Below are 202,486 nucleotides of genomic sequence, written 5' to 3'. Positions count from 1 at the left end.
AGATCTCTTTCCTATGGAGGCCTCAGGCACAGGCCCTCTCGCCACCTCTGCCGCAGCTTTCTGCCCTGCACTGCCCTCTAGTGACCACGAGGAGACATTGCCTTCTCACATAGCCCCATCTCTGCAGCCAGGACCCGAGACCCAGCTGATGTGGTAGGAGGAGATCTTGCCTGTTGCTGACCTCTGACACAAGACGCAGGGACCCCCAAGAGCACAGGGGAAGCAGTTTGGAAACACTGGGATTGCGCAGAAGGATAGCAAACGGAGGCTGCCCTTTTCCCTGGGTGAGGGGTCCTGACTCAGACCTCCCATCGCTGCCCTTTCCTGCACACCTGCTCGGGAGCTGATCAGAGCTGGAACAAGGGCTGGAGTCCGGGGTGTAGCAAGGACAGGTAGGTAGGAGGTCTCGACTGGTTCAGGGGGCCCGTGTGGTGGCTGCAGGACACGAGGCAACATCCAGTTGTCTGGATGTCATTCCGAGGGCCGAGGTTTCAACAGGGCAGAGGCACGGCTGTGTTTGTCTGGGAGGCTGCTTGGTGGACGATGGACCGGGGTTGGGACTTTGGGAATGGACAGCCCAGTGAGGGGCCCACGCTACATTCAAAGAGCACGAGGGCCTTCGTGTGGGCCAGGCTTGGTGGAGAAAGGCTGACACCCCTCCCGCATCCCAGAGCGGACATGCCAAGCCCAGTGCCACGAGCCAGCTGGAATGTGAGCTGACTGGCCGTGTGGGCAAGGAGGGTCTTAAGACCTAGGACCTCATAAAGGTTCTTCTAGGGTCATGACCCTAGGCCTTCCCAAAGGTCTGAGAGCCTGTGCTTTTGGCCAAGCAGCTGACTCCCTCCCGGGCTGGCCTGGTTTAGCTGACCCCTCTCTGAGGCTCCATGGTCAGCCAGGTCCATGGCAACCTGGCCTCACAGGGACCCTGGGGCAGCCGCCTCAGAATCTCTATTCCTCTCCACTGATGACCAGATGGTAGAACCTTTCCTCCTTCCTTCCTTCCCTTCTCCCCCCCCCCCCCAGCCCTCCTTCCTTTCTTCCTTCCTGCCTGTCTGCCTCCCTGCCAGGCGCATCTATCTATCTATCTATCATCTATCTATCTATCTATCTATCATCTATCTATCTATCTGTCATCTCTTTCCTTTTCCCTCTATCGTCTATATCTACTGTGACTACATTACATGTAGTGGCATGGACCCACCACCCAACCTGGTCCTCAGATATAGTCAAGACTTACATGTGCTTCTCCCTATTCCTTCCCCCCTGCCACTTGATGTAATCACTAATATGAATTTTATATTTACCATTCCCTTGTTTTTAAAAATACTTTTTATCACATAGTTTTAGTCATGTATGAACTTTGTAACAGAGTAATTTGCTCTGTGTTATCTTGTAGGATTTGCTTTTCATCAGCCAATATAAGATAGCTGCAATGCAGGGAGGAGAGAGAAGATGCGTAGAGGTTATAATGTGATCTGTGGTGTTACAGTGATTTCCTCAGGAGCCTGGGGAGTGTGGTATGCTTGCTTCCCACGTGTGATTGCAAGGGGATTTTATTGTATTATTATTTAAATTTTTTATTGATTTTAGAGAGGAAGGGAGGGAGGGGGAGAGAGAGAGAGAGAGAGAGAGAGAAAGAAAGAAACATCAATGATGATAGAGAATTATTGATCTGCTGCCTCCTGCACACCCCACGCTAGGGATTGAGCCCACAACTCTGGTATGTTCCCCGACCAGTAATCGAACTGTGACCTCCTGGTTCATAGGTCAATACTCAGCTACCGAGCCAGGCCAGCCAGGCTGCAAGGGGATTTTAGACGAACGCATAACTTTCCACTTAGGTGTGTGTTTTAATGTGTATTAGAGATTTAACAAGCACATCCAGCATGTGATTTGGGGAATATTACTGCCTGGAAGCACTTTCCTTTTAAAATAAACTTAAAAATATGATATGTCTTGTCGGTTAAAAAATCCGTAAGTGACAGTAGGTGTTATGGGCTCAGCTGTGTCCCTCCAAATCCACATGTTGAAGCCCTGAACTGCTATCTCAGAGAGTGGCTGCATGTGAAAACAGAGCCTTTAATGTGGCCAATAAGTTAAAACGAGATCATTAGGCTGGGTCCGGATCCAATATGTCTGGTGTTCTTTAAAATTTTTCCCCTTTTTTACTGAATTCAGAGAGAGGAAGGGAGAGGGAGAGAAAGATAGAAACATCAATGATGAGAATCATTAATTGGCTACCTCCTGCATGGCCCCTACGGGGGATCGAGCCCACAACTCCGGCATGTGCCCTGACCAGAAATCAAACCGTGACCTCCTGATTCAAAGGTTGATGCTCAGTCACTGAGCCACACTGGCCAGGCTGGTGTCCTTGTAAGAAGGAGAGGTAAGGACACAGACAAGCACAGAGGGAAGACCATGTGAGGACATAGGGAGAGGCCTCAGAAGGTTCCAAACTTGCTGACACCTTGACTTTGGACCCTTACTCTCTGGAATTGTGAGGAAGTACCTTTCTGTTGCCCGAGCCTCTCCTTCTGCTGTACTTGACCAGCAGCACCAGCACACTCATCCACTAGGTAATGGGCAGATGGGGCACCTCAAGTTACTGAGTTGGAGGGCGTTGGTACTGGGCAAGGGTGTGGGTTTGGCTGGAATCCAGCTTTGCCAGTTCCTAGCTGTGCGACCTACAGCAAAATCAAAAGCTTTTTGAATCTCAGTGTCTCATTTTGAAGAAGGGAACCAGTAGCAAGCACCTGCCTGGAAGTTGTAGGATTAAAGATGTGGTAACAATGTATGTAAAATGCTTGGTGCTCAATAACGAACAGTCTCCTTAGGCCAGGGGTGGGCAAACTTTTTGACTCGAGGGCCACAATGGGTTCTTAAACATTGTGGTTCTTAAACTAGACAGGAGGGCTGGAACAAAAGCATGGATGGAGTGTTTGTGTGAACTAATATAAATTCAAAGTAAACATCATTACATAAAAGGGTACGGTCTTTTTTTTTTTTTTAGTTTTATTCATTTCAAAGGGGCCGGATCCGGCCGTAGTTTGCCCACGGCTGCCTTAGGCCCTCAACCTTCCTAATGCCGCCACCCTTTAACACCGTTCCTCATGTTGTGGTGACCCCCAACCATAAAATTATTTTCGTTGCTACTTCATAAGTGTAATTTTGCTACTGTTATGAATCGTAATGTAAATATCTGATATGCAGGATGTATTTAAGCGACCCACAGGTTGAGAACCACTGCCTTAGGGGCAAACAGGCCCCAAGTCGGGGAGGGGCTTGTTCTTTCATTTCAGTGCTGAGAAGGCAGAGCCCTTGGCTTTTGTGCCCCTCGCAGGCCAGGCTAGCCAGGTCAGTGGGCCTCAGGTGACCCCAGGAGCCAGCTGTGGTGCTGCCAGTGACCTCTAGGCGCCACGTGGCTGCGGGTTTGCTCCCCCAGGACCAAGGAGGCAGACATCCTCCCATTTCTCGTCTTGGGACATGCAGACTCCGATTGGAGCAGTGACCTGTTCTAAGCCACCCGGACGGACAGGACGGGGACCCCAGCCCGGAGTCCGTGGCCCACCCCTGCGCTGCCCTGGGCTCCTGTCTGTGGGCGGGGCCTCCCGCTCGCACGGGCGGGTTGGAAGGACGCCCCACCCCCGACGGCTCCAGGAAGGGGCGGAGTTTCCCGGCGCCGCGGACTCGTCGCCACGGCAACGCGGCCTTACTGGCCAACCGACCCGGGCCTGAGGCTGCGCGGCGGGCCTCGTGGGCAGAGCCGGGCATGGACAGCCTCTTCGTGGAGGAGGTGGCCGCCTCCCTGGTCCGGGAGTTCCTCAGCAGAAAGGTACGTGGCGTCGCCTGCGCAGATCGGGCCAATCGCTGTCCTCTGGGGCGCACAGGGGCTCCCCTGCAACCTCTGCACCTTCGGGGCGGGAGACTGCCCCCTGCCTGCTGCCTGCTGCCGGCCTCAGAGATACCCGGCAAAGCGACAAAGCACCACTTTCCTGGCCGGAATGGGGGTACTGCACTACCCAGGACCCCTTTTTGTCACCTCCCGCTCGGAACGCAGCCGCCGGGCCTGGCCGGTCCCCTCCGGGCTGAGGGTGGCCCAGGGGCGATGGCCCAGCGCCGGCCTCCATGGCGAACCCAGCCCGAGGCCTCTTTCCCGCCTGGAAAAACTGAGCCCCCAAAAAGGGAGCCCCAGGAGCTCACAAAGTTCCCTCCAGTCCGACCCTGCAGTCACGTGCATCCACAGTCCTTGCTGTGGTTTGGTTTTCAGTTCTGCTGCCTGGTCCCAGGAGAGCTTTTGGAGGGCTGGGCGGTTGGGGGGTCGGGCGGGGGGGGGGACCTTAGCTCTCCCCCTGCCCTGTCAGTGGAGCTGAGGGCGCCCCGGGAGTGAGGTGGTGGCTGGGGTCATGGCGGATGAGAGCGCAGGGACAACACCCATTACTCCTTCTACACAAAGTGACTGAAGGCTGGCCACCTGCCTGGTGTTTTGGGTCCCGGTGGTGTCCTGTTAGGCGGGTCGATGGGCCCTTGTCTGGGATTGAAACACACACACAAACAAAAGAAACAGTGTATATTTATCAGTAAAAAGTATATTTGTACTGATCTCAGAGAGGAAGGGAGAGACAGAAATGTCAGCGATAAGAGAGAATCATTGATGGGCTGCCCCACACTGGGGATGGAGCCTGCAACCCAGGCATGTGCTCTGATGAGAATCGAACCATGACCTCCTGGTTCATAGGTCGTTGCTCAACCACTGAGCCCCGCCGCAGGCTGGGCAATAAACAGCGTTTTGAATGGAGGAAAGGGAAGGGCTTTGGAGTCAGAGCAGTTCAAATGTCTGCTACTAGCCAAGAAAAACGATTTTAAATATAATAATATTACCAAAACTGTACTAACATAGTATAATATCACACAAGTTGTAGGAAATATTAAAAATCTGCAAATAACAGGATTACTTCTATTATATTCTAAAATATTTTTTTCCCCTCTGGCTCTATTTTTGTTCATCAGTTTATGTTGTTCAGTATATTCCGCAAATGAGTGAGATCATGTGATATTTATCTTTCTCTGACTGGCTTATTTCGCTTAGCATAATGCTCTCTAGGTCCATGCATGCTATTGCAAATGGTAAGAGTTCCTTCTTTTTTACAGCAGCATAGTATTCCATTGTGTAGATGTACCACAGTTTTTTAATCCACTCATCTGCTGGTGGGCACTTAGGCTGCTTCCAAATCTTAGCTATTGTAAATTGTGCTGCTGTGAACATAGGGGGTGCATATATCCTTTCTGATTGGTGTTTCTGATTTCTTGGGATATATTCCCAGAAGTGGGATTACTGGGTCAAATGGGAGTTCCATTTTTAATTTTTTTGAGGAAACTCCATACTGTTCTCCACAGTGGCTGCACCAGTCTGCATTCCCACCAGCAGTGCACCAGGGTTCCTTTTTCTCCACATCCTCTCCAGCACTTGTCGTTTGTTGATTTGTTGATGATAGCCGTTCTGACAGGAGTGAGATGGTATTTCATTGTCATTCTGATTTGCATCTCTCGGATGATTAGTGACTTTGAGCATGATTTCATATGTCTCTTGGCCTTCTGTGTGTCCTCTTTCAAAAAGTGTCTATTTAGGTCCTTTGCCCACTGCTCACTGTCTCGATTTTCTTACCTATAAAGTAGGAATAAGAAGACGTTCCCCTGGCAGATTTATAATGAGGATTAATAATAATATATGGGCAGCTCCAGGCACTGTGTGGTGCACATAGTCGGTATTCAACATTGTCTCCTCCCCATCTCTGATGTGCACCTGTTTGAAAGTCTTTGCTTTTTAAACATGTATTTTTATAAAAAAATTTTTTTTAAAGGCATGTGGCTTCATTGTATGTGCTCTGTTTTTATGACTAATTGCCTTTCCATTGCCAAGTCCTGGCTGGACATTGGATACATCAGTGACAGGCCCACGAGGCTCACCACCACTGTCATTTTTACAAAGTCTGGCTAACCCAGTCAATGATTTTCTCTCGTCATTGACGGTTCTTTGTCTTTCTCCTTCTCCCTTCCTCTCTGAAATCACTAAAAATATTTAAAAAGAAATAAAAGTCTGGCTATCAAGCGAAGCTCTCAGAGTTTTCCTCATGCCTTTCCTTTCTCGAGTAACAGCGAATGCCCACGTCCTCACCTGATGTCCCAGGCGCCCTTGACCTCAGCTTACCCTCCCACTCTCATTTCCAGGTTCCTCCACCTGCTCTTCCCCGTTCCGCCCAAGTCCCATTTCCTCCAAGAGGTCTGCTCAGGAAACTCCCGTTGGATTGACTGGCTCATCCTGTCTGGTTTGTTCGCTGATGCTCAAGTTACAGTTCACACTTCTGTCTCTCTCACCTGCCAGATAGGTCCACACAGCCGAGCCTGAACTGGGTGGAACCTGGACAGTCGTCTGGCTTACCTGGCCTCTTGCCCTTGCCTTTTTTACCTGGGCACCTAAAGCCCTGAGAGGAGAAAGGAGGTGCCCACAGCCCCGCACCAAGTCATTGAGAGCTGGGGCTGCAGCCCTGGGGCGGAGACCACGCACCCCCCACAGGGCTCCGCACAGGCAGCACCAGCAGCTGGAGCCACGAGAGTTCCCATCATGGTTTGAGGTACCTTCTAGGACTAGGTTCTTGCTTGTTTTCTCAAATCCTATAACAGCCCTGAAAGGCAGGTATAACGACTCCCTTTCCTGCAAGACTATCATGAGAGTAGGAGGCGAAGAAACTTGCCCACGTGAGCAGGTCAGATCCCGTTACAGTGGTTCTCAACCTTCCTAATGCCGCGACCCTTTAATACAGTTCCTCATGTTGTGGTGACCCCAAACCATAAAATTATTTTTGTTGCTACTTCCTAACTGTAATTTTGCTACTGTTATGAATCGTAATGTAAATATCTGATATGCTATATGTGTTTTCCGATGGTCACGACCCACAGGTTGAGAACCGCTGTGTTAGAATGACATCCCAGCGAAGGTCTCCCAGGCCTACTAGGCTGTCTGTGACCTGGCTCCCCGCTTCCCCTGGGACCTCATTCCCCAACCCAGCTACTTACTCACCAAGTGTGACCTCCTCTCAGGGGGAGTCATGACAGTGTCCTGGCGATGTCAGGATCCATTGTGGTGACTCTGGGTGGCCCCAGCCTCCCAGGTCCGTGGCCCCTCTCTTGTAGGGACAGCCCCACCCTACCTCGGCCACTCTTTCCTGTGGCCCTGCCCTCAGTTTGTCATTACCAGCACTGCACACCCTTTCATAATCTCAGTTCCAAGTACCCCACCATTCTCATATCCAGTCCCCCTCCCCCCGGTAGTCTGACATAAACTGTTCTTCACCCTCACATCTCCATTCCCGTTCCTACCACCTTTTACAGGCCCTCACCTGATCGAATGTGAGCTCTGTGAGGGCCAGGACTCGGACCTGTTCTCTCTGCCTCCAGCTGCTGAACTGGTGGACTAGTGGTCCATTCCCTTTGTTTCATAGACGGGAAACCGAAAGATAGGAGTGAGCACTGGATGAGGCTCAATGAGTAGCTGACTCCCTAAAACTGTGTTCTTCATCTTTGTCTCCACTCTCCCTGTTCTGTCTCCACATTAGCAGCAGCCACACTGCAAACGCATCCCTGGTTTCTGGCCTGCTTCCTCATCAGAATGTCAGCTCTGTGGGCGGTGGGGAGCATTGTTTTTTTCCTCCTGTATTTCCTGCATCGAGAACAGCCTGGCACATAGTAGGTGCATGACAAATGTTTGCTGAGTGAGCGAAGGTTAAGTGGGCCGGAGGGCCGAGGACTGGCGGCTCCTGAGGGTGTTCTCGTCCATCACCCGGTGGTTTTCGAATGCCGGAGTGCAGGAAGTCCTGGAGCTGGGGACGTGCCGAGACTTGCTGATGCGATCCCTGGACCAGCTGCTGCCCAGCAGAGGAGGACCCTCCCGGCAGAGGAGGACCCTCCCGGCAGAGGTCTCCTCATCACCTCGATGCGGCGAAGCCATGTGAAGCCCAGAGGAGAGGCTGGAGCCTGCTCTCCGGCCTCCCTAACGCCCCAGCATGGCCCTACCTTTGCCAGCACACACACCCTTTCTTTCTGTCCCCCTGCCTAAGGCTTTCTTCTTGTTCTCTTTGGTTCAAGGATGTGTTCTGACCTCTTGTTTCACATGTTCTTCTTGCCTCAATTCATGGCCACAGCAGGCTTGTCTTGTTTTCCCAGCAGTGAGAGCCTCTGCAGAATTCTGAACACGGAGGCGAGGGGAGGAGCAGAGGGCTCCCCCTGTGCCAGGCTGAGCTGTTTGTGAGGCATCGTCGCCTCGTCCTTCACTGTTTGAGGATGACCATGGCCTGGCGGGCGAGGGGGGCAGCCAAAGTGCTGTGGTTGTTTCTTAGCTGGGCCTTCTGGGAGTTCAAGTCCGGGTGATGGAACGTGGCTGGGCCTGGGTCCCAGCATTGCTGCTCTCAGCCCTGCTAGGTGACTCCACTGTGTTACTTGGGGCGATTCCACCCTGGCTCCAATATCTGAGAGGAGAAGGGAATGAATATTGGGCTTTTGTTTGTTTTTCCTTTTGTTTGCTTTTAAAGCTTCATATTCTGTGGCCCCCAAACTAGGGCCGAACCCTGGGCTCCTGAGCCAGCCTCTGGGGAGTCAGTTAGCTGACTTTCCCTTTCCTTTTCTGTAAAATGGTCCAACAACGCCTGCCTCACTTTGCTCAGCCCACAGGGTCGGGGTCGTTGTAAGATTCAGAATAGTAACTGTGAAGAGAGGTCAAGTGTAAAGGTCATGTGAAAATACATTCTTCAGTCAGGTTTTGGTCTTTGCAGTGTCCTTGTGAGGAAGGCAGGATAAGCATGGTCATAATAAACACCAGCAGTCCGCTGTTGATACTGCGCGCCAGAGAACAGAGGGTTTTGATTTAACGTGGTAACTGAGGCTTCCGATTCCCGACTCCTCCCCGCAGGGCCTGAAGAAGACGTGCGTGACCATGGACCAGGAACGCCCACGCTCCGCTCTCAGCATAAACAGCAGAAACAACCTCCGCAAGGTTTTGCATCTTGAATTTCTCTACAAGGAGAACAAGGTACGTGCTTGTAACGTGTGGCGTGACGTTCTGGAACTGAGTTTGGCAATGTCAAAGCAGGCAGGGGCCCTGCCAGGCCGGCAGAGGTGGGCAGCAGGAGGCGGGCACACCTGCGGTCAGGGAGAAACAGACCCAACCGAATGCTGCCGAGTCCCAACTGTGAGTCAGTTCCAGCCCCAGCCAGGCCTGGGCTGCCCCACGGGGGTACTGCACATGCCCAGCCAGGAGGCTCCTTTTGAACCCGAATCTGTAACAGTTATTCCCTGTGCTCCCCCCGCCCCCCCCCCCCCCCGAGGTTATTTTTAGTCAGACTTTACTCAAGAACATAGTATTCAGTTTTACTAAAATTTTCCATTCCCTGCCTGCCTAAGGGTATCCTTCTTCAGTTCTGAGTAATACCTTGCTCTTTAATTCAGGCAAAGGGAGGCTTGGGTTCAGCCCCCAGGGGCATTGGAGTTGAGAATGGGTGGGGGTGGGTGGGACTTCCCCAAATCCCTGGCCCCCCCCACCCCCTTACCAGCTCTCCTGGCACCTGTCCTTGCTGTGCTTGTCAAGGTTATGCGAGAGTGTGTGTGGCTGTTCAGTTAGTATCTGCCTCCCCTACCACCCTGAGCAGCAGGAGGCCAGAGATGGCATCCATTTTGTTCACTGTTGCATCCCCATACTTACCATGTTGCCCGATGACGTAGTAAGTAGTCAGTATGCATCTCTGGGTTATATGACTGCCTGACTGAATAAATGAATGGATGGATGGATGGATGGATGAATGAAGCTGCCATTCTGACTTAATTGCTCTTTCTGTTATGAAGACAGCATCTTCTAACTGGATTGAAGAATGGTCTCTCCTGCAGATGTTGCCTGGGGGTAGGGCACAGTATCACATTTGGAAAGAACCTAATGACCGTGTAGGTTAGCATTTATCGCAGTTTTAAAAAGGCTGTACAATGACATCACCTGCAGAGGTTTCATGGAAAACAAAGGATGGAGCAGTCCTGTTTGAAAGAGAAATGAAAAGATCCTGCCCTCCTGGCCTCCTTGGCAGCCCTTCAGGGACGAGCTAAGCAGCTTTTAAACCACCGATGGGACAGGAGACGGGAGCCAGAGAAAAGCGGCTAGTCCAGGTCTCAGCATTTCCCCAGTAGGAGCCGGCAAGAACCAAATCCTCCGCTTCCCAGTCCGATCCCAGTAGTGGCTGTCAAGTTTCCTTTAACTGTAACCCTTTTCTCAAATGAAATCTGAGCAGTTGGGTTGGGATGGGTCGGGGCACCCTCTAGCTCTCCAAGGCTGTTTCTGACACCCCCAGGGGAACCTCAGAACCACCCTCGTGCACATACATCGCAGCCCAGGGAGGAACTGGGCCGGGTTTCCCTCCATAAAGTGAAGGAAATCCAAGCAAACCTATAAACCGCCAGAGATGGGTAGCAGGAGGTAGGCCACCCACAGGACCGCTCAGGCAGCCGAAGGAGGAGGAAGGGCAGTGGCAGCCAGGAAGTCCTGGCAGAGGCTCAGGAAGGACAGCGAATAGATGCCTCTCGTCCCTGGGCCCTGGGGTGACTCTCGGGCCCCTCCATGTCCTGCATGCAGTCAGCTAAAGTTCTGCAGAAAGAAGATTAGTGACCCAGATCTCCAGACCCCTCATTGGCTGCATAAGGCAGAGAGTGGACTGTACATTTTAGAAAGGTTTTTCCACAGAGAGTGAGACAATTAACCAGAAAATTCAATGAACCGTCGGGGCAGTGGGGTTTTTCATGTAAATGCCTCTCTACCCAGTTTTCTAGACATCTTTGCCACTCGAGTTATTTTTATCTCTTTACTATACTATAGTCTCCCTAAGGTAACTGTTGTTTAAAGGTATTTGAGATCTTTTCATTAGATCTTGATACGTACCCTGATTCTATGATTTATATAGTGGTCATTAGCTATTAAACAATTAATTGGAGCTTAAAATGCTTATTAATTATCTCTTACATAATGACATTGACATTCACACAAAGCCAGCATGATTCCAGGGAAGCCCTGCAATTTAATGTTAATCCCAGGAGCTTGTCTGTTCCTATTAAATATATGAGAGATAAAAATGCCTGTGTAGAATTGAGGCGTTGAGAGCTGGTATCTAGATTCATATAATGACTATGTTTCTTATGAGCAAAGTGATATGAAAAGCCATAAAGTATAATTCAGGTAATCAGGGCCCTAAATCTCCTGTGTTGAAAGAAAAAACTAGGAGGCTGAAATAAACTAAAATATATATCTTCCTCCTGACTCGCTTCCTTGTAAGTTTTATTTAGATTTAGATAAATATATCTTTGGGGTCTCATAATAAAAAGAAAATCCATCTCTGATTTTGACTGCCTGATCACCCTGTGGAATTTGGTCCCAGCCCATCTGGCTGTGGGTCTTGGTCCCAGAGTTCTGCTGCATAGATCAGGGGAGTAAGAAGGGGTGGGGACTGGATGTGCCCAAGGGTTCCCTCTGTGCCAGGCTCTCCATCAGGGGCTTTACTGCTCTGATTGCAAAATGCCCCACCGAACGCCCCACGTCTGGCTGTACTTCCCAAGGGCTTGGTTTCCCAGCAAGTGGCGTGGGGACTGACACAGTTACCTGGCCTGGTCCCTGAGGCCAGCCTGTGGATCACTGCTTGGATAGCTGTCTGTCCACATTACGTAGGAGAATTTGAAAAGAAATCAGGACTACAATCTTTGCGATTTAAGACTCAGTGGGGCCTAGGAATATGTATTTTTAAAAGATGTCCTAAGGTAATATTTGGTACGGTCAGGGTTAGGGAATACTGATTTTTTTTTTTAATATATTTTATTGATTTTTTACAGAGAGGAAGGGAGAGAGATAGAGAGTTAGAAACATCGATGAGAGAGAAACATCGATCAGCTGCCTCCTGCACATCTCCTACTGGGGATATGCCCGCAACCCAGGTACATGCCCTTGACCGGAATCGAACCTGGGACCCTTCAGTCCGCAGGCCGATGCTCTATCCACTGAGCCAAACCGGTTTATTTCCACAACCAACTACTGAAGAGTTTCATTGATCTTTTTCCTTTTTTTAAGGTTGGAGTGTAAACCGACTCAATCCTGAGGGCCTCTCTATGCTCTTGGCAGTAACCTGCTGCGTTCTCCAGTGCCCAGTGTCAGATGCAGGGGATATGAACTAAGAGCATATCCAGATCCTAAATGTTTACAAACTTTGGAGTTAGCGATCCCTAAAGGCTTAATTTTTTAAATGAAAGGGTATATATTTTATAAAGTTATCCTTAGGAGAAAAAGCCAAGATGAAATTTAAATCGAAATTCAATTGCCTGTCTTATGCAATGGAGGCCAGCTCTTTTAGGATAGAGATTTTTGTCTTCATCTGTCATAATCTATTCCATCACATATAACAATAGGCAGTTGGGAAAGATTGCACGACTGAGAAGTTGACAAATTTATGTGAAAGAATTAGAATAGCCATCTTTGCTACCATTCTCCTGAAGCTGTACATGCAATTAATGATATGTTTTTCTTCCACTGATAGGCAAAGGAAAATCCTCTGAAAACAAGCCTTGAACTCATTACCAGATACTTTCTGGATCACTTTGAAAATACTGCCAACAGCTTCACTCAAGAAACACCAATGCCTGCACTTCCAAAGAAAAGTAACAAATTGCCATTGAGATGCTCAGAGGCCACCCTGGTAAATATATATGACCTTGCAGATGAAGACACAGCGTGGAGAACATCACTATCAGAAACAAGCAAAGCCAGGTACCTTCTCTGTTTACACTGCGGGTGACTTCCTGGTGCTGCTGTAACCAACTTCTCCAAACTCAGCGGCTGGAACAGTTCTCCAGAGAAACAGAACCAGTGGGAACCCAGAGGGCGTGTGTGTGTGTGTGTGTGTGTGTGTGTATGTGTCGGTGTGTGTGTGTGGTGTGTGTGTGTGTGTGTGTGTGTGTGGTGTGTGTGTGTGTGTGTGTGTGTGTGTGTGGTATGTGTGTGTGTGTGGGGGGCGTGTGTGTGTGTGGTATGTGTGTGTGTGTGGGGGGGCGTGTGTGTGTGTGGTATGTGTGTGTGTGGGGGGGGCGTGTGTGTGTGTGGGGGGCGTGTGTGTGTGTGGTATGTGTGTGTGTGTGGGGGGCATGTGTGTGTGTGGTATGTGTGTGTGTGTGGGGGGCGTGTGTGTGTGTGGGGGGCGTGTGTGTGTGTGGTATGTGTGTGTGTGTGGGGGGCGTGTGTGTGTGTGGTATGTGTGTGTGTGTGTGTGTGTGTGTGTGTGTGTGTCGGTGTGTGTGTGTGGTGTGTGTGTGTGTGTGTGTGTGGTATGTGTGTGTGTGTGGGGGCGTGTGTGTGTGTGGTATGTGTGTGTGTGGGGGGGCGTGTGTGTGTGTGTGGGGCGTGTGTGTGTGTGTGTGGGGGGCGTGTGTGTGTGTGTGTGTGTGTGTGTGTAAAGAGATTTATTTTTAGCTCATGATTGTGGGGGTGGGCAAGTCTGAAATCTGTAGGGCATGTTGGCAACTCAGGCAGGATTTCTGTGTTACAGCCTCAAGGCAGAATTACTTCTTCTCTGGGAATCTCAGTTTTTGCTCTTAAGGTTTTCAAAGGATTGAGTGAAGCCCACCCATATTACCCAGGCAGTCTCCTTTGCTTTACATCAACTGATTGTAGATGTTAATCACGTCTAAAAAATACCTTCATGGAAATACGTAGGCTAGTATTTGACCAAACAACCGGGCACCTCAGCCTGGCTAATTGACATAAAATTTGACATATAAAAATATCATGTGGTCTCTTCAATCAACACGAATGGTTATCTTGCAGTCCTGGAGGTCAGAAGTCCAGAATTGGTCTCACTGGTTAATGGCACGATGTCGGGCTTGTTCCTTCTAGAGTCTCAGGGGGAGAATCTGCTTCCTCTCCCCTTTCAGCTTCACGTGGCCCCCTTCAGTCCTTGGCTTGTACCACTTCCTCTGTCTTTTGGGTAGATCACTCCAACCCCTCTCTGTCACCATACCTTCCGCTGCTGACTCTGACCCTCCTGTCTCCCTCTACTGACGACCCTTGTGATTGTACTGGGTGCACCCAGATAACCGAGGCTAATCTCCCCACCTTGAGATCTTTAACGTAACCACGCCTTTTCCATAAGGTAATATATTCACAGACTCCGGAATCAGGACCTCTCTGGGGGTGTGTGTGCTGTCCACACTCTGTGCTGTTAAAATTCCTGTCACGGAGCATTGGTGCTTTCCTCCGGAGGCCGTGGGAATGACCACTTTGTGATGGAGGATGTGTATGATTTAAAAGTTCAAATTCAGGATTCAGAAGGGTTTTGTTAACAACTTATTTAAATACAACTGAACACTGGAGATATGGAAAAATCTGAAAAATAAGGCCTTTAGGAACTCTTAGGAAGAAAATGAACTGGCATTCTTTTAAAATTTATTTTATAATCCTTGGATAAGGCATTGGCCTCCTAAAATTTATTTTATAATCCTCATCCGAGGATATGTTTTTGTTGATTTTAGAGAGAGGAAGGGAGGGAGGAAGGGAAGGGGTGGGGAGAGGGAGAGAGAGGGAGAGAGACAGGCAAAGAGAGAGAGAAAGAGAAACATGGATGTGAGAGAAACGTTGATCGGTTTCCTCCGGTACTTGCCCAACTGGGGATTGAACCTGCAACCTTTTTGGAGCCCGGGACAATACTCTAACCAACTCAGCCACCTGGCCAGGGTGAATTGGCATTCTTGATTAAACCTCTGTTATTTGGAGAACTACCCTGTTATGTTGTAGCCTTAACACTCTGGTGTAGTCTCTGAGGGTGAGTCCCACTTCCTGGAATGGGTGTCTTCTTCCAGGGCTTTCCACAGGGGAGCCAAAGCGGAGGGTGTGGGTGTCCAGCTGCCAAAAGGTGAGGACCATTAAACAATTACCGCAAGGCTCAGAGCTGAAGGTTAACGAGGGTGGAGTGAAGCAGGTTCCTCCTCCACAGACACTCCCGGCCTGGCTGGCCAAGGAAATACTTCTGAAATGATGAAATACCGCAGTGCAATAGTTGAAGCTGTTCCATCCGTTGCCCAAGCTCACACCTGGGTGCTGTCCTCAGCTCCGCTTTGCCTGTGAGTCTGCATCTTTGAGTCTCACCGAGGTAAACGCTTTCCTGCTTTCTCTGCAAGACCGGGCTCTCCTCTGGTCCCCAGGACTCTAGTGATCTCCTCGAATCCCCCCACCCGAGACTGAGCTTCCCTGCCGCTCCGCTGCCGAAAGGCCTGCACACTTTTCCTGTAGCTTTAGGATAAAATCCAAACTCCTCAGGATAACTTGCAAAACGCTTTCTGTGGTCAGGACCCACGGCTCACCTGGGCAGCTGCTGCTTTTGCAGCCCTCCAGCTGTACCCTCTCCTGGTTACCGGTCAGTCTCCCAGCCTGCCTTTCTTTCAGGCTCAGCTGCTGCCTTTTCCAGAGGCCCTTCTGGGTCTCCCTAGGCTGGTTCCAAATCCTTCCTCTGCTTGACATGCCCCCATCATAACACATGTGACCGCCCCTCATGCGGACCCATTGGTAAGCAGCTTGGCACGGCAGGTGCCAGTGCCCCTCTATGGCAGTCCCTGGGAGAAAACCGCACAGCCTGGGTCAGGTGCTGGCGCTGAGGAATCACAGGCCGGATTCCTCTTTCCTGGTCTGTCTCCTTCCCATTCCCGTTCTTTCTCACTCCTCGCTGCTCTCACTTCCTCACCCTCTTGTTTTCGCCTGTTCTCTCTCTCTCTCGCCCCCCTTTTCTCTTTCAGCCAAGCCATCCAGAAAATGAAGCCGTTGGCATGCCTCACCTATTGAACCTTAGCTGCCTGCCGGGGAGGCCAGGTTTGCCACAGCCTCTGTCCACCCCTCCATGGCGTGCAGTAACACAGCTCCCCATGTCCCGTGACTGTATGCAGGGCTGCAGTTTTCCTTCATGGATCTGGAATAAGGATGCTCGTGATAGTAGAGGGTATAAATAGTCGAGGAATCCTATCGTTGATCGTCAACTCTGATTTTGTTTCTTGTTCCCTGGTCTCATTTCGTAGGCCAGACTTGCCCTGATATGAAAGTTATTTCTGTTTCTTACCTTTACCAATGATGCACTGGCTGGCTAGGAATCACTGTAGATTGTGAAGGGCTTGCTGTGAGTGCCTGTTGAATGTGGATTTTGTTTTTGTGGTTAGTGTTCCTTTTGGGGAGTCTGTTTTAATGGAAATATTCCTTTTTTGCAGACACGACCATCTTGATGGGGATATACTTGGCAATTTTGTATCATCCAAAAGGCCCCCCCACAAAAGTAAGCCGGTGCCGACTGTCCCGGCCGAGAGCCCCGCTGTGGCCCCTGTGTGGGAGAAGAAAGACAGGCTCCAGCTGTCAGAGCCTGCCTTGGACACAAAGAGCGTGGGAGAGAAGTTCAGGACCAAGTCTGGCCTGATTGTCCGAGGCCTGATGGCCGGGCCCACCGCCAGCTGCTCACAGGTGGTTGCTCTGTTCTGTTTTGTGAGAGTGGAAAGTGTGAGCCTGCCTGGGTGTATGTGGGGAACCCCACAAGGCAGCCCAAGAAAAGGGAATGGAAGCACACCTCCGCTGTGTTCTCCCCGGCTACTTGCTCACATTATTGCCAGCGGCGGGGAACACTGAGGGTGCCCTGCCTGGTTCCTCTAAGGACCAGCAGCGCTTACATCACCACTGCAACGTCAGCACCGTGGACACAGCAAGTCGTTCGTATTATTATTATGAAAACGGTTAGGGTGTGGCGACCCCCACGGGTGGTGGGCCTCGCTTAGAACTGGCAGAGCGTTGAACACCAGGGTCCTGCTATTCATGGCGGTCTAATCCTCTAGTCTGTGCCATTGAGACCCCCTCCTGGCAGGGATGAGGGTGACGACGGATCTGCTTTACCACCCAGAGGTTGCCCCGAACTTGTCCTTTCAGTGGCCGTTCTGTGTGCTTTTGCCCTGGGGTATCTGAGTCCTGTGGAGGATGGGTTGTTGTAGAATCTCCTCAGGTTTTCTGGAAGGTATTTTGTGGGCCATTGAGATCCTGGGCCATACTTCTGGGTTGCCCAAGAGAAAAGAGCAAGACTTGCTAGTATTTCATCTGTTGTCACAGTTACCAGTCAGCTCTGCACTGACGAAGGATGAATAAGAGGCTGAGTTCCCTCCCTTGGCCAGAGTTTGGGTCTCGGTGGGAATGGTGACTCACGTTTTCCATGCCCTGTGGCAGGGGATGCCCTGGTGGCGTTTGGAGGAGGTCTCTAGTAATTTCCGCTAGGCGAGAACGCGACAGAATTAGCTCCTCTTATTCCAGCACGGCCTTTTCCGTTTGGCTCAGGATCATTTTTGGAAATGCTAAGAGGGCCATGAAAAGCCCGGCAGGTATATTTTGGTCCCCTAGGTTGGTAACGTGACTTAACATTTCGTCAGTTAATCATGGACAGTAAGAAAGGACATACCAGGTGACTCCTTTGGAATTCCTTCATTTCAAAAATGATGGAAATTGGAGCCTGCTAGGTCTAGGTCACTGAGCAGGAGCTCTGTGGACACCAGAGGTGAAGGAAGAGTGGCCTCTGCCACTCCTGGTCTCCTGGCAGGAGGGGTAAGGCCAGCAGTGAAGCCGCACACGGGAGCTGGTGTTTGCGAACCTCTGTGCCGGGGCTGCCTCTGTGCTGGTGCCTTCTGCAGGGCTCTCCTTCAGCCCTCACACCATCGGGGGGACACAGGCACTCCAGGTCCCCAGTCCCTCCTCCACAGCCTTGGGCCAGGTGTGTTCTGAAACTCAGAACTCGTTTTCCAGAAGAGAAACGCAGTGCATGAACCACATACTGTAACGCCTGCAGGTATGTGGTAGGCGGTGTTTGCAGAACACAAACATTAACGTGTCTGCCACTCAACTCTTAAAAAAAGACTAAGCAACCTCAAAGCAGTTAAAAAGAATTTGATTCCACAAGAAATTTTTGTTTGGGGATTTAGAAATCACAGGCAGGGATTATGGACAGGTTACCTTACAGGGGAGGGAAGTGAGGGGCAGAGAAGTTCAGTGGCTTGCCTCAGGGGACACAGCTGGTGGTCAGTGATACAGGAGCTAGAACCAGGCCTGACCTTGGAGTTATGAGTTTACCTTCTGAACCTGCTCCCTCGGCCCTCTCGGGGTTCACGCAGGTGGGGTGCAGTGAACGCATTACGGAAGCGAGGCCTTTGGGACTTGGGGATGGAATGGGCTTTCCTGGGGGAGGGAACATCAACGGCAAACGCTTGAAGTGGGTTCAGTACCTCCCACTTCTCTTGCAGGGATCCTCACTGTTTGTCCTAATCCCTTTCAGGACTCCCTCCGCAAGCGCTCCCTGCGGCGGCCCCTGGCCCTGAGCAGCGTGGCCCAGCCCCAGGAGGAAGAGGAGGGCCGGAGAGCCCCCGAGCTGCCCACCCGCACCCTGGCCTGCCCTGCCCCACAGGAGGGCCTGGCTCCCAGCGCCTGCCCCGCCTCCAGGAGCCCCCTGGGCCAGCTCAGTGAGCCCCTTGCAGAGAAGCACAGGCCCCCAGCTGGCACCCCTTCCCACTGGCCCAGCCCAGGGCTGCTCCAGGGCAGCGGCCGGTGGAGAGGACTTTCTGAGGACAGCCTAGCCGCCGACGGGACGCCCTTGAAGTTCTCCTTGCCGGGAGGGAGTGCCAGGGCGACCCAGGAGAGGCTGGAAAGAGCATTTAAGAGGCAGGGCAACCAGTGCCTGCCCCTCAGGTGAGCTTGCTGTGCCCGGTGATGCCGCCTCCTAGAGAACCGTCGGGCCCCCTGGCTCCTTGGGCTCGCCAGGTGCGGCTGTGAAGGAGGGAAGGTGACTGTGGCCACCCTGTGGGAGACAGCAGCCCAGAGAGCACACACAGGACCCCTGGGGGAGGCAGCTTTGGCCTCTCGTACTTCCCACGGCCACGAAGGTTTCAGCAGACGATCCCACACACCTGACAACACGCTCAGGCTGGGGTGGCACAGATGCTCCCTGTGGGCAGCTGAGGAAGGGGTATGATCAGCTCCCACAGGGCTCCCGTGGGGCCATTTTTAAACCCCGTTCTTGCCTGGCTGGCGTGGCTCAGTGGTTGAGCATCAATCTATGAACCAGGAGGTCACAGTTGGGTTCCCAGTCAGGGCACATGCCCGGGTTGCGGCCTCAATCTCCAGTGGTAGGCATGCAGGAGGCAGCCGATCAATGATCCTCATCATTAATGTTTTTATCTTTCCCTCTCCCTTCCTCTCTGAAATAATATATATATATAAATCCCTATTTTTATTCTTGCACAGCAGACCTGGGTGATCCCTACAGTGGTTGATTTTGAATGTTAAACCATCCTACATTCCTGGTATAAACCCACTTGGCTATAATATATGATCTTTTTATGTATCGTTGGGTTCAATTTATTAATATTTTGTGTATGGTTTTGTGAAGGAGAATTTGGTTAATTTCCTTTCTGGCAATTCCTTTGTCAGAGTCTGGTGTTTAGGATAAGCTGGAAATCATCCCTCTTTTTCCCATTCTCTTAAAGAGAGAGTGGTTATTTCTTCCTTAAATTTTTAGGAGAATTTACTAGCCTTCTGAGCATTGAGTTTAAATTATGGATTTAATTGAAAAAAACAGTAAATTCAGATTGTCTTATTTTTTCATGTATCAGTTTTGCAACTTGTATTTTTTCCAAGGAGTTTTACCACTTGTTTTAAATGTATTGGCATAAAACTGTGTGAATATAATGTCCTCTTATAATCACTTAAAGTCTGTACGGGCTGAATCCCTGATACTGGTAATTTGGGTTTTCCCTATTTTTTGACCCATCTTACTAGGGGCTTATCAATTGTGTACTGCTTCAAAGAGTTAACTTTTGGTTTTGTATATTTGTTTTCTGTTTCATTGATTTCCACTCTTAACTGTTATTCTTTCTTTCTTTCTACTTTCTTGGAGTTTAACTTGCCATTATTTCCTATTTTATTGATATGGATCTTAAATCATTGATTTTCAGCTTCTTTGGTACTATCTTTTAAGGGTATAAATTTCCTTCTAAGCAATTCTTTGTCTGTATCCTGTGTGTTGATAGGTTATATGTTAATACAATTCAGTTAAAATATTTTCTAATTTCCATTGTGATTTCTTCTTTGGACCCATGGGTTATTTGGGCATGTATTGATTAATTCAAAAAATTTTGGGCATTTTTCTGGTTATCTCTTTGGTTGATGGCTGACACTTCCATTTTGGTCATATCTACTCTGTATGATTTCAGTCCTTTGATATTTGTTGAGATTTCTTTATGGTCCATACATATGTAAAGCTTGTCTCTTACACACAGCATATATTTGGAGTTTTAATCCAGTCCTGTTCTTTAGTAGTGACTCCCTTGGTTTTAGAGAAACATGATTTCAGACCCTGAGTTTCTAGAGTTATGTTTTCAAATAGACCCCGCCAATTCACAGAAATAACCATTTATTCAATTAATTTATTCAACAACTCTTTAGTGAGTGCTGTAGCATGTTATAACGGCTTGTACTTGCTCAGAGAGCTAATTGTTAGCATTTCTTCCTGACTGTGTTCAGTGACATCGGGGTGGTAGCTTGAGATTGGCCATGGTAGGAATGTTTACACTGTGAAAATTGGCAAATGCTGCCAGTCAGCCTTCCCCTTCTTTGAGAATCAGTTGTTCACGTCTACCAGCACCCCATCTGTGATGGCCTACTGTGTGCCAGTCACAGCCCTAGCCCCTGGGGATCTGTGTGAACGGAGCAGACCAAGTCCCTGCCCTCTTGGAGCTTACACTTCTGGTGGGGAGACAGCCCAGAGCAATAGCCACACAAATAAATATATAACATAGCAGAGTGCTACGGGGGAGAATCAATCCAGGAAGAACGAGAGGCGCCTTGGCTTTGGGGCTGCTGTTGTACAAAAAGGTTGTCAGGGAAAACCTTCATGAGAAGGTGACACTTGAGAGGAGACCAGAAGGCAAGTGGAACCAGCCTTTTGATCCCTGGGAGCAAATGCAGAGAGAATAGCCATGCTTCTTCCAGAGGAGTGGATGGGGAGAGGAGTGGGAGGGGCGGGGAGAGGCCTGGGGGCTCTGAAAGGCCTGGCTTCTACTCTGGGAGGTTCTGGAGCTTCTGGAGGCTGAGCAGAGTCATGCCTGGTTCCACTCGTGGTCCTATTTCCATAGGACCCTGGGCTGCTGGGTGGCTGAGGGACTGCAGGCGGCGAGGGTGGAGGCAGGGAGACTGGTCAGGAGGCAGTTGAAGAGTCTAGAGGAGAGCTGATGGTGGCCTGAATCAGGGCGGTGGCAGTGAAGGTGGTGGGACATGGGCTGGATTGTATAGAACACACAGACACAGACACACATACACACTCACACAGATACACACAGACACGCACAGATACACACAGGCACATGCACACAGATATATGCACAGGCACACACGCACACACACGCACACACACACATGCACACAGACACACATACACACTCATACAGATACACACAGACACGCACAGAGATATACACAGGCACACACACACACACACAGACACACATACACTCACACAGATACACACAGATACACACAGGCACATGCACACAGATATACGCACAGGCACACACACACACACACAGACACACATACACACTCACACAGATACACACAGACACGCACAGAGATATACACAGGCACACGCACACAGATATACGCACAGGCACACACACACACACACAGACACACATACACACTCACACAGATACACACAGACATGCACAGAGATATACACAGGCACACGCACACAGATATACGCACAGGCACACACACACACACAGACACACATACACACTCACACAGATACACACAGACATGCACAGAGATATACACAGGCACACGCACACAGATATACGCACAGGCACACACACACACACAGACACACATACACACTCACACAGATACACACAGACACACACAGATACACACAGGCACATGCACACAGATATACGCACAGGCACACACACACACACAGACACACATACACACTCACACAGATACACACAGACACACACAGATACACACAGGCACATGCACACAGATATATGCACAGGCACACACACACGCACACACACACACACAGACACACATACACACTCACACAGATACACACAGATACACACAGGCACATGCACACAGATATACGCACAGGCACACACACACGCACACAGACACATGCGCGCGGACCCACCACAGTGAACAGGATTTGCCTGTGGGTTCGAGGTGCTATATTAGAGAACATCAGGAAGCAAGGATGACCCCCGTGTTTTTTGCTGAACAACCACAAGAAGGGGTTTCTGTTCCCTGAAAGTGGAAGACTGTGGGAGAAGCAGGTTAAGGCCATGGTCACTGAGCCACAATCCAGATCCCTCTGGGCCATGATACTTCTATCAGGCAGCAGCGTTTCTTTGTTTGCTGGCCTCCCTGTGGCCCGTGGGTCAGGGGCCATGTGCCTGGGGCCACAGATGTGAGCAGCGAGCTGTCTGTGGTTCTCATTTCAGGCCCCGTTGCTCAGTCGTGACAGGACAATTCTCTTCTGGCCTCTGGGTTGTACTGAAGCTGGGAAGAGGACTATTACTAGAGCCCAAATTAATAGGACTGCTCGCAGCTCTTCTCTGATGACAGTAAAAGCAACTCCCGGGCTGGCCTTGAAGTCGAGCATGCACTTCTCCTGTGATCGCAGGCTGAGTTCCGCCTTGGTCAGATCTCGGCCCTCTCTGGGCCTCTGTGCTCCTGTCCTAAGTGGAGGGGTTGGTGGGTGCTCAATAGGGGCTTCTCCGTCTCTGACACTCCCCACCCTCCATTCTAGATGTGACCTTGGGCATGTCCAGACCAAACCTCCCCTCTGTGAGCCAAGAATCACACCTCTTCTTGACCTCTGAGGTTCATCTTCTGTGAAGGATGAGCATGTACCTCGTGCCTTTGGAGTCCCCCCAACTGTGGGCTCTGAGTTCCCATAGGTGTGTAGTGATGACCTAGGGTTCAGGAGCCTGGAGTTGCCCGAGCACCAGGGGCTGTGGCTGGAGGCCTGGTGATCGCCGTGCCCGGCTGCAGGTCTGAGCTGGAGGAGGCTGGCTGCTGCATGGTTAAGCTGCCACCTCAACCCTTTTACCTATTACTTACTGAGTGGATTCTGTCTACGGGCAGGTTCCTGAGAGCGGTGGTTCTTAAACTATGATCCCTGGACCAGCAGCATCTGCATCCCCTGGGAACCTGGGAGAAACACCACCTGTGTGTCCTGAATCGGGACTTTGGGGGGAAGCCCCGCAGGCGTTTAACAAGCCCTGCTGCAGCGGAGGGTTGGGAACCTGGGCCCTGAAGCCAAGCGTGAGACCGAGGGTCGGGTGCCTGTAATCTACGGGGGACCTGCGCTCAGTGAGGGGAGCAGGACAGGCGGGTCTCAGGAAGGACCCACAGGGAGAGAAGAGTGGGAATTGACCCCGAGCTGGTCCCACCTTTAAGCCAGGAGTAAGCTTTTTTTTTCCTGTCAGTTATTGTCTCTGAGTTGTCCATGCTGTGGTGGGGCGGGCAGTGTGGCACTTCCTGGGTGAGTTTGGCGAAGGGCAGTTCTCGGGAGAAGGGTGCTGTGAGCCATTAGCAGCCAACACGGACAGCAGCTGGGATGGGTGTGCCTAGTCAGGGGCATCTGGTCGGGGCACCAGTGTCCTCTGCACTCACCCAGCTCCCAGGGCCATGATATAGAGAGACCAGCTGCAAAGCCTACTTGTGACATCACCCTGGTGCATGGGGTGCCCTAGTGAGGCAGCCACACGTGGAGGTGACAGGCAAGGGGACAGGCCCTCAGGTAGCCCCTCCCATCACGACCCCAGAGCCCTCACTGCCATGGCTTCAGGCAGGGCACTGTCCTGCTGGAGCTGTTAGGCAGGAGGTGCCTCTTGACACTCTTCTTGGCCCCCAGACCCAGCACTGGGGATGGGTGAGACCACTCCCTGCCTCAGGCCCATGGCCCGCGTGAGGCTCTGTTACTGGGTACTAGATTGTGGCCCTCGCAGGGGATGGAAGACTGGGGAGCAGTTAAGGAGGAGCTTTGACCGGGCAGGAGGCCCAGACCTTGCAGAGGCCGTGTATAGCACAGAGACTTCGTGGTGACCCCATGGCATCAGTGAGGAGTGGCTGTGATAACTTGCACCGTTCCGTGGGTCTCTGCAGCCTGGACACGGCCAGGGCCCCAGCGCATCGTGTTCCTGCCTCTGTGGGAGCCAGTGGTCAGTTTCAGGGACTTAGGACTTTGACATTATCAGATTTTCGGGTTTTACAGTAAATGGACAGCAGGTGGCAGCAGATTGTCACCAATCTTTAGGACCCCAGCTACTGAGGGCCTTGCTGCCTGGTTTCACTTCAGAAGACACTCACCAGGCCCCTACCAAGGAAGATGCTGTCGGGGGAGCGATCAGTGACTCCCATCCCTCCGGGGCCCTCAGCCCCTCCTGGCTTCCAGATGGGAGCAGAGACTGGGGCACACGCCTGGCTGCGTCCTGAGGACAATGAGCAGTGCCCTCTGGGCTTGCCCGAGACCTTGCAGAGGATGTGGCATCTGCGGTTCATTGACTGTTCCCCAGAGCCAAGCATCCCTTCTCATGACAGCTGCACTGCATGGGACCAGTGATGGGTAGAATTTCCATTGTAATTGGTCTCTGCGTGGTGTGTGGGCTGTATGTCAGACTCTGGGGGTTCGAAGTTAGCTGACTATTGAAACAAACACAGCACACTGTTGCTTTCCTGCGTGCCGGAAGCCCGTGGGGACAGTGGCCTGCCCGGGGCTCCTGGGCGGGTCCAGCCTCCTCCATGACCAACTCCAGGGACCTCTTTTCTGTGGTGGGCACCCCCATCTGCCATTGGAGCCCTGTGCTCCGCTGGTCTCCTTCCCACCTCTTACCCACACCTCCCTGGCACGTGCCCACCCACAGAGGAGCACCAGTCCCTCTCCTTCCGAAGGCTGGCCTCTCCCAGCCCGTGCAGGAGATGAAACCTGAGAAACGGCTCGAGTGCGCATTACAGGCCCCCAGAGCCCCCAGGAGTGGGATCAATGCCCTGCGTTGTGCTGTACTGATGGCTGCTGGGTGCCTTCAGCTCCAGGGTTTCCAAGGCTTTGATCCAATGCTTCTTCAGGGGAAAGAGACGCCCCATGACTCAGATTTCCTTTGAGATCAAGAAAGTGTGGCTAAAGAAGTGACAGAGTGTCCACACCTTTCCTTGGAAGGGTGAGTGATCTCATTTTGTTGGCCTCTGCATCATCATGGCAGCTCCGAGACCCTCCTCTGCCCTAGTGCAAGTCCATGGCTCGCAGGCCAGGGCGATGCTCCAGGGACAGCTGCTGCTCTAGATGGAAGCAGGCTACTAAGACCGAGGGTAGTTTGGGGAGATGAGTGTCGGAGAGCAGGGGAGGTGTGTGGAGATTCCGCTTGGGCGCTTTTTTTCTCCCCAAGATGCTTATCTGCTGGTCTGGCAGGAGCTTCCAGCAGACCTTGGGTACCAGACCCCAGAGGGGCCTGTAGAGTCAGCCACAGGGCCAGGATGAGATGAAGCATGTGAGGCATCCAGGGTGCAAAATTTAAGGAGGCGCTCACTCTCAAGGTGGTTCAGCCATGGTGTAGGCACTTGCATCAACCTGAGAGTGAGTGTCTCCTTAAATTTTGCACCCTAGGCACCATGTAAGTGTCACCCTAATCCTGGTCTGGTCACAGAGTCTGACAGCTTCTCTTCTGCTTCTTACAGTATCATGGATAACCCTCAATACAGCACAAGGATTTGATAACTCATCTTTGCTTCCATGAACTGTTGAGAACTGGAGTGGGTCTTCTCCCCACACCCCCCCGCCGCCTCCCCCCCACCCCCCCCCCCGCCTATATCCCTGAACCTGTCAATAAATATTGAGCAAATGACAGAATGTAATGTCCATAATGAGGAGACTGAAAGGGAAATTTATGTTGATCTGTGTGGGACAGTGTCATGAAAGTTAAACTGATCATCTTAATAGAACTGGAACAATCCAAACTTTACTTTCAAGTTCACTTGTTGGCATTCATTCATTCACTCATTCACTTTTACTCATACATTCATTTAACCAACTAATCATCCAACCAACCTTCTATCTGATCAACCAACCCACTGACTCAACAACCCACCAACCAACTCAACCCATCACAACTGTGATGGCCCAGATGCCCCATGTTTAAGTCATCTTGAATCCTCCTTCTTTAGGAAACCTTTCCCAATCTCTTCTCTGCTCTTGGACCTGGGCATGGCCCCCTTCTCATACCTCTCAGAGCCCATGTCACACTGGAGAGAGATGGCAGGCTGCCTGAGTCTCCTGCTGGCCTGTCAGCCTAGTGTGGGGGTGAGTTGTCTGTGATCTTGCTTTCTCAATTTTGCCCAGAACTGTTCCAAACTTACTGGATGGAGCTGAATCATTGGCTTTGCCTTGGGGGAGGGGGAAGTGAAGTATGAGTCTTCCCTTCACTCAAGGGGTACATGAAAGAGTGGGTTAGTGACTGAGCAAAGAGGAAAAATCACCTAAAATTAGCATCTGTCCTGGAGCCAGTTGGATGGTGCCCCCTGAGGTGCCGTAGGATCACAGAGGAGAGAGCTGTTGCTGGGCGGGGCCTGGAAGGAGGGCAGAGTTGGAGTAACCCTTTCCAGGGGCAGCCAAGGGCCTCCTGGCTGTGCCTGGACAGAACCTTCCTCCAAGCCGGAGGTTGTTTGGGAATAAATTGCTGGTGTCCCTGGGGCCGCGTTCCTAGAGACTAAAGCAGCTCTTGCTGTTCCTCAGCTCCTTTTCTGGGGCCGCCTTGGGCCCTGCTGCATTTGCAGACTCCTTCCCTCGTGACTCCCAGCTGGTTTTCCCGTGGACACCGGCGGAGTGCGCCGTGACTCAGTCGGGCTGATGCCTCCACCTGGGAAGGGAAAGTGGCCTTTGATGCTGAGCTCTGTCGGGTATTTTGGGCAGAGTTTTCAAATCCCAACGCTGGCCTGCCAGGGTGGCTTCCTGTGTAGCTGGATTCCATGTGTGCGCCTCATTCCAGAAAATTCGACTTTGTTTTCTCTGCTCATTCCATGAGCCATTACTAAAGCCATGGGACTCCTTCCATATCCTGTTGGGGCCAGGTTCATGGCCATGGGTCGCTCAGAAGTGGGGCCTTTTCCTGGTCGAGTAAAGAGTTTTTGATCTCACTCTAAATACAAGTTATTCAGTTTTATTCGGTTCAACAAAGCCTTTATGGATTGCCTCCTCTTTGTTGGAATAGTGCAGGGAGAGAGATGTGGAAGATGAGGCTCCTACTCCAAAGAGGCGGAGGCAGCCATACACTGTTCTATAGGATTAAAAAACAGCAAAACCGAGTGATGAGGGGACGAGGGCAGAGTGCCATGGGCTGGAGCCTGGATTGCTTCGGGAACAGTTAAGTTGTTGATATTTATTTATTTTTTAAGTGTATTTTTATTGATTTCAGAGAGGAAGGGAGAGGGAGAGAGAGACAGAAACATGGATGAAGAGAATCATTGATCAGCTGCCTCCTGCATGCCCCACACTGGGGATCCAGCCCACAGCCCGGGCATGTGCCCTGACTGGGAATTGAACCGTGACCTCCTGGTTCATAGGTCAATGCTCACCCACTGAGCCACACTGGCCAGGCCAGCTGTTGATATTTATTGATTACTCACTATTTGGCAGGTCCTGTTGCAGGAGCTTTAGATGTAGTATCTCATTTCAGCCTCATAGCAACAGTAGGTGGGTTATTGGCTCTAAGCTTATAGGTAGGGAAACTGAGGCACAAAATGGCCGGCCAGTCTGAATTCATGCCAGCAACCTGGTCTAGCGGCCTCAGGCCTGTCTGGGGAAGGAGGACTATGGGGGAGCTGACCTCTGCAGGGACTTACAGGGCCCGTCTGGTAATTCAGGGAGCGGAAGGCTCTTAAGCCGAGGGGACAGTGTGAACACAGGCAAAGAGGCGGGCAAGCTGGTGTGGCTGGAACCCTGGGCATGTGGGGGGACTGGACAGCTCCCCGACAGCCGGGCCAGAGAGCAACAGAGAGGAAGAGAAAGGCTTTGGCGTTTCTGGTTCTGTAAGGGTTGTTTTTTTAACCAGTTGGAGTTGTGTTTCAGGAAGGTTAGTCTGGGGCAGGGGTGGGCAAACTTTTTGACTCGAGGGCCACAATGGGTTCTTAAACTGGACCGGAGGGCCGGAACAAAAGCATGGATGGAGTGTTTGTGTGAACTAATATAAATTCAAAGTAAACATCATTACATAAAAGGGTACGGTCTTTTTTTTTTTTTAGTTTTATTCATTTCAAACGGGCCGGATCCAGCCCGCGGGCCGTAGTTTGCCCACGGCTGGTCTGGGGGCACTGCAGGACTGAGCAGGGACTGGCAGCAGGAACCCGACCTGGAAGGCAGGTGGGCAGTGACCTGAGGGCACCAGGGGGTCAGGCGCAGGGACCTGCAGAGGAGAGTCCATAGGCCTTGGCGTACACGGAGGCTGTGGCCCAGAGGCCGGGAGCCTGGGCCTGCCGCTCGCAGAGGCAGCAGGTCTGCAGCAGGAGGCCGAGGCATCTGTGTGTGCACCGCCTGGGGAGCTTCTGCTCCCACAGTGAGGAGGGGGCAGCAGCGCGGGTCCCGGGAGCGCGGGTGAGAGTTTGGGAGAGGGGCCTTGGGAAGGTGCTGCCCTGCTGAGAGCTAAGTCCTTGAGGGGCGGGGGGGGCGGGGGGGGGCGGCGCCCAGGCCAGACCCCTGCAGTGGGATTGGTGTGATGAGGAAAAGGAGTGGGGGGAGCAGGCGGATGAGGAGGTGAGGGAAGAGCGGGGGTCCACAGAGCAGAAGGTTGGCACCTTGGCACCCTGCGGGGAGGTCTCGAAGTTGGTGAGGGGGTGGCTTGGAGAGAGCACTGTCAGTAGGCACCTGAGGACAGTGGTCGCTGCAGTGGGTGGAGGACTTGGTGGGGTAAAGACATGGGCAGAGAACGTGGAGGTTTTATAAGAAAGTTCGAGATGAAGGGAAGGCTAAGAACAGGGGGCGCTCAGGAGGGGAGAGGATAGGGGTCAGGGTCTATTTTTCCAGGATGGGAGAGATGCGAGCACTTTGTAAGCCAGGGCCTGTGCCAGCGCCCGGAGGAAGCTCTGCCCATTCAGGAAGCCGAGGAAGCAGGAGCAGGAAGCGAGCGTGGGGTGGGTCCTGGAGGGCAGCGCTGAGGACCAGGTCTGTCTTCCCCACAATAGTGACCCGTGTCCGTAGGAGGGGCCCGGGTGGCGCAGGTTCCCAGGCACCTTTACGTCGCCATGAGAGCGGGGCTGCTCCTGGAGTGTCTGTGTTCCATGACATGTATCCCAGCTAAGCCAAGCTTCGTCAAGCTGCTTGGGAAACGTTGCATTTCACCATAGCTGAGACTTTGACACGTGGCTCTCGGCTTGGCGAGGTTGCACGAGTCTGAGATTTAAAATTGGCCATTCTTTTCCTGACTAACAGGCTGACTGCGGGCATAGTCTTTTATATTTTAAAAAATCTCTTTGTGGCCGAGTTTCTTTCATCTAAAAAATGGAATGACACACCCACCTTTATGGGATTGTTATGAAGAAGAAATGAAATAATGTATAGAAGATATTTGACCAACAATAGTTACTTTAATAAACTGGAGCTTTGTCTCATAGTATTTAGTTAGCCAAAACACCTCCTTTCTTAAATGGATAGATGTGTTCTTGAATAAATGAAACTTTTGTGGGAAAGGGATGGGAAGTAAGGTTAGAGCCAGATTGTGGAAGATTATGATGGTCAAAGAGAAATGTTCGCATCCACCGTGTGGGCCATGGCCAAGGGGAGTGAAGCTCCGAGTGTGACTTGGTGGGCCAGGCACATAGTAGGCCGCAGCTTTGCGGGTTGAATTTGTCTTCCAGGAGGTCTCTCCTCCCCTTAGCGTGAGGCCAAGGTGCGCTGTCCATTGGAAAGCCCTGGCGGTTGACATAGATGCCCACTCCTGCCTTTCTCTTTCCCAGAAACCCCCGAGGCCCGGCCTGGACAGCGGGCTGCCCAGCGAGCCGCCCGGCCTGGGCCTCGTGGCTGTGGTCCTCCTCCCGGCTCCTGCAGGGGCCCAGGGCTTCGGTGGGGTCTGGAGGAGGGAAGAGAAATGGGGAGTCCGTGGAGCAGGATGGCATTCCTGTTACTGATGGTGCTGCTTCCTGTGATCCCAGGGTCACCTGGTTCAGCCCTGGCTCCTTCACGTGAGGTTTCTTCTGAATGAGAAAAATAGAGGCTCAAGCAAACTGCAAAGTCACCCACAGGCGCTGAGACCAAGTACTCTGTCCGCTTCTGGGGAGGGGGCTCTTCTGAGAGGCGTGGTTAGACCACCTCCCCGCTTCCACGCTCACTCCTCTTGGGGCAGTGACACACTGAGTGCTCGTGTTCCAGAGGCTACGTGCCGAGCGTTTCGATGAGCGTCTGGGAGCCGGCGCCAGGAACTGCCAAGGAAATGCATCCACACAGCCTTCGGCAACCCAGAGCCTCCCCTCCCGCCCCCCTCAGCCTCCTAACCAATCTCCAGTCACTTTCTAGCCGACATGTGTGGACAATCAGGCCTCCTTAAAATCAGGGCACTCCTAGGCAGAGAGGTCAGAGTCTCCATTTTAGAGAAAAGCCAAAAGCAATCCTGGCCCACTTAATATTTAATAAAGGCATTACGGCCGATGTTTTTCTTCGTTTTACAGAAAATAACTCCAAAAGGGCACACCCGAACCGATGCAGGGTCTGGGACAGCGTAAACAAGGGTCCTGGCTTTCAAAGGGCTGCCATGCAGATAAGCCCCACATGGATCTGGTAGGAGATTATCCTTGTTCTTAGGCGGTACAAGCTCAGATGGTTCAGGAAACACAAGTGTGTGCGTTTGTGTGTGTAGGTGTGTCTGGAGAGAGGGGAAAGCAAACATGGCAAAATGTTAGCAGTTTGTCACTCTAAGTGAAGGGTATGCTGGTATTCATCGTGTCGGTCTTTTACGTTTCCCGTAGGTTTAACATTTTTCAAAATAAAAAGGGAAAATAGAAACCACATGCAACAAAGAGGGAAAACGAATAGTCAACAGGATCTCTCTCTCGTCGCTCAGTAAGCATCGTAAAGAAGTGTAAGGAGGACATAGTGTTTCTATAAAAGTTGGAATGCGGGTGATGATACAAAACAGAAGGCTGGCCCAGGAAACGCCCTGGGACGAGCCCCACAGGGCGTGAGTGGGGCGTGGCCGCCCTTTCCTGCCCAGGACCATGGCCCGGCTGTTGCTGAAACAATAGCTTGTACATATTTTCCAGATGTGCAGAAAGCAGCCCGTTCAGTGTCGTCCTGATGGGCATTGTGGAGCCGATGCCTGCCCTCGCCGCCCGCGGGGCTGGAGCCGCACACCCACGCCTGGCAGTGCTCGCTGGCCATGTCCTCCCTCCTCACTCTTGGGATGTTTTCTCGAAACCCCCAATCCTGTGATTACACTCACGCCGTGAGGCGCAATGTGACATTTGTTTCCAGGCCAACAGGCGGCTGCCCAACGTGGGTCCAGCGGCTTCACATGGTTTTTATATTTGTTCTGGAAAAAGCTCCAGATACCTTTGGTCAAAGCTCTTCCTGTTGGCGCGTTGCTGGGGCCATTTCCCGCCCACGCCATCCCGCAGGGGCTGCCGTCTGCAGGCCCCGTCACGTCTGCCCCGCGGGGCCAGGTGGCAGGAGGGCCCGGCCTGGAAGCGAGGACGCCAGGGGGTTCTGAGGGCGGGTGCCTCCAGGCTCTGCCTGGGTGATTTGGATCCGGATTTCTAGAAACCAGGGAAGCCAGAGCCTTGCCAAGGGCCCCATTCCGCGTCTGAGAAGTTCCACTGCTAAGGAGGAAAGTGGTTGTGCTGCTCTGATCTCTGTTTTTCCTTCTGAGAAACTCAAATGCTGTTACCTCCTCAGGAGTGAACACTTGCCCTGCGCTGCACGGAGTCCCCACTTCCGAGTCCCAGAGAGGCGGGCCCTGTGCTTCTCGCCTCGGGGATCACGGCAAGTTCCAGCTCAGATATCCCATCCTTGAGGGGCTGTTCCCAGCCACATCCCAGCTCCCTCCTGGACACCCCACCTGCCGGGCCCACCCACCAGCCACCTGTGCTGAACAGCTGGGCGCCCTCATTAGGGGCTGGATGGTGACCCCAGAGGGGTGTGGAGGGAGGAAACCGCGCCCTGGTTGGTACCAAGGGGCCTCACACCCCATTGCGAGTGAAAACGGCTGCAGGAGAGGCCCGGTGGCTGCCCGCTGGCTTAGGACATGTCTAATTTTAGCCCTGGGTGTGCTGGCCCTGGCTGGGCTGGCTCCCCTGGAAGCCCCACAGCTCCCTGGGTGTGTGAGTGGCGTCATGCTCAGTCTGCAGAGCTAACGTGGGTTTCCAGCAGCAGGTTTCTCCTTTTTCTAAGAAATGCCCAGGAAACAATCAGCCCTCTGTGCTTTCGGAGTCGGTCGGCATTTCCTGGAGGTTCCTTCTTCTTGGCGGTGTGCGTGGAGGGAAGAGACGCTCTAGGGCCGGTCTCAGCCGGGCCTTTCTCGGTACCAGCAAGGGGAAGGCAGCGACAGGACTGCAGGCCGGAGGAGACTTGGGGTTAGCTGTCTGGTGTAGTGGGTCCCTGGGAATTCATGGGTCAGCAAAACAACAACAACAACAAAAACCAAAAATCTGGGGGACCAACTTCAGGTTCAGACTCCGACCTTGTGGGGCCTGAAGCTATCACAGTTTGGGTGGCTTTTTTAAAACAAAGAGTATAAAAATATCTAATTTTTGCCAGTTTTACAAAAACAGAAGACTGTGCCAACACACTGCTAGGGCTTCTTATTTTTCTGGCTAAGTAAGGCTATAAAAACAATTTTATAAAATTTAAATATAGCCATAATCTTGAACTAAAAGTCCAGCCTTTGCAATGACCAAACGGAGCCTGTGAAAGATGCCCCGTATTGTGGCTGGTTTTCCTCAGTCATCGTCGGCCACGTGTCACACACTGGCTTGTGCTCCAATTCCCTGATCCTTGATGTCCTCACTTGTGAAAACAGGGCTGGAAGGTCTCTGTGCCTCCTCCCACCAGAGTTGTGCTCTGCAGCGTGTGGTAAAGTAGAAACAACCCCAGATAAACAGTTGTCTATAGGGACAAAGCTACGCAACATTAAACCCTTAGAATGTCACAGAGTCACAGAGAGGAAAATGGGAGCCCAGGGAAGGCGGCTTTTCCCCAGGGCCACTTGGGGGAAGATGTGAACTCGAAAAATAAGTGTTGCCCAGCCAGTGTGGCTCAGTGGTTGAGCATCGACCAATGAGCTAGGACAGTGGTCGGCAAACTGCGGCTTGCGAGCCACATGCGGCTCTTTGGCCCCTTGAGTGTGGCTCTTCCACAAAATACCGACTTCTGTGCATGAGCCACAAAGTTTCAATTGCACTGTACATGCGCGCCCACACGTGGTATTTTGTGGAAAAGCCACACTCAAGGGGCCAAAGAGCCACATGTGTCTCGCGAGCCGCGGTTTGCTGACCACTGAGCTAGGAGATCACAGTTCGATTCCTGGTCAGGGCACATGCCTGGGTTGCGGGCTCAGTCCCCGGTGTGTGTGTGTGTGGGGGGGGGGGGCGGAGGGCGGGGAGGAGGATGTGCAGGAGGCAGCTGATCAATGATTCTCTCTCATCATTGATATTTCTATCTCTCCCTTTCCCTCCCTTTCTGAAATCCATACAAATATATTTTAAAAAATAAATAAAAACAAGTGTCATGTAAGCATAAGCCTCCCCTCCTTTTCTAAAGGCAAATGAACCCAAATGTCTCTATTTTCAAATTGATAGGAAGTTGACCTGGGGCCCAGACAGTATCATTTCAAAGTCACTGCTCACGGCTCTTCTATTAATGCTGGTCAGGGGAACGTTTTATGAGTCAAACGGAACACATTTCATCCCAGGAGTGGTTTTAGGCCACCCCTTGGCATACTGAACCACACAGAGCCGAAGTGGACTCAGTGTTTAATGGGACTCGGAGGAAGTCGGCCTCTCCTGCTGGGCAGCTCCCCCCTGCACATGCTGCCTTTATTAGGACAGTGAAGGTGCCAGAAAGTGGCTTCTCCTAGCAGCCAAGTCAACATCTCCACACAGCTTTCCAGGCCGCTATGGAAACCGGCGGCAACTCTTAGGTCATGTCTTCTAGGTGGCGTGTTAGAACCTTCCCTTTTATAGCTCCGAGCGGTACTTCAGACGCCCTGGGTGTCGAGGTGCTTCTTCCTTCCTGGGGCCTCACACCAGCCTCAGGAGGGCGGGCAGGGGAGCCTTCGTCCCAGGCAGGGCATCCCTTGGTCCTCACTCCACTGCCAGGAGCCCCAACCAGGGGCATCCTCTGTGGTCCCGCCTACTGGGCGTGCAGCCGGGGCTCACTCGGGGTGCGGCCCCTGAGGCCTGGGCCAGGCACCATGTCAAAAGTGTTAAAAACGCCTGCCTCTCGGTCTCCTCCAGGAATGGTCTTAGCTACACCCAGGCATCTGCAGCCACAGCGAAGGGCGGGCGGCACATAGGAACCGAGAGCCACGAAGCCCCGCTAGCTCAGTCCCTTAGGGAAGTGTCGCCAACCTCTCACCGTGCGTTTTGCGTCTTAAGAAAATGCAGTCAGTGCTGCTGACATCCAGCGGGGATAGACGAAAACCAACCCAGGGGACTCTGGAGCCTAAAATTCTCTCTGTGGCTTTACCACCACCCCGGGGCCCGTGGCAAAAGCTCCCAGTCCCAGCCCCGCTCCTGCTAGGGCCAAAGGATTAAACGAGGAGGCCTGGGTTAGCCTCTCCAGCCCTTTCGGATGGATGGCCGTACCCGGGGAACTCGGTCCTCGGCGTCCAGAGGGAGCATCCATTAAACACCAGCTGTGTGCCAGGGCCTGGTGCCAATTGGGAGAATGGGAGAATAATATGCGGGAAGGCCACACCTGGCTCAGTTTTATTTGCCAGTTGTGTGCCCTTGAAGGAACCCTCCCGTCAGATGCCTTGGCGACGGGGGTAGATTTCTTTTCTGTTCCTGGAATGTGCCCGAGTCGGGCCTGACTTGAGGGAGGAGGAGGCCTGTGGACTCGGTTTCGGATCTTGCTCGGGCTCTGCAGGCTTTTGGTCAAGGGTGTGTTCCAAAGGCCGTGGGGAGGGGCCATACGGAAAGATAGTTAAGCTGCGAAATCATCGCCCGAAGAACAATGGTCCAGGAGGCAGGAGTACAGCGTGTCTTCCCTCCTGCTGGATGGGCCGGGCCGATGGCTTTTCCAGGAGGATGCGGGGCCATCAGTGCCCCCCCCCCCCCATCTGTCCTCACAGGATGATCCCTATTTTTGTCCAACCTTCGTCATCATGGACCCGGATGAGAGAGACTTGGGTTGGCAGCCCAATTCCCAATGAAGGTTTTTCACTAGTTTCAGGAAGATAATGTATTTGGGTTGAATTGTTAAGGCAGATTGCTTTCACAGTATTCCAAACAGTGCTTTCTCACAGGAAGTGTCAGACCAGGCAATTCTAGTCAGGTTTTCCACATCCTAAAGGGCAAAGAAAAGAGAGGGGGAAAAAAAAATTCTTTTTTTTTTTAAATGTTGAAGGTCAGCAGAGCTGGCAACTGTTAGAGTCGCTGCACATTGTGGTGGCCTGTGCACACGATGACTTCTCGATAACCCAACCCTAAGGAGACCTCACGCTCGTTAGGGCTTAATTTTAAAACCTCCTGCAGATTCCGAGGCTCAGGGGGGTGGGGCCCTTCCCGATGCCGGACACGGACCCCCTCGGGCTGACTCCTGGGACCAAGGACACGGGAGCCGCCCCTTCCTCTCTGCAGAGCTCAGGTTCCTCATCTGTGAAAGCTCTGCCAGGTGACCCCCACACCTCCTTCCAGCTCCAGCTCACCACGATTCCCATTCCGCACCTCGTCCTTTCTGGGGGAGCTTGGCTGAGCTTCTAGAGGAAGCCGAAGAGAAATGGAGAGCAGGAGAGGGAAAAGGAAAAGATCTGCCCTTCTATAGAGAACTTGGATTAAATCAAAGTTCTTTTTAGATCAGCTTGCCCTCGGGGATCTGCCCGCCTCTCTACGTCTTATTCCTCCCGAAGCTCAGCCTTTGCTGAGAGCCTTTAAGGGCTGTGCAAAGTCACTGCTGGGAAGCAGAAACCAGCAAACGCAGCCACCCCTCAGTGAGCACTGTGGCACCCTCGCCCAGAGGGGCCGTGGCTGAGGACGGGCTGGGTCTGCAGAGCTGAAGCCCAGAATCCTGGATGTCATGGCCCTTGCAGCCTCCCAAGGACGATTCTGGTCACATGGAGGTGGAGACGCCAGGCAATTAGTGTATCCCTAGGCGATGCCCATCTTCTCTGGCCCTGTGGCAGGTCTGTCCAGTCCCCATGTGCACACACTGCTTCATTGCCATCTCACCCTCTGGCTCACTCCAAAAGGATGTTCTGTTTGAAGCTGGATAGTAGCAGGAGCTGGACCTGTGTCAGGAAGCTGGACTTGGGGCGGTACTTGTCAGTGTCGCTCGTCGTGTTGCCTCTAGTGTATCTCTACCGCGGACCACCCGTTGGCGACCGCTGTTCTAGATAATTGTGAATCTTGTGGAATATGGATTCCTCATCTGGCCACTGCCTCCACTGGGAGGCTTCAGGCTTCAGTGTTAGGATGTTCTGTAGGGTCCAGGTACACCTGCCAAGCAGAGCAAAACCCTCTTCTCCCATGAGCCTGCTAAGTTCTTATTTTTAAAATATGTAACGAGTATTTATTTTTTAAAATGCTTTTTCTTATCTATTGAGATTGACATCCCCCCCCCCCCAACCTGTTGGTGTGAATTACATTATTCAATTTTCTAATGTTACAATATTCTTACATCCCCCCCACTTGGTCATAATTTTCTTTGAACTCATGGCTGATGCAATTGTCTATTATTTTATTTCATATTTTTTCACTTGTGTTTATAAGTGTTAGGTTTTTGGAATCAAGGTTATAAGCCTCATTAACCATCACCATCGTCATCATCATCTCAGCTATTCCTGTAGAAATTATTGTGTGCCGGGTACTATTCTTAGTATTTGACATGTTAACTTGTTTAATATCATCCTCTTTGGAGGTAGGACTATTATTAACCTCATTTTATGGAGGTTCATGATGGCTAATATTTCCTGTCGAATTGTTCTCTTTGTTATTCTGTAACAGATAGGGTTATCAGGAATAATGCTTTTTATCCCAAAGTCTATTTTTATCTGATAGTATTTAGCTACGTTGGCTTTAAAATTGTTGGCATGCAAGTGATTGGTTTTTCCCATGCTTTCCTCTTCACCTTTTGGGTCGTGTATCTTGTGAACAGCATGTTGCTAATTTAGAGAGTCAACCTCAGTGTCTCTTTTTGCTGATGAGGCTAATTTATTTGCTTTATTATAATTACTGATATACCTGAAATCATTTGTCCTGCTATATTTTATACTTTAATTTTGCCACACTTTTTCTTTTTCCTTCCTTTTCTTTTTTTTTAAGTTAATCATTTTAAAGATAACAATTCAGTGTCATTGAGTACATTCACGACGTTGTGGGTTTCATTTCCTTCTTCCGCAAGTAAATCCTGCAGTAGTTCATTCAGTGAAGGTCTGTGACGGTCAACCGTTTTAGTCTCTGCCTGAAAATGTCTTCATTTGTCCTTACCTTTAGCCTTTTGAACATTAAACATGTTGCTTGTTTACGTCATTGCTGCTTATCTTTTCTCTAAGGTGTTTCTCATTGTCTTTGGTGTTCCAGTAGTTTCAGTAGGACACTCTGGGTGTGCACTCATTGTCACACGCACCATTTGATGCTACTTTGTTTCTCTGGATTCCCGGCCGGTAAGTTGTTGGCAGTTGTCTTTTTAGTAAGTTCCTTTCATGCGTTCTCTTTAGCCTTTCCTTCTGGGACTCCTTCTAGAGGGGTAGTGGACTTGAAATTTCCCCTCCCTTTTTTTCTATTTGCTCCTTCAGATACTTTTCCTCTCTTTGACTGAGTTGCATTCTGAGTGATGTCATCTGATAGCTCCTAGTCATCTGTTATCTCTTCACTGCATCCGGTCTCCTGTTTAAGCTTACAAAGAGTTTATTCCCAACTTTTAAAACGTTCTAACCTGTAGGAAAGTTGGAATAATAGTACAGCGAACACTTATATAACCTTCACCTATCTTCAACAATTCTAAGATTTTGTCTCATTTATTTTTTCCTCTCTTTTTTCTCTCCCATCTTAGTTATACGGAGTATGTATTTGTAGCACACACACCTATTTGAAAGTAAAATCCAGATATCATGACATTTACCCCCAAATATTTCAGCTAAGGATAAGAACATCCTCCTACGTAACTACAGTTCCATGATCACACCCAAGGAACGTCACATTCATTCAGTAACAGCTAACATGAAGCCCATAATCAGATGTTTTCCAAGTGGCTCCAGAATACCTTCTAGGCTTGAGTTTAGCATCGTCATGTCTCTCCAACCTCTTTTTAATCTCAAACAATTTCCCCCCGTTCTTTAGTTTCTCATGGTGAGTGTAGTCTTGTTGACCACACTCTAGATATGTCTATTTTGTTATTAGGTTTATCTTAAACACCTTTGACAAGGACAGCACACATACGATGCTGTGCATTTCCTGTTACATCACGCCAGGGGCCCCTGAGGCCAGGCGGCTTTATTTTTGGTGGTGCGAAGTTGGGTCACTCCACGAAGGTGCTTTCTCCATCGTTATAAAAGTAACCTCCCTTCTGCAATGAATAAGGAATCTGTAACTTTCAGGCTATTATTAACCTCAAAAACCTTTCACCAGTGGTTTTAGCATCCGTCAGTGCCCTTTGCCCATACTAGGAGTTTATAAAACGGTGATTTCCTAATTTTTATCATTCTTTTTGATTTATTAGTTGATGGGCATTCTATAGAGAAGACCTTTCCATTACCTATCGCTCCTCCCTTCCTCTTCTAGAAGCAGGCTCATATATTTTAAAAAATGTATTAAATATGTTATTGTCCATCATCATTATAATGCTCATACATTTTTTAATTTTTATGAGACAATTTACTTTTTACAGCTGCCAGTTTTTTTCTCATAGTCTTTTTCTTTTCTTATGATTTTCATTTCATTTTTAAGAAAGCTTTCTCTAATATCTCAAATTACAAGTCTTTTAGATTGTTGTTCTGTTGTCTCGGCTTCTTGGGAGTCCTGCTTGCTGTTTTAGCCGGCTTTCACTTGCGGTGCATCCTTTTCTGATACATTTAATAGGTTTTTGTTTTGAGCATATTTTCAGTGGGGACTTTACAGATGTCTCTCTCCTCTCCACACGTGGGAATCTTGCATGGCCCTCCTTGTGGAAGTGCCCCAGCTAATTCTACATGGCTTCGGTTCTTGTGCCAGGATATCATTGGCTTGGGAAGTCTTATGTCGATTTCTTGTATTCTGGATTCCTGTGTTCCATGAGTCAACTTGGACTCCATTCACACTGGGTTCTGCTTCCATCAAATATAACATACAGTCAGTGATCAACATCTTCACTCTCACGGGATACCTTTCTTTTGGAATCCATAACTACATTAGCCGAGCATCCAGTACCAACATACAGGAAAGGTCATCTCATCTGGTTTTATGTGAAGAGCTGGTGTGATATTCTGACCATAGGGATACATAAGCCGCAGAGCATCTGCAAGAGTAGCATGGCCCGGCACGACCTCTCAGAGCCCTGAGCCTGGTCATGCCCCACAGGGAGTGGGCACGCTCAGGCTTCCCCAAGGCACAGACGAGGCAGCGGATGCCACAGAGGGTAAGTGACTTGCCCAGGGTCACAGGGAGTGGGGGGAGCAGGGATAAGAACTCCAGCTTCCGAGTGGCTCTTTCCACCAAGCCGAGGTTCAGTTACCCAGGGATTGGGTCCTGGCCCCAGGTAGCTCTGAACCCCGCAGTGCCCTGGCCTTGCCTCTCCCTTAGGGCACAGGGAGGCTCTTGGATGGGAGTGGTGGTTCGGCCACAGCAGGCGAGCTGGCTGTCTGCAGCCTGCTTCCCATGGATTTATTAGGAGCACACTTTGACACAAGTCTCTGGGTTATTGGCACAATCATCTTTTGAAGAAGTGTTTTGAATCCTTGATTTATCTTTTTGTCATTGTTTTTTCATAATGGTTTTCATTCAAAGGCAAGAACATGCTTTTAAACTGACCTTTTAAACTTTGTAATGCTCATGCCACAAAGGGACACATGAAAGGAACAAAGGCGCATTCCCGGGTGTGGACTTGCTTGAAGTCCCCTCGGTGATGAGATCCGGGAAACGGCACAAAGCATCTGAGCGGGGCTCTCGCAGCTGATGGATGGCGCCCGGTGGAAGTCCCATGACCGGGAGCGGCCCCGCTGTACCCTACTAGGGGGAACGCCACCCCACCCTCTCACCACGACTCGTGGCCACCCTCGTGCCTCATGGCTTTGCCCTCAGGAGCCCGGGGGGCCACTTGGGAGGTTTGGACTTTGTCCCATGGTCCACAGGAAGCATCAAATAGAAGAAAGAGCCAGCAGCCTGGGTTTGAGCCGTGGCTCTGAACATATAAGTTGTGTGACCTTATGTGAGTCACCCGGCCTCTATGAGGGTCACTTGATCCTCAGCATCCATCTAGGAGCACTGCCTCGATGCTGGGCGCAGGGGACACAGGCGGCCGGGAGAATCCCAGTCCTTTGTTCCTCTTCGGTTACTTCTCTTACCACGTGCATTGCTTTTATTAGCTCACTGTTCTGGAGACTGAAGTCTGAGACCACTTCCCCCGGGCTACAGTCAAGGTGTTGGCAGGGCTAGTTCTTTCTGGAGGTTCTAGGGAGACTCTGTTTCCTGCCTTTTCCACCTTCTAGTAGCCACCACATTCCTTGGCTTGTGGCCCCTTCTTCCAACTTCCTAGTACATTCCAACCTCTGCTTTCGTTGTCGCATCAGCTCTCTTCTCTGTCAGATTTTCTGTTTCCTTTTAACAAGGTCTCACCCAGGTAATCCAGGGTACCCTCCTCCATCTCAAAATCCTTAATCCCATTTGCGAAGCCCTTTAGACAAGCGGTCACCAACTTTTGGACCTCACGGACCACTGGTTGCTGACCGCTGCTTTAGACCATATAAGGTACCATTCACAGGCTCTAGGGTGTGGATTTCATTGGGGGCCATTGTTCAGCCTACCACACCACCTCATATTGCAATTTATGTCTGTTCATTTTACAAGGCTGGGTCTCCCTGGGCAGGGAGACAGGCCTGCCAGATAAGTGCCACATGTTTGCTGGGTGAGTGATTGACGAAATGAATGAATGCATGCTTTGGAGTTGAGAAGGAGGTGACAGCCCAGTCGGGATGTAGAGGATTAGTGTAGGTTTGCCAAAGGGCGTTTTAGCTTATAAACAGGTATAGAGGCTCGGCTGAGGAGTTTGGCATGGAGGGAATGCAGGTGGCATGAGGGTGCAGAGCGGGATGAGCTTGGGCGGTGGGTGGCCAGGTCATAGAAGGCCCACAGGGCACCCTAATGGGCCTGGATATTATGTTATAAGGAAGCAGTATGTGTGGGTCTTTGGGGTCATTGCCTGGGTTCAAATTCCTCTGCTGCCACCTACTTGCTGTGCAACCCGGGGAAAATTACTGGCCCGCTCTGAGGCTCTGCAGTGACACCTCACAGGGCCCCTCTGAGGAGCAGAGGGCTTTTGATACTTGCAGACACTCAGTGCAGTGCCTGGGGCAGCCAAAGGATCAGGTAGCATTATTTGCTGTTACATCGCTGTCATTTTTATGAAGATGATTATTGATGATGATGATGATGATGATGATGATGATGATGATGATGATGGGGTCCTTTGAAGAAGGTCAGCCCGACAGCAGTATGGCCCGACTTTCCTTTTTAGAAAGATGCCTTTGACACCCATATGAAGATGTGGGGTCCCCACTGGGGGGTCCTGAAGCCAGTCAGGACTCTGTTGCAGTGGTCTGGGTGAGAGATGAGAAGGCAGAGAGCAGAGATGGGTACCCGAGAGGCCTCACCGCCCTGGGATGTTCCAGAGATGCCCGGGCATGTTGTCTGCTCGCAGCGGGCCAAGGGGGATCCTAGCGCCCATCAGGCACCTGCGTCTCAGGCATCGCTTTCAGACAGCGACGCTGACGTGCAGCAAGAGAAGGGCACCTCGTCTTAGTCTCCAGAAGGTTTAGACAGAGGTGGGACTCGAGTCCTTGGCCTTTAGTGGCGGAGCTGGTTGGGTGGAGGCTTCTGATGTGAGTGTGGGGACTGGGGAGGGTGGGTCTGACACAGCCTCTGTGCTGACCGTCCACCTTTCACATCCTCTGCCGCCCGTCCATGCCTTCACACTTCTTTCCAGCTCCTTCTGTCCCCATTCCCCACGAGGATGCCTGCAGAATTCTGGTAGCCAGGGGCATAGACGGGCAGTTTTGAATGGAAGAAAATGGCTTGATGAGTGGGGGAGGCCAGGAGAGGGGGAGGGCTGCCTGGAGGGGGGAGGGCGAAGAGCTCCGTGTTCCAGCACCAGCGTAGGAGACCCGGAGAACAAGCAGGAGTGCTCGGGTTTGGCACTGCACGTCCCGGGCGACCCCCCATCACGCCCCTTCATTCATCTTCAGGAGGAAGCCAGTTCAATAGGACCCACCGTGGCAAGATTGCAATTGTTACTTCAGTCATATCTCACCCTGCAGGGATGGTGGAGGAAAACATATTTCAATGTCACCATCAAAAGAGCTGTCAGTTTAACATAGCAAATGGGTTTTCAGAGAGTTATGTCATGTTGTTATTTTTAATACATTCTTTTTAGAAAATGATTTTGCTTTACTTCAGAGGGATGCCTGTGGGAGGGCAAGAAAAACCTAAAGAGAGTTAAATACAGGTAGATCATTTTAAGAAAGTTCCTCATGCATACACCTGAGTCTACCCGTCAGAAGCACAGCACAGGTTCTCTGGTACATTTTTAAAAAAGTATTTTAAATATATTTTTAAATTGATTTCAGAGAGAGCAAGGGGGAGGGAGAGAGAGATAGCAACATCAGTGATGAGAGAGAATCACCGACCGGCTGCCTCTCGCATGCCCCCTCGTGGGGATTGAGCCCGCAACCCAGGCATGTGCCCAGATTGGGAACTGAACCATGATTTCCTGGTTTATGTGTGGACGCTCAACCACTGAGCCACATTGGCCGGGCTCTCTGGTGCATTTTAAATGGCTGCTGAAAGCTTTACAGGAAAGCTGGAGAAAGGAAACAAAACAGAGATGAGATGAAAACAATTTGTGTAATGATTACAAGAACTTGTGTGTGTGTATGTGTGTTTCCCAGCAGTATCATGGTGACATCAGCAAATTAACTTACATTAGGTTCTTGGCAAGTGTCAAGCTACATTGTGATGTGTGTGTGTGTGTGTGTGTGTGTGTGTGTGTGTGTGAGAGGGGGGGGGCGTGGGAGTATGTGTGTGTGTGTGTCTGAGAGAGAGATGGGGGGCGGTGGGAGTATGTGTGTGTGTGTAACAACATTGAAAGGCACCTTGGAGACTATTTGGTCCATCCAATATGGAACCTGTCGCCCAGAGAGGGAGAGTGACCAGTACAAGGCACACACAGAGCGAAGGGCCAGGCTGGGGGGAACCCGTCTCCTGAACCCCCTCTAGCGCTGTCTGCCCTTGGTATCACTCTGCTGTCCTCCCCTGGTACAGTGACGTTTTCTTTTTTTCTAGGAAACATCAGGTACCAGTGCCCTGCAAGGTCGATGATGAGCTGGGGGCCCTGCAGCTCGGTAGGTGTGACTCTGGCCTCCGGGCTTTGCCCGCCAGGGCCCAGGGGTCTTCTCGTGCTCTGCCTGGGAGGTGGCGGGCGGTGGGGCCCTCTCTTGGCGGGGCGGGGGCTCCTTTCTCCCCCCTGACCTCAGGAAGGATGGCTGGCCGGGAGCAGAGCAAGCTCCTGTTTGGTTGCTGTCTTCTTGCACCGCCCATCTTTCCCTCCTGGAGAAACGTAAGAAGTCTGTGCATTTCTGGGTCCACCCTGGGGGCCCGAGGAGCCTTTTCTGCATTTGGAGGTTCTTAGGGCCATTCAGAACCCACAGAGGCCTCCAGAAGATCGTCTCAGTCAACATGTTGGCCCAGCTGTGCCTGGGAAGTCCATTCCCATGCAACACTTATCAATGTGTGATTGAGGTGACATAAGAGTAGGGAGGTGCATAGGGCACGCTCAGCTGTGTGCATTGCGCGTATGTAGACCCCCTAACTCCGCATGCACGCGTTAGTCTTGAAGCAGTGTTCCCTCTTTCTGTAATTCTCTACCCTCCCCCCCACCCCCGCCCCGCCCCCCAGGTGTGTCTGCAGGGCTTGCCAAAGGCAGTGGTAGATGGAGAATGACAGCTGCCCACCAGACAGCGAGGATGGGGCTTGTGCCTTTTACATTTGCTCTTCTGGAAGCAGCGATCTACCTGTGGGCCATTTGGCACATAAGAGCTGTGCACACACTTTCCTCCCCGTGTAAGGCTCCCTTTTAAACTGAAGCAGAAAGCAGGGTCCTTAGAATTGACTGTGAGACGTGCCATCTGAGGCTTTGCTTTGAAGAAGTTGAAAGGCAGGGCAGGCCTCTGAGGGAGTGTGTATCCTGCTTTGCTGCTCCAGAGGTGCCTCAGGGTTTGAATCACCAGGAGGGGCAGGTGGGGTCGCTGGGCCGCCCGGGAAGGCCCTTTCGGTGCGCGGCTGTGCAGACAGGAGCAGACCGGAGCACGGAGCCAGGAAGCGCTGGCGTCGGAGCCTTTCTAAGCAGCCTCAGTGGAAGATTTTCCTCTGAGAGCCCCTCCTGTCTGAACATAAGGCGAAGCCGTTGGGCCTTCAGGTCCCACGGGCTTCTCGTGGAAGGAAGGCTTTTAGCGAATCTCCCAGAACCCGGCTCTTTGAAGCACGGGCGTGTTTTCCAGAGGGAGGCAGCCCCGCTGGGGGCTTAGAAAAGGAGGAGATAGAAGAGCCCATGGAACCCGTCACCCAGAGAGGGAGAGGTTTGGGCGGGGGCAGAAACAGGAGCCACATCCGGTTAGAGGAACAGCACGCTCTGCCCACCCAGTTCACTCTCCTGGGTTCAGCTCAGGGGCCGCTGCAGGAGGGGGAGGGGAAGAGAGGGCCTTCCTCCTTGCAGGCAGGGCTGGGTGGCACCAAGGAAGAGAGTGGCCTCCACAGCAGCGCAGGAAGCACACACCCACAGTTCTGGGCCACTGCAGGTTCTGTGGCGGGTTCTAGAAGTTTCCATAGTGAGGAGGGATCCAGACTGGGCTGTGAAGGATGGCAAAGTCTTGCCAAGTAGAGGTGTGAAACGAGCCTCATAGACAAGGCCTGGGTGTGAGAGAGGTTGGCTTGAGGCGACCTGCCCGGAAGGGAAGCGGTGGGGTGCTGGGCGAGGAGGACGGGAAGGAGGGCCATGCTGGGCAAGACCTGTGTGGAGCGCTGTGCTGGAGGGTGACTGAATGGTCAGCCAGCAAGAAGAGGCTGTGCTGGCCAGCAGCGCTTGGGCTGTGGGGGCCATCACTGCGGGGGGGGGGGGGGGCGTAGATTCTAGGAGTAAGAGCCTGGACGTTGGGAGACTGGTGAGGGCTCTGGAACAGTCCAGAAGAGGTGATTGGCCCTGTTCTATATGGGGAGACCTGCTCAAAGGAAGAATTACCTGCCTCTCCCCTCTGCTCTCAAGACCCTTGCGCTCTTCTCCATTCTAGCACTTAATGACCTTGTATTACCCGTTTGGGGCTCTGTCTCCCCTTCTAGGCATGGATCTCCCTGAAGGCAGGGACGATGTTTCAGGCATCACCCCTTCTTGTCCCTCATAATCCCTGGCACAAGGTGAATAAAATGCTTCATGAGCAAATAGAAAAGAGCCTGGCTGGTGTGCTCAGTGGCTGAGCACTGAGCCATGAACCAGGAGGTCATGGTCTGGGTTGTGGGCTTGGTCCCCAGTAGGGGGCGTGCAGGAGGCAGCTGATCAATGATTCTTCTAATCATTGGTGTTTTTATCTCTCTTCTTTCCTCTCTGAAATCAATAAATATATACACATATTATATATATACAATATATATTATATATACACATTATATATATACAATATATATTATATATACACACATATTATATATATAGACACATATTATATATATAAATATACACACATATTATATATATATATTTATATATATATAATATGTGTGTATATTTATTGATTTCAGAGAGGAAAGACAATGACATTCTCCTGTAACAGTGAGGGAAAGGGTGGGCAAGGAGGAGACATTCTGGAGGCAGGATGATCCGGACATGGTGCAGTGTGGTGTGTAGGGAAGGGCCCCTGGTGGAGGGTGAGGATGGAATCTGCTATCGACCGAAACCTGAGGGGTGCTGTGCTGAGACTCGAGCCGGGGGTGTTGGGCACTTCCAGGAAATACCCATGGGCACCTGGGAAAAGACGGATGGGGCCTCTGTTATATATTACCCTCTACATATGGTTTCCTCCAAGGGACAAATGAATGGGATAGGAAACCAAATCCCTTGCTTCTCTTTAACCGGATATCTATGCCAGGGCCTTAAAAATAGAATTCTCAAACCGCCGGCATTGCAGCCGGTTTTGTCTGCTTGGCCAGCATGTCACTCGACGGTGCTTTGTTTTTCCCTTGCACGGCGGTCCCCGCCGCATCTGGGCCCGCGGCCTGCTATGTGGTCCTGAACAGGGGCCAACGTCCTCCTGGCAGAAGCCAAGGCGGGCTGCCTCCTCCTGGGGCCGCCACCCGCTCTGCCTCCCCTGGGCCCCAGCCTCCACCCCCAGACGGTCCATGGGACCAAGCACAGCCTGGTGCAGCCCGGACAACCCAGACTAGACAGAAGCCTCCAAGCAGGCTTAAATATTGCCCCTTCTTTCCCCCAGGAAACAATCTGGCCCAAGGCATTGCTAGGAGCCCTCAGGCCTGGGGGCATCACTCTTCCTCTGTTTTGGGCCTCTGGGCTCTATAGTAGAGTTATTTCTGCTCCTCCAGCAAAAATTCTCACTATCGACCTTTGCAAAGCCTGCCCCCCACCTCCTCCTCCTCCTCCTCCTCCTCCTCCTCCTCCCTCCCTCCCTCCCTCCCTCCCTCCCTCTTGCCTTTCCTTCCTTATTTTCCTTTGGCCCCACCCCCAAACTCCAATGACCCTCTCCTCCATCAGCCACCATTCTCATGTATTTAGTTGATATCTTTTTCTTGTGCATGTCCTTGAAAAATGTGTAGTGTTATCTTGTGTTCATGTGTTTGTAATGGATATAAACCTCCTCTGCTTTCTTACTTTCTCTGCCCAATGCCATGTTTTTAAGCCCCTTGCATGTTGCTGGGTGAACATCTGGTCTTTATTTCAGAGTGTGTTTGTAAGGCCATGGTCACGGTGGCTTTTCAGAAACCCTAACTATGAAAGGTTCTCATTTAAATCCCTGACTTATTAAAGCATTCTTTTCAGACTGAAGGTAGACTCTGTCTCATCTTGGTGTACCGAGCCCCTAGGCCTTGGCCTCATGCTGTGCCTGGCCCTCCGCCAGGGCAGAAAGGGAGGTTATAGAATAAGATATGAGACTTGTGTCCTGGGCTGTTGGCCTTTGGAAACCATCTCTAGAAGATGTGGGGCAGGGACAGTGACATGTCTATAGTCCTAGAGGCACAGAATTGTGGGAAAGAATGTCCATATCTATTCGGTGTGGTGAGCTTTTACATGACCCTTTAACCTTGAGGAAACGGGAAGAAAAACAGGAGGCCCAGAGGCTCTCTGCAGACAGTCGGCTTTGCCAGCATAATTGCCTTGGGTGGTTTTCACTGGGGCCTTCATCTGAGGTCTGGGAAGGGCTGCGGCCCTGGGGATGGAGGGAGGGAGCTCGGCCCCGGGAGGGCACAGTCTGGTGCACCAAGGCTTACGCAGGGCCTGTCCTGGCCTCAGTCACTGCAGCTGTAGGAGACTGTATCTGGGATGTGGCCCATCCCTGCTGGCTGGAGGTCCAGGGACATCTGACTGGCAGGAAGGCAGGCCAATGAGCAGTCGGCCTGCGGGTTTATCCCGTCTCTGCCAGTTCCCATCCATGTGACTTACCTTCTCGAAGCCTCAGTTTCCTCATCTGAAAATGGGAGGGGCGGTATGATAATTACTCCCTCGCGGGGCTGCTATGAGGCTTAGGTGATAAAACATGAGTAGTTAATAAATGAAAGCTACAACAGTGATGGTTTGTTATTATTTTATCAGGAATGTGGCATTTCCTGTGCTAATTCTGCCCTCTTCAAGTTTGTCCTCAGGGGACACACTTGTGCATCATGCCCACCTTCCCTAAGAAATGTGTCTGAGCAAGGCTTTTCTGGGCTCGACTCGATGGCTTGGGCCCCAGGCACTTCTTCCACTGTGTGCCCACCAGCAGAGCTTTCCAGGGGACCGTAGCCGTGTCCCAGGCCAGCAGCCCTGTGGCAGGGGCCAGTGTGGGGTTTGGGCATGGAGCAGGGGTGACTCGCTCTGCCTCCTTCTCCCAGGGGAGAGGCGGGCGGGGGGTGGGAGGGACCGCCTTTCACTCAGAGCCCTCGGAACTCATCACACCCTTGGGGTTAAGCGACTTCACGCTCTGCTCTCCGTGAGTTATAACCAGGAGCTCACGCGCCGCCTTCTCTTTCAGAGGATGTGGAGGATGTGGAGGACGAGCCGATACGGGAGGAAGTCACTCTCGCTCCAGTCCCATCAGCGCTCAGGCTGCACATAGCGTCAAAGCCAATCGGCCCCTCAGTGGCAAAGGCAGGTGCCGACTTAAAAGTGCGAGTTGATACATCTCGCTGTGAATGGGTGTCAATGGGGGTGTGTGAAATGAAGACGGTTTGATTAGAATTGGTGTGAATGAGGTGATCTTGATCTTTGTGGCTCCATCCATCTCAGTATAGCCTCTCAGTCGTTGTTTAACTGGGCATTTGGGTGGGATGTAGAAGAAAACCTGAATGAGAATCAGGAAAATGGGGGCCTAGTCCTGGCAGCTCCCAACTCTCCCTGAACCGAAAGGTCTCAACCTCCTCCCATCAAACGCTCCAGGGCCCTGCTCTTTTGTCCCTGAGCAGCCCCATGGCATCTGCAGTGGCCCCAGAGCTGGGGTGGTCATGGGATAGTTGCCCTCATTAGACTGGCCCTGCTCCTGCACTCGTCTCTGGGCCCAGGCTGGTACCAGTGAGGAAGGGCAGGGAGGCGTCAGCAATTCTTCAGCACCCTCTGGGCTCGCACCCTGGTCTCCTCGAAGGACCCTGGGACCTAGGGGGCAGGTTCCCGGCTTTACAGCCTCCTCAGTAAGGTGCCCAGGACTCCATACCATCTCGGCTGCCAGGTGGCCTCACCCTGCCCCTTGGCCGTGGGATGAATTCTGCTCCTGCTTCTGTCACTGGCTTTTCAGCCAGATTCCAGGAGGAAGATGTAAACTCCGGGACACAGCTGACCCCCTTCTCTTCCTACTCCCCAGATCACACACAGATCAAAAGTCAAAGATTTTTCTAGAGTGTTTCCCTCCCCTTCCTTCCCTTTTCCTTCCTTCTGTAGAAACCACAAAGGGTCAGAGGCGTGCTATGGCCCTGACTTTGGGGGAAGTGCTCTGGCTGTCTGTAGCCACTGGGCTGTGGTTCCAGACCACGGAAGGGTCCTTAGAGGCCGTAAGAGACCACTCAGCCATAGCATCTCCAAGAGCAGCTGGAACACCTGAGGCCCCACAGAAAAGGTGGGTCCAGGGCTTCTGGCTCTGGCCCTGGGACCTGGGCCCTCACAGCCTAGCTGGGGGCTGTCCTGTGATTAAGAGAACAGACACGGGCTTCAGCCTGAATACTCAGGTCTCTCTGGTTCTAGGCTCTTGGGAAACTAGGTTCAAGTACATGGATGGTGGTAGTTGGTGCAAGAAACCTACCCTGACAGATGACCCTGCTCTCCCCCCAACCCCCATCCTGTGCAGCCAGCCCTCCTTTGATGACATGGGGACAAATGCTCTGTCACAGAGATTTTCCTTGTACTTCGTGAAAAGAAAAAAGCCATGTTAGAGAGAAATAATCGGAGCTTGTGGGAAAGATCTCAGCCAGGGAGGGGGTCTGCAGAGGTGGCCTCGGAACCCACATGCTGGCATCTTCAGAGGTTCCTGATGTAAAGCCATGGCGGAGAGCGAGGAAGTAGCCAGCACGAGGAGTGGGCATCCGGGGAGAGGCTCTGCCTTCCTGTCCAGGGGCAGGCAGTGGGGAGGGGTTGGCACTTTCTGGGGCTCTGGAGGGTGGGGCTTGAGTTGATGGGAGCTTAACTGTGAGCTCAGTGTCAGTCAGAAGTTTAGAGAAGACAGAGCCTTGGGAGATGGTGGGACCACCTTCACTGGGTGGTTACGGTGTTCCAGCCAAGATCTTGGGGACCACTCTTGGGTGGTGGTGTTGAGGAGATTCTTACATGTGGAGAGGGTTATACCAGCGCAGGATTGGCAGACTTTTTCTCTAAAGACCTAGACCTAGGGCCCAGCTCACAGGTAGTATATTTTTGGCTCTCAGTTGCAGTCGCTCAACTCTGCCAATGCCATGTAAAAGCAGACATAGACAGTATGGTAAACAAATGGGCATTGATGGCTGTGTTTCAATAAAACTTTATTTATAAAACAAGTGGGGGCCGGATTTGGCCTGTGGGTTTGCTGAGCCTGTCCTGCAGCACCAGTTCTCAGCCTTGGCTGCACACTGGAATCTCCTGGGAGGTTTACAATTACAGACCCCGGAGCCTGACTCCCAGGGTTTCCGATGCCGTGTGCCTGGCACGCGGCCTGGGCATCAGGACCGTTAAGAGCTTCGTAGGCGATTATAATGTGCAGTCAAGAACTTCCAAGTTCCCTTGTAGAACTAACATTTTGTGTCTCACGTTTCCTCTAAGGAACCTAAAAAGGTTTTGGCCTGGGTCAGCACACGCTGGTTTGGATTACAGATGTTCCAGAAGACGACCTCAGGGCTGATTTTATTTCCTCCAGTGTGAGAAGAATGGGTTTGCAAGATAAAAAGAAATAGACAGCTTTCCTGAGAATGGACGGCCCTGCCGAATCCCACAGCAGCTCCTGTGGGAACCCCTGGGCAGGGCACTGCTTACTTTCAAAGCAGCAGTAAAATGCTCTCTTCTCTTGACAGGACATGAAGACCCTTCTGTTTGGTTCCAGCTTTTGCTGTTTCAATGAAGAGTGGAAGCTGCAGAGTTTTTCCTTTAGTGACGCAGCCTCGTTAAAATACGGCATCGTGCAGAACAAGGCAGGTCGCTTTCGCGTTTCCCCAGGACCTTACTGCAGGCCCCTCATGGGTGGGGGTGGCATGCATCCCAGCTGGTTAAACCCTATGAATGTTACCTGGGCCGTCTAGTGCCGGCCAGCCCCACATTTGCTGGTTGTCACCTGGCAGGAGCTCGGTGGCTGCCGAGCAGGACTGAGGCGCCCCCCTTCCTGTGAGCACTATGGCGCCGGAATCCCCGCATCTGGCGGGCACCAGAGAGCGTCCTTATTAGGCTGCGTATAGAGAAATGGTTTTTCAGGATAAGGGAGACTCGAGGCAGGGGGAGCCTGGACAAAGCGGGGGGTGGGTGGAAAGGGGGAGGCCATGTGAAAGTCCAGTGGCTGCGGAAAGTGAGAAACAGAGGTGTGAGGGGCGGTGTGATAAGACAGAAACACAGGTGCATTGTGGCAGATTTGAACATGGCTTATACCTATCTCCCAGGATGTGCACTTTAAGGGCCCAAAGGTCCTGTCAATCCCGCAGTTTAACTGGGTTCCATTTCTCAAGGCCCAGGAACCTCCCTCTGCCCCACACCGCATGGGGAAGAACCCCAAGACAGCCAGCTCTGTCCCCAGTGTGGCCACGCTCAGCACCCCCACAGCCTGCTGCCCTGTCAGTCCTTGACTTGTCGATGTCTCTAGGGATGAGCTCTTCGGGAGCCTTCTCAGGCTGACGTGGGAGGGGACAAGCCACACCTATTGGGTGCTGCAGGCCTCCGTGGGCAGAAGTGAGCACATGTAAGCGGAGGCTGCAAAGGGGCGCTCTTCAGTGAGGATGGTGGGGCGAGGCTTCCTGGAGGAGGTGGCATCCAGGGTGGGCCTTGAAGGCCAGGGAGGCATTTGGCACCCTCTGCCCATGGACACGGACACGTTTCCCTGGGTGACTGGGAACCTATGGTGACGTCCCTGGCTGGTTGTGCAGTCACTTTCCTCCCATCAGACATTGCCGACACCCTCCTCCCTCCAGCGATGGCTGCCTGGGCCTTGGCCGTCCCCTCTCTGTGACAGGGGGTCAGCACAGTGTGGAAGGAGCCACCATGTCAGAGACCCCTGTTTCCGAGGTCGGGCTTGGAGAGGCCCCGTGGGCTGTCACCTGTGGGCAGAGCTGGTTCTGTAGGAACGGACGGCTTTGCCCTGGGCCACTTCCTGCTGGCACTAACGGGTGCCCTTCGTTGCAGGGTGGCCCCTGCGGGGTTCTGGCGGCTGTCCAAGGCTGTGTCCTGCAGAAACTGCTGTTTGAAGGAGCCGGCGACGCTGACTGCACTCGGTAAGTGAGCGCCCATTCCTGCGGCCTCCTTCCCCAGAGGCTGCCCAGTGTCCAGGACCACAGGCGGGGCCCGGCGTGTCCTCGAGCTGGCGAGGGGAACGGGGGCCGGTGAACACGGCCTGTGGACCCGGGAAATGAGTTGTGTGCATTTGTCTAGAGGCAGGGAGGTTGCTAAGTGCTGTCCACCTAGCCATCGGCTGTGGGACGGCGTCGGAACTGGGGCCACCCCCCCTCCAAAGCCGCGTGCAGCAGCCCGACTGCCGTCCACACCCACCCACCCCGCTGACCCTGCCCCAAGCCCAGGGCTCGCCTCCCTCCCGTGTTACCTCACCTCTGCCAACGTCCCAGCCCCAGGGAACTGGCTTCCACGCCCTCCTGCCACCTATTTTCCAGCTCACAGATCGTGTGCACACGGCACCGCAGGCTCACTCCCACTCACTCGGCAGACTTTTCTGGACATTTCTGTGCAGGCACAAGATAAGGAGTGTCGGTGCTCCGGAAATGCTCTGCCGGTGGATGGATGGCTAGAGAGCCGGACTCCTGCCCCGTGGGTGGTGCAGAGACAGAGGATGGCACGGTGCTGTCCGGGCCGGCCCCACGGCCTCAGGAGGAGCCGCCTGCTTCCCTCTCCTCCCTGCGGGCCAGCTACTAGCTTGTTGTTTTCGTTGAAATAGGACACACATGCAGAAAAACGCACAATCCAATTGCTCGGCTCCTACGCATTCTGCTTAACGAACTGTCGCCAAACCACACATGGCGACTGCATCATCCAGCACCCCGAGAGCCTCCTGCCAGGAGATGGACCCCTCCATTCTCCTCCCCAGAGTTGAGTTAAACGGACTCTAAAGTTGCGGTTTGGTTTTGCCAGTTCCTGAACTGGAGTGGAAAGCACTTGTCTTTTAAACTCGCCGTCTCATCGCCTTTTTTAGTTTTTTGAGATTGAGTGCTATAAAGACAACACAGCCCATTCGCATTTGTTCAGGTTCAGATTCCTGGGAGATGGCGGCTCCCCAGCCGGTCAGCCAAGCTCGGTGCAGATGAAACTCTATGCTAGCTTCGGTGCGTTTGCCTTAGGCAGGGTCCGAGTGAAGGTAGCGACTCCTGCTTGGCATTTTGTAACTTGTCTAATAGTGGAATTTGTCCAGTTGCTTTACAAAGTGATAACCAGAAGTGCTGACCATGAGCACAGCATCACTCTAATCAGCACAGCAACAACTCACTGGTCCTTGTTCTATAGACACCCCGCCCGCCCATTCTCCCAGGTCCGTCCCTCGCTGCCTCCATGTGTCGGACCCTCCATGGCCTGCTCTGGGAGCCCAGCTCAGCCGAGGGTGGGCAGCTTGAGTGTCCGTCGTGGGCAGAGAGCCTGCCGTTGACCCTCCCTAAGACCAGCACAATGCGCGATGTTCAGGAGCGCTCCTGGCTGGCCAGTGCGATGTGCTCAGCAAGGGCCCCTGGCTGCCTGCAAGGTGCAGGGGCTCCCTCTGAGCACCCCGTCCCCACCTGCCTCGCTCCCTTCCTTGCACTGGAAGGAAGCGTGCAGGGAGGACTTAGCAGGTGCTTGGTGGAAGATGGGGCTCAATGAGACAGCCGTGGCCTTGCCCTCATGGCTCCTCTAATTGAATGCAAGAGCCAGACAAATAGACAGGAGGCTACAGGGGACATGCAGGGCGCTAGGGGTTCACCTGGACGTGAGGAGGGTCGGCAGCTGCTGGAGGAGTGACATTTCATCTCACCGAGAGCGGGGGATGAACAGGACTGATTCCTCTTCTCACACCCCTCCCACATGCCTGTTCCTCCCTCAGTTTCCCTTTCCAGCAGATGCCTCATACTCCTTCCGGCCTTTGCTGGCTTCTCACTGCCCAGAGGCCATGGCTTCAGGGAGGCCTTCCCAGACCTCCCCATTCAAGACAAACCCCGCCTGCCTCCAAGCCCCCGCCCCCGATCAGTGCCCTGTTCATCCATGGTGCTACCTGTCATTGTCCACCCACAGCTCGCACCTCAGACACTGGCTGCAAGAGGACCCGGGCCTTCCTGGGCTGCCTGGCCCACAGGCATCCAGCCCAGGGCCTGCTCCACCGGAAAGGCCCTCAGGACTTTTGTTGAATGAAGGTGTGGACAAATGCACAGTTATCCAGACTAACAGGGAGGAAAGGGGAACGGTACTCCGGTAAAGAGAACCATGTGTGCAGGGGCTGAGGGCGGGGACAGCAGAGCCGAGAGCTGAGAGTGGCCTGGGATGGCCAGGGCAGAGTTTGGAGGGGCAGGATGAGACTGGGGCTGGCGGAAGGGTCAGGGCCAGGCTGCCAGAGGGTCCTGGGGGCCTGGCCGCCTGCTGGGGTCAAGCCTTGGCCTTGGCCCTCGGGGAGAAGTCTTACAACTCCTCTCAGCCCCATATCCCTTTGGAGCTGCTTTTGAACTTGGACTCGGGCTTCTGAGAAAGTTGTGGGTCAGTAGTCGGGGCAAGGCTTTTAAGTTGGTGCCAGGAATGCTGTGTCTGCCCGGGGCACTAGGCAGGCTTGGTTCCTTATTGCCCACTGCATGCCTACTCAGGGGATGTGAGAGACCCCCGATCCAGGCACAACTTTGGGGTTGAGCTCTGCTCTGCATACCAGAGACAAGAGCCAGGGCCCGGGAGGCAGGCAGCCATCCAGGTTGGGGATGTGGGTGGAAGAAAACTGTGCAGCTGCGGGAAGTGAGGTTCTTCCTCCCACTCCTCATGGTCAGCCCCTGGCACGAACTCAGGCCATTTATATTGACAGGTGTCTATCTGTTTAAGCGCTGATTAGATGGAGAGCCTCCTGGGTTCAGGCTATGACTTGGGTCGAGCAAAGGCCAAGGGAATGAGCGCGGGCGACGGCGGGGGGAGGGGGAAGCCAGCAGGATCCGAGTTGGTGCTGTGCTGAGGCAAGGCCCTGTAGGTCAGAGGCCACGGGAAGCTGCCTTTGCCAAGCTGGCCTCAGTGCAGCCTGTAGGTTCTGAGACCCGGGGTGGGGGGTGCCTGGCTCTGTGCTCCTTAGCCTGTCCCCAGGCTGGGGCTGCTAAAGAGAGTGTGAGACTGGGGCCTAGGGACCTGACATTGTGGGGGAGCAGGGCCTCACCATCTCCATCTGCGAATCTGTCCTGCCTAAGGCTGACTGCAAACCAACACCTCTGTAAATCCCCAAGGGCTGTGCGAGTGAGTAGGACCATGGGTGTCTCTTGCCAAGGTGCATATGGGGAAACTGAGGTCCAGAGAGGCAAAGATGCTTGCCCAGGGTCACACCTGGCATCCGTGGCAGAGCCAAGCCTGGCACGCGGCGCCCTGCCTGTCGCTCACACTGCTGTGCCCTAGAGGAGACTTGGCGATGGGAGAGCCAGAGAGGTGGGGAGGCCTGAGCGTCCTGGGTCTGAGGCTCCTGAGTGCTGGACACCAGATGGCCTCTCGGTGACCAATGGATGGCTCTGTGTTTTATGGGAGGCTTCTCGACAGACCCACCCCTCTTTCCTAATCTGGAAAAAGTCAATAGAGAAGAATATAGACGAGCACAGCAAGTACCTGGGGCCCCCCTCACCTGGCATCTCTGCAGGGACTGCTCTCGGGCCCAGCTCCTCTCTCGGGCCCAGCTCCTCTTGAAGTTGATTTATTGCTTCAATTTTAACACTGATGGATGGGGTCCTTGATGATCTCGCACGGGCTGTGTGCTGGGTTGGGTGTGAGGCCTCAGCGCTCCCTTCTGACTCTGAGATTCCAGGATGTCAGAAATGACCCGGCTTAAAAAAAAGGCGGCACATGCCTTCTCCTCAGGAACCCGGGCACGGCCCACCTCGCAGCGCCTGCAGCTGGCGGCTCGGGGCTCAGCTCCTGTGGACCCGGAGGGGCTCCGCGCTCGCTGCCTGTGCCGGGAGTTCCTGTGCCGGGTCTGCCTTCCACTGACCGACCGACGGTTGGGGAACTGTTTCTGTGAAAGCCGCACGGTGGATGTGACGTGCCCTCCTGGGAAGGCATGCTCAAATGAAGGCTTCTTGGCAGGGCCCGTATCCTGCTGTGGGATGTCTGGCTTCATTAAGACTCGTCCCATCAGGCCGGCAGCTGACCTCTCTTCTGTCCTGGAGGACAGTGCGGGCAGCGGGACGCCGTGTTTTTCCACTCGAGGAGGGCTGTGCCAGCCTCAGCTGGTGGGCAGGGTGGCCAGCCCTCAGTGCCCTGCAAGCCTGGCAGGGCCGCGGGCAAGACGCTGTCCTCTCACCTTCACTTTCCTTCTGACGTCGGGGAATCTGAGGCCCAGAGATGGAGGGACACTTGTCTGAGACCCCTCCAGACACAGAGCAGAGCCCGGCTTGGACCCCAGGTCCAGTGGCCCCGGGCCAGCCTTCCTCCCACCCACCCCGGCAGCTTGGACTGTGAGAGGGAGCAGATGGACTAAGCAGCCTGCACTCAGCTGGCCTCTGCATTCTCTGTGAACTCGGGCTAGTGGACCTGGGAGAGTGGGGGTCAGGCTGTTCTAAGATAAGTCGGGCAGAAACACCTCTGAAAGACTCGGTGGTTTAGGCCAACGCAGAATGAATTATTTTCCCTCTCCCACCCCGGCCCAGACAAGGGCCTTCACCCTGCACTTCGGGGGATGTAGACTCTTAAAGAGACTTCTTGTTTAAGAGCCCGGCCAGGTGCGAGATGCATGGTAGGAGGTTGATAAGTGTGTGTCTGCTGAGCAAGGCAATGAGGACCATCCTGGTCACTGAGGCCTGGCCGTGAGGGCAGACACCAAGTTATCTGGTGGCAGTAGTCTGGGTGACATATCACATCGCCCCCTTCCCCTTGATTTTCAGCTGTACACACATAGGTGGGCGCACCCGTCTGCCCCGGGGCTAGGGAAATGGCAGGATGGCATGCTTAGGGGCATCGGGCCCAGTGCCCGTTTACAGGCGGGGAGGTGACAGTCAGCAAGGGCAAGGGGCTTCCCAGGGCCCGGGAGCCAGAGTGGAACCCAGGCCCAACCGCTGCCCTTGCCGCAGCCCCAAGGTGCTTTCTGGGAGCCTGGGTCTCACGTGAGGAGGAGGCTGGCGGAGCGCAGGGAAGGGTAGAGAGCCCAAGGGGAAGCCCAGGAAAGAATGAGGACGGCTGTGTAGAAACTCGGAGGCTGGAGGGTCTGTAGCCAGGAGCCCAGTGCTGGACGGACAGGCTGGAGGCAAGGGGAGGCTGGTTCTCAAAGCCACGTGCCCTGGACGGGCGGCCATTGTCCACGCTCTCCCCGTCCCTGGGTGCTGTGGTAGGACTTCCCATCTTTGCTGTGTGATTTAGGCGGGACGTTTAGTCTCTGTGCCTCAGGCTTCCCCTCTGACCAGGAGATGATAGCCTGCCTCCTTCGCAGGTGCTGGAGCGATGAGGGAGCGCAGCGCCAGAGTCCTGGGCGGGGACGAAGGAGGCACCCTGCTTGGCTTTGCCCTCCTCCCTCCCTCCCTTCACCAGGGGCCTCTTTGTTGCCTTTTATTTTCGTAAGAGATTTTCTGCAGTTTTTGGCACCACTGACTGCCCATCCTTCTTAGAGTCCTTCTGTGGGACAGCACCCCTCCCAAGTCTGCTCCCTCTGCGCTAGGGTTCCCTGGGTCCCATCCTGGCCACTCTCTCTGCTGCTCCTCGTCCTCTCTCTGGGCGGTCTGAGCCACCCAGGTGCCAAGGACCCTCAGGTGGCTCGGAACCCTCTACTCAGCCCCGGCCACTCATCAGGGCTTTTGATGTGTTCCCAGGCACATAAACCACCTCCCTCAGCCCCGATCCCCGCCCTGTGCTCTTCATCTCGAAGCCTTCCTCTCCCATATCCCCTCGCCCTACGACTTCTAGTCACCAGCAGGTCAGGCTGCTCCCCTGCCCCACCCCGCACCTGTGGCCTCATTTCCTGTTGTCTCTGGGGCCCAGGTGTCACTGAGCATGGCTGGGACAGGGCAGTGCCTTGCCTGTGTCCAGGATGGCTTTCCTTCCTCAGTGGCAGCAGGCCTGGGGCACATCTGCTCGGCCTCTGGGGCTGCCAGAACTCACCCCCCTTTACACACACCCCAGGGCCATCAAGTCTCCAGTCCCTTTGCTCCTCCTCCAGCCCCGCCCAGGGCCCCTCCCTCCAGATGCTTCCCTTGGTCCTAATCGGAGGAGGTACCTCCAGGCTCTGCAGGGCGCCCCTCTGGGTGGCAGAGGAAAGGACCGGCCATCTGCCATGGGGCTGCGCTGCCCCTGGTTTCTGTCCTGTCGACATAAACACACTCCTTTTTCCTCCTCAGGCAGCTGCAACCGTCCAATGCCCACAGGACCCACTGCCTGGCCCTGGCCATCGCGGACATTTTGTGGCGGGCTGGGGGCCACGAGAGAGCCGTGGTCACACTGTAAGTGCTTCCCAGGGCTGTGTTGCTACCACTTAACCTTGGGCTGGCTCAGCTGTGGTCAAGCTGGCTGTGCGTCCTCCCAGACCCCTGCCTGTGCCCCATGCTGGGACCGGCCCCGAGAGCCATTGGATGTGCTGGGCAGCCCTGCCCTGGCGGGGGGTTGGGGAGGAAGGGGAGGTGTCAGTCTCATCTCAGGACAGGCCAGATCTGCCTGCCTGCCTGCTCCCCATGCCTGGGGAGCTCTCAGAGGTGGTACCTGCCTGAGAAAAACCTCTGACCCGCAGCCTGCTCTCCTCTATAATTTTCTGATCCAGAAGCCTTGGAAAACAACCCTTCAGTTGACCTAGTCACCACCACCCCGATTTGTATCCTCGCCCCAACCCCAAAGCACGCTCTGTTTGTTCTGTCGCTTGGGTCCCTCAGAGGAGGGGGCTCAGGGGAGTGGTCCATGGTGGAGCCAACAGTGCCTTCCTGCTACCTCCCTCCTACCCCATGTGGAGGCGCCATCCTCGTAATCCACACAGATGGCTGGCTTCCGGCCTGATGGGAGCATCAGTGGGCCCCAGCCCCGTGGCCAGGCTGTAGTAAAGGGCTGCCTTTTCCCAGCTCTGTCACTTATTGGCTGTTGGATCTTGGGCAACTGACTCAACCTCTCTGTGCCTCATCTGTTGACTCATCTGGAAAATGGGGGTGATGATTACATGACTGGTGATTATGAGGGAATTAAATGAGTCCATACAAATCAAATGCTGTATAATAAATGATGATCTATCAGTGTAAATCATAAATCCATGTAAATAAATGATGGATAACAACAAATGAATGTGGAATGCTCAGGACAAGTCCGGCACATATAAGTGCCATGTCAGTGTAGGTATTGCCATTACCCTTATTGATCCTACAGAGCGCTCGTCCTTGGTACCCATGTTCCAGTTAACGTACTAACCCTGGCCTGAGGATCGGCCTGGCAGCCCTGAGAGCAGATGGGGCAAAAGCTCAATTTCTTCCTGGTTTACAGACTAGGAAAGAGAAGCCCAGAGAGGGGCAGTGGCTGGCCCAAGGCTACACAGCCGGCTGATGGCACAGTGGGCCCCAACCCCCAGCCCAGCTTCTAGGCCCGGCCTCACTGGGCGGCAGGGGCACCCAGGATGCTGTGAAAACATGCTGGTGGGTCGGCGGGAGCCTCAGAAGCTGGGATTCCTGACGTCCCTGAGCACCACGGGCAAGCCAGCATCCCTGAGTGTGGAACTGTGTCTGTCGGCTGTGGGTGACAGGCTGACCCTCCTGCCAGGACGTGGGTTGGCCATGCCAAGCTCTCCTGCTGTCTTTTCCATTCCTTTCCCTCCTTCCTCCTGTTCGTGGTGCTCTCTGGACCCAGCCTTGGCTCCTTCTCTCCCTGGAGCCACCTTCCCGCCCGCCCTCATTGAATGGCCCATGTGGACTCCCCCTGGCTCAAGGTCATGCCTTTTTCCACACACAGGACTCATGCGTCTCCATTTCCTTTTTAGGGCTTCGGGAACACAGCAGTTCATTCCAACAGGGAAATACAAAGCAGATGGAGTCTTAGAAACAGTACGGCTTTCTGGAAAATTATCACGCAACCCTTGGCTTGGTTTGGGCACGGTCTCCTTTCATATAAGTAAATCCTTCCTCAGCTGGGGAGGGCCAGCCCTCCCTGTGGCCCTGCCAGCAGAACCTTCTCCAGGGGCTGGGGCTGGGGCGGGCAGGTGGGGGCTTTGGGGGTGGGCTCTTGCCAGAACTGGCTTTATGGCCCCCCCAAAAGGCTGTTGGTCAGCCTGTGACATCGAGGTTGTACCAAGCCCAGAGTTCCCCCCGCAGGAGGCTGCCACCGTGGGGGCTTTGCTTTACCGAGTGGTTTCACGTGACCTGAGTCTGGGCACATGTGGCCCTGAGAGCCTAAGGAAGGGTCTCACTTTGTTGGATGTTTTCTCTAAAAGTGGTTTTTCCTGATCTGCCCGAGAAAGCAAAAGAAACTCCTATCTGCTGCTTTCCACTCCACTCAGGACGCTGCCTGCTGGGCTTAGAACTGGCCTGGGTGGCGATTTGGATAGGACACCTGCCCCACCGTCCCCGCCCGCCCCCGCCCCACCCCCAGGTGCTCCTCCGGCTCCTGGCTCTGGCGGTTCACTCTGTGTTTGTGTCTCCTCAGCTCATACTCTACGATTTGACCTGCTATGAGGAGCTGGTGGCTTTTCTCCAACAAAGCATCCATCAGGTATGCGCGGTGGTTTAGTTTGTGGGGTGCGCGTTGTTAAGCCTTCTACTTTGTTTGTAGACGAGATGTTGGTGAACTGGCATTGCCCCTCCCCCCCTTCTCCCACCCTGGGTGGTGCTGGGGGGTGGTGGGGAGAGGCTAGGGAGGAGCTGCTGCTGGCCCTGGGCACCGTGGCTGCAGAGAGTGGGCTTGGGGAGCAGGGACCCAGACCTGGCCATGCTCCTGGAGGGCTGGCGTGGCTGCCAGGTTCAGCCTGCTGCCACTGTGGGGGCTCCGCGGCGGATGGAGCGGGGGTCCTAGTGGAGGGAGGCAGCCACTCGACGGTGGCTTTGAGAGCTTTCTGTCTGCGGGGAAGCAGACACCTCCAGAGCAAAGAACCCTTTGCCAGTGAGTGGGAGGGGCCCTGGGGTGCTGATCACATGACCCAAGCATCTGAGGCCCCCTCACTGCCCACCAATGGCCTCTGGTGACCCTCAGCACCAAGGTCTACATCCTTGAGTGTGGGCGGGGCCTGTACCCCCAGGTGTCCAGGAAGCCCCGGCAAGACTGGCTGTGAAGGTTCAGAGCGTGGGGCCTGTGCCGGGGAGGGACGCCTTCCTCTGCCAGCCTCTGGGCAAACCTCCCTCCCCCCACCCCCTGCCCGCTCTGGTGCCTGGGTGCACGCGGTCGATAGCTGGCCCTCCTCTCTGGAAGGCCGTGTTTCCCCTGCAGTTTAACTTATGTTTTTGCTGGAAGCTGCTGAGCTGCCTCAGCACAACCCTCACCAAATTCATTTTTCATGGCCTGCGCCTGAGAGGGCTTCCTCGTGCCAGGCCTGGAAACCAACACAGAGCCGTCTCTGCCCAAATAAATAGCCTCCTTGCTGTGCTTTCATTACCGCTTGCCCCCTGGGCGGGGTGTCTGGCTGGTCCCCGTGAGCCGGGGATGCCTCCGCCCTGCCTCCGAGTGGGGCTCTTGGTGGGCTTGGGTCTCTGCGGCCCGAGCAGCATGGGAATGGCCCTTCCCCAGCGGGACAGACGGGTTCCTGGCCCCAGCGATGGTTTCCGGCCTTTCAGGGCAGGCGCCTGGCCCTGCGGTCTCCCGTGTCTTGGCAGCTTGAATTTGATGAGATAATTTGAATCAATGTTTTTTTTTTTTGGTGCCATTCGGTCATGTTCCGGCAAGAGCCCAGATGGGGGCATTTCCTCCGGTCTGTGGTCTCGTCTAACAGTCCACATGGAGGCCACAGCCAGGGCCCTGCAAGGTCCCTCAGGGTGTCCCAGGGACTGGACAAGGTTGGCCCGAGTGGAATAATAGCTCTTCCCGTGAGAGAGTGGGCTCCCAGTGGCTTCGGTGTCCCCTTCATCGCAGTCCTACGAGGAGACAGTCTCTGCAGGCCTGTCCAGGCGATGTGCCAGCCCAAGGCAGAGCGGGCAGGCATTTCGGAAGGGGAAACTGAGGCTGGGAGAGCTTTGTCACTCCCTAAGGCAGCACACAAGTCAGTGGTAGAGCCGTGACAAGGGTGCAGGGGGCCCAAGTCCGCCAGGCCTGTCCCCCCGCAAGGACTCAGCCCTGCTCTGTGCGGTGGTCACCGTGCCCACGGAACTGTGCAGAGGAGGTGTGCGTGGTCCACGTTTTGCAAATGGGGACAGGAGGACAACAGTGAGGTGACTGGCCTGGGATCACAGGATTAAGACGAGGTGGGTTTAAGATGGCTGTTGACTCGTTTCCTCCATCTCTACTTCCAATCACAGATGGAAAGTCACTTATTGAGGAGTGATGTCCTCGGGGCTTTTCTGTGTTCTAACCGAGGTAGCCCACCCTCTCATGCCTCTAGGCCAGTGGTCGGCAAACTGCGGCTCTCGAGCCACATGCGGCTCTTTGGCCCCTTGAGTGTGGCTCTTCCACAAAATACTGACTTCGTGGCACATGGGTCCATGAAGTTTCAGTCGCACTGTACGTGCACGCCCGTACGTGGTATTTTGTGGTATTTTGTGGAAGAGCCACACTCAAGGGGCCAAAGAGCCGCATGTGGCTCGCAAGCCGCAGTTTGCCGACCACTGGCTCTAGGCCTTTGCACGTGCCTTTCCTCTTACCTGGAACAGCACTCCCTTCTCTTCTGATTCCGCCTTGTCCCTTGGGTTTCTGTTCAGACACCATTTTCTCCAGAAAGCCTTCCTTGACACTCCCTCCTTCCCCAAACTCGACGTCGGTATTGAAGGCCCTTCCTGTGTGTCTCCAGAGGAACCTGTATTCCCATCGGAGCAGAGCCCCTTCCCCACCCCTCCTGTGTCTTGTCCTCCTCCCCCGAGTTACTTACCAGGAGGCAGATCTGTGCCCACCTGTTCACAGCATAACCTTAGCAGGGAGTAGCTGCTTGGCTATTGCACGTGGTGCTTTTTTTGAATGACTAATTGAATTAGTGGACAGAAGTAAAGACTATATTTTGAGAAAAAGAAGAGATAATTTTATCAAAAGCTGGAGCTAAAATAGTTACCACACCTGAGCACCATATTTGTCTCAGAGCTTGGCAGCCAAGGCAAAATGGAAATATGATAAATTCTATAAATCTTATTGTTCCAGGAAAACAACCTTTTTTTCCTGGCTATAAGTCCAAAAACAAACTGATCACATGTAAAGAACTGGCTATTTTAACAGGCAGCATCTTCAACAACAGTTCACAGAAGTGGTATCGTCGCCAAAGTGGGATGAGTAAGGTCTTCACACTGATTTGCAGTGAGGCGATGGCATTTCTCTAGGAAACCCAAGGCACACGGTCTAGCCCAGTAGACGGTGCCTGCGGGGCTCACTGGACAGGTGTGCAGTGTGGAGCCAGCATCCCACCAACAGCTAACACAGGTGCTGGGCCTGGTCCAGGTGCTTTGCAAGGATGATCTCACTTAATCTTCACAATGACCTGAGGAGTGTAGGGCCTATGATTTGTATCCTTGCTTACAGAGGAGAAGACTGGGGACAGAGAAGTTAGGAAATGTCCCTGTGGTCACATGGCTAGGAGTGGCAGAGCTGGGATTTCAACCAGGCAGCCCAGCTCGAAGCCGTGGCTCCAAACAGGCCAGGACTAGGAGAGACAAGTTAGGTGCTCCCCTTGGGTGCCAAATTCGAGGGGCACCCCAAACCTCAGTAATCAGCATAAGTAATATTGTAATGCAATATCTAAAAAATCCAAATAATCTATGAGGAAGGAAATAAAAACTTTAAAAGACTGGATCTGCCCTTGCTCTTGCCCAGCCCACCTTACTGCCCTCCAGACCCCACTCTGCCCAGCCCACTCTTTGCTGCTCTCCACGGCGCAGCTCTGTGCAGTAAGGGGTTTGAAGCCAGATGAAACCCCCACACGCCTGCTGGGCTGCTCCCTGGCTGCTTGGCCTGCCACTTGCACAGTTTCTGAGCCCCAGTTTCCTCATAGGGCAGACGGCAGGAATGGCAGTCCTCACGGGACAGTCTGTGAGCGTGAAATGTGACGATGAGCATAAGACACTGGCATTGGTAACAGGCTGCTCCTGCCGCTGCTGAGTCCTGAGCTTCCAGGACCTGGAGGTGGAGGGTGTGGTCCTGGGTGGGCACTGTGTCTGCTCCCATCGTCCTCATCCCTGAGGGGGTCTGCCTTGGGGCCACCCAGCCACCTCTGGGCTGGCTGGAGGCAGCTGGCTCACGGTCAGGCTGCTCCCTGGGCTGTGACCCCCGGAAGTGAAAGGAAAAAGATGCAGACCTAATGGGTGCTCATTCCTTTCTCCTCTTCCCAGTTCGAAGTGGGCCCCTATGGATGCATCCTGCTCACCCTGTCGGCCATCCTGTCCCGGTCCACTGAGCTGTGAGTATCTTCCTCCCTCACCTCCCGGGTGGCTTGTCTTGCTCACTGCGCCTCCCCAGAGCGCAGGGCGGTGCTTGGCGCACAGTGGGTGCTTCCTTTGCGAGCCTGGTTGGGAGGCTGAAGGAAGGCTGGCGGAGGAGAGAGCAGTTACATTCTGCATGCATGTGTGTTCAGTGCTGCCTTCTTTTCGGTCTGTGCAGAGTAGTGAGGGGGTGACCTGAGAGTTCACTGGGCACACTTCACACCCATGTGGACTCCCCTGGGACATGTGTGGGGATGGACAATCAAGTCTGAGACCTGGGAGGTGACTCACCTCCCAGAGCTCAGGGAAAGGGGGACTCACCCTAGGCCAAGGCAACTTGCAGGCTGCAAGGCTCGGGTCTAGCCAGCACTGAGATGGCGGGGTGGGCGTGCGGGGGCCTGGCAGGCAGCGGGGGCAGAAGGCTGGATCCCGACTCCAGGCATCCTCATCCCCTGCAGCCCCCGAGCTGGAGCCTCCATTAAGATTACTCCTAGGAGCTCTCTGGACTTCTCATCCATGTCCCTCGCTGGGCCTATGTCACCAGGGAGAGTTCAGCTTAATGGCACATTAATATCTTGTGGAGTACAATCGATGCCACACTCAGTTCCAAGCAGAGAGAAGGCCCTGAGGCGTGGAGACCTGGGGGAATGCATTTGCACTTTGGGGTGCTTGGTGTGGGGAAGATTTGGGAATAACCCTAAGCAGCTTGGCCCGGGATGTGGGGCGGCTGAAAGCGTCGTTGTGCGGTGCCCAGGCTGGGGAGGCCCAGGAAGAAGGAGACACTTGCTCCTGAGGTCGGGCCTGGGCCGGTCCACGCTCCATGAGGCCTCAGTGCTGTTGGGAGGAGGACGGGAGGGCACTGAGGCCTGGTGCTGCCGGCCACTTGCTGCTGCTGACCTTATTAACATGTGCGCTCAGCGTTTTCGAATGGCATTTTCTCCTAATCCTGCCATGATGATAGGGTTCATTCCTGGCCCGGCTCACGTGCATGGAGACCATGAGCTGCGCCGCCTCCTCCCCAGGCCTGGTCTGCTGATCCTGGGCTGACAGGGTGGGGGGAGGGGTCTCCAGCTGTGGTGAGAACCCAGACCTCACTGACAGGAAGCTGAGCTTTCAGAAGGGCCAGGCCTGGTGACATCTAGCAGTGGGAGCCTCCCAGCCTTGGCTTCCCCACCTGTGCAGCAGCCTTTCGCTCGGGGTCTAGGCCCTGGCTCCAGCCTGGGAGCTGGCACCCTGATTACATGCCTCCTGCAGGGAACGGTTCTGGTGTCTCAGGCTGCAGAGGCTCCAGGCCCACCATCCAGGCTGCTGTTCACATTACCCAGAGCTGGGCCACCGGGGCTGCTTTTGCCCACTCCTGCCCTTCACCACGCCGGGCAGGCCGTCACCTGTGGGCGTTGGGCACGCATATGGGGAAGGTGCCTCACTGGGCCTGCAGAAGCTCATGCTGATGGGCCTGAAGTTACAGCCCTACCAAACCCTTTCCTCGTCACTACAGGCACCCCCCCCCCCCCCCACACACACAGGCACACACACAGCAGACATGCACACATATGCACACAGACGGACACACACACAGGCAGACACACGTGTGACCCAGCTGCAGTCCCCTCCAGTTCCCAGGGCAGGAGAGGGGACTGACAGTCCCCTCCCTTCACAGCCCCTGAGGACCTTCCTGGGCCTGGAGGCCGATGGTTTTGAGGTCTCCCCGGGCAGCTTAGGCCAGCCTGGCCCCGCTTGCCAGCAGGACTGGCGCAGAGACCTGCTTTAGTGTTGGACTCAGCAGGAGCTGATCAGGCTTGTCTGACTCCCACGGCCTCCCCTTCCCCTTTCCTAAGAAGACAGCACAGCGGACACGCTCTGGGCACCGGGAGCCATGGCACCCACATCGTGATGTTTCTCCCTCTGTTCTAACACCCGCACGTGAAGCTTGTCATTCTCACAGCACCCTGCTGGCGGCACTGTTGTGACGACTGACCCTCCCTGCCTTTCAGGTGAAGAAGTGAGGTGTGGGAGGCCAGTGGCTCACCCCCCCGTCACACAGCTCGACCTGGCAGCCTGACCCCACACCCCAGACAGGGCTCTTTGGTTTGCTGTTTAAGGATCTGAACTTGGGAATAAAACAGACTTGGTTTCAGGTCTGACTGTATAACCCTCTGAACCTGAGTTTGTCTGTAAAAGGGGGTGGTAATTCCTGCTTCCCAAGATTTAATGGAGAAGTAAGTGTGTGCTTGGCACGGGCTGGGTAGCAAGCCTGGATGACAGCCGCTTCCATCTGACCCTGTCTCCGCTGTGCCCAGATGCCCGGTGTCCCATCCTGTCCTTTCTTGCCCCCAGTCTTCTTGGTGCCTCGTGGAGGAGACGCGGCCACAGGGATGTCCTGCAATGGGTGATGGGTGCGCCTGCGGCTGCAGTCACCCTTGGCAGGCACTTTCTAGTGGTGCGGGGCTCCCTGGGTGCTGTGTGCTGTTCCTCAGATGGAGCAGGAGAAGGTGGCGGGAGGACCCGTCTCTGCCCTGGAGTGCGCCCCCGAGAGGTGCTGGAGAGGACACCAACTCTCTCCTATGTGTTTAAGTTTAAGATGCCTTTTAGTTCTAGTCAGTTTTAGTCAAGGGCACGTACCTCAGTTGCAGGCTTGATCGCCAGCCTGCCAGGGCACATGCGGAAGGCAACCAGCATCTCTCTCACATTGATGCTTCTCCCTCTGTCTCTCCCCCTCCACTCCCCTCTCTCTAAAAATCAATGGAAAAGTGTCCTCGAGTGAGGATTAACAACAAACAAAAGGTGACTTTTAGGTAGGCTGCCCGAGAACATCAGGTGGGGCACGGGCAGGCCTTCTCCAGTCCAGACCCAGGCTCCCTCCACCCCCGGGCAGTCCCAGGATGACCCTTCATGACCCCCCATCCCCCCGGGGCTGCCAGAGATGGGGCTTCCTGCAGGGGAAAGAAGGACTGAAAGGGCGGGCAGGAGCAGCCCGAGCAGCACACACTGCCCAGATCCTGTGAGGATCATGCTGAAGTTACTTAAAATAGCACCGAGCATTCCTGGCATTTCTGTGGGGTCTTCTGAAGAAGCTGTTCTCACCTTCGCCTCTGGGGAGGGAGCTCCTGGAATGGCCCACGCCCCTCGCGGCCATCACGTGGCGTGCCCCATGGAGCCTCCTCAGCCCCGGAGCCTCTGGTTTCCGGGCTCGGGAGGGATGCCAGGCCTGGCTTGGGGTTGGCTGTGATCCGCTTGGCAGTGGATGGTCCCGGGACCGTGGAAACCCACCTCGTCCTGCCCGCCTGGGGGTTGGCCTTTCTCTGTAGACATGTGGGCACCCAGGGAGAACGTCCCCAGCCCAGGCACCACTTGCCGGACAGAGCTGAGGGCTTATCCAGGGCAGCCCGGTGGGTGGCAAGTCACACAGAAGGAGGTGTCCCCCTCACTGGCTGCGCTGTAGCTGTGGGGCCTGGGCCCCCATCTTCGCTCTGTTGCCCACGAGCCGTGTGGCTGACCTACCTGCGCCTTAGCTTTGTCATCTCTAACCGGAGGGGTTTGGACTAGTGCTTCTTAGTCTCTTTGTGTAGTGAAAAGAAATAGTTTTTTTCTAAGGAAACCGTATCCCGAAGCTGAAGCTCACTGCATATAGCAGATGAAGCAAAGCAGCTCCGAGGCAGCAGAGGGGTGGGGAGGAGACCCTGTCCCCCCCCCCACCTCCGGTGCCTCTTTGAGACCCCGTTGTGGAGAAGCTCCCACCATGGAAGCATTTGAACGCGGCTGGGCCAGATGGTCGCTTCCCACTCTGGGTTCAGATTCAGCTGTGCCAGCGCCTTCCAGGCCCTTCCAGGGGCATCTGTGACTGTTGGGCAGTGGATGACATCCTCTGGGAGCCCAGGGAGAGCCGAGTGGCTCAGGCCCCACGCTGCTCATCCAGGGAGAGGCGGAGTGTGGGGCCCGAGCCCTCCCAGACCTGTACAGTCACGGTGTGTGTGTGTGTGTGTGTGTGTGTGTGTGTATGTACGTGTACGAGAGGTGGTGAGGCTGCCGGGCTGGGTGTGAGGCCATACGTGTTGGTGGGTGTGTTTGAGATTGTGGGAAAGTGACTTGATTGTGTGTGTATGTATGTGTGTGATGTATGTGTGTGTCCATGTGAGTGTTGTGTACGTGTCTCTCTCACACTGATGTTTCTCCCTCTGTCTCTACCCCTCCTCTCCACTCTCTCTAAATATCAATGTGTGTGGGTATGTGTGTGTATGAATGTATGTGAGTGTATGTGTGTGAGTGTATGTGTGTGAGACTGAGGTGTGGCCACCTCTCCCTCCTAGCAAGGCTCTCAGACCCATGCCTGAGGCTTGGGCAGGCCTCACACCACAGCCAGCACCTCCTGCCCCCTGGCTGTCCCCAACCCAGGCGTGCAGCCTGCCCTTGACCTCCTCAGAGGCTGCAGAGCAGGAGCAAAGCTGGCCTTGGACTATTGTTCATTCTGGACCATGGTGAAGGCTTGTGAAGGTTTTATTTTTTCCACTTGATTTCAAGCCCTCTATTTTCTTTCCTCAGATCTGAGTTGCTTACAGAACATCTCAACAGGCTCTCATGCTCCCCAAGCTCCCCTGCCTTCCAAACCGCACGTCCTGAACTTTCCAGCACGCTCTCCCACGCCCCAAGGGTGCCCAGGGCCCTGGGTCAGGGCCGCTCCCAGCCAGGCCTGCACAGTGCGGGTGCTCAGTGCCCCAGGAGTCAGAGGTGATGTGGCCTGGCAAGGGGGCAGGGAGGGGGGCTTGGGCGGTGCCCGCCGGGTGGCACAGGCCTGGGGGTGGGGGAACAGCTTATGAAGAGAACCTTTTCATGAAGTGGACCCTTGGCATTTGTTACAGTGGCAACTCGGCTGCCCAAGGCCGTCCTGAAAGTCCCAAATAGAGGGTGGTTTGTCATGTGCTGAAGCAGCTTCTGGACACATAGCCGGCAGGGAGGGCGAGGCCGCGTGTGCACCATGGCGGCACTGCTTCTGTCCAAGAGGAAACACAACAGCAGCAGCACAGTTTACTTCTTTGTGCAAATAGCCCTGACATGAAAGCCAACCCTGAGTGTTGGTGGTGCAAAGGCAAGCGACAGAGACTCAGTTCTTCGTGTCAGCAGCACAGGGCGCTATTGACGGGCTCGTATCAAAGGCTTCGGGCTTTCGGGAGGTTGGACCCAGGAACCCAGACAGCGTCTTTGGGACCTGATGTCCCTCCTTCTGTCTCTTGAGTCTTCCTTCCTGCCTCAGCGGTGTTCTCAGGGGCCCCTCCTGTGTGGTGGGGGCCCCTTTTCTCCAGTCCCCTCTGCCTTCTGGACCCGTGCCCCATGCCTGACGCCTCACCTCGGCCAGGCCTGGGTCCCACCCATCGTGGCATGTGGACATGGCGGGGAAACTCAAAGGGCTCCACACTGGCTGGGGAAGAGACGGCTGGCGGGTCAGGAATGGGGAGTTTGGGCGGCACCAGCAGAGCAGAGGGAGTGGGGGCTGGGCCAGGCCGGGCCCTGGAGGAGGCCCGCACAGGCTCCCGGGGTGGCAGTGGTTGCAACGTCAGGCTGTGAGCAGGGGCTGTTCTTGCTCAGGATCCCAGGGTCTTGGTGGCCTATGTGTCTGCTGATGGGAGAGGACGGATAGGGTGTGTGTCCGCTTTCTCCTCCACCCTCTCACACCCACTAACTTCCAGCCGGAATAACGAGGCCTTCGCCTGGGTCCCCACCTGGAACACGAGAGATGGCTAGGGGCCCTCCTACCGCCCTGCCAAGGTCTTCGACTCTAGCTAGGGAACTTCCTCAATGAATTCCCAATGTTATTCAGGTGAGGGTAGAGGCCATGATCCCTTTCAGCAAATGTGTCTCAAGAACTGTGTGGGTGGGAGATAGACCCAAACGGTGCCGTTGGAAAGAGCGGGTGCCCGAGACCCCACTTTCCTCGGCTGCCCCTCCTCCCTCCTGGGGCCCTTTCTGGGAGCCCCCGGCTCCTGAGCAGTGACGAGAGTTCCATTCTGTGTGTCTCTGTCTGGCTCCCTCTGGGGGTCCCTGTGAGGCCTCCTTGACCAGTGGAGGGCACAAGGAGGGGCCTTCGTGCCACCCCACAGCTTGTGGGGCTTGTGGCCACCTCACTGGCCTAGCACCATTACCCCACTTCACAGATGTGGGGACCAAGGCTCAGAGGAGTTAGGAGCAGGTTGGCGGACCATCACTCAAGTCTCCTGGCTCCCGGTCTCAGCCCCGAGCCTGCATGTCCCTCCCTGGGCTCGGGGAGGGGTGGCAGGTGCTGCTCGGCTGTGTCTGCCCCTGAGAAGGAGAAACGGGAAACAGGAATCCCATTAGGCCCATTGGGCCTGATGCTTGTCCCCATGCTTCCCTCTCCATTTAATTGCAGCCCACACGGTCTGGGCCCAAGCAAGGCTGGTCCCAGGCTGCCAGGACGGCGATGCACAGCCAGTGAGCGCAGGTGGCGTGGCTGACGCCTAGGTCTCCCACAGGCCCCAAGACCAAAGGCTGAGTGGGGGACCCACCGCCCTTGGCAACGAAGGGCGACCAAGCCTGGGACACACCAGGGTTAGTGGCAGAGCTGAGGGAGTCCCCCAGTACTCAGTGCATCCAACACACTTACCCACTCATCCAAGGGCCGTACCTCCTTGTTCCATGAGGGTTTGGGTGGCCAGATAGAGAGGACAGGCCTGGGGAGGAGGGGGAGGTGAGAGCCCTTTGGGAGCCTTCTGGCCCAGACCAGACTCTGCTGCGCAAATGCGAAACTTCCTTCGCCTCTGTGCACCTCCCGGCTTCTGGAGGCTGTTCCACCATGGCCTTCCCTGCAGCTTCTCCAGGATGGGTGGGGCAGGCACACAGGAGTGAGAGCCTGTCTGTGCACCCAGGAGCCAGGTGAGACATGGTAACCCTGCCCTGAGTCCTGCTCCCGGAGGGGAAGGCAGAGGGAAGAGCAGCTGGGGGTTGTTCCTCGGAAGGGGACGTGACCGAGAGATGGGGCACGTGTGCTGGGGTGAGGGAGGCATCTCCTTATGGGGGAGTGACGTTTCACAGGGCCCTCAGGGGCGTGGGGAAGGTTTTGACTGCAGTGGGCGAAGGAGGCGGAGACCAGTGGTGTGTTTGCAGGGAACAATTGCACACGGTCTGGCTGGAGAGGGAGGTGCCGGCAGGTGGAGCACAGGCGGGCGGGGAGGAGGGAGGCCGCTCGGGAAGGGCTTAGGCATCTCTGCTTTCTCTTCCCTCCTCCACACACGTTTCCCTGCCTCTCAGGGCCTCCCAGCTCCTTCCTCCCTCAGACCCTTCCTCCCAGCTCCTGTGGACGTGCCCGCCGTCTGCGAGGCCTTATCTGTGGCGCGGACCTTATTGCACAGCACTCTATATATTTCATATATGTTTTTCCATCAGGGAGGGAAAGCTCTTCGCTGAAGGTTCCCGGTGCAGGTGGCAGAGGGGCCTGACACCCAGGCGCTCTGACTCATCGCCCACTTCCTCAGCCTTTCTGGGAAAACAGTCGTATCCGTATCCGCTCTACCTGATCCTTCTCCGACGCTCAGGGCTCCACTGTGGCCGCGGAGGCCTCTGTTTACGCTGGGGCTTGGCCGTGATATGAAAGGTTGAGGTTGTAGGACTCGTGACCTCTCATTGTTTTTTGGTTGTTGTTATTATTGCTGTTATTGTAGGAAAAAGGAAGTGATAGTTACCATATGCCAAATGCTTTATACAGTTCATCTCCCTCAGTTCTCACAGCAACCTGTACTAGAAGGAGGCACCATTGTACCCACATTGCAAGTGGGGAAACTGAGGCTTGGAGAGGGGACACCTGGTGAGCAGCTGGATTTGAATCCAGGGCTCCCTGACTCCCAAGCCCAGGCTCTCATAGCGGTTCCACAGCTGCTGTGGGCACTGTTGATGTCCTCAAAAGCCGCAGAAGTGCCGCCAAGCAAAGGGGTGCTGTCTCCAGAGGTTGTTGCGGGGGTGGGGAGTGCAATGGGCAGTGCAGTCTCTAGGGGAGGGTCTGTTGGGAGGACAGGTAGGAGCTGGCCCTGAGGGATGTGGGGGTGCCTCCGGGGCCTGGCGCCCCAGAGCTCAGGTGGAGGGGAGGTAGTGGTTGGGTCCTTCTGGTTAATTACCGCCTATTTTCGGGACGGCGTTATAAATATCAGAGTCATGGACCAGGCACACTCGCTCACATCCCAGGAGGTCCCCGGAGACCCCTGCTCCAGTCCTCCGGCTACAAATGAGGACACAGCTGAGAGAGGCGGGGACTTGCCTGAGTCCACTCAGCTAGTCCAAGGCTGACTGGCCACTGCCCACTGCGTGGACTTTGCTTTTTGGTGAATGGCTATGCCTCTATGTTGCAGCCACGTCTCTAGGCCACTTGGACAGTCATTGTTCAAATGAATTGCTCAGATTCATTCCTTCCTTCATTCCTTCATTCATTTGTTCCTTCATTCAAACGTTCAGGCGCACGTGGGTCAGCTTTAGGGTGAGGGTTTCAGGGCTCCTGGCCAGCCTGACTCTCCCGTGTTTCAGGCCACGGTAGACACTGTGATGCTGGCACTGGGGGCACAGTCCTGGCCCACTGACTCTGTGTGACAGCAAGACCCCAAGTCCCTTCTCCTTTCTGGGCCTCTGTTTTCCCACCAGTAACACAGTTGGTGGTCCTTGCCTCCCCTCCCCCCCCCCCCCCCCCCCCCCCCCCCGGCTTTAGAGGGGACAGAGTACTGGAAAGGAAGGGTGAGACTGCAAATTCAGGGCTCAGGCGACCTGAGCCGCTCAGTGGCGGGGCCTCTGCCCTGAGACCTGGGCCGGAGGGTGAGTTGAGAGGCAGCCGAGCACTGGGCCTGGCTCCCGGGCTGGATCCGGGCTGGCCTCCATCACAGGCCTGTTTTGTTCTTTCTCTGGGCAATGTTTTCCATCTGTGAGTGTTCGCCCTGAGGGCTGTGCAGCCCCCACACCCTTTGTTCTGCTTCGTGGTCAGCCGTGTCGGGGGGACCTGCTATGGGAGAAGCAGTCCTTGCTGGTACCTGGGCAGAGCTCCTGTTCCCCTCCTCGGTCAGTGGGTGAACTGGACATCCCTGAGGCTGGGCCATCGCACCAGACCGGGCCCTGTGCTGGCCCTTTGCTCCAGAATGCTGCGGAGGGTGAGGGCAGGGTAGTCAGGGCCACGCCCCTCCTTGTAAGTTTCCGTACCTGGGCGAGTCCACTCGGGCTCCCCTCGCTCTGCTCCTGGAACCCCTGGCTCCTGTCACCAGCCTGGTGTCCATGCAGAATTCTCCTGGGCCCAGCGTCGTCCAGCCCCCTGACGGACAGCCTTCCCATTAGGGTGGAATAGCCGTCAGTCCCAGGAAGGGCCTGTCCCAGCTTGTTGCTCAGAAACCCAGGAAGCGTAGGAAGCTCAGAGCTCAGGCAACCGCTCCAGTGATTCAGCCCCTGCTCCCAGGACCATGGAGACCTCGGGGTTCACCAGAGGGGCCGCAGGGCTACAAGAGGGAGGAAGCCGGCCAAGCCTCCGCCAGCCGTTGGCCAGGGCATCTGTGCCTGGTGTTTTCTGCGTGGAGCTCCTGCACGTAGATTTCATGTGAAGAAAGGGCTCTGAGTCTGAGATGCGGCTGTGGTCTTTGTATTCGTTCACAGGTTGCCATAACAAAGCTCCATGGACTGGCGGCTTACACAGCTGAAGTTCATTGTCTCAGCTCTGGACGCTGCAGGTCTGAGACCAAGGCGTGGGCAGAGCTGGTTTCCTCTAAGGACGGCCACCTTCTCCTGTGTCCTTGCGTGGTCTTTCCTCAGTGCACGCATCCCTGGTGTCCCTCTGTCTGTCCTGTCAGACTGGATTAGGGCCCGGCCTCACGGGCTTGCTTAAACTTAATCATCCCTTTAAAGTTCTGCTCCAAATACAGTCACATGCTAAGGTCCTGGGGGCTAGGGTCTCAAGCTATGAATCCTGGGGACACCACTCGTCATGTGCAAGCCCCTCAAAAGGGGAGCCCGACGAGGAGAGGTTGGGCCACATAGCAGGCTGGGGCCAGAGCTGAGGCCCGTATGGCCCTGCCGAGGGAGCCAGCCGCCTTCTCTCAAGGACTCCTTACACTCAGCCCTCCAGGGAATTCCCCTGGAGGGAGGTCTGGGCAGCTACATTTGCCAAAGTTGTAAATCTCTTAAGCCATAAGCTGCTCCTTGGCGTCCTCCGAATGCCCTAATGTGAACTACAGATGTTCCTGCCTTTTAAGATCTGAGCCCACTTCTGAACTTCCCATCGTGTTTGCACCTAAGGATGCAATTACCGCTTCCTCCCATTGTCCTTTCGGCCTGTCCCTCCGTGCTCGGCTGACGCAGGCTCTCAGTCCCGCTGGGTGAACACGAGGCTGAGAGGCTGCAGAGATCGGCTGCTTCTGAGCGCGGCTGGTGGCGCGGGGCCAGCGATGCTTATCACTCCACTCGGCTCCTCCGAGGTTACCTTCTTCTCTTCAGAAGGTGCCTGTGTACATCACGGAGAACGTTCCCATCCGTTCTCCGGCCCGAGCTCATGCCAGCGAGTGCGGCCCTCGGCTACCGTCCCCCCAGCCGGCTCCTTCCCAGGCCCTCCGGCGTCGCTGGTGGGCCAGCCTCCAGGGCCTGCCCAAGGCCTCTGGCCTCCGTGGTTCTCAGCCGGGACTCATAGTTCGAGCCCAGCCGTCTCCCATGTGGACCACAGGCTGCCCATTTGGCCACGGTTATTAAGAACCAGAGAGCGCGTCTCCTGCTGAGGTCACGGAGCTCGGGTTTCCAGCTCCCCCGGGAAGGGTCAGGGCCCAGGGTCCAGGGTGTGGGTTTTATGTTTGTGGACTGATCTTAGATTTAAAGCTCAAAATTGAGACCAGGTTTCTCTTCTCTTCCACTAAAAGGAAAAACAAACAGGAGTGCTGAGCCTTCCTGCCTCTGGGCCTCCTCTACGCGCTCCGTGGCTGGGGGTGAAGGAGGCAGGCCTGGCCGGGCGAGGCCGGGCGGGCGGCAGCAGAGGGGGCCAGGACCCCAGCCGCACATCGCCTCCCTGGTGTCGCCCCTCCAACGCCTATAAAATAGAAATTCTCACCTCCCCGGGGCTAGGGGCTGGGCTAGCACTGCTGTCCTCTGAGTGTGTTTGATGGGTGGTGGCTCCTTCTCTGTTCACCTGTCCACGGCTTTCCTCAGCCACAGGCCCCGTCTCCCAGGGGGGCTGGGTGGGTGGAGGAGCCAAGCCCCTTTTGGTTTGAGGCGGTCGTTCTCCGAGCCTCGGCTCTCCTCAGGGTTTAGGAGCAGGTGTGTGCTGGGCCCAGGACACGGTCTGTGCCCAGCGGTGGCAGCTACGACTTCAGACCATTCCTCCCACTTAACAGCCTCACAGACGGAGGCCCAGAGATGGCGGAGGATGCCCCGGGGCCCACCGTTGTGACAGCTGGGATGTGAACGCAGGGTGTTGGACTGCAAGCCCGGGTTCTTCCTGCTGCGTTGGCAGGGGGCCTGGCGAGGCCAGAGTGGAGCTGTTGCTTAGAGTTTGGGGACTCGAGGACACCTGGGCTCCAGTCCCAAGGGAGGTACGGAGCAGAGAGCCACAGCCCAGACCCCTGAATTCTGGGCCTCAGCCTGGAGCCCGAGGGAGCCCCGCCACCAGCGAGGCTTGCCCAACGGCCCGAGTTAGGCAGAGACATGCTAACACCACCTTTCCTGTGTCTTCCAGCGTCCGCCAGGACTTCGACGTCCCCACCAACCACCTGATTGGCGCACACAACTACTGCACACAGGTCGGTGGGCATGGGAGGGGCCGGGGCACTGCTGCTTCTCCCTCCCTCTTCTTCCTCAGTCCTGCCAGCCCTCTGCCAGCAGCTGCCACGTGCCTGCCTCCGCCAGCAGGAGCTGGTGGCATGGACGGGGGCCCGGGCCAGCGTGGGAGCACGCACTGTCTTTACAACAACCTCTCTCTGCATGTTCACAGCGGGCCCTTCAGGGGCCTCACTGGGGGAGGGGACAGTTAGCACAGCTGCTTGTCTAGCTCCTTTCCTGGTAGCACCAAGGAAAGGATCTGGTCAAGAGCCATGTGCCACCTCTGGCCTGCCTGTGCCTTTCTCTGAGGCAAGGCCTCGCAGAGTGGCCACCGGGCCAGTTACGTCCGGCCCACACGGGCACAAGCAGGCTGGCAGAGCTCTCAGTCTGACGGCCCAGCTTTCAGTCCACTAGTGACCCAGCTGTCTTGGGTTCTGGCTCACTGGGCCAGCCCTGGAAACACCCCTGGGCACCACGCAGGGGCAGATCGGGGCCTGCGGTTTGTCCAGGGCACCCGAGGGACTGGGGTGGCTGCTGCCCGCTTCCCAGAGGAAGGCCTCAGGCTTCTCTGGCCACCTGGGTGGTCCAGCTCCCTCTCTGGGTTCTTGTCTTCCCTGTGGGAGCTTCCCCCTCGGCAGGCAGAGAGCACTCCAGCCCAGTGGTGGGCAGTTAAGTGGGAGCAGAGGGTGCCAGACCCCAGTGTGGTCTGGGCTCTGAACCGTGTTGTCTGTTTCACTTGTGGCATGAGCTGGTGATGTTCACCCCCTGAGACTCAGGGTCCTCGTTGGTGGAATGAGCTGGTGATGTTCACCCCGAGACTCAGGGTCCTCATTGGTGGAATGAGCTGGTGATGTTCACCCCCTGAGACTCAGGGTCCTCATTGGTGGGATGAGCTGGTGATGTTCACCCCCTGAGACTCAGGGTCCTCGTTGGTGGAATGAGCTGGTGATGTTCTCCTCCTGAGACTCAGGGTCCTCATTGGTGGGATGAGCTGGTGATGTTCTCCTCCTGAGACTCAGGGTCCTCGTTGGTGGGATGAGCTGGTGATGTTCTCCTCCTGAGACTCAGGGTCCTCGTTGGTGGGATGAGCTGGTGATGTTCACCCCCTGAGACTCAGGGTCCTCGTTGGTGGGATGAGCTGGTGATGTTCACCCCCTGAGACTCAGGGTCCTCATTGGTGGGATGAGCTGGTGATGTTCACCCCCCAAGACTCAGGGTCCTCGTTGGTGGGATGAGCTGGTGATGTTCACCCCCTGAGACTCAGGGTCCTCGTTGGTGGGATGAGCTGGTGATGTTCACCCCCTGAGACTCAGGGTCCTCGTTGGTGGAATGAGCTGGTGATGTTCACCCCCTGAGACTCAGGGTCCTCATTGGTGGGATGAGCTGGTGATGTTCACCCCCTGAGACTCAGGGTCCTCGTTGGTGGGATGAGCTGGTGATGTTCACCTCCTGAGACTCAGAGTCCTCATTGGTGGGATGAGCTGGTGATGTTCACCTCCTGAGACTCAGAGTCCTCATTGGTGGGATGAGCTGGTGATGTTCACCTCCTGAGACTCAGAGTCCTCATTGGTGGGATGAGCTGGTGATGTTCACCCCCTGAGACTCAGGGTCCTCGTTGGTGGGATGAGCTGGTGATGTTCACCTCCTGAGACTCAGAGTCCTCATTGGTGGGATGAGCTGGTGATGTTCACCTCCTGAGACTCAGAGTCCTCATTGGTGGGATGAACTGGGAGATGTTCTCCTCCTGAGACTCAGGGTTCTTGTTGGTGGGATGAGCTGGGTGATGTTCACCCCCGAAGACTCAGGGTCCTCTTTGGGGGAACGAGGTGTTTGTGCTGGACCAGTGCGCTTTAAAGTTGGAAGCACACCTGAACCCTCCAGGGTCACGTTGAGGAGCAGGCTCAGCTTCAGGGGCCTGGGCTGGGGCTCTGCAGGGAGGTGATGCTGCTGGTCCGCGGACCACACTGAGTACCGGGGGACTGCGGACCACTGTGCTTTGCCACTGTGGAATCGTGGGTCCAGGGGCAGGAGCAGCCTGTGGCCCCTTCGCCCCCCGTTTCAAGGAGGGTTCCTGTGAGGAAGGCCTGAGACTCACCCCAGGTGGGAAGCAGGAGCCTTTCCCCTTAAAACCAGATGGGAAAAGTGGAACCTGCCTGGTAAAGGCAGGCCTTCCTAGCAGCCGCTTCCATTTCCTCAAATTCCTCTCGTTTCCTCTGCGAGGACGCGGCGAGGCCCGATGCCTCCCTCGGCGGCCATCAGCGGCCTCCTTTACTGGCACTGGAGCAGGGGTCTCGGTGCCGACAGAGGGCTCGTTACGGCGCGGCCGCTCTCACACTTCAGGGGAAAATGCTGTGAACTCTGCCCTCCAGAGGAAGGGCTGCGAGGCCGCTCCCATGCACCACACCGGCGCCAGCCCTGGCAGGCAGTGGGCTGGATGGAGGGTCCTGCCCGCCAGGCACTGGGTCTGGACTCGCATGACTCATTGGTCAGCAGGCACTTAGCAGTTGCCTTCCTCTTGAACCTTTGGCTGGCCAGGTGGTACCTGAGGGTAGCAAGTAAGTGGAGAGGGAAGGGACCCTGGACAGGGAGACAGACATGTGGGTGGAGTCCAGCTCTGTCGCTGATTGGCTGTGTGGCTTGGGCTTTCCCATCTGTGAGCCTCAGTTTCCCCATTCCTAGCAGGATGTTGGACCCCTAGGTGTTCTGCATAAGGAAGGGCCCTTCCAGTCATCCCGAGGCACCGTCCCCTGGTTCTGGGGTCAGCAGGCTTATAAGCCTGTCGGGTGTGGGTACCAGTCATGCAGCCACTGAACCCAGATCCCATGCAGCCAACAAGGGCAGAGACAGGGCCGGGGCCCACCTGCTGCCGCTGTCCTCGGCTCTCCTCCTTCTTGCAGAGCCCACCGTCCTGGTGAGACCCCAGTGAGACCCCAGTGAGGCCTGGGACTGAGTTACTGGTAGGGCCCCGTCTGCTTCCTGGTGTTGCTAACGTGCCCAGTTATGTAAATGCAATGAGCGCCTGTTATGTAAGATGTTATCATTGAGGGAAGTTGGGTGAAGGGTACACAGGAATTCTCTGTACTATTCTTATAACTGCTTTTGAATCTAAAATTATTTCAAAATAAAAGAGATTATTTTAAAAATTACCCTCATTCAAGACCCACCCAAATGTCACTTCTCCACAAGTCGCCCTGAGCATCATGTGGTCCGGTGCCTGCCTGGCCCTGGCACACGGTCCCCAGCCCTGTCACATGCTGTGTCGTGCAGGCACACACCTGGAACCCCAGGGTGGACCCAAGCCCAAGGTCAGGAGCCATTCTTCCCTCCAGCAGCCCCTGCCCCGGCCTTGTGCATGGCTGGTGCTTAATAAATGCCCTCGGATTAGAGGCTGCTGAGGCCTCGAGCGGCTTCCATGGGAAGAGTCGGCAGCTTTCCCCGGGGCTTGTGGGATCCCTGAACTCAAGCCCTGACTCCCGCCTCTCTCCCTCCTTGCTTTCCTTCCTTCTCCACCCTTTGCCTTGTTGCCAATCTCCCTTTGACCAGCCGTCCCCCTCTCTCATCAACAGGAACTTGTCAATCTGCTCCTGACCGGGAAAGCTGTGTCTAATGTTTTCAACGACGTGCTGGAGCTGGACTCCGGGAACGGGAACATCATGCTTCTCAAAGGCATCGCTGCCCGCAGCGACGTGGGCTTCCTGTCCCTCTTTGAGCACTACAGCGCTTGCCAGGTACCAGGAGCCCCGCTCCCTGCAGCAGCGGGGAGGGTGGGAGAACTGTGGGAACTGGGGTGCTGTCGCCCTCACAGAGGGTTTGGGAAGAAGTGCGGCTTTGTCCCCTCGGGTGCTGGGCACTAGGTTCACACCCAGAGGCAGGCGGTCCATGTTCTGAGAAAGGTTGTGGGAAAGGGGTCGCTAGGGGTGTATAGGGTGATTGTGGGTCAGAGTGGCTGCCACCGTCGTGTGTGTGTGTGTGTGTGTGTGTGTGTGTGTGTGTGTGTGTGTGTGTGTGAAGGACAGGGGACCTGAGGTTACAGGCCTGTGTTAGTGTCCTGGGGCTACTGCAACCCAGCACTGTGAACTGGTAGCTTAAAACAGCAGAAATGCCTTGACTCACAATTCTGGAGTCACAGCCAAAGTCCAAAGTCAAGGTGTGGCCAAGGCCCTGCTCCCTCTGAAACCCACAGGGAGAGTCCTTCCCCGTCTCTTTCGGCTCTTGGTGCTTCCAGCTGCCTGGGCGCTCCTCGGCTGAGTGCTGCCTCTGCCCGTCTCTGCCCGCCGCCACGTGGCCGTCTTCTCCCCGTGCCTCCTCCTGTAAGGGTGTCAGTCACGCGGGGTTGCAGGCCCCTCCACGCACCTCACCTCCATGCCATATCCGCAACAACCCTACTTCCACACAAGGGCGCATGCTGATGTCCTGGGGCTGGCACTTCAACAGGTCTTCTTGGGAGACACAGGTGTGCTGCCCACTGCTATGGGCCACGTGGTGTGGCCCATCCCCGGGTCTCTCTGGGGACCCCCACCCCTGGTCAGGAGCAGACCTGGGGGTCCACAGACCTGCACAGAAGAGACTGGTAGTGGCTATTCCCTGAATGCGCCGGTGTCTGACGGAGCCCAGGAATGTGGCCACGTGGCCCGTGAGAAACACCAGGGCTCCAAGCATCATACTCTGGGTGGGCTCTGGAGCGTGCAGCTCGAATTCCACAGCTGAGAGGGGAGCCTTGGCCGCGCTTACGGAATCTCGGGCTTACTTTCCGTGAGCCCTGGTTTCAGTCTTGTGTTGAGGGCGTTGGTCAAAAGTAAACCATTTCGCTTTGGTCTGCTGAGGGGAATTGATGAGGACATCAGGGAGGCCCCCCTTGGAATAAGATGCTGATTGAAGGAATCCAGGCCCTTGGAGCTGCCTTACGACCCAGCCATTCCGCTTCTGGGAATGTGTCCAAAGAAACCTGAGGCCCGATTTGAAAGGAAATATGCAATATGTTCATTGCAGCATCATTTACAATAACCAAGGTTTGGAAGCAGCCCCAGTGCCCATCAGGAGATGGGTGGGTGGAAAATCTGTGGTACATTTATGCAATGGAATACTACTCAGCCATAAAAAGGAAGCAAATCTTACCTTTAAGCGACAGCATGGATGGACCTGGAGAGCATTATGCTCAGTGAAATAAGCCAGTCAGAGAAAGAGAAATAGCATACTATTTCACTTACATGCGGAATCTAATGAGCAAAATAAACTAACAAACAAAATAGAAACAGACTCATAGGTACGGAGAACAGACTGACAGCTGTCAGAGGGGAGGGGGTTGTGGAGCTGGGTGAAAAAGGTGAAGAAATTAAGCAAAAGCACAAAGAAAAAACCCAACTTATAGACACAGGAAAATAGGGTAAAGGGGAGCATAAATGGTGATGGAAAGGGACTTTACCTGGGGTGTTGAATACACAATACAAATCTAGATGATGTATTATAGAATTATACACCAGAAACGTATATCATTTTATTAACAAACTAGAGCCCGGTGCACGAATTCGTGCATGGGTGGGGTCCGGCTGGCCTGCCCCGATGGGGGCCAATCGGGGCCTGGTGAGGGCGGGGAGGGGACACGGGAGGTTAGCTGGCCGGCCCCATCCCCGATCGGGGTGGGGGGCCTGATTGGGGTTGGGGGCTAACTTGGGGGAGAGGCCACAGGAGATTGTGGGGGGCCGATTGGGGCCCGAATTGGGCCAGTTGGCAGCCACAGTGCCCGTCATAGTGACCAGTCTTTCTGGTCGTTCTGGTAGTTCTCCTGTTATGGTCGCTGGGCTTTTATGTATATAGATGTCACCCCAAATAAATTCAGTAGAAAAGGGGGGTGGAATGCAGGCCCTTCAAAGATCCGAATCCTTGAATTCACATAGATTTCGTCGGCTATCGTGTGCTTGGCCGAAGGCTGGGAGTTCTGTTCCCTACAGCAGGTAATGTCTGCTCTCTGCCTTGGGACTGGGGGTCCTCCATCAGCTCTGTGACTCCACGGCCTGGTCTTGCTCATCTGACTTCCACCTCACTGCCCCCATCCCAGAGCCGGCAGTGAGGGTGGACTGCAATGCAGGCTGCAGGTGGAAGGCCAGCTCCTCATGGTGGCCGGGGTGATGGGGCATTGACCGTCCAGGGAAGGACAGCATGGGACTGGGTTTTTAACTTCCGTGCTAACCCCATCCCTGAAGGGGGGTTCACTGCTGCCTTCATGGAGGCACCTGAGCCAAGACTGAGCTGGTCAGGGCAGTTATCTGCAAGCTCCAGCCTCCTCCACTTCCCCCAGCTCCCAGTTCCTCAAACCAGGAGCATGTCCTTCCCACCAGGAGGTCATGTGGCTCCTACCCTACATTGTTCTCAACTCTGTCCACCGTCACCCCAATCTGTGTCCCCAGTATCGCTGGCCTGGACACCTGTGACAGCTCCGCTGGTCTCAGCTTCTGTTCTCACCCTCCTCTAATCCTGTCTCTTCAGTGAGATCCATTAAAGAGGGGCTCAGACCACACCATTCCTTGCTTAGCACCCCCCAGTGGTTGTCAGTCCTCTGAGACTGTCAGGGGCTGAATTGTGCCCCCCGCCCATTCCTGTGCTGAAGTCCTAGCCCCCAGTGCCTTAGAATATCCTACATGAGGAAACAAGGCCATTAGAGAGGTCACTGGTTAAAACGAGGCCGCAGGGCGGGCTCTAATCCAATCCGACTGGTGTCCTCATCTCAGAAGAGGAGATGGGGACACAGACACAGAGGGAAGAGCACATGGAGATGCAGGGGGATCCTGCCACCCGCAGCCAGGGGAGAGGCCTCAGGAGGAACCAGCCTGCTGACACCTTGACCTGGGACTCCAGCCTGCAGGACCGGGAAGTAGATGCTGTTGCTGAGCGCTGGTCTGCGGAGCGTGCAGGCCCAGAGCTTCCAGCCTAGAGGCCCTGTGAGCCCTGTCCCTTCCCCCGCTTCACGCTCTCGCCTCCTCACTCTAAATGGGGGTCTCTGCCCTGCCCGCCTGCCGTCTCCCATCATAGAACCTTAATTCTTTCCTTCCGGGTGAAGCACCACCTCCCGTTGCTGTGGAGATGGAGCTCTCCCGATACTGGAGCGCTCAGAGGTTCTCTTGCATCACCGCAGTCGGTGGTGGTCAGGCCTGGACCGCGGCCTGCGTTCTGAGGGATACGACAGATGGCGGCGAATCTGATGGCGCTCAGGCTCCGTGAAATGCACGGGAGTGCATCGTAGGCTGTCTGATTGCAGCCTGTCCCCCCGCTTCTCTGCTGAGCGCCATAGGACAGGGCTGTTCTTATTCCCTTTGCTGCCATCTCCCCGTTGCCTCGCATGGTGCCTGGGACCAGAGTCCAGGCCACGCTGGACGGTGTCCTCCTCGGAAGTGACAGGCTGGCCCCCCAGCAATCAAATGTTGGTCCTTTTCCATTAGGGCTTCTGAGCTGTAGTCCACAGGTGGGTTTGGGGCATTCACCCCCCCCACACACACACATGAAAGACCCTCATTGAAAAGCAGTTCTCAGTCGTGCACGGTCACCCGCCGGGAGAAAGCCTCGGCTTGTGCTGGAGGAAACGCGTCCACGTCCCCTCCTCGCCCCAGGCCTTTGGTCAGCTGCCCCCAAACCCCAAGGAGGTGAATTTCATCTTTGGGAAATGTCACCCACTTGGAAGAGGCTCCTGAAGGGGAAACTCATTTATAAACGCCCTGGGCAACCTTTCTGCCCTTAATCCTCTGACCGCTGTGTACATGGCCGACTGCCCTCTGGTCTCTCCACTGGAAAACTCAGGGTGGCTAGCGGTGCAGACGCGGCTCCCATTCCTGCCAGAAGAGCCCTGGTCCCCAGTCTCGGCTCCCAGTTCGAGGGGACGCCCTCACCAGAAAAGCCTCTTTTGAGCTGGAACAGAAGCCAAGTCTTCAGTGGGGTTTGGGCACGTCCAGCCACGTCCTTTAAGACACCTAATTCCCCCACATCCCACCCAGGAGTGGGCTCTGCAGTCACGTAATGTCACATGGGACTGCAGTGAGGGCCCACTGGCCAGGGGGGCGGGGGAGGGGGAGGCAGGGAGCTTGGACAAAGAGAACATGAACACATTGTAAAGGCCCCTCCCACCCTGGGGAGGAAGCAGCGTTCATGAGTGAGTCCTTCACCAGGGACCTGGTCCAGGGCCTTCCGAGCACAGCCCTCTGCTCAAGGCATCCCCTGCCCCCAGAGCCCATCCCAGGCGGGCTCCCAGGGGCCCGAGGAAGGCTGCCGACCACTCATCTGTGACGGCCCCGGAGAAAGTATGCCCTTCTCCCCACTGGAAAAATAATTCCCATTCTTTCCTTAATCCACAGGCTGCTCTGTAAATACCTGAGCAAGCAAACATCTCCTGGGGCCGGCGGGGATTTAAGCCAGGCTCAGCCCGCCCAGCCTGTGGCACGTACAAGCTGAATAAGCCAGGGCCTGGGTGGGGAGAGGGCATCCACGGAGCCACAGGTGACAGAGAGAGCGGAGAGGGCTGGCTGGGGGGGCAGAGCCAGCCGGCGTCCGACTCCCCTAGGCAGGCAGGACAGCAGTGGGGCCGAGGGCCTGGGGCATGGATTCGCTTCCCGAACACCCTCCACCATGAAGTCCTCTCCGGGACTCTCCCAGGAGGAAGTCCCAGCCCCCTGCCTGCTCCCCCAGAGGCCGTCCCTCCCCTCTCCCCGGGGCTCCCAGTCCCACCTGCCTTCAAGGTGAAGTCCAACCGAGTTCCTGACCCACCTTACTCACGAGGACCTTCGTTCATCAAACATTTGCTTATGCTGAGTGTACCCTCTGCTCTTGGCGCTAAGGGCACAGCCCAGTGTGCAGCGGTGGGCAGACGTGTTATCGAGAGGAGTGAGGCCTGTGCTAGAGGAGTGCCTCGTCCCCAGGCGGGAGCTGGAGGCGGTGATCCGTGCTCCCTGGTTGGGTGGTTTGGGGGGTGCAGGACCCTGAAGGGAGGGAGAGGTGTACAGCCCCCTAGGCCGCGGGCTGTGGGTGCTCAGGCAGGGGCTTGGCTGCGGGAGTAGTTTGAGGACTGGTGAGAGGTTCCCTGGGCTGTGGGGTGGGCGGGGTGTGGAAGACCAGTTTAGGAGGCCCTTTGCTGGCGGGACAGGCTGGGTGTGAAGGAGCTTTGGGAAGCCGGCCGGCAGCACCGCACCGCGTGCCGGCTGGAGGTGGTAGAGAAGCGCAGACAGGCCTGGACAGACATGACTGAGGCTGAGGCCCTGCGAGCAGCGGGCTGAGCAGCAGGGGCGGCTCTGGGAGAGGCTGTGTCTGAGCGGCACGAGGGGACCCCGCACCACACACCGATTGTGACCCCCAGCCGGCCTGTCTGCGGCCAGCCGCCCTGTGGTTGGACAGAAGGGGCTCTGGCCCCTTTCCCGAGGCAGCACGTCGCATCAGGCCTCCCCGTCCTCCCCCCCGTCCAGGTGGGCTGCTTCCTGAAGACCCCGCGGTTCCCCATCTGGGTGGTGTGCAGCGAGAGCCACTTCAGCGTGCTCTTCAGCCTGCAGGCCGAGCTCCTGCGGGACTGGAGGGCCGAGCGGCTCTTCGACCTGTTCTACTACGACGGCCTGGCCAACCAGCAGGAGCAGATCCGGCTGACCGTCGGTGCGTGCCTCCCACCCGTCCGTGCATCCTCGGGGAGCCGCCAGGCCGGCCGGGGACATGGGTCCTGGCGCCCGCACAGGGAGGTCGGAGAACATGCAGACTCCAGTGTCAGGACGAGGGGTCAGAGGGCGAGTGCTAGGTGTCCTGCAGGAGAGAGCCAGAGCTGGGCTGAGTGTCTGGGAGGTTGAGGGCAGGTATTGGAGGGCCTGGAACACCATCCAACAGTTTGGGTTTTATTCTCCAGGCAATAGGGAGCCCGGGGAGGTTCTGGAGCGACGGGGTCACATGTGTTTTTAAAGAGAATTATTCTAGTAGTTGCAGTGGGGGCGGGAGGGTGGGGCGGAGACTGAAGGCAGGAGGCCAGCGAGGAGGGTGCCGTGCTGTCCAGGTGAGAAGCGATGGGCAGGAGTGAGGGTGGTTCAGGAGGGAGAGGGGAGGGCAGATGACAGAGCCGGGTCCCTGAAGTTGGGTTGTCAGTGCTGATCTCAGGGTGAACTGGGCCCTGGGCTGAGCCTGTGCCTCTCCTGCCTCCGCAGACACCACCCAGCTTGTCCCTGAGGACAGAGACGATGACCTCGTCCCGCCCCTCGAGCTCTGCATTAGGACCAAGTGAGTCAGGCCCACCCTTGGCTGCGGAACCTCACCCGTGGCCAGGAGTGGAGTGGTTGGGGTGGTTGGGGTGGTTGGGCCTGCAGAAAGGATGCCCCAACTCAGCGGGTGCGGTGAGGGGAACCCCGCAGACAGGAAAGACACAGCCCTGGGGCCTGTTCCTATGAAGTACTTTGTGTTTTGTGATCGTGGCCCAAGTGGAAAGGGTGTGATTGGGGGGCTGATGTGTCCTCAGTAGCTTCTGAAGACGTCCCTGCGGCGGGGCTCAGGTGAGGGGTGCCTCTTGAGACCCTCCTCGCTCAAGGCAGCAGCCACGTGATGTGGTGAGTGTTGTTAGGTCCAAAGGGGGAAGGGCAGGTGAGGTTCCCGGGGCGGTGGGGGTCGGGGGTCTTTTGCAGGACAGGACGGAGGTCGGGACTGGCCCACCCAGCCAGTCTTGGGGTAGCAGCACCCTCTGCATCTGGCAGGAGGAGCCTTGGGCATTCTGCTGGGCCAGTGGGCCAGCAAGTAGGGGTACCCCTAGCCTCAGAGGCCGGTGGGGGTCCTTGGCTCCTCTAAGCCAGCCCCTAGGTCAGCCGTGGGCAAACTACGGCCCGCGGGCCGGATCCGGCCCGTTCGGCTGTTCTATCCGGCCCGTGGAGCCGAAAGAGTGGAGGGTTCTCTTGCTCTCCCCTCCGCTCCTTCACCAGCAGCAGTGTTAACATGTATTAGTTCACACAAACACTCCATCCATGCTTTTGTTCCGGCCCTCCGGTCCAGTTTAAGAACCCATTGTGGCCCTCGAGTCAAAAAGTTTGCCCACCCCTGGTCTAGGTACTTAAGGGTCAGGAGAGGCGATTGCCCAGACTCAGGGGGAGTGGGGCACACTTTACTCCTGAGTTCTCAAGCAGGCCCGGGCTGGCAGCACTCCGGGGGGGGGGGGGGGGCGGGGGCGGGTGGCCTTGGAGCTAGGGGTTCCAGGCGGGCAGGCCCTGTACGGAGCCTCTGGGGGGTAGTGAGTTGGAGGCTCTGGGTGCAGTGGAGGGGCAGGCAGGCCGGGGAGGGAGGAGACCTGGGTTCTGGGGCCATCTCTGGGAGCAGTATAACTTGCAGGCGTGATGAGTGTGAGTTCTGGAGCCAGGCTGCCCGCTGTGGATTCTGGCCTTGCCCCTCCTGGCTGTGAGCCCTGGCCTTCACCTCTGTGCCTCACTTTGTCATCTGTGAAATGGGGTTAACAGCAGAGCCTGGTTCACAGGGTTCCGCAGGGTGGCTGGTTACCAAGAGCTCTGTGAGCGGCTCTCATTACTATTGCCTCCGCCCGCCACTCATGAGTCCCTGTGACCTCAGGCGGGACCTTGTTTCCCTGCTTGTGAAGTGACCAGGGTTGGGGGGAGGGACACACTGGTTGGGGCTATGGCTGTGGTCAGCAAACGCATTAGTCAACAGAGCCAAATATCAACAGTACAACGATTGAAATTTCTTTCGAGAGCCAAATTTTTTAAACTTAAACTATATAGGTAGGTACATTGTTATTAACTTAATTAGGGTCCTCCTAAGGCTTAGGAAGAGCCACGCTCAAGGGGCCAAAGAGCATGTGGCTCGCGAGCCGCAGTTTGCTGACCACGGGGCCATGGCTCTGAGATCCAGGGGCACCGGCGCTCTCGGGCAAGCGGGCCCCTGAATGGAGCAGCAGAGAAAGAAGACGCCACGTATCCAGGGAGGGGACATGGGAGATGTCATCCATCTGCTCACCTGCCTGCCCACCCGCCCACCTCCCCACTGGGCCAGGGACGGAGCATTCCTGTGGGCTCCTGTGCCAGCCTTCCTTTCGTCGGGTGGGTTAAAGGCATGTGGAGGTCGCCTTCCTTTTGTGTTGAAAGGGCCGCTCATGCAGAGCGATGAGAGAGGGTGAGCAGCAGGGAAGGAGGCGGCGTGGCCGTGGCACCTCCGCGGGCAGGGTGGGAGGCCACAGGCCATTCTTCCTGCGGGTGGGCTGGCCAAGCCGGGCTCGGGACCACACCCTGGCACCGGCTCCGCCCTGAGACCCTGGGGCCCTCGCTGAAAGGCATTTGTCTCTGCGCCCCTCCCAGGGCGGCCCACCACCCCGGGCCTCTCCAACGCCCATCGGAGCGCCCCTCTTTCCCCAGGAGAACTGCTGCTGCCCCCCCTGCCGAGCACCTCCCGCGCCTGGGCTGGACTTCCTGGGCACAGCCCTTGTTGGCAAGTGCTTGCAAATGACTGGCCTGGAGCCCCTCTTCCTCTTCTGGCAGCTGCCCCTTCTCCCAGGACCTTCCCTGTCCGCCCCCCGCCCCATGGCCATTGCCACAAGATGAAACAGTGAGACGATGGCATGTGTGATGATGTGGGAAGCGGCATGCCTCAGGGAGCGAGTCCTCGGCCTGGGCACTGGCCCACAGTACCCGCACCTGTCCCTGCTCATTGTCCCAGGAGGGGCTGGGCAAGGCTGAGCCCTGGCATCCCCTCCAACAGTGCTGCCCAGTCCTCGTCACAGACGGGAACTCGAATTTGTGCGGCACTCGGTTAGGGACAACGGCTGGGGACTGGCTGGCGCAGACCCTGGTGGCCGAGGGGCCGATGCTCCAGTGCACATATCGGCTGTGGCTTGCCCACTGGGGAGATGTGCTCTAGAGCCCGGTCCTCAGGTGTTAGCGGCAGCCCCTACAGGGCGTGGTGACCCACAGGTCACGGTCTCACCCCAGGCTTCTGGCTGAGCGGGCTGTGGGGGCCTGAGAATTTTCATTTGAGTAGTTCCCGGTGCTGCTGGTGCCGCTGCCCCGGCCCACGCTTTGAGGCCCACACTTCCGGTGCCTGGAAAGGACAGTGCCCCGTCCCTGGCTGCCTGGTGAGGTCAGATGCCAGGTGAGCTGCTGGCCCTCCTGCATCTGACCGTCCCACCTGCTGCAGCGCCCAGGGCCAGGGACTGTCTCCATGGTCCCTACCCGCCCTGCCCTCCAGGGGGGAGTGCGCCACCCTCTGCTAGCAGTTCCCTGAGACCAGCTGTCTGCCGGCTCCACTTCCCCAGCACTTGCCCCCCTTCCCCCACCCGTTCCCCTGCCCGTGGGGTCCACCTGGGTGGTTAACTCCGAGAAACTTTTCCCAGCGTTGTTCCCGGAAAAGTGGAGTGGGCGGAGTGGGACCTGGGCTCCCCCTCTGTCCCCATCAGATAACACACCCGTAATGGGAAACAGCCCGGCCTCCAGAATCCTGCTCCAGGGGTTGGATTACAAAGGCTTTGCGTTTCGTTTTCATCCCAGTTTCTCAAGCAGCTCAAAGGGAGAAACTTAGGAAAGTGGCCTTTCAGGTCAGTGAGGACCTGCTGGACTAGGGCCTGCCTTTGAGGGATAAGTCCTGCTCTCGTAGGAAGTCGCTGCCTTGGGGGAAGAGGGTAGGTGTGGTGCCACGGCCCGGGCTCAGGCCATCTCTAAGGCCAGTCCGACCCCAAGCACCTGCCGAGGTGAGTCAGTGCTCGCGAGGCATGAACCTGAGGGGAGGTGGTTCCCCTCCCATCCCTTCAGCCCCAAGGAACCCTGGGCTGGATTCCGTGGAAGGAACTGCTGCATGCGACTTGGTTCCTGCTCTCGGGGTTCACAGTCAAGTGGAAGTCAAGTTCAGAATCCACTGTTCTGGCCCAGGGAGAGAGGCACCGTCTGCCCTCAAGCCCAGCTCTGTGGCCCAGGACCTCTGATGCTCGCCCTGCCCCAGCACGGAGCACACCACCCCCCTGGCCAGCTGTCCTCTTGCTTGGATCCACAGGAGGCCTTTGCTCACCAGCAGGCAGCCCTTCCTTTTACAGACGGGCTCTCCAGGGTCGGGTTTGTGCCCCAGGCCAACCGCTACTCACAGGCAGCCTAGGGCCTGGAGCTGAGGCTCGAGCTGTCCCAGCCCAGAGGAAGGTCACTGGGCAGGCTGTGTGACTTCCTGCCACCCGGCTTTGTTGCCATGGCAACGCTGCACAAGACTTCGGTCTTTGCCTTTGGAGAAGAGCATCCTAAGTTGAACGGTCCCGGGTCCTAGGCCATCTCTACTGTCTGGCGTGATGCACGTCTCCGCCTCAGAGAGTCTCCTGTTACCTTCGCTCACTTGTGTCAGGAATGGGGAGCCTGTCCTCCGCCCCTCCTCCCGCTGTTCTCTCACCATCTCAGCAAAAGCAGGCTCATTTATGGTCATTTCCCAACACAGTGACCGCTCAACCTTCCAGCCTGGCTAGAGGGGAGAAGACGACACAGTTGTCACCAGTCCAGAGAAGAGAGGAAAGAGCTCATAGCCGGGGCCTGGGGCTGGGCCACAGATGTTTCTGTTTGGAGGCTCAGACAAGAAATTGAAAATGTAATTCCAGCTGGAATGTTGTCTTCCAGGGCCTGGCACCCAGCGCCCTGCTCCCCGCTGCCCTCCACCCACCCGAGGGCCACCCGCGGGAGCAGGGTTCCCTGGGCTCCCACTGCAGCCCTCACACACCTGCCCCGGTTTCCTGGCACCTGGTTGGGCTCACAGAACACTGGGCTCCACGATGCGGGGGGAGGGGGCGGGGACAGCGCAGGGTCTGGCCTCGCTGTCCTGCTCCGCGCTGTCACGTGTCTGACCTCCGGGAGCTTCGGTTCTGCTCTGCACCCAGCGTTCCCACCTGTTGGTTGGGAATGACCACATCCTCCGTGACCGTCATGCGTGAGGGGAGTGGGGGATCGGGAGGAGGCAGAGGAGAGGGGTGGGAGAATAGCGTGGGCCACAGCAGGCTTGTGACAGCCGGGGGCAGAGGGAAAGTACGGGGCGGAGGAAGTGAACCAGATTCAGGTTTCCCACTGGGTCTGGCCCCCGGGGGAGCGGCTGGATGGAGGGGTGCTCATTGAGCAGCACCCTGGGTGCCCGTGCTCAGGCACTGAGCGGGAGGTCAGGGTGGGGGGGATAGCTCTGCCCTCTGGCAACTCACAGGCTGTCGGGGAGGGAGACCCCTGAAGGATGGGGCGGAGGCCCAGACAGGTGAGACCCCCCCCCCCCCCGGGCTCCTTCCAGAGCCGCTGGGGCCCCTTCCAGAACCGCTGGGGCCCAGGGAGGAAGCCTGCACAAAGGGTACTCCCCTGGGGAACCCAAGTGAGTGAGAGGAGCTCGGGGTGTCCTCCTACCAGTCGGCTCGGAGGCTCTGACACAGGCTCTATCTCTCCCCCAAATCGGGGTTATCAGCGTTGAAATTGTTTGGCGCAGTCACTGCCGTTCTGTTGACCATGGCCGTTCTGGCAGCCCTGGGGGAAGGGCCACATCTGTGGCTGTGAGGGGACGTCTGTGACGCTGGGCCCACCTGGGCCCCGGGGACCCTGGCAGCTTCACTGAGCTCACCCCTATGCCAGCGCTGGGTCCTCAGCCCGGGTGGTTTTGCACCCCAGGGGCTGCTTGGCAATGTCTGGGCAGTTTTGGTTGTTGCAGCTGGGGCGGGGAGGGCACTAAACACCCTACAATGCACAAGCCCCCGCAGCAGAGCTTCGAAGCCCTGCTCCCCGCCCTTCCTCTCAGCCTCCTCCTGACAGACGGGACCAGGGCATAGGCGCTGTGCACGCCGAGCCTCCGTCCGTCCCTCCCGTCTCACCTGTCCTCACTGCGCTGCAGGCTCTTCCTGTCTTTGCAATGGACTCGGAAGCGACTCCCCACTAGGAGCGGTTTTGAAAGTGCGTGTGTTTCGTGTCTCTGTCCTTTCAGGCTTTAAGCCGTCTCTGCTTTGATTTCGATTGTAAATGGCAGCTGCTTCTCTCTGGGGCTGTAGGACTCTCCCTCCGATGGCTGGAATGGGGTGGGTTTGTTATCTCTGTGAAAACCCCCAAACTAAGTGTAAACCCCATGGCCTGGCCATAGGATGTGGTGGCTGTTGGTGTGACGTGACATCTAGTGGCAGACAAGCCTGACTCGCCCCCTCCCCGAAACCAAGTGCCATCTCGCCGGGGTCTGAGATGTTTGCAGATTGGGAGCTCAGAGGAGGAACTCCACCTGCCTGTTCAGAGTGGGGAGGACAAGGCTGGGAGGGATGGACAGGGATGGGGAGGGCCTTGGGGGCCAGGCTGAAGGTGGATCTTAGAGGGACACAGAAGTCCGGTCCATTTATGACTCTTCCCCTCACTCTTGCCCTGGGGTGGGCAGTCTTTCCCCCTTTGCAAATCGGCCCCTGGAGCCCGGCTGTGGACAGACGTCACTCCCCGCCCTGCCTCCCTCTGCTGCCTTCCTGGGGTCTGGAGTTAGGATGTGTCCCGAGAGCCCCAAAGCTCGGAAAGTAACTGACAGAGGCTGCTGCTTACCCACAAATCTTCATAGAACAATAAAAGCTTTTTGATGACAGCTTCAGAACTGCAAAGATGAATAGAGGAAGAAATTGAAAATCTCAAATTACATGGTAGAATCAATTGAGCCCTGCGCTGTGTGGCTACAGATTGCTAAAGCGCTGTTAACCCAGCAGACGCAGCGGGCCAGCCCCGTCCCTGGGAGCCTGTGGTCAGCACCACACCTGCCCAGCCTGTCTCACCTCCAATCTTCCCCACTGACTGCTCTCTGTGGGCTGCTCGGGGGCATCTCAGGGTCCAGCATCAGCCAGTGCAGGCGGTGGGCACTGACCACCTAGGGGCAGCCCGCCCCTCCCGGCCACGGTGGGCTGTCTCCAGGTCCAGTCCCAGTGCCTCTTCTTGTAGTCACGACAATGTGCTGGTGCTGGTGCTGGTGCTGGTGCTGGTGGTGGTGGATTCCACTGAAGTGGTTCAACCCCTAGACCCCGAAGAGCCTCCTCCGGATAGGCCTCAGTGCTGAAACACAGCAGCTCAGGACAGAGTCTAAAGCACCCGGACACCACGGAGTCACTTCATTCTTCCACGCCCAGTGGACAGCGATGCCCAGTCTTTCGATTCACCCGACGTGACTGGTGATGGAGGGGGCAGGGCCCGTGGACGAGCACAGCGGGTTGTGCATCTCGCCACGCGTTAGGTTGCAATGTGTCTTACTAAGGTAGTTCTTCCAGCCATTACTGCCGATAAAGACTCTTCCAGAATGTATGCAAATTGTTTGCACATCCAGACCTGCTTCTGAAGGGTCCCAGGAGTAAGTGGACCAGGTGGTGACATGACACCACTCAGCCTGCCGTGCCAGAACCATGCAGCCTCATTTTGGGTGAGGTTTCTTACCAAGAGCCACGCAGAGATACGGAGCTGGTTTTGGAAGGGCCAGTTCCCTAAAGCAGCAAGACATTCACGACTGAACAGCTTCCCCATCACCCACCCATCACCCAGCTTTTCGTGCTTTAGCGAGGAGGGGCGGCTCAGCATTCATACATGGGCCAGGTGAAGGTTTCTTGGATGCTGATTGACGTGCTCGCCTAGGGCAGGGCTGCCTCGTGTCTGGACCATGCTGAACGTTACACCCTCGCATTCCCGTGGTTGTGGAAGGTCTAGCCTCGCTGTGCCCTGGGTGGAGTGAAGGGAATGCAATATTAATTGTTCCAAACGGGCTATGTGCAAATATCTCCCGCTCTAAACCTTCCCACAAGAAGCACAGCAATTCCGCTAAGATGTTTTTCTCCAAATGACAAGAAATCTTTCTGCTCATTTGAAGGGGAATGGATGGTGTGAAGTAGGCAGAGGTTCAGCAGGGGAACAGACAGTCTTTGCGGACACCGAAGAGTTGTCTGGAACGGGAAGACAGGACGTTGGAAGAGCAGAGTGTATCTGAACCCACTGCCTCTGCAAGGCGGTACCTCGCCACCTGAGGGCGGGGGCGGGGATGTGAGGAAGGACAGCAGAGCTGAGGCAGGGGAGAGAAAGGACTTCCGTGGGAGTCCCGGGTATCCTTGACGGTGAAGGCGGTTGGGTTTGTGATGAAACCCCTTGGTGCTTCTAAGCTTCGGTTGGGAGAGGCACCCATCCTGTTTTGGGCGAGACGTCCCTCCTTCCTCCCTGCCCTCCAGACTGCAGATGTGCAATTAAAGTGAGAAAAGCTGCTCTCCCTTCCTCCTCTGTGGCGGTTCCCATTTTGACGTTTGTCCTGGAGGAAAACTCCCTCCCTCCCCAGGCCCCTGCGTGTGAAAGCATTCCTACGCTCCAGCCTCAGCTCTGCACTCTGTCTAGCAGCGCTGTAGGGGCAACGTCTGCTTCCACTCCATTTCATCTTAGGGGAGTGTACGTATCCGATACCCAGTGCCGGATCCATCTCCACAAATGTGACTCCTCCGAGTTGTTTAGAAATATAGCACCACATATTCAAGTCGCATGTTGGGAAATGTCATGGTCTCACGGACCATCATTTTGATTTTGGAATTGAACTTTTATTAAATGGTATGAGAGCCCTGGACTACAGTTTAATTATGCTCAGTGCTTCTTAGGGCGTCACACACTATTTAATAATGTGTATAAATGAACGAATGTCTGTTTTATTGAATGGCCCACAGCCCTTCACTAGTTCCTGTGGCTCTGAGAGCAAAGGCCAGCGTCTCTGCAAGGCCTCCGGGTCCCACACGGCGCTGCCCCCGCCGCTCCCCACCCTCTGCTGCACTTCTTTCCCCCCCTTACTGGGCCTCACCAGCCAGAACTCCTCCTGCATCTGGAATGAGCCCGAATTTTTCTGAATGTAGGTCTTCCACGTGCCTTTAAAGTGCCACCGTCAGGCACCCCTGGAAAGTGTCTGGATTCAGATGTGTGTGGGTCTCACATCAGCCGAGGGCCCCACACGGCCAGGCACCTAGGAGCTCTCAGTGAGCACTCGTGGCGGAAGGAAGGAAGGAATGGAAGGCAGGCAGGAAGGAAGGAAGGAAGGAAGGAAGGAAGGAAGGAAGGAAGGAAGGAATGGAAGGAAGGAAGGAATGGAAGGAAGGAAAGGAAGGAAGGAAAGAAGGAAGGAAGGAAGGAAGGAAGGAAGGAAGGAAGGAAGGAAGGAAGGAAGGAAGGAAGGAAGGAAGGAAGGAAGGAAGGAAGGAAGGAAGGAAGGAAGGAAGAAGGAAGGAAGGAAGGAAGGAAGGAAGGAAGGAAGGAAGGAAGGAAGGAAGGAAGGAAGGAAGGAAGGAAGGAAGGAAGGAAGGAAGGAAGGAAGGAAGGAAGGAAAGAAGGACCTGCCCCTCCATCACCCTCGGGGTCTTGGGTGCCTTTGTAAGGGCCTAGGTGCAGGCTTGTGTGTGAGTGGGCAGGGCAGAACCTGACTCCTGCAAGACCCCAAGACAGGAAGGCCATGTGAGTGAGGGCCTGAGGGGCTCCTGCGTGGGCCCTGCCGCACTGACGCTCTTCCTGTCCCTCTGCTCGTAGGTGGAAGGGGGCGTCTGTGAACTGGAACGGCTCAGACCCGATCCTGTGAGCCTTCGTGTGGGAGAGTTCTATGACTCCACTCATCACAGGGTGACAGCTGAGCCCCCGGCCTCAGGGACGAGTCTCAGACGGGTGTCACCTCACCTGGGCCAGCACTGCTGCAGAAGCATCCAGAACCTCTGCTCCTTCCATGAAGGGCTGCCCTGGACGGACAAGGGCCCACGATGCTATGGCTCCCTCCCAGCCGAGCTGTGACTGCCAAGGACAGGAAGGAGGCGCTGCTGGGGCCTCGGCTGCCCTTCCCTGCATCCCTCCCTGGCTCCCTGCTGGGCCACCCCCTTGCTCAGCCTCTGACATGGTCCTCCCGGGACCCTGGACACTGGTTATTTCTGGTGGTCGGCTTTCTATAAAACAGGAGTGAAACCACGCAAGAGCCAAGACTCATTTGTTGCTGCGAAGGAAGTGCCAGGTCTGCGTGGTTCGTGGCTGGGGTGGGAGCAGTCCTGGGTGCAGGGGACCTGGTGACCTGTGGGCTAAGACGGCCCTAACCGGGTCTCCGTAGGCAACTGATAGCCTCTGGTTTTGAGGTGTTCCTGCTGGACTTCTGCTCAGAGCCAGGTCTCAGGCACCAGGTGATGTAAGCTGTGCTGACCAGGAGCAACTTGGTTCTCCGGGAGCCCTCCCAGGGCAGGCCTGGGTGCCTGTGTGTGTGTAGGGGGCGGGGGGCGGGGGTGGTCCTGGGAGCCCTCCCAGGGCGGCCTGGGTGCCTGCCAGGCGCCGAAAGGATAGTTGGCAGGACCTGGCCAAGTGGATTTGGAGGAAAGAACCTTCTCGGGAGGGACCGCTTGGCCACGGAGGGCAATAGGATGGAGATGAGCAGAGGGACGGGTGTGGCCCCTGTGTCTGCAGTGGGCATGTGCAGAAACTGGCTGAACATGGCGGGGGGGGGGGGCAGTCTGTGGATTCCCCACATTGCAGAGCCAGGATGGAGTGGACTCCTGACACGGGAAATTGTACAGTCGAAGCCTCCTCATCCCATTAATGTATATCCTCCGATTGCAGAAAGAATGGGAGGTATAGAATGCAATGGAGGCTGGTGAGAAAGACCAGGGAGACCGTGGTGTCAAAAACAGAGGTTGGGACCTTTGCAGTGGCTCCCAGCACCAGGACTGAGGGCGGGGACCAGAGGCAGAGCCGCCTCCAGTGGCCCGGTAAAGAGCCCTGTGCTCTCGCGGGCGGTGCAGAGCTGTGGCCGCTGTGAGTCTTTGGGGACAGCAGGGAGGAGCCGGAGGGAAGTGACGGCTGGGATGCTTTGTCCAGGCTGCACAGAGGCCTGGGGTTCTGCTGTGTAAACTCCGAGGCCCTTCTCAGCAGGCGCCCGGCAGAACTGCTTCCTATATGCCCCTGAAATGTTTATGCGCTTGTTTTCCTTGGCCAGGCGGCCGCGGAGGAAGGTGGTTTCCTTGCAGCGGCTTTGTTTATCAGCCTGGAAGGAAAACTGTCTTTTCAATGAAACTCACTTAACCTTCTGACCAGGGTCTCCGTGGCAGGGCCGGGGAAATCAAAATATTCCCAGCGTTGCTTGCGGAGATTGCTTCCAACAAATTACAAAAGCACTTTCTGGAAGCCGAGACGCAGGTACACATGCAGCTCGATGCTGTTGCCTGTTTTCTGGATGGAAGATGAGCGAAGCCTGGCGCCTCCTCTCCTGGACTCAGAAGCCAGAATGAGCCCACGTCCCGGCCAAGCCTGCAGGCACGGAACACAGGCCCAGGCGCCTGGCTCGTGGGCGTTCTCCATTGGAGGCCTAGTTTCCTAGGGTGCGCTTCAGTGGCCCCTGGCCCCCATTATAGGAAAATCTTTGTGCACATGTCCATATGTGTAATTTTCTGGGAAGAGAAGCCTTAGCCTTCCTCATGGCCTTGCACTGGGAATAATGCCCCCTCTTTGCCCTCAAAAGGTTAAGAGCCAACCCCCTCCTAGAGTGGAGTGGCCTCCCCAGGGCTGCGCCTGGCCCGGCCCGGCCCTGCGTCTTGGGGGTCTGGTCCACTGAACAAGCAGGCCTCGGTGGGGTGCAGGCAGGAGGCAGCTCATCCTTTCTCACTATACCTTCCCACTGGGCTCCCTCCTGTTCTCCACTGTTTGTTTCTTGGTCTCTGATGAAAGCAGGTCGACTCCACTCCTTCGGGGGCAGTGTGAGCAGTGAGACCGTCTGATGGTAACACACCATGCTCTCACCGATGGAAAGCTCGCATGGGGGCCTCCTCACATGGGGTCGCCCCTTATGGGGCCTCCTCTTATGGGGCCTCCCCTTATGGGGCCTCCCCTTATGGGGCCTTCCTCTTATGGGGCCTCCTCTTATGGGGCCTCCCCTTATGGGGTCTCCCCTTATGGGGCCTCCTCTTATGGGGCCTCCCCTTATGGGGCCTCCTCTTATGGGGCCTCCCCTTATGGGGCCTCCCCTTATGGGGTCTCCTCTTATGGGGTCTCCTCTTATGGGGCCTCCTCTCATGGGGCCTCCTCTTATGGGGCCTCCTTTTATGGGGTCTCCCCTTATGGGGCCTCCCCTTATGGGGTCTCCCCTTATGGGGCCTCCTCTTATGGGGCCTCCCCTTATGGGGCCTCCCCTTATGGGGCCTCCTCTTATGGGGCCTCCTCTTATGGGGCCCTCCCATTCCTGGGACTTCTCTGGAGCCGGGTGATTCGTGCTGTGGCTGCTGCCTCTGGCGGAGTCCCTGCCTGCTCCCCAGTCAAGAAGACCCGAGTTTGCCTCTGCAGGATCCACGTTTGGGCCACGCAAAGCACCGACACATCTTCGCCTCCCACTTTTGGAGGTCAGACCTTCCCACCTCAGCCTGCCTGTCTGCTCAGCCACCCATTGGGAGCAGTGGCATCTCATGGGAGAAGGAACCATCCCCCTCGCTCCTCAGCTGAGGGAGAGAGACCCCCGCACCCTGCCACCTCTCCCACTGCCCGCCCAGTGCTTCCTTCCCCTTGTCCCAGGGCCAGAAGCTGTGATGGACCCATGTTGGCAGAGCCATGTGCACCACTCTCTCTGTGAGTTCAATGGAGACAGCGCAGGTAAGAACCATTTCCAGAACCGCAGGGCTTCCCAGGGAGGCAGGGCTGGGCCCTGGCTTAGAGAGGATGTGCAAAGGCAGGCGTGCATCCAGACCCCACCCAACCCCTGGGGTCTCTGTGTCCGAGCCAGGAGGGAAGTTGGGCAGCAAAAGAGGCACCCCAGAGGAAAAGGGCCAGTCTTTGCCAGGCGCCTGGCAACACGAGGCTTTTCCTGCCCTAGTTCGACCTGAGTCGTGGCCCAACATGCAGTCCTCAGACCAGCAGCTTCCACAAGGCCCGAGAGCTTAGATATGCGGAACCTCGGGTCTGGCCCAGCCTGACCCACCGAATCAGAAGCTGCATTTTAACAAAACCCTTGGGTGAGTCAGATGGAAGTTCGAGGAGCTCTGCTCCAGCTTACGATGTGGGAGACGTGGGGACGCGGATGTCGTCCCATCATGAAGAAGTGCTGGAGGAGAGCCGCAGTGGGACCAGAGGGCCTGGGCTTGGTCCTGGTCCACTGCTGCCTCCCTGGGCCTCAGTTTCCTCATCTGTAAGATGACCTCCTCACAGGCTGGAATGAGGATTCAGTGTGTCAGTAAGTTGTGAAGTGGGTAGAGCAGGGCCTGGCCCTTCACAGGGATTTGATGAGTGTTTGCTCTTAATCTTTGCAGGTGTGTGTGTGGGGGGGTAGGGGGCTTGGGGAGGCTTCCCAGGGGTGGCAGCATCTCACCGGGGCCTGAACGAGGGCCTGGGTGTGACAAGTGAACTGGATGGAGGATCTTTGCAGGTAAAAAGAACAGTGAGAACCAAGAGACTGTGAACATCCATGTCTGTGAGTGTCATGGGGGTGACGTGACAGGGGGAGCTCCAAGGGTTAGGAGAGGAGGCAGCCAGTAGGAGATGACTTTAGCTTGTGGGCTGGGGGTTGGGGCATTTTCCCCGGACAGGACGGCTCAGAGCCCTGCTTCTGACCTCTCCCTCTGGCCCGGGTGGGTGTGAGTGGGGGTGTGAGTGGGGTGGGGGGCACGTTGAGGGGCTCCCGCGGTGCTCCCAGTGAAGGCAATGTGAGCGAGAGGTGAGGGACGGACAAGGGTGACAGACACAGATGGCCTTCCCTCCCAGAGGCCCAGGGACAATCCTCACCGGCCACCAAGCCCCTCTGGGACCCTGAAACTTGCAGGAGGTGATCAGGCTGCCAAGTCCACGTGCAGGTCTCTCTCTGCACCCACCAGAGTCCTCCCCACTTGGTAATCATGTCCTAATCCTCACGGGCTATGGGAGCTGTAGTTACAAGGCAAAAATGCCAGGCATTTGCGATAAGGAGATTGCTTAATGCAGGACGAGGGGTGGGCGGGTGTGTGGGCGGGCGAGTGGGTGGGCCGATGCCCGGGGGGGAGGGGAGGGGGTGGCGGGCGGCACCCTGCCAGAGCCTGCCTGCTGCTCCACAGACCTGCTGGGCGTGAGAGGGGTCGAGCCCCACTGGCCGGGCGCTCGGGGACTGTGGAAACCCAAGGTGGGCTGCCCCCCTTTTCATGCCATCTATGATCACCATGCTTCATCCCACTTTCCTGCCCAAGTTCCCACAACAGGCCAGCCTATGTCCTCAGGAAGTCACTGAAGGCCTTCTGCTTACAGATGGGGAAACTGAGGCCCAGATGGCAATCCTTGGTGAAGAGCCCTCCCGGGAGATTTCTCCTTCACAGGGGTCTCTTGGAGACAGACCATCAGATGGTCTTGGGGCTAAAGGGAATATATCTGGTATCTGATGGGGAGGGGGTGATGCCAACCTGCCACCCATTCCCCCATCTCTCCTCCAGCTCCCCCCACCCACCCCAGGCCACAGCAGCTGCTTCCCCAAAGCCTCTGCTAGTGCCTTGTTGCACCTGGTTCCTGCTCTTGGGCTTGCCCTGTCATCAGTCAAAGTCTCCCCATCCCTCAAGGCCTGTCTTCAAGGCCCCTCCTCTAGAAAGCCCTCCTGCATTGCCCAGCTGAAAGCGCTGCCTTTACCCTCTGAGTGTCCTCCATCAGCTCCTCTCTCACATTCCCTGTTACTGCGTGCAGACACACACACACACACACACACACACACACACTCACACACACACACACACTCACTCACACACACACACACTCACACACACACACTCACACACACTCACACACTCACACACACACTCACACACTCACACACACACTCACACACACTCACACACACACACACTCACACACACACACACTCACACACACACACTCACACACACTCACACACACTCACACACACACCCCTCTACGTAGTGCTGTTTCCTTCTCCCTGGGCCTGGGGTTCTCGTCTTCCCACGTACCTGCCCCATCCGGTGGGATGAAGCCCAAGGCTCACTCCTTTCTTTGAAGAAGCCCCTCCCTAGCCCACACCTGTGCCCCCGCCTGCCCCGCCTCCAGGCAGAAAGGCCCAGCACTGGGTGTCAGGGTGGGGAGGCAGCAGCTGCCTGTCTCTGAACCGTTGATTCCGGGTGTGGTTTTGCGATTAAACCTGGCGCCTTTCCTGTGCCCCTGATAAGGGCAATCCTGGCTGCTTATCTGGCGGTTTCTGTTTTAAAGCCTGTTGACATGTGGGAGGTTGGCACAGTCCCGCCTGTCTTAGGAGTGGAGCCCTGGGTGATAAGCACCCACCTCCCTGTGCCCTGCTGGGCGCCAAGTGTAGGCACTCTCGGGCATCATCTCTGGGCCCTGCCCCCTCTGCCCACCCCTCCCCTGTCCCAGCACAGTGACTGGGGGGTAGGAGGTGGGGCGCTATTAATAATTGTGTCAGGACAAGTGTGTAAACAGACTGTGCTGTGTATGGGAACCTCAATCTAAGGGAGGATTGTTCTATTATTGATTGATCTCCTGACACCATTCTCCAAACTCCTGGGTTCAGATCCTTCTTAGAATTATTGGGGACATAGGGCTTTGAGGAGGGGAGCCTACATAGGCTGGAGCAGTTAGGGAGGCTTCTTGGAGGAGGAGGATTAAAGCTGGATCCTGAAGGAGAGTTGGGGAGAAAGAGGGGCAGAGGCATGCTAGGCAGGGTGGGCAGGGGCAGAGCTGCCAGGGGAAGGGGTCTGGGGGATCTGGGGTGGTGGGAAGGTTAAAGACATTAGGGCTGAATCCTGAAGGGCTTTGCATGTCAGGCGAAGGAGCTTGAGCTGCCTCCTGTGAGCACTGGGGAGCCATGGGGGGTTTCAGAGCTAGGCAGTGGTGGATCCAACTGTTCTAAAGGACTGACACTGCAACAGCGTGGAGGGTGGTCTGAGGGAAGATGCCAGCTCTGAGCTGGGCCATGGGGAGGGGAGCGGTGGGAGGTCCCTTGCGTTGCAGTGATTCAGCCTGGGGAGCAAGGTGGGGGCTGCGGGCCTGGCGTCCAGGCCCCTCGCACTTCTGCTCCCTGGCAGGTGGATCTCTACTTGAACAGTCGCTCCCTCTGTCTGCTCTCCATTGGCACTGGTGGCTGCCATTCCCCAGGGAACAGTCTGCAAAACATCGCCAGCTCCCGATGAGGGCTTCCTCTGCCCCTGCCTTGGCAAACCATGAAGGAGGGGGCCTCAATGCGAGGAAGTGCCCAGGCCTTTGTTCTGGCTCCGGCCACGGCTGGACCCACTGCCCATTGTTTTAGAATTGATGGTGACCTTGGGCCAGCTGGATGGGACCTATGGGTTCCCTGCGGCCTGGCCATCTCCAAGTGCACGTGGAGGACAGCGGGGCTGCCCGGATGGGTCTCAGTCCCTCGGTGGCCTTGGGGAGGACCTCTGGCCCCAGCTGTGTTCTCAGAGTCTGGAACCCTCCGCTCTGGCCATTTGGGGTGTCAGCGGGCATGAGGGAAACTGCTCATCTGAGGACCAGAAGTCTCCCGGTGGGAAAGCAGACAGGCCTCCCCAGCTCTCTGGACCTGTAGGAGCAAGGTGGGGGCTGCGGGCCTGGAGTCCCAAGTCTGTCTGCTGCTCTCTCGTTGGGTTCAGGGATCGTTGCTGCGTGGGGTGTGCACTGGGAGGGGCCCGGGCAGCTTGGCACAGTGGTTATGGGCTCATACCTGGAGGTTGCTACCTGAGTTTAGATCTCAACTCTGAGTTCTCAGTTGTGGAACCTAAATTAAGTTACAAAACAAACAGACCAAGTAAAAACTTCTGAGGAGTGTGTCCCTGCCTGTAACACGGGAGTGGTCACGTGCTGTCCCCGCTCAGGTTGGTGCGAAGGGGAAGATGCAGGGCCTAGCACAGAGCGTGTACCCTGTCTGCCCCAGGAGACAGATGTTGGCTGTTTTGCCGGGAGCTGGATGGAGGGTGCGGGATGGGGCGGACCTAACTCCCTGAGAATCAAGGAGTATGACCACGTGCATTGCTGTGACACAGAGAAGCCATCTGGACCATAGCCATGCCCCCAACCCCTGTGATCGGTCCTACTTTCCAAGCCCACCCCAATGGCAACACGTCCTCTCTGTTCCTCATCCCATGCCGGGCCCCGTGCTGCCCCTGAGCCCCTGGAGAAATGCCTTCCCCTCCCGTGGTCCCCGCCGGGCCCCCTCCGCCCTGGGCTCTGGCCCCTGCTGTAAAAGGAAGTGATTGGATGAGATGGCCTACGCAGCTGGGCCCACGTTCTCATCAGTGACCACCCCTGGGACAGGGACCCACAGCACAGTGGCCGGCACTGTGTGAGGCACCCGACAGGCCAGTCACTCAACGTCCCACTTCCCAAGGGGGAAACTGAGTCTCAGACAGCCAGGCACTCGCCTGGGGCCTGCAGGCTAAGAGATGGCAGATGCCAAGTTCTTCCTGCTTGCTCCCCTGCCGCCTGGGAGCCCCCAAGCAGGACGGGCAAGAGGGTGGGGCTTCCTGGAACCCCTCCTCTTCTATCTCCCCTTATTTCCTCCCGTCACCAGCCCAGGCCTGAGACTGTGGGGCTCCGGGAATATCTGAGTGTCCTGGTTTCTGCCCCGGGAGCTATTGTGTGGGAGCCCAGCCTTTCCTCCAATTCAGACCTCGCCCCGCAAGCAGCCTGGAGAGGATGGGTCAGAGCCTGTCTGGCCCTGCCCAGGGGAGCCTGGTCAACCCTCCAGCCCAGCAGCTCCAGCACCCACTCCCATTGCCCCAGCCCCAGCCCCAGCGGCTCCAGCACCCACTCCCATTGCCCCAGCCCCAGCGGCCGTGGAATCCCAGAAAGTGCCAACCGCTGTTTTCCTTCTTCCCCGCAAATGCACACACACCTTGTTTATTCCTCTTCTCCAAAGTCATCAGGGTTCTGTGTGTCCCTTTCATCATGAAGGAGGCTGGAAAGAGGGCTGCCCCGGGTCACCCTGGGAAGGATGAGAGAGGGAGGCTGAGAACCCAGCACCTGAGCAACCAGTGCTGTGCCCACCCGGCCCCAGCCCCCTTCAGGCTGAGAAGACTCCCCTGTCGGCCTGTCCTAGGAACGTACCCACTCAAGAGCAGACGCTGCTGCTGGGGCAGTGAGTCCCGGGGCTCGCGGCATGAGGTGGACCAAGCCTGTCCCCTCTGCCCTGGCTGTGGCTGTGCCCACGGTTACATTCAGAGGCTTGGTTGTCCGAACTCCCCCTTCAGCCCCAGTTCCACCCGCTGGTCTGGGTATGGAACTCCCTGAGGGCCAAGCCTCTGCACCCCCAGCCTGGGTGCTCCTTGAGGCGGGCAGGGCCCTGAGGGGAAGCAGAGATTCAGGCTGTGAAGATGGTCACGCAGGACATACTGGGCATGGGGATGGTAAGTGGGCAGTGTGCCATCCCATCTCCACCAGCCCTCTCTGAGGGTCTGGGCCAGCCGTGGGGAGAGGGGAGTGAGGGGAGCTCCACTCCCGCCGTGGCTGGAAGCACACCCCATCCCATCTCTCCTTCTGCTTGGACTTTCCTCTCCCACAATGCCTCCCTTCCTTTACATAAACAAATCTGTCTGCCATGTCCCCTCCTCCAGGAAGCCTGTCCTGATTACTGGGAAGAGGTGGGGCTCTTCCGCTGCCCACAGATCCACCTCACCCCTTCCTGAGGCTCAGACCTGGGCCTCAGCCGCCCTCCCCTGAACACCCCGGGCCGCATGTGGCCCTTCAGAGCTCCAGGCTTCCCTGGGTCATCGGGGGCACTTGAGCCAGCTAGTGTCTGGGCCAGTCATTGGTGGAAAAATGGGCTCTGATGGGCGTTGACGGTGGGGCTGGCCCAAGGTGGACACTAGGGCACTGTGTGATAAAAACTGTGACTTTCCATTAGGGCTACACCCCACAGGCTCAGCCCTCCTCGTAGAAGGGCCTGCCGTGCCCCTGAAGCACGGCCTGCTTCTCACATCTCCGGTTAGTAATGTCTGCTTGATCACTCCCCCGGCCAGAATCAAGAGACTTTCTCCTGATCACAGGGAGCTGTCTCCACTATCACGGAGTAAGAGCTGGTAAATACTTCTCTTCCTTCTCACCATGGCTTCCAGGAAGCTCGGGTGGAAAGTGAGGCTCAATTGCTCACTCGCTGATATCCTGAGAAGATTCCTCCCTCTCTGTTTTCATTTTGATTACATTGTGACTGGGTGCTTTTTCTTTAATTTAATTTAGCCCCTTGCTGCTCAAAGTCCTGAGACCAGGGGTCCCGAGACCAGCGCCTGGGCATCACCTGGGGCCGGTTAGAAATGCGGTATCTCAGTCTCCACCCCAGACGCATGGATTCAGACTCTGTGTTGTGGCGAGATCCCCCAGGGATTCACGTCCACATCACAGGCTGAGAAGCACCGGTGGAACCCTCTGGATAAAAAAGGTACCTAAAACGAAACCTGTCATGATTCTTCCCCCTCCCACTCCCCCCCCCCCCCCCGCCCCCCCCCCCCCCGCCACTGATTACCTAAGGAATTTCCTTGGCTGCCACCCTGTCCGAGCCTGACCCGCCCCTTCCACCCAGCCCTGGCTTTGATTTGGGCCCCCAGGTCTGCTCTCGGGCAGGGCCTGGGCACTGAGGCTGTGGCGCGAGAGCCTTCTTGGGATGAGGCAGGTGGTGGGCATGCGCCCCAGGACAGGGGACGCTCAGGAGCCAGCTGTGTGCTCCCTCATGGACCAAGGCCATTCTCCTCTGGTGCTTTGCTCATGGCAGTGGCTGCTGCTGCCCATTCCTGGAGCACTGGGACTGTCCTGGTGTGATGGGGCCGGGCCAGGGCCCCCCACTGCCACCAGGATGAGGCGGGAGCACAGAGGGTCTAGGAGACCTGGGGATAGCCCACCTGAGGGGTGGCAGTCCCCGCCAAAACGGGTCTTGTGTCCATGCTTCTGCTCCAAAGAGCTGTCCCTTGGGGTTGGGGAAGGTACCCTTGGGCTGTGGCCCCAAAGGGCAGCCCTGGGAAAGGTGGAAGCATCACTGAGAAGTGACAGGTAAGGAGCAGCTCTCTGCCCATCTGAGCTGTCCCACGATGAGAAGATATGAGGTCCCCCCAGGGGGAGGGACTCACATTGGCATCACAATCCCCGGGAAGGAACGGTGTCAAGGAGATTCCTGGGGGTGATGAGGTGCAATTTTAGGCAGCCCTTGTGATCCCTTCAGATCCTGAGATTCTATGATTCAGAGTCCTGCCTCCTCCAGGAAGGCCTCTATGACTTCTTCCTCCCTCACCAATCACACCCTTCCCCCAGCTTATAACCCTGCCCGGACATCTCTCTGAATGCCTTGTCTTTGTCTGGGACCCCCCACCAGCCTAGGAACCCAGGGCCTGAGTCTCCTCCACTTCCCACTTGTCCTCGGCCTGGTGGGTGGGTTGAGCCAGAGATGCAGGCAGGCAGCTGACCCAGGCCCGGCGGGTCCCTCTTTCCCTGCTGGCTCTGATCCCAGGGCTTCTGGTCCCAGACATGGAGGGCTTGGGGAACAGCCTCGCCTGCCCCTAGGCTGCTGCCTGCGCTGTATTCCTTCTCCTTCAGGCCTGGGCAGAGGCAAGATCAATGTGAGTTCCAGACCCTCAGCCCAGCCCCTCCAGCCCTGGCCTTCAGAGGGCCCAGTGATGTCGGCCCCAGGGGCGGGGTAGTCTGCAGGGGGCGGTCTTGCCTTGCTCATGCAGTCAGCCCTTCCCTACTGGGGTAGTTGAGACTGGTTCGCTGTGTAGGGCATTGAAGAAGCCACGTTAGCTCAGGGCCTCAGTTTACCTTTGTGCAATAGGGTCTTAATGATGGGAGGCCTGCTGTCCTAATGCTCTAGCACCTGGGAGTCCAACCCTGGTGACAGGAAGGCCCTGGAGGAGGTGGCGTGGGCCTGTGAGTTGGCTTCCCAGGGCTGGTGGGCAGCCCTGTAGAGCAATAGCAGAAAGCAGGAGGTGTGTGCTGGGCTGAGCTGCTGGCGCTGGAGGCTGGGCACAGGGGCCGCTGGGGCCATGTCATCATTTTCTCATTAGGCAGGACAGCGATCCGCCTGTGCCATGATCTCGCGCTCTGTGGGCTCCAGGAATGTTGGCTTCACATGAATAGAATCCCCAGACCGAGCCACAGAGAAGGGGTCTCCAGGGGGTGGGGGACAAGGGCAGTGCTGCCCACCCTTCCTCTCACCCTCTTGGACTCACCGCACCAGCCCCAGTGCATGGCATGGCGACATCCTAGGAAGCCACAGGTGGCCTTGCTGTCTCTGCTCCGTGGGTGCCCAGCACACCCTCCTGACACTGGCGGGTGGGCCGGCAGGTGGCTCATTCTGCTCACCTTTGACACCTTTCCTGAGTGTCCGCACACTGAGCCTGCTCCCTCTGCTGTGATCAGCCCAGGGCCAGTCCCTGTCCCCAACCCCACCCAGGGTGGGGGTCCCATCTGGAGATGAAGAGCGCCCAGGACACACATAGCAATAGATAGAGCATTCCCCAGCGAGGAACCATGAAGCCCCGCAGATTCAGAGATGCCCGCTGCATAACTCTTGCCCACAGCTCCTCCCTCCCCATTGAAGTTCAGCTCCATGACAAGGAGGTGAGATGCGGGAGACCCTAGATGATGTGCCAGAGAGACCATGTAGAGGCCTGGGCTCAGGTTCCCGGCAGCACATGGCAGAGGGTTAGGAGGTGCAGGGGATCATGGCCACGATGCATGTCACTACTCTGTGTGCTTGCATGTATGTGTATGTGTTTGGGCATGTACACCTGTGTTTTTATGTGTGTATGCATGCGATGTGTTATAGAGGCAGTCAGTGTATGTGCATTGCATGCATGTAATATATGCACTGTTCATGCCCACGTGTATGTGTGTGTAAGCATATGCCATGTGTGTTTGCGCACATGGAAGCCCATGCACTCTTGGGTGGAGGAAGGGGCAGCCAGGCCTGCACTGAGGTACCCTGCCAGGTGTGACTTGGCGAGGGCTGGTGAGAGGGATGGGGGACTCGTGATCAAGGAGGAGGGGGTGGGGACACACCCAGCCCAGGGGTACGCGCTCCGTGTAGAGGGTCAGGGTGAGCTGTCTCCCGCCCACCCTGCCATCAGGCCAGCCACAGTGGGGGCGGTGGCCGGGGGTGGTCAGGGCCACAGTATGGCTGTCACTTTGCTTTCGTGGGCCTCTTGCTCCACAAAACAATATTGAGAACTAATTTGGCTGCAGGGTTGGGATAACACGGATATATTGATCCTGGAGGTGAGCAGTGAGAACAGCCACCGCCAGTGACAGAGGGACTTCCCTTCAGGGACTCGGAGCAGTTCTGCCGTAGGGCCTGGGCGGGAGGTGGGGCTGCACCCCGCCGGGCACCTGTGCCACCGGAAAGCCCTGTGAAGCAACCTGCCGGTCCCAACGCAGGGCCCAGAGGAGGCAAGGACGGCCCAGTACGGGTGACGGGACCGAGGTGTGGCCAGGGCCAAGAAAGACACAGTGAGAAGGGCAGAGTCAGGGAGGCCCACAGGGCGCAGTGAGGCAAGGGGTGGGGGTGGGGGTGGGGCAGGTGGCATGGGAGAGGGAGCCCAGTCCACACCTGCAGGACTTGCTGAGGACACCTGGACACGCCCTCTGGGGCCACGGGCCCAGGTGAGCTGTGGGCTGGGATGGGCAGGGAGCACTGGAAACCTCAGGGGGCGAGCAGAGGCCAGGAGCCAGGGGTGGGGGGGTGGGGGCGCCCTGCAGTGTTGCTGGGGATTGACTGCCTCTGTGCTGGCTTGGCTCCTGCTGGGAGGCACAGAGGTCAGGCTTGGGGGCCTCGGGGAGTAGAAGGCCGGCTCCCCCACCAATACTTTCTGGCTGTGCGGGGCCTCTTGGTTTTGGTGGAGTCCTTGCTGGAGATGGAGGAGGTGGCCTGTTGTCTTCAGAGATAGGGGCAGGGAGAGCCTGGGCATGGCTGGCAGACCTGGATCCCAGCCCTGCCTCTATCCTGACCCCTTAAAGGACCCCAGGCATGTCACCTGGCCTCTCTGAGCCTCAGTTTCCCCATGAGCCAAATGAGGGCACCAGAGCCAATGCTATCTGACCCCCTTCTCCCAGTGTGATGTTTTATGATCTAACAAGGCAGACAGGAGACTTTGAGGGCCCAGGGTTGGAGGGGCTGGGGCGTGGAGAGCAGAGGGCAGCCAGGTGGGGACAGGGGAAGTGCTGTGTGTGTGTGACGCCTGGGGTGAGGAAATGATCCGAAATCACTTACACGCGCAATGACTTCCCTTCCAGGGGCCTGCAGCACAGAGGCCATCCCCACCCACCCATCCCTGGCCCCCAAGGGTGTGGCTGGCAGCCCTGTACAAATGCCACCACCAGCAGTTTCTGGAAGTGAGGGATGCCGCCTTCCTGGCCCGGCACCCTTCTCACAGGCAGGGCAGGGCTGGGAAACCCTCACTCCCTCTTGGTGGACCTCCTCTGTGCAGGCAGAGCGGAGGTAGGTGGGGCAGCCCTGTGCTCCCAGTGCCTCATGCAGGCAGAGCGGGGGTAGGCGGGGCGGCCCTGTGCTCCCAGTGCCTCATGCAGGCAGAGCGGGGGTAGGCGGGGCGGCCCTGTGCTCCCAGTGCCTCATGCAGGCAGAGCGGGGGTAGGCGGGGCGGCCCTGTGCTCCCAGTGCCTCATGCAGGCAGAGCGGGGGTAGGCGGGGCGGCCCTGTGCTCCCAGCGCCCTCATGCAGGCCCAGGTGTCCAGCCTGACTGTGGACCCTGTGGACATGGTGGTCAAACTCTCGTAGTCCCAGCTGGGCTGGGGCAGAGTTTTCCTGTCCTATCTTTCCAGCTTCTCTTCTGGGGCATCAGGTCAGGGTCCAATGCTGGAGAGTTGCCAAACCTCAGAATAGAAAACCCTGCCTCTCTGACGTAGGTTTGACATCGTCCCTCCCCTCTGCAGCCCCACCATAAGCCTCGATATTGCTCAGGGCAGGCAGGGTTGGGGGGAGGGCGGCGGGAGAAGTGAACCAGAGGTGGTGACTTAGAAAATGGCTAAATTGTTCCCCTGGTGAATCACTGGTGGCCCACTAAATCCGGTTTTGATTGATTTAGGGGGGATCGTGTGACGCCTACATGGCCAGGAGTTATCTGTCAGGCAGGGAGGAATTCGCAGGCTTTGAGAGGTGGGTGCTGTGGCCTTGGGGGGAGTCAGAGAACAGATGCTTCCCACATCAGCCCCCCCACGCCCGCCCCGCCCCGCCCTGTGCTCAGCACTGCTAGGCGCACAGCCTCACCCTGTGGGGCCATGAGGGGACAGCTCACCCTCATGACTGTGGTGCTGCCGTGGAGGAGGGACCAGGGGAGCCTGGGGCAGGTGGGAAGGAGGAGGGAGGTGTGTACCCCATCACCCAGGGGCAGTAGGCCTGGTGGCACAGGAACTGGGCCCCTGTCTGGAATCAGGAAGCCTTGAGGCCTGGGCCGAGGAGTGTGAGGGGATGTCCTGTATCCTTCTTGGTCTCTGCTCTGGGCCTGTGTCCCTCCTCCCGTCCCCTGGAAGGCGACGGCCCTGCCTCACAGGAAGGCTGGGCCCACGCTGGTGCCAAAGCCCCAGTTGGACCCCTGCTTCCCGTAGGGTCGGGGAGGGAGCCCCGGGTCCCAGATCCAGGTCAGGGGAGGGGTGGTCGTGAGCGCCCTGTGCAGGGGCCGAGCTGGGAGGCGGCAGGGGCTCCTCTGGGAGGGCATCCTCTGATGCACACGCCTATCCAGGACCCCCAGGGACCGACCCTCCCTCAGTGCTCTCTGCCTCGACTCAGGGAAGCCTGAGAGTCTCTGGAAAAGTCGTCCGAGCTGCTGGTGAGCCGACGGTGCCCAGCGGTCACGGCCAGTCGGCTGTCTGAGTCTCCTCCCGCCCCAAACGCCATCTTCCCCGTGGTCCCCCTGGAGGCGGTGAAGTCATTGTTTCCCGCGGCCCAGTCTGCGTGGGCAGCCCCTGCCTGGCCCGTGGGAGGGTGATTCCCCTCTGCCCTGTGACAACCAGGCCACCCCCGTGGGCGCCTCCTCCCCACGCGGCCCGAGGTCCAGCTCCTTAGCCAGCATCTGAGGCTCGTGCGCCCACCTCGGCCCAAGCCCGAGGCGCTCCCACGGGTCCCGGTGGGGACAGAGCCCAGACTGTGGTGGGAACAGCCAGCTCTGGCGGGAACTCGGGTCTTGCCGGGCGCGTCAGGAATAAGGCACATCTGGAAAAGCGTTTGTCCGGAACGTTGCTCTAACAGGGCCCCGAGGTGCCCTCAAGCCTGAGTGGCCTCAAGCCCCGCCCTGGGGTGAGGGGCAGCCCCCCTTATTTAGCCTGGCTCAGGCCCGGGGGCTCTGGAGGCTGGGCCTGTGCCGCGGTCCACGTCCATGGGAGGGACATGGAGCTGCCGGCTCAGACCCTGCGGGAGGAGGAGCCGGGGTGAGGCCGGGCCCTGCTCCGAGCCCAGCTCCCAGGCTAGCAGGTCTGCAGGGCGGACTCTGGCCTCTCCCACTTCTCTGTGTCCACTCTTAGCCCCTTGCTGCCTTCCCATCCACCCCTACCGTCTGGTCATTATTCAGGCAAGTTGAGATGGTCCCTTCACTCACCCCTCACCCATCCTGGTGCCTCTGGGGCCTGGACCCCCAGCCGTGTCCTTGTTCCTGGGGTTGCCTCTGGTAACCAGGCCCATCGGGGCCCTTCCGACAGGCAGGCAGAGAGCAGACATGGGCTCTGGGAACCAGGGGTCCTGAGTTCCAGTCCCAACTCTGCCATTCGGGCTAGTCACTCGGCACCTGAGCCTCCCAGGGCTGTGCAGACGGCCCTCAGCTCAATGCTGCTTCCCTCCCTCCCCCTCTTGTTGGCCCAGATGTGTGGCAAAAAGGTGGAGGAGGGGTTTGGGGCCTTCCTGGGTCTGGGGCTCCAGTAGGAGAGCTTTCTCTTTTCCCATGGACATAGGTCACGGACACAGAGGCCCCTCTGCATTGTGGGAGATGAGGTGGGCTTTATGTTGGAGAGGCGTGTGTTTTAATGGCACTTTCTGGAGGCGTCAATGCCTGAGCCCACAGGAATGAGTTTCATGGTGGCCCTTAGGGTGGAAAGCATGCTGGCCCAGGGAGGAGGAGGGGAGAACTCGGGGTGGCTGGGGCATTGCCCCGAGGGCCTCCGTTTATCACGCCGAGATTGGTGGATACCTAACTGGCCCAGACAAAAGTGCTTTGCCTACCTACTCCAGGACCCTGGGTCCCCGCCTCCTGCCCTGCTCCAGAAGGACACGGGCCTCTGCCAAGGTGCCCTCCACAGCCACACACTCTGTCACCCAGGTGCCCACACGGAGCCTGCAGGCTCATGGGCTAGGACGCAAGCCTTGGGAGGACGGCGCTGGGCTGTGTGGTCCGGAGCCGCCTCCCAGTGCCCAGGACAGCGTCGGGCATGTGGCATGAACCCAGTAAAGGTTTGGTGGGTAAATGAGTAAGTCCCAGGTGACTCTCACCTCATGCACGGTGGCACCTCCTGTGTCCTCAGCTGCCCGGATCCTGGCCTGGCCCATGGGCACTGTCACAGAAGCCGGGACAGGAACAGGCCCTGAGGCACCGAGTCCCGTCTCTGGAGTACGGCCCCCGCACTCCAGCCCAGGTCAAGCAGCACCCGCGGGCCTGGTGCCAGCTCTCCATGCCACCTTCACGCCCTCCTGGCTGGGACCCTGTCCCTGCAGTGTCAGAACCCACTCCTGCACCCTCGCAGGGTAGGGACGGGTGTGGCCCTGTCGGGACCTGGGAGCAGGAGGGAAGAGGAGGGTATGTGTCTTAGAGGACATTGAGGGGAGAGGGTCCCGCTCCAGACCCCCCTGGCTGGGGGTGCCCAGCACGCCTCCGGAGCCTGGTCTGAGGGGAAGCAGGGCCAGCCCCTGGAGCCCGGGCGTGGGGGATCTCAGGGCTGTGGACCCAGGGCCAGGGCGAGAGGGAGCCTCCCGGCTGCGGAGAGCCGAGCCAGTGCTGCCCGGAGTGACTGATGTGGAGGAGGTTCTGGAAGTGGCCCCAGTAGGCTGGTGCTCTCTCCTCTCTCTCTCTCTCTCTCTCTCTCTCTCTCTCTCTCTCTCTCTCTCTCTGATAGTTAATAGGGTACAGGTTACCTCTGGCCTCAGCTGCTGGGTCTCTCTGAGCAGACAGGACACGCCGGCCACCACACTGACTTCACCTCGTGCCCACTCTGTCCTGTGCTTGCAGGCACTTGGTGCACTGGGGTAGACGCTCCCCCCACCTCCTCCCCCAGCAGGCTTCCTCCCAGCAAACACCAGCCTGACCCCTGGTGGCTCATTGCTGGGGCCGGGAAGGAGGGTGGCCAGGGGAGGGGCCTGCTGTCTTCTCTGCAGATGGCCCCTGGACAGGCGGTACCAGACCCACACACTCACCCCTGCCCCGCCCCCGGTACCTGCAGAACTCGGGGAAGTCCTTCCCTCACTGGGCCTCAGTTTCCCACCTATAAAATGGGGACAAGCCACCACTCACACACAGGGTGGCCTGGGGCAGGCAGGAGGCGGAAGAGGCCAGGGTACGGGCTCTCTCCTGGGCCAGGCCTCAGGGCTCAGGGCTCAGGGCTCAGGGCTTGGGCTCGGCCTGGCCCTCCTCCACACACTAAGGTGCAGCAGCTCAGTGCATTGTCTGTTTCCTCCTCCCACCTCCCGCTCCTGGCACATCTCCCCCTTTTCGCTCTGGTCTCTGGGCCCAGTCGGGTCTCCCCTCTTTCAGCCGGTCTCACCCCTGGGCACGCTCTTCGTTTCTCCTCTTTCTCCCTGGCCCGCGTCACTGCCTGCCTGGGGATCTCTCTCTTTCATTTCCATTCTTGTGATGACTCTACTTCTCTCTTAGTGTGTCTTTCTCTCTCTGCAGGGCTGTGTCCGCTCCCCTTCCCTCCCCGTCTGTCTGTCCTCCTTCCTCACTCTCCCCTCCTCCCCTTTCCCTCCTGGCTTCCAGTCTTGCCTCTGTCTCCTGTGGTTCTGCCCCTGAATCACTGCTGGGAATTGCCCCAGAAGCTTGAGGCCTCCTGGAGTGGGGGCACCCAGCCCCCTCACCTCTCTCGGGTCTGCCCTTGGCCCCAGAGCGGGGCTGGTCCGCAGACAGCTCTCAGACTTCTGATACCTTGGTGCCCCCTTGGCTGAGGTCTGGCGGTGTGCCTGGGGCTCTGGGACATCCCTGAGGTGACATCCAGTGGCCAGCCTGGGACTAGGGTGCAGGAGGCCCAGGCTGCCCCTCCGGATGCCTGGACACATGGATTCCAGACTAACGCCAGTCTGGGGTGGGATGGGGATGCCAGACCAGCAGAGTCATGGTGCCCGCCTCCAGGGAGGGCAATGTCCACCCTCCAGGTCCAGCCTGCTAAACGCACCCCCCACTTCTGGAGTGCCTGGCTCTTGCCCTTGGGCACCCCCTAAGCTTTGCACACAGGGCGGGGACACCTGGATTTCTGCAGCCCCCTGAGTGGGGCCCACTTGGAGGAATTTCCCAAAGCCTATTAGCAGTGGCAGCCTCCTGCCTGCCTCCTCGTCTGGGCAGGGCGGAGGGCGGAGGGAGAGAGGCAGGGAGGGGTGAGAGGAGGAAGGGAAAAAAGTTGGCAGGCCAACAGCAGAGCTGTGTCTGCATCCATCGCCGAGAGGAGGCCCGTGCGGTGTGGGGCGGGCCAGGAGCAGGAGAGGCCTTCCTCCCTTTGTGCTCCCCCTCCTCTCCTCCCCCGGGGGCCCTATAAATAGGCCCAGCCCGGGCTGTGGCTCAGCCCTCAGAGGGAGTCAGGCACCAGGCAGCGGTCTCCAGCCAAGCCCCCGCCAGCATGGCCAGCGAGTTCAAGAAGAAGCTCTTCTGGAGGGCAGTGGTGGCCGAGTTCCTGGCCATGACCCTCTTCATCGTCATCAGCATCGGCTCTGCCCTGGGCTTCAACTTCCCGCTGAAGAACAACCAGACGTCAGGTGCGGCCCAGGACAATGTGAAGGTGTCCCTGGCCTTCGGGCTGAGCATTGCCACGATGGCCCAGAGCGTGGGCCACATCAGCGGCGCCCACCTCAACCCAGCGGTCACCCTGGGGCTGCTGCTCAGCTGCCAGATCAGCGTCCTCCGGGCCGTCCTGTACATCATCGCCCAGTGCGTGGGGGCCATCGTCGCCACCGCCATCCTCTCGGGCATCACCTCTTCCCTGCCCGGCAACTCCCTGGGCAGCAATGCGGTGAGTGGGGTGGGCTTTCGAGTGGTGCTGACATGGCCTCGGTCTCATCCTCCGCCCATTGTGCAGATGGGGACACTGAGGAGCAGGGAGGACAAGAGGTGGCCGGAGATCACGCAGAGTTGGGGCTGGAACTCAGCTCTGCACGCAGCCCAGAGCCGGCTTCCTGCCGGGCACTGGGAAGCTGAGGCCCCGAGAATAACAGTCTTGCCAACGTCCCCTGAGGCCATCTATTGTAGGGACCGAGCCCTGGAGGCAGCTAGTGTTGGGCCAGCAGCTCCTCACCTCTGGCCTGTAGGTTCTGGCCCCTCAGCCCTGCCTGTGCAGCCAGCTCCCTGCTCCTGCAGCCTGGACGCTGGGACAGTCAGCCCCTGTCCCCAGCCCCCCCAAACCAGGGGCCTGGCAGCCAGGTCTACAGGGGTGTGGGCAGTGGAGCCCCTCCTGGGGGACCCACTGATCTCCAGGGAGCCCCACAGGTCCCCAGACAGACTGCCTTCAGGAAACCCCCTCCCGCTCCTCTGGCCCCAGGAATGGGAGAGGCTGGGGGCCGAGAAGGCTTTCTGGGCTGTTGGCAGGTGGTTTTCCTGGATCACAGGGCGGGACAGGCAGAGACCTCTTGCCTCGGGTCTGGGCTTCACTCTGTGGCTGGGCACTGGGAGGTGTGGCCTGGGTGTCTCTGTGTGTGGACGGGTGATACACGTGGATGGCGGCATGGGGCTGGAGTGAGCGTAAGCCCCGCGCTCCCGTGTGTGTGTGTGTGTGTGTGTGTGTGTGTGTGTGTGTGTGTGCATGTTAGTGGGCTGTGTGAGCCTGGGTGGGGTGAGGGGGTCCCCGCCTGTGCCTTCTGCTCCTGGCTTGAGTCGGGCGTGGGCTAGGGGCACTAATGATGAGCAGATGTTGGCAACTGGGTGGCAGCTGCTGAAAAGAATTCCTCGCGGGCGCTTAGCACAGCTAATTGGCCTTTGGCCGCCGCCGCCCGCTGTCGCAGACCTGGGCTTTTCCAGACCCCGAGCCAAGTGCATACTCAGGCCCCACTTGGGCCACGGCAGGGGGTGCTTTGGCCCGAGAGGCTGGCTGAGGCTGGAAAGATGTTGAGGAGCACCGAGGGCGGGGTGGGGGGTGCTCTCCCGGGCGGGGAGAGACCAAGGAGCAGAGAGGAGGAATTAGATCTCGTGCGGAGAGAGGAGGCTGGCGGGCCCTGGGCGGGCGGCGGGCGTGGGGACGGTGAGAGATGGCACTGGGTGGTGACTGGGGCTGTCCTCGGGCTTCCCCGCCAGTGTTCAGCCCCGCGGTAGGATCTGTGCAGAGGGCAGCGCACAGCCCTGCCCAGGGGATTAGCGCTTGTGTCACAGTGACACCTCGCCCAGCCCTCGGGAGAGCCGGTGCTGCTCAGCCCAAGGTTAAAGATTAGCCCTGCAGCTGGAGTTTAGACTTTAGTCAGGAAGGCACGGCCGGGAGGGTGTAAAGGCCACGGCCCTCCGGCCTCAGCCTCTCCGGTGGGGGCAGAGCCAGGCCACCTCAGGGAGTGCCCTTCTGGGCAGGGGGGTTCACACTGGAGCTCAGCCGGCATGATGGGCTGGGGGAGTGGTCCCCCGAGGGGAGGAGTCATGTCCCTAGGTTTTCTCGGCCCCTCCTGACCCTCCCTCTCCAGGGACAGGCAGGACAGGCCTCTGCTGGGGAGCTTGGTCCCTCCGCCACAGTGTGCCAGGCAGATGCCATCCGACCTGGCCACACCGTGCTCCAGTATCTCGTCCCCTTTCTGATCTCCACTTTCCAAAGTCGCCCTAATACCTGGGCTGGGCAGGCGGTAGGCAGGCTGTAGGAGGAGGAAGGGGCGGCCTCATTGGGGGGCCTGCCCTGGGCTGGGGGGCAGTCCTATCTGCTGCTAACTTGCTGCTTTCCTTGGAGCCCAGGGCCCTGAGGCTGCAGGAGGGCACCTAGGTGTCTGATAGCTCTTGCCACGCCCGCACTTCCCGCAAGCTCACTGTGGGCTGGCGGTTATCACCCTGCCCAGGGCTGGGGGAGGCCCCAGGGGCCGAGCTGGACATGCATGTGCTGAGCATTGTGGTGGGGCCCAGGCACTGCCCCGTCCACCTGCTGGAAGCAGTGTCTCCCACCCGCCAAGGGGGCCTGTCAGACACTGGACCTGGGATCCGATGGGACCGGGAGTGTGTGTGTGGTGGGGTGGCCTCAAGGCCTCAAGAGGCACAGAGACCAGTTTACAAAGCTGGTAGTTTGCTCTTTCCTCCAGACCCTGCGGGGGGGGGGGGTGGGAGGGGGGATCCCCTTGGGCCCTGGGCCCCACCCAAACCCAAGCCTGGGTGGAGCCAGTCATTGGCATGGAGATTTCCAAGGAAAATAGGGAAAAAAGTGGCAGGAAGTGGTTGGGGTGAGTCAGGGGATGTCTCCCGGGGACATGGCCCAGAGAACTTTCTCCCCACTGAGTCCGGGCTCAGGGTACGTCCTGGAGGGACCACGGGCCTGTCCAGCCTGCAGGACTCCCGGCCCCTCTCGGCTGGTTCTAAGGGTCAAACTCCAATTTTGGCCCAGGTGAGAGGCTTGGGGGTGGGGGTGGGGGGTGGTGGTGGTGCCCCGCCTGCTCCTGCCAGAGCTCAGCCACTGTTACCCGGTGTGACTCCACGCAAAGGCCTTGCCCCTTGCCCGATGGCCCTGGGCCCCATCTGAGAAATGGGCACATAGCAGGGCGTGGCTGGGCTCTGGATGTAGAAGGTGCTGTCCTGAGCACTCTGGCTCCTTTGACTCTCCCCTCGGCTGTCTCACCTCGGCCGCCTGCACTCAGGGCCAGGGCTGCTGCAGGCTGGTGCGGGCTGAGTCAGCTGCCTCCCTGCCCGGGGGAAGCCCACGGTCTGGGCGAGATAAGCCCCGTGCACAGCTGCCCGTGATATGAAGCAGGAGGCAGGTGTGATAAGAGGTGTCAGGGTGGCCAGGGAACTTCTGACCTACGGGGAGGGGAGGGCCAGGCAGGCTTCAGGGAGGAGGTGCCATATGAGCCTCAATGAGGAGACCCCACTAGGGAAGGGCTTTCAGCATAGGCTAGGGGTCAGGGAGAGGTCATGGCCTGGGAGTTGTGGGCGGTGGCCGGGCTGGGGTCCTGGCAGGAGGGTGGGCTCTGGAGGATGGTGAGGGCTCAGGATCAGGCCAGGGTCTGACTGAGCCCTAGAGGGGCCGGGATTCCTGGCCATCCCAGAGCCTGCGATGTCAGCCCCTTAGGGGGCTCAGGCAGAGCACAAACTCTGCTCTTTGGGGGTCTCTCTTAGCCCTGCCGATTCAGGGCTTGACTGCCTTTGCCTGCTGCACCCGAGGGCAGACCTCAGCCCTAAACTTGCCTCTTCTCTGGTTTCCCGGGCCTCAGTTTCCCCAACCACAGAGTGAGAAGCCCCTACGCCACCACCTCTTCCAGAGTTGGGGACCACTCCTGCCTCCTCCAGAGCCGGCGGTGGGCTGGGGAAAGGGAGGCCAGAATTTCCCAAGGACCCTGTCCGCCAGGCCTGCACAGGGGCTGGGCGGGGCGGGGCGGGGCGGGCTGGCTGGTGGTGCCACAGCTGGGCCCTGTAATTACTGTTTCCAGCCCGGCCCTGATGAGGGGGAGGCAGGGAGCAGGCCTGCGGTGGAGACGTCCCTCCCCACAGACCTCTGAGGCTGCCTCCCCGCCCCCCCCCACCCCCCAGCCTCTCAGCGGCACCGCTGGCCCCTGGTTGCCCACTTGACTCCTGCCCGGGCCAGGCTCGCGGGGAAACCCGCATCGGAAGGGGTGCAGCTCTGAGACGGTGCCTCGGTCCGAGGGGACGCACCTTGCCCTGCCTCCCCAGGCCACAGCCCCCCTCTCCCACCTCGCAGGCCTCCCCAACCTGAGCTCCGACCCAGACAGTGCGCCCCGCTTTCTCTAGGGCTCTACCCAGAGGGTGTCCTTCAGCATCCGACCAGGGGCTCTCCCCAGGGAGCGCACATGTGCCCCTGCCCGCCCCTGGCATAGGAAGCCCCGTTTCTTACAGGCAGAGCCTCCCGGGGGACCTGGCCCCCATCCTCTGGAGGAGCCAGTGGCCGGGGCTGAGCCACACACCTGTGGGTGTGGCAGAGAAGTGTCACGGCCAGGGTCCCCTTGGCGGGGCCTCTCCCAGGGCCCAGAGGGGCTCCTGACCCACAGTGCTGCCCAGTGGGGTGAGCACACCCGAGGCTGAACCCACCTCAGAAGATGGTGGAAGAGGCCGGAAATGAGCAGTTCCTTCGCGTGCCTGAAACCCACCGCCAGGAAGCTGTCCGCTCAGTACGGAGGATTTTGTTTTAATTGGAAGAGGCTGTCTCCCAGCCAGTGAGTGCCTGTCATCAGGGCCCTGCAAGGAGGCTTTGCCCGGCAGCCAGCTGTAGGGGCACCTGGCCTGTGGGCATAGCAGGGTGGGCAGAGGTCCTGTGACGGGCTCTGCACCGGAGGGTGGCCCTGGGTCTCGGAGGCGGGGGCCCACGTCGGGAAGGGAGGGGTCCTGGAGTATCCAAGCCAAGGCCCCCGTTTTCCTAAGTGGACACGCTTAAGCTGCACCAACACATGCACTCCCAGACACACACATGCACACCCCCACACGCACACACTCACACACGTACACACACACTCACCCCCTACACGTACACACACATACACACACTCACCCCCCCACACGCACACACACGTCCCCCCCCACGCACACACTCACACACACGTACACACATATGCACATGTGCACACACATGCACTCACACACTCCCCCCCACACGCCGACACTCACACACATGTACACACACACACGTACACACACACACATCCCCCACACACACATGCTCACACACACTCACACCCCCCACATGCATACACACGTACACACACTCACACACACATACACACACATACACACACTCACACACACGCACACACTCACACACATACACACACATACTCTCACTGGTACATGGCACAGGGGGCACATGCACATGGGTGTGGGGCAATTCTCAAGTCTGGGTGGCTCCACTCAGGCCTTGGGACGCAGAGGGTGGGGCAGGCATCCTCAATGGAGCCTCTTCCTCTGCCGCAGGGCAGGGGTTGCCAGGAGGGAGGGAGGGAGGGAGGGAGGCAGGAGGAAGCCATTGCTTTGTGTATTGTTTCTTGTCAGGAAGATGGAATGGCTTCTGCAAGTAAATAAAGGGCCTTCTGAGACCTGCTCTCCCTCACTCGAGGGGCCTCCTTCCCGTCTCCTCCCCGCTCCCAGCCAGTGGGGGCGCCTTTGTGTGGGTATGCGACACACAGGACACACACGGCGACACCCCCAGCCATGCCACCCATTATGGCCGTCCAGAGCCACGTGCTAACGGAGCCCGCCTCAGTGAGCCGGGACCCGGGCGGTGGGGGTGCTCGGAGTCGGTGGCACCCACCGGCCAATGCACAGTAGGTGTGTCTGAATGTTCCACGTGGGCTGGAAAAGTGTATATTCTCAAATTTGGGGGTGCAGGGGTTGACATATTCTCCTTAAATCAAGCACTTGCGCACACGGATGCCCATGGAGGGATACACGGGGCCCTGTGAGGCCCCCAGGGTGAGTGCTGTGCCTTGGGGGCAGCCTCGCTGTCTCCCGTCCCCTGCTCTTCTAGGGAAGATGCTCAGAGCCCCAGCAGGCCTGGCTCGGAGCCCCCAGGTGTGGGGTGCCAGCGTCCAGGCCAAGTAGGGGGCCCAGGCCTCGGAAGTTACCTTGGTCAGCTTGCCCATGGGCAGGAGAAAGAGTTTGAGGCTTATTGCCTGGAGAGGTCAGCCCTGTTTCACTCTGTTGCCAGGACACACTGGCAGCTAAAGAACCATCTCCTGCCGGCTCCTCAGTCCAAACTGGGAGCAGCCCGGTCCCTTGGCCTGGCCTGTGGCAGCCAGCGCCTTGGCCTGTGCGTGTGCATGTGGGAGGCACAGACCCGGGGCAAGGATCCTGGCTGTGCTGCCTCCTCCCTGAGCCTCAGCTTCCCCACCCACCGTCATACAGGGCCCTTGCATTGGCCGCCCGCAAGGCCCCCGGAAGCTGACGACTGGCCAGTGGTCCCCCAGCTGGAAAGCAAATAAACCTTCCTTGGGGGCCAGAGAGCTTCCCGGATCCACTGCCTCCGGAGGGGGCAGTTCTAGATAATTAGCATCCTCACCACTTACGTAAACCACACAGCGAGTGTCCCCTCCAAGGGCGGGGCAGGGGCTGGGAAACCTCCCGCCCTGCCCTCACTGAGCTCTCAGCCGGGGTGGGAGTGGGCACCCCCATAGGAGGCAGGAGGTTTGGGCAGTCCAGTGAGGGCCAGGATGGGTAACCACAGGAGCTGACCCCGGCCAGGGACCTGGGAAGGCTTCTTGGAGCTGGGGTGGTGGTGTGTGGGGGGGTGTCTGAATGCACTTGAGAGTCGGCTGCGGTGGGCTTGGTATGCACACTCACATCTTTCGGGGCTTTGCATGGGCGGCGTGGGTTATTCTGTTATTTACACTCGCATGCACAAACTGTTACTTTCCTTGGCGGCCTTCATCAGTGAACTATCAGCCCTGGGCTGGGTGAAAGGGCCTGGGATGTGCAAACATGTATTTTTCTCCATAACAAGTGACCACAACTGGGATTGGCTGTATTTTTAATTGTTTCCAATTTAATGGGTTATAAATAGTAACATATGTTTAGAACTTTACCCGCTCTTTCCTGGACATCAAGTTTCAACAGACCTTTCCCTACCCCTTCCAGTTCTGAATCATCAAGTTTTTCCAGATGTCAGTCACACCAGGGCAATGGCAGTCCAAGGAGAGGTGGTCAGTAGACAGTGAAGCAATCAGGGGAGGCTTCCTGGTGGTGGTGGTGGTGGTGGTGGTGGTGGTGGTGGTAATCGGTTTTGGGAGAGGAAGATCATCAACCCATGTGGCTCTGGCAGTCAGGTTCTGAGGGGTCTGGGCAGTCAGGAAGGGACATCCTAGAGATCCCAGGGCAGGCGGCCCATTCCTGTGGACACAAGAGGGCAGGGCATGGCACCAGTCCCTGCTCACTTTGCATGAAAAGTGGTGCCTCTGGGGAGAGCAGGGGCTGGGATGCTCAGACCTGGTGAAGAACCAGGGGAGGAGATGAGCTCATCCAGGCCACATCTGTGAGAGCGGCGGGTGTAGATGGGGGAGTATGAGGCAGGAGCCACTTAGAGCAAAGGCTCCATTAATCAGCGTGGAAGGGCTGGTTTCAGGCCTCCGGCCAGCTAGCAATTAGGCCGACCCTGGAGAGCGGAGGAGAGGCAGGAGGGGGAGGAGCCTGAGCTTCCTGGGCGCTCAGACACTGAGGGTAGTGGCAGGTGTGAGTGTGATGGGCATTGGTACAAGCGGCCCTGCCTCACCAGCCTGGCATCCATGGAGCCTGTTTCAGCACCAGGCAGGCCTCCCTCCTGTCTCCACACCCCTGCACAGCAGGCCCCTTCCCTCCTGCCTGTCCCAGGCCTGGGACAAGAGGAAAAAGAACCAGAACAAAGCCACAACTCTCCTGATCCAAATGCCCCAGGACAGCCCCCCTGGCCTTGGATCTAGGTTATAGATGGGGAAACTGAGGACCAGAGAAGCCAGGTCATGGTCATGGCGTCAGCGAGTCGGGGAGCACAGAGGGCTGGCTGAGCAGGGCTGCAGCGAGGGGCAGGGATGTGAGTCACTCCCTGTGACCCAGGGCTGCAGACAAAGGCGGGAAGAGAATTGTTCTCATGAGACGCCCTCACTGTGAGGCTGAGAAAACTTCTGGAGGGAGGAGAAGCGCCCCCCACCTAGGATTCTGCAAAGTGCCCGACTACCTGGGAGACACCACCTCCCCTCTGGATGGAACTTCAAGTTTAGGCTTCGTTGGACACACCAGCCCTGCCTGGGAGATGGCAGCCTATGCAGCCACATCCGGGCATCTTTGTGGGTGGGCCTGTGCTGATGTGGCCCAGCCTCTCTGTGTGGGCACCTGGTCCTGAGACCCGCCCCCTGGGGGCAGGGCAGGGACTCCTGGGGAAGGGTCTCCCTCGTGCAGCCGCAGGGGGCAGGCTCCGGTGACCTCACAGCAGCTCCCATTCCCTTCCTTTTCCATGAGTCATGTTACTAAAAGCGGCCCAGGGGCAAGTGACAGCTAGATGTGGTGGTGGTGGTGCCAGGGGTGGGGGGTGTGGGGGTGCCTATGTGGCCAGAGAGAGGGAAGGGGCTGGACCAGGAGGGAGAGGGAGGGGTAGGCAGGGAATGCACGGCCAAGAAGTGGGAGAGCGTCTCTGGATCAGGGGAGACAGACAGAGGTGGGGAAGGAGACAGGCACGAAAGAGAGAGGCACAGAGAGAGCTGGGCTGGCTGAGGAGGATCCTCCCAGCTTTGGGAGTTTTAGATGCAGCCAGGGATGGGGTAGAATGTTCTGGACTTTTGGGTAAAAAGCAATGTCTCCAGCTGGGCCCTCCCACCCATTTGCAGTCATTCCTATGATTGTGGCCGAGTGTCCCTCACCATCTCCTCCCATGCCTGGGCCTTGCCCCAGACCTCCCTGGCCTCTGGGCAGGTACCAGGGCCCAGCTGGTGCCTCCTCAACAGGAGTGAGAGGGACAAGGCCTGGTGCCCACTACCAGCTGTGTGTGCCTGGGGCGGGCCCAGCCCCTCTGGGCCAAGCCAGGGGTGATGTGGTGGGCTCTCAGTCCCCACCTGCCCTGCTCACGGAACCTCGCTGTCCCTGTCCCCTACAGCTGGCCTCCGGCGTGAACGCGGGCCAGGGCCTGGGCATCGAGATCATCGCCACCCTGCAGCTGGTGCTGTGCGTGCTGGCCACCACCGACCGGAGGCGCCGTGACCTGGGGGGCTCAGCCCCCCTCGCCATAGGCCTCTCTGTGGCCTTGGGACACCTGCTGGCGGTGAGTGGGGGCCTTCCCCTGGGGGGTGGGGGTGGAGAGGGCAGGGCCAGGCAGGGGCTGTCGGGGTACCCTGTCATGGGCAGTGGAAGGGACCCAGGCTGGGCTCTTTCTGTGGGGCTATCAGCTCTTTAGGCCTTGGCGGGCTGGAGGTGGGGGAGGGAGGGGGAGGGGGGAAGGAGGGGGGTGGTAGGGGGGAAGGAGAGGGGGTGGTAGGGAGGCAGGTTCTGCCCAGGAGAGGGAAGGGCAGGGGCCTCCTGACCATCTTTCTGGTGCTGATTGCCATCTGTCTGTCTTTTCTCTGTCATTTTCCCCCTCTCCCCTTGTCTGTTTCTCTGTCTTCCCTCCCTCTGCCCACGTCCTTCCCCTTCACAGATCGACTACACAGGCTGCAGCATTAACCCTGCCCGGTCCTTCGGCTCGTCGGTGATCAGTAACAACTTCAAGGACCACTGGGTAAGGGCTGAGGGCTGCCTGTGGAGGTGGGGGAGAGGCTTCGGTGCCTGCGGAAGTCCGACCCCACCCTGTGGCAGCTTCTCCCAGCGCAGAGGCTCTGGGAGGAGCCAGGGCCGAGGGGACCAGGACACGGAGCTGAGATGGGGAGCCCGTGGGGCCAGGCCTGGAACAGCGAAGGCTGGGGTCCCCTCCCAGCTCAGCCAGCAGCACAGCCGAGAGTCAGGCCCGAGTCCTGGCTCTGCCACTTTCCAACTGAGCATGATCTGGGCAGGCGGCTGGCCTCTCCAAGCCTACTTCCTGAGCTGTGAAGTTGGGGTGCGGCGGCACCCCCTACCCACAAGGGGGGACAACTGGCCTCACCGCCTGCAAGCTGAGCTCAGCCTGGGGTCGGTGCTCCATGGATTTAGCTGTTCTTACTGTTGGTGTGCTTTAAAAAATATGTTTTTATTGTTTTTTAGAGAGAGAGGAAGGGAGAGGGAGAGAGAGATAGAAACATTGATGAGAGAGAAACATTGACTGGCTGCCTCCTGCATGCCCCCTACTGGGGATGGAGCTCATAACCCAGGTATGTGCCCTGACCGGGAATCGATCCATGACTTCCTGGTCCATACATCAATGCTCAACCACTGAGCCACATCGGCCGGGCACGTTGGTGTTTCTGTTCCAGGCCAGCCTTTACCCAACTAGCCTCTGTGACCCTCTGCAGCTGGGCGGGGCAGTGGCCACCCTCAGAAAGGGGCTGAGCTGGGCCACACGGAGGCCGGGGGGTGCCCACTACCACTGTCCGTGCTCGGGCCAGATGTGGGGGGCACTGGAATCAGGATGTTGGGGTGCAGCACTGACACAGGTGGGAGAGACCCCCTCATTGGGTGGTGGGGCGGGGAGCTCAGGGACAGCATCCCAGGGGCGGGGCCTGTCCATAGCGCCCGAAGGCTGCCCGGCGCCCTCTGAGCACGCCTGCTCTGCTCCTAGGTGTTCTGGGTGGGGCCGTTCATCGGGGCTGCGCTCGCCGTGCTCATCTACGACTTCATCCTGGCCCCGCGCAGCAGCGACCTCACAGACCGCATGAAGGTGTGCACCAGCGGCCAGGTGGAGGAGTACGACCTGGATGGCGAAGACATCCACTCCAGGGTGGAGATGAAGCCCAAATAGAGGGCCTGGCCCCGCGCACTCACCTGGGGACCGGGGCAGGGGCGGGCGGAGGGCGGGGCAGGGGAAACCCATATTGTAGACACTCTGACGAGCTGGCCAAAGTTTCTTGCCAAAGACCCGCGGGACTTGCGTGGCCAAGCCTGATTTGGGCTGTTTCTATCACTTTCTTCCTCTTTCTCTCTTTCCTGGCCTTGGGGCTTCCTGGAGACCAAGACTCCCCACTCGTCCACTCCCTTGAGGTCACAGAGGAGGTGAAAGAGAGGGACCCACCCTCAGAGTGTGACAGGAGGTGTGCCAGAAAGCCCCTCACCCCACGACAGCTCACCAGCTCACCTGCCGCACGTGCCTGGGCCCCGCTGTCATCGTGGTTTTTTGCGCCTTTGGGCGTGGCCTTCTCCTGTAACTTGCACTTTGCCCCCAAGGGTGTTTCGCAGGGAAAGAGACCCCAGGAGGGCGGGTCAGGAGAAAGCAGTGACCAGCTTTGCCCGTGCACTTCGCTTTGCTCCCAGGGCCCCCGTCCGAGAGCGGCAGGGACAGAGAGAGCTCCGTGGCCCGAGGCCCCTCTCTGGGGGTCTGTGAGTGTAGACACGCTGTGGGCTCCGGAAGATGTTGTCTGCACCAGCATCTTCCACTCGCGCTGGGGCCTTTCCCCCAGCACAGGTGCAGCAAGGACGCATGCGTGTTTCCAAGCAGCGAGCAGCAGCCAGTCCTGCCGCTGCAATCGGACAGGGCCTGCTGCTGCCCAGTGAAGGGCATTTAGGGGTCAAGGAGGAACACCTACGTTTCCTCGCTGAGTTTTAGTTGGTCTTGTCCACCTATCACTGCACCATCTTGACCATTGTTTGGTTCTCCGCTTCCTCCTGCCAGAGGAGGCACAGGTCGCTGTTACACAAGGGTATGTTTACGAAAGGACAGTTTAGGGACAGATGTGGCTCAGCCCACAGCAGCAGATACCCTTGCTGATCGTGAGGGGCGAGGAGAGGCTTGGCCCTGGTGCTGAGCTCCTGGCTGGAGGCGTGCAGGGAGCTGGGTGACCTGCACAGGCTCCCGTGTGACCCAGGCCCCAGCCTTCCCTCCTCACTTACCTGGAGGGAGAGTCGGCCTTGACCTGATGAAGGACCTACGGCTGCAGCCCAAGTACATACAGTTCAGAGCACAGGGTCTGTTTCAGGGGCAGCCATCTACACAGTCCATCCAATTCCACCAGGGCCAGAGCAGGTCCCCCAGGTGCCCATAGCCGCGATGGTGACAAAACCGAGACCCCATACCCAGGTATCTAGAAGCAGGAGGCCTTCACAGTCCCCGAGCCCATCTGCACGTTCTTTCCCATCCCCTAGCAGGGACTTCCAGCCCAGATAAGGAAACTGAGGCCCAAGGTCCCACAGCTAGGTCATGATTTGCCCAGGCCTATCAGCCAAGGCCATGTCTCTGGCTACTACCTGGCCCATGAGACTGGCCCCTCTCACCCCCAGCTTCTCAGTTTCGGCCTGGCCAGGGGGCTGAGGGTTGTGCTGGAGGGGAGAAGGGGGCAGACCCACCCCCCTGCCTGTCCTTGCTGCTGTTCACCAGGCCCTGCTTCTGCCTGCTCTGCATATGTCTCTTGGGAATTGAAATTTCATTGTATGTTAAGAAAATAAAGGAAAATGACTTCTAATGTCATCCAGGCTTCCTGCGGTTTTCTTTCATCACCGGGTTTCCACAAAAGATCTCCGGGTCTGGGAGGAGAGAGGGACGCTCACGGGAGGCCCTGCCTGCCCTCCTGCCCCAGGACCCCTGGTCTCAGGGGTGAACACAATCCCAGCCTGAGGGACACAGGGTCCTGCCTCTGATAGGGCCCGTTTTTTATTCTAGCACATGAAGGGGTGGGGAGCAGCAGGACTGAAGTGTGACAGGCCCATTAGCCTCTCTGCCCTCCTCCTAGCAGGACCCAGGGAGCACCAGGGACTGCCCAGGTGTCCCTCCTTGTTCCTTCATTCATATTTCTGACCCTACCCACCCCTGTGCTGGGTACTGGGGCCCAAGGCTCAGTCCCCTGGGGGAGGCAGACCCATGCAGCCGAGCTGAGCGGGGTGAGCACCAGGCACAGGCAATGACCTGCAGAAGCTCAGAGGGAGGCAGCTCAGGCCAGGAGCTCTGTGGGCACCTCCATCCCGAATCACGAGCCACATCCACTGGGAATGGGCATTTTCCCAGGAGGGTCTGTGGCTTTGGTCAGAAAAGAGAGGTCACGGTGGACTGGCCTCTGCCTGGAGGGGACCAGCAGCTGGGAAAGGACCCCTCTGTCTGGCCCTTTCCCTGTCCCCGTGCAGCCCAAGGCCAGCGCGGGCTGGAAAAGGCCCTGTGTCCCACCCCAGGCCTCTTGAACTGACAAAATCCCTCCCCACTCATGGCTTCCCCTGCAGTGTTTGTGTGTGGGGGGGGCATGGCAGGTATGTGTGTCTTCATTCAACATGGGGCTGTGTGGACTCGAAGAGGGACACATTGACGTCTGTGGATGGCTCAAAGCAGCCATTTGCCACTTGGCCCCAAGGGCCATGGAGCCTTTGGGGGAATTGGTAGATGCCTTCTCAGTCCCCACTATGTGCCCCGGCCACTCCCACCTCAACCCCTGCTCTTCCTGGACCAGCCCTGGCCACTCCAGGGCAGAAACTTTCTTATTGATGGCTTAGTTATAACTTCTAGAATCCTAGTGCTATGAGGGCACTTACTATTTGTAAGAAACTTCCCTGGGACCTCACATACAGTCTTCCTAATCTTTATAACACCCCTGCAAGGTAGAGATGGCCACCCCCATTTACAGAGAATGCTGAGGCCCCTGAAGATGAAATGCTTTGCCCAAGGTCTTACAAAAGGCTGCTGCCAGAATTGGGATTTGAACCTGCCCTCTCTGGCTTCAACAATGGGGCTCTTTTCACTCTGTGGTGCTCACCTGTTTTATCATGACCTCTGTCAGGGCCAGCAGGGCAGCCAGGCTTCCTCTGCCTGAAAGGTGTGAAGGGGGAAGAGGAAGGGAAAAGACCGCCTGGCTGGAGGGGATTCTAGCACCAGGAGAAGCACTGCATTCCGGGGCCAGCTGGACACAGAGTCTGCCTGAGACACATTGGCACCACCTGGCCCCAGGCTGCTCCTCTGGCACTGGCACCATCACAGCCTCCCCAGTGCCCTCTAGTCCTGACTGATCCTCTATCTGGAAGGAAAATGTCTGCCAAACCTGCTCATCCAGAGGTTGTCCTTTCCCACCAGAGTACATGGGAAAGGGAAGGGCAATGCTGCACGCTGAGGAATAATAGTGCACTATGAAGGGGCCTCAGAAACCATGCAGGCCTGCAAGCAAGAGCTTTGTGGCCAGGCAATCCCAGACCCCCTGTCATCTTCCAGCCTGTGGGTCCAGTGCTTCAGGTACCCCAGCTCTCAAGGGTCATGCCTGACTCCACTCTGCTCATGTTCTGTCCAGCTCAGCACAGAGGAGCGGTTTTGGGAGAATAACTAGAACTGGTATGGGGCTTCTGGAGCAACCAGAACCCTTGTCAGTTTTGTTCATCAAATTTTAATGGAGAGAGTAAATTTCCTGGAAGATTCCATGACTCAACCTTTGTCCCCCAGCTGCCAAGCATTTGTGACACTGCATACATGAGGTGCTTTCGTGTGTGTGTATGGGGGGGGGGGGTACCTAGCACCCCATCCACTGGGTCTCTGCTGAGACCAGACAGCAGGTTCCTTCCCCACTGGACTCCCCTATGGTCCCGAGATGTACACACGGAGGTGGCTCAGCTGGCCCAGAAGGCCATGCCCTCTGCACTTGGCTCAGCAGGAAGCAGTATGTCATCCAGCAGTTACTCAACCCTAGAATGTTTGTCTCTCCATTAAACTCACAAGAGCAAAACGTTGCACTTCCACAATTGCCCCACCTGCTCCGAGGCCTCCCAGGAACCTGGCCCAGATCGCACGATTTTCCAAAGCCCTTTAGAGGGAACACCAGCCAGAGCTCTGTGATCACTCACTTTCAGATCAACCCGAAGTTGCTTTTCAGATGCACATATACATGACCTCAAGCCTTGGGTCAGTCAGTCCTGGGTTTCTAAGCATCCAGGAATCCATATTTCCCTTCCTCCTCCAGGATCAAGGGGATTCCTCCCTCCAGGCCCTGGAGAGGTGCTGAGGGGTCCATGGGAGAAGAATGGACCTTTGAAGCTACCTGAACTGGGGTCAGTCAACTGGACAGACATAGACGCCATCCAGCCTCAGTGGTCCCGATCCCAGCCTCTTCATTTATCTCAAAAGCTATGTGGGCTCCAAGAGGGACCCATGGACGTCTGTGGATGGCTCAATGCAGCCATTTGCCACTTGGTCCCCAGGGCCACACCGCCTTTGGGGGGATTGGTAGATGCCGGGAGGGCTCTCTTTCTTTCGGGGTTCCAGGCTGGTCCTCAGTACCCGTGGAGCTAAAGCCGGGAGCTGGTCTGGAAAAGCACTGGAAGGCCTAGTGCCAGGGCCCCCAGCCTTGGCGTGGCCGGCCACGTGCAGGCCCATTAGGGTTTTTCCATCACTCCCGTAGCTCACACCTTCACTGGTCAGGAGCCTCTCAAGAAGGAGGACAGTGATTAATGTTTTATGGAGGAGCTGCTGGGCATGACACCTTGTTTGCTTTAGGTTTAGAATACAATGAGGGCGATGAATGGAATTTGCTGAGAGATGAGGGCCAGCGCAGGGCCACTGTTGGGGGCTGAGGACCCACAGGCAGTGAGGTTCCCTGTCCTGACAGCTGAAAAGGGGGCGATTCTGGATGTGGGAAGGCAGGCGAGGCCCGTGCTTGCAGGACCTTCCTCCCAGCTCTCAAGAGCTGATTCCCACCAGTGCCGCTGGCCCTGGGGTGCAGAGGCCACCGGTGAAGGGCACCCAGAAATGAATGCGCTCGTTCCGCCAGGCGACTCTACCTCATTCCAACAAAATCCCATTCTCTGCATCCAGGGTTGTGCTTATTTGTTCTTTCCAGTGTGTTGATGGGGAACGAGCTGAGGGCTTAACTGACCTTCAGCCCTACGGGTCGGCGCGGCCTCACCGGTTCTTAAACATTAAATGCTTCCATCTGGTGGGAGCTCCTCAAGTGTCCCCCCTGCGGTAGTCTCCCTGGCCACCCCGGTTCTTCTCTGGCCTCTGGTCACCTCTGGGCCTCTCCACGGCCCAGTACTTGAGGGGTCAACCCTGTCATCAGCAGGGGGCCCTGGGGACCCTGGCCAGCACTGTCCGGTGGGGGAGTTCTGGTGGACTGGGGCCATTGACACGCCTGGCTGTTCTTTATTTTGCATATCACCTCTGGGTGGGCACCAAAGCTTCCAATTCCTGTATACACGAGAGGTGTCCATCCGGTTAGATCCAAGTTAGAAAAAGTGTGAAAAAGTGTGAAGCTCGTTTTGTGTCTGCATCACATCACTGCCCGAAGCTGGTTTTGGGGGCAGCATCACCCAGAGTCCCAGGCACAGGCCCTTTAATTTCAACAGGCCCCTGGCGCGTGCCCCGTGCCAACACGCACCTGCGACTCTGAAATAAGTACACGTGACTCTCTGATCTGACACCTGTGCTTCCACCCAGGTCTGGGTCTCAGCAGCGAAGACAGGGACACGCAGAGGAGCCTGGTCCTCCGCACACGTGCTCCTCTTTGTCTCCTGCCTGCTCTCCTCTCTGCTTCTCTGCAGACTCGGGGAGGCATCTGCTCCACACCCAGGATTCCTGGGCCCCAAGGTGAGAATGGCAGTTAAACTGTGTGAAGTTCCAGGTGTCGCTGATGCCCCTGGATCGTGACTGTGGCTCCTTCCATCTGAGACGAACTCCAAGAATTTCCACGGCTGGCGGTGACTCCTCGGGCTGGGAGGAGCAGTGGCATCTGCCTCCAGGAATGTGGGGCCTAGAGACACCAAGCCCAGGAATGCCTCCACGGGGCCCACACCTTCAGTTCCAGAAAATTCTGGGGGCTCCCGTTTCCCTGCCCATTTCTCTCTTTCTCCCTAAGTGTAAAGCCATCCCAGGCCGTCCTCAGGTAGTTTTTCTTGAGTGAAAATCCTAGAGAGTTGGATCTGAAATGGAGCTTAGCAGCCTGGGGCTTTTAGCAACAGGTGTGATTCATGTGCCTGGCCACGGCCTGAGTGCATGGGCTCAGGTAAGGCACCTGGGCTTAGGTGAGTCACCTGCCCTCTGTGGTCCTCGCAGAGCAAGAGCCCAGCTCCGGTGATGAGGTAAGTTGGAAAACCACGTCTCTCTCCGGGAGACTAACCATAGTAAAGGCCCTGACAAGTCCTGCAATAAAACCCCTCACTTTATAAGCCAGGGCTCACCACACTTCTTTGTCCACAGAACTCTTTCGGAAGTGACTCGTACTGCGGTGTCAGAGCACTGCTCTCTACAGAACATGGCCTGGAAACGGTGGCCTGGGCGTGGTCTGGGGGGCCCCTGAGCTCTCAGATTCCCGGTTTAAAACCCTGGTGGCTTGCTTTCTCTCCTGAGGGCAGTTGGAGGAAGAAGGCCTGAGAGAAGTTCTGAGTTCAGAGTGAGGGTGCTGGGGGTGTGGGGGCAAGAGAGGCAGCTAGTGTGTGCACATGTGTGCATGAGAGAGATGGAGGGAGGGAGTGGGGGAGCGTGGCGGGGAGAGATAGAAATAGCCAGTTTTTAAGAGAAACCAAGAGATTACAAAGGTTGGGAGATACAAACAGAGAGAGGGAGTGGGAGGGGTGGTGTGGGGAGGCCCTTCCTCCGCACAGTGACTTCCTCTGGGCCCATCACTGATTAACCCCCCTCCTGCTCTGTCCTGACACCCTGGGAGCTTGTCCGGGAGCCAGCGGCAGGTGCCTGGTACGTCCGGAGAAGGCCCCCAGAGAGGAGCCTCGGTGAATCATTGACTGGCTTCCATTGTGTAGGAAGCAGCTGGGTCTGGCGTCCCCGCCAAGCTCCTGGGCTGTGGGCAAAGGTGGCGCAGGCCGGGGCTGAGCCGAGCCCAGCAGGTGCTCCTCCGGAGCCTCCAGAGCCAGGGCCACCGAGGTGGTCAGGACGGCTCTGCACACTGGGCTCTCTCGCCGCCGGAGCCCTGGGAGTGGAATGAGCACTGGGCTGGGCGTTCTCGGCCCGTCTCTGCCACCGACTGACTGTGGCACCTGGACGGGCCCCTTGTGCTCTCTGCACCTCATCTCTGGTGGCCTTTTACTGGGGCCATTCCTTGTCTCCCTGGGGCAGCCCTAACCCGTCCCTGCAAAGGCCTCGACAGTCTCCAGAACTGCCCTGGGCACAGTAAGTGTCCAAGGCATGATGGCCTGGCTCCTGCTCCGACCACAGACCTCTCAGCTGCCCGCCCTGCAACCTGACCTGTTACAGGGGGAGAGAAACGTTCGCTGAACAAGAGAAGAGAGCAAGGGAGTGTCCAGGGGACCCCGGTCTGGCAGGCTGGACCCCATGGATGGCCAGGGCCACTGTTTCCCCACATCCTACCAGGAGGGAACACGGGGTGGGCACGGAGATGGGGCAGGAGGCGCTGCTGAGGAGGCAGCTGGGTGCTCTGAGCAGACTCTTGGGCTTGGGCTCCCGGCTGGGGTCAGAGGGAGAGTGACAGCCCGAGTGGCCAGTGAAGGGGCAACTTGCCACTTGCAATGCTTCTGCCACGTGTGGCCTGGGCAGGACTCCGTCTGTCCTGCTCTGCTTGATTCTCGTACACGAGCTGAGAATCAGGGATTTCCTCCTCCATCCACCTGGGGAAATTTATTGAGCTCCTACTGGGTGTCAAACACTGTTCTGGGTGCTGGGTTTTAAAAAAAACAGACAAGGCTGACATTTCATAGCCAGAGAAACTATGAATCTGAGAGGTTGGGCAACCGATGCAAAGTTCCACAGCGAGGAAGGGTGGAGCAGGGATCAGAGCCGCGGTCCAGCCCCCACTCCCCTTGCTCCTGCCGGTTGGTGGAGTGGCAGTGGGTGCATAGACCAGCTGCCTCGCTGGGACAGAGGGTACGTCCTCTCCCGGGTCTGCCATCTCCTCTCTAAATTCCCTCCATTGACTTTGAGGGGTCGGCCAAGCAGTGGGGAATGGCTCCTGGGGGCAACAACAGAAATTCAGGTTTTAAATGGGGACAGCTACCGATTTTTTGAGCAAGTTCTATGCACCTATGCACCGGGCCCTGCAGCGTCCAGGGGGAGCCCCAGGAGTTCCTGAGTAGGGGAGGGGGGAGCAGAGCACTCCTGAACTCCACTTGCCCTGAGCCCCTCCCGGTCCCAGGACCTCTGCCCTCAGGTTATCAGGGGAAGCAGCTGAGGCTTTGCACAAACAGTCGGGGCAGGCAGGGACACGGGACAGATGGTTTATAAATAAGGGGGCCGGGAGGGGCTGCGCTGGTGTGGGTGGGGAGGGTGAGCTGCAGGAGAGGCCAGGAGGAGGCCTCCGCGGGGGTGTGGCCTCCCAGCCCTGCCCTGCCCTCAGCTCCCCCTCCCACCCCAGGGGCAGACCCCCCAGATCAGAACTGAGTGCCAGCCTGGGCTCAGAGCCCTCCCGGAGGGCAGGGTGGCTTCCTCCACGAGCCTCCCACTGTGCCCACAAAGCCAGTGTCTTCAACGTGGGGTGCCAGGGGAGACACGGGTGGGCAGGTGGGTAGGTAGATGGGAGGGGGGGCAGGAAAGCGGGATCCGGAGGGGAAGGGAGAGGGGGTCCTCTGGGGGAGGGAGCAGGTGCGGGACATCTGTATCTCACCAGGAACAAAGGGGCAGCTTCCTTCCTACTTTCCTTCCAGTTTTCTATCGCGTTAAAAAATAACACGCATGTACAACAATGCATGTCGCGTATAGAGTGGCTGAGACCCTGGGCTCTGAAAGCTGACTGCACGGGTGCGAATCCAGGGCCCGATTCTCCAACGAAGCAGGGCGCCTCCATTTCCTCACCTGTAGAGTGGGGACCCCCTCCTAGAGCTGTTGCGAGGATTGAACGCGCTCCTGGATGCAGTGTCATATGACAGGGCCCGACGCATAGTAAGAACTGTATTAGCATTAATGACGATAGCGGTGAACTGTGAGGTTCAATAATATCGTCAACACCCGTGAGCCCATCGCTCACCCCGAGAACTACAACCTTTCCAGCAACCTGCGCCGATTCCCTGAGCCCTAGAGGCGCCCACTGTCCTGAGTGTTGTGTTTGCAGTTCCTTGGCTTAAAAAAAAAGGTTTGTTTCCTGCCTGTATACACACCTAACCAACCTGCTGTTTACTGTCCCTCCTGTGAACCTAATAAAAGTGGTGGCTATTTAGATGGTTTTCTGGGATGATCCCCCCTCTTCCGCTCCTGAGACTCACCCACGTGAACCTGGCCTGTGGCAGGAGGCCATTTGCTGCGGGGACCTGCCACCTCTGGTTTCCCTCCGGCCCCTCTGGCCCCCTCCTGCCCACTGGCCACACTGCAGCCAGCAAGAGCTCCATGCCATGCAGTTCCCTCCCACCTACCGCCTGGGAGCCTCCGGGACTCCCCCCAGCCCTCCCCAGCCCCCTGCCCTGGCTCTGTCCCCCCCACCCTGGCTCCAGGGCCACTTTTCATAGGCACTGCCCCTTCTTCTGGGAGGAGGGCAAGCCAGGTAGCACCCAGCTCTGCTTCTGACCGGCTGGGTGACCCTGTGTAGGTCTCTGGCCCTCTTTGGACTTGGTTTCCTCACCTGTGAGCAGAGGAGGCAATGCAGTCTGTTATTCCTCAGCAGCCAGGTTCTTCCTCCACCTGGAGGGGGCTTTGCCTCATCTGGGAAGTCGGGGGAAGGGCAGGGGCAGGTGGGACAGTGTGTGTGGGGTACCTCCCTGCTCTCTCCTCTCTCCGGGGCTGGGCGGGGGGTGCATCTGCACCCCTGACGTTCTCCCAGTGCTCAGGGGCTCTGCTCCCAGACCCTTGAGTTTGTGTGTAAAACCTCTCCAAGACCAAATAGGCCCCTGAAACTTGGATCAGAACCTTTTGGTGAGTGACAGCATGCATCTGGCCGCAGGCAGCAGCCGGGGCTAGGAGCCGGGAGAGGACAATTTCCCGTGCGGACTTGGGCCCCCAGTTTCTTCTCCTGCAAAATCAGGACAACTGTCCGCGCTGGGCGCATGCCAGGGACAGCCGGTCTGTCTCCTGGGCAGACCTTGTCCCGCAGGCCTGGTGAGAGAAAGCTTGCTCTAGAGGGCAAAGTCTGGGGCAAAGTTTAAAGTTTATAAGAGATGAGTTATCCATGCACAAATCACAGCACCTTCTTCGGTCAGAGGGAAACCAAGTGTCACGTTGTCCTCGTGTAGCCTGGGGAAGGCCAGTCCTCCCACACCCTGCCCGTCCACACCTCGCCCTGGCCCGCCCCGCTTAGCAGGTGCTCCTGCCGGAACCATGATTTCTGTGCCACAGAAAACTCCCTTTGCGACTGTGACCCGGAAGCCTTAAGGCAGAACCTACGTTGCCACGCGGAGGCCAAGGAATCACAGTGGCCTTATGAGTGGCACCCAGAGGGCACTGAGCCCTCTTCTCTTCCTGAGCCCTGACTCAGCCCCAAATTTGGCCCTGACCTTGACCCCCAGTCTGAGTTTCAAGCCTGGTCCACCTCAGACCCCAAACAGATGGCAGGCTGAGCTGCAGCCCTGAAGAGAGATTGGACTCTGATCGTGGCCCCATGCAGAGCTGGTCTCGGGGCCCCTGTGACAGTGGCTGATGGCTCCAGACCGCAGGTGTCCTGCAGAGCCCCAGCGAAGGGGGAGGGGTGGGGTGCTCTCTCAGAGGGCTTCTGTCTGCAGGGATCCATTCTGAGGTTCCAGGGCCCCTGCTCTGCCCCTGAGGTGAGGACAGAGTTGGGGAGCAGGGTGAGGAGCTAAAACTCGGCCAGGGTTTGGGGTCACTCTGGCCTTGCCCTGAGTACCCTCTGCCTCCAGCTCAGCCCAGCAAGGAGCATCTGGCAAAGTATCCAGAAATAGCCACTCACCAAGGCCTGTTACTGGCTGCAAGACCCCCCCCCCCCTCCCCGCCCCAGCCCCAGCGGTGGGCAAGCTGGGAGCCACCCTGAGACAGGGCTGCTGCCCTGGCAGCCATCAGGAGGGGCTGCGTTTGCGCATCATGACCACCGGGGGCACCAGACACGGGCAGGACAGAAGCCTCTGTGGCGGGTGCTCTGAGAACTGTCCATCCCTCTGGGAGCCCACCTGCTTGTGGGACAGACAGACTTGACCCGAAGTCTCCGGTACCCGCCCTGTGACAGGGGAAATGGAGCACTAGGGACTGCGATCTTTTAAAACTTTTAATTGTACAAGGGTGGTACTATTTCTTTTTCTGAAAATGAGTTTCTTGTAGGTAGCGTATAGTTGGGTCTTGGTTTTTCTTTCAACCTGACAATTTCCTTCATTGGGGCGATGAGTCCATTTAGGTTTAATTTTTTAATGAATACTGCTGGGCTCACCTCGGCCGCTTTGCTCTTTTCTCTCTGTCTCATCTGCTTTTTGTATCATTTTCATTCCTTTTCTCTTTTTTATTAATCAGTTTTTACATGATTCATTTGCTCTCCAGGCTAATTAACCATATCTCTTTGTTTTATTTTATTTTTTGCTGTGGGAGATCAAGAATTTCCAATCTATATCTTTAACTTATTACACTCTGCCTTCCAGCTCTCTTATACTGTTTCATGTAGAATAAGAACTTTACAACCGCACATTCCATTTTCCTACTTTCATCCTTTTTTGCTATTATTTCACATTTTTTACTTCTCATATATGCCATAAACCCCCTAATATATTAATTGTAGCTTTGCTTTAAGTAATCAATTATTGTTTTCCCTTAAAAACTATGGATATATATATATATATATATATATATATATATATATATATAATAAAATTTACCATTTAAAGCATTTTAAGTGTACAATTCAGTGACCTTAAGTACATTCACAAGGTCGTGCGACCATCATCACTATCTACTGTATCTCCAGAACTTTTCATTTCCCAGAAACTCACACCCGTGAAGTAACAATTCCCCGTCCCCCATGGCTCCAGGCCCTGGTAACCTCTGTTCTACTTTCTGTGCCTATGACCTGGGTGACTCTAAATACCTCATATAAGTGGAATCACGCAATCTTGTCTTTTCGTGTCATGGCTTATTTTCCTCAGCGTAATATGTCCAAGGTTCATCCGTGCTACAGCCTGTGTCACAACTTCATTGCTCTCTATGGCTGAGTAATATTCTATTGTAGGTATACACCACATTTTGTTTATCCATTCACCTGCTGATGGACACTTTTGACATTTGTGACTAATATCGCTATAAACTTTGCTTGGGTACAAGCACTGTTGGGGGTCCTGCTGTCCATCCTCCTGTATGTATGCGGAGGGGTGGAATTGCTGAGGTGGACGGCAATTCTGTGTTTAACCTTTTGAGAAACTGCCAAACTGTCTTCCACAGCAGCTGCGCCATTTTACAGCCCCACCAGCTTGCATGAAGCTCCAGTTTCTCCACATCCTCACCGACACTCGTTATTTTCCTTTAGAACGAGACAGGCATCCTGGCGGGTGTGACGCCCTATCTCACGGAGGTTTTGATTTGTATTTCCCCAATGACCAATGTGCTGGGCTTGTCCTCCCGTGTGTATCATCTGGGGAGAAACGGATGTTCAAGTCTTTTGCCCATTTTTGAATTGGATTGCTTATTTTGTTATTGTTGTTGAGTTATAAGGGTTCTTTACATATTCTGAATACTAATGCTTTATCAGATGTATGATTTGCAAATATCTCCCCCACTCCATGGGTTGTCTTTTGACTCTCTTGGTAGCGTCCTTGCCTGCACAAAAGTTTTTAATTTTTATAGCATCCAGTTTGTCTCCTTTTCTTTTGTTTCCAGTGTTTTTGGTGCCCTATTGAATAAGCCATTGTGAAATCTAAGGCAATGGGGTTTTCCCTTGTGTTTCCACTAAGAATTTGAGTCTTAGCTCTTGAATGTAGGTCTTATTCATTTCGAGTTAACTTTTGTATATGGTATAAGGCAGTGGTTCTCAACCCTCTGGCCCTTTAAATACAGTTCCTATGTTGTGACCCAACCATAAAATTATTTTCGTTGCTACTTCATAACTGTAATGTTGCTACTGTTATGAATCGTAATGTAAATATCTGATATGCAGGATGGTCTTAGGTGACCTCTGTGAAAGGGTCGTTCGACCGCCAAAGGGGTCTCGACCCACAGGTTGAGAACCGCTGGTATAAGTTAAGGGAGGATCCAACTTCATTTTTGCACGTGGTCTCCAGTTCTTCCAGCACCATTTGTTGAAATGATTCTTCTTTCCCCATTGAATGGTCCTGGTAGCCTTGTCAAAAAGATCAATTGACCATATTGGCGAGGGTTTATTTTGGGTGCTTGATTCTATTCCACGGGTTTACATCTCCCTCTTTCTGCCAGTACCACAGGCCTTCGATTTCAGTAGCTTTATAGTAAGTTTTGAAATCAGGAAGTGTGAGGCTTCTCACTTTCTCTTTTTGAAGATTTTTTTTGACTTTTCAGGGTCCCTTGAAATTCCATATGAATTTTAGTATGGATTTTTCTAGTTCTGAAAAAAAATGCCTTTCGAATTTTTATAAGGATTGCGCATTGAATCTATCTATCAGTTTGGGAAGTATTGTCATCTTAGCAATATTATCTTACAATTCCTGAACACAAGATATCTTTCCCTTTATAGTTTTTTTTTTTAAGATCTTTAATTTCTTTCAGTAATGTTTTCTAGTTTTGTATGTAAAAGCCTTTCACCTCCTTGGTTAAATTTACTCCAAAGTATCTTATTCTTTTTGATGCTCTTATAAATGGCATGGTTTTCTTAATTTCCTTTTCAGATTGTTGTTAGTGTATAGAAGAACAACTGATTTTTGCATGTCGAGTTTATATCCTGCTACTTTGTTGAATTGGTTTATTATTCCTAATAGCTGTGTGTGCGTATGTGTGAGCATGTGTGCGTGTGCGTGTGCGCACCCTAGGATTTTTTACATGTAAGATTATGTCATCTGTGAACAGCGATACTTTTTCCCCCCCAATCTGGGTACTTTTATTTCTTGTTCTGGCACAGTTATTCTGGCTAGAACTTCTAGTACTATGTTGACTAGAAGTGGAGAAACGAAATATCCTTCTTTGTTCCTTAGCTGAGGGAAAAGGCTTGGGTTCTTCATCATGGGATGTGAGGTGCTGTGGGTGTTCATATATGGCCTCTCTCATGTTAGGAAAGCTCACTCTATTCTTAGCATATTGAATGTTTTTACCTAGAAAGGGTGTTACATGTTGTCACATGCTCTTTCTGCATCAATTGAGATGGCCATATGTGCTCTTTTTCTTCACCCATTAGAGCCAATATTTTGTGTGTTTCGTTTGGATTTCTTGCTGTTACGGCAGGAGGAGGGTAAATCAGTCCCAGTTATTCTGTCTTGGCTGGAAGCAGAAGTTCCTCAAATATGTTATTTTGAACTCTCTCCATGTTGCTATAACTAGATTTAATTCATCCTTTTAATGCCTATAAGGTCTCATTGTGTGGATATATTACATCTTACTTCGCTATTCCTTTGCTGTTGGACATTTGTGTTTTGTTGTTGTTTCGTTTTGCTCTGTATTATAAACAATGCTGCCCTCTGGGGCAAAGACCCAGCAGTGAAACTTCTGGGGTGTAGGGTGTGTTCATGTATCGATTCAATAGATCATATTACGTTGCTTTTCAAAGTGGTTCTATCAGTCAGTGTTCACGCCCATCTGCACAGCATAGAAGTACTATTTCCCCACCTGATTTCCAAATATCGCATTATCAGACATTACAGTGTTATGCAGTGTGATAGGTGAAAAGCGTAGTCATTACTTCAATTATTTTTTGTTGTATATTGGTAATGTTGAGCATCTCTTTCTGTTTATTGGCCTTATATCTTACTTATTTTTTTGAATTGTCTGTTTAAAACCTTTGCTCACTTTTCTATTGGGTTATTTTTCTCTTTACTATTGATTTGTATGTATTTTTAAAAATATTTTTTATATTATCTCTTTGTCATTATTGGTCTCAAATATTCTTTCAGTCTGCGGCTTGCTTGTAGTTTTACCTATTTGTCCTTTCTTGAATATACATTTTTTAAAATAAAATGTTGATGTGATCAAATTTATTAATCCATAGTTTTCATTTTTTATTTAGAAAGTCTTCTTTCTTCTAAGGTCATAAAAACAAATTCCCATCATTGGGAAAACAATATTATTTTGTTGTTTTATAGTTAGGCCTTTAAAGCATCTAGAATTTATATTTCATAAATATGAGCTAGAGATGTAACCTTATTTTTTCCTTACAAAGCCTCAGTTGTTCTAACCTTATTTGCTGATAGTTCATCCTTGTTCTGTGCTACCATTAGTGACTGTCCACTGTGGGCAAGGCTCTGCACGAGGCACTTCATATGCCTTTCCTTGACTACTCATCCAATCAACCCTATAAGCAAGGTATCATCCCATTATTCAGGTGGGGAAACTGAGTCTCAGAAAGGTTAAATAACTTGCCCAAGGTCACACAGCTAGCAAGTGGTGGAGGCAGAATTTGAACCCCAAGTAGATACAGAGAGAAGATGGGAATTCAGTGACCTGGCCTGTTCAGCAGGGACATGGGCCTGGGGACCCTTGGGGAGCAGGAACGGTTCTCACCCTGAATCCTACTGTCTCTGTGAACTGGGTAACTCCTTCTGTGGTGCGAGGCCCGTCCCGTTCATTGTAGGATGCTCACCCGCATCCCTCCTTCCTGTCCTTTACAGTCAGGAGCACCTTCCCGCTTCTCCCTCCTCCTTACCCTTGACCTTGACCCTGGGCTGTGATAAAGAAAACGGTCAAATATTGAGAAATAGTCCCTGGGGGATAAATTGTTCCCTGTTAAGTATCACTAATTCAGATAATAATCATTATTAAGTATCAATATCACTTACTGATCATCATGAATGCTAATGACACTGACACTAATGATCAATAGGGATTAATGGTAACATTTGTCCTTGGGCTCTTGCCTCTTTGTAGCTGAAGGACAGAGGTTGTAGCTTTCCCTCTGAGTCGCACCTTCTCAGGGCTCTGCCCCCACCCCCTGCCTGTGAGTCCCCCAACGCCCCCCTCCCCAGCTGTGAGAGGCGCTCACTGCAGGTCCTGGACCCGGGCGCCCGCTCGAGCCGGTGCTGCTCTGCGTCTCGTTCACGGGGAAGCACATGTGAACATTTGTGCAAAGGCGGGGGCTCTGGGGCTCGGGGTGGCTCATGTTTTCTTTTTAATATACTTTGCTCAACACCTTGTTGCCGACGAAGACAGATGGAAACATAAAACCCCGCTGATGCAAACGATCCCTCAACCCAGACGTGGCGGCGAGGGGCCTCCATCATTCATGACTCGCGTCAGCTGTAAACACGTCTGGGGTCACCGGCGGCGTCCAGCGCAGCCAGCCCTGGGGACGCCGCTGTCAGCACCTCCCACGCCCGGACCATGGAAAAGTGCGTTCAGATCCCAAATGCTGCGTGTGTCAGGGCCACCCAGAGCCCCGCCTGTAGCGTGGCCAATGGGGCTAAAGGTCTAAAAGTATAAGAACCATCAGGTCCCAGATGTTAAGAATAATTGAGGGCTGTGTACGTCCCCCGTTTCTGTGGCTGACAGTCTTGCCCCGTTCTGCTTGGCCAGTGCACGAAGAGCTGTGCAAGCCCCGTTCCCTGTTGCCCCGAGGGGCCCTGGGGAGTTTGACCCTCCACCCCCAAGCCCAGGGCCTTGCTGCCTGCAGGCTTCACCCCGCCATCCAGGCTGGCACCCTTGCAAAAGGAGGTCCTGCCAGCCCACACAGGGGTGTGATCACCCCCTCATTCTCCTCTCCAGACCCAATGACACCTTGCCCCAACCCCGCTGGGTCCTGCAGCCCTGAGCCCACCCTCCAGCCCTGGCTGGGGCTGGGATCTCCCTGAGGGGGCCCACGTCTCTGGCTTCTTCTCTGAGTCTCCTTCATCGGGGGGAGGGCTTTCCCCAGAACGAGCCAGCAGAGTGGCAAGGAATATCCACCCACCGGGGCAAGATGTGGCCTGTAGTCGTCTCCTCCCTGGGCCCTGCTGTCAGGACAGACAGCCGATGGACTACGGAGAGTGGAAGGGCTCCGCCCCTCCCAGCTGGGGACACGGAGTCCCGCGCCAGGGCCGGCAGAGCTGGGCACGGCGTCCTGCAGTCCTGCTGAATATTCAGCTGGCCTGTCCCCTCTGTGGCTTCTGCCTGTGCAGTCGGCCACCTGGGAGGGGAGGGACGAGGGCCAGGCTCAGAGGCTGGCAGCAGGGGCTCTGCACGCTCCCACCATGGACAGCAGGGCATGGGGGGCTGGCACCCTCTGCTTGCTGGGCCCATTACCAGCCGTGAGTAGCCAGCCCAGCCCCTCCTGCCTCTGGCTGGGCTCCAGAGCCTTGGGGGCACAGGGGGTCCCCACTGCCCTTCCCAGGGCGGGAGTCTCTCCCCACCAAGCAGGCGGCACCGTGGCTTGGAGAACTCCTGACCCCATGCTCCCCTTCCCTTCCCTTCCCTTCCCTTCCCTTCCCTTCCCTTCCCTTCCCTTCCCTTCCCTTCCCTTCCCTTCCCTTCCCTTCCCTTCCCTCCCCTCCCCTCCCCTCCCCTCCCCTCCCCTCCCCTCCCCTCCCCTCCCCTCCCCTCCCCAGAAGGGCACCCTGTTAACTCCTTCCTGCAGGTGTTGGGCCACGTGCACCCCGAGTGCGACCTCGTTGCCCAGTTGAGAGAGGATGAGAGTGCGTGTCTACAGGCAGCAGAGGGGGAGTCCAACGCCACCCGGGGTACGGGGCTGGAGAGGGGATGGCTTCTTCGATTCCTCCATCGCCCCCAGCCTCAAGCTCAGGATGTTGGACAGGGCTGTCCCCTGGGCTGATCCATGCTGCCCCCACCCCTCTCTAGGCTGCCCTGTGACCTGGGACGGGCTGCTGTGCTGGCCCACGGCAGGCTCTGGCGAGTGGGTGACCCTCCCCTGCCCAGCCTTCTTCTCTCTCTTCAGCTCAGAGCCAGGTGAGGGCTGGGGTGGGGTGGGGTGGGGTGGGGTGTTTTCCTCTGGTGGTGTCAGAGGAATGTGCAGACACCCCCTGGCCTGAGGGCTGGCAGACCTGCATTTCAACAGCTTTCTCTTCTTGAGTGTGACCTTGGGCAAGTCAGGTGCCTCCCGACCCTCAGCTTCCTGGCCCGTGACCTCGTGACCTCGTGACCTCGCAGGGGTGAGGGTTGTGAGCAGAGCACCGGAGGTGCTAGACCCAGCGCCTGGAACCAAGCGATCACTCCCTGGGTGTTAGTGGGGGGCTGGCTGTGGGGTGCAGTGGGCAGAGCCTGCCTGCTGGCCAAGATGCCACCAGCTGCCTAATGGGGTGGGGCCCCCACTGCTCTACCTCCACTCCCTGGCCTGGGCGACTGGGGAGGCTGGTCCCTCCTCCTCCCCCTGCCCTTAGGGCGCTGGGGGCACAACTCAGGACTCTGCCTCCCAAGGGAATGACTCTCCGTCTGACCCGTGGTGACTCTGAGGCCAGAGAGGAAGGTCCTAGGATGTGCCCCAGGCAGGACCTCCTCGAGGGGCTGTGTGTGCAGCCGCCAGGGGCATTCAGGGGCAGAGGCGCCCCATCCCTCCAGGGAGAAGTTGTGACCAGGCCTCTGCTTCCCCACCTCCGCCTGCCCCCCAGGCGCAGTGCAGCGGGACTGCACCATCACCGGCTGGTCCGAGCCCTTCCCGCCGTACCCTGTGGCCTGCCCTGTGCCCCTCGAGCTGCCCACAGAGGAGGTAAGAAGCCTCCTGCAGGAAAGGTCGCCATGGAGGCCTGTGTGGGTGCCCCCGCATGCCTGTGTGGGTGCCCCCGCATGCCTGGAGGGGCCGCCTTTCCATTGCAGCCAGCCGGTTGGAGTAGCAGTTACAGCAGATGCCCAGAAGGTGGCAGTGTCTGCAAGAAGGGTCGTTTGCTGATCTGCTCCAGGGGCCACGTTGCTAGGAGGGTGGAGGCACAGAGCGCAGGCGGCAGATTGCTGGCCACCGTCTCCTTGGCCACCCTCCCTGTGCCCAGGCTCCAGGGCAGGAAGTCTTGGGTGGTCTCAGTCATGGTCCTGGGACAGCTCCTGCCCCATCTAGTCCTCGGCTGGGGGCAGCGTGCTTGGCTGTGGTGTGGGCAAGGGGGAAACCAGCTCAGAAGGGGCCACAGTGACCCTACGGTAGCTGGCACGGCCACACCTCCGAATGGAGCCAGGCATTTCTGAGGTGCTGCCATGCCCGTCACCCCATATGCCTGCCCTCAGCCGTGCGGGGGAAAGCATGAGTCTGACCATTTCTCAGGTGAAAAGACTGAGTCAGAGGGGCCGTGGTCGCCTGCCTCCCCAAGGGGCTGAGCCCACGCTCCGTCCTCTGCCTGCACCCCTGCCTCTGTTTCCAGGGTCCTAGCTGGACTTGGACCAAACGCATGATGGGAGAATGAGCTTCTCCCTATGGCTGTCGCTGGCCGGCCCCTTTACTGGAGAACATTGTGTTCCCAAGCCAAGCAAGCTGATGTCAATACACAAGCCCAGTGCCCTCCTAGCTTCCTCGCTCCCCAGAGATGTGGAATTTCTGCTGCCGCCTGTCCCAGCCTGGGAGCAGCAGCGAGTGAGCATCCCCGTCCAGCCCCTCTGTCACCAGCAGAGGGTCAAGCAGAGGTCACAAACACTTCAGTCCACAGGGAGGTTGCCGAGGCCCCACGGACACCCCTGGTCCCAGACGGCGTTTCAGGGTAGAGCTGAGAGCTTTACCTGCTTGACTGTCCCTCCCCGAAAGGCACAGTTTCTGAGACTCTATCTCGGCTCTCCCCAGGAATCGTACTTCTCCACGGTGAAGGTCATCTACACCCTGGGCCACAGTGTCTCCACCGTGGCCCTCCTGGTGGCCATCGCCATCCTGGTTGCTCTCAGGTTCGCCCTCTGCGTCACCTGCTCGGAAACCTTTGCTGCCTCCTTGTGGTCCACTGAGCCTGGTTCCGTGCCTGGTCATTCAACAGGTTCCCGCATCTGGGCCACGTGGATGTCTACCTTCCCCTTCTTTTCCCCACGCGTAGACCCCTCCCAGCATCCCCTCCCAGCTCTACAGCTTTGCTCATGTGAAGCGGATTCTGTTTGCTTGTGACGCCCGCTTCCTTTCTCCTCAGTGTGTTTACAGCGAAGCCCAGCTCCCACCCTCTTCTAGGAATCTTCCTTGCCTCCTCCTTGCAGCCCGTCTTGATTGTTTCAAACCTTTGACCACTGACCTTTTCAAGTTCACCCCACATCAGACTTTAGGGTCTGAGCCCCATGACCTGGCCTGTGCTGTTCTCAGTCCTTGGGGATGAGCCGCATCTCCATAGTTACCCAGGGGCTGCCCTGGACAGGGTCCTGCCACTTGCGCCTCTGTCCCCAGACTACGAGCTCCCTGAAGGCAGGGGCTGGAGTTGCCTGTCCCCTCGCCTTCCCTGAGCCCGGGCAGGGGTTAGTCAGATGTCCGGCAAGGCTAAAACTCAAGGTCAGCCCAACTCAATGGAATGCAAGCCAACCAAGTCCACTCAGCTCCTCCCTCCCGCCCTCCTCCCTGCTCAGCCTCCTCCCGCCTGCTGCCCTCTCCCATTCGCCACCTGTTCCTCACCGTCCCGCCCCTGCAGGAGGCTCCACTGCCCCCGGAACTACATCCACACCCAGCTGTTCGCCACCTTTATCCTCAAGGCGGGAGCCGTGTTCCTGAAGGACACCGCCCTCTTCCACGGCGAGGACACGGACCACTGCAGCGTGTCCACTGTAACCGCCACGGTCGGGGCGCGGGGTCGGTGGGGGTTAGAAACTTGCTGCTCCTGCTGGAGCCTGCCAAGCCCTGTGGCCAACCTGGGCTCGGCTTTGCCGACTACAGACCAGGAACCACCCCCACCTTCCCACCCTAAAGCCTCATGCCCTTTCCTGGACTAGGGTGCCCGTCCATGCTATTTCCCATAGTGCACTCTCCACTCCATATCCCACCTAGACCATGCCGTCCGCCAGCCTTTTCATTTCACCCTGCCCCTGGCACGTGTCCGTCCGTCCATGGCGAGGGACTGGGCTGAGTGGGTGCCTCCCTCTGAGGGCACAGAATGGACCAGGTTATGAGGGCACCAGCTGGAGGGAGCTGAGAGCTGGGGGAGAGCGAGGGAGGACTCCAGGGAGGCGATGGCTTGGAGCTGGGTGGGCAGCAGTGGCAGGGGGAGGGGAGGGAGGACATGTTACCTGGAAGGACCAGAGTGAGCAACCGCACATACAGGAGAACCTGTGCGTGTCCAAGCAGCGGGGAAGTCATCACGGGGGAGGGGAGGTGGGAGAATGCGGGGGACAGGAAATGAAGGCAGTTGGGCAGAGTGTGCAGGCCCAACCCTTAGAAGGTACTGGAAGACTGTGCTGGAAATGAACAGATAAGCGAATGAGCAAACCAACGATGACCTGAATCAGTGAATGAAAGCATGATAATAATAGTGTGGACTGAGCACTTATATGCTAGGTATTACACTAAATGCTTTGCATATATTGTCACCTCTTCTTTCCTGCATCTATTTCCATTTCAGTTCATTTATAGATGACCATTGGCAATGTCATTGGCTGCTTAGTGGTGGGACTGGGGCCCAGCCTGGGCCACCTGAGCTCAGAGGTGGTGTGCCGCACCCCTGGCAGCTGAGGGGGTCCTGTAGGAGCAGAGGCCGGGATGGAGGCGTGGGCGCATGTGCGCACATGTTTGCAGGATGGAGCTGTGCACGAATGCATGGTGTTCCCTGCCCACAGCCCTAGGGACTGACTGGGGCTCAGGAGAGATGGGGTGAAAGTGAAGTAGTAGCAATCATATCTAGCTTCCATCCAGGCTCATGAGGCCACGAGAGAGGTGCTGGAAGTTTTCCTTTTACAGACGAAAAGCTAAAAGCTAAGGTGCGGGGAGGTGACCAGCTAGTAGAGGGTCATTTTGAGCCCAAGCGGTCAGGTCCCACATCTGTGCCCCTCACTGCATCCCCTCTGGGGCCGCCAAGTGGAGGGCCCGGGTGGGGTAGGGAGACTTGGGCAGGCTCCCATGGGCGTCCCGGCCCGCAGGTGCTGTGCAAGGCCTCTGTGGCCAGCTCCCACTTTGCCACCATGACCAACTTCAGCTGGCTGTCGGCAGAAGCTGTGTACCTGACCTGCCTCCTGGGCTCCCCGTTGCCCAGCACCAGGAGGGCCTTCTGGTGGCTGGTTCTCGCCGGCTGGGGTGAGTCCCCGGGCTGGCTTGGGCACCGTGGGTGAGGTGGAGGCTGGAGATTCCCAGCAATCACTCGGTAGCCCTAGAGTGATTGTTGGGAAAGGGACCCCGGGCTCTGCCCTGGTCCCGCCTTCACTGCACCCTGTGTGGTGGGCAGGGGTGGTGGGAGGTGGGGGCAGGTCTCTGAGCCGAGATGTGGACCCTCCCTCGTGTCCCCTCTGTGCCCCACAGGGCTTCCCCTGCTCTTCACTGGCACGTGGGTGGGTTGCAAGCTGGCCTTCGAAGATACTGCGTGAGTCTGGGTGACCTCCTCGTCACACCCGTGCCAAGTTCCCAGGGGGTGTGGGCTGGACTATCAGGAACATGGCTGTTCCCAGGCCTGGGAGAGGAGGAGGGCCCAGTCCTGCCTTCAGGATCTCCCAGGCTTGAGAGTGTGGTAGATGCAGAAGCCTTCCATGGGTAGCACAGGAGGGACAGGAGCCTGAGTGGGTGGGGCCTCAGATTCTTAGGATTTGGGGGTTCAGGGAGAGCTGAGGGTAGGGGTGGGTATAAGTGGGGGCCTCCTGGAACAGAGGAACTGTTGGCAGCAGCAAGAAATCAGCAAACAGACTGATTTTCCAGGAGTTTATCCTTCTAGGTGGAGACAATGGGTGAGCACAGCATGGATTGGGGCGCCCCTCTGAAAGGGGCCCAACTCTCTGAGAGACAAGATAGTCTATGGGGGGAAGGGGGACCTGGGAGCTCCAGAGGCAGAATTAGAAGCCAGGAGGCCAGCAGATAGAGGGTGTGGAGGAGAGGGTGCATGGGTTACCATGGCAAAGGCACCAGCCTGAGCCCTGGCCTGTCCTCTCCATAGGTGCTGGGACCTGAACGACAGCTCCCCCTACTGGTGGATCATCAAAGGGCCCATCGTCCTCTCTGTTGGGGTCAGTTCCTGGGGCCAGTGTCCTCTTGCTTTAGTCAGCCAACCCCCCTGGGTCCACCACGGGGCCCTACATAGTAGGAAAAAGGGCTCCAGCTGTGAGGCCCTCTCTGGACCTCAATCCTATTCGGCAAACCTGGGGGGTGGTCTTGGTCAGCACTCAGGCCCCTTCTGGCTCAGACTATGGACGAACCTGGTGCCTGGTTGCAGCTCACTTACTACTGCAGTGAGAGGCTGGGCGGGCAGGCGGGGGGACCGCTGCGGCTGAAACCCACCATCTCCCATGAGGAAACGGGGCAGCCAGGACTGGTTGGCATGGCCTTCGTGAATGTGCCCATTTCCCCAACTTAGCAACCGCGCTAAATGAAGGCCAGTGCTTTGTGCTGGGGAGCCCCTGGGAGGTGCTGAATGCAGGATAACAAGGCCTGAGCTCCCACCCTTGGCCCAGGATGGAAGGGGGGGACCCTGAGCCCCCGCCCTCAGAAGTGGGCACGTGGGACCTCCCAGCCTCCAGGCTACACGTTCTAGAGCAATGATCTGTGCACCCACCCACCTGCACAGCCCTGTGTCTCTAGGACTTGGGGTTTCTGGTTCCCAAACGGACTCCACCCCAGGTCACCAGGCCCACCCTTGACCTTTGCCTTCCACCTTCCTGCACCTCTGTTTCCAGGTGAACTTTGGGCTTTTTCTCAATATTATTCGCATCCTGCTGAGGAAACTGGAGCCAGCTCAGGGCAGCCTCCACGCCCCGTCTCAGTACTGGTACTGTGCACGCATGTATTGGGGGGTCCCGGGACATACCTGGAGCATGAGTCAGGGTGGTTCTGTTTTACTCACGATGAGGCAGTCACGATCCTGGCCTGGGCTCCTCCCCATGTCCCCCGAGACAGACTAGCTCTGATCCTGCCTCCCAGGAGATTGTAGGATGGGAAGGATAGAGGCTCCCAATAGGCTGATGAGTGCTGGGATCAATGTCTCTGAAAGCCTGCAGAAGGAGATCCTTTCTAGAGGGGTGTGGGGGCAGGGGTGGTCAGGGAAGACTTCCTGGAGGAAGTGGTCTTTGAGCTGGACTTTGAAAGATGTCCATGGACTTTGCCTGTAATAAATGGAGATGAGCATTTGGCATAGGGAATAGGAGGATCCAGGGGCCCAAAGCAAGGAGGTACAGGCTGCATGCGGGGAGGACGGAGTTCCCCAGGGTGTAGAGTTGATATGTGGAGCTGGTGGGAAGAGAGAGTAGGCAGGGGGCAGGTGGGAGTTTGAAGTTCTAGCCTTGGGAGCCTGAGGCTTGTCCTCTCCTGCAGGCGTCTCTCTAAGTCAACCCTTCTCCTCATCCCGCTGTTTGGAATTCACTACATCATCTTCAACTTCCTGCCTGACAGTGCTGGTCTGGGCATCCGCCTCCCGCTGGAGCTGGGACTGGGCTCCTTTCAGGTAGGGCCCCCCAGGTTCTTTCCCTCCTTGGTGGGAGGAAGATGCTGCTGCCAGGGCTGCTGGGCTGGCCATTCTTCCTTCCAGCCATTCCTCTATTTACTCAACTATCTGCCTGCCCACTTTCTACCCGTCCATCTCCCCATTCATTCAACTACCCCTGTACCTATCTACCCACCCATCTACCCTCCATTCATCCATCCATCCATCCATCCGTTCATCCAATCTATTCAACACTTACTCAGCACCATCATATGCCAGGCTCTGTGCTCAATACTGGGGGATGCACAGATAAAGACAGTCCAAGAAATTAGACCTACAGTACAGACTCGGCAGGTTTGCTATAATGATTACACGAAGCAATAGCCTAGCACATAGTAAGTGATGCATACCTTCCCTTTTCCTCAAAGACCGGGCTCACGCCACTGCCTGGGAGGAGCGGGGGGTGGGGGGAAAGAGTAGGAAGACCACAAACACCGTGAGGCCAGGCCACAGTATTCTGACAGGTCCTTTCTCTTTGGCCCCACAGGGCTTCATTGTGGCTGTCCTGTATTGCTTCCTCAACCAAGAGGTATGTGACTTTTCAGGCTGTTCTTACTCATTGATCCTTCCCTCCCACCATCCTAAGACCCCTTTCTCCTGCTCAGACCCTGCCCATCCCAGCTCAAGCCAAACCTTGACTCCTGTGATCCTTGGCAGGAGCCTGTCCTGAGCTGGATCCAGCTGAACCTGAATGCTTCCTGTTAATGTCTTTTACCCATCCCTCTTCTCAGCTGGGCCGTTTACTCTCCATTCAGCAGGGGGTGGGGGAGGCCTTTTAGGATCAGAAGAGGGATCCAGGGATGGGCTCTGTGTTCCTATAAATTGAATAAAAGGGAAAGTGGGAGAGGGAATAAGCCAGATCCAGAGGAAAGAAAGAGAAAGGAGACAGAGGAACCAAGAAAGTCAGAGGTGGACGTACAGGGATGTAGGAAAAAAGAATTGGCTGCAGAAAGAGGGAGGATGATGGAGGGACACGGAGAGAGAAGGGACCTGGAAGAGAGTCACACACAAAGAACAGCCCAGGCGGAGGCGGACATGCTCAGCACAGACGGAAGACATGGTGGCGATGCACGTGCAGAAACGCGGAGAGATGGCAAAGAGGAGCCAACGAAAACACCCCACGCAGAAGGCGCCGGGCATAGTTTTCTTAGGACAGACTGGCTTTGTGGGGAGAGCTGGGAGGACTGAACTCAGCGCCCCAGATGGCCAGGCCTGGCGCTGTGGGCACAGGCAGAGCCGGGGGCTCCCTCTAGTGGCCATGGGTTTGTTGTGGGCTCTGCGTTCTGCAGGAGACCTGGGTGCATGTGCCTGATACCCCCCTTCACCCCGACCCCCAACACACACCCTCCATCCTCACACCACCCTCCCCCTCCCCCCTGCTGTGGGGCACTGCCCTCCCCTCACCTGTCACGCCTGTGTCTGACTGGCTCCCTCTCCTCCGACCCTCTTTGCTCACACTCCAGACTCTGGCTGATGGGCCCTGGGGATGCAGGGAGAGGAGCGGCTCTGGCTGAGGCTGGTGGGGCCTGGGAAAGGGGACCCCACAGAGATCTGTAAAGGACTTTCCCAGGACGCAGTGTTGAGGACCAGATAGTTACCTACTGCTGGTGATGGGGAGCGTACTACCTCCGAAAGCCCTTTCTGTTGCCAGACAGCTCACCTTGATGTTGAACAGAAACCTGTCCCCCTTTTGCCCTCACCACAGCCTCAGCTCCCCCTGCTCCGACAAGCCCCATGGAGAAGCGAGGGTGCAGACCTTGCCCCCTGCACCTCCCGGGCCACCTTGCTTTCAGTTCCTGTCGGTCTGCACTGCAGGTGCTCAGGCGGCATGCGGAGTCCCCTCTCCCTTGAGGCCATGTCTCTGGACAGCTTTCCCAGCGGCCACAGCTCAGCTCAGTGGGCAATGGCAGGGCTGAACCCCAGAGCGGGGGATGGTCTAAGCCAGTGGTCAGCAAACTGCGGCTCGCGAGCCACACGCGGCTCCTCGGCCCCTTGAGTGTGGCTCTTCCTAAGCCTTAGGAGTACCCTAACTAAGTTAATAACAGTGTACCTACCTATATAGTTTAAATTTAAAATGTTTGGCTTCCAGAAGAAATTTCAATCGTTGTACTGTTGATATTTGGCTCTGTTGACTAATGAGTTTGCCGACCACTGGTCTAAGCTATTCAGGGAGGACAGGGTAAGTCATCTGGCCAGAAACTCAAGAAAGCACCCATGCATGTCTTTATCTGGGCCCAGACAAAGGCAGCGCTAAAAGGTAGAGAAAGGAGCTAAAGGGAAGGGCCAGAAATATATCCGGGAAGGAGGAAGCAGTACCCTGCAGGGCAGTGCGTAGCAGTGGCTGTGCCAGCCATGGCTTCTCCTGCTGGGAGCCTGTCTGTCTCTCCTGCATGGTCTCTCCCTCACTCGCAGCCGCCCTGGGGGTGAGTAAAGGCGTGGCGGTGGGACCTGTCTCACATTTCCCCCCTGTCCCTGGAGGTGCGGACTGAGCTGTCACGGAGATGGCGCGGCCACAACCCTGAGCTCCTGCCGGCCCGGAGGACCCATGCCAAGTGGACAGTGCCCTTCCGCTCAGGGACTAAGGTGGTGACATCTGTGTGCTAGGCTGGCACATCCCGTGCCGGGAGTCCACACCTGAACTTGGACAGCTGCAGTGGGTCCACCACGTTCCGAAGGAGTGGGACCTCCTGGGGACCCCAAGTTCACAGTCCCGCCCGCCGCTGCCCAGCCCTGGGCAGGGAGGCCCCTCTTACCTGTCCTGTCCCTGACTCTTTCCCCTGTCCTGCTGGAAACCAAGATCAACAGTAATTAATATAAATGTGAGGAGTCTGGCAGAAGGCTAGCCGGTACTCCTGATATTCACAGGGTGAATATTTACATTTTATTACTTGCTGCCGACTCAGTGGCCTAAAGCAAACTCCCCCCAAACCTGGCAATCTTACTGTTTACTAAACATTACCATTGCTATGTCTGTTTGCATTCCTCAAAGGCAATTGTGTATTCTAGTAAACAAAAGCAGCTGGGAACGGAGACTCAGGGAGAACTTGACTGCTATGGTCGAGTTTTCCTCTGGTTCCCCCCCGCCCCCCCCCCCCGCCCCCATATCAAAATTAATATTTTGTCTTGTGTGTCATTTGTGCATCAGCTCTTCCTCCAAGCCTTTGAACCCCAAAAGCCACGCTGGCTGTGGACTTTCACAGGGTCCCTGTGTGTCTAATTCTGACTTCCCTGGCTCCTCTGTCTCTGTTCTTCTCATGGGCCTCCTCCTAGTGCCTGAGCTGTAGCTCAAGGCCAGAGGAGCCAATAAACATGTGATGACTAGATACCGTGTGTGTGAACGCCCGAGCCTCACGGGTGACGGATCTACGGCCTTCGCTCGGATCTCCGGTGCGCAGCGCCTGCATCATGGCTCAGTCCACGTGACACACCATCGTGGACTTGTCTGCAGGGATCGCCTTGCTTCATTCACTTTAACGTGGACTCTCCTTGCTTTCTCCCTCCGCTCCCATTGCCCTCCTCCCGCAGGCAAACATTCCCACGTGTTTATGTGATATTTGTGTTTCTGTGTGTTCTTGCGAAATGTGGAGTGTGTTGTGTGTCTGTCCTTTTAGCTTACATGCCCGCTGCCGGGTATGTGCCTGACATCTGGCTTCAACGCCTTTCCTCTCCACACTGGGTTTTAAGAGACCCCCCGGGTGCCCTGTGCTCACCTGGTCCCTTGTTTTGGCAGCTGCCTGGTGCCACACGGAGTGTCCCCCTCCCTCTAGGTGAACGCTCACGGCCCTGGGAGTGGAAGTGCCCCCGGTCATCAGTTAGGTCTCTTCTGAGTGTGACAGCAGTGACAGATGGTGCTGCAGGATGCCCGCAAAGTCTGTGCTCCCACCAGCAGCTCTGGAGCACTTGGCGGTACTCAGCTTTTTAACGTTTGCAAGTCGAATGGGCGTAAAGTGACATCTCCCTTGCTTTAATTTGCATTTCTCTGACGCCTAGCGAGTGAGCATCTCTCCTTGCGCCTGTTAGCCTTTTGGGGTTGTTGTTCTGGAAATGGCTTCGGTTCCTTGGCGCAGTTTCCTCGAGGGTGAAGCTTCCTCAAGTCCAGGCCACCTTCTTGTGCCCCCAGCCTGGTGTCACCCATCCCATCGGCACGGTCCATCCCTCCCCCACCCCATTCCTTGGCAGGAGGGAGGAAAATGAGACCTGGGCGCTGTCCTTGGGGACCTGTCAGCTGATGGCGGTGGAGGGAGATTTCAGGACAGAGACCAGGCAGGAATGGGCACTGCGGGTCAGAACGAAATCTCTCCCTTTCTTGGTCACCCAGAGCAGATCGGCCCTCAAACTCGGCCCCTTCCCCGGCCGCCAGGGAGCCTTCCCTGCCACCCTCCTCTGCGGGACACCCTCCTCTCTAGTCACCGGGCTTCCAGTGAAAAGAGATGAGGCCATAGAAACCCAGGGTCACCCCAAGGTCAAGGAGCAACCCCAGCCTAAAGCCCTACCATGCATTCCTTCCTGCAGTCTCAGTTCATGGAAGTAATTCATACTCAGTGCAGGGCGTTTGGGAGCTAGGAAAGGGATTAAAAAAGAAAATAAAAATCAGCTGTAACCTCATTACCAAAAGACAGTCACCATCGATATTTTTGTATGTTTTCTGAAAAAATTTTCTATACATCTTTGAAACATCTTGAGATCGTAGTATATTTATAAACTTGTATCCTGTTTCTTATTCTTAAAATTAACATACACAATTTTTAAATCTTCATGTGAGGGTATTTTTTTCCATTGATTTTTTTTAGGGTGAGTGGAGGGGATGGTGGGGGTGAGAGAGCGAGAAAAAGAGAGAGAAAGAGAGAGAGAGGAGAAACGTTGTTGATGTGAGAGAGATACATTGATTGGTTGCTTCTTATACAGGCCCCCACCAGGGCCAGGGATTGAGCCTGCAACGGACCTTGACCAGGAATTGAACCCTTGACCCTTCAATCCTTGGGCCGACACTCTAATCACTGAGCCAAACTGGCCAAGGCAACATACACCATTTAAAAATGGCCAATGAGTCAAGACAGTGTAGCTTAGTGGTTGAGCATCGACCTATGAACCAGGAGGTCCCGGTTGGACTCCTGGTCAGGGCACATGTCCATATTGTGGGCTCAGTCCCCAGTGGGGGGAATGCGGGAGGCAGCCAATCAATGAATCTCTCTCATCATTAATGTTTCTATCTCTCTCTCCCTCTCCTTTCCTCTCTGAAATCAATAAAAATATATATTTTTTAAAAATGGCCAATGAGCCCATGAAAAGATGCTCAATATCTTTAGTCACTGGGAAAATGCAGAAGAAAACCACAATGACATACCATTTCACACCCACTAGGATGGCTAAAATGAAAAAAAAAAAAAAAAAGGCAAAACAAATGTTCATGAGGGTGTGGAGAAATTGAAACTCTTGGATATTGCTGGTGGAGCGCCAAATGGTGCCGGTGCCTGGGCGAAAAGTCTGGCAGTTCTTCAAAAAGTCCAACAATGAGTTACCATAGGACCCAGCCGATCCACTCTGAGGTGTGTAGGCAGGAGCATTGAAACCACATGTCTATACAAAGACTTGTACATGAGTATTCATAGCAGCATTACTCAGATTTGCCAAATGTCCATCTATTGGTGAATAGATAAACAAAAGGAGCTTTATTAACACAATAGAATATTACAATTTAAAAAAATGAAACACGGATACAAAATACAACGTGGATGAACCCTGAAAACATTATGCCAAGTGAGAGAAGTTAGTCACAAAAGGCCACGCAGTGTGCGGTGCTGCTTATGCGCAGTGTCCAGAACAGGCAGATCCCTAGAGAGAGACAGGCATTTGTAAGTTTCCAGGGGCGGAGGAAGGACAATGGGGACTGTTGCTGACGCGTGTGGGGTTGCTTTGAGGGGTGATGAAGTGGTCTACAATCAGATGGTGGTGATGGTTGCACACTGTGAATGTACTAAAAACCACTGAATCGTATACTTTTAGTGGATGAAATTTATGACATGGGGATTATGTCTCAATGAAATTATTAAAAAGAACAAACGGGTGGTTGCAGCAGAATGCTTGCAAACCTTTTTTTCTGCTACATAATTTGTGAAGTCTAAAATATATACATACATATATATATATACACACATACATATGTATATGTATATATTAATTTAAATTCTTTATTGTTTTGAAGTATTACATATGTCTCCCTTTCCCCCCATTGACCTCTCCCCAGCCACTGAAGTCTAATATTCTTTATTTAGCCATTAATTATACAAAAAATCTATTGGTGAAGGTTGCTCCCAGCTTTTTAAATAAATAGTTGTAATAAACTTTCTTGCATACAATTCTTCATGCACATCTCAAAAAGATAAAATCTTCCAAATGAACTCTTAGACGTAAAACTTTTGAGCCAATGTCATTCACATGGTGAGTCTTTTAATTCTGGTTTGCAAATTGCCTCTGGGAAAAGTTGGCCCAAGTATCTATACTAATATCTATACTAATAAAAGGGTAATGTGCTAATTAGACTGGGTCGACCAGACATCTTCTGGTCGTCCTGCCTTCCTTCGGGACAAAGCCACGGTGGCGGGGGCCGAGGCAGAGGCAGTTAGGGCAATTAGGCTGGCAGGGGAGAGCAGTTAGGACAGATCAGTCCAGCAGGGGAGGGCAGTTAGGGGTGACCAGGCAGGCAGGCAGGTGAGTGGTTAGGAGCCAGCAGTCCCAGATTGCAAGAGGGATATCCGAGGGGTCCCAGATTGGAGAGGGTGCAGGCCGGGCTGAGGGACAGGGACGCCCCCTCCCATGCACGAATTTCATGAACCAGGCCTCTAGTTGTTGTATAAGCGGAGTAAGAAAGCTGGTTTCTACATCGCTAGTATCATTAATATCTTTGTCAGACTGATAGAGTGGTCTCTCAGAGTTTAACTGCTACTAGTACTCAAATTAGCAGTCAGTAGGGGTTAGTGTTAGTGGGTAGTTAGCAGTCAGGGATTAGTGTTAGTGGGTAGTTAGCAGTCAGTAGGGGTTAGTGTTAGTGGGTTGTTAGCAGTCAGTCAGGGGTTAGTGTTAGTGGGTAGTTAGTAGTCAGGGGTTAGAGTTAGTGGGTAGTTAGCATTCAGTAGGGGGTAGTGCAAGTGGGTAGTTAGCATTCAGTAGTGGGTAGTGTTAGTGGGTAGTTAGCGGTCAGTGTTAGCAGTGAGTTTGTGGTGGTGGCAGCAGTGGAAGTTCACTCATGTGACTGTCCCTTCCCTAGAGGCTTCACCTATGGCTTGGAGTTGGCTCCTTGCTTCTTTCTGGTTCAACTAGAGCCGCAAATTCCTGCACTTTTCTAGTCTCTTCCACCATGGGGATCCCTGGACTGAGGCTGCAGCAAGGGTTCCTGGACCGATCCCTTGACTGGCAATCCCTACCCTCCTCAGGGCATCAGCACCCTGCTCTGTGTGGTAAGGAGCGGGTCATCAGGTGATTCTGAGGACTCCAGAAGGGACACTGGATTGCAGGCAGTGGGGGAGTTGAGATGAGCAATGCTCCACTTAGCCACCAGGTGGCAGAATGAGGTGGCCAAGGACCCTGGCTGGGCTGACCCCGCTCCAGGGATGAGGCCCTGTCTGTGCAGGGTTCAGAGCAGAAGCAGGTTTCCCTGGGCCCCTGGTTTTGTTCAGGGAAAGTGGGATTTCCCATCATCCACTGCAGCATCTTCCTGCCAGACTCTACTCAGGTCCTGAAAGGAATTTCCTAAAGGGAAGGAAGAAACTTCCCTCCTGACATGGCCAGCCTGGGTTCCTCTACACTGTGGGGAAGAGGAGGCAAGAATAAAAATGAGAGGCACATTTCCTATCCCCGGAGACCCCCCAGAGATGTTAGGGAGATCCCCAGGGATGAGATATAACCTGGATGTGAATAAGAACAGGTATGTGGGGCTCAGACTCTCTGGGCGGTAGAAGCTCAGAGGACAGGGTGTGGGTGAGGGCAGAGCAGTCAGGGAAGGCTTCCTGGAGGAAGGGTCCCAGGCTGGTTGAATAGACCCTAGAACCCCCCTAGGCCAAGCACCACCATCTGCTGGGCAGGGAGCAAGAGTGTGGCTGATCTCAGCTTGGAGAACAGTGCTTCTAGGAAGGGTGTGGCAGGAGAGGGTGGTGGCTTTGCTCTTCCCGAGAGGTTGCTGGGCTTTCCTGTGAGGCTGTGGCTCTGCTGGGCCACCCGTTCATTCCCTTGGTAAGTATTTGCTAAGTAGTTGCTGGAGCTAGAAGCACAGCTGCAAACACGCAGGACACTCGCACTCATGAGGCTTCAGGTGTGGGAGAGGGCAGGCGAGGACGCCAGGGCCAGCTGGCAGCATTTTTGGCAAGTATGGCGGCGAAGGGGTTTGGCTTCCAGGACCACCGTGTGGAGTGCCTGGTGCCCTGTCCTCAGCGTTAGGGGTGTGAACAGCTGTGTCTGCGACCAAAGGTGGCAGAGTGAGTAATCCGCCACAGTGGTCCCTGGTGGGGTGGGCGCTCCCCTGGCCACGTTCCTGGAGACAGGTGAGCGGCCTAAAGTCTTGAATACACTGTGCTTCTGCCTAGCCTGGCCCGAGGGCCTGCTGTCTGCAGCAGGGAGCCTGACTCACACCTTCCCGCTGCCGGCTGCTGCCTTCCACGGGGCAGGCTTGTCTGTGGGGGCGCAGGTGGAGGGTGGGGGTTCCCGATAAGAACAAGGGGGTGGGAAATCGTAGTGGGACCATTAAGAACTGGGCTGCCTTCAGAGGGGGAGTCAGGTTTTGGAAACCAGCAAGGAGCTGCAAACCACAGATGTTTGGGCTTTTTTTTAAAAAAAATTTTTTTTTGACAGTCTGTTCTCTCCCTTCTGTGTGAGTCAGTGTGTGGAGACTTCTCTTTTGGTGCTCTCCCTGCTCTGTGTCTCTCCGTGTCTCTATGTGTCTGCGTGTGTGTGTGTGTGTGTGTGTCTGTCTCAGATTCTCCGTCTGTCTTTTTCTCTCTGTCTCCCTCTCCCTCTCTCTCTGTGTCCCTCTCTCTCTCTCTCCCTATCTCTCTGTTTCTGTCGCTGTCTTTCTCTTTCTAAGGCCCCTGCTTCCAGCTGTGAGAAGTGACAGCAGCCCATCGGGCAGCTGGCCTGTCTCTATGAGTGGACATCTGGTCCTGGGGCTGGCGGGAGGAGGCTGGAGCTTTTCACGTGCGTGCACATGGCCAGCTCCCCCATCTGTCAGAATTCTCCTCTAATTCCCTATGTCCACCCCCCACAACAATGTCTTTTTCTCTTTTCTCCTCCTCTTCCCCCAGACCCATAGGGCCATCCCAGTCCCAACAGCCCTTCCAGAGACAGCGTGTGTGTGTGTGGGGGGGGGGGGAGGGGGGGGTTGGGGTGTGTTCTAGGATGGCAGGTGGGACAACACAACCCACATTCACAGACCTCCCTGCAGGCGTCCCCAGGAGCAGGCAGGCGGGCGAGCAGAAGGCTGGGGCTGATGGGCAGGCTGTTTCCCTGCCTCGAGGTGTTGCATAAGCATCTGCAGCCCTGCGCACATTCCCATGGTTACCGATGGGAAAGGCTGGCTGTGGTGGCATCACCATGCACCGCTGTGGCCCACAGCTCAGGCAGGCCTGGCGCTGGCGCAGAACAGCTCTGGGCTCTCGCTGGACAGATCTCTGCCAGGCAGGCCCCCTCCTGGTGTACAGGGGCCTGTGGAGTCGGGCAGAGGCAAAGGGCCCCGGGCCAGCCTCTCAGCCCAGCAGCCATGGGAACAAACTTGCCTCCGACTCTGGCTGACTCAGCACAGGGCGACTTGGAGCTCCATCCTGGGCTTGACCCCAGGCCAAGCCCAAGCCCCGCCCACAACCCCAGTTCTTTCTGCAGCCCCTTCCTCAGTCAGAACTTGGGCCCAACTGGACTCCTAACCGAGCACAGCCTCTGGCCCTCAACTTGGGCCCTGGCCCCAGCCTCTGCTCTCCTGCACGGCCTCTCGCTGGCCTGGGCCCGGGATCATGGCGTGCAGGGAAAACCAGGCGGCCTAAGCCCTCCGTGGGCGCCTGTGCGCAGGCTGAGCGCGGAGGCTGTGGGCCTCGGGCCAGCAGGGCTGTGGGGTTCAAATGTCAGGGGTCAGCCGCGGGGCAGAGCCGTCAGGGAAGTCCCCTGGCAGAGGCAGCGGGGAGTTGGGCCGAAAGGGATGAGTAGTAGTTGAAGAAAGAAAAGGTCTGGCGAGGAGCAGCTGCCAGAGCACATACGCTGGGCCGGGTCAGAGCTTTGAAAAGAGCATCTGTGTGCGTGCGGGGCTTTCTCGGGACTTCGCTCTGTGTTGCCGGAGCACAGGAAGTGGCCTGGAGGACAGGGCTGGGTAGGTGAGCAGGGCCCTGTGGAAGCCCTTAGCGCAGCGGTTCTCAACCTGTGGGCCGCGAGCCCTTTGGCGGTTGAACGACCCTTTCACAGGGGTCGCCTAAGACCATCTTGCATATCAGATATTTACATGACGATCCATAACAGTAGCAACATTACAGTTATGAAGTAGCAACGAAAATAATTTTATGGTTGGGTCACAACATGAGGAACTGTATTTAAAGGGCCAGAAGGTTGAGAACCACTGCCTTAGCGGGTGGGGGGGATCTTCACACAGGGCACTCAGGAGACTCCCCATGTGTGCCCCCACCCAAGCCTGAACTCCGGGTCCAGCTGTCTCCTCCACAGCTCCACGTGGGTGTCCAGGCATCCCTCACGTAGCAGGTCCCCCAGTTCGGGGAGTGTTAACCCTATCTGCCCAGCAGTTCCTGCCAATCCCAGGAGTAATTCCTGAATCTCTATTAGGAGGTTCTGAGCCTCTGAGCCCCTTTGCTACGGCCCCCTGGGACATGCCGCTTGCTGCAATCCTATTGGCCCTTCCAAGGCACTCAGGGCAGGGGTAAAACCGGTCATCCTGGCACCCCCACTTCCAACCTGACCTTGAGAAAGAACGGAAGTTCCGTTCCAGAGCCCGCAGAGGCCTGTGTGGCCTGGACCAGCCCACCTCCCAGCCTCACCTTCTCTCTTCCCCTCCCCTGCACTCTGCCCTGGCCACACCCACCTTCTCAGGGTCTCCAGACATACCCCCGCCCCTCCAGCCCCCCACCCCGCCACACACACACTCCACCCTGGGCTGTGCTCATTTCAGCACAGCAGTCCCTTGAACACCCTCCCCCGAGTGCTCCCCAGGATGCTGTCCTACACCCAGTCCCCATTCAATGCCAATGTCACCCCTTCAGAGAGGCTCACCTGCCTGCCCAGGGACATCACTCACCGTCACATTGCATTTCCCTGTTTTATTTTCTTCATGGCACTTAGCAGTGACTACAGTCCATTCCCATTGTTCAGCGTGGGTTCCCAAAGCCGGTGGTCACATTTTTGTCAATGATTAATCCAAAAGCTTGTGTTCTGTGTGTTTCTGTGTACAGACACCTTAGTTAATACACAGATGCTCCTTGGCTTATGATGGGGTGATGTCCAGATAGACCCAGCATACGTTGAAAATAGCATTAAGTCGAAAATGCTTTGAACACATTTAATCTACTGAATGTCACAGCTTAGCCTCGCCTCCTTTATTTGTTTTTTATATTTTTATTGATTTCAGAGAGGAAGGGAGAGGGGGAGAGAGAGAGAGAAATATCAATGAGGAGAGAGAATCATTGATCGGCTGTCCCCTGCATGCCCCACAGCAGGGATCAAGCCCACAATCCAGGCATGTGCCCCGACGGGGAATTGAACCACAACCTCCTGGTTCATAGGTCGATGCTCAACTACTGAGCCAAGCCAGCCAGGCCAGCCTCACCTCCTTTAAACTTGCTCAGCACACTCCGTTTCCCTCCAGTTAGATAACCTTGAGTCATCTCAAGAGTCATCGCCTTCCCCCTCTTCTCGCCACAAGTAGGAGACACAGATGGGCGTTTTTGTAGACATGATGGGATGCGAAAACACAACACACAATATCCAGAAATGCTGACACAGGACACCGTGGGGTAGGGGTTGTTGACCCTGTGATGCAGGGCCACCTGGGAGCTTCTGCGCACGGCCCCCGCCCAGTATCCCGGGAGACTGTCGTACTGCATGTTGTTAGCCGGGGAAAGATCAAAAGTCACGATTCAAAATTCAGAGTACCGTTCCTACTGAATGAATGTCGCTTTCACACCGTCATAAAGTCAAAAAATCATCAAGTCGAACCATTGTGAGTCAGGACCGCCCGTAGATGGTTGACTCATGGACGGCAAACTCATGGCCAACAGCACTGTACCTCGTGACTGAATGGAGCTGGTCTAACACGCACACTTTCCCCGTAGGCACGTCGCAGCCTTCCTGCACTTGGCACCCAGGCAGCACTCCGCTCTGCACGGAGGGGCCCTTGGAATCAGAAAATCACCACCGAAAAGCCCCCGAGTGAGAGAAACCTGGCACCACATAGACCGCATAAAGGACGCTAGTCAACGGCATGGGGCTCGGGCATCGAGCCACTCACGTTCTTTACCGTTCTGAGCAGAACGACCGGCAGCCTGGTGAGTACTGACAGCTTTGGGGGTACTAGTAAGTGTCATCTAGGAGGCAAATTCACAAGCGTGAAAGCTGCACATAGTGAAGACCAACTGAATCTTACATGTGTTCATGTGTATTATCAGGCCTCCCTCTTTCTTATTCACTGCTGACCCCAGGGTCCAGGTCAAGGCTCACAGATGCCTCATAAATATTTGTCAGTTGACTGACCTGCCTCACATCCACACATACACATACACCCACACCCACCCACAGACACACACACACACACACACACACACACACACACACACACACATTTACACACCCCACACACATACAGAGCCCTCAGGAGGTCTCAAAGCAGAAAAGATGGGCCATCTCTTCTTTTTCCTTTTGGTTAATCTTCACTCGAGGATATTTTTCCATTGATTTTTAGAGAGAGTGGAAGAGAGAGGGAAAGACTGAGAGAAACATTGATGTGAGAGAAACACATTGATCAGTTGCCTCCTGCATGAGCTCTCACCAGGGGGAGGAGCCTGCAACCAAGGTACATGCCCTTGACTAGAATCAAACCTGGGACCCTTTGGTCCGCAAGCTGACACTCTATCCACTGAGCCAAACAGGCCAGGGTGGGCCATCACTTTTTCTAGTGCTCCTCATTGGGGAGAGAAGGAAGATTCTGCAAGGAGAGTGTAGGGGGAAGTCCTGGTCCTAAGACCTCCCTATCCCTGTCCTCTCTTTACGTCAGACCTGTCATCCCGCAGGGAAGGTCGCATGAGCCCGTGTGTTGTTTAAACTCCCTCCCGCAGGAATCGGTGTGTGGCTGAGGTCCCCTGAGAAGATGGTGCGTGTGTGGGCACATGTGTGTGGGCACATGTGTGGGCATGTGTGTGTGCACGACTCCAGCCCTGCCCTGATGAGGCCCGCCGGATTCCTAGCAGCTGCAGTGCTTGCGCGTTGACAGACCTGTAATCACGGGAAATTACCCAGCGCAGAACTAGAATTAAGGCTGCCACTGCCACAGCCGGGTTCACAAAGCCACGTGCCCAGAAGAGCCCAGGAGGAGGCTGAGCTGGGAGCTGGGGCTCCTGGGGAGGACAGGGGCGGGAACTGGGCGGAGAGGCCTCGGAGAGGAGGACAGCTTCTGTGTGTGTCGTGAGCCTACGAAGTGTCAGGCCCGGGGCTGGTTTATTCCAGGCTCACTGCATTTAGCTCTCACAGCAGCTCTGCAAGGTCAGGACCATGCCAGGGGTACCTGTGCCAGGCCTGGCCTCCCAGAGGTCGGGTAACGAGCTTCAGGTCATGAAGCTTGTAGCCAGCAGAGCTGGGCTTTGAATGCAGGGCTGTTTGACTCCAGGGCCAAGACTGGGGTGCAGGGAGCTCCCTCTGCAGAGGGCAATAATGGGGGACACTTGTCCATGCCGCCTGAGCTGGGCTCTCTGGGCTCAATACCCCCCAGTTTAAGGAGAACTTGGCACACTGGTGTAGGGGCTGTGGAGGGAGACAACCCAGAGGTCCCATATGGCATATGCTGGCACACAACCAGCAAACACCTCCGTCTGACTGAGCAATAAACACGTGCATAGTACCAGGGACTGCTCTAGGTCCCCACACACAGACACTCAGAGAATATTCGAGGAATTACCACCATCCCATTTTACAAATGAGAAAACTGAGGCACAGAAAGGTTATGAGCTTTGACAGTGGCTGAAGAGCTGGGAAGCCATGGAGGCAGGACCTGGACCCAGGCAGTCTGGCAGCAAAGGCTCTGTGCTAACCACCATGCTATATTGCCTCTCTCTGGCCCCTGAGTCCCTTGGGCCCTCCCAGTCCAGACGCACACTGTGCAGGCTGTCTGGCGAGTGGCCATCTGGTCTCTTCTGCCTAGATACAGCCCCCTGCTCCCCCAAGGGTGCCTCTCTGGAGGGTCTGCCCCTAGGTCTTCTCTCCAGGTCCCTTGGTGGCCCTGCGGGGCCCCGCTGAGGACAGTCACATGGCTGTGGACACACGCTCCACCAGCCCCGACAGCCCTGAACCTGGGGCCAGTGCTTCCCATTAGCTCGTTAATCTTTTTTATGTGTGGGTTGTGACCAGCATTTAATAATTTTAATGAAATGGGAGAGAACAGAGAAGAGAGTGCATCGCAGCTAGTGAGGGCAAGTGCTGCTTCATGAAACTTTAATTTCCACTTTGCATATCTACGCTTGTTTATGCTGCATCACAATGAAAAATGCACTTCTCGCTGTGGGTGAAGCAAAACCAAAAGTCTGCAGAACAGTCCTGCGGGTGCTGTCTTGCTTCTGGTGTCCTATTTAGGTTCTTGCATCAGCCCAGCCAGCCCAGGATCTCCCAGAAGTCACCTGTGCCCCCTCCGCTAAGCCAAGCCCAATCTGGGGGTCACGCAGAGGGAGCAGTGCCCTTGAGCGATGACAAAGGCATCCATCTGTGGGAATGGATGCTCACCGTGCACCGGGCTCTGTGCCAAGCACTCCACGTGCACCATCTTTTAAGTCGCGTGTTCTCTCCATTCCACAGATGAGGAAACTGAGGCTCAGGGAGTGTCCTCTTCTTACTCAACGCCAGTATCTCACACACATTGGAGCTGCGTTCGAATCTGGGTCTGGATGGTTGGCAGGAAGGTTCTGATCACGGGTGGGTGGTGATCATATACTGACCCTCCCACCCCACCTCCATGGTCACCCCTGCCCCTCCTGTACCCCAAGTGGGGCTCCCGCCAAGTTCCTCTGAGGCCCCTCCCTGAGGCAGTGTGACTGAGGAGGCTGGCTGGGGGCGCAGGAAGGGAGGGGAAGACCAGACAAAGGAGAGCCTGCGCCGACTCCAGCCGAGACTGCTGAGCAATCCTGGGGCCTGCACCGCTGCCCAACCCGGCTTTCGTTTCTTTCTTTCTCCCCACACAATCCGCAGGGGGCGGCCAGAGCTCAGGTGCCACATTTCTTGTGCTGTGGAGGGAGCCATACTCTTCACAGAGCTGCTCAGACCCCAGCAAGGCTGCTTGGGCCTCTGGCATCCTGCCCTTTGCCTGGGGCCATGGCTCCCAAAGCTAACAGGTCCCTTCTCAGGGGCGTGAGGTACCAGAGTGAGCACTGAGTTTGGAGTTAGCTGGACCTGGGTTCACACCGGGGCTGGATTCAGAGAAGAATATAGTGGCTGTCCCTGCCCAGCCCCCAAAACAATGCAATTCAAAATAAACCCTATTAGTTGCCAAACTCTCCAGTAGCTCCCCATTTCCTCACAGTAAACGCCAAGGCCTCACAGCGACCCACCCAGGGCTGCACAGGCCAGCATGTCCTGCCCCTCTGGACTCACCTTTCTTGTTCCTTCACTTGCTTGGCTCCAGCCTCGCTGGCCTGTCTCCTTGCTGTCCCTACCCCAGGGCCTTTGCACTTGTGCTCTCTGCCTGGAGTATCTTCCCTCAGACACCCACAGGGCCCCCTGCGACACCAGATGTGGCATGTCTTACGCCACTTTCTCGTTTTGTTTCTTTGTTCATGGCACCTGCTGCTAAAACACTGCATGGCTTACGCATTGATCTTATTTACCATCTCTCTCCATTAGCGTGTAAGCTCCGTGAGGGCAGGGTTTTTGTTCAGCCTGTTCAACTATGCCCACCACAGCGCAGGCTTTAAAGAATGTGTGTGGAAGTGGATTGAAATAGAATTGAAACGTGTGGAAAGAGGCCTAGAATGCCGACCCCCTCCCACGCCGTCCCTGAAGCTTCTGCATCAAATCCTTTGAGACCAAAGTCATCCAAAGAGACCTTCCCTTGACCTTCATGCTCAGCTCTCAGCCTTTCTTTGGGTGGGATCCAGTGCAGATTCAGGGCTTGCACCGCCCCCCCCCCCGCCCTTCACCCTCCTGGGTGCCAGGCCCTGTACATACAGATGTGAACCAGCCAGACACACCCCGCACTTCTGGAGCCCACAGCATGCCAGGGAGGCTGAGGAGGAAGCAGGAAACAAGGACATGAGCCTGACCGGGAAGCAGCAGGGACCACGGGGACTCCAAGCAGGGGAGAGGGCCCCAGACAGAGGGAATATCTAGCTTTTGGGCCACTTAACTCCTAGAGCCTGGTTCCTCCTGGTGGCACGGAGCTTCCAGTCCCCTGGCAAGAGCAAATGAGATGACAAACTGGAGGGCACTCCAGGACTGCAGTGACCCGCAGACACGGGCTGTTAGGTTTTTGCTCTCACAAAGTGGCAGGAAGGCAGGGCAGAGACAGCAAACCCATTTTACAGATTTTGCCCTGTTTACCCTTTCATGTGTCACTTCCTGCTGCTTTCCCAGATGTTAGTCACATCCAGAGCTCCCGAAGGCTGGGGCCCGGTCTGCTTCTCCTCGCCTCCGTACCCCTTCTCAGCACAGTCCGGACCTGGCCTTGGTCAGTTCCGACACTGGGACTCAGAGAGGGAGAGTGACTTGCTCCCAGTCACACAGAGCATCAGCGTGTGGGCAGGGTTGGGGCCCAGGCCTCCTGTCTCCTAGCCCTAGGCCCTTCCACTGCCAGATGGATGTTATTTGAGGCCCGGCCTCCAGCCTGGGCTGCCCCAAAGGATGCGTGGCCCCTGACCCTGCTAAGCCTGCATCCAGTCTGCCAGCGCCATTGGGGCCACCGATTCAGGGCTGAGGGCCTTTGGGGTTGGCTGGAGGCGTGGGAGTCAGGGCAAAGCCAGTTCTCACCGAGGCCTGGTGTGCCTCCGCCAGGCTCCCTCCTGCCTTATTCCCTCCGTTCTCCCTCCTGGGGGGACCACGCCCCACCCTTCCGGGGCTGACTCTTGCAAGGCTCAATAACACTGATCTTTAGGGCTGGAGGGGCTGCCGTGAAACTCAAGGTCATGCATACTATCAAGCAGGAAGCTAAGGCCCAGAGAGGCGAGAGGCCTGCCGGGGTCCCAGGCGGCCAGAGGCAGGGCCAGGGCTGGAGTCAGAGTTCTGCATCACCATCGAGTCTGAGAATATCTGCTCTTTCAGGGCCTCTGCCCTGCTCCCTCTGGGTAGCATCCTGGTCTCTCACTAGCCTTGCATGCCTCCAGTGACAGGGGACTCACTATCAGCCTGTGCTTTCTCTTGGTCCCGCTGCCTTTCTGTTCTCCTGAGCTTTGAACCCAGGCCTTAGAGGTCAAGTTCCCTGTCCTCCCACCCGGTGCGCTGAAGGGCCCTCCCAGGTGTCTTGTCTCTCGTCGTTTACAGGGGTATTTCCCCTCCTGGTGCCACTTCTCCCGTCTAAACAGCACCCCAGGGGCCTGACACCAGGTATGCTTGTCCTGGTCATTCAAACATTTATTCCCACATTTTTTATTGAAACATGTTCTCCTAGGTGCCAGGTACTTGCTCCAGGCACCGGGGCACAGGCACATGAATATCAGAGCAGAACAAGACGTGTGTGGCCTCCGACGTAGCCCCTCCCTCTGCATTACAGAGCCTCGTGCAGCTGAGACCGACCACCAGAAGGCAGACGATCAGGGCAATAAGGAGACAGACGCACAGAAAGTATTCAAAACAGAAGTGCACGAGGCATACGGAAACTTTGCAAACCGCGCCCGTGGCTCGCCACGGTTCCTCTGCAGGAAATGACAAGGCTGCCCTTTGGCCCTCTGCTGCACTTGGAGGCCGAGGAGCCCTTGGGAGCCTCTGGAACATCTGTGAGCCGTCATCTCCCACTGAGGAAGCCTGGGCCAGGGCTCGCTGGGGCCAGGGGTGGGGCCGGGCAGACAAGTAGATCCAATAGGCCTCTTCCTGCTCCCAAATCCCAATGTCACTTCCAAGGCAAGGGCGGCCTGCCCTCCCCATTAGGCCCTCTCTTCCTGTCTGCAGCCTCTGGCCTCTCACAGGGGCCCATGTCCAGCCTGCGCACACCCTCTGTGGGTGACTCTCTGTGGGCGCCGTGGGGATGTCGGCTCTCCCAAGGGAACCCCAGGCCATGGGGCAGGGGTGCCGGCCGAGACCCGGGAAGCTCATTCTCTGGGGACAGTCGGGAGCCAGCTGTGGAGATTGGAGGTGGGAGGTGAGTATGGGCTGGAGCAGGGGAGGCCTCCTGCAGGAGCTCGGGGCTGGGCAGAGTGCAATAGTTGGGGTAATGGAGGAGATAACGAGGTGCTGGTCACAGAGAGGACAACTCACAGCACAGACCAGATGGATCAGGGCTTGCCCCCACCCTGCTGTTGGGGTTGGCCCTTGAGGATGGACATGATTGGGCCTGACTGGCTTTCCAAATTCATATGGTGAAGTCCTAACCCCCAGCACCTGCATTTGGAGATGGGCCTTTCAAGAGGTGACTAAAGTAAAATAAGGTCATTGGGGCGGGCCCCTAATCCAGTCTGACTGGCGTCCTTATAAGAAGGACCATTTGGACATAGGTATGGAGGGAAGATGCCTGAAGACACAGAGCAATGACCTCCATCTAGAAACCAAGGACAGAGGCCTCAGAAGCAGCCAGCCCTGCCGACACCTTGACCTGGGACTTCCAGCCCCCAGCCCTGTGAGGAAGTGAATGCTGTCCTTAAGCCTCCTGGCCTGGGCTATTTGTGCCAGCAGCCCTAGCAGCTAGGACAGGTGGGAAGCCTCCTAGAGCACAGACACTTCTGGTTCCCAAGGAGATCCAGGGGTCCAGGTGCCCCACCAGGAAAGAGACAAAGATGCCCTCGGGGCCACACACCTGGCTTGTTATTTTCCATGGATTAGGGTCAAAACTGGGGCAGCTGGAGAAGCTGATATTCTTCACAGAGACTCCACAGGAACTCGGGTCTCAGTGGGGAATTGTACTTGCTGTCAGGGATGTAGAAGAAAAGCAGACACAACTCTGCCTGGACAGAAAGACCAACCGAAGGAGCACTCCCTGACTTCCTCAGGGACGTTGAAGGGACAGAGGGGCCTTCTCCCCGCCTCTGGTCAGCAGAAAACCTACAAAAAGAGGACATCGCAAATCCAGCAAATGCCCGAGGCAGCATCACTTACATAACGTCAGGAAACGTCCAAATCTTGGGAGGAGGGTGTGTGTCCATGGGATAATGATAAAAATAGCTGATGCTTTTCTAGCTCAGACATTAGGCTGTCATTAGACATTAGGCTGTCCTTAGACATTAGGCTGTATGTTCTAAGCATGTTACATGTGTCATCTTAACTAAACCTCATAAAACCCTATGGGGTAGGCACTCTGGCACCCCCATTTTATATGTGAGAAAACTGGGGCACAAAGAGCTTACATGACTTGGCAAAGGCCACCCATCTGCTAAGGGGAAGAGCAGTGATGACAGATGGGGAAGAGACTTGAAGAGAAAGGAAAGATTGGGGTGCAAGAGAGTGGCCTCCTGGGCTCCCCTCCAAAATCTGCCCCCTCCCCCCACCCCAGTTTGGAGCAACTTTATTTATTTATCTGAATCCTTCAGTAAAGAGCTACTTAACTGTCCCCTGGGGTCCCGGGAATCTAAGGAAGATAAGCCTCACAAGACTATTATTGAGATAACTGAAATGGTCAGTTAAAGTAGAGAATCAGAAACTTTGGCACATGAATAGTTTAAATATTTTGGGAGAACTTAAAAGATGTGCGTGTCCATCACCCGCTCTTGATGCAGAGCCAGGGCAGGAGTGTGCTGACGGGAACTCTGTTCTGTTCAGTTTTTCATGAACTGCACCCAGGATGCCCATGCTTGACTTCCTGTCTGGTTCCTTGATAGAGCGGTGAGAGCACGGCTGGGTGTGTGTTCTCTGGCTCTCTCTCTCTCTCCAGCCACCTGAAGTGAGTTAATGCCATATGACTTACCCTGGGTGACGGATGTAAGTGGAAGAGATGGGGGTCACGTCTGGCAGAAGCTTTAAGAGCCAGCACAGGCTTGGCCATCTGTTCTTTTCATTCAGCCTCGGTTCCTAGCACAGGTCCAGACATCAGCTGACCATTAGCCTGATCAGTCTGGGGCCTGAAGCAGAGCCCCCACTAACCATGATGGCCATGTAGCAGGAGTAAGAAAAATTCCTGCATGGTTTTACACCCCTGACGTTTGGGGGGTGGGGAGGTTATTTGTTACTTCGGCCTAGTCTATCTCATCCTAACTGATACACTCATGAAGTAATATGAGTCTAGTTTTACTCTGGGCTTTTTGGTGAATTTAGATCTATTTCTCCAATATTTCTGTATGCTCTTACTCAGGCTCATTTGACAATTGTTTTTGCTTTTACCATGGGATATCCAGAGAACCCAGCCCTGATTCATGATGTTGCTTCTGTGATAAAAAAGGGGGAACTCCAAGGAGAAGTTCACTGTGCGTACATAAGACAGTGCCCATGAGTACGGTCATCTGGAATACAATGCAGGAACAATGCCAGCCCCTCCTCCTCTATCTTCCCTCTATTGAGAGAGACAATTTGTGATGGGCCTTGGGCATTCCTGAACCTTCCTTTTGGGTATGCCAAGAATGCAAGGCCCTGGTCACTCTTCACCTGGGCCAGTCCTCAAGGTCATGTTTGCCACGAGCAACCATGAGAGATGAGGTAGCATCTCTCACCATGCAGAGAGCAGACTTCCTCCACATAATAGAAAAGTGGGGAGTCTCCCAAGCTCAGCATTCCTCTCCTATAACATAACCATTGAGTGACCCACCCACTATGGGCCCCTTGCACTGCCTTTATGGGACTTGGGTGGCATGGGAGAACCAGAGTTAATCAACATGAAGCTTTGGTTACTGCTTTTGCCCTGAGTAGCATAGTCCTTTCTCTCTGACCCAGGCAGGCATCCTGTGTCTTCATTAGCAGGCAAACTTGTGAACTCATAAACAGGGTAAAGTCTCAGACCCTACACTGTTCTTGTCACTGCTGACCACAACTCAGCCCAAAACTCAGCACACTGAGGGCCGACGGACAGTAGCGATATACTTTCCACTTGTTGGTCTTAGTATTAAGGAGTCTCAGGACAGTCTTGTCCCATATCTAATTCTCTGGTTGTCATTTTACTTCCTGGAGCCTCAGTTTTACCCTCTGTGATGGGGCTACTGACCGGGAACCCATAGTTCACAGGCTGTTAGATTTGCGAGTTTGGGGGAAGATGGCTGGTGTTCTCTGCTTATCACCAGCTGATTCCTGTCTTTTCTTGAGGTAATGCCAGCAGGATTGGACTACTCCAGAGACAGGAGGCAGGAAGGAAGCACTTGCTGTCAGAGAGAGGGGAGGACCACAACCAGAAGAGCCCCAGGTGGCGGCTGCGTCTTTGGTTCGGGGGTCTGCACACACGGACCGGCTGGCGTGTTTTCACGAGGCAGGGCTGGAATGCCTGACTCCCGGGGCTCTGCTTGGAGTGGGAGATGGGATGCCCACCTCCAGAGAGCTGACCAGAAGGATTTGCCCACCTTTCCAGCCACAGAGCTGGGTTTGCTTTGTCAGGGCAGCCATGGCGCCTGGCAAAAGCAGAGAGTGCCAGAAACCATGTGTGTGACATGCACGTGCCATGTCTCCCTTGGCCATGCAGGAATTGGCCTCCACATTGTCCCCTAGCGAAGCTAGAGTGCATTCATGCAATTCACACGAATACATTTAAAGAAAGAAACTCGGGGAAACGTTGGGGGAAAGAACAAGGAAGGGACAGCTATTTGACTGGTGTCTTTTCGGTTCCCTCACTTGGGGTCACACTTGGCCCTCCAGCCCTTTGCTGCACTGCAGGGCAGGAGGCAGGCTCAGGGAAGGCTGGTGTGTGCACGTTTACAGGTTAAGAGGAGGGGACAGAAGAGGCAGGGGGGGCTTCAACAGCTCCAGGGAAAGGAGAGGAAATGAACGAGGACACACAGATGAGGTCTCATCCTCAGGGGTGGGGTGGTGGCTGACTGGGAGGACCGCTGTTTCAGCTCATCTACCACACCTGACCCTCATTTCTCTTCGCAGAGGATTCTGGGAAAGGTTGCCCCTCCCAGTCTGTGGTCCTCAGGGATGGAGGTCAGGCCAGTCTCAAGAACCCAGCCCCCGACCCACCCAGAGCCTGTCACCAGGAGAAGGATGTCCCTCCCATGTCCGAGTCCTCATTTGGCTTGCAGCTCGGTGCTAATCCAATTGCTGGCTCTAACCTAATTCTCCATTGATGCCCGAGTCCTTTGCCTGCCGATATTAAAACTCTTTTCATTTAATTGTGCAGAAGATAGATCCTCCTTGGTCGTCAGGTGGTAAATATAGAATAACGGATGCGAGCTCTAATTTCTTCCCTGGCAGGCCTCCCACAGCTCTGAGTAATTGGGGACCAAGATGCTCCGAAGGAGAGGGCCAGGAAGGAGGGAATGGGGAGTCGGGGTGGGGTCAGACCTCGCCATGGTCAGGAGGTCACAGATCAAAGACAAGTGGGCCTGACTCCAGCCCGAACTCTGGACACTTCTGCTGGGAGAGGCGGGATGAAGGAATGCGTCCGAGCATGGGGGCCAGGGTGACAGAGTGCCGATTCCAGCTCCACCCCGGCCAGCTGTGTGACCTCTAGCCAGTTGCTTGACTTCTCTGGGCATCAGTTTCCTCCTCTGTACAATGAAGGTGAAAATGGTGTCTCCCGCACCAGGTGGCCTGGGAATGCACTGAGGTAATTTGTCTAAAGCCCCGGCATAGCATCGCGTCTGGCGCGTGGTAACTGATCATTAGTCATCACACGGCAGCAGCCGCACCGGATCTCAAAGGTCCCTGAGCCCAGTGTGAGACACAAGAGCATCAGCCGGTCACGCCATGAGCAGGCGTTAACTTCCTCTCTCAGGAAGCTGGAGGGCTCTGCAGCTGGACTGTTTGGATGACTTTTCCAGAAAGAGAAGGTTGCGTGGATGTGGGTTTTCCCTCCTAGAAGTTCCCCAGCCCACAGTGGGGCGGACAGTCATCCCGTCATCTTGAGGCTGCCCTCCCTGCACCACCCCTGTTCTACTCCCCCTGCTACCCTCCCCCCCCCCCCCCCATGCAGAGGGAGCCAGTAAAGGCAGGCTCTGCTAGGCCTTGTGGGGAAGGGGAGGTCTCCAGAAATCATGCCTGCCCTGCCTGCCACCCCACTGCCAAGCAGCCAGTGCTGTGGGAAGCCCCGCTCTGTGTCCGAGGAGGCTTAGAGCGAGGATTACATCCCCAGGTGCAGGCCCTGGCCAGGTGGTCAGGCAAGAATGCCAGTCCCAGGGCCAGAACTAGGGTAGGGAGAGTGAGGCACCCTCCTGGGGTGCACAACTTAAGAGGCACCTGAACTCGGTCATCAAGGTAAATAGTATTTTAATGTAATATTTAAAAAACATTAAAACGAATTTAAAAATTCACGGTGAACAAAATGTCATACTTTCAAATACAGGGCCCTGAGAGTGGGGGCCTCGCCTGCCTCAGCCTAGCTCCCCCTGCAGCTCGGGGCACTTCCCAGGCCAGTAGAGTCAGGCTCCTGGTGTCCCGTGACCTGCTTTGTCACATGGGAAGCTCCTAAGGTCTGGTCATGACCATCCTGATTCTCATCCATGAGTTTTTCTGCACCCATGGTGCTGGGCACAGGGTGGACCTTCCTATTCTGGAAATTGACGTCCTTCGATTCCTTTATGTTTTTATGTGTAATTTCTTTGATAACTTTTCTTTTCCATTTCCTCTGTTCTCACTTTCTCAAATTTTCTTTAGTCAGATGTTGGACTTCCTAAAATAGAGCTCCAATATTTTGTAATATTTTCCCCGTATGTTCTTTTTTAAAAAAATCTTCCATCCTTTGATTGATTTTTAAATGTATTACTCTTTTTATTTTAATTTCCCAGAGCTCATTTCTGTTCTTTGTTCTTTTTTCAAAACTTCTTTGTGTTTGGGTGCAATTTTTCTTTTAATGGTATATGATTTTTTTTTTTTATTTCAGAGAGAAAAAGGGGGAGAGAGAAACATTGGCGTGAGAGAGGAACATCAATCGTCTGCCTCCCGTACATGCCTCAACCAGAATCGAACCCATCACCTTTTGGTGTATGGGACAACGCTCCAATCAACTGAGCCACATTGGCCAGGGGGCAGTTTTTTTTCCATTAAAAATGTTGTCACTGGAGTTCTCATTGAGGTTTTCTTCTGTTCCCTGCATTGTCTCTATTTTCTCCATGTTCTTTTTTTTTCAGTTTGGACCTTGTGTTTTCTTTGCTTGGACCTTGGTCTTTAATTTTGGAGGGTTTCTCAAGTGCCTGGCAACCCTTGGCTGTGCATTCAGTCTGAGAGAGCCCCTCGGATGCAGACTGGAAGCCCTGTGTGCCTGGGCACAGTCAGGTGGAGGTGGTCAGATGGCAAACCTACTTTCCTGTTGGGGGTGGGGTGGGTACCCAACCAGATCTGCTTATCTTTCCCACGGGCTCGTTCAGATCTCCTGAGAAGGAGAAACTGCTGGGCCAGCTGTGAGCTGTGAGTAGGTATCTGGAAAACGAAGGAAAAGAAGAAATCCCTGCAGACCATTACAGCCCTACCCCTCCCTGCCTCTGGTGGGTGGCACCCCCCCCGCCCAGTTCTGCATTTCCTTCTGGGGCTTTGGGAGAAGGGGAGGCATTGGCCCACGTGCCCTCCCTTGCCCCCTTTTCTCCAGGCTGAGGTTGGAGCTTTTGTTGTTGCTTTCTCAGTGTTTTTGGCATAGAGGTTGAACTCTGGTTGTCATGGCAACTCCAGCAGAGGGAAGGAGGGAGAGGGCCCGAGCATGAATTTATCCCACTGTCAGCTGTTCTCCAAGTGGGGATCTGCAGAGGTCGCAGACTCGGGGTTGAGGGGAAGGCTGGTCCAGGATGGCCTGCGGGCCCCCATGTCTTCCTGTCCAGCCTGGCTCCACGCTGGCTTCTGCACCACACAAGGCTCCTCCTCCTGAGGCTCTGGGTGTGAGCAGAGGAGGAAGGAGAGCTCCCCAGAGGAATATCCAGGGCCTGGGCACTTGTGCTGACCCCTCACTCCTGTGAGGGCAGCAGCCAGGGAGTGGGCCAGGGCCAGGGCCAGGGCCAGGGTGTTCCCTGGGGAAGCTGAGAACACAAACTCAACCGCTATCAGCCTGGACCCAGATGTCAAATAGATCCAGAACCAGGCGTTTGGTGGTTAAGTGTCTTTCCAAGGAAATAGCCTCCCTTTGCTAGTGTTTTGCTTAAAACATATGTCCTTCCAGTTCAAGTTTCCACTTCTGACAGCAACACAAGTGACAAATACATTGGTTTTCACTAAAACAACAGCACGTGCCCAGTGGTAGATGGCAGCTGGCATTAGGGATGGAGGGGCGATAGGGAATGGTGGAGACTGTAGCCAAATGGTTAATTTTTCTGGATGACAGGCACTGCTCCTTCCTCCTCCCGTTGACTGTTGTCGTGTGGTTATACTGGCTAATTGGGCAGGAGAAGCCAGGAACCCAGATTTCATGGCACTTCCTGAATTTTACCTTTTCCTCACTATGGTCTTGTGCCCACCTACACTCAGGACCTCAAGATCACAGACGAGGGAGCCCCTGCCATCACCTAAAGTGTTATAATGGGCCAAGCCTTTAGAAATGGCCTCGACCTGCTACAGATAGGGACACTGGGCTCCGACAGGGCAGAGAGCTGCATGGCCAAAGGCACTGCATGGATTACTGGCAGGGCTGCAGCTGGAGGTGGTACCCAGGGCAGACAGAAAGACAGCCCAGGAACACCTGTGCTGATGGGAGCGAGTGACCACTGCCTTGGTCCTTCCAGGTCAGCTGGGACTGAGATGCCTGGGGGTGACCATTTTAGCTCACATTGACTGGGACCGGCGCCGGCCTGGTGTTTTACAGGGGTAGGTCGAACAGCAGGTCCTGGCCTGCTGAAAACACAATTTTATTCTTGCACCCGCAGCTCCTTTAAAACGTGCTATCGGGCAAGTCTTCTCCTGCCTTATTAGAGGAAGACTCGGGCGGGTCCCAGGCCTTCTCTGCTCACTCTCAGGCCGCAGCGACATTAATGAAATCATTGACATTGATTTCACGGCACTTTCCCCCTTGCCTAGCTAGCTCAGGCCTGCCCTGGGAAGGGTCCATGGCTGGCTTCTTTGTTCTTTCCTAGTGTTTCTCCCTCCTTCAGCCGAGCTCCAGCCTGCTAGCCAGTTTCAGACCCCTCCTGGGTGTGGGAGGGCAGAGGGAGGGGGGATGGAGGGCTGGCAAGCGAGGGCAAGTCTCGCTGGGGGGCACCATCATGAGCTGGCTGTGCCCTCTGAGCCTGGTGGGTGGGGAAAGCCAGCCCCTCCTTTGCAATCCCTGCCTGGGTATCTCTACTCTGGTCATTTGGGGAGGGAGATGGCACCTGTCATGGTTAGCAATGCCTCCCCCTCCCCCCCCACCACCCTAGTCTCCCAGCCAACCACAGGGGTCCCAAACTTACTGGATCGTCCCAGTGATTTGTGTCAAAGGCCTTATGTCTGGCCCACTTCCCCGTTGTGTGACCTTGTTCAAGACCCTGGGTAATGTCCCTTGGTCCTAATTGTTCTCTGCTGCAAAGTGAGGGCGTGACATAGGTCAGTGCGGCCTGAGAGAGTTTCTGCTACGAGTGAGATGGGTCGGGACCCCCATCGTTTAAGGGAGACAGTGAGTGGGGTCAAGGAGGCTGAGGGAAGGTCACAGGAGCCCAGTGTTGCAGAGGGGAAATGCAGTGAGGCCTGAGGCTGTCAGGGGTCACGGGGCCTCGGGGTCACAGCCTGGGGTTAGCTGGTGGGAAGCCCTGATCCCAGGACCCAGCCTGGCATGCTGTTGCTAGGCACCCATCAGGCAGGCTGGGATCCGTCAGCTGTCCTGGGAGGAATGTGGGGGTGCCCCACAGCCCAGGGGTCCTCTCCGTCTTGTGCTCCTGGGATGGAGAAGCCAAACCCCCAGCATCTCTACCCTCTCCCAGCCACTGGTCCGGGGCTTGGCCATTGTCCTCTTGGCCCTTCTACTGCCTTTCTGTTCTCCTTCCCGCTTCAGAGCCAGAGGACTAGACCAGCACGGGCCTGAGGGTTCAGTTCCTGAACCCCATTCCCAGGGCCCAGGACTCTCCCTTCCCAGGGTGCGTGGGTACCACACAGACTGAACCTGAACTTACGCTGCAGTTCAGATCTCTTGTGTGAATAACCAATCGATGGATGGTCTTGGGGGTGGGGGTGCTAGACTTTTGGGGGAATCTCAGGCTGAGACTAGACTTTGAGATGACAGAGTGCACCAGCAAGTTTGTCACAGGGACACTGGCTGGGAGAGTGATGGCCCTGTGCCACCCAGCAGGCCACAGCGATCCAAGATCTGTTCTCCAGCCGTGCCTGTGGCTGAGGGAGGCCACCGGCTCCTGGGTGCTGGGAGCTGAGGGCACAGCCCTGAGGTCTGCACGGAGGCACCTGGCCCTCTGGGCAGCGCTGAGGCATCGCTGAAGCCACTGTGGCTGGGACATCCAGTCCCCGAAGGCGGACAGGAGCTGATCTGGGCCACCCGCCTTCCTGCCCACGGCCGATGTGATGTCCTCGAGGAGACAGTGTCCTCGCACTCGCTGCAGCCCGGGGCGTGTATGTGAGCGGAGGAGGCTGAGGGCGGCCCTGAAACCCAGGGCTCCCCGACCAGCGCACAAGTCCCAGGTCTGAGGCCCTGGGGAATGCCTGTCTAGGGAGAAGAGCGACCCCAGCTTCTGTTGTTGCAATCCCCACCGGGGGCGAGCCTCTGCACTGTTCCCCTCCCTAAGGGCACCCTGTGTCACCCCTGGGCTCTCACATCCTTCTGGGAATGCTATTATGTCCAGAACGGAGGCTTGGTGTGGGCAGGGGCCTGCAGCCCGGGAGAGGAGCCTGCTCTTACATCTGTGAGGGCTTTCAGGGAACGTCTTCTGTGGGGAAGTTTTCCAAACCATTTTAGCAGGAGCCCAGTGCCTGAGACACATGAAAGTCACTCTGCTTTCAGGGGGGTGATGGGCTGCGCCCACTATTGACCCCTGGCCCCCACACCCACCCCCAGCAGCCACGGCAGTGGCCTTGACTTACCCCCAGGGCTCCAACAGTTAGGAAAACCATCCACCAACCTCAATCTCTGTGAAGTATTGGGCTCACCCATTTCACAGGCAGGTACACTGAGACTTCAAAGCAGGAGCCACCTACATGAGGTTGTTTGTGGCAAAGCAGGAACATGAACCCGGGTTCCTGGGCCTCGCAGCTCCCTGGAGAACTCCATCTCCTGGCGGCTGGTTGGCTGCAGCAGCTCTGTTTAGAAGAATTAATTGTATTGTCCTAATTATGCATCTCAATATTCTAAGCCACCTTGCATCTGCTTGGAAGCAGGCAGGGTAAATGCATATGCAAATACCCCCTTTTGGTTCAGCTTGGGTCTCTGCTCCCCTGGGGAGGAAATAAAAGAGGCTGAATCTGGGCCCTGCCCTTGATGAACTCACAGTGAGGTCGGGGGTGGGGGTAGGGGGAGTGGAGGCAAAGAGGGTGGCGAACTCTGGGCCCACTCTCAGGAGCAGTAGGCAGGCTGGGCAGAGAGCTGGCACTCTGCACGGTGCCACCGGTGGGGGGCATGGCAGCTGTCCCCAGGGCACCATTCTGGCTAGCTGCAGTTTCTGTTTCTGGCCTGAATGCTCTGAAGAATATGGGTTCAGCCACTTACTAGCCGTGACCTTAGGCAAGTCTGCTAACCCCTCTGTGCCTTAGTTTCCTCTTCTGCAATGTGGAGATTATAAAAGCACAAATCTCAGAATTGTTGTGAAATCGATCATGCATCGGTTCTTGTAAACACACTTAGCAGTGCACCTGGCACATGGTGACGACCGTGCACAGCCAGCCCAGGGACAGTGCTTCTTGCCCAAGGCCTGGTCATTGGAACCCTGGCCAAACGGAGAAGAGCAAGCCTGGCCCAGGAAGCAAGAGGCGTGGAACTCAGGTCCTTGCTCTGTCACTGAGGAACTGTGTCTTTGCTGAGCCTCAGTTTTTGCATCTGTCAAGTGGGGAGCTTGACTCCAAACACACTGTGGTGCTGTGAGGGCCAGACCAGATCACTGTGGGAAGTGCTATCCCTTTACCTGGCACGCTGGAGGCGTTCAGAGAACGCTGGTTTCCCTCCCAGGTGGCCGGGAGGAGGGCCCTGAGTTGGGTATCACACGGAGCCTCCTGAGAGCTGGGAAGGAAGAAGGAAGGGGAACCAGCAGCGAACACAGATGGAGGCAGGTAGGGAAGCCAGGCTGGGACAGAGGAAACTTTCCTTTCCTTCACTCAGCACATTCCCGGATATGAACGTGGCCTGGTCCCTGGGCTGGGTGCTGAGCATACATATCCCTGCACTGGGAGCTCCCAGGCTGGGAGAGTGGGTGAAGATGCTCCCTCAAATGAACCCCGTGCCGGGCGGAGATACAAAGACGCCCCTGGGCTGGGGAAGGTTGAGCTTTTGGTTGGGGTTGGCTGGGTTTGAAGGCCTGTAGGCATGCCAGGTAGGCTGAGGGGCATCCCAGGTGGAGGGAACCCAGGGGCCAGGGCAGGGGCAGGAAATCATGAGAGGCAAGCTGCACCCCTTGCCTACGTCGCCCCGTCCCACCAGGAACAGAATTCTCGCTCCAGGAGTCAGCAATTATCTAGCCCAGAGCCATTTCCTCCGAAGCAACAAACAGCACAACCAAGAGCCCCTTTTTGAAATACAGGTCAAAGCTCTGGGGCTGCACAGGAGAACATGGACTGAAGCTCACTGCAGCGCCTGGGAGGGGTCAGTGAAGCCTGCCATGAGCCTGGCCAGGGTGGGCCCAGGCCCGGAAGGCTTCTCGGAGGAGGAGGTGATGGTGGAAGCCTGCCCCCCTGCGCCAGGAGAAAGCCATGGGTGCTTATTCACTTCCTACTGCAGATCAGGGCGGGAGTGCTCCTCCGATTCCTTCTCACTAAGAAGACAGGCCTCTTTTCAGGCAGGCGGGCCGCTGACAGGTTTTGTTTTCCCAGATGGGGATAATCAGCCTGTTTGGGAGTCGGCTGACAGCTCAGGCAGGCAGCCCCAGGAGCAGACACCGCCTGGGTGACAATGACAACCTCCAGCAGGTGGGGATTTCCGTTTGCCACATGGAGGAGAGGGCTGTGGGCAATTTCCGCTCAGTCCTGTGAACCGCAGAATGGCTGGCTGTGTCCCCATTTGATTCATGCTAAATGTCAGTGCTGAAGAGCGTCCAGCCATCCCCCTGCTCAGCGAGAAGAGACCCAATCAGATCTGCGCTTGAAGGGGCTTGTCTCCTGTTCCCCTGCAACCCCTCTGGGGCATGACTCCCCTGCCTTCCCCATCCCTTGCTGACGGCCCCACACCCACCAGCCTCCACAGCCCTGAAAGGCTGGGCCTCAGCCTCCAGCCCAGGCTGCTGTGCGCTCTTGAGGGCCTCGTGAGCTAGGGGACCCGGAGGGGAAGCCCCCACCAGCCGTGGGGTCTCTGTGGACAGGCCACAGGGGAGCCTCTTTCCTGCTCAGAATTTCTAGGCACTTGGCTGGAAGCCTTGTGTCTTACACACATCCGTGCTGAAGAGTGTTTATTTTAGAATCACCTGGAGCAAAACACCCATATTTGCTTTGAGAATAAACCCTGCATCAGGGCCCCTGGATCAGGGGTGGGAGGCCCCACTCCTGCTTCTCCAGCTCTGAGGAGGGAACAGGCCAGAGAGCCTTTCTGAGGGACTTACACTCTCCCCAACCCAATAGCACACACTTGGAAGCAGGTGCAGGTCTGTAGTCTGAGGCCTCACCCGCCTGCTCCACTCCCCTGGGGAGCCCAGCAGGGAGCCCAGCTTCCATTCCTCGGCCTTTGCTTATCCAGGGCCAGAGCTGGGAGTTTTCAGGCCTTGATCAGAACCTGAGGTCTTCCCAGAGGGGCAGAGTGGGGACCTGGCCGCAGGTACCAACACGCCCCCTGGCGTGTGTTCCTGGGTTCAGCTCCAGGAGGTGGCAGAGCCAGGGCTGGGAGGCAGGGCCGGCTCTGTCCTCAGTTCCTGGCCACTGACCCTTGGTGTGACAGTGAGTGAGCCTCTCCATCCCCCTTCCGCACCTCAGTTTTTCTGCCTGCCTCAAGGGTGAGTGGGAGACCCCAGCAAGGCATATTGATGCTGTAGCCCCCAGAGAGGCGCCTCTGGGACCACCAGCTATCTGCCCCTGGGTAGCCTTGCAGCCCTGTGGAGCAGCTTTCCTCCTCTGTGGTCTCCCAGGCAACGCTGAGCTGCCTGCCAAGCTCGCTGCCAGGACCTGGCTCCGAACACATCTTTAGTGCCACACAGAGATGGCTGATGGCAGGAGCGGGGCGAGGCCCAGCCTCCCCAGCTGTCACAGGGAGCAGTCAGACAAAGCCAGAGTGGGGTCGGGAGGGGGAAGGCTGGGACCAGGGGGCCTGGGAAAGTTGCTCAGAGTCCCTGGCTGCCCCCTCCTCCTATCTCATCCTCCTAACACTGCCCTCTCAGTGACCCCTTCTTTCCAGAACACTCCATTTGGAGCCTCACCGCTCTGGGCCTCAGTTCCCCATCTATCGAAGAGGTGTGGGCTGATCTCTGGGCCTCCAGACTCTAAAGACCTGAGAAAAGAGCCAGGATGTCAGAGGCCTGCGGGATGGGCGCTGAACAACCTTCAGAAAGCACAGCCCCAACAGGACACGGGAAGGCCCTCTCTCAGGACATCCATTAGACAGGGTCTCCTGACCCATTTGCTCCTGGCTCCATGCCTCTGGGGCGGGTCCTTCTCCCGGCTGGCTTCGCTGTTAGCCGTGCCCTCGGCCACTCGCAGTATTTGCAGGTTTTGGTAGCCGGGCAGTTCTTTCTTTAGTTACAGTCACTCCTTCCTTAAGGCTACCTTTCCATCATCTGGGTCCTGAGAGCTGTGGAAGCTGGAGCTAGCCCTGGGAGGTGGGGCCCGGGGGTGTGTGTGCAGAGAGGAGAGAGTCCTGGGGACTGCTGCTTCTGCATGAAAATAGCTGCTTCTGCTCAGCCGACATGGCTCAGTGGGTGAGCATCGAACTATGAACCAGGAGGAGGTCACAGTTCGATTCCCAGACAGGGCAAATGCCTGGGTTGCGGAATTGATCCACAGTGTGGGGTGTGCAGGAGGCAGCCAATCAATGATTCTCTCATCATTGATGTTTCTATCTCTCTGTCCCTCTCCCTTCCTCTCTGAAATCAATAATATATATTGTTCAGTGGCATTCCTGGCCTCCACCCACCAGATGCCAGTAGCACCCCCACCTCTATCCCAATCTGCATGTGAGGGGGTGGGAGAGAGCTCCCAGCACCCACAGGAGAGGTCAGGGTAAGGAGGTGGGGCCTACCTCCAGCAGATTCCTGCTGGCTGGAGCCTGCTGGCTGCTCTAGACTCTAGAGCAAAATCTGGCCATTTTCTGTCCAGGCTGGGTCTCATGGGGCCTGGCCAGGCCAGAGGCACCAGAGAGGACCGCTGCTTCAATGGGGAGTTCCACTGGGACTGGACCCCTGGCAGCAACAGGTAGCCAGATAGGCAAAGATATTGTCAATTATGTAAATTAGAAACAGACACCCTTTCTGGAGAGATGTGGCTCTGCAGAGAATGAATTTCTGGTCTCACCACCTCTGTTAGGGGAGGGGAGGGTGCAGGACATGAACTGCATCTGAAGCAGCCCGCTGAGCAGAGATTGCAGGAGGATGGAAAGCAGATTTATTCAAGAGCCAGCAGCTTGAGAAGATGGGGGACTCTAGTCACAGAGACCACCTTAACATCTCAGTGCAGGCAGGGGCTTTTATTGGGGGGAGAGGGAGGTAGAACAGTCCCCCAAGAGGGGGTTGTGGGCTCTTAGTTGAGGGTGCTATGGCTTTATTTGAAGGTGAGCAAATCTCCTGGAGCCAAAATGTCTGAGGGCTGGAGTCTGCTTCCTTTGAGATTAGCTTCTAGAATCCTTTAAGCAAACAGGATGTTTATCAGTAGCTACCTGTGCATTTACAAGTCATGATTTATAGAAACAGCCTTGCCCTGGCCTGGTAGCTCAGTTGGTTGGAGCATCCTCCTGATATGCCAAGGTTGCAGGCTTGATCCCTGGTTGGGGAACATACAGGACTCAACCAATGAATGCACAAATCTCTTCTCTTTCTCTCACAAAATCAATCAAATAAAAACACAACAATATTTAAAGAAGAAGCAATGTTTTAAAAAAAGGTGGGGTGGGTTACAGCGGGAGCCAAGGAGAGAGGAGGAAATGCACTGCGCAGGCAGGGGCCAGGGCTCAGGACTCTGCCAATCACAGTGGGGAGCCTGGACTTTATCCTCAGTGCAGTGGGAAGCCATTAGAGCAGTGGTTCTCAACCTTCTGGCCCTTTAAATACAGTTCCTCATGTTGTGACCCAACCATAAAATTATTTTCATTTTATTTCATAACTGTAATGTTGCTACTGTTATGAATTGTAATGTAAATATCTGATATGCAGGATGGTCTTAGGCAACCCCTGTGAAAGGGTCATTCAACTGCCAAAGGGGTCGCGACCCACAGGTTGAGAACCGCTGCATTAGAGGCATTTAAACAGAAGAAGCCCAAGAACAGTGATTCTCAAGCAGGAGTGACTCCCCACCCCCATCCCAGGATAGTTGGCCTTGTCGGGTGGAGATAGGGATAGAGGTGGGGGTGCTAATGGAATCTGGTGGGTGGAGGCCAGGGATGCTGCTGAACAAGATACAGGACAGCTCTCACGGCAGAATTATCTGGCCCCAAATGTCTAGAGTGCTGAGGTTTCGAAACCCGGATCCAAGCCTGGTGTCCCCCAGGGCTGTGTGGATTTTGAATAAGCCAGGGTCACTGTGCTCACATCTAGCTCTTTCTATATATACTCTGGGTTTAAATTCTGTCTCCACCGCGTGCTCAAAATGTCAGCGGTGCAGAGGCTGAGAAACTGCTCTAGAAGAATGGAAGCATCGAGGCTATTGAGATGCGCACTGGCCAATGCCACAGCCCCTGGCCACGCGGGCCTGTGAGCGCTGCGATGTAACTAGTCTGTTGAGAGATGCTGTGAGTGTACAACACACACTGGATTTCAAATTTGGTACAATTCAAATAATGTAAAATATTTGTAAATATTTATCTTGTTAAAATCATATTTTAGAGCCCAGCCAGTGTGGCTCAGTGGTTGAGCATTGACCGATGACCAGGAGGTCATGATTTGATTCCCAGTCAGGGCACATGTCCTGGTTTCGGGCTGGATCCCCAATAGGAGACATGCAGAAGGCAGCCGTTCCATGATTCTCTCTCATCACTAATGTTTCTCTCTCTCCCTCTCCCTTCCTCCCTCTGAAAATGAATAAAAACATATATTTTTTTAAAAATGATATTTTAGACATATTGGGTTAAACAAAAGGTATCATTAAAATTAATTCCACTTGGTTCTTTTTAATTTTTTAAATGTAGCTACTAGGGACTTTTGAGTTATATATATGGCTTCCATTTGTGGCTCACATTATGTTTGTATTGGATGGTGCTGAGTTACACAGTGAAAATATTATCACTTCCTAGGTGCCAAGCACTGCTCTTTTTAAAAATAGATCACATCATAAAGGAGATATTGTTGTTATCCTCACTTTACATCTGAAGAAGCTGTGGCCCAGAGAGGTGAAGTAACCTGCCCAAGGCCACACAGGGAGTGAGTGTAGGGCTGGCTCCAGCATCTGGGTGCTTGACCCCGTTCCCTGGGGATGATCGCCCGGAGGGTGGTAAAGATGCGGTCAGACCCAAGAGGGATGATTCCAGAGCTCTAGGACTTTCTGACGGAGTGGACACGGGAAGTAGGAAGGGAAGGGGTGGGATAGAATGAATACTCACTAGGACTGGCTTTCAGTAGCCGGTGGAGGGTAATGCCGATTGCTGAGATGGGGAAGCAGGAGGAGGAAGTGGGTTGGGAAGTCGTATTTATTCTGTGTTGGTCCTGTTTAGTATACATGACTGCAGACACCCAGCTGGAGATGTCAAGAAGGCAGCTAGAGCTCTAGCTGGTTTGGCTCAGGGGATGAGCAGTGGTTCTCAACCTTGGCTACACATTAGAATCACCTGGCACTCTTTTTAAAATCCTGATTTCTGGGCCCCATGCTCCGGAAATTCTGTTTCTTTGCTACTAATGTTGTGGCCTCACCCCATAACAAAGAAACAGAATTTCCGGAGGATGAGGCCCAGAAATCAGGATTTTTTAAAAAATATATTTTATTGATTTTTTACAGAGAGGAAGGGAGAGAGATAGAGAGTTAGAAACATCGATGAGAGAGAAACATCGATCTGCTGCCTCCTGCACATCTCCTACTGGGGATGTGCCCGCAACCCAGGTACATGCCCTTGACCAGAATCGAACCTGGGACCTTTCAGTCCGCAGGGCGACGCTCTATCCACTGAGCCAAACCGGTTTTGGCGAGGATTTTAAAAAGATTCCCAGGTGATTCTAATGTGCAGCCAAGGTTGAGAACCACTGGGACAGAGTGTCAGCCTGCAGACTGATGAGTCCCAGGTTCGATTCTGGTCAAGGGCCCATGCCCGGGTTGCGGTTTCGCTCCCCAGTTAGCAGGCGTGCAGGAGGCAGCGAATCAATGATTCTCTCTCATCATTGATGTTTCTATCTCTCTCTTTCCCTTCCTCTCTGATATCAATTAAAAAGAAAAAAAAAAAAGAAGGCAGCTAGGTTTGCAGACGTGTTTGGAGATAGACATTGGGGGCCAGCAGCCGATAGACGGGATTTAAAGCCTTGAGGGGGTGGCGAGTGATCACCTACAGAGAGTGCTGATGTTGGAGAGAAGGTTGCTTGGGATGGGGCCCTGGACCACACTGACACGTACAGGGGGAGCCCCAGAGAAGGAACCAGAAAGAGAGGCTGAGAGAGAGCAGCCAGTGAGGCAAGAGGAAAAGTAGGCAGGAGAAGAAGGAATCTAAGATGAAGGCGTGGTCAGTTTTCAGACTCAGAACCGGTGAGCCTCCAGCCCCTCCAAGCAAGATAGCAGGGGAACTCACTGGCCCAAGGCAGGACGGCTGGGCTCACCCGGGCTGGAGCCTGCTGGCTGGTCAGGTTCACGCTGAGTCCGCTGAGTCCCCGGCACTAGGCACCGCTGGCGGGACCCTGTCTAGTGAGAGGAAGGCCCTGGGGGTGTGGGAAGGGCGACTCAGGTAGCTCATTTCATTTGGTAGCCAGGAAGTCCTGCCTTATGTCTGACTGCCATCCTAACTGCTTCAGCGTGGGGCTGCAGTTCTTTGTGGCTAACGCAGCCGTGGGCAAACTACGGCCCGCGGGCCAGATCCGGCCCGTTTGAAATGAATAAAACTAAAAAAAAAAAAAAAAGACCGTACCCTTTTATGTAATGATGTTTACTTTGAATTTATATTAGTTCACACAAACACTCCATCCATGCTTTCGTTCCGGCCCTCCGGTCCAGTTTAAGAACCCATTGTGGCCCTCGAGTCAAAAAGTTTGCCCACCCCTGGGCTAACCTGAGCAGCCCCCCTCCTACACACCCCTTCTCTGGTTAAAGGCAGAAAATTCTTCCTTTTCCACCACATCGTCTCATAAACTGTCTTCAGAAAGCTCCTCCTGCCTCCACCCAGGGGACACGTTTCCCCTCCCTGCAGTAGCCACAGATTCAGCTCAGGGCCCTGACAGCGTTGGAGGTCAGGACACACAGGGAGGGGTGGCCAGAGACTCTGATCTGAGTCCCTGCTGGAAGCCTGCAGCTGGCCCCCACCCCTAAATCCCTGTCTCTCTCAGCTGATCTGAAAGATCTGTCTCCAGGAATCTGTTCTGGAGAACACCTGTTTCTGGCTTGGCAACTTGCTCGCCCGCACCTGGCCCCTGAGCGCAGCAGACCTGGCTTCTGATCTCAGCCGCCCACCCTTGGCCGCTGTGCCTTCCTCCCAGCCCCTGGCCCAGGCTGCTTGGCTCTCCTGCCCTTCCTGCGAGCGAGCTGTCACCCAGCCACCAGCCCCTGCGCGACCCCTGATCACTAATCTCTCCATCAGCAGCTTCTCTGCAAACCTTGCTGCCCGCAGAACAAAGTGCTTTGTCGATGAAAAAGCCCTTTGGGGGCAAACACAGGAAATTAAAGGCTCTGAGCGCAGTAAGAAAATCCATTCTTTTTCATAGATTTCTGCAATCCGATTGCCTCGGCTTCTGTCACTCGCTGATCTGCTGGTCTCTGTTCACACCCTCTGGCGGGGAGGGGGCGGCCGGTGGGGGTGATGTTAACACGGAGGGCCTCTGTCTGAGATTCCGCCATCGCAGTTCCTGCCTTCCGGCCTGCGAGGCTGGCCACCTGGCCACGGGATCACCAGGTGCCCTCGGCAGGGGGCAGCCTTCAGGCAGTTGGCCAAGGCTAACACCTAGAGGGGGTTGTCGACAGCAGCCCAGAAAGAGTATGTCCTGGCGAGAAGCTGACAGGGTGCCCAGTGTGAAGGGAACAGCCCCCTGCAGGGACAAGAGGGAACCACACCGCTGCTTCTAGTCCCAGCAGGCTACTGCTGCTCTCAGGGACTCCACTGCTCAGTGTGCACAATGGGAGGGTGGATCACCTAAGGCCCCTTTCAGGGATAATTTATGCAACAAACCTCAGTAGAGCTTTATCCTTGTGCCAGAACTTTCAGGAGCCTCAACTAATCGTGCCCAGGGCTTTAAAGCAATCAGTGCCACCCGCTACAGTGACAGTCTGGTGGTGTTGCCCTGGGCAGGGCTCCTTCCGGGGATGCCTGGTGGTGTTGCCCTGGTCAGGGCTCCTTCAGGGGATGGGGTGCGGGGGCAGGTGGAGCCCCATCCCTAGCAGCCTCTGGCCAGTTCAGCTGTGCAGGTCTAGCAGCTTCCTGAGTGGTGGGCAGGAGGGAGGTTAGGCAGGAAGGGGAATCAGTTTGTCACTCCAGAGCCCTGTCACATCTGCGAGGACTATTGTGATGGGGATGGCTGGGCAGTTGCTATGTGTTACACCTGCTGGGCTCTTCGCACCTCCCAGCGCGGGCCCAGGTGGTGTGAAAGGGACTGCAATTGATGGGACCTGAAGACCCATCCTTTTCTCACTCCATACTCCTTCCACGGGCCCTCATGCACTCCCATGGTTTCAATTACTCCCATTCAGTTTCCATTACAGTGGGGCCTTGACTTACGAGTTTAATTCGTTCTGAGACCGAGCTCGTTTAGGACCTCGTTAACTCAAATTACTCTATCAACTCAATGCAAAAAATCGGCCGAGAGACAGCTGGTATCTCAAAAAACTCGTTAGTCGGGACATTCGTAAGTCAAGGCCCCACTGTACTACCATCCATCCCAGTGGTTCTGGTCCCTGGCTGCACATTAGAATCACCTGCGGAGCTAGAAGACTACCGATGGCCGGCCCTGGCCCAGGCTAACAGATCAGGGTTCTTGGGGTTGAGCCCAGGCTGAGAATTTGTTCAAAGCTCGTGTGCAGGAGGGGTTGAGAACCGACTCAGCCTCTGATCACACTTCCTTACAACTCTGACCTCTCTTCTAAGCTCCCCACCTGCTCCCTGGACCTCTCTGCTTGCTTCCTCTCCGGGTGCCTCAGACTCAGCTTGCCCAAGTCAAGTCAACCCCCACCCCACTCCACCTTGAAGCCTGCTTTTCTCCAGGGCTCCCTGTCTTAGGGAACTTGACCGTATAAGCCAGTGACCTGGGGGCAGCCCTGCCTCTCTAAGTCCCCAGGCTTCCTGTCTAATCCCCTTCTCACATGGAAGGCTAGGTAGGCAACTCAGGGCTGGTGTGGCAGCTCCATAGTCCCTGGGGAGGGGGCAGGCTCCTTCGTCATCCAGTGCCTTTGCTCTCCTGCATAAGCAGCTTTCCTCTCTCTGTCAAAGATGGTTCCTCCAGTTCCCACAGTCACATCCCCGTTCCCTTCCAGGGAGGGGCAAAGAGGTCATGCTCCTCCTTTTAGAGGCACGAACTGGATGTTGTTCACATCACATCTGCTCATGTCCCATTGACCCAACCAGGCTCACACCTGACTGCAAGGGAAGCTGGGAAATGTAGTCCTATTGAATTTCCAATTCACCCACTTCTATGCCTCATCTACTACAACAGCCTCCTGGTTGGTCTCCCTACATCTTCCAGCCTGGTTTTTTTTTCTTTGCATCCGGGATGTTATTATTTAAAATGAAACCTGATGATCTGCTCAGCAGCTTCCTATTGCTCTTAGGAGAAAGCCCCAGGGCCTTGGTGGACCCCCAAGGTCCTCACCACCTGACTTGGCCCTCTGGCCTCAAATCGAGCCTCTGTCCCTTGCTGTCCTCCAGCCACACTAGTCTGAGGCCCGTGGGTTGAATGCAGGTGTCTCCATCTGGATTCATGGCCTTTGCTCTTGTTGCTTTCTCTGCTGCAATATTCCCCGCTCTCAGCCCTGCCCACCCACTCCAGCCTCTTCCATTGTCCTTCCCATCTGAGATAAATGGGCTGTTTCTCTGGAAAATTCCCTGACCCCTGGGTGAGATCAGGCCTATAGGCTTACGGTACCCTCTTCTTTTATTTCAACACCACAGGTTGGAGTAAGCTATTTGTGTGATCATTGCTTAACCTCTGGGCACCCCATCTGACTGCAAGCTCCACGAGGCAGGGACCATCGCAACCCCAGTGCCTGGCATGGTGCCTGGACCGCAGGAGGTCCTCACCAAGTGTTCATTGCCCAGGGGAACTGTGAGGGATGGAGAAGGGTGAAGAATGACTCCCAAGTTTCTGGCTCATCAAGGAGATGAATGAGGTACCTTTTGTGGAGAGGGAGCCCTGGGCGGGGCTGCAGACTGGAGCAGGATCCTGAGTTCAGTGTTGGAATACTGGGCTGGGTGTGAAGCAGGCTTGAATCAACTGACATTGGATTCTTGATCTGGCCAGAGGTTATCTTGGGTCAAAGCCACCAGAATGGCAGCCATTGGGGGGGGGGGGGGGTAGATTGAGTATCCTGGGAGGAACTGGGAAGGAAGTACCAGCAGGACTCCCAACTCTGGTTCTCCGTGCTGAGTTCTGCTCTTGGAAGGGCCCCTTCAAGCCCTTTGGACTGTCTGGGAAGCTGGGATTCTGAGTAGCAAGCAGGTGAGCACAGGAGGGCTGGAATCTGCTCCCCATCTGGGTGACAGGGCACATTCTCCCCACACTCCCCACCCACGAGCAGTCCAGCTCAGCAAGCACCGGGGGGGCGGGGGGCTGTCTGCTAGACGCCAGGCCCCGTGGGGATGGGCGACGATGGTGGTGGTAGCAGCAGAGGAGTGTAGCTACTGTTTATAGAGCACCCACTCATACTGGACACCATCCTAGGCACTACTTCAACACGTCTCTTCGACAACCCTACGGCCATTATTCTTCACACTTTACAGCTGGGGAAACCGAGGCACCCAAAAGTTACACACAAGATCACAGCTACTGAGTGGCAAAAAGAAGGAGGACCACAGCCCCTTGGTTTAAAAACACTTCGAGGGGTGGGATTACCTGCTCGTAATATTGAGGCTACCTACTGTCACTCCATGGGGTGGGTGGGGAAACTGAGGTCCATAAAGGGGTTTCTGGTGAATATGACACTTCTTGGCTGCACTACTTCTCCCCCACCCCCACCTCTTTCTCTTGCCCTTCTCCTTTTCTATCTATTATGACCAATCAAGCTTTCTTGGAAGAGACAAAACTAATTTTAAGAAGACAGGCCACTGATGGGCTGGCTGCACATTGCAGTAAAAGGTGATGGGTAAGGACTCCCAAGATTAATTTTCAGCAACCCTTCACAGAGCTTGGCAGTTTAAAGACTTGACCCTGTGTGAGAAATAGTATTAGTCATGAGTCACGAATGACCCTGAGGGTGGCTTGCTAGGATCCTGGGGCTGGTAGATTATAGACGAGATAGAGACTTCAACTCAGACCTCCAGACTCCCAGTGCAGAGCAGTCTGTCTGACATCCGTTTGTATCTCTGTCTCATCTGCATCATCTCCTCTGGCACGGACCCAGGTTACCTCCCACCCAGGTCTTTCACTTTCCTGATGGTTTGTTTACCTCTTCCCTCTCCCCACCAGGTTCTGTAGAGCCCTGTTTTTGCTACATTTCAACTCTTTCATGGATGAATCAGCTAATTCATGCTAAACTGGTAATGACTGATAATGGCACTCAATATATTTCCTCTCTGGAGGGTATCACATATTTTTCTTAAAAATATGTTTTTGTTTTTTTTTATTTCAGAGAAAGGAAGGGAAGAGGGAGGGTTAGAAACATCAACGATGAGAGAGAATCATTGATCAGCTGGCTGCCTCCTGCACACCCCCTATTGGGGATCAAGCTCAAAACCCCGGGCATGTGCCCTGTCTGGGAATTGAACTGTGATCTCCTGGTTCATGGGTTGATGCTCAACCACTGAGCTACACTGACTGGGCGCATTACATATTTTTTAATGGAATAATAACAATCATAAAACTTCTCTTATGGGTCCTGCTCTTGGAGGTTTCAAAAACAGTTCTCATTCATTTACCTTATTTTCTTCTCAGATCTGCCCACCCCATTCTATCTGTTGCCACTGACTTAGTTCAGCTCAGCTCTTCCTCATCCGTCCTCAGGACTATAGGTCACTCAGTGGTCTCCCTGCCTCCAAGCCATGCTCCATCCTGCTTCCTGCACGATTCTGCTTCACATCCCTCGATTAAGACTCTTGCGGGCTCTGCACCCTCCACGAACAGCGCTGATCTCTCTGTCTAGTCCTTCCTACACCTCCTGCTGGGACATGCCTCTGTGCAGCCAGCTGCCAATCTCGGTGCCACCCAATTTCAGGGAGAGTTGCCAAGCTCTCCACATGCGTCTCTCCACTTGACTGAGGTCAGGGAAGCCCCTTTTTACTCGCCTTCCCTGGGGAGCCCCCAACAAATGTATTCTGAATAGTTTTCATGTCAACTCCTTGCCTTCTCTCAGATAGCCTGGAGGTGGATGGCAGGATGATGTTGGAAGAACAGAGTTGAGGCCATTCCCTTTGCAAGTCCTGTGTGGACAATCGCTCTGAATAGTTCTCAAGGGGATGGGGAGTGGGCAGCGTTGGAAATGCGTGCGAGTGTTTTTAACGTCACAACAACGGGCAATGCCACTGGCACTTAGGACTGGAGGCTAAACGAAGGATGCGAAATGGTTTGCATCCTTAAGGGCAGCCTGGCAGTAAAGAAGTACCCTAACCCAAATGCCCATAGCTGCCCGCCTTGAGAAATGGGTGTGGGCCACGAGGCAGAAATCCCAGCTAGAAGCTGTTGTGATGCAGGTAGAAGGCAGGCCTCTCACATCGGACAAGAGCTCCCTGCTCTGCATATTCCCGCTTCTCACTGAACAAGGAAGACAGCTGCGGGGTGGAGGGTCCTTCCCTGTGACCTTCCCATCCTGGGCTCAGATGGGCCACGTGAGGCCGGCCACTCTGCCCGTGGCGTGCGGCACAGCGCCTGGAACACCAGCGATGCTTTCTCCCTTCTCCGTCCAGGTGACGCAGCTCTGAGAGGTCTGTGGGTCCACCTGTCCTTTCCAGACAGGGCCCCCTTGACCTTCCGAGGAGTGAGCAGTGTATGTGTCCGGCGTCCAGTGCCTGACGGGGAAGCCTGCAGCTCTGCTGCGCAGCCGTGTTGGTGGGAAGAAGCCGCTGTCCCTCCACCGTGGAGATGCTAAAAGGAGGAGCAAGGAGCACACAGACTCTCAGATTTATTTGTTGTTTGGATGGTTCCAGAGTTCCTCCCTGAAAAGCTTTAGGCTCATTAAGGAAAAACAATGACCTGCTCCAGGACATTAAAGCCAAGACAGTGGGTGGTAGAGAGGAGGAAAGCTGTGCAAATGAGGGGAGAGGAGAAGAGCTGGGTATGTGGCCACCTCCAGGCTTGTGGGAATTCACTGGTATCGCCATCTCCATGTGTCAGAGTCATCGAGCTCAACAGGATCCCCACAGCCATCTCCACCTCCCACTCCACCAGGGCCCCCTCTGTGGTCACTCAACTCTCTCACCACGGTCAGCGACTCCACCAGCAGCAGCAGCAGTGTCCTGACTCTGGGTTGGGCTCCCCCGTGGCCCCTGCCCTCCTTCCGATTTTCTCTCTTGGTGGAAAGAGTTCCTGGGCGGGAGACCCTCCACACCAGCGAGGGAGAGTCAGCTTGCGCTGGGCTCTGAGACGGAGCTCAGCCAGGTCTTGGTAGCTGTGCATTTCCAGAAGAGAAGCGGCTCTATTTTCCCATTTTAAGGAATCCCAGGGGCCTTTTGGATTCTTTGATGTGAATCCTATTTTCTGCGGGCTCATTAAGCATTGTCTGGAGAAACTTGTAGCTGGGGCCAGGGCTTGGTCTCGGGTTAGGGTTAGAGGTTAGAGGTCGGTCTGTGCCTGGGGCAGGGCTTCCTAGGAGACTGGGATTAGAGGCTAATGTGAGTCAAGGTCAGCGCTCCGTGTCCAGCCTGGGTCTGAGCGCTGGCTGGGGTTGAGTCTTCTCAAGGTGGAGGTAGTGCCAGGTGTCCACAAATCGAACCTCTTTTTTATGTCCAAAATATCTTCCCAAGTGCTCCCTTTTTCCCTGGGTCAACGGGTTTTCCCGAGTGACTCCTCACCCTCTGTCCCCTTGCCACCACCTCCTCTGAGCCCTTGGTCCCTGGGGATCAGGGCACAGCCACACTCTTGTTCTGGGCTGTGGACTCCGGAACGGGATGGGTGGCTTCTGATTCAAAGCCCTCTGCAGTCTGAGGCTGCAATTGGAGGAGAGGCTGCCGCCAGGCCTGGTGCCCAGCCAGCCCTGGCAGCTGGGTGGCTAGCTGTAATGGGATTTACAGCCTGCATGCTGCCCCAAACCCCGCCCTCCCCGCTCCCCACCCCTCCATCTTCCCATTGGGATGCAGCCCTCAGCTCTACCTACCCAGAAGCCTCATTGTCTGGGCCAGTCCAGTGCCTAGCAACCCTCCCTGGGAGCCCTTTCCCACCGCCCCTCCCCTGTGAGCACCGGCACCACTTGTGTTTTTATGGCTGCAAAGAAGCCAGTGAAGCCAGCCAGCTGGTCTCACCAGAGTCTCCCAATGACCCGGTTCTGAGAGTCTCCTTGGGAATTCTGGCCTCCTTGCCAAGGCTCCAGGGTCCTATCAGATCCCCGAGTTCCATTCCGGAATTCTGCGAGTCCCGGAGTCCATTCCAGGAGCCCATGAACATTCGAGAATTCCAGGGTTCTCTGACATGGGCCTCGGACCATTTAATAGTATTCTAGAATTTGGTTATTGTATTCCAGAGGGGTCTGTGGTTCCAGAAACGGTCCATGGTCACGAATCAGGGTGACGGAGGTCAGAAGGTGATGAGGACACAGACACTGCACTTTTATTTTCTTTAAATTAGAATCTCCCGAGAGGTGCAGAGAAAACTGAAACTGCCGCCTGAGAGCCACTCTCGGATTCGGCACCGGCCAGCCCCTCTGCGTGCTGGGGATGGAGCCATGGCAAAGAAAGACCCTGTCCCCAAGCAGCTTCCATTCTCGCAGGGGAGACAAATATGGAACAGACAGACACGTGCTGGGCAACATGTCAGATAGTGATGGGTGCCTTAAAGAAAAAGATCGAACCAAGGAATAATTCGTCCGTTATTATACTTTTCTGTGTTCAACTCCGTCCTAAGGCTTTACATGGATGAACTGACTTTTGTTTTATAATGTTAAACATTAGGTGTTGCTGTGTAGCCCCACTTTCTAGGTGGGGAAACAGGCACAAAGGTTAAATGACTTCTCCTAGTGGCAGAGCCGGGATTTGAACCCAGCAGGCTGGCTCCAAAATCTACACTGAGCCACTGTGTTGTGATGCAGGGGAAGGTGGCGGAGCGAGATGCTGTGAGGGGCTGTCCCACAGGGCGGGCCGGGACATCTGACCGAGATTTGCAGAAGGCGAGGGGGTGATGCGTGCGCACACCTGGGCAGAATGCTCCCCTGGGGAGGGAGCCAGGTGCCAGCTCCCAGCAGGAAGGACCCGTGTTCTCTGTGCTCAGGGGCTTCCTGGGAAAGTCTTTCATTGGGGACCTGGTGGGAGGCACAGGCTTGGAGAGATGCTTGTCTCTGCGGTCATAAAAGCCCCCTTCGTCAGCCCGCAGATTCCCCTGCGTCCTCTCTCCCTGGCCATGCAGGCGGCTCCCCCACTTTGCAGAGAAGTGTCCTCAGAACACAAAAGAAAGAGCTAAAAGAGACAGTCTCTGGGTGACAGGACCATCAGCTGGCTAATGGTGAGCGATGAGCGACACCTCCCCCCTCCCAAGGCCTAGTGTGAAACAGAGTGATGACTTCATCCCCCTGGGAGGGACTGGAGCGGTGGCCAAGCAGCCTTGACCATCGGGCACACCGGCCTTTTGATGCTGCTCTCAGTCTGTCCTGCCTGCAGACACGGGCTATGCACACAGCGGAGAAAAGGGAGCTTCAGGGACACTGGGATCAAGCGGAGTGGGCAAGATTCCTGGCTTTGCGATTGGGCCAGCAGCCCCGGCGGACAAGTTACTTCCCCTCCAAGACTTGGTTTCTTCCTCTGTAAACCCGAGATCATCCTAACCCCTAAGCATGCCGCTTTAGAAACGCTCGCGGAGCTGGTAAAAGAACCCAACAAAGGGCCTGGCATAGAGTCGGTGCTCAAGGCAGTGCTATCATTGTTGCCACCCCGTGTTCTGTTGCCTTGGGTGACACATTCCTTCCCTTTCTCAGGGCCTTGTCTTCCCCACCGTACAATGGAGGTCGAGTAGGTGACTCACTTTTTCAACCAATCTGTATTTCCTGAGCTTCATGCCAAGCACAGGGGTGGAACAGACCGACACAGGCTCTGACCGGAGGGAGCTTTGGTCACTGGTGTTGTCCCCACGCCATCCCTCACCTTCCAGGATCTAGGTGATGGGGGCTACGGCCGGCAGAGTTGCAAGACCCAAGGTTCCTGCCGTCGGGTGCACAAGCCCATGCAAACCCCTGTCCTTGAACATGGCCAGGACCTAGACAGAGAAAAGGCTTTTACATTCCCGGTGAGACTAGTTATGCGGCCAAGGGAAGGGTCTTTGCAGATGTTACCAAAGTCTCTATGGGTTCACGTTAAATCTGCCAAACTTGAGCTAATCAGATGAGCCTTTAAAGAGGGTTCGGAAGTTAAGGAGAGGCGGCAGGTTCTCCGCTGGCCTCAGGGAGGTGAGGGGCCACGTGGTGGAGCGCTGAGGGCCCAGCCCAGGACCCGAGGGACAGACTCTGTAACCACCTTGGCTGAAGACCCCGAGCCTCAGATGAGACCCCCCAGGCCCAGCTGACACTTTGATTTCAGTCTTGCGACGCACTCCTGCTCTAGGGAAACTGAGATAATCCATGCGCCGTGTTTTCAGCTAAGTTGTTGGTGACTTGGTACACAGCAGTAGACACCTGATTACAAACCCTGCCCCTGAGTGAACGTGTGTGTGCAAGGCCTCTGATCAACCCCATCTCCCCATCTCCAGCTATCTTCCCAGGCCCTGCTCAGGGCCTGCAGCCCCCCTCCCCCGCCGTGCCAGGTGAATTCCTCACAGATAGTCACCCCACCCGCGGTGGTGGCAAAGGATTGCCTCATCACCCCCAACCTGCTCCCAAACTTGGTTGTCAAAGAACATTCTATTTGCCCTACTTTTAAGTAATTATCAGCATCATTGTTTGCACGACTCGAGTCAGGGCCCAGCCGGGTACAGGCCCCCTATTATCCTGAGCTGCTTTGATGGGAAGGGCTGTAGCCCTGTCTCCTGCTTGCCGCCGCCTCCCACACGAATTATCTGTAATTTCCACACCTCCGTGCTGGCTGGGGCCCTGCGTTATAGCCAGGACTTGGGGCCGGTACGATATTTTCAGGGCAGCCAAGTCGGGAAACTGGAGCAAGTGGGGCCCAGACTTGGCTGTGAGACCTGCAGGGGGAGGGGAGGGCAGGCCTAGGGGTGCAGGCACCCACCCCAACAGGAGCTGGGGCCAGATCGGGGGCAGTGACCAAGCCCATAACAATCAGAGGCAGGGCATGTGAAACGTGGCTCTCGAACACACCCCACGGGGCCTGTTGGTGGGATGCCCAGGAAGGGTCCTTTCTGCAGGACCCGGAGCACCAAGCCCAGAGCGTGCTGAGGATGGGGGGTGGGCAGAGAAGCCCAGAAGCCCCGTGGGGAGAGCAGAGTTGGAGATGAGGATGGGAATCATGCGTTCTACTCCTACCAGGGCGCCTGTGGCTTACCCAGCTCCCAGGGGTAAGCAGCTGGATCCCTGGGGAGGGGACTACGCGAGCTGAATGGGAAGTGTCACTGTGATGGGAACTGCCTGACAGTGACGGAGCTTTGCCTCCGCAGAGAGGCCCACTGCCGCCTGCAGTTCTGCAGGAGAGAAAACGCCTCTGTCTTGACAGAGAAGACCTCATTTTATACTGCAGAGCAGTGAATGGCGCCCTGTGTGCGCGTGGGTGTGGGCGTGCTTGCTCCCTTTGTGAACGCACCACTGGGCACCGTATCGGATGGAAAGGCACGTGTGTAGGTGTGCAGAGCAGACTCATATACAGCCGTAACGATGCAGATTCGGTGTGTGCCGATCTGGCCCGGAGGCTGCACTTGAGGATTTCTGCACATAGGCGAGGAGGCTGAGGGCACTGGGCTCTTCTCACGCATCTCTCACTTTTACTCCAAGCTTTGCCACCCCATTCCCTCTCTTTCTAACTCCTTGGAAGCGTGTCTTTCCTTCTAAGAGTTCTCATGGTTCAGGACAGAGAGCACAGGTCTAAAAAGCCCAGAGACCGGGTATGCGGCCCCGACTCTGCCACAGTCACCCTGTTCACTTTGAGCCAATCGTTTCTGTTCTCTGAGCCTCATTTGCTTCATCTGTGATATGGGGTGCTAACCAGCCCAGTCAACACTTAGAACTTAAGGTTTCAAATCCCTGATCCCACCTCCCTTACTCTGCACAAAGTCCTCCCTTTGCTCATCCTTACCTATCATCACACCCTGGGGAGGGGGGCGGAACAGGAAGACTCAGGACTCCCCAGCTCTGAGGAGCTCCCAGGTGGTTCTGGAGATGGGTCTTCCTTCCTCCTGTACCCCAGGCTCCTGGCGCAGCAGGGTGGGTGGGTGGTGGCAGCTGCAAGGATTTCTAGAGCTCCTGGAACACTTCTTGAAAACCACAGATCTAGGCAGCCCAACATCATTGCTTTGGTTTCTGGGAGCATCCCCAGGGTTCAGGGTCCCGGTGCATGGATCACTAGCAAGGCTAGATCAAGCATGTCAAACTCGCGGCCCTCGGGCTGCATGCCTCATTTATTTGGCCCATGTTAGCCTTTGAGTTTGACAAGCTTGCTCTAGATGGCAGTGTTTCTGATGAAGATTCGGCCTCCTGGATGAGAGGCAGGGGATCTGAGCATCTGACCGGCAGCCCCTGCTTCTGGAATGGGTGCTGTCCCAGGGAAGTGCAGGCTCTGCCGCCTGGAATGTCCCTGCAGCTGTGCATCTGGGAACAGGAGGCACTGAAGGGGCAATGCGCTTACATACCTTCAGGGGGCTCATCATCTGCCCTGCTGTGTTGGCGGGCCTTCCAGGGGGCCCTCCCTCAGGTGCCTGGACTACTCACAGCCTCCCTGGCCATCTGATGCAGGAAGAAACCAGAGAGCCTTCTGACTCAAACCTGCCTCAGAGCTGCACCGTTTAGGCCTGTGGCTCCCATTGGCTTGAGTGAGAAGTGACCCAGCACTTGGCTCCTCTGTGGCAAGAAACCCATTCTCCACAGTCCGGCACTCAAGGCCCATGACACTCTCCAGATGTGAATGACAGAGGCTAATGCACGTAAGGCAGTGCGTCCCCACCCTCTTCATGCCCTGGAGCGTGTAGAGAGCACCAGCATGTATATAGCTCCTGGGGACAAGAGAATAGGCTGCCTATGGTGCCACGGCCTGAGGGACAGTATCTGAGCACCCCTCTACCAGGCGCTGGGCACTTGCGCATGCGGCATTGGGATGCTCACATGCAAAGCAGTTAGCGGAGGGCCTACCGCAGCGCTTCTAAACGTTGGCTGCTGCATTACTATCCCCTGGGGAGCTTTAAAAAATTCTTTTGCTCAGGCCTCACCACAGACCAATTGTCTAATGATCTTGGGTGGGGAGGCGTTTTTAGAGCTCCCCAGGGATTCTATAGCTCCAGGAAGGTTAGAATCACTGGGCCAAGACATGGTGAGCATTCGGCAAATGTCAACTCTTTGCAATGGACATCTCGTGTCAGCTCTTTATGAGAGATGCCTCCGTGTCATGGAAGGTGCTGTTCTTGCCTGTGCAGGGGGAAGGGCTGGACTGGGGGGTTGGCCGGCTGGACCTCACAGGGCACTGCTGTTCAGGAGAGATGAATGCTGGGTAGGGCAGCCTGGCATCTATCTCCCTCAGCCAGGTCTCAGCAAATTGAATTAAAACCCATATTTTTTAGCTGCTGCCCGCCTGGCTGGCTGGCTGGCTGTGGAAGGAGCTGAGGCAGGGAGCACCTCAGGGAAGGGAGAGCTGTTGAGGAGACCCCAGCCTCCTCCCGAGCGGGGAGAAGGCACGCAAGGGGTCCTTCTGGGAGACCATTCCCAAGGCTGGTCCCTCGGCCTCGGGTGGTCCCGAAGCCAGGCAGGCAGGGTGAGTAAGGGCGGCTGGCTTGGAAAAGGAGGGAGAGGCTGGCTCTGTCCCAGGGAGGCCCGGTCTGGGGAACAGAAGCGGCTGGAGTGTGTCCTGCTCAAGAAGAACCACGGTGGTTTGGAAGGACCACAGCCATAAGCCTGGATGGGCAGAAAGTAGTCCAGGACAAGGAAGCCCAGCCTGGACTCCAGCACGAGGGGGGGCAGCCCACCAGGGAGAATGCTGAGGTGGGCACCAGGACACGGGCTTCAGTTCCAATCCGAAAGTTCCCTGTATGTCCTGGGCTGGTCCTGTGCCCCTTTGGGCTTAGGCACTTCATTCACAGGGAAGGGGACGAGACAAACCCCTGGATCCCAGCTCTGATGTTCATTTTCGCATCTCTATGGGCAGATGCTATGAGGTGGGGCTTGCATGAGATCCATCTATAAGGACTGGTGGTCCCTATAGCACCTTGGGGAGATTAGAGGGGTGCCACCCCCCTCCCCCAGAACTTACTAGAAACCTGTCCCTTTTGGGTGGACTCTGTGTGCCAGGACTGGTTGGGAGTGGGCAGAGCAGAAGCTGAACTTCTAACCCCACTCACCCCTTGGCCACATCCCTCTGTGTGGGGCACAAATTGCACAGTGGTACCTGGAGCCCTGACTGTCCCCTGCATGTGCTCAGCCAGGATCTCACCCTCTGGCCGGGGCCTTGAAGCAAAACGAGAAGAGGTGACAGAAAGGCTGTGAGCAGAGCATGGCTGGGCTTTTGCCCTGGTCAGCTGTTGCCCAGGCAGAGAGGAAGGCGTGCCCATGCCAGCCTGCTCACCGCCCTCACCAGGACATACATCTGGGGATGTAGGTCAGAGTGCACGGGATACAGGACCCACTGTGGGACCTGGGGAACTCAGAATGTGGAAAAGGGAAGCAACCTGGAACTGAATGTGAACCTCAGAGCCATGGCTGGAGTGCCTCCAGCCCCATGGGCAGTTCCAGGGTGGACTGGCCTGCTGTACAAGACTCTGATCTCACCCTGCCGTCCACTCCAGGCCCCCCGTGTTCCTCACTCCGCGTTTCCCTCCTGACTCTGAGGCCCCTGCAGCCTCCCCTCCCCTCTGAGGACCGTTCAGTTTACAGAGCACTTTCACACTCCGCATCTCATTTGATCTTCACAATGCCAGGGCTGTCCAAAGGAAGGAAGCAGGCTCCCAGGGGTTAGGGCAACAAGCCAGGTCCAGAGACAAGTCCTAGCTGCTTGACTGACTAGCACAGCACCAGGTCCTCTTCTTTCCAGAAGGGTTCACTTTTTCTGATGCAAAGGCCTGATGTTCTCCTCGACCAGGGAGCGTTCCTGGACGGAAAGGCATGTGAGTCCTGGTGACCAGCCGTGGGTGTACCAGGTGGCCAGTGCTCACTACGCAGTGAAAAGAAACCAT

General features: G+C 56.0%; 3 protein-coding genes and 1 long non-coding RNA gene across 5 annotated transcripts; all 4 read left to right on the top strand.

The window, feature by feature from the left end:
• Positions 1-3,687: 3,687 nt before the first annotated feature.
• On the top strand, positions 3,688-96,789 carry MINDY4 (MINDY lysine 48 deubiquitinase 4). 2 transcript variants are annotated; one of them, XM_036327698.1, is made up of 18 exons: positions 3,688-3,832; positions 8,960-9,079; positions 12,606-12,835; positions 16,312-16,558; positions 18,402-18,811; positions 43,847-43,905; positions 48,793-48,908; positions 51,287-51,403; positions 52,599-52,687; positions 58,940-59,041; positions 60,550-60,613; positions 61,212-61,277; positions 65,021-65,088; positions 76,797-76,860; positions 80,446-80,607; positions 86,320-86,500; positions 87,037-87,109; positions 96,364-96,547. In XM_036327698.1, exons 1-18 carry the CDS (start codon positions 3,770-3,772, stop codon positions 96,410-96,412), a joined length of 2,280 nt encoding a protein of 759 aa, XP_036183591.1. In that variant the 5' UTR covers positions 3,688-3,769; the 3' UTR covers positions 96,413-96,547. The 2 variants fall into 2 exon arrangements, with proteins under 2 accessions (XP_036183591.1, XP_036183592.1); XM_036327699.1 differs by lacking the exons at positions 86,320-86,500; positions 87,037-87,109 and having other exon boundaries at positions 96,364-96,789.
• Positions 96,790-105,553: 8,764 nt separating this feature from the next.
• Positions 105,554-106,195, top strand: LOC118665682. Its single transcript, XR_004970733.1, has 3 exons — positions 105,554-105,570; positions 105,671-105,845; positions 106,003-106,195. It is a non-coding gene; the product is annotated as an uncharacterized LOC118665682 (long non-coding RNA).
• Positions 106,196-115,356: 9,161 nt separating this feature from the next.
• Positions 115,357-128,109, top strand: AQP1 (aquaporin 1 (Colton blood group)). Its single transcript, XM_036327697.1, has 4 exons — positions 115,357-115,959; positions 124,681-124,845; positions 125,218-125,298; positions 126,271-128,109. Exons 1-4 carry the CDS (start codon positions 115,570-115,572, stop codon positions 126,448-126,450), a joined length of 816 nt encoding a protein of 271 aa, XP_036183590.1. The 5' UTR covers positions 115,357-115,569; the 3' UTR covers positions 126,451-128,109.
• Positions 128,110-143,765: 15,656 nt separating this feature from the next.
• GHRHR (growth hormone releasing hormone receptor) lies at positions 143,766-153,686 on the top strand. Its single transcript, XM_036326986.1, has 13 exons — positions 143,766-143,822; positions 144,149-144,251; positions 144,370-144,477; positions 145,137-145,234; positions 146,288-146,385; positions 147,105-147,237; positions 148,543-148,696; positions 148,919-148,979; positions 149,544-149,613; positions 150,280-150,371; positions 150,914-151,043; positions 151,570-151,611; positions 153,561-153,686. Exons 1-13 carry the CDS (start codon positions 143,766-143,768, stop codon positions 153,684-153,686), a joined length of 1,272 nt encoding a protein of 423 aa, XP_036182879.1.
• The last annotated feature ends 48,800 nt before the right edge of the window (positions 153,687-202,486 follow it).

Source organism: Myotis myotis, unplaced genomic scaffold (genome assembly GCF_014108235.1).
Source record: "Myotis myotis isolate mMyoMyo1 unplaced genomic scaffold, mMyoMyo1.p scaffold_m19_p_11, whole genome shotgun sequence".
In the NCBI taxonomy this organism is placed as follows: domain Eukaryota; kingdom Metazoa; phylum Chordata; class Mammalia; order Chiroptera; family Vespertilionidae; genus Myotis; species Myotis myotis.
Note: the sequence above shows the minus strand (reverse complement) of the source record. Positions and strands in the feature narration are given on the sequence as shown.

Coding starts and splice junctions, on each gene's coding strand:
- MINDY4 (XM_036327698.1), top strand. CDS start 3,770: ATGGACAGCCTCTTCGTGGAGGAGGTGGCCGCCTCCCTGGTCCGGGAG. Junction 18,812..43,846: donor AACCAGTGCCTGCCCCTCAG/GTGAGCTTGCTG, acceptor CTTTTTTTCTAG/GAAACATCAGGTACCAGTGC. Junction 60,614..61,211: donor CAGATGGAGTCTTAGAAACA/GTACGGCTTTCT, acceptor GTGTCTCCTCAG/CTCATACTCTACGATTTGAC.
- AQP1 (XM_036327697.1), top strand. CDS start 115,570: ATGGCCAGCGAGTTCAAGAAGAAGCTCTTCTGGAGGGCAGTGGTGGCC. Junction 115,960..124,680: donor ACTCCCTGGGCAGCAATGCG/GTGAGTGGGGTG, acceptor TGTCCCCTACAG/CTGGCCTCCGGCGTGAACGC. Junction 125,299..126,270: donor ACAACTTCAAGGACCACTGG/GTAAGGGCTGAG, acceptor CTCTGCTCCTAG/GTGTTCTGGGTGGGGCCGTT.
- GHRHR (XM_036326986.1), top strand. CDS start 143,766: ATGGACAGCAGGGCATGGGGGGCTGGCACCCTCTGCTTGCTGGGCCCA. Junction 147,238..148,542: donor ACCACTGCAGCGTGTCCACT/GTAACCGCCACG, acceptor CCCGGCCCGCAG/GTGCTGTGCAAGGCCTCTGT. Junction 149,614..150,279: donor CCATCGTCCTCTCTGTTGGG/GTCAGTTCCTGG, acceptor CTCTGTTTCCAG/GTGAACTTTGGGCTTTTTCT.